The 288358-nt window shown below is 40.9% G+C and overlaps 2 protein-coding genes across 4 annotated transcripts; both read right to left on the reverse strand.

Moving 5' to 3' along the window:
• Positions 1–3440: 3440 nt before the first annotated feature.
• CBLN2 (cerebellin 2 precursor) lies at positions 3441–7854 on the reverse strand. Its single transcript, XM_083187723.1, has 4 exons — positions 7657–7854; positions 6562–7044; positions 4666–4785; positions 3441–4289 (listed from the first exon to the last, which is right to left on the reverse strand). Exons 2-4 carry the CDS (start codon positions 6907–6909, stop codon positions 4092–4094), a joined length of 666 nt encoding a protein of 221 aa, XP_083043849.1. The 5' UTR covers positions 6910–7044; positions 7657–7854; the 3' UTR covers positions 3441–4091.
• A 72257-nt stretch (positions 7855–80111) lies between these two features.
• Positions 80112–217700, reverse strand: NETO1 (neuropilin and tolloid like 1). Of its 3 annotated transcripts, none has more exons than XM_083187726.1 (11): positions 216368–217700; positions 215112–215165; positions 214862–214999; positions 183746–183994; positions 123114–123155; positions 122429–122538; positions 113899–114127; positions 88753–88866; positions 85388–85946; positions 84444–84518; positions 80112–82347 (listed from the first exon to the last, which is right to left on the reverse strand). In XM_083187726.1, the coding sequence occupies exons 1-10, from the start codon at positions 216393–216395 to the stop codon at positions 84458–84460; spliced, it is 1584 nt and encodes a 527-aa protein (XP_083043852.1). In that variant the 5' UTR covers positions 216396–217700; the 3' UTR covers positions 80112–82347; positions 84444–84457. The 3 variants fall into 3 exon arrangements, with proteins under 3 accessions (XP_083043852.1, XP_083043851.1, XP_083043850.1); XM_083187725.1 differs by having other exon boundaries at positions 81445–82313; positions 122429–122556; XM_083187724.1 differs by having other exon boundaries at positions 81445–82347; positions 122429–122556; positions 216368–217699.
• Positions 217701–288358: the final 70658 nt, after the last annotated feature.

Here is a 288358-nt window from a genome sequence, read left to right on the forward strand (position 1 = left end):
CACACACACACACAAAGTGGTAATTCCAGAGGTGGGGCTGCAGCACACTAAAATTCAAATAGGGGAGCCACAGCAGCTGCCAGTGAGTCAGTTTGGAATGGCAGTTGGTGGGTCTCCCCTATTTAATTTTGGACTGTTCTACTGCCCCTCCCCTCGGGCTGCTATTGTATGTATGTATGTATGTGTATATATATATATATATATATATATATATATATATATATATATATGTGTAGACTGGACCCATCACTCAGGGGTTGCTGTGAACACCCAAATTAACTTACTCCGGTGCCCTCAATGCTGGGGGTATAGTGCCTCCAGTATACTACTTGAAGAAATAAGGCGGCACTCAGAGGCTCAATAGAAGAGAAGATATTGGGATTATTTTTAATCCATGTGCTGGCAATACATACAGTGTTTCGGGGCTCGGCGGCCCTGACGTCAGGTAGAAAAAGCGCAATTTTCTACCTGAACCCGGAGGCCTCTGAGTGCCGCCTTATTTCTTCAAGTATATATATATATATATATATATATATATATATATATACACAGCCTGAAGGGGTAGCACTCCAGTACAAATGCTTCAAAGTGAGGTGCCTTCCATGTAGAGATCCCCGGCCAGGAGCTCCAAGCCATATACACCAACAGCGGCACTTACAGATAAAGGACAAGGAAACGCAAGTGATGCTTGCATTTGCCTTTCCTTGTCTTTTATGTGTGTGTGCTGCCATATATATAAAATATTATCATGTTTAACCTATTCATATTGTCTATTCAATCTTATGCTATCATGGCACTATTGGAGAATTGAAGTGTAATCATATATAGAATGTACATGATTACCATATATACTCTAGTATAAGCCTACTTTTTCAGACCATTTTTTATTCTGAAAAAGCCCCCCTCGGCTTATACTCGAGTGAGGGTCCCACTTGAGTCAATAAGTTTTCCCAGTTTTTGTTGTAAAATTAGGTGACTCGGCTTATATTCGGGTCGACTTATACTCGAGTATATACGGTAAGTCTTTTTCTATACAATTGGAAAATGGTTGTCATGAGCAGCATTGACAACAGCTGCAATCACAAATTCCCGGCATGAAATAAAATATGCTCATATAAGACTAAATTACGCAACAGTTGCATTCCAACATTCCAAACATAAATAAATAATTACTGATTTATAAATATTCCATTGATAAGATTTCTATATGCATCTTTGGGCCTGACATTTCCGTTTACAGTATCTCAGCACTGCATAAGGCTTAGGAAAGCATTGATTGGTGATTAATATGAAGCACAATAAAACAAAAAAGTCATAGAGAATTATTAATCTGTTTGTGAATATGGAAATGGCAAATATTTCCTACATGTTATAACTTATTACATTAGATAATGAAATATTAATGTTGTTGGGTTCATGGGCCTCTGCTATTTTCTCACAATTATTTTTTAGCCATGATAAATATCCAAAATAGATACTCAGGTGAAACTCGTCATTCCACAATTAATACTGATCATTTTATGCTAATTATTCTACTACTCTATTAGCTACTGTTTTTCTGTTTCAAAAATGAGGCTTCAATTTCTCCAGCAAGTTTTCTGGTATAGTCTATTGGTATAGTCTATTATATTCTACCAGGCTAAATAATCATATAAAAACTAAATAATATTCAACCTATTAATAACAAGATAGATAGATAGATAGATAGATAGATAGATAGATAGATAGATAGATAGATAGATAGATAGGACAGACAAACCTCATTTAAATATATGTTTATGGGTCATTTAATGCTAAATATTACTTGAAAACTTGAAAAAATAGGATAGTTTTTTTTCTTTCATGCAATAAGTATACAGAATAAAAATATCGCTGAAATATGTTCAGAAATAGCAGTACAAAAAGCAACTATAAAAGCCTTAAAGTGACTTGTGAATTATGTTCAATATTTCAAAAATATATTCAAAATTCATACATAAGAAGGTAACAATGGGTTGTGGTGTGTCACATATTACAAAATGGATAGGAATTAAACAAAATGTAATGTCTTTTAGTGTGGTATTGGAACAAATAGGTTTGCTAAAAGTAAGAAATTAATTTGGAAGACTATGAAGAAGGTATAATGGTTTTGATTCCTAAGTGTATCATTTCCCCTCTATTTAATGATACTATAAGCAATAGCACTAAGCAATACTGTATATAGACTTTTTTTTTACTGTTTTCCTATTGTTGCAAGTTTTTAAATAAGAAAAGAACAACTAACAGAATATGGTCAGAGTATAGATATTAGGAGAATGTTTACCTATCAAAGTAAGTCAAAATGACAGTTTGAGAGAAACCTCTGCACAAAATTCAGTATAATTCAAAAAGTAAAAATTGGATCTTATACTCATACTGCCTCTACCATTTACTATAACAGGTTCTGCAACCTTGACTATTTTAGATTGTGTTTGTTTGTAGAGTACTGCTCTGTATAAAACAAATGTAAGATACGTATATGACATTATTATTGATCTGTAAATCTATACAATGAAATATGCAAGAGGCTTTCAGCGTTGTGGTTCAAATGATATAAATATTACCTATCTGAAGAGAAAATGCAACAGAAGCTGCAATGAGCAGATATTGAGCATGCCCAATAACTATAAATTAAGTCTATCAATAAATGTAGAGATGGAGATCTTTAAAACGGGCTTTGTCCTCTAGCTCCTGAAAACTAAGTTTAATACTCTATCTTTTTTTTTTATCTTGCTACATTGAGAAATGTAAGTACTGTACTATGACTTATAGACATTGCAACACTATTCACTTTTGCTTCATTTATTTAACAATAAGTATATTACAGGCCCCCTCTATTTAGGACATATTCTCAATTCTTGGTATGATAAATAATACATTTTGTCTCGGAGCTAAGCCTTGACATCTTTCTTGCAAGAGCAGAGACTTCTGGGAGTCTGAAACTGCACTACAGTATACTGTACAGTGGGTTGCTAAGTCACGCCAACTCCTCACTGTCATCAGAAAAATCGCATATTTTTCTCAATCCGCAGTTGAGATCGGTGTCATTTTTTAGCACACGTCACAAGTCTTTGTACTTTCATTTATTTATGGGGGATAAATAATTATCAAAACTTGGCTGCACTTTACCTCTGTCCAAGCTTTGATAAATACCCCCTTATGAGTTTATTTATGTAGTCTGTAAAAATGACTGGAAATCCAATTGATATTCCGTATCTGCAACAGTATGTAGTTTACTAAAGCCCCAACAGAAGGAATATTGGCATAAGTACCATTGTAATTAGTTATTAGCTTCCATCTACATCAGCGTTGACTACAGCTTGCAATGTAACGACAGCGATGACATTTTCGTGCTCCGAGCGCATGTACCTGTACGTTGATAGTTTTGGTCACAGTGGTGTACACTCAAGCAAACACTTGGAAATAAATGACAGCTTTTAATTGATAAGCTTTACTTTGCTTTACAGCTATATACTTTGTCGTATTGGTCAACCTAATTTACATTGTCAGCACCCTGAAAATAAAATATCAAGAAATACACAAACAACACAAAACGAAATAGGTAATTCCAATCGTGCAAATTTTGCTTGTCTGTATAAAGCACTTCTTGACACAGTCATGTCCAGAAATCCAAAAATATACATTACTGAGACTGAAGCCATTCGTTTCTTAAGGCTATACAAACACTAAAGAAAGCATTGCAAGAACACGTATTCAGGATTTTGAATCTTCTCTTTGTTATTCCCCCACATGAACTGTGTGGTCCGAGTATTTGTCTCAGAACAACAACAAAAGTCAATGATCCCAACAATAAATTCCGATATTGACTTTACAATCACAGGTACAAATTGCTCAGGTCGATAATTTCATTTATCCTAAAGATCACTGTCGTCTAAAACTAATTAGAGGCGCAGTTTCCCAAGGAAATGTCAATATCATAGTAAATATTTTACCTAGAAGATAATTAATTCTTCTACAGAGACGATCTGGGAGGGATGTTGGAGATAATATCTTGTTCCACCACATTAATGGCTACATAGACAGCCGAATCCTTTGCTGTTCACTTGATCTCCTTATAATGGAAAAACTAAAAAGCCAGAGAAGGTTGAATATTTCCAGCCTCCCATGAGGTTCCCCCTATCCAGTCTGAGGTGGACTTTGTCAGCTCTCTCCATGTGCAGAAGGACCCCGTTACTGGCCGCTTCCCTGGTAACATCCTGGTCCCCAGCAAAGGCAGAAATCACCGCGTAGTTATTCTGCATTAGACTTACCTGTAATAAAGAGAAGGAACATATCAGTGTCACTTATAGAATTATGACGTTTTATTGCTAAGACTGGCCCATCCAATAAGTCTGCCTAATTGCCAATTTCACATAATCACCCATTTGCCACTATCATATTGAGAAGACACTTTCCATATTTATTCTGCATGGACCACCCCCATTTCTTCTTATAAATGACATATATAATCCAGTGCTATTATTATTAATGAAGATGGCGTGATGACACATGGCCATCCTAGGAGGGGTGTGTTATACATGTTCTATACGCCAAACGCTATTATACTGTAACACACAACGTGTCTCTCCTTATGAGCTTGGAGGTAAACCATTAAATTGCGGGTCTGAGATGCACATGACTACTAACCTGGATCGTCTGTCTGTTGTACACTTTCACCACGTGAAAACTGAAGCTATATATTCCTTTTCTTGGTGCTACAAACGCACTGGATGCAAGGTCAAAATGGTTTCCAATATTTACTAGCACCTAGGAAAAGGTTAAATCACACCTTTAAATCACAGTAGTAAAACAGAGTACGACTTTAGTAACACAGTGACAGCCTTTGACGTCTTCATAAATCACCTAGGGTTTGTGAAGGCTACTAGTGTCATGTATGATAGAGTTTGTCTTCTTCACTATAAGTCATTCAGTCTCACAGAACATGCTTTCAATGAGGTGTAAAGCCAAGGTGAGGCAGTCGTCTAGCTATATATAATATTAGTAACTTTATAGAGTGAGTGATAGCTAACACATAACGCTATATAGGCACAGGTGGTGATAAGCGACACTACCAGGCAACACTGCACCTTTCAAAGCTTATATGACTTCAATATAATACAATGAGCCAGGTAGCAACAATGCGGCGAGTCTATTCTGTACGTTTGTACCCTAGGTCAAACACTGTACAACCTTTCAAGGAGACATTCCTGTTTCCAAATGTGCAGTAGAAGCCAATACCAGTTGACTATTTTATGTTTCCCAGAGCATTTATGAGTCATTTCACATGAAGAACAATTACAATCACATAATATAATCATCTTATAATAGGTCATTTATCATATCTAAAAGTCCTTAACACACACCAATAGCAATATGGCAAAACCGATTGTGTCCCAACCGTGTCTAACCCGAATCCACTGAAAGTGGATTTTTCCCCGCTCACTGCGAGCTTTTCAGGAGTAAATCTATCATAGTGGTCCCACCTAGCTGAAATATTTCATGGACAATAGTTTATAATGTTATCAAGGATCATTCTGCTGCATTCTGACCATTGGCATAGATAAATAATCTAAGTTATCTTTGTCATTAAAAATATTCAGTAGTGATACTGTATGTGTTATTCCTTATAAGTTCGGGAATATGGAGACAGAGTTTACAGAAGATTCCACAGGGAAATGTTGGGCAAACAATTGCGAGTTTATTTGGATATAACTTTATTGTGAAATACTATTAGTTTGTGATATTTAAGTCAAAAAGGTGGTTATTGCAGAGTTTACTGCAAAGTGTAACAATAATCACAATTTCAAGCAGAAACATTTCTAATGTGCATTTGAATACTATATTACGGTCCTCAAGGCACACCAACAGTGCAGGTTTTGTAGATATCCAGGCTTCAGCACAGGTGACTTAATTAGTATCTGAGGGATTCTGATTAAACCATCTGTGCTGAAGCCTGGATATCACTAAAACCTGCACTGTTGGTGTGCCTTGAGGACCGTGGTTGGGAAAGCCTGCTCTACACTATAGATGTAATTTAGAAATGGCATCAGTCTCATTTGCACGGCGCTTGTCTTGCCCATGGAGTGCGTTTAAAAGGTGCGCTTGGGAAAAGATGCACATTTCACACAAGGAATGAGACTTTCTACAAGTTAAATCACGTCGTCAAGTTGTAATTGGAGTTCTTTTATAAAACCTGTCATCTTCTGCACTTATCCAGTTATCAGCTCTACACAATGCATGTCACCACATGTCTGTGCTCTTTACAATTTCTAGCATAGAGAAAAGCGAAGAGTTTATTGTAAACGATCAATTGAACTCTGGCCATAACTTTAGCAATTCCTGGGAAAATCAATAATATGCTTTTGATAATGTTACTGCAGACAGCAATCAAACTGGCTTTTCTACGTCGTGTAAAATCTGCTGCATGTTACATAGATTTATCTCAGGAACACAGAACGTCTGGGCAGGTAGGTTCTTTAGATAAATGGATTTAATGAATTCTAGCCTGAAGTAATAGATGACATTTTAATCTTGCGCTTATACCTGATCGAAATAGATAGTCATGGTACGGTTGCTCATCTCAGAGGGCTCATGGTTGGTATTCCTAATTGCTGAGAAAGCCACTTTGGCACTCCCAGAGCGTACTGATATGCCCAAAGACGACGTGATTGCTCCATCTGAAGACGGACTTGAATCACACACAACCAGGCACTTTCCTTCCAGCACGATAGGTTCTGTGTCATTCTGAGCCTTGACTGTAGGTGGCGCAAGCAGCATCAGCACCATGGACAGCACCAGCTGGAAAACTCTTAGGAAGCCTTGCTCCCACTTCAAAGGTTTCAGCGCAGTTGCAGCTCTTCTCTCTCCTGCAGCATTCCCCCATAGATTCATCCTGCTTCAGCAATCAAAACCCAATTAGCTGGCAGCCTCTGACTCCAGCAATTGCACTTTCTCACTGCTTTCCTCGGGGCGTCCAAAGGCTGCTATTCAGACGATCTTATTCTCAGTTTGCTTGTTGTGTTGACCCTTCAAACAAAAGCAACTATCAAATGAAGGAAACATTGCAACAAAGATATTTCACCATAGTTCACATGTATCTGGTGGGCGAGACTTAAGAAAGTGACTACACAGCAAGCTAGTTGGCTAAACATGTCTGATAAACCAGTGTTACAGCCTCTATAAACTACTTTCACCTGGGCTTCACTTGCCACTTAAAAATATACTAATACATCATTCTTCATTGCTGAGCTTTTATCTATCGTCCATAAAGATCCAGGTGATAACAGTATACTGTAATACATCCAAAAATGACAGCATTGCCTAAGACATTCTACCGACTGATAAACTTTTCCAATCCCATCACTCCCGACCTGAACAAAAGGCCAATGACAGTAGCTGAGATTTGCTGTCTATGACCAAGAAGTCAAATCAATACCTCCAAATCATCAGTGTTTAAAAACTAAACAAAATCAATGATCTTGCAGGCAAGTTAATCTAAGGCGTACAGTACAGTAGATTGGCATTATTAGGAGACCGATAATATCTATGAGAAATCACATCCCTGAAGTTTAGGGTAAAACACGTTTCATGGAACTCATATCTGACATAACCAGCATAAAAAGTCAAATAAAAGGTTACCTGGAACGTCCATTGTGTGATCATACAAATCAGGCTGCCTTCTGGGTTGCCTATGAAGTTGTATTGCTTAGACACATCGAGCAGTGGTTGTGCTAGCAAACACACAGCAAAACAGGAGTCGCCTCATTCTCGCCCGCCCATCGCTAATAGCCTCTATCTCCCTCCTCTCCCACTCTCACGCTTCCTCTCTCTATCTCGCCTCTTTGCCTCTTCTTTCTCCCTCCCTTGACTTTACATAGCTGTCATTTCCTCTCCCACTCTCTTCCCTTAATTGAAGGAGTTTTTTTTTTTTTTTGTATTCTGCTCATATTATCTGCACATTCACATGGGTACTCATCATTTATAAAGTGATCACCAGACCCTAGGGGGAATTCCCCTGGAGATCGCAGAGGGAATCAAGCACTTGCAAAAGGCATAAAGTCACTGTGCTATATACTGTACTGTAACCAAGCAAGGGTCAACTCGCATTTGAAATTTAACACACACAGACACACACACACACACACGCACACACGCACACACACACACACACACACACACACACACACAGATCAAATGCTTTTTATAGGAATCAATTAAAACGATTTAGGAACTATTTCTAGGTAACATTTATTCAATTGACTTAGTTTTTTTTTTGTTATTATTGTAGCTTAATATTATGCAGTAAATGCTTCAGTCCGTATAATAAGCTGTTTTTCTCAAACACAATGCTTCATTGTTCGTGTTGGCAAATTACTTATTTACCAAGGCTATTGAACCTTCTGTTACATCCCAATTAAATGTAAAAGAGACATTAGCTCTATTTATTGATGGTTTAGTGGCGACATCTTGTGTTGAAAACTGGAACTTGACCTTTAATATCTCGATATTAGTTTGTGTTTCTGGGGACTAAAGGCAGTTATAATCCTTAATTAAGTCTTTTCCCCTATGTGAACAGAGCCTATGGCTTCAGCACTGCCATGATGATGTATGTTGTAGTCAGACGTGTCATCAGTTATGTGTCTGTGTGTTTCACCTAACTCAGCGGGCTGTGGCATTGCTCTATGCTAAATCAGAGGGTGAGTACAATATACAACGTTTACAACTTGAGAATTACCGTAACAGGTAGCAAAAAATGACATTTCTAAATACACTAAAAACATTTCAAGGTAATTAGTGAAAGCAGATCAAGACGTGCACATTCTTTTTAACCTAGAATAACCTTTATTTATTGATGTATTAACTTAAATACAACGCTTATAATTATGGGATTATTAGTAACTTTACAATTAGTGTTAAATACTTGTTTACTATTTATTTACCAAATATTTACAGAACTCAGAGGTATGATGTGACGCTACTGTATCATTTCCCCAGAGTTCCACAGATGAGATTTTTGGGGTTCTGCAAATACAATACTGTGTTTTTTCTGTATTGTTTTTCCACTGTAATGTATATATTATTTGATTGTGGGACTCCATGCAAGTTGCTCGCCTGACATTGCAGTGACATTTTATTGGTTTATTCTTGGTGACATTCCTGCTTCACTTGGGACACTTTGAAAAGGAACAGAATGAAAACATTTACAATAAATCAAATAAAATCATGCATAGCTGGATGAGATGTCAACTTGGTTTTATTACAGTATATACCTGTGTGATGATATTTCAGTGGCCTCTTGGCGATTGGTTTTCATGGAAACGTCCTATCGGAATCCCTGGGGGATTTTTGATGTGATCACACAGACATGTTTCATGAATGGCCAATGTCTAACTCGGCATCAATTTGCATGGATTAATGGGTTCTAAAGAAAACATCTTTGAGTAGTGGAGATGTAGCAAGGCGATTTTGCACGTAGAATTATAAGCAAATAAGGCATATTCCTCTGTGTATTTGTGCATCGGTGCATTTAGATATTTTATTTAAATTGTGCTGAATAACTTCTTAGAGATATATTCACAGAAAGGGTTTCGGAAAACACAGCTAATGTTATTTTCCCATGCAAGCAGCAGCATTGTCAAGTGCGTCTCTGTCCCATATTATTGTAGTGAGTGGTAGGATCCAGCTTGTGCAGCATACAGTATTATTATGATGCATTGCTCAGAAACAGTTTCTTATTCTCTTTTTTGAAATTGACATATATAAGACACTAATAATAGGGTATTGCAAACTATTGCTTGCAGAGAATGTTTTATCCATGATGTTCTACATTATCTGTAGCTTTGGAGCATTAACCCAAGAAATAAACTGAGATATAAGACTTTAAGGGCAAACATAAGAGAGGGTATATCAGATACCTTTATCTTTTAGAAGGTGCTAAAATAATAAGTAGATTCAGATTGGTTGCCCATAGCAACATACCACGTGACATAGAACTCACATCTTATTAAATTTCCCCCTGAATGTTTGCTGTAGGTAGGGGATGCCACATACAGATGTGTTTTCAAACACCTATGCTTTCTTCATTTGGTGGGACTTTTTAAGTAAGCCACATCATGTATCCTGCCATACACTTTTGTACAAAATGTGGGTCTTTTATATTTCCACTAAAGCAATACAAGTACAATACACAGGACACTGGCTGTGGCATTGCATTCAGCTGCGACTCAAAAGGAATGAGACAAGTAAGCATTGCATTGCATTGTTTTGTTTTGCTGAAATTCAATATTTATCAAAATGAGTGTTAATGTGAAAATTAATATTTTCACATCCTTTACATATTATTTTAGTTTTATCTGATTTGCAATTGGAGGCGAGTTTGCAAATTTCTCCTCCAAACCCTTAAATTCACATTTGTTTAGTAGTCAGATTGCATTTCCCAAACTTGTATTGGGAATTGTGATCTGCCTGAATTTACTAAAACTAAAATGTAAAAAAGCACAGAGAGGGCCCTGTGATAATAATGCTATCTCCAGATAGTGTTATTAGAACTTGATTCTAATTCCCTACTCCTGCACAGACATTTCTGCCTGCTGGCAGTGAATGCTGAGCTCAGATTTGGGCCATGTGATCAGCCATGTATGCTTGACAGATTATTGTTTAAAAAAATAAAAGTTAGAAAACATTTAAAGAAAGAAAAGTAATCATTTTGGAATGTGTGCTCTCATGAGCAGGGCCCTCCTTCCTCGTGTGCTTTTTCCTCTCTTAGAATATTTACATTTTTGCACTCCCTAAGGTGCATACACACTGGGCAATTATGCCTAGCATGTATGCTGACCAATGATGGGGAAAATCGCTCAGCTGAAAAATTCTCAGTGCATACACACTGAGCGATGTTTACCTGTTTTAGCTATTTTTCCCAAGGTGGATGACTTTCCATAGCAGGATGCCAGCAAATGAGTGGCCGGGCCAGTGACGATGCGGGAGCCATCGCTGCCATGTACACACTGGGTGGCTTTCGAGCTGAAAGCAGCTCAAATGAGTAAAGTAAGCTGCTTTCAGCTCAATGCTGTCCAGTGTGTATGGGCCTTATCTCCTTTCTTTGGCACCTAACCCTAGGTCTTTGTCACCATAATAAGAAGAATGAGAACAGCGCTTCTTTTGCTACAATGAATAACACACAATGGCGTGAATAATATAAATGTTTATATATAAAAAAATACACAATTACAATTAAACATCACATATAATAAGAAAATATATAAAAAAAAGGCTGATTGACTTGCTCATTCCTGGATTAATATTGCATATCATTGGCTCAATATATAAGCATGAAATAGGTGTGTTTTACCAAATTATTGGGGTGTTGGGTCACTGTCCACAATTCAAAGGGATGGGTAAGGCGTCACAGGTCCTCTCCGGTGATGCGGTTTCCAGATGAGTGGCGCTGGAGGTGTCTGTGAATGGGTCTAGAGGTAAGGTCCCAAATAGACCAAGGTCCTCTCTGGGGGTGCGGTGCCCCTGAGACTGCTGGAGCAACCAAAGGCAACAGCAAAGTGAAGATGTTTTATCCTTGCTTGTGGTGGATGGTGGTGGGAATTCCACCCATACGTAGTTGGCCCAGGGTCATCCAAGTGAAAGTTGGATTGTCAGGGGTGACTTGTAAGTTCCGTGGTAGGTCTCCACACTTGGAGAAGTGACCGTGGATTGCCCAATTGGTAAGGTGCAGTTCTTGTAGCAAAAAAAGCGCTGTTCTCATACTTCTTGTTTTTCCTTGTACACCATTGGTAGGGTCTGACTACCCCTATAATTGAACAGCAGCTTCCTTTAGTAAATCAGCTCATACCTAGGCGCCCTTGTCTTGGCCTCTGGCAGAATAAGACACTTTTTGTTCCATTCTTTGTCACCATAATAACTATTTTAGTGTCCTGTCCCCTGATGCATCTATCTTTATTTGCCATGTACATGTCCAAAATTGGCTTGTACTTTAAGCCATTGTTTTTGCTCATTTATGTATTCTTCCCAGCTTCCACTAGGATGTTCTTCTGTACTGTATGGCAGTTGTTCAGTGCCTTTTTGTATTGTCACAATAATTCAGTCTGTAATGTTTACTAAGATGCTTTTATGGTCGAATCTCTTCTAGGGGGCAAGGGCATTCCGACCATTATGGCTGAGACACCCAAATGTTTTAGGTACAGTGCAATAACTCTCAACTTTTTCTTTTATACTGTAATGACAAGTTTAAAACCAGTAAAAGACTGACTGGATAAGACTATCATAAGAGATTGATTTGTGTTTTCATGACAAGACTTCATGAAATAGCAAACACTTTCCAGATGCACCTACAGCAGTGGTAGCCAACCCTAGCCCTCGAGAGCTACCAACAGTTCACATTTTCCAGACAACCTAGCTGCTGCACAGCTGCACTCATCAATCACTGACACGTTTTAAAAGATCCACAGATGGAGCTAATTAGCTCACTTGTGATTCTGTGAGGAGACCTGCAAAACATGCACTGTTGGTAGCTCTCGAGGACTAGGGTTGGCTACCCCAGACCTACAGTATGTTACCTTTAGTGCTGTCCCTGAGGACAACTTTTCTGGATTGTTACAGTACTAAACACATATAATCTCTCAAATACAGTAGTACACCAATCACCGATGGTGTGGGGAGGAGCTAATTGTTTTTGATCCACCTACAGTATTGGTACAGTGCATAATCTACCTGATGGTTAAGTCCTCCTGGGTATTTGAGTATTGTGTCTTACCACCATTCAGTGGAGATAATGGTATGTTAGCCTTGCCTATTTTTCTGTTGGGCCCAGACTGTATATTAACATTGGTCCCACTTATGTAATGACAACTTTATGAGGAAGAATTTGCAAGTTGTATAAAAATAAAAATGTTCTTAATTTTTAATTGCATAGTAATACAAATAAATTATTTCAGCACACAGCCTAAATCAGGCCTATTATTCACTATATGAACACAACTGTATACACTATGTTATACACAGGTTATACTGTGCTGCAATCTATCCACCATTATGTATATCTACATATGTAGCCATGCTCATTGTTGGTGCGGCAATAACCAGATGGGACTCCTGTTGCGTTTGACATGACCCTGACTCCATGCGTCTAATTTGCTCCTATGTCTGCATCTGTGCATCTAATTTGCTCCTGTGTGCATCTAATTTGCTCCTATGTCTTGAAAAAGGTGTTGTAAACACCGAAACGCGTTGACTGAATTCTGTGGAGAGTGAGCAGCCATCACCCTTTCCCTTTGGACGTTTTCTGGACTTTTTGTATGTATTTTTACAAAAAAAAATTAAATTTTTTATTCTGATTTTTTATTTTTTATTTTTCCCGGGGCCTATTGTGGATTATTTGGAATTTGTTTGGATGTATCGGGATCCTTTCATTGTTGGGATGAAGGATTTTTATCTTTTTGCTATTGTACAATAAAAAATATTTTTTGAAGAGACATTTGTTGGAATATTCTGGAGAAAAATATTGACATAAGGGATCCCCATCTAAGGATAAAAGATACCATTATATGTGGTGAAACACTCTCATAATTGGGTTGGGTACACAAATTCAGCATCTTCAGAGATCTTGCTTTCTTGGTATACGTCTCTGTTTTCTCAAACACGAGTGAAACCATGGTGGAGGGAATCTATCCCTTGTAAAAGTTACCTCTACGGGTGTTTATTTGCACAATCAAGTGTGAGTTATGGTACAATATGAGTACCCTTTGGTCACGCTAAAATAAATCATACAGTCACAGTCTAATATATATGCCTCTATCTCAAAGGTGTATATTATCACTTATAATTAATCTGACACAAATTTTTGTTATATTGTTTTATCATCACCACACCACTGGAGAGAAATATGGTCTGTTGACTGAAATTGAACCCCACTAAAAAGAACACGCTACGTGTACAAAGATACATCTTTCCACGTGTGTTGGGGTACGCCAATACACCATTGGTCTCCATATGAAAAATCACTTTTAAAAGAAACCTTTATATATGTACCTTACTTGATTTCTTGGTGAGTAAGGTACGACCTAAACACTTTCTTCGATCTGATATCAAAGTCACGGGGTGTTTGTTTGGATACACAGTGAAAACAGTATACATCTATACATTGTATTTGTACTTTTTTCTTTTACACGTCCATTCACGGAAACTGAGAAACTTACCTGGAAAAAAGAGAGATCAGAAGAAAAGAAACTGCTACGGGTCTTTACATTGCCCTGCTTACCGTAAGTAGGGTACGCCCATCCATCTTTCATCATATACTCATCTTTATTCTCCAGTTTTTCATAAGATTTGGGATGGTCATATCTAACCACCAATCTCTTTTCTGAATTTCCCTATACGGTTGAGAAACTTTTGTGAAGAACAAAAGAAGATTCAGACATTTCGATCTACTTTGCGCCCGTGGTTGGAAATCCCCATTTGTGTATATTGTATAATTTGCTCCTGCGGCTTATAGAAATGCACTGAGCTGCTATATCGCTGCGTGGCCATTCCACACCATGGGTACAAATTTGGTGGGCCAATCAAGCACAAGTGGCCGGATGATTGTAGCTACATCATGTTAGTACATTTCTTACCACAGAAAGCATTCTAGTATTGGCACATTGTTACAATATAAGTTACTATATATTAATTCATTTCCCAGATGCTGTGATCCACCTCCTCATCCCTTTTGTTTCACCTAATTGGTGGGGACAGTCAATCCCTTCATCACATGCCAATCAATTATTTATTTCATACCTGCCACATAATTTATCACTATACTAGTGCAAGGAGAAGAAACTGTCCTACACTTCACTTTGTAAACCCCAAAGGTGTGCACACATCAGTGGCAAACGCAGGATTTATAAAGGGGGTTTCGAAATGTAATCCAAAGTCTTCCACTCTGCAGCACATTAGAGTAAGTACAGGAGGCTGGGGGGCGCGGTAACGGCCCAGAAAATTAGTATTTTTATACACTGGATAATGTAATACAGTATTAATATTTAACAGTACAGATGGTCTTATAGTATAGGCTGTTTCAAACATTTAAATAAGATAAGTGGTCAGGAAAAAGGTTAAACATATCATAATAAATAAATAAATATGCAGACATAATAGAACAGTACTGCATTGTCTAAGCACACATTCTCCCACCTAATGTTAAGGCTCCTGTCTCTTCCTCCTGGCAGCTACTCTCTGGTCTATTGCAATGTTTGAGGGCTCAGATACACACACACACACACACACAGTAAACTTGGTAGAAGAAGCTGCTCCCACAGGACATGTGCGCAAGCTCTGCTTTGTCGTCCCTAATGTGGTGGCAGGTCTAATAATCATATTATATGCCAGTGCTATTGTTGTCATAACTTAAGGCACTTGCCAAGAGGAGGGGGGGTTTTGTGCAACAAGAACCCCCCCCCCCCCATCCTGCATTTGACTGAGCACATCTTGTGAAAATCGCACTGCATTTGGCCACATTCGATCCCTATACGCGGCAACACGGCATTGGAATTGAAAGTAGAAATAGACTGTGCAGCAAATTTTATTCTACTCCATCGAAAGGAGGCCCCCTCCATGTGCCGGCAGCAGCCAGTATCGAATTGATATTGTCGGCTGACAAATCACACTGTGTGTACATACTTCAACTCCATTTTTTGTAGGGTCTCAGTTTGCTAGAGGTGCAGCACGCTGCCCGATAATTTTATAAGCACATTTCTAAATCCACTCCATGTAATATGATACTTGGTAAAGCTACTTTGCTGATTTAAATAAAAAAGGAAATATTTTAAATAAAGAAATTTGGTTGTACTAAAACCATAGGAGTTTGGTATTAAATTTGATGTGTATGCTTTACACAAAGGGCCTGATTCAGATTGGCTCGCTAGGCAGCGTACATTCACTGCCTAGTAAGCGCCTCCCCGCTGAACGATCCCCCCCCCACTGCCATGTGAGGGGGATGTGTTCGCTATCACGTACCCTTGCATGTGGCCGCTAGCAGGAGAAATCATTTGATAGTCGGAAATAAAAGGCAGTCTACTTTTATTTCGTATGCAGATTCTAGGCGTTAACCCTAACAATGAGCAGATTCTTTTTATCCCATACACGGTGCATTATATTATATTTCTGGTTATTTACGGATCACGTGACCCACGGGGATCACGTGATCTTGAAATCTAAAAACTTTACTCATATGTGTTTATACAAAAATGTGTTTTTTTTATATCTTCACTAATAATAACAAATACATTTTAATTCCTTCTGTGCCTTCGTTACATATAGATGAATAGTATACATTAAGATATATGTTTTATTGTGAGACTTTTAATTAACCCTCATCACACCTGGGATCAGTCTCCCAATTAACTAAGGGTATATAAAGGATAACCCTGGTTACAGCAAACACTCCAGCTCCTGATGAAGGCATGTGAACACGCCGAAACGCGTTGAGCTATAGCATTCCTGCTCCAGCTTGGTATTGGAGAGTAATCCATCTCACACCACTTCCAGCCAAAATCCTTGAAATTCCTCACCAGACTTTATTCAGACGAGTTTACATTGTCACTTTTGGATTCCCACTTTGAGCCATATTCTGCAGCCGCTAAAGCCAGGTATTGACATACCTTAAGAACTGCATCATTTCCACCATTGCATGACGCTTTAGGAATCCTTTACTGGGCAATCTCCGGGACTCTGCAAAAATTCTCTTCCAAACAAGGAAAATATTGTATGGTAAATATATATCCACCGGTGTGGATTTGGACACAAAACTAATCCTCCATAATATCGAATGCTAGCTGGAATATTTATACCCATTATGATATTTTATCAATGATTTTTAAAATCTTTTTTACACAAGTTTATTCCATGAGAATTCTCATATGTATAATGTGTGATATTTTTATTCATTAAATATACATTTAGATTTATTGTAATAAATTCTTTTCAGAAAAAAACCCTAGCGCTCTATCTTAGATTTTTTTCTCGTTCCCCTGCTCCGGGCCTGTGTCCGTCCCCACCCATTAGTTATTATCTACAAGGAAAGCAATAGAAAATTAAACACTATTTCCAACATCTTAGCTCATGAAAAAGATACTTAAACAAATCAGAATGCTGCCCCCTAATCACGGACTGACACACACTGATATTTCTACGGGTCACAATGAATCTGGTTCAAGTTTGCACCAAACACGGGATATAGATAGGGGGCCTGATTCAGACCTGTTCACTAGGCTGCGTATCTTCGCAGCCTAGTGATCAAACAGAAATGTATTGACATACATATTTGTCCCGCAACTCATCAATAAATGTATCTAATATTATATTTATTTACTTAATGTCCTAATACTGCAGAAGACATTGCTTGTTGCAAGGCCTACCCTTTGACCCTATTCACAGGTGTCTTATGCAGGATCCACACTTTTGTTGGTAAGCTGCTCAATCAGAGGTGTGTCATTCAGGTGCCAAAAGGGAGGGGTAAATCTGGTTAGGAAAAAAAACAGTTTGTATCCCAATTGCACACTGAATGAGAAAATAACTACATATTAATCAGATAATACAGAGATCTTGGCTGCATATATCTGCAGATATAGGGCTAAGCCCCCAGGCCGTACGTCAAGGCCTCTCTGTCACTGGGGGTCCCTAATACTGGGTATGGGTCTGGGGTGTGGGCCCTCAACATGCCGACACAGGCTGAGTACTCCAGGGCAGCACACAAATGAAAATTAGTAAGGGTTAATAAGAAGCACATAAGTGCTATGTAGGGAAGTGAAGGTGGGATTAAAATACAAAATATATACAATGTGATAGGAAAAATAAGAGTTAATAAAGTGTTAGGGTGTGCTAACATGGAGCAGACCAGCCCTACCAACACAGGGGGCACCACATTCCCAAACCCATCCCATAAGCAATAACATTTATGTCTGGGCTTAATAGCCCAGTGTAAGGCCACATGATAATGGCTTATAACGTCTGAGAGCCAGCTTACCTGGAGATACCCCTGGCTTCTCCAATGGCACTCAGGTGTCAGCAATCCCTCCTAATGCTGACCCATCTATGCCTCTCAACTGCACAACACTTTTGTTGGTAAGCTGCTCAATCAGAGGTGTGTCATTCAGGTGCCAAAAGGGAGGGGTAAATCTGGTTAGGAAAAAAAACAGTTTGTATCCCAATTGCACACTGAATGAGAAAATAACTACATATTAATCAGATAATACAGAGATCTTGGTTGCATATATCTGCAGATATAGGGCTAAGTCCCCAGGCCGTACGTCAAGGCCTTTCTGTCACTGGGGGTCCCATTGGAGAAGCCAGGGGTAGCTCCAGGTAAGCTGGCTCTCAGACGTTATAAGCCATTATCATGTGGCCTTACACTGGGCTATTAGGCCCAGACATAAATGTTACTGCTAATGGGATGGGTTTGGGAGTGTGGTGCCCCCTGTGTTGTAGGGCTGGTCTGCTCCAGGTTAGCACACCCTAACACTTTATTAACTCTTATTTTTCCTATCACATTGTATATATTTTGTATTTTAATCCCACCTTCACTTCCCTACATAGCACTTATGTGCTTCTTATTAACCCTTACTAATTTTCATTTGTGTGCTGCCCTGGAGTAGTCAGCCTGTGTCGGCATGTTGGGGGCCCACACCCCAGATCCATACCCAGTATTAGGGACCCCCAGTGACAGAGAGGCCTTGACGTACGGCCTGGGGGCTTAGCCCTATATCTGCAGAAATATACGCAACCAAGATCTCTGTATTATCTGATTAATATGTAGTTATTTTCTCATTCAGTGTGCAATTGGGATACAAACTGTTTTTTTTCTTATGCAGGATCAATTTTTGTTTCACAATGCATAAGCACAAGCATAAACTATATTAAAATGGCGTAGGGATTGAAATGCTTTTGTAGAAAGTGAATTGTGTTATAGAATTATCTTTTGTTTTATAAGCTTAGGAATGTGATGTTGAACTTACAGAGTTCCCCGTCGACCATGAAATGATTTTTCCCCGTTCGCAAATAAAAGTCAGTCTAGGCTGACTTTTATTTTTGATGTAGATGGCTGAAAAGGGGGCGGGCACTGACTTCACGTGTCAGCCACCTGCCATGAGCAGGCATTGATCCGCCTGTGTTCCCAGGGGAATGCCCAGTGTTTTCATGAGAACACCAATAAAAACCTAGGCGTCCCCCTGAACCCCCCTCCTTCCCTCCCCTGCCCGTGCAAACGCCTCATCGAGTGTTATATTCACCGAAGGCATAAGCACAGGGGGTCTGCACATGTGCATGTGCAGAGCCCCCACCATCTGAGTCAACCTGAGTCAGGCCCATAGTGCCCAATGCTAGCCCAATACTCTGTTATTCCCCTAGCTCACTGCACCTGTAGGTGGCAGATGGTTAACCTTTCTTGGAGATATGAAATGTTTATGTAATGTGTCTATGTGGGGGAGATGGTCAAACATTGGAGCAGGCTTACCTACCCTCCCGGAATGGGCGGGAGGCTCACTTATTATTATTATTATTATTATTATTATTATTATTATTATAATTTTATTTATAAGGCGCCACAAGTGTTTCGCAGCGCCGTACAAAGGAACAATACAGGGAGACAAAGCTTGGCATAACATTGAATAAATAACAAAAATACAGTACAAAGAAAGAGCACCACAGATCAATACACATTATAGCTTAAATGTAAGTAGTGAGGACTCAATCAACATACAACTAGAGGCTTGATGCCAATGATGGAGATGAGTATGCGGACAAAGATGGTCACTGAGTGTTGGAGTATAGGAGAGCTGTGAGTGAAATGTGAAGAGAAGAGGGCTTTGACAACAGGAGGGAAGAGGGCCCTACTCGGAGGAGCTTACAATCTAGTAGGAAGGGGAGACAGACAGATTACAAGAGGTGCAAGCGAGGGGGTGGTGGTTAGATAGCAGGATGTAAAAAGGCAAGGGGTCGGAGAACCAGCTGGTTTATGCAGTGGAAGGGTATGCTTTGATGAATAGGTGAGTTTTCAGTGCCCGTTTGAAGCTTTGAAAGGTCAGGGAGAGTCTAATGGAGCGAGAGAGTGCGTTCCACTGAAGGGGTGCAGCACAGGCAAAGCCCTGTACTCTAGCATGGGAAGCAGTGATCAGGGTGGAGGAGAGATGACAGTCGTCAGCTGACCGTAGAGGGCGGGAGGGTGTATGAATGGAGATGAGGTTAGAGATATATGGAGCAATGGAATTAGAGATGGCCCTGTATGTGAGTGTGAGTTGTTTGAAGAGGATTCTGTAGGGTAATGGAAGCCAGTGCAGATTTTGTTGAAGAGGAGTGGCAGAATTAGAGCGGCGGGAGAAGAAGATAAACCTGGCTGCAGCATTGAGGACAGAGTGGAGAGGAGCCAGTTGGGATTGAGCGAGGCCGGTGAGAAGAACATTCACGAAAATCAGGTTCAACTCCCGACCCCCAGGAAGGTGGGCAAATCTCCCGCTTGCTGGCCAGAGACCCTGCTGGTCCCTGCTGGTTCAATCACTGCAAATCGTGGGTGTGTGGAGAGGGGGTGGGGCTAAAATTATGCGGTAGCTGCATTTTGCGTCAAGTGATCTCAGCTTTGTGATGTCAGCTTTGTCCCCCTACTGACATGTTGCCTCTCCAGGCTTCTCCCTGCACAGGTGAAAATCCAAATCGGCAAATATGTCTTGGAGATAGGTAGAGATAAAAAAAAACAACCAATCAGCATATAACTGTAATATTTCAAACAGACAGGAAAATGGGTGGTTGAGTGGTTGGTAGTTTATCCCTCTCCACCTTATCTCTAGCCAAGGTTTGATACATCTCCCCCAATATCACATTCTCTTTTCTGGGCAGGAACATGGTTGGAGTAGAAGTAACTGTCTTTACTATTCTGTAGTAGACTTTTGTATTAATTAATCTCTGAATATTTCTGAATGTTTGTTCATTCCAAATAAAAGCATATGCTATGGTACACTATTTGCTGTAATAAACCCAGACTCATCTGTACAGTAAAAGTATTCTTTGCAATTAGCCACAAATCAATGTGACAAAAAGAGAGCTTTTAATTGAACTTTTTAAAAGCACAATGAGGCTCAACAAGAAAACATGTTCTCCTGCTTTCACAAATGTAACCAGCTGTAAATAGCAAGGAATACATGTACTGTGCACCTACATGATGTGAAAAATATCCTGCAGTAAACCTGCCACTAATAGCAGCTGTGCCTGAATGCACTGAATTCATTCCTGGCCACAAGGGACAAATAAATAAAAGTTATCTTTAGAAAAGGAGATGCAAAAAAAAAAAAATGCAAGCATCATTTCAATAGCCAAGAAACATTGTGTTAATTGGTATATAATAGGTAGTTATGTACATAAATTGCCATTTTATGTGATTCTCTGGTAAAAGCCTAGAGAACTCAAAAGCATTAAATATGCCATGTTCCTGTTCTGCAATCATATAACAGTTAAAGCAATGTTATTTATTCCTATCGGCAGACATATAATAGGGCTAAAACAACAGGAGCAAAGAATTTTTTAAACATTTTTTTACAGGTAAATAAAAAATACTGTATTCAATACTTCATATATAGTCAAAGCATACATCAGGCACACGATTTCACAGTTTGGACAATTAAACTGCTTGATATTTACAGAGATCTTCCCTTGTTTACACAAAGTTCTTATTTCTAGAGAAATCAATGGTCTTGGTACACTGGGTTGTAAAGGGAAGGGAAAATAAAGTTAGCGATGAAAGCAATCTGAAAGGCCAGCTGTGGTCTTACTAATATATGTGACTTTCCTGAGAATAATATAAGAAAAGATGGCAATCAGATGTACTTGACATTATTATGTTTAGCTTTTTAAAGGGCATTTTACAAGGAGCAAAAGATAAAAGCTGTTTTAGAAGTTGAAGCTCTTGGGGTTAGAAGAAAAATAACAAAGTGAATAGTAAAGGAGACGGAGAGGTAAACAGAGAGGTTGTAAAGTGTCTGAACACTGGTGTATTCAAGAGGAATGCTAATACAATGAGCGGGTAGGTGTTAATCTGCAGATTATTATATCTATATGTGTATTCCGGAAAGCACAAAGGGGCTACTCTTAGTTAAGTCTTAACTATAATATAGTTGCCTGGCAAATCATACTTATTTCCGCAGTGTAAAACTACGCTTACTATACACTAACAATTACTGGATATTGATGAAATTTGAAAATGAATATTTTGTACACTGTTGGTAAAGAAAGGCCTATGTACAAAACATCATCTTCCCAGCAACATCTAAGTGATCCTTACCTTTTTATCACAGAAATAGAGGTTTGTTATTAGGTAGCAGCGGCACTATGGCTGTTATATATGTAAGAATAATAGTAATAATACACTGAAGCAGAACATTTTTTTTATGCAGATACAATTGCAATTACATAGAGAATATAAGCATGCTGTATATCATTGTAATCAGCAGACGCTGCATGTGCATCGTATTAGACGATGCACATAAGATGCATGCATCGGGGGAAAAAATGAAAAAAAAATGCATGTACAGTACAAATCAAAGTATATTTTTAATTTTTATGCCTTAACGTCATTTTTACAATGTTTATTTTTTACAAATATGGTGCAATTAAGTGCTTTTAATGGATTTTGAACATTGACAAATACAACTCACCATGCAAACTAGCTCTATTTATATCAGATCTTATAGAGCTGTTTTGTGTGAGAATTGCTAACTCGAATACCTTTACCTTCTGGATGACAACTGTAAGACTCTATTTTGTATTTTGGTTAGTCCGAAACAAAATCAGATGGTTTCTGCTCTAAAAACACCATCAGAAGGTGGAATCAATTTACATTCGGAGCGTTAAAGCCATGAACTTAGCTGGTTTCCATGTAAAATCGGATATTCTAACGTTGAGCGACCACTAAAATCGTCTCTCATTACATCCTGGCTATATAATACATACATTTGAGAAATATATTCACATACAATTCAATAAGGTTACCGTAATAAACTACATTTCTTATTTAAATGCCTCTTTTTAAATATAAAAAAACAGGAGTAATTGTTACTTATATATTTATCTGCCATGATTTAGGCATAACTGAGTTCAAGGAATGTGCTAACATCTATATCTGCATGTCATTTACTTCCCCTTATCCTAACAATAAGCCTGAATTAGAGGTGGATGCAGTTGCATTTGCTATTGTCATTGTCACTGTGGTAATATGCAAAAGCTAGTTTGGGCCTTTCACTTGTGCAAATCCTGAGATAAACACTTTCAATCACCATGATTAGTGTAAATACACTAGCGATTGTAAATATTTTAATATAGGCTAATAATTGCTCTCACCATCGACACTTGCACCTGATGCTGTCTCCTTCTCAACTCTGCATAAATATGGTCTCTGTGGTTACTGTACTGCACCTGAGAACACAGCTGCTTGCATTAGCATGTCCGTGACACTCCCATAAGGCACCTATGAGACAGCCATTTTCTTGCATCCACTTCAGGTCACCACCCACTCATCACTCAGCAGGACTGGACTGGCCATCTGGTGCTTCTGGCAAATTTCAGAGGGGAACTGTTCTGGGCACAGAGAGAGCTGGGATAGCTACACACAGTACAAACTTACAGTTCTCTTTTTTTTTCACCCTACCCATCTGCCTGGTGTGTATGTATTAAAAAAGGTGGATGCGTATCCCAAGGCCAGGCAAGGGGGCCTGCTTTTGTGAGCCAAACACTCCTTTGGCATGCATGCACACAAAACACATGGGCCTTAAAGCACCCAAGTCCTCCCTCCCACCCAGTAATGCCCATGATTTACCCTCACTATCCCTATGACTGCAATAATGGGATACTAGGTCTACAACAGCTAGGTGAAAAATAATTAGGTCAACACCACTAGGTCGACATGCATGAAGGTAGACATGGCTGAAGATCAACATGGGGTTAGGTTGGCATGGTCATTAGGTCAACGGGGTCATTAGATTGACATGGGGAAGGTCGACAGTCAAAATGTCGACATAGGGGTTTTTCCCTTTTATTTGAGCCGACATGCGCCGACAGGAGATATTTCATGCCCTACCATCCACTAGGGCGTGGTGGGAGAATATAATAGTCGACCTTCCCCATGTCCACCTAATGATCCTGTCGACCTAATGACTCCCTCGACCTTCAGTCATGTCGACCTTCATGCATGTCGACTTAATGGTGTCGACCTAATGTTTGTCAACTTAGCTGCTGTCTATATAATGATCCATACCAGCAATAATATATGTAACATCATACAGAGCTACACAATCATGCATTAGCATTTGAGGACTTTTCAGGAATTTTTGAGAATTTGCAGTAGCCAACATTCGCCTAAACTGCACAAACCTCGGCATTGAGTAACCTCCTGTGTTTTAAATTGACATTATCCTTTAAACCAAAATGCATCCTTAGGAATTTGACTTATTTTAGAGACTAATCTCTTGTTAAGGTAACCTTACAGCACAAACCTGCTAAGGTCTTTAATTTTAGATAGAGAGTGTAGAACATCTAGACCAGTCTCTAATGAATTACAAAGTACAAGAGAATACATAACAATCTAGCATTATTATTCCTCAAGCAAAGTGTATCTAGAATGGACAATCAAACCATAAATGATAAATGAGTACAGAAGGATAAAAAACTAAATTATTTATTATCTCAGTAAAAATATAAATAAGTGAAACAAAAATATAAAGAAAAATATACACCTAAAATATCATATGCGGATGTCGCTTAAATTGATATTAATGTGTAATAAATTTGCACATAATGTGCCGAATTTATAGCATTCTGAACTTCTTATTGAGTCCGAGGTACTGTATATGCTGGTGAGGTAAACCTCATAGATTCTCAATGTACTAAAACATACGATAAATTTGTGGTATTTTAATAGATTCAGCAGGAGTAAGCACACCTGTGCTAGGTCCTTAGCACTGCTACACAGCCAATGGATGAAATATCAACAGATACATTGGTGCACTTGACTGTGTAAATGAACTGTCTGCTGACCACTTGTACACTTGGTGCAAGGACCACCAGTAACTGACATCTTAACTGGGCTGGCACATTTAAATGCCATAAGGCAGATGATTGGTAAGTGTGCATGCACTTACCAATACTCAAGATAGGTCATCAGATTGGTCAATCTATTGGCTAGGTGTGTATCCATCTTAACTGTTCAAATCCACACTAGGTGCTGGTCAGTGGTGTGCCCTGTATTAATCAGAGTCCAATGACACATATCCTGGACTCCTCACAGTAATGATCTGTTTAGTCATCCCATAAAACGAGAAAAGGAGAAATGAACAGGACACATACTGAAATTATTGAACAGGACCTATCCTATTTATCATAAGGTAGGTAACTACAAAGCTGATTCAAATGCAAACCTGATATAACTTGAAAGATTTACATACAATTTTAAAAGCATCATATAACCAAAAGGAAATACTGTAAATCAATGGTTTCACTTTGTATTTTTTATTTTCTACAGACTATAAGTTGTAATGAAAAGTCAAGATAATCCAAAATAAAGAGTACCTACCTTATACACTCTTTCTTGTTGCCAATCTATCTGCAGTCATCCTTTCATATACCATATTCCAATTTTCCTTTACTTATCCTATTTTTATCTGAACATATCCTTTAAACCACTCATGCTACACACAATTTTACATCTCCCTAGATACCAAATAACCTTCAATATCTGCTCCATAAAGGGGCTCTTAACCGAGGAAAACAGATGTGGAAATGATGCATTGCTTAAATGTGACCTTGTGAGGGAACTGATATTATTATAAGACATACAGAACACACATTTAAGTTTATATTAGGCTACACGTAAAGGCAGGAAACATCATAAACTAACAAATTACTACCCACTTTGCCAGTCTTGGGATTTAACAGCTTGGGAACTTGAGAGCCCTGCTTTAACTTCTGTACTTATCTAATTGGGTTCTGCAATATAAAGATCGTGTATTGGAGATGACTTTTAAATTTCCTCTGAACAAATGAGATTATGGAGTAAAAATAAAAGTTTATTTGAAGGAAAATATTTGGCAAATATTTGGAAACTAGATTTTCAAAACAAACCTTCAGAGATTTTTGGAAATATTTTGCTAATCTGGAATTTTATACCTACTGTTATTGTGAAGTACTCATCAGATTTATGCTGTGTTACAATTTCACAATCTTACCGCTCTTTTGTTTGACACTTTTCTGGTCAACAATCAGCACACTGCAAAACATTGTATTGCAATGCAAATAGCCCAAGTATGGAAATAAAGGTACTGCAGCAAATTTTAACAATGGGCCTAATTCTAATATGGAAGTACAGTAATGCAAAATATAGCAAGTAACTGTGCATCTGAAAAAAATAATCGTGTGGCTGATGACTGATAATGTGTCCTAGCTAACCAGAAATGATCAGGTCCACTAATCTGCATAAACTACTTTTTAACACTAATTATTCATAATAATTTGCATAAAGATTTTTTGCTCAACACTAGGTTGCTATAAAATTGTAAAGCCAGCTAGACAGGGCTGTTTATGAGTTATGTGTTGTTTATTCATTTTGGTGGTTTGTAGGAGACCCTTCATTGGTTTTACATACAGACCATTTGGAAAGCATATACAAATATTGGGTAATTATTTTTGGATATGGCTTTTGATGGTGCAATCATCACTGTTATTTAACATTTATTGTATAAACATAGACTTAATAAATCCATCATTGGTTTGGCCCATGGGTTTTACTTTCTATTCTATGGATTCATAAATTGCAGGCCTATCAGAGTCTGAGAGAGGATCTAGAGTCAGTAAATAGCATTAAGTAGTAAAAAAAAAAACATCATGGTCTAAAATTGTACCATAAATGACGGAAAACCATCTACCATTGGATATAAGCCAATAAATGACCCACCATTCCAGAATAAATGGCTGTTGTCTAATAACTTTTCCCAGCTTTACACACAGTCCCCAGAATTCATCAGGTGAGCTAATATGCAAAAACCACCCTTTAACACTAATCACTTATAATATTTTGCATAAAGTTGACAAGCAGTCCAAGAAGCAATCTCTTTAATAAAGAAAGGAACTGCTCAGCTTTAGGTTGCTATGAAAATCCAGCTAAGCATGGCTGTTTATGAGATAACCAACTTTGGTAAATTTTGCTGGTTTAAGTCTCAGCCTTTTGGCTGTATTCTGATGTTGTTGGCAGAATGTATTCAGGGTTCCATCTTCGGAAGGTCCCTCAAGTTAGCGAGGAGGGATAGTAATTTTTTTTGCAATATTTTCACGATGACTACAGTGAGGAACACCATACAGTTGAAGCTGGTCAAGATTACTGAAAATAAGCCATTAAGGTGGAGGTGATTTTGGAGTGGTTGATTGCAAAAGAAGGAGATATTCTGTGTAGAAAAGATTCACAATTTATATTTACTGGTTGTTACTTTTGTTGAACATAGGGGGTATTGTGATGTTTTACTCTGCTTAAAGAGATACAGTAGGCTAAAAATCTTGCGATGAAAGGGGTAGAGGTTATTCATGCTCTATGTGAAGAGAGACCGCTTACAATACATCTATACAGTGTGACCATTACAGAGCTGGAACGCACTTTTGCCTTTCTAAGACAATTTTGAACACATTAGTGGAGTAATGCAGAAAAACATATGCAGTATCTTTAATGGAAGCTGGCTGTTCTGGGTGAGGTTCAACCTTATTTTGAGGGGAGTTCAACATCCCCCATGCAACTTCTCTCAAATAAATTTCAGAGGGTATCTATTCTATCCTGGGCAGCCAGACTTTTGTAGGAAATGCTGTAAATTTAACCACAAAAGAGAGGATTTCCCAAACAACATGTAGTAACTGCCACAAAACCAGCCATGAGGTGAGACCTAGAAAGTGTGATTTCTGTGAAGCACCTGATTTTAGGGCGAGAGACTGCCTGAAATATGAGAGGGAAGGAGGGGAGAGAAAACTCCAGAAGAATATCACTAGTATAATGTAGAAATCAAAAAAAAAAAAAAAGAAGTATTGGGTCATACAAAAGGAGAAAGAAATGGCTGCAGAAACAGTAGGATAACCCACAGGTGCTGATAACAGAGACAGCAGATGAAGTAATCAGTAGAGTATGTTAAATGAGGAAGAATGTCCTCAAGAGCAAACTTCAGGTGCCTGCTCAAACCACATAACGTCCCACCAGATACCAAAAGCATAGACATTAAAGTTCAAAGAAGCTCTGTTCCCTACCATGGTTCTGCAGTTTTTATTGAAGGTGGATAATGTCAGAGGACTTTATCCCAAGATACAGTGTAGCCCTGTTAGCACTGTCAGTAGTGTGGCATCCCTAGAAATAATGGAAAGCCTGAAGATGCAAAAATTGGATGATGAGTTGTGGCAGAAGTCTGCTTGTCCCTATGCACATTGTGGGGACTAAGACATTAGGAAAGATGTCAGGGAGAAATCAAAGCCTCTGGGGGAAGGGAAGTGGGGGAGGAAATGCAGCTATCAAAACTTGAAGGGTCTGATTCTGATGACATGACCTGAGGGGGGAAAAGAGACTGATTACAGCCCATAAAAAACTCTGGAACAAATAAAAGGGGGTTCTTTTGATATTAATAGATGTGAGGGGATGTACATCTAAATCAAAAAACAGCATTGGTTTTAAAGTACTGTATGTCATCATTATGTTAGCTCTATGTCAGCATGATATCTTCCCTACTGTATGTCATCATGATATCACCCCCTATGTTATCATAATGTCATCCCAAAATCATCATTACTGTATGTCATCCCTATTTCATCTCTGCATCATCAATATGTCATCCCTATGTAATCATTACAGTAGGAGCAAGTTTCATCTTTGCTCCTTTGGTCATGGCTAGCCATGGCTAGCCATGGCTATTCTATTGTTCTCAGCTGCAATACAATACGTATTGCAGCTGAGAACAATAGAATAGCCATGGCTAGCCATGGCCAAAGGAGCAAAGATGAAACTTGCTCCTACTGTATGTCATCATTATGTCCTCCCTATGTAACTATTATGTCATCATACAGTAAGTATGTGTTAGGACCCTGGGAGTATCCCCGAACCAACACCCTGACTCCGTTGCCTCTTGCTGCAGTTAGCGGACACGTGCGGTGCTAGGCTTCATCTATAATAGCTGCGTTCGAAGGAGATGGTTACCCCGGCTCCAACCCCAATGCCACCAGGTCTTATGGGAGACAACGCATCCGGCAAGGCAGAGGGACGGCAAGGGAAAAGCTACCTAAGCCCACACGTGGGCCGGGGAACCCCCAGAAGCCCCAGGAGAACAACAATGCTCAAAAGATGACACACAAAGAATAAACTAAATGCACTGGTAAATATGGTGGAACAATTACACAGTGTGAGTGCAACAATGCACAGGGGTCGAATATAAGAATAACAATATGGCTAGGTACAAGGGTAAACTTGCAGGGAGAACCCCTGACTTATCTGTGATGCTGGAGCAAACTGGAGAACTCAAACAGCAGGAACCGACAGGCAGGAGATGAAGGGAACCAGGAACACTACCAAGGCTGACAGGCAGGACAATGAGCTATAACCAGCGTCTGTTCCCAGCAGACGCTGGCTATTTATTCAAAAACTTGCGCCCCACCGGCTGGTGACGTCAGCCGCAATGCGAACGGCAGAAGTTCGGGGCGTTGCTAAGCAACGCCTGAAGCTTCCGCCCTGACGTCCGGTAGAAGCCGGGAGAACATGGCGCCGCCCGCTGCGTCCAGCGGCTCCGCCGCTGTCCTGTGACAGCGGCACCCCCAGAGTCCACTGAGGCCCTTGGCGGCGCCTAACAGTATTTTATCCTTAAATCATCTCTGTTATTATTATGTCATCCCTGGATCATCATTATGTCACCTCTATATCACAATTATGTCTTACCCATGTCATCACTATGTCATCATTATGTCAAACATTACATTATGTCATAGAAAAGCACCTGTGCTGCATTTCTGTGAGCCGTGGGAGCAAATTAGATGAATGCGCATGACAACGGGATCACTTCAATTGCCATGGGAGTCGCACATGGTGGTTGGTGAGGAAACTAAGAGCATGGCTATATCTGTGTGATCATGATTTCATCATCATCATCATCATCATCATCATCATGTCATCATCATGGCATTCATTTTGTTGTGAGGTCTTCATGTTGTCATTCCTATGTCATAAAGATTTAAATCCCATGAAATCATTAAATCCTCCCAGTCCATATGTAATCATGTTGTCCTCAATATGTCATCTATACATCATCATGATGGTAACATCATCATGATGTAATCCTATGTCATTATGATGTCATCCCTATGTCTTCATTATGTCATATCTGTGTCCTTATGATGGCATCATGCTATCATCTCTATGTCATCTGGATATCATCAAGAAGTCGTCCTTATGTCATCATGATGGCATCCTTATGTCATCATGATGTTATCTCAGTGTCATCATGATGTCATTCATCTGTCATCATGATGCTCACCCTATGTCAACATGATGGCATCCATAAGTCATCATGATGTCATCTGTATGTCATTATGATAACATCTCTATGTCAACTTGATTTCATCATGATATCAGCATTTCATAATGATGTAATTTTGATGTTATCATGATGCCATTCCTATGTAATCATGATGTCATCAGGATGTCATCGATATGTCATCTTGATGTCATTACAGTGTCATCATGATGTCATTCCCATGTCATCAATATATCATGAAGATGTCATCCATATGTCATCATGATGTCATCCCTGTATCATCCTTATGTCATAATAATGTAATTAATGGGTCATCATGATGCCATCCATATGCCATCACTAAGTCATCATTATGTCATTCCTATAGCATCCATATGTCATTGCTTCATGATGTAATCAATATGTCATAATGTTGTCATCAGTACTTTATCATGATGCCATCACTTATGTCATACCAATGTCATTACGATGTTATCAAGATATAATATACTTTTTTGTAACATATTTATAATGTCCACAGCCCCTTGTTAATAACTTATATTCACATTTAAATAGAATCAGTTTAATTATTCAAATTATGTCGATTATAACATATATATAATCAATTCAAGAGGAAAGAGAAAGAGTGTCACTGTGTGGTGCACTCCTGACAAAGATCTTTTGGGAAGCATACGCAGACTGACTGCACCCACAGTGTGTGCGCCCCCTGCTCCCCTTCCCCCCATGAATGTATTTTGATCTGTACTAGTTTAAACGGAAGCCTTACCAATGGACACCAGTCACCACTGGGAACATAGAGCCAGAGAAGCGTGTATGACGTCACTCACCTGCAGTTCTCTGACTCCAGGGCAGACAGAAGATCAGTGGTGTATACCTACACACCCGGCCTTCTCCCATCGCTACACAGCAGTAACTTCGGCTGACGACTGCTTCTCTAAGCGGTAAAGCGGCAAGTGTCAGTGAGACAGTCCGCAGCAGATGCTGAACCGGCTCGGTGGGACTCAGCAGTTCACAGCGTAGCACATCCGCCGGCCACATACTGGGCACGGGAGTAGCACACACTGCATACACTTGTGCTAAGAGACTTCTAGGGGTTCATGTCTTCCCCCTTTCTCCTATACTGTATTTACCAAATAAACAGCAGCAAGCTGATTTCTTTTTCTTTTTCCCTTTGATGTAGCATAAGCCTATTCTCATTGGGGATCAGTATCCGCTATAAATTACAGCCTACGCATGCAATTCGGGAACTGAAACTCAAAGAACCATTGAAATACAGTATATTTTGCATATTGCATAAATAGTAATACCACTTATAAGGATTCAGTATCCTTTTTAAATTTACAATGTCTGTGTCTTTATATGTATTATTTTGTGTCAATATTTAGCAACATTTTATGAATCATTTCAAATAAAAGTTATATTTTATTTAACTCTTTCTAAGTGCACCACACAGTGACACTCTTTCTCTTTCCTCTTGAATTGCATTTATCCTGTGTCCTGTGGTTACATCCCCTCCTGAAAATAAAAATTTACCGGAAATTACATGTGCATAACACAGTGAATATTCTTAAATGAGGGGTTGTTGAAAACACCACTACATTACTCCCCTGGCATCATCCGGTCTTTGTTTTGCCATATACAGTATACCAACCTGCACATATTTAAATCAAAAGCCCTTCACTAATATACCGTAGCACTAGCTCCTATAATTAATAACCAGCACTTGCACTTTATAAGAATTATCTGCCATCACTTTAACATGTGGAACTGACACATATTTCCTTTTTACCTACATGCATTTCCTAAATTGGGACAATGGCACAAAGCCTGCCGATACACCCTGTTCAACAGATGGCTATGTGAAGAATCCACAGAGCACCAATGACAGTTTTTCCTCTAGCTGGAGAACTAAGCGAAAAAGCCACATATGCGCACAAGTTGCCACGCAAGAGTCACGCATGCACACAGACACCAACTGCACGCCGGATGTGTGGCATTAGTGCAAGTTTGGAATTCGTACACATGTAGTGAGAATTGAAACACAAGTGATTGACAAGAAGCAGGCATAGACAGGGTTTTCTCATAAAAATTACAAATAGAAGGAGAGAATTAGGCTTTTTGAATCATACAATCTTACAAGTGTAATGGTGTCCCAGAGGCGTTGATCTTTATAACTCACTTACATAACAATGTAGTGAGGTTAAGAATATCGGGGTTTCTTATATATTTTATAAAGATAATGTCCTCCAATTCTCTTAACCTATACAGTATACAGTAAGAATACCTAGTCTCATGAGCACGGGTCGCTCTCACCATGTGTCGTAGGCTAGTGGATAAGTGTGCTGCTCTCCATGATCGGAGACGCAGGTTTGATTCTTAAAGTGACAATGTTTTCTTTTTTTTCTCACTATGGGGGTTATTCTAGTCCATTTTTTCTGACAAAATCCTTCTTAGATGGACAAAACCATGTGCACTGCGGGTGGGGCAGATGTAACTTGTGCAGAGAGAATTAGATTTGGGTGGGGTTTTTCTTCAAAGTGAGATCTATATTGAAGTGTTAAATCATGCAGTCAGTATTTTCCCTGCACAGAAACAAAATAACTCACCCAAATCTAATTCTCTCTGCACATGTTACATCTGCCCCCCTGCAGTGCACATGGTTTTGTCCATCTAAGAAGGATTTTGTCAGAAAGAATGAACTAGAATAAACCCCTATGTTTTTAGTCTACCATTCATACATACTACTTTACTGAACATGTACTGTATATGGACACTAATGTAGGTGTATCTTATTAGGCTATTTAAAACACAAAGAGGCTATCCCCATAGTAAGCATACAGTCACCATACTTTCCGTAGCAGGCCAAACTTGTGCACCAAGCGGGTTATCAAAATGGCTACCAAGCGTAAACCAGGGCTTTGTGGAAGCCTGTATCTATAGAGCAAGCAACAGCAAATTGATAGAGCCACCCTCATCTACCCCTTTAATTGTAATAAATGAGCCAGTGAAGGGTAGTTGAAGAAGGCTCCATCTTTAGGTTTTACAAGTCTAAGGGGAATGCTGAAGGCACGTCTCATTACACTAGTTAAAACAAACAGGGGCTGCACCGACACTGCAGGAATCAAACCACTGTCAGGTTTCAGCACACCTGCTGTGCAACAGGGAGCTGAGCACCTGGCAGGAGCTGACCCACCTGAGTACAGCATTGCTCACTGTCACCTCCCCGCAGTCCGGCAATTGAACCCTGGCTGCATTGGAGCCAGAAACCCCTGCAAGCAGGACAGCCATCGGAGGGGTCCTAACGTGCGAGTGCTTGCTGCTTCCCTATCTGGTATCACATAAACTAGTAGTCAGACTGTTCTGAAAGCCAAGAGTCTTCTCTTTCATATGGTAGCAGTAGGATACATAGAACTGGAGATATCAAGGTTCAAAATGGACACATTTTCCCCATAGACTATAATGGACATGTCAGTTCAGACCCACCATGGGTTCTAATGCTTGCCGTTAGCCTTGTGAGGATTTGAGAAACTTGGGGTTCATATCTTCTGGTAGCTAAATGTCTCCCCTTCCATAAGAATCTGGTTCTGAGCCAATTTGACTACCAAAACCAAAGAAATTAAGCTTTAAGCTAATTTTAATTTATTCATAGGGTTAAGCTATAGCAATTTTATAGCAGCATGCCTTGACACCGGCACTGTACAGATGGAGCTGTGTTTACATTTTTTTCCTATTTGAGTACTAAGTAGCACTTGTGTACTAAGTAGCACAAACAGATTGTATTGTACTATGCTGTAACAGCTACAGCTATAAGTGATATCTCTATAAGTATAATGGGGATAGATAAAAGCTCCACCCTTAGTTCCTGGATGCCAAAACACTTTACTTAAAATCTCTATACAGTTTTCCTATTTGAGTACTAAGTAGCACGAACATCTTTGATTGTACTGTGCTGTAACAGCGACAGCTATAAGTGATATCTTTATAATTATAAGTATAATGGGGGGAGATACATGCTCCTCCCTGAGTTCCTGGATCGATTTGGATTTAGGAAAAAACATTTTGTATCCCAATTGCACACTGAGTGAGAAATAAAGATCTCTGTATTATCTGATTATAATGTGTATATTTCTCACTCAGTGTGCAATTGTGATACAAAATGTTTTTTCCTAACCAGAATTACCCCTCCCTTTTGGCACCTGAGTGTTATCACAATCTGGTTGAGCAGCTTGCCAACAAATGTGCAAATGTGTTGTGTAGTTAAGAGAGGCATAGATGGGTCAGCATTAGGAGGGATTGCTGACTCCAGAGTGCCATTGGAGAAGCCAGGGGTATCTCCAGGTAAGCTGGCTCTCAGATGTTGTAAGCCATTATCATGTGGCCTTACACTGGGCTATTAGACCCAGACATATTTGATATTGTTTATGGGATTGGTTTGGCGGTGTTGTGCCCCCTGTGTTGGTATGGCTGGGTTGCTTCAGGTCAGCACACCTTAACACTTTATTAACACTTATATTTTTCCTATTACATTGTATATATTTTGTATTTTAATCACATGTTTCACCTCCTAACATAGCACTTATTTGCTTCTTATTAACCCTTACTAATTTTCATTTGTGTGCTGCCCTGGAGTGATCAGCCTGTGCCAGCATGATGGGGGCTCACACCCCAGACCAATACCCAGTATAAGGGACCCCCAGTGACACAGAGACGCCTTGACGTATGGCCCGGGGGCTTAGCCCTATATCTGCAGATATATGCAACCAAGATTTCTGTATTATCTGATTATAATGTGTATATTTCTCACTCAGGGTGGGATGTACTAAAGGGAAAATGCAGTAAAACTGGGGTTTTACCGCATTTTCCTATGTACCATTACCCATCTGCCCCGTCTCCGCCAGGCAGGGTATCGCCACCCAGCCTATGGGCTTCTATTGCCGCCTGCTGCCCGCCGTCCGGGCAACCCCCCCTCCCATCTTCCATCGATCTCCTCCTCCACCAGCAGGTGTCATAGCCAGGAGGACATCCGGCTGCAGGGAGGAGGAGGAGAGGCTGGGGACACTGACAGCCGCCGGGATGTGATGGAGACCCCTGCACACCACATTACAGGTATTGCGGGGGTCTCCGTCACCGCACCCGATGCTAGCCGCATATGTTAGTACATATGCGGTAGCATCGCGGCGGCTGGGCGGCGAGGACCGGCGATGTATATTAATAAATCCCGCCCTCAGTGTGCAATTGGGATACAAAATGTTTTTTTCCTAACCAGAATTACCCCTCCCTTTTGGCACCTGATTGACATCCCAATCTGATTGAGCAGCTTGCCAACAAATGTGTTGTGTGGATTTGGATTTAGGCTGCAGTTCTGCAGCCCATAGGTATAATCCAGCTCTGCATAGAGGTCCTTGCAAACTTCTGCTATGGGGACAGTCAATACTGTATCTAGTCCAAAACTTGTTAAGGTTGTATAGTTGTATGTATCATTTATTGACCCTGTTTTTTTCAGGCATATGCTACTCCTTTTGTATCCAGTACTGCTTTCTAGAAAAGTAAACTTTGTATTCTAGATTACTGTACATTGTTACAGTCTGAGTTTACAGTCACTGTGATCTATACATAACTAAGGGCAGTACAAAGCTGTTTTTGGACAGCTTATAATTGTAATAATAATTGTCAATTTCCAAGTAAGCTAGGTTTTGAAATGGTAATTATTTTTAATGTGAAATATCATTTCCTAGAACATAAATGTTTTCTATGAATAATATTGCTGTCTATAATGGACTCATCAAAATAATAACACCTTGTTTTCTGATTGAAAAATAACACCCAAAGGAGCAATGTGATTGAATATATTCACTATTTAGCTGTTCAGTTCTATTAATATTTTCTTTTTTTCCTTTTAGAACTGCCATTTGAATGCATCTACTGCCCTCTGCTGGAAGAATTCCTTCCCTACCAGCCTTCAGAATGCAAAAGAAAAGAAAGTATTTTATGTATTAAAATACTTTGTAGTAATAGTAACAATAATAATAATAATGATGATGACAAGCAATGACACACACACACACACACACACACACACACACACACACACACACACACACACACATGCAAATAAATAAGGGCCCAACAATATAATTTTAGAATGTATTTCTTAAATGTAATTTATAGTATTTGGTGAACTTTGAAAAGTCTATAAAGTTCTATCTTTTGTGCACTATGGGTCCAATTCAGACCTGGTCGCTGTGCTGTTCACAGCCAAGCTATCAGTTAACATTGTAACATAGTAATTAAGGTTGAAAAAAGATGTTAGTCCAGCAAGTTCAACCTATTTGACTTGTAACTACTGACTTGAGTAAGTTGTATCTATAGGATTCCCTTACTGGCCAAAAATGCATCCATTTTTTATTTAAATGCATTAACAGTAGTTGCTATCACCCCCACCAGCAATGAGTTCCTGAATTTTACTGCTCTAATGGTGAAAAATCCTCTTCTTAATTCATTACGGAATTCATTTTCCTCGAGCCTCAGTACATGCCCGCGTGTCCTAAGTTTAGACCTGTTAGTGAACAAATCATCTCCCAGTTCCATATGATTCCCAATCCTGTATTTGAACATGCTCTCAACCTCCATTTGTCCAGTGAAAAAATATTCAGCCTGGTTAACATATCTGGTACTTGTGTATTATCACGGCGCCCATCGCATCGTATACCATAAGGCAGTGGTAGCCAACCCTAGCCCTCGAGAGCTACCAACAGTTCACATTTTCCAGACAACCTAGCTGCTGCACAGCTGCACTCATTAATCACTGACGCATTTTAAAAGATACACAGATGGAGCTAATTAGCTCACTTGTGATTCTGTGAGGAGACCTGCAAAACATGCACTGTTGGTAGCTCTCGAGGACTAGGGTTGGCTACCCCAGCCATAAGGCATACGATGGTATGCGATGCGATGCGATATCGCGTGATGTTGTACAATGTCATACAATTTTAAAATTGTATGACATTGTATATGGCATACAATGCCATACAATGCGATGGGATACGATTTAAAATTGTATAAGCACCCTAATGGGTGCTTACAATGTTAAATGCACCCTAATGGGTGCTTACAATGTTAAACGCACACCCACGCCACCCCCCCACTATAAACGTGAACCCGAAGCGTGGGGAGCGCACCGCCGCCCGCGAGGGGCAGCGGAACGCATCCTACGACCTTTTCATACCCCCACTATCCACGTCGGCGTGGAGTTGAATTTATATAGTGTGGCGAGCGCAGCGAGCGGACGCGCATAACTTCACAGGTATACGCGTCCCCTCGTGGGGCTCGCTGCGCTTACCACGCTTCGGGCTCGGTGGCTCGCTACGCTCGCCACACTATATAAATTCAACTCCACGCCGACGTGGATAGTGGGGGTATGAAAAGGTTGTGGGACGCTTATACAATTTTTAATCGAATAGGGGTCTAAAATCGCATCGCATGCCATCGGGTGTATGCGATAAAAACATTGCGCGATCAATATCGGGGGCGCCGTGATAATACACAAGTACCACATATCTTTGTATTCTAGTGATTCAAGACCTTTTACTAGCTTAACTACATTTTCCACCATTCCATCCACCTTTCCAGTTTAATTAAGTTACTTTGTAGTGTATCCACTTTCTCTCCTGAGTTCATTTCCTTACTCAATTTTGTGTCATCTGCAAATATAAAAATTTTTACTCACTCTGTCACTTCCTATATCATTAACCCCTTCAGCGGTGTTTTTTTTTAATGGAGCACTGCCCACTGGGCAAGTCTTTTATGGGAGCGCTCCATAAAAAAACCACCACGCTGTCTCCTGGGGCTGGGCAGCGCTGCTGAGCACTATGACTGCTGCTGCCACACGCAAAACGCCTCTGCCTCCGGCAAACCGGTGTGTCAGTACTTGGTGCCACAGGCTGTAACACAACAGCTGGGGTGCAGGGTGAGGAGGAGGCATGGTGGAGGAGAGGGACCTTACACCAGCTGGAATGTTTGCCATTTACTGCCACTCTCTGTCCCCAATTGTGCAACCAGTTTTCAATCCAATATTTATCTCCTAACCCTAAATTACCTAGTTTTATTAATAAACTTTTATGAGGAACCTTGTCAAAAGTGAAATCAGGAAGTATTACATCAACAGATTTCCCTAAGTCCAGCCCCCTACTGATTTCCTGATTGAAGCTAATTAAATTATTCTGACATGATCTATTTTTGACAAACCCATGCTGAGCCTTACTTATCACCTTCTCCTGTTCTAAGAAATTGTTCCTTCTAATATTTTCCCCACAATGGATGTAAGGCTGACTGGTTTATATTTTTTAGGATTAACTTTGCTACCTTTCTTCCATATTGGTACTACATTAGCTATGCGCCAGTCCCTTGGTACCGTCCCTGAGTTTATTGATTCATTGAATATCAGATATAATGGTAGTGCTATGACAGAACTCAATTCTTTTAGTATCCTAGGGTGTATTTTGTCTGGGCCAGGAGATTTGTTACTATTTAAGTTCTGTGATCTATTTTTGACTTTTTCTTCATTCAAACATATTGTTTGAGAGCATTTAATATGTGGGAGATCTTCTGAAGATTCTTCCCTTGTAAATACCGAAGCACAAAATTCAATGACCAGGGAACCCTGCTTATTTTTTAGTGAGCCAATATTTTCTGTCCTTAACCATTTCCCGTTTATGTACAGATGGGGCTTGACTCATCTTTGCAGGGCTGGCGTTTCTAACGCCAGGCCCGCCATCATGCTATCCCCACCAGGGGGCATGTGCACGAGACGCTCGCGCACCCCCTGGCAATGGAGCCTGCCTCCGGTCCCCGCCGCTTACCCCGCCGTCGCCGCAGGTACCCCTCGCCGCCCTGGGCGCCCCCTAACCCTGCCCGTCTCCCTGAAGCGGAGACGGGCAGGGACACACAGCGTCCCCACCGAGAGACTGGGACATGCGTGCGTGTGAGAAGCACGCGCATCCCAGTTCAGTGTAGCCCCTGCCACCGGTGCTTGCCAGGGTAGAAGGTCTGGCGACCCCCGGCCAAGGATGGCAAGGGCTACATCTGTAACTGTAGAATTTTTGGGGATTAGATTTGCTATCTGTGGCTATTTTATGTTCAGTCTCTAATTTAGCCATCTTGATTGTATTTTTACAGTTCTTATTACATTATTTATATGTGGCAAATGAGTCCGCCATCCCATCTTGTTAAAACACTTTGAATGCCCTTTTTTTTAGCTACCACACATCTGTTAAAAAGTGCCCTGCTTATTCAATGTTTACATACTATCAAATTATTCCTCCTCCTCTCCCTGCTTAGCCAAGGACTCACTTGGTGGCTGCATAAAAAACAGGGATTTCTGGGCAGGCCTCTAGAAGGCATAAGTGACTTTAAAATGCTGGTCAGTGAATCAGATATTGCTAAAAGTGGTCTAAGGCTGCAAATATTTGGCCTGTGGCCCAGGGCTCAGACACTGCTGAGATGCCTGTGAGTGCCACCAGTGAAATTGGTCCACTTTAAAAAAAAATACTTTTCCTGACTCCCCTCCCCAATCCATACGTGCCCTGGACCTCTCTCTCAGCTTGATGCAGGCTTGATCAGATGGGTCCGAATTTGGACCCTTTTCCAATGGTAGGGATCTGTGCATGCACAAGATGCACATGTGCAGACACCCTGTGCGAATGCCTTCGGAGAATATCACACTTGCCAAGGTATTCGCACTGACATGGGGCGGGCGGGGGCGGACTGGGTGCCGCAGCAGAGTAACGCCCAGCATTTTATGGGCACGCCCATAAAAACACTGGGCATTCACCTGTGAACTCAGGTTGCCTGCTTAGGGCGGGTGGCTGATGTCACATGACTTCAGTGCCCGCCCCGTATTCAGCGATCTGTGGTGAAAATAAAAGTCAGTTTAGACTGACTTTTATTTCTGAAGGGGAAAGAAATCAGTTGATGGTTGCCAACCATCGAATGATTTATTTCCCCTTCTGCCGCATATGAAGGGATGTGGTCTCATATAAATCCCCTTGCATGCAAGCGAGGGGATGCGGATGGTGCAGGCAGAGAAGTGCGCATTTGGCGGGGTAGTGGGCAGCCCTGACCTGTTCACTAGGCTGCGAGTATACGCAGCCTAGCGTACAAGTCTGAATCAGCCTCTCTGAATCAGGCCCTCTGAAGGTGGCTGAACATGGGCGTCCTCCTCCTTTATCCTCCTTTTTCAAGACTTGACTTACCTCTAATATCCACCTTGTTTTAACATGCATAGGTAAACAAAGCAGATTTTTCATCTCCAGGTACACTATAACTAAAAATAGTGGTAATACTGTATTCTTTACCTGTCATGGACAGGCAATTAAAATATCTATATAAAGTAAAAAAAAAAAAACATCTTTATTGTAACTTTGGATCTACAGGAAGCATTTACTTGTATACTTCAGTTTCAGAAAATACAATTATGACTGCATTTTATTTACAGTATGTACATGTATTTAGGTAACATGCCTTAAAATATTTACTTTGTCTAGATTTCGCCTTAGTATTAATATATATTTTAATAGCTCCATAGTTGTTTAAAATTTACTATATATAACTATGGATTTCATAATTGAACATCAACATTAACTCATATTTTAAAACTGTCAAAGAGCAAGTAAAACAATGTAAGTTAAGAAATCCATTACAAACTTCAATTTCATTTGATTGACAAGTAGAGACAGCAAGCATCCTTAGTGGTGACAAATCTCTCATGTGGAAGATTAAATGAGTTTCCCTTAAGCGCTTATGCCCAAAGAAAGGGCAAGTAAATAAATCAAAACTCACATGTCAATTTAAGAAGGGCAGGAGGGTGAGTATTATAAGGCCTGAAGTACTATGTGCCCTCATAGCATTCCATTTGTCAATGGAGTATTAAGACTGACAATATTGTAAATGTCATGCCTATTAGTGTAACTACACAAGAAAGAAATGACAAGAAATCATTTAATTGACAAGATTAAAGTCACCTTAAAATATTGGTAGGATAATGTTTTTTTTATTTGGATTTTCTCTTGTAGAATATGTAGTTTCATATAAATGTACCTACACTTATCAATCAATCAATGCCACATAATCCATGTTTTGAAACACAGCAAAAGCATGTATAAATTATATGTTTTATGCATCAATACAAATGAATTATATCTGATTAAACTCACTAGCTATTTAGGGTTAACTCTTTATATGATATCTGTACCTAACAACTATACAGTTTGTTAATACAGTTTATAAATTAACAACTATAATAAAAACACAGACAACAGTGCTGGCATTTCAATTTTTATCAGATTCATAACTTTTTCATTATTTAAAAATAATACTTGTAAATTACATTTTTCAAATGGTGGGACTAAAGAATGGACAAGACAACTAAACACACCCCCACAGAAACCAATCGTTGATGTTCATCTCTCCATACAGGTGGTGTAAATATTTCCCAGCCAGGACAAATGGTTTACTGATTATTACAGTGCAAGAAGAGCGCTCCCACTAAGCCTAAAATGTAACTTAGCGAACAAACTGCCATTCTTTAAAGGCACACACACACAAAACACTAATAAACCATGCACAAAAGGGGGGACTGCAATAAAGACGTAATGCCTCTGACTCACACTGTTAGAGACATTCTACCTACCATTGGCTGTCAAAATAAATTTGACTTCATTAAAGAGGAACTACCAGCACATTATTAAAGAGGGCAACACCCAACCACCAGCTAAACTACACTACCAATGTCCCCCAACAAGTAACAAGCCACCTTTGTGACCTTCCACTGAGCCATATTAAACCTAACACTACTGCTAGACATACCAAAGGACCATAGAAAAACATCTAAATCTTTACTAGGTAACACTATCACTATAAGGTACAAGTCTCAAAGGACAATGTAGCAAATAAGAACCACACACAACAAAGGCATCCAAGCCACATACAAATGACACCATTGAGATGGGGATGGGGAACAATCGGACCTAAAGCAAGAACAGAAAAAAATGATAATGACTAAATACCATATAAGGAAAATTAGAATGCCAATAGTGTCAGGGGATCCTGCAATCCCTCACAAACTCCCAGGGTATGTCGGCAAGTGGTTAATCTTCCACTTGGCTATTAGTGGTATAATAAGAAAGAGGCAAAAGCTGGGGGTTAAAAGTTTTATGCCCCTAGCTTTTGCTTCTTTATATTAACCCAATAATACTTTAGTTTTTCACTAGTGTGCTACCCTAGGGTGACTGGCTTTCACCAGGCATTTTGGGGTGCCCCACCCTGGATTCAAACTTAGAATTAGGGACCCACTAGATATACCTGGTCACCGAGATGCTGGTGGGTGGGCTAGTATTTCCTCGCCAATGAATTTACCAAAAACCTCGACTATTGCTCAATATTAAATAACAGCTTAATATTGTGGAGTGTGCATCAGCACTGTATGTCTTTCTTTGTAGTTTTGCTTTTGATTTGCTCCATTTGGAACTACTATTTTGCTACTGATGTTCAGATAAGCTCCAGTTCTTAAACTGGGTGTACTGTATGTAAATTATGTTTCTTACGGCTGGACCTGGCCTCTACATCTGGGAGATTAGAATACCCTTTATAGGGGATATAAGGCTCAAAAAAGACATACTGTTACCAATGTAATTGGTACCTGTGTATTCTAGATTACTATGATATTTTACTTGTTTCTGCTGTAACAAAACCCTGCTGGTAAATTGGATTCTTACTCCTAGCATCCCTGCATAGTGATTTTTTTCTGCTGTAACAAAACCCTGCTGGTAAATTGGATAGTGAAAAAATTACATTTGTAATTGTTTAGTCTGTATTTGGGCAGGAAAGGACATTGTATTAGTGGGGTGTGTATTGGACTTTCCCTATTCACACTTAGCAGGAAACCTTTTGCTGTGGGTAGGGCTATCAATTGAGGCCCAGACACAGGTCTAAAAATACTTCTATTTAATATGAATCTGGACGGCTGTTTGCCGTGTGCGGCTGTGTTATGTGCAGCTTTTAAGTGTGTAGTGTAAAGTGTGCGGAAATATTAATAAGAATATTGGAGATATTCCGGAGATCAATAGGAGAGGACAGGAGAATACCCTTCTAATATCACCCAAACATACTGCTATCAACATACAACAGTGAGCTAAGGACTTCACCACCTCCAACACATACTGAATGCACAACCTGGACAGCCCTGTCCAAGCTCCCTGCCTGCAGGTCTCTAAGACCTACTGTATGTTCATAGCCAGTACTTTCTGTTCACCCTAATATCACAAGTCAAATATTCTCTGTGGGATTCGGTATGAAATGCCGTCGGTCGTAATCCCTGATAACGTTATAGTACTTAACATTATATTTCTTATATCATATTCGACTTGCTAGCCAGTATTAAGTATTGCTGAAACTTATTGTACCTCTCTCTCCAGACTGCTGAAACAGTTAAATTCAAATGTATATCTCTCTAAGTCCAGTTTCCATTAGAAAAACTAAACATTACTGAAAATGGGCCCCTTCAATGTAAACTAAGGGAGTACAGGAATGTATGGGGCCTCATATGTTTATACGAAAGACGAGTTCTACTTAGACTTAAGGGAAATAAACTGCAAGAGTCAGCATAATATAGAAGCAACTCCCAGTCTATAGAGCTTCACTCCTTTAATGGATATAAGAGATACCATTTATCCTACGTATTCCTACGTTTCTCACGTTGAACCAAAGTTTTAATTGTTAACCCCACCTTAGGGGTGTGTTGTATATGAATATGCATGTTTTTTTGTAATGAGCACTCCTTTATGGGAGTAAAGGAATGGTGTCTTTATGGTATAAAAAGGAAACGAGCTGATATTAAAGAACATCTTCTTCACCATCTTCTTGAACTTCTGTCTGACGGTCAGCGTAACTGTGTGGTGTGATGTCTAAAGTACTAAAACTATCCGGGGGCTCAAATTACAAGCCATCACTGGGATCTCGTCTAGGATGGAGCTTTGAAGGAATAGAACTGTGTATTGTTCTCTGCTGAAGCTACGTTACATATCTGAGTGAGTACAATCTGTTTTTAATTATAAGACTGCTTTGCTCGCTCAGATCTGTTAGTTACCTATGTAGTAAGCAGAGTAAAAATGTACATTTAAGTTCTTCCTTGTAGACTTCATTTTTATAGAACCAGAGGTACTTCGATATCACACAACATTAAGTATAGCTGTAATATTTTTGTACTGTGATTGTACTGTGTTTGTATTGTCATTGTTTACTGTATTGTCAGTGTCTACTGTGTGTCAGTATCTGTATGTTTTATGTTGGATGACTGGACGCCATCTTCACGAGGCGTGACCGATGATCGATATACACTGAGTATTACTTCTGGTTAACGCTCAGTTGAAAAGATCTAAAGCGTATTTGTTTGTTTGTCTGTATGTCTGGTAAACACAATATAAGTCATGAGGTGTAACAGTGTTCACAAGACTGTTAAGACTTTCTTTGATAGAAGCTGTAATAGGCATTACCTGGCTTTCATCAAAGACTGATCCTAGGAGTCAGTTTGAACCAATTAGGATACAGCCCTTATGAAACTAAGTGTGTTTTACGTACATGATAGTGTCTTGTGTTTATGTCTCTTGCTGTATCACGTAGAATATGTTTTAGAATATAAATGCAGCATAAAGTGTCATGTCCCCAACTTTGAATATATAGAATCACATGTGCTTGCAGTAATACAGCAAGTACTTTTAAAGTAATACGTCGAAGTATTGGTCTAGAGAGACAGAGTTTACTTTAAGAGTGGGGGGTCATATTGCAAGAGGCTCTGCAACAGTTAATTGGAGAACATTACCCAAGCTGCCTTGAATTAGTACCAATAGAGAAGTAAATATTTCCAATAATTTGTCCAAACAGTTACTCTGGGGTGACACACACACGAGATAACATTTTGCAGAAAAGTGACCACACAAACCCATACTTCAACAATTGTTATAAGCAGTGGAGGAAGTGCTTAGATAGAAATAAAGACATCAGCACTTTGCATTAAGGACACAACACGCTCTAGATCATATTTAAAGTGCTCAGAACAGGGTGCCTGCCCAGGTTATGAAAGTGGTATTATATTATTGTCCTGATAAGTGGTTATGATATTTTGACTTAGATTTAATACAGGTAACTGAAAGCCGCATCTATATTAAACTTCAGCCAATAGGGCACAGTATACCTTTCTGCACAACGTTACACACCGCTTTACGCACGTGAATAAAGGCCACACCCATAGGGGGTAATTGACCTATGGGAGTGAACGGTGGAAGGTTAGTGGAGCGCTCCCCCCTAGAGGTTGTGGCAGAAAGGGAAGGTAAGAAATCGATCGGTTCGATTTTAAGAAGGGCTAATTTTCCTACAAATGGAACTTTAAATCCTGTCGCATGGAAGCAATTCCAAGTGACGAACGCTCATTGGCTACAGAAAAAAGGTTATATAGATACAGTTAATATATGGCTTACAGTGTCACAAGAATTAGATGATGAGAAAAGAAAAGTTAGGGAGTTGTAATCACTTACCAAGACCTAAATGCACCACCACAAGCAGATTATCAGGTAGATAATTCACCATTTGTACACCAACCACCACAGGTAATTGAGCAACCCCAGGCAGTGGGGGGGACAGAGCATAGAAGAACTAGACTTGTTCGCAGCAGGGGGCACCACACCCAAAACCACCATTACAACAGCAGGTAGAAATACAGCTGGTATAGCCAGGTAAGGCATAGGGACTGAGGAATTGTATCCAACTTCAGATTTGCAGGCCCTTAAAATTGGAAAGTATTGTCCACAGAGTAAGTGTCCAGTATGTGTGTTTTGTATACCAGAGGGAGACACAAAATGTCCTAATTGTGGGAATTGGGTAGGGTCAGAGGTTTCTTTGTTTTTCATGTGACCCAGAAGTAAGATCTGTAATAAGGCTAAAAGATTATAACTAAAGTCCACCCAAAGATGGGTTATCTGAGGCTAGGACACGCGAGCAATTAAGAATAAAAATAAGTATCTTAAACAAAGACAGACAGTATAAAAATCCAGATAAAAATAATGGCAACCAAAGTAACTATAAGAAGAAATTAAAGTTTTTTTTTTTTTTTTATTTAAAAATCCTAGGAATAAATAAATATGTGCCCAGATCAAATAACTGATCTGAGAAGAAAAAAAAAAAAAAAAAACTTTATGTTTGAAAGTCTGTAAGTTGGTAATTTTGGAAAATATACTGGCCAGGAGAATAAATGAATTTCTTAATTTTCCCTATATTACCAATGAGCAGAATCAAATGTACAGTTTTGTGTTCAAAGTAATGAACTAAAATTATCAAGTTTGTGTCATTACATGTGTGTAATGTTTAGTGTACATTTCAAATTCATATGTATTTGATTAATACAAAATTAATTAGTATTTTAATTAAATAATACTTTATTTAATACTAAAGTGTATTTGAACATTCAGTATTTAACATTTAAGCATGTTAAGGATTTAACTGACTGCATGACAGCCAAAGGTCACGAAAGGTTACGTAGCTGCAGTGTGTAACAGTGAATGTCTTTTTATGTTCAATGCATGTGACGTCGACAACAGCTGCTATTGCAATAAGCTAGTGCTAACTTTAAAATTGTTTTTTGTTATTTTTCTTTTAGAAATCTGATCAGTATTTAAGTTGTATGTTTTTTTTTTTTTTTTTTTTTAAACAATTATGTGACAGTAACATTTGTTTTTTTTTTGTCTCCTTAGTAGAAAGTTAAAGATACGAGCTGACTGCTATTTCTGTTCTCTTTTTTATAGAAGCATAGCAAACTTTTCAGTACAATTAAGTGTTTTTTTTTTTTTGTTTTTTTTTTGCATATCCGGTATTTCTTATTTTTCATTGGATATTACTACTTGAATTTTTCCTTAAAGTAAGAAAATATGTGGATATATACACACATACTCAAACACATATGTGTGCATTTAATAAGAACTTAGTATTTGAAGGGAATGTTATATTTCTTTATTATGACATTTTTTGGAAATTTAGTTTTTCGTTAAAAATGTAGTGCTAAGATAAACACAGTTCCTATTGGTCATATGTGACTATGTTATCTTTCATAGCCTAATATGAACAATGATACTTTACTGGAACATTGTTGCAAGCCACAGAGTGGCTCATTCCTGTTTTGGATATTTCGTTAGAAATTTTATGTTCTGTGTTTAGTTTGTATGGTCTCTCCGGATTAGCTTTTTAGGTTTTGCATTAGTTTTTGGGGTTTTACCTTATTCAACCGTTCTTGTATCTGTGAGCACAGCTGCTCCTGTGGATCTATAGCTCGAGTGTTCTGTTAGGCTGCACAGATGTAGCTTGTGTGCTCATTAATGGACTTCATAGTCTGTTTTGTGTCATTTGTGGGTACAGGCAGTTTCTCTCTTATCACCTAACAGTCTCCACTGCTACTTTGTATCAAATATAAATCCAATATATCCAAGGACTTACTACCTCAAATAGAGGCTGTATGTGTTTCTCTCAAAATCATCTATTACAGATTCTGCTGAAGTTATCCTCCCAGACTGGATCACATCCCAAGTACCGGACAAGCTGTGGTCTAAGGGGAAGATAGACACTGGCAAGCTGAACGTACAACCTGTCCAACTGCAACTAAAGCCAGGAGCAGTGCCAGTATCCGTAAAGCAAAATCCACTGAATCCTGATCAAAGAGTCGCCATCACCAAGCAACTACAAGCTTATCTACAGTCCGGCATCCTTGTTCAATGTAGATCCGAATGGTCGACGCCTTTGTTTCATGAATGATTCATGATCTAAGAGAGATCAACAAGAGACTGTTAATTAATTGTCCCATTGTGCCTAATCCATACACCTTGCTGAATCAGATCCCACCATCAGGGGCCTGGTTTACGGTGACCGATTTGGCAAATGCTATGCCTATCACTAAAGACTCTCAAGAACTGTTAGCTTTTACACATGATGGCAAACAATACTGCTGGACAAGATTGCCTCAAGGGGGCGCCACTAGCCCCAGTGACTACTCTGAAGCAATGTCACTGGTTCTCCAGGCTTGGAGACCCTTTTACTCAGAAGAAACTCAGCTTATCCAGTATGTCGATGACCTCTTGTTAACTACAACAACTCAAGACAAGTGCCAGCAAGAAACAGTGTCTCTACTCAAGTTCCTGGGAGAACAAGACTGCAGGGCTTCAAAAGACAAACTACAGCTCTGTAAGCAAAAAGTTGTCTTCCTTGGACATTGTATCTCTCAAGGCATCAAACACCTGACAGAAGACAGAAAGAAGCTAATACTGCAAGCTAAAATACCAAAGACTGTGAAACAAGTCAGGTCATTCCTAGGCCTGGTGGGCTACTGTAGGGACTGGATACCTCTTGCATCAGTTTTACATGCAAACATTATACAATGCAATCAAAACAGATGGTCCGCATCCAACAGATGAAGAAATGGCTCAAGCGGTTCAGCAATTAAAGTTGGCCATTGCCTCTTCACCTGCCCTAGGCCTACCAGACTATTCTAAACCTTTTACCTTGTATTGCCATGAGGAAAAAGGACATGCTTTGGGAGTGTTAACACAGATCCACGGAACAAGACAAAGACCTCTTGCTTACTATTCCAGCAGGCTTGACAATATCATTCAAGGATCACCTACATGTATTAAAGCTGTAGCAGCGGCTGCTGTATTGAAGGATAAGTGCATAGACATTCTTCTTAATCATGAACTAACCATACAAGTACCACATGCTGTAACAGAAATCCTACAACAAGCAAGAACCAAACATCTTTCAGCAGCTAGACTCACCAAGTACGAAGTGTCCCTATTGAGTGCAACCAATGTGACAATCAAGAGGTGTCTCACTCTAAATCCAGCAACGCTTCTCCCTGCCCTGTTGCCAGAACAGAAGGAGTATGAACATCAATGTTCAAAAGGAGGGAGAATGAGGGAGAATGAGGGAACAAGCACCTTCTGTCAACACAGTAACATCTACAGCAGCTGAGAGAATGGAAGTAGATCCAGAAGGTGAAGGTGAAGGTGAGGACAAAGATAAAAATACTTGTATTCAAAATTTTTCTCATGACTGTCTTGCTTTGATGGAACAAGAAACCCAGACATTGCCACACGTCCAAGATATGCTCATACCCAATGCTCATTACAAACTATATGTTGATGGGTCCAGGTACTATGAAAATGGCACACCCTACACTGGATATGCCGTCACTACCGACACTGAAGTAGTAACTTCTGGAACCCTACCAGAACACTTATCAGCACAAGCAGCTGAACTTGTGGCCCTTACTAAAGCATTGGAGCACGCAGAGCATACAACAGCGAACATTTATACAGATTCCAGATACAGTTGGGGAGTGACAATGGACTATGGGTTGATCTGGAAAAACAGAGACTTTAAAACAGTTACAGGTAAACAGATACAACATGCTGACCTCATTAAAAAACTTTTTCAAGCATTAATGAAGCCACACAAAGTTGCCATCATCAAGATTCAAGCACACACAAAGAATCAAACAAAAGAAACAAGAGGAAACAATCTTGCAGATGCAGAAGCTAAGAGAGCAGCAAAAGCCCAGCCAGTAGGAAAAAGACACAGATTCTACAGCAGAGAACAATCCTCATTATTTCCAGCCAGGAGATTGGGTGTATCTCAAAAGACACGTTCGGAAATCACTTGAGCCCAGATATGATGGTCCATTCCAGGTTCTACTGACTACACCAACATCAGTGAAGCTAGAAGGAAGGGGTACACTCATCCCATTGTCATCAATTACGAGTTAAGTTTGATGATGCAGTTTGCTGAAATGTTATTGGGGCCCAAATCCGATAAAAGTCTATGGGGATGTATTATGTGTTTGGCAACCACAATAGTGGCAATAATATGGTTATGTACAGTACTAGAGGTACCAGATTATGCTAATAACAACAGTATAGTACAAAGCACCTCCATAGTCTATCCCAGAGCACATTATGTGAGAAAAAGGGAAGTAGCAAACCCTGATCATGAATGTAGAAATTTACCACACATCTCAAGGTGTATTTGTGAGTATTGTAGACAGTCACCTGAGGAGACATGTATAGAATGGTGTAAGGCCCCTACTGGAGGAAACCAAAATATGTTGTTGCAATTACATAATTTGGTAGGGAATGCCCTTAACACTACAAACTGTTGGATCTGCTCTCAAGGTCCTACCTCAGGAGGAGGAGAGTGGACATTTATCCCCATCACATTTGAAGAATGGGCACTATTTGAAGATAACCCATTCAAAGCATCAGTAAGCCAATACTTACGCAAGGAATCCCCTAAACTGCTAGCACACCTAATTACCCCAAATGTATCTTTTTGCATTGAATTTAAGAAAAAAAGAGTGAAACCATACTTGGCTTTAATATACAAAAGGTTTCCCCCTCAAACACCTACTTAGGAACATTTCATCCTTGCTCAAAGGCCCCTTTTAGAGTTGGTAGTGCCCCTGACACCTTTGAATCAGGAGTACTTCCATACCAAATGTTTTTAACACCATATGATGATAAACCTGCACTAAGGGAAATGTTAAATATTGGAGTGTGGCCAGGGCCAGGATTCCCTAGTTGGATGAATGAGACAGGAAGCAATCCTGACCAGTTCGTAGTTAATGGTACAGTAGCAGGAAAAGGATTGGTTAACCTAAAACAAATGTGAGATAGCATACCTCCAATTCTCCCAAATAATTTGTATTTTTTATGTGGGAAATACGCCTACAAGTGGCTTGTTTATGGCGACTATGGAAATTGTACACTAGGATGCATAGTACCTGCAGCGCAAGTGATAGAGCATGAAGATCTAAAAAACATAATCAAAGGCCAAGAAGGCCAGGTAGGGAAGTATAATCCCATACACAGGGACAGAAGGGAAATAAAAGAAGCAGGGAAAAAGGCAAGAAAGCTAATCTACACACCCTGGCATGAGAGAATGGGATTTTTGGACCTATTTGGGTCAAAATCATATTATAGAGTTGAATCACTTGCAATGTTATTAGATAACATTACTGAAATATATGATAACACATTTAGATATGTAGGTAGAGAAATCCAAGAGGTAATAAAAAGAACAGTTACAACACAGATTAGTTCTGGACCACTTAACGGCACAGACAGGAGGCTATTGTATGACCTTATATACCCAGACAGGAATATTGTGTTGTACATTTATTACCAATGAGACTGACAATGCTCAAGAGACAATAGAAAAACATATACAAGAGATAGAAGAGGAAAAACGGATTTATGCCACTGAGCATAATACACCTGACACTCTAGGAGGAAATTGGGGCTGGCTATCATTCTTGAATCCATCCACATGGTTTTCAGGAATCAGTGGATGGTTTATGGGAATTCTCATGTTCAGCCAAAAAATTATAGGATTATGCATACTGGTTTATATTGCTGTCAATATATTGATGTGTGTTTTCTCTGTCTGTTTGAAACAGTGCCAGTCTGCAATAACTACAACCAAGTTCAAGAAACTCATATCTGGAAGGACACAGAAAGCAGAGGATCAGTCTATTCCGATGGATGTGAGCGAACAGCCAGTTGCTCTCTGACGACAGGGAGAAGCTACCCTCTTCTCAGGGCTATAACCCACTACACCCATCTGATGTGACTAATCCTTAGCATGGTTTAGGCAGTTTGTATTGTAAGATGTCCAACCACTCTGAGTTTTTCTTACATTTATAATAATTTTTTTCTTTTTTTTTGTGTGTGTTTTGTTTACTACTGTATGTAAACAATGTAATCTCAATTGTAATGTTTAATTATTATAAAAAGGAGGGAAAAATGATAACGTTATAGTACTTAACATTATATTTCTTATATCATATTCGACTTGCTAGCCAGTATTAAGTATTGCTGAAACTTATTGTACCTCTCTCTCCAGACTGCTGAAACAGTTAAATTCAAATGTATATCTCTCTAAGTCCAGTTTCCATTAGAAAAACTAAACATTACTGAAAATGGGCCCCTTCAATGTAAACTAAGGGAGTACAGGAATGTATGGGGCCTCATATGTTTATACGAAAGACGTGTTCTACTTAGACTTACGGGAAATAAACTGCAACAGTCAGCATAATATAGAAGCAACTCCCAGTCTATAGAGCTTCACTCCTTTAATGGATATAAGAGATACCATTTATCCTACGTATTCCTACGTTTCTCACGTTGAACCAAAGTTTTAATTGTTAACCCCACCTTAGGGGTGTGTTGTATATGAATATGCATGTTTTTTTGTAATGAGCACTCCTTTATGGGAGTAAAGGAATGGTGTCTTTATGGTATAAAAAGGCAACGATCTGATATTAAAGAACATCTTCTTCACCATCTTCTTGAACTTCTGTCTGACGGTCAGCGTAACTGTGTGGTGTGATGTCTAAAGTACTAAAACTATCCGGGGGCTCAAATTACAAGCCATCATCCCGAAGGTCGAAATACTGATGCCAGAATCCCAACCGCCTGAAATGTCGACAAGGGAAGGGCGTGGATCCCCCCCCTCACGGGATCGCTATGCTCGCCACGCATAGCGAGGGACAAAGTGCCGGCATTGCGGGGGTTGGGATTCCGCCGTCGGTATTTCGTCCGCCAGGATTCCGACTGCCGGCATATTGACCGCATCCCTTCTCTGTATCCATTTCAGTGTGCCAGATTCCACATCAGGTCTCTGCGCACTGTATATGTCCCTCTACACCTGCTTTTTACACTACCTACCCTAACTCTGTACTTATTTTATTTTCTGTATCTTGACACTATCTTTCTGAACTACCCTATTGTACCAGAGCCGAGGTTCCTCAATCCTGTGGTATACCTATTCACTCTGCATGCTTGGTGCCCCCTAGCAGGGTGTGTTGTGGCATGGGCCACAGTGCAGGGCTATTATGGATCAAGGGTGCAGGTGGAGGTGGAAGAGGTCTACTTTGCCCATTCTCTCTACCTGCTGCCTCATGTACTGACCCTCCCTGCCATCCTCACTTCTTTCCTCCGGTATCCTTACCTGCTCCTCATGTCACCTGTCTGTCTCCCCTTACTTCTAGATTGTAAGCTCCAGGGTCCTCTTCTCTCCTGTTCTCACAGCACCCTTCTTGCATTTCAACTACAGCTCTCTTATTCACCTACCATCTATACCTGCATCTCTTCTCACTCACTTCCCTATATCTCAGCTGTATTGTATACTAAGAATTGTGCTGTTAATTGTGCTCTGTTTTTGATCTTCTGTCACTGTTGCAGTATGTCTAGTTCTGTTTACCCATTACTGCTCTAATGTGTTCTATATGTACGGGGTTGCGTACCACTTGTGGCGCCTTATAAATAAAAATATAATAACAATAATAATAGTTTTAATGTAGATTTTATTGCATTTCTTTTAAATTTTAAAATGGCCGCCGATCCAATTGATCCATCTAGGAACCTTACATTTGTTAGGGACATGGATGCGGGACATCTACTAAGTCCGCACACGTCTATCCAATGGATATGACGTTACGCACTTCCGGGTTTACCGGCTTCTTATTTCCGGCTAAACAGACGCTAGCGTTTCTCAGGCCTGATCTGACACGTGGAGGTTCCTGGTGAGAGCAGGTCCTGGCGTTCTGTCAGTTGGAAATCTTTGAACCATTTTGGTAAGCATATCTTTTTCATGTCCCATTGGTTTCAAATCCAGTGCGGCATTGTTATGCTTGGGATATTTTAGGATATAATTATAAACCTACTATACACATGTTTTTTATATGATGTTTTTGTATATGCTATTTTTAGGATATAAATTTATCAATTACAGACACACTTTCTTGAAAAAGGCACCGCAGCGTGCCGAAACGCGTAGATACAAGTGTCTGAAAATTTTAAAAGTCAGCTGAGTGTGGAGCATAGTGGTTGCAGTGCTTGGTACCATCATTAAGCACCCGGGTAACATCTGATGTGGTATGGAGGCTGTCATTACCGTGTTCCTGCTCCGTTGTGATTGAATAAAGGATTGTGATTTTATTCTGGCTATCTGAAGTCATATTCCAGAAGGAAAAGATACCTTTATGGGAGTACACAGAGTTTTTCATATGTAAGCATACATGTGAGCACCTTTACGCATATGCACATGTGAGGTGACCCCTTAAACTCACCCTGGGATCATTTGGAAGCTGTTTGGGAACACTGTTTTCCTTGATTCCCATTTCACTATAAAGGGGAAATAGATTGTTTTCTCTACAGTTTCAATACAACCTTTGTCCCTGTCTTTTTTCACATGTACATGGATATTTGGAGTACTTGAGATGGATTGGAACCCTGTGAATTATCCTCAATAATACAGGACTATACCTTTAGCGCACGTGAGACTTCTCTTGTTTTTGGACATGTATAGGTATCTTTGCACAGAAATAACTGTATCCAATAGTCAAAATGGGTGCCTACCGTACTCACTGAAAGTATAGGTAGGAGGACCGGTCTCAGTAAAAAAGGATTTAATTAGGATCAACTGATATGTGGTCAATTGGCCAATAGCCACAAACAGATGCTCCAATAACAAAAGCAATAAAAACAGAATAAAAACACTAACTTTTCTGCCAACATGTTTCATTCACAACAAAAAAACAGTACTTGTGTAGTTTCACGGCGCTCGATATATCAGATGCGATATCGACCTATATATCAGATGCGATATTGGCCGATATATAGGATGCGATATCAGCCGATATATCGGATGCGACATCGGACGACCTGTTCATATCCCCACTTTCCACTACACATGGAGTTGATTTTATATAGTGTGGCGAGAGCAGTAATCCGCATCCCCTCGCGGGGCGCGCTTCGGGCTCGGTGGCTCGCTGCTCTCCACTCGGGCCACGATTACAGTCATCCTGAAGCCTGGTAAGGACCCCCAACTGGTGACTAATTACCGTCCAATCTCTCTCAACACAGATCTTATACTGTTTGCCAAAATTTGGGCTAATCTGTTAAACCCCATTCTCCCCTCTCTCATCCATTCGGATCAGGTAGGCTTTGTCCCTTCTCGCCAAGCTCTAGACCAGTGGTAGCCAACCCTAGCCCTCGAGAGCTACCAACAGTTCACATTTTCCAGACAACCTAGCTGCTGCACAGCTGCACTCATTAATCACTGACACATTTTAAAAGATACAAAGATGGAGCTAATTAGCTCACTTGTGATTCTGTGAGGAGACCTGCAAAACATGCACTGTTGGTAGCTCTCGAGGACTAGGGTTGGCTACCCCAGCTCTAGACAATACAAGACGCACAGTGAACCTGATTCATCATGCTAATACCCTCAAGCTGCCCTCTCTCCTCCTGGCCCTCAATGCTGAGAAGGAGTTTTATAGGGTTTCATGGCCTTTTATGACTAGTACCTTGCTCAGCTTTGGTTTTGAAGGCAAATTCCTTCAAGCGATTAAAGCTCTCTATTATAACCCATCAACTTGTTGTTATAACTACAAAATTGTAAGCTCCTCCGAGCAGGGCCCTCTTCCCTCCTGTTGTCAAAGCCCACTGCTCTTCACATTTCACTCACAGCTCTCCTATACTCCAACACTCAGTGACCATCTTCGTCTGCATACTCATCTACATCATTGGCCTCAAGCATCTAGTTGTATGTTGATTGAGTCCTCACTACTTACATTTAAGCTGTAATGTGTATTGATCTGTGGCTCTCTTTATTTGTACTGTATTTTTGTTATTTATTCCATGTTATGCCAATCTTTGTCTCCCTGTATTGTTCCTTTGTACGGCGCTGCAAAACACTTGTGGCGCCTTATAAATAACATAATAATAATAATACCTTCAGTGATAACAGGGGGCCTCCTCTCAGACTCTTTCCCTATCTCCAATGGTACTTGGCAGGGGTGCCCACTTTCACCCCTGATCTTTGCCTTGATTATCGAACCTCTAGCCTGCAGGATTCAAGCGAATCCGGACATTTCTGGAATATCCATAGGCAGTTCTACATACAAGCTCTCTCTTCGCAGACAACGTTCTCCTTACCCTCACCAATCCCCTGATTTCCCTCCAAAATCTCTTTAAAGAACTGTCAACATATGGCAGTTTGTCCGGCTACAAGACCAACCATGACAAATCGGAGGCACTGCCTCTTCACATTCCATAACCTGCCCTGGAACTCCTTCATCTTAATTTTTCCTTTTCCTGGAGGACAGATTCCATTAAATAAAAAAGGTAGCCTGGAGAGATGGAAAAGATTCCGTCTCTCTGGGCTACCTCTCGCCCTTCTTGCCCCTCTCCAATCCATTCTTAACGCTGCTGCTAGGCTCATCTTCCTCTCCCACCGCTCTACCTCTGCCTCCCCCCTCTGTCTATCTCTTCACTGGCTCCCCATTCCTTTCCGAGTTCTCTTTAAACTCCTCACCACCACCTACAAGGCTCTCTCCTCCTCCACTGCTCCTTACCTCTCTTCACTGATCTCTATCCACACTCCCTCCCATCCTCTTCGCTACACCGCTGACCGCCACCTGACCTCTCATCTAATCACCTCCTCCCACTCCTGTGTCCAAGACTTCTCTCGCGCTGCCCCCCGGAACTGGAACAACCTCCTGCTACCCATCAGGCTTTCTGATTCCCTTACCTCCTTCAAGCACTCCCTCAAAACCCACTTCTTCCAACTAGCCTATCCCACCTCCTCCTAACCCCTTTCGCTCCACCTATCCTGCCTACCCTACCCCTCCATCCGTTCCCATCCATTCCTACTTATCCTATTGTTTTTCATTCGTCCACCCTTCTTTTAGTCTGTTAACTCTTATGGGTACCTACCTCTTTACCTCACCAGCGCTCCTGCCCTGTTCTTCCCTTCCTCTACTTCATCTTCAGTCTCCTCGACAATTTCGACACCTACTTCAGAACTGATGCTGATTTTAGTTCTACCACCTATACCCCTATTCATGCTGTATTTTATCAACACACCCTGTACATTACAGATGGAGCTGGCCTTATTATTGCTGGCGGAGCGCCAGGACCGTGTCCCTGGCGATCCGCCAGCAATCTGGCGCTCTGGCTGAATGAGACGCTCGTGCGTCTCCCACGCACGAGCGTCTCAATAGCCGGGCGGCGAGGCGGCGCGGCGGGTGCAGTCCTGCCCGTCTCCAGCTTCAGGGAGACGGGCAGGGCTGCGGGGGGCTGCGGGGGGGCGGTGTGGACCGGCGGGGACCCGGGGAAGCCGGCGGGGACCCGGGCAAAAGCACCGTCGGAACGGGACGCGCGTGCACCTCGTGCACGCGCGTCCCCTTCCGACATACAGATGGCGCGGGGCGGGGGATGGCGGGTGGCGAGTCCTCCGCCATCCCCAGCAAAGACAAGCCCGGCGCCATCTGTACCTTGTAATTTGTTTTTTGTTTGCTTTATACGGCGCTGCAAACACTTTGTGGCGCCTTATAAATAAACAAACTACTACTGCTAAATATCTTGGAATTCACCTCACAGTCCTATGAGGGGTTATATAGAGTTAACTACCCTCCTTTATTTCGGACCATCGAACAGGATATTTCTCGCTGTCAAACTCTTTTCATATCTTGGATAGGCCATATAAATGCAATAAAAATGAATGTACTCCCCAACTTACTGTACCTTTTCCAAACTCTCCCGGTAGCTGTCCCTCACCAGGTCCTATCATCCCTGCAATCATCTTATGGCAAATGTATATGGAACCACAAGAGACCCCGTCTACGCAAGAGTATTCTCTTCAGGAGATCAGAGGCCGGAGGTCTTGGCCTTCCCTCACTACCCAAGTACTATCAAGCTTCTAGACTTAGCCAGATGGTTGCATGGCACTCTCCTAAGGGTACCAAATGCTGGTCTGACTTGAAGTCGAAATTGGGCAAAGTTTCCTCTGTTTCTAATCTCCCTTGGCTCCTCCACAAACACAGGCCTTGCTCAGCCATCTCAGTACCTACAATAGCCCTAACTTTGTCTGTCTGGGATCGTTTTTCTTCCAAGTTTACCCTATCATTCTATCCCTCTCCACAAACTCCCCTATGGCATCACCCCTCTTTTCCCCCTGGCAACTTATCCCACATGGCTTCTACCTGGACGGTGGTTGGCATCACCCGCTTTTGTCACTTTCTAGATGGGTCGGCTCTTCCATCTTTCTCTGAACTCTGTGACAGATACTCCCTTCCACAGTCCAGCTTTTACCAATATCTCTAAATCTGAAACTTTGTCACCTTATCTCTCCCACCCCCAAACTCTCTACGTACTCCCACTGCGATGGAGCGTCTCTGCATTCTTCGGCCAACAGATACCTGTAGAGGCATTATTTCCCACATCTACCACTCTGTCCTGTCTCAGGATCATCCAACCCTAGCGGACCATGAACTCTCCTGGGAAAGGGATCTGGGTACACCTCTGGGAGAGGAGACTTGGGAAGCAATTTGACTTAACAAATCGAAATGCTTCTTAAGTGTCTCCATTAAAGAGAATTCTTATAAAGTTTACTCTCGATGGTACTTTGTCCCTGAACTTCTCCACAGAATGTACACTACTACATTAAATCTCTGTTGGCAACAATGTGGACAAGTGGGAACATTTTTTCATACCTGGTGGGATTGTCCTATTATTGCCCCTTTTTGGTTGATGGTTCAATCTATCATATACTCTGTAATTCCCCTGTGCCCCCCACTCTCCCTTGCCTCACTGCTTCTATGTGCCCCGGTAGACCAGCTCTCTAGGCCTGACAATAAACTGGTTTTGCACATTTCCTGTGCAACCAAATTTCAGATAGCTAGATCCTGGAAACTACCTTCTCCTCCAACTCGTCAGGAGCTTCTCAATCATGTTTGGTTTGTATTTAAAATGGAGTACATAACTAGCATTTTAAACAACACAGTCATTAAATTTCACACCACTTGGTCTGCATGGTAAGGATTCTTCAATGTTGCCCTTCCTGGTCTAGCTTAACTCTGTTCCCTACCACCTTACCATTCTCTCCTCACTGATGTATATATATATCCTTATAACTCTTTTCCTTACTATTTCTTACTATTCCTCTCTGACTATTGATTTCTCTTCCCCTCCCTGGCTCGCTCCCCTACTCCAGCCCATGACTGCTCACTACCCCCCCCCCCCTCATCTTCTCCTCCTCACCACCACCCGTCTCCAAATGATCTTTCCTCCGCCCACCCCACCCCCTCTTTTTCTCCCTTTTCTCCATTTTCTCTCTCACCTGTCTAGGCTTATTCACATCTCACACTACGGTTTTCCTTGACCTCTTCTAAGAGCTATTTATCAAGCCATTCCTCTCTAGATACACGTTGAGCCATTTTCCCTCACAGTTATTCCTTTTGTCTCTTTTATATGTTAATATTTTAGCAATGCTCACTTGATGGCTACTATATTTTAGGTTCTTACTGTATTAATGAACTAGTAAAGTAAATCCCCAAACATTGGAGTGGCCACATTTTCTTTATTTAGAATTACTATTATACTGTATGAGCGAAAGGCTTACTTAACAGAGGAAGACATTCCCCTTTTGTTTTAGTGGCCAATATGAAATATAATTGTTTAAAAAAATAACATAACAGTATTCAAGAAAACTTCAAATATAATATAAATATAAAAAAAAAATATATATAAAAATAGCTTTTTAAAAATTACTAACTGAATAACTTAGAAGAAAAGCCAGGGCATATGCTCTTTAAAGATTGTAGAGAATAATGAATCTCCTGTAGTTGAACAGCGTACAGGAGAACATATCGGGTATAGTACGTATAATAAAGCTTTAAAAAAAATGATGGGATGTTGCCGATCGCAACCAATTCCATTTTGCCTATCATTTTCTAAAATGTAATCAGGAAAATAATAGACATAATCTGATTGGTTGCTATTGGTAATATCACCTTTTTATTTTTAGAAGCTTTAGTAAATTGACCCCCAAGTGTGTACATACTGCATGGTAAACATACATTGAACAATAAAAAGTCGCAACAAGAGACACAGCACAGACTAAACAAACAAAAGTAAGGTATAATGCCTTTATTGCATTTTGTTTGTTAAAATTAACTTTTGTTTATTTATGAGAAATATTAACATTTTTCCTGAAATTCTAAAATGTTAAAACTGAATTTGTCTGATAAAATATTTTGATCTGATAGCTAGGGCCATTGCTATTTGCCATGACATCTTGACTATGAAAGGTTCATTGCATTAGTATGTATTGCTCAATATGCTAAATCTTTCAGGTTTTATGCACATCCACTCATTACAAACTTGTAGTTAATTACAAGTTGAGTTCTCATCTTATTTTCATTTTACAATAATTTGAATATATATCAACATAATTAATTGTTCAAGTGGATATAACATATCACCAATCTTCATCTTATCCTTGTTCTTTATCTCCCATCTGTAAAGTGGACAGTGGAAATAAGAATTGTAACCAATCAGATTTCTATATTATCCACTATAGAAACAATTTTCACTAGAGTAAAGTGTGCTGATATTTCAGAAGGCAATGTAATAATAACATGGCTGTATATGACAGGAGTTAAATGAATTAGGAATTGTAAACATGTTGGATACCCCGAAATCAAAAGCTAGTAATGTTTTGCTTCTACCAGATGGCTGTATGAAATTTGTGGTCTCAAACACACTTAATTTGGAAAAAAGCGAATAAATCTAATTTAATTTGTCTTTTCTTTTCCACATTCCATGATTTCTGGTTAATGGTTTAATTATTAAAAAAAGATGAATGCAACACATTACAGCTTTAAGTATCTGGTCCATTGGTAGATGTACAACACCATATACCAACCTTTGTTGTTCTGAACACATCACCTACTTCAAAAAGCCTTATCCAAAAATGGTCTATTCCTTTATGATACGTTCATGGTCCAAGAACAGTTACTATTAATTGTCTATATAATTTTAGCACATTTATTAACAATTGGAAACATAAGAAAACAGTTAAGTAAATATTCTATCCTGGCATCTTCGGTAATCTGTGCAAAAATTACAATAATAATAATAATAATAGGCACAAGGAAACAATTGTTGTTGTTGCATAGAGTAAATTCATAAAAGCCAAAATGTGTGTCATCCTATATTAAAATATTAATCTGATGCTGTCAAAACTTACTGAAGTGAGACATACAATTCAATGGAGAAACATTATTTCTGTCTCACATTGTAAAACCTCAGCTGTAAAAATACTCTAAGAAACAGTTTACAGTTTATGCACTCTAGTGTGAAAATGAAAAAGTAATTTCCATTTTATTACAGTATATGAGAATACTCTAGTAAAATAAACCAAAAATTAAGTATTAATGACATAAAACATTACTTAATCTTTGTCTCATAATTTGACCACATTGTAAGTTATTTTAAGGTATAAAACTTCATATTGAAATGTTTACACAACTGGACTGCAATTTTAAAACTAAAACAATGGCAAAAACAATATGACATAATAAAAAAGTGTACAGTATAAATATTTTTTACCATTACTACTTAAAATGGAATTTTGATAAATGAGAGGAATGTAAAAATAAAACTTTTTTAATATTATGAATTGTAATTGTTCTTTATATATTTATATTAATTAAAAAAATGAGGTAAATCGAATGTTTTAACTAAATAACAGCTGCACAGTAAAAATGCTTTAAAGTGTTAATAATTTATTTCTATCTATCAAGTAACAAAATGCAAAGTGAATGGACAGAAGAGAAATATAAATCATATCAGTATTTGGTGTGACTATTGTTTGCCTTCACAATAGCATCAATTCTTGTAGCTACACTTGCACAAAGAAAGGGATTTTGTAGAATAATAGTTACTGTATGATTAACCAATCACACCAAACAGATGATAAATTATCACAGCCGTGGGTACCAGTTTTGTGTGCCTAGTCTAATCTGCATGATGTGCCTCGCTGGGCTGCTGGCTCTGGCATGCAAATTCACTGCTGCATTCATGTCGCAATCCATGGCACTATGTAGCCACAGCTATAACTGTAGGTTAAAACTGTGTTAATTGAAACAAAACACATGTGAAGGAGGCTTAAAACAGGATGAGGAACAGCCAAACTCTGCTACAAAGCTGAGTTTGTGGAATACAGTTTCATGTCACAGGTCATTTACCATAGCAAGACTGAGCACAGCATCAAGACACAATGTAGTTAAACTGCATCAGCAAGGTCTCTTCAAGGTAAATTGTTCAAAGCAAAATGGGGTTTTAGGATGTTCTATTAAAACTCTTGTGAACAAACACAAAGAAACAGGTAACAATAAGGACTGTAGATGCAGTGGTTGACCAACGAAAGTTTGAACTTCAGATGAAAGACAAATAATGCTTACTACCATTTGCCATCAGCTCAGAACTTGTAGAAACCAATGGGATCCAGGTATATCCATCTATTGTTCAGAGAAGTCTCGCCAAGGAAGAATTGCAGGCAAAAATCTATACCATTGGTGTGGAAACAAGGTAAGTGACTTAACTATATACAAAGACTTTGGAATTGTGGTGCTGAAAAATGGCAGCAGGTGCTCTAGGCTGAGTCAAAAATTAAAACGTTTGGCTGTACCAGAAGGCAATTTGTTCATCCAAGGGCTGGAGAGTGGTAAAATAATGAGTGCCTGCAGATAACAATGAAGCATGGTGGGTTTTTTTTGAAAGTTTGGGGCTACATTTCAGCAAATGGAGTTGGAGATTTGGTCAGTATTGATGATGTATTCAATGCAAAAGCATGCAGGCAGGTAATTATCAATCATGCAAACCATCAGGATGGCATTTTATTGGCTCTACAGGTATACAGCAGCAGGAAAATGACCCCATACAACCAACATCATTAAGAACTATCTTCATAAGGAAACACGAGGAGCCTTGGAAGTGATGATATGACCTGACAGAGCCTTGATCTCAACATCATCGAGTATGTATGGGATTACATAAATAGACAGAAGTATTTATGCAAGCTTACATCCACAAAAGATCTATATGTAGTTTTCCAAGATGTTTGGAACAACCTCTCCTCTGAGTTCCTGAAATGATAATGTTTTAAAGGCAAAAGGGTAACACCAAATAATGATTTGATTTCTAATATATTTATATTTATATATGTATATATAGACTATCCAGAAGGTTAAGCACAACCAGAATCCAGCAAACAGTCCTGGTGCCAGCTACAGACCCTACAGCAAAGGGTTATAAACAAATATACTCACACTGCAATGAAGCAGCAGTAGCAGCACTCATTAAGAATAATCACAAATCACTGGGATGGTGTAATGGTTTGCATTACTGCCTCACAGCGCTGAGGTCATGGGTTTGATTCCCACCATGGCCCTAACTGTGCGGAGTTTGTATATTCTCCTTTTACTTGCATGAGTTTCCTCTGGGTACTCCGGTTTCCTCCCACAATCCAAAAATATACTGGTAGGTTATTTGGCTCCTGACAAAATTAACCCTAGAATGAATGTGTGTGTGTGTGTGTGTACATGTGGTAGGGAATATAGATTGTAAGCTCCACTGGGGCAGGGACTGATGCGAATGTTCAAATATCCTCTGTAAAGTACTGCAGAATATGTGTGCGCTATATAAGAAACTGTTAATAAAATAATAAATAAAATAATACTGTTGCTTCATTGCAGTGTGAGTATATGTATATGTACAGTATATACATATAATCTATATGTATATATGTATATATCATATATCTATCTATCTGTATATACTGTATACAGAGATTCCCCATGTGGGAAAACAGCACTCATCAGACTTGTTGAATGTAGTCACCAGAGTTAATGTCCCCATCTGTTTATTCAAATAGGAAGCCTGCCGACGTTTCAGTCCCTCAGGACCATTCTCAAGGCAGCAGCAATTCAAGTAATCTATCCAAAGGTGTATAAGGGGTAACAGCAAGTTGGAGTGAGCGATCTGTGGCTGTCAGTACTGCACAAGTGTCCCATAGCAGAGGCCAGTCTGGGGCGGCCTATAAGTAGGGATATATCACAGATATCCTGCATATCCTAAGGATATTAATGCAGGGCGGTCACATGGTTGCCACAGCCAATGTCATTCATGGGGTGATATGGTTCATGTGTCCAATGTTTGGGTTCTGTGCTGTCAAATGTGTTTGTAATGCCGTGGGGCAATATGTTATGCAGTACTGCAAAGCAAAGACCAGGCACAGGGATGAAGGGGATCTGAAACATGGGTTTTTAACACTATGATCAAACGTGACACAGGCAATAAACAATGTATATTGATGCATTAGGTAGGCTTATGCCTCTATGGTGGTATTCGTTAATAAAGGTATTGGTCAATGAACGGTAGATGCATACAGATATAGGCTAAGGTAACATATAAACAAACTCTATGTACATATAGTTCAAATTGTTTATATCAGGGTGGGACTTCGGGATTCTCTGCTTCTAGGGGGTCTAATATATCCAGGTATGGACTATCAAATATTGTGTGTGATGATACTAGGGGTGGGCGGGTTTACATGGTGAATTTGTATACAGCACGTGTGCCACCAGTGTGGCTGTGGGTTGTGGCACAGATTGCGCCAATTAAAGGGATACAGGAATTGTCAGCTTGTAGCAGTAAATAGCCTACATTGGGTGTAACTCCATGAGCCGCCTGCGATTTACACCGGGCCTATTTATAGGCTAGATCAATGTACCCACCGGGAATTATGCTATGTGTGAGGGTAGTCGTCTATGGGAGGGCGATATTAGGTCTATGCGTGTGTTGCACATATCCGTTACTATCGGAAGGGCGCGCTGAAGGGTAAAAAAGAATGAAAAATCGTGAAAACTCGAAAAAATCATGAAAAACCTGAATGTGAATAATGGGAGTGTCTATTCACTCAGGATGCATGCATGATGGATTTATTGTAGAAAGAATGAAAAGGGGTTATTCTCATTCATCCCTTTGGGCGCAATTGTGTCCAGTTTGTAGATACATTTACTCTCCGCTTTACAAAGTAGTAGTGTTTGGTCTCCTCTTCTGGGTGGTGATGGTATCCAATCAATGAGTTTACATCTTAGGTCTGGTACATTGTGTCTCGCTTGGATGAAGTGTCTTGGTACTGGTAGGTCAGCTGTTCCTGAATCTATGGCTTGGCGGATGGAAAGTCTGTGATTGACCATTCTTTCTCTAAATTTCCTTGTGGTCATTCTCACATAATAAAGCCCACATGGGCATGTTAAGATATAGATCAGATGGTCCATGGTGCAATGTAGTCTAAACTTTATCTTCAGTAATTGGCCAGTTTGGGGGTGTGGGAATGTTGGTCCGGTTAGCATACTCCTGCATGTGGTGCATCCGCTGCATTTGAAACATCCCGGACGTCATTCTAGTAGCCAGGTGTTGTTTTGGGGTGTATCTGGTTGTATGGTGGATCTCAATAGTAATTGCTTTAGGTTAGGTGCTTTTTTGTAGGCCATCATGGGTGGAGCTGTCTTTGATAAATGTAGTTGTGGATCTGAATTGATGATCTGCCAGTGCTGACCGATGGATTTGTTGATCTTTGGTGCCATATTGTCGAAGGTGGTAGTGCATACCATTCTCACTGGTTTGTTGCTGGTTATTTTAGAGACACTCGAGAATTTGCACCTCGCTTTCTTTAGGCATCCATTGATAATGGTGGTGGAATAGTCATATATATACATATAGATACATTTTCATTCATCCCAGCAACGCACTGTGTATTCCCTTCTTGGCATGCCTTTTGTAGAAAATGGGATGCACGTGCTTGCGCATCCCTGTCTAGAGGATTGGTGCACCAAGAAGCAAATAGACAGTGAATTGTCAGGATGAATGAAAATGGCACCATCTGTATTGATTCATTGCAGATATTGAGTTACCAAGTCTGCAAATCTGCATATGATGTAAATGTATGCACCCTGTTTTCTTATATGTTATTATTTAAGGAACTAGTCTCCCACAGCCTCAAATATCTGCACTTTTTAAAAAAATAAACAGCTATAATAAATAAAAAGCACCAAGTTGAACGGTGAAAATGGGATGTCAGCACTCACAATACAGAGACTGGCATCCCAATTACCACCAGGATACCAATGCCAGAATGCCAACATTGAAGAGGATGCCAGCGGTGAAATTAATACTGCTGGCATACTGAATATAAGTATGAAGGGAGCAGTCACATTGGGCTGGGGGGGGTAGTTTTAGGTATTGGGGGGGGGGACTCAGTGATAGGTTGAGAATGGATGTTAGTGTTAAGGGCAGGTTGGGATTAGACACATAGAAGGGAGATGAAGCTTATTTTTAGGTGGTAGGGTATGGGGGTTCGGATTAGGCACTAGTAAGGATGATTAGGGTAGGATAATAGGGGGTAGGGTTGGACTGTGGAGAGGGAGAGTTAGGTTTAGTGAGGGAGGGAGGAGGTAAATATGGTTACTTGACACCTGTCAGGATTCCCTCATTCGGAATGCTGGCATCAATATTCATACTACTGGCATCCCCACCACCAGTCAACCTTATGTATACCAGTGAAAACAACAGTAATTTTTCACTACAACAGTAAGATATATCAGAGGAACCTGTCATTAACTGGATGAGGTCTGTTTAAATTTAAATTGCGGTGTAAAAATTAAGCAGCCAGTATTTACCCTACACAAAAAGAAAATAACTCACCCAAATCTAAAGGTGCATACACACTGGGCATTTTTGATGGGGGAAAATTGCTGGGCTGAGAATCACTCAGTGCATACTTTACATGGGCCTTTACAGTCTCAACAAATCCCCCCCCCCCGGCAGTGCAACATGGAGAAAACAATGGTTAGAAATAGTAACAGAAAAATATGTGTCTAAGTTTCTGCCCCACAAAAATTAATCTTACATATTCAGTACAATACAATTACATATTTAATACATTCCAAACAAATTGTTTACACTGCGGAGTCTCTTTTAAAATTTGAATAACAGCATGTATGGTTTAGGTCTGTTACTGTATTTTGGATTTAAATAAATATTATTAATTTCAAGAAGTTTCACATGTAATTTGTTTCTGGAAATATTTATTTTGAATTGATACTTAAACATTTTTCATAGTTTAACACTTTGATGCAATGTCAACTAAAATTATGCTAAATTATAATTTTAGAATTCATGAAAAATTGTTACTTGCATATTTGAAATAATCCAATACCGTAACATGTATAATAATATTTCAACCACTTTAGGATTTTGCTGTCTGGGTAATATTATTAAGAACAACTAGCCAATTAGCACATATATAATATTATTACCTACAGTAACTGCACAGCAACTCCAATGTGCTACTATTAAAGGAGTGTGTGTTAAACTGGTGATCTATTACTTATCACTTCCTACACGATGTTGAAAATGCATAATTCCATAATTCCAAAAATAAATTCAATCCATATACAATAAAATTCCATGAATATGAAATATCTTTGCATGTTTTAAAATAGATAATATAGAGTGTTACATCAATTTTATTATGACATATTTTTCAAAATGGAAATTGTTATGAGATTAAAAGCCGGATTATATGATTATAAATACAGTAGTTGAAACTCTTTCTTTTTAGATATAACAGCAATATAACAAACAGTACAGTTTAATAATGACTGTCCTAGGGAGTGATTAAGGGTGATATTCAATGCAGGGTCACAACTGTCGGGCTGGCCCGACAGCCGTGACCCTGTCCCGTTCTGGGCTGGCTCGACACAGATTTGGCATGCAGGATTAAATGTCCCGCCTGCCTAGCGCCGAGAAGGGGGCTGCGGCCGGGAGCCCGTCAATTCCTAGCTGTTCTCGGCAGAACGTGGCCGACTGCTTTGTGAAGTCAGGTACGTTCTGCCGAGATCCCTGTTCAATGCTGTCAGGAAGACAGAATTTGATAGGGCCCCGCTGCTATTTCCCCTGTCAAGAATAGCAGCAGGAGATTGAATATCCCCTAAGAATTTCAGAGTGATTTTTTCTAAAAATTGATAAAGAAAAGTTAAAATGCACAAATAATTATCCGGCCTTGCTGTATAGGTAAAATAAGGTTGTTGTTATTATTAATTAAACAGTAACAATATGCTGACCTTATTCACAAGTGCTATTCTGGTACATATCTCTTACCTTAATGTACCCGTGCCCACTATCTTGGTATAGTTCATTAAGCTAGATATAGTTGGTTTTATTTCATTTGCAGGGTACAAAATCAATTGTTTCAATTACATTACCTGGCCTTCTGCACCAAAGCACGGTCTTGACTTTTAATTTTCATATAACTACTGTACAACTAGTTTGATATATTTAGTGATCAATATTTACCTTTCTGTTAAGGGTATATATATATTTCCCTTCTGCTGTGGACAAAATTGCTCATCTATCCAAACAGTGGACGTCATTACCTTTATCACTTTTAGGTTGTATTGCAGTAATTAAAACTGTACTCTTTCCAAATTACTGTAAGCTTATCTATGACAATGGCTATCTATCTTTCTTTCTTCTACAGATACTTAGTTATGTACAAAACTTTTTTAATCCTTTGTTTGAATTGGTAAAAGAAAGTTGTGAAAAGCTAAAAATTGATTTTTGAATAGACCAAGGTAAAGGGAGGATTAGGACCAGTGTTCCCTCTAAGCTCTACGAGATTGCGCACAGACATTACAACAGAGCGCACAAAGCAGAGAATCTAGAGGCGATTCTCACCTTCAGTAGGTGTGCTCTGGTCATTGGTTCTGTTCAGACAGAACCAGTGACCAGAGCACATCTACTGAAGGTGAGAATCACCTCTAGAATAATCCCTGACTCTGTACTGAATTTATCACTTTATAATTCAATTAAGGTCTGGAGGAAGATCATTCTCCATTCAGCCGATCTACTAACATAGATAATAAAAGAATAGGTACTTAATGTATGCAAGGACCCATTAACCATCCTGTTATGAATTGTTTCTTCTTGTGAAGAGTACCTTTAACCTATTCTTGTGATCTGTTAACCTCTGATGAAGTCCTGTTAAGGGGCGAAACGCGTTGGGTATCTTCTACTGTTTTTAAGTGTCTGAGATGTCTCAATGAAATTTATAAAGATCTGGAATACATGCTACCAATGTGTGGAAAAATACTTTTTAATAAACATTTGAAATCATATGGATTTTTTACTGTATGCTAGAGTGAAATTACCTAAGGCTTGATTGATCTAATTGTGGTGTTCAAAAATAGGGACGCCAACTCACAATTGTACTATATATATATATATATATATATATATATATATATATATATATATATATATATATATCTTCACCCTAATTATGCGTGTCACCCAGTGGGCCAATCAGTGATTCTCCCACACAGGTGCAGTGTTTACTGTTAATGGGTAATGGGTGGTGTATATAGGGGCGTTTTTGCTCTGTGTGTCAGTACTGCTACTTTTCCTCTGGTTTACCTATGGATTTACATTGCTAATGTCTTGACAAAGGCCCTATTCGGGTCGAAACGTCAACTTAAATGGCTGAAAAATAAAAGTTACTGACTTTCCTGCAATGGTGAGTGCCCCCACTTTTTACTAAGCAATTTGGAAGTATTATTTGGCCATCTGGCTTGGATGACCTTTGCTGTGCACCCCAACATTCTCCTTGCATTTGGATGTGAGTGCGAAACCATCTGGCTATACATATATATATATATATATACAATTTCCGTATAGGAGCAGCACAACCACGACAGCAGGAAAATGGGGTGCCTTCCAAAGAACCCGGACAGGGTTTCCAATAGAACAGACCATACGGCGGCACTCCTCCCAATAAACGATTCTTAAAGCAGTGATGATAATCAACGTTTCGAACTTTTAATAAACAGTTCTTCTTCAGGATACATCTGTATCCTGAAGAAGAACTGTCTATTAAAAGTTCGAAACGTTGAGTATCATCACTGCTTTAAGAATCGTTTATTGGGAGGAGTGCCGCCGTATGGTCTGTTATATATATATATATATATATATATATATATATACACACGGCTCAAAAAAATAAAGGGAACACTAACATAACACATCCTAGATCTGAATGAATGAAATATCCTTAATAAATACTTTGATCTTTACAAAGTTGAACGTGTTGATAACAAAATCACACAAAAATAATCATTGGAAATCAATTTTATTAACTCATGGAGGTCTGGATTTGGAGCCCCCCTGAGTCTGTGGTGTTTTGTGGCATTGGTGGATGGAGCGAGACATGATGTCCCAGATGTGCTCAATTGGATTCAGGGCTAGGGAACTGGCGGGCCAGTCCCTAGCATCATTGCCTTCATCTTGCAGGAACTGCTGACACACTCCAGCCACATGAGGTCTAGCATTGTCTTGCATTAGGAGGAACCCAGGGCCAACCGCTCCAGCATATGGTCTCACAAGGGGTTTGAGGATCTCATCTCGGTAGCCAGTCAGGCTACCTCTGGCAAGCACATGATGGAGGGCTGTGTGGCCCCCCATAGAAATGCCCCCTCACACCATTACTGACCCACTGCCAAACCATGCTGGAGGATGTTGAAGGCAGCAGAATGTTCTCTTTGGCATCTCCAGATTCTGTCACATCTGTCATATGCTCAGTGTGATCCTACTTTCATTTGTAAAGAGCACGGGGCGCCAGTGGTGAATTTGCCAATTTTGGTGTTCTCTGGCAAATGCTAAACTTCCTGCACGGTGTTGGGCTGTAAGAACAACCCCCACCTGTGGACGTCAGGCCCACATACCACTCTCATGGAGTCTGTTTCTGAACGTTTGAGTAGACACATGCACATTTGTGGCCTGCTGGAGGTCATTTTGCAGGGCTCTGGCAGTGCTCCTCCTGTTCCTCCTTACACAAAGGCAGAGGTAGCGTTGCTGCTGCTGGGTTGTTGCCCTCCTACGGCCTCCTCCACATCTCCTGATGTACTGGCCTGGCTCCTGGTAGCACCTCCATGCTCTGGACACTGCACTGATGCTAGAGGGAAAGCACCACCAGCTTTCAAAAGTGACCAAAACATCAGCCAGAAAGCATAGGAGCTGAGAAGTGGTCTGTGGTCACCACCTGCAGAACAACTCCTAATTGCGTATAATTTCCACCTGTTGTCTATTCTATTTACACAGCAGCATGCTAAGTTGACTGTCAATCAGTGTTGCTTCCTAAATGGACAGTTTAATTTCACAGCAGTGTGATTGATTTGGAGTTACATTGTGTTGTTTAATTGTTCCCTTTATTTTTTTGAGCAGTGTATATACACTTATATCTAATGCGAGCTTAGGCAGCACAAATATTACTAACCATTTGGTGGAACAGACTTTATTTAATCCATATTAATTAGTAGCAGCATGCAATTTACCTTGCTCTAAAATAATGACCTCTTTCATAATGTATTATTTCATGATACTACTAACAAGGCATCGATATTTATACATAAGAAATAAGGCTCTGATTCTACTTTTACACCACGTTGGGGAAAGCCAGTCTTTTAATTATCCATGTCCACTTCTTATTATGCTATTTGGAAACAATTAAGAATTAACAATTCAAAATTAAGAATGTATTTGATCTGGGAGGGAGACTTTATTCATATCAGTAACTTCAGGCTAAATATGACTTACCAAACTAACATATTTTTCTTCTATCTACATCTGATCAACACCTACACTTTGTAGATCATCGAAACTAAAATTTCTTTATAATGACTTATTGCCATCACATTTGTCTGGAAAAGGTGGTTGATTGATTTCACAGAATTTCGTCTGTGAGATTCTTTGCTAAGCATCATACCACAAGTGATGCATTACAGTATGTTGGTTCAGCTAAATTACAGGAAATACATTATACATTTATAAATAGAGCAAACTGTCAAAAATACAGGAGCAAGATTTAATAGGGTGCAATTTTTTTAGACAGCTAAAAAATCGCACGTCACATGCGATTTTCAGTTGAGATTCGCTCATTTTTAGACAAAGCTAGAAATCACTTGTGATATCTGGTGAGCATAACCAACCCCTGGCTCATTGAGCCGGTCCTGGTATCCCAAATACAGGGGAAAAAGTAATAAGGTTCCCCCCAACACCGAGTTCTTGGACTGGTCCCACTTCCAAGAAAAGAGTAGGGGTTCTCCATATTTTGGAACCAGCACTTGGCTCCAACAGCCAGCAGTGTAATGCCACAGCCATTGGAAGCACTTTTTATATATGGTCCCCTGGCCAAAACATGAACACCCTGGCTAGTCAGCCAGGGATGTGGTACTCAGGGAAATGTGGATCCCCAATAAAGGGATTCCCCCATTCTTAACCATTCCAGTGCTGAAGCACGGAGCTGTCCCTGTCACCCATAGGTGGTGGCCGATAGCTTTTGTGTAAAAAAATAGATCTAAAAAATTACATTATGTTATGCAGTGGAACTACAAGTCCCAGAAAGTCTCCCCCGCATGCTGAGATTTGGAGAACCACAAGTCCTAGCATGTGGGGCATTAATGAGCCTGCTGGGACTTGTGGGGCCACTGCATAACCAGTGTAGAAATGGACACACACACACACCATGAAAGCTCCTCCAGAGCTGAATCCTGTTTGGTTTAGGGGAGACCATGACACACCTCTTTTTTTTCTACACACTTTTTTGGACAGAAACATGAAGAGATCTGACTGATCTGTGCATGGTTCTGTCAAATTTGCCAGCCTGAACCTGGTCTATTTTGTTTTTGCGATATTTGGTGATGTTTCGGGTGTGATTTCCAAAATGGAACCCTATTACATTTGTGATTTTGATGTTTTTTATGAGAAAATATCTGGATGCTATTTTAGAAGTGCGATTGCAGTTACGAAATGGCAAAAGTAGTCATGGCAAAATGTGTGATTTTTCCAAAATTCGCACACTAGTCCATGTGTTTTTTTTTCTGAAAATATGTGAATTTAGCTGTTTTTACCAAAACAATCGCATATGTCTCCCTAATTTTAAATAATATCTCCAGCATATGTCCTAAAAGCCCCGATCTGACTGATCTTTGCATGATTCTGTCAAATTCGTCAGCCTGTAACTTGTCTAGTTTGTTTTTGCAATGTTTGGTGATGTTTCGGGTGTGATTTCCAAAATTGAACCCTATTACATTTGCAATTTTGATGTTTGTTATGAGAAGATATCTGGATGCTATTTTAGAAGTGCGATTGCAGTCACAAAATGGCAAAAGTAGTAATGGCAAAATGTGCGATTTTTCCAAAATTCGCACACTAGTTCATGTGTTTTTTTCTGAAAATGTGTGATATTAGCTATTTTTACCAAAAAAAATCACATATGTCTCCCTAATTTTAAATAATATCTCCAGCATATGTCCTAAATGCCTCTGTTCTCCTACATCTTTTATTCATAACATATTTTAATGTTCGAAAATTAAGAAATTTTGGTATAAACTTTGACAAAGGTCATCTTGCCCTTCGCTTAGATGCTTTTTTAAAAATAAATGGTTCTTCCTTACCTAAAGTCAGCATCCAATTTATAACTGTAGTAAAGATATTTATAAGGAGTAATCATTGAGCAACACAGATAAAGAGCAGCTCCAAAGTTCAATAGTCTCGCCCAATATACAAGAAAAACAGGATAATTATTGTAAAATGCATTAAGATAAGTCAGAGCACTGCCCGTAAAAAACAATTTCCATCTGTTATTGCCTCCTCATGGGGTAGTCATGCATGAAAAGAAATAGAAAAGACATGTGTAGAAACAGGTATTAAATTTAGTACAGAGTTAGTTTTATAATGATCAATTTGTGCAAACGACGTAGCATACTCACATAATGTGTGTGTAATGTCAGGTGAATAACATTATCTTTATAATGGTGGTGTGTATCTCTCACCAGATTCACACTTTAACATCCAGTGGAGGTATATGTATGTATCAGAGGCGTAACTAATATTGTGGCGCCCCCCCCGCCAAAAAATTACCTTGCCCCTCCGCATGCCGCCGCCGCCACCGACCCCGCATTCAGTCCGGCACCGCAGATAGCCTCCGGGCTCCGTCTCCTGCAGTAATGAAAAATGACACGACAAAATGGCTGCCCCCGTACAGCAGACAGATTTTTTAGGGATGTTAGAGGAGGCGGCGGCCTCCTCTAGCATCCTTAAAAACTGTCTGCTATTAGGGGGCAGCCATTTTGTCGTGTCATTTTTCATTACTGCAGGAGACGGAGCCCGGAGGCTATCTGCGGTGCCGGACTGAATGCGGTGGCGGCGGCATGCGGAGGGGTAAGGGGGGGTCTGACCAGAGTGCCCGGGCACTGGTGGCGCCCCGTTGTCGCTTGCTCCCCAAGCAGCAGCGGTGGCTGCCTTACGGTAGCTACGCCTCTGGTATGTATTATGTTTTCACCACAGTGGTCCAAGAGCAATTCCATCAAAACAACCGGTTTTGATACATACTGTACATTAGGTCATTTTCAAGGTTACTTTAGAGTTGCACTCTCCCCTTATTATACCTGAAGTTATTGACAAATTGAGGGGGGTGGATTGGAAGTGACACCCATGTCTGTCACATGATCACGATATAATATATATAATATATAATACATCAAACATACTGTATCCATTAAACTTTGGTGGTTTCAGTGGCGGCGGGGTCTTACTACAATGGTTTGCCAGCTCTGTAACTTGCAGGCTGACTCCCGATTTAACAATGGTGAGTGTTCCAAAAATGTAACATTGAAAAACATCTATGTATCGAAAGTAATTGGTTTGATGGAAATGCATTAAGAAGGACCAATGCGGTAAAAACCAAACCAAGGTACTTGATTGAATTTGATTTTTGAACTGAGTGATCAAGACTGACTTTTTGAAGTTGATTCTTTAAACATCAACTGAACCTTGGCATTTTGGAATTAACACTGCTGGTCTATTTTTGATCACTGGACTATTTATTCATATTATTTTGGTTTAACATTTTATATATGACATACAATTAAAGTGCTTTAAAAAAATAATACTGTATGTGGCCTGTTGGAAACACAAAGCAACCTTGAGGAGATTCTATTGCCCTGCTAATGAGTTGGGTATGCCCCACCATTAAAGAAACCTTTTATATATTTATTCTCTCCTGCCATATTGTGAGTAAAAAGTGCTGTTTGATACATACATATACCTCCACTGGGTGTAAACATGTGACTCTGGTGGGGGATACAAACGACCATTTTAAAGATACCTTAATACACCTGACATCGTAAAAACGTAATGTGAATATAGTACATCAGAGCACTAACTGATAATTTTAAAATGAACTCTACTGATTTTTCTCCCTCAAATATTCACGAATGTGTCTTTTTTTTTTTTTTTCACATATGAGTACTTCACGAGGAGAGTATAAATGACATAACAAGACACATTGGAGAGATATTTTATTATAATTATTTTTCACAGAAGCAGTGTTATTCTAATTTATTTTACAGCAACTTTGTTACTATAGCAAGGAAAAAGAAAGAAGTTCACGGTTAAGAGGAGGAATTTAAAAAAAAACATATCAAGGAATGGGACATATTGCTGAAATATTATGACTGTAAGAGACTGTAAATTGATGTGGTTATTAATATTATTATTAATTTTAAAATCCAAATAGCTCCTAATAAATTGTTACATCTTATTTGGATGCTTATGGTATGCTTTTTTAATTCCTTCTCTTAAACAGTGCTGTGACCTTCTTTCTTTTTCTGCACATTATATTTGGGACTAACTACCCCTCTGAATCACAGCAGCTTGGAATTTGAACCCACTCCAGTGCCTGAATACCCTTAGGGGGATATTCAATCGCCGTTGAGCATCTCCCGTGGGGGAGATGCTCGACGGGCCCTATTCAATGCTGTCTTCCCCGACAGCATTGAACAGGGTTTCCTGGCAGAACGAGCCCGACATCTCTAGCTGTCGGGCTCGTTCTGCCGAGAACAGCCGGGAAGTGACGAGCTGCCGGCTGCATCTCGTCACTTCCCGGCCGCAACTCGCGGCCACGCCCCCTTCTCGTCCCGCTGCAGGCGGGACATTGAATCCCGCCTGCATGTTCTCGGTCGAGCTGACCGAGAACAGGACTGGGTCACGGCAGGCGAGCAAGCTCGTCTGCCGTGACCCGAAGATTGAATACCCCCCAAAGAGGTTACTTTGTCTCTTCCACTATAACAAGGAAAGCTATTTTACAAAATTGGCTATCTCAAAGGGCCTTATTCTAGTTCACTATTTAAAAAAAATCTTTCTTAGATGGACAAAACCATGTGCACTGCAGGTGGGGGGGAGTTACTTGTGCAGAGAGAGTTAGATTTGGGTGGGGTTTTACTTCAAAGTGAGATCTATATTGCAGTGTAAAAATAATGCAGCCAGTATTTACCCTGCACAGAAACAAAATAACTCACCCAAATCAAATTCTCTCTATACATGTTACATCTACCCCCCTGCAGTGCACATGGTTTTGTCCATCTAAGAAGGATTTTGTCAGAAAGAGTGAACTAGAAAAAGGCCCTCAGTCACTGATGATATCAGTGGTAAAAATTGATTTACTATTAATAATGTATTATGTATATATTAGTTTATATAACTAAGCGCAGGAAACCAGTTGTCCCTGCTGCCGTCTAGAAGGGATACTCAACCCTTCTTAAAGAGAAAAATTTTTTATATACAAATAGACGGCGCTAACGGACACAAATACGGTATTCAGTGATGATTGAAAATACGATATATTTTTATTTTATCAATATCTATAAAACAGGGCACCGGCCGGTGAGACAAAATATCAAAACATTAATTGTACATACTCACAAACAATTACAATAATAAAAGCACACTATTTCAACAAGTGCCTGCAAACAGGAATCACCGCAGCTTGGGAGACCCGGAAGCCAGAGCAAGAAAGTCCAGATAAGGCTAGTGCATCGGAGCCACAGCGCAGCCGGGAACACGCTCAAGGCAGGGGCAACTAACCCTTGGAAGGTGGATTACAAATTTCTACCAAGTCCACAGCTGCCGGAGACTAAGTATACTACTCCATTTCTTTCTGCATAAAGTGTATGCTAAGCAAAGTTGGGTACTCTTTACCTAGAACGGCGCCCGTCGCGGGCATCGCGGGTACATTTATGTATGGCCGCGACGCGACCGACGCGATGCCCGCGATTTCCCATTGAAACCAATGTTAAACATGGAAATCGTGTCGGTCGCGTCCGGCCATAAATGTACCCGCGATGCCCGCGACGCGATGCTCCCGATTTCCCATAGGAATCAATGTTAAAAGGCGCGATGGACCCGATTTTACTGTTAAATGGCTCAATCCACCCGATTTGGCCATAGGAATCAATGTTAAATGGGCCACAGAGCCCATTAACCCTTAAATGTCCCCCCAAATTTTTAACGCCACCCCACGATCCACGCCAACCCGAAGCGTGGCGAGCGCAGCAAGCCCGCGAGGGGCGGCGGTACGCGTCCTCCGACCTTTTCATGCCCTATTATCCACTAGGGCGTGGTGTGAGAATATAATAGTGTGGCGAGCGCAGCGAGCCACCGAGCCCGAAGCGTGGCGAGCGCAGCGAGCCCCGCGAGGGGACGCGGATACCTTCACAGTTATGCGCGTCCCCTCGCGGGCTTCACAGGTGTCCGTGGCGAGGCGGACACTTGTGAAGCCCGCGAGGGGACGCGTCTACCTGTGAAGGTATCCGCGTCCCCTCGCGGGGCTCGCTGCGCTCGCCACGCTTCGGGCTCGGTGGCTCGCTGCGCTCGCCACACTATTATATTCTCACACCACGCCCTAGTGGATAGTAGGGCATGAAAAGGTCGGAGGACGCGTACCGCCGCCCCTCGCGGGCTCGCTGCGCTCGCCACGCTTCGGGTTGGCGTGGATCGTGGGGTGGCGTTAAAAATTTGGGGGGACATTTAAGGGTTAATTTGGCCTATTTGGCCCCAAATCGGGTCCATTGAGGCATTTAACAGTAAAATCGCGGTCAATCTGCCGTTTTAACATTGTTCCCTATGGGAAAATCGCTGTGATCGCGGTCATCCCGATTTACCCGCGATGCCCGCGATGCCCGCGATGACCGCGATTTTTACCCCCGACGACCGCGATTTCAATCGCTGGCGCCGTTCTAGGTAAAGAGTACCCAAAGTTGTGTTGAACGGAGCACCTTTTCTTTCATCTGCATAAAGCATATGCTATTGAATGAGTGCATGACTGAGCTATTAACCAAGTTAAAAACTAACCACTAACCACAGAACGGACATTCCCTTCTATGCTTACCTGTTTGAATAACTGCTACTAATCCCTGCTGGACAGGATGAAGTATTAACCATATGCATGCAAAGAAATTAAGCTAACAGCGTTTTAGCTCCCTTCTGTTGTTTATCAATATACAACAAGTCTGCTCAGTGAGCAATTGATATTTTCTTGAGAATATTGAAATAGTGTGCTTTTATTATTGTAATTGTTTGTGAGTATGTACAATTAATGTTTTGATATTTTGTCTCACCGGCCGGTGCCCTGTTTTATAGATATTGATAAAATAAAAATATATCGTATTTTCAATCATCACTGAATACCGTATTTGTGTCCGTTAGCGCCGGCTATTTGTATATAAAATATTATGTATATATCTCTTATTAATATTTAGGAGGGGATTGTTTAGTTTAATTGAAAAGGGGGGAAAGTATTTAAAATATTTATCGAGCATGAAACCATAAAATTTGTAATACATTTTAAAACACTGCATGGTTAGGGTTGCAAAATATTTTGTGATTAAACAGAATATGATGGATGTGTTGGGTGAAATATGACCTTTTTGATCCCTTCTTACTCTTTTAACTTTTCTAAACATTATCAGTATGATACAGGTTGAGTATGCCTTATCCAAAATGCCAGAATTTTGGATAATGGATTATTCTGTATTTTGGAATATTTTTATATTTCAATGAGGTATCTTGAGGTATCTTGCATTTATGTTGTATAAGCAAGCACATGCAATACACACAAATATATTTTATTTGTGTATGAAACAAGGGGCCTTATTCTGGTCTGTGCGGCCGGAGCCGAATATGCGGCCAGGACCGTGCGTCCTAAACCCCGCCTTCCGTACGGATTGCTCACTCTGTCCGAATGCGGTAAGCCACTGACCGCACGGAGCACGAGTGGATTTCTCATGTATACACCTCCTCTATCTCTGTTAACCTCCCCCATCATTCGATGGTCGCATACCATCGAATGCAGGACCGAGCGGTCAGGCAGCTCCCGCGAGCTCAGACCACTCTGGCATTTTTCCGTGCAAAAGCAGGGATCTGGGTGGGCAGTTGACATCCGGCAATGTCATATGTCCGCCCCCTACACGTGCGTCACGGCCGCATTACCATACGTACGCCCAGCGTTTTCATGGGAACGCCCATGAAGCGCAGGGCGTATGCATATGTTAATGAGGCCAAACAGCCCGTCACTCCCCTCTCCTCCCCCTGTTCGTAGTGTAAACAATTCATGCGGAATTTGGATGTATGTCCCTTTCGCACATGCGCAGACACAAAACATCGGCGGAACGAACGCACGCAGACAAATCCGCACCAACCAGAATAAGGGCCTAGGTTTTAAAACATGAAACAAAGTTTGTATACTATCTCAGACATTGAATTTGAATGCCAAGCAATCATGTCCTTGCACAAATTTAGTGCCAGCTACATGTTTTTCCCCCAGAATTGCCAGTTACAGATGTCCCCAATAGGTGTTTAGCAAAAAAGAAAAAATAAGAGTACCTTTTTTGAGACTATGGTTTTTAAAATAATTTGGATAATGGATATTTGGATAAGGTATACTCAACCTGTACATACTGTATGGTACGCATCTTTTATAAATAAAAACTATAGTATGTAAAAATACAGAATTCTAACCAAATAGTTTTATCCCTAGTGAAAAATGTATGTATATGTTATATTGTTGTAGTTAATTTCATAATTGTCCTTCAAGGTAAAATACATTGAGGACTTTCTTGCTACAAAATAAACGTATGTATTAAATTAGTGTACCATCTAATTTACACAAAGGAATATTATAATTCAATTAATTACTTGACCTGCATATTTTTATATTATAACCCCATTGTCAATGGAGTTCTAATATTCTTATAGCTGAAACATCATATTTTTTTATATTTAATTCCACATCATTGTGATGAGGTTTTATTTTTCACAAAGTTTAGACAAGCAATTAACCATTTAGTCATAGATTCCTCTATGACTAAATGGTTACACTTGCCAAATTGAAATCATTGGGTAAATGTATTTATAAATGAGTATCAAGTAACTCTTTCATGTTATTTTAGAAAACATGTACAGTATCCTCTCCTCCTGATGATAACAATTTGTATGTGTGTTCAAAAATGTATATCAATTTGCTAATGTTATACTTAAATGTATTTTCATTTCATATTGCTTAAATCTTAAAAATAATGTCAATATTTTATTTGATACAAAGCATGTATATAAGGGGTTCAAGTGATCCAGACCAAAAGTAATCCAATTTTTCTAAAGAATATTTTAATACATAGTTTGAGATACAATAATGTGTGTTTTTCCTTAATTTATATAAAATATAACATAAAAACCAGTTTGTTTTAGTACTTCATTAGAATTTTTAACACAGGCATAATGATAACTTGTATTTTCTTTGGGAAAATATGCTTGAATTTTCCATTACTTTTCTTTGAAATTATTTATAATTAAAAATATGTTTAGATTACATAGATGTTTTCAAGCCATTTTCAAGCAATAATAATTAAATTGGTTTTAATTTTTTAAATAAGGAGATTTTACCTTAATGTTAAGCTCAATAAACTGTTAATTTAGTAAAGGAAAACTTAATTTAAGAGCTTATTCTAAGAAATACTATACATAATTTTTTGTAAGAATATATAAAAAAGTATAGTATGCAAGCAAAAATGGGATCTAAAACATTAGTGCTATTAAATGATAATACATGCTTATTATAAGAAGCATCTTTTTTTCTCCAAAATTTAAATTAATAATTTGAAAAGCATTGCCTACAAATTGTTTACCCATTTAAAATGTAATGACTCCTGTACATCGGATCTTATCATATTTTTCCAGAATAAAGCAAAATTAGGTAAAATATGATTAAAGTAAGAAAAATAATTTTACAGAACAAGATATTATTGCCAATTAGTGATTTAATTAAATCATCCTTATTTGTTTCAAGGAATATTTGTTAATCCATTTAATATGTATTCTGTCATTTTTTTATTTCATTATATTCTAATTTTAAAAACCAGGAACAATTATTTCAAGTAAAATGAAAATAATATACAAATCTAGAACCTTTATTGAGAGAAAAGAGTGTTGCTTTTTTTGTTTCACATCAGTTTTCTTCAATAAAACAAAACAAAAATTCAGCTCTTTAAAATTAAAATACCAAATAATGCTGGGATATCTGCAATCAGTAACTAGATTCTTCTTCGAGTATCCAGTAAATTTCAAAATGTATTTAAAAACTAAGGAGCACTTGGTGGCCAGCAACCAAATTACAACAAATGTCATTGAGTAGCAGGAACATCGTGTTGAGGGTAGGAATGTCTGTAAATCCTATATTAGTAACAAGGCAGTGGAATGAGTTTAGAACAGAGTCCACTCTCTGAAGATGGGTGTAGTAATTCTGTAAAGAACATACTCATTTTTCTCGTAGAGATGCAAAAAATGTTCTTCTCTGAAAGCAAAATAAATTATTAAAATAGTTCATCCTAAAAAGTAAAAAACAAAAATAATAGTTAATACATTCCATAACATTATTATATGTTATTATACGGTCACAGAAAATAATAAAACCATATTTTCTAGATAAAAAAATAAATAGGATATAATCTGCTAAAGGCCATTTTGTGTGAACATCAACAATATTCTAACTTTTATGTGATTTACATGTTAGTAAGACAAACTGATCTATACATTTCCAAATATATTAACCACTGGAAAAAAAGCATATATTCCTGAATCACCAGTTTCTAAAGATGTTGCCCATTTAGAACAAGTGAATAATGTGGTTTAGATGGTTAAGAACTATAAATAGATCTTGTAAACCACAAACTTGTGTTTTATTAGCTTTTGTGAAGCAAGTCAAAACAAGTTAGATGAAAATTCTTATGTATGCACAAGCATTGAAATTAATCTCTTATTTATTTTAATACTGTTTACAAAGATAATAAAAATCACTGAAATAAATGAAACAAATACAATTAATGTGAAAATCTCAAGCTTTGGAGTTTACTCAGTGGGCTTATAGAGAAAAGCTCTAAGATTTGGACACCAGAATGCATGTGTAAGGCACAAAGAAATGCAGGATCAGTTGAAATACATCTGAAAACTCTTGCGAGATGTCATCGACTGAGCTTTCAGTTAATTTTAGTGACGTTTCTATATTTAGCACACACAATAAAATGAATTAACACGTTCAAGAGGCCAGCATGTTGGACAAGTGATTAGTATTGTTTCACAGCACTGTATTCTGGATAGAATTAAGAATGCTATTTTATCTTAGTGGAGTTTGCACCTCCTTCCTGTGTTTGCATACATTTCCATTGATTTTACCATATCTACATTTCTGTGTTATATTGAATATGCAATGTAGACTCAACTGGGGTCTGTTGTGAATGAATGAAAAAGCATTAAGATATCATTCAACATAATAGGTAGGCAATATGGGGGTTATTCTGGTTTATTCGGAGGGCCGATGATTTGCTTGTGCGCATGCACTGGGTGTGTGCAGTGATGGAGAACAGAGTGTTTGCCGGGCGCACTCACCCAAGAATGCAGACGTGGGGTGGCCGGCCAGGGGATTCGCTCATGGGAATGCCCAGAATTTCATAGGCATTCCTATGAAAATGCTGGGTGTTCCCATGCAATTCATTCAGTGATGCAGGTGTGGTTGGCAGGTAGCTGGATGTCAGCTGCCTGCCCTGTTCTTGTTGAGTGTACATGCATATTTAAGTGTCCTGATAGTCACTTAGATATGTGTGCACCTTCCACATCATTCGATGATCGATGACCATCGAAAGATGTGGGTGTTTCCCCATAGGCTGTGAATGGATGTTTAACATCCATTTACAGCCGTGCGGGGGAATTTGCACTATGAATAGGGGGTGGTGGCATATGCGAATGGTGGGCAGGTGAAAAATGACACGCAGCGCTGTGTGTCAACCAGAATAACTCTCTATATAAATAATAATAAATAACTTGGAGCTTCTGCAAAAAAAACCTTTAAAATTAATTCATGGAATTCCAAAAACAACTGTTTCAAATATTAGAATAGGAAAAAAAAATTATTATTTTGTCCTCATAAATTATAATAATTGACCAATTTTAGAAGCTTGGATAATTTACATGTAGCAGATGCCCTCTCAGTTGAATAAATTACAAATTATGTTACACTTACACATATAAATTATACAGAAAATAATAATGTTATTTATAACAGCTAGAGTTGTTATGTATTTAAAGTGACACTAACAACTATAAACTGTGAGAGAAAAGAATAGAGAAGGGGCCGAATCTGGTTCTACTGATCATTGTATAGAATGTACATACTGTATAACAAATGCTACAACAATTCTGATGGGTTGCTATAGTAATATCTCCACCGGTTCACTTCTCCAGTTTTTTTCACTGATTTTTAAATCAACCCCTAAGTCAATATACAGTAGGGTACTTAGATAAAAAAAAACTAATGATTGGTGGAACATATAGCATTCCTAATTAATTTAAGGTGTTAGTGTCCCTACACTGTGTAACCTATAAGTAAAAAACATAATAAATTTAAACATGCCACATATTGTTTGCTTACCTTGAGTCTGCTCCTCATACTCTAGTTGTGTTGTATTCAGTTTCATGTTTGTTTAGTGACCCAATGAGGCAGAACCTGGAATGTTATGGCTATTTCATTCAATGTGTTTGCATAAAACAGATTACATTCAGATATATTTTAAATTAACAAGTCACAATACAATAAACACAGTGGCATGCAAAACACATTAAAAGAAGAGAGAGTTTTTAAGAGATATAAGTGATTTTAATGTGCAAAGAAAGTATGTAGTGCATGTAACCAAACACATAAGCACAAATATGCATGCATTACAAACACAGATAAACATACACATAGTGCTATAACATCCAATGGTTCATGGAGGGGATAATTCCCTAAAAATGTTTAAATAACTCTAATTTACAATCATTCAGTGTGCATTACATTATAAAAAAGATATTTGCATTAAAAATTACTGATTCATAAAACAGAACCACGTGTAAAGTCTAGCAATATTTAATAAACAGTACCCTTTATCTGAGATTAATTTGAAAAAGTCTCATATGCTAGTATGATATTACATGCATTTAGGGATATGGCAAGCTTTGAGATATAAAAAAAAATGTGCAATCCATATAATCTAAAATAATCATTCTCCAAAAATAAAGTCAATCAAAGTAAAATGATCTAAAAAATATTGGTCTATTTCTATTTTCATTTATAAAGCATTTAAGATAAAATACTTTTTTGTTCGGAATTTTTTTTTTTTTTAAATGACAAAAGAATATTTTATTTGTTATAAAAAATGGCTGTATGCTTATTCTACCGTAAGTAATTTTTTTCATGTGTTGTTTTTCTACTCAGGAAAAAAAAAAGAAGGTAATGAAAAGGAAATGATCAAACAAAAATATGAACGTAAGTAAATTTTTGAAGATAACAGCAAGTCCTTAGGTAACAGTCTTCATCAAAAATTTATTGATACTGACCGCTGGACAGCTTTTTCATGTCTGGACAGCCTGTGACTTGTGGTAGGGACTTCCTCAATTTCATCAATATCACATGCGTCTGCAGCATCCTGTGAATAACTATGCTTCATTACAAGGATGTTTCTTCTGTTCATAGGCTGTAAATTGGTTTTAACAGGCTGGTTTGGTGTGTCTGTTATTATGGTAGGTTCCCTTGTACTAAGGTTAGTACGGCTTCCCTTAATGCTAGACAGTAGTGATCCACAGTGATGGTCATGAATGCATTTTGAAGATGATCTGCGTAATTTATGGTAATTTTCAAAATCATCTGCCACATCAGCAATGTCAGCTGCAGCTCCAGTACCTCTAAGAGTGCATAATTCATAATGAGGAGGTTCAAAGACCTCCTGGAACACTGTTTGGTCAAAGTCTGTGTTCCTTTGGACAAACTTTTTACGAGGTTGCTTGACCTGTACGATTACTGATATAATTATGAGGATGATAACAATGCAGGAGGAAACACCAATAACTGTCCCACCGGTATTCGTAAGCTGGTCCAAAAGGTTTGATTTTCTTTTTTCTGCAGGTTAAGAAAAATGTAGTGTGTAGTATTAGTTGATGTGATTTAATAAAAACATTTTCATTGTTATTGGTTAAAACTGTATAATAATACTTAATATATCTAAATTAAAAAATATTTTCTGACTATATATACAGTATGTCATCTAGCCTCTGCCGCTTTGTTGAAGATTCCTGGCAGGAGTGCAATGACAGGTTTCATACAACTCCTCTAGCATTAGGTATCTTTTTTGCTGAAATAGTGTCTCGATGAAACAGTAGGATGCACCATGTGACTGTGCTGATTAATTTGATATATGGCATAATGACATAAGGTATCTTTTATATATTTGTGTGCAACTGTATAAGAAGCACTATGGAACTTAGCATGGAAGAAGGTTACAGCTGCTGTATCATCGCAGTTCATTTCCAGAATCAGATACAGTTGCACACAGATATACAAGTGTAGTATATTAAATTTATCAGCAAAAAAGATGCCCAATGCGAGTAGATTCTCAAGGGACCTGACATGCCAAGAGCAACTATTTGGTATGACTGCAGCAAAGATGTGTGGGGACTTATATATATATATATATATATATATATATATATATATATATAGAGAGAGAGAGAGAGAGAGAGAGAGAGAGAGAGGGGGGGGGGTTGGCGGCACTCGGAATAATAGGAGACCACACAAGGCTTCTACCGACATTTCTGTGCCTACTTCGGTAGAAGCCTTGTGTGGTCTCCTATTATTCCGAGTGCCGCCAACCTCCCTCTACATTATCAGTCTCCAGCCGAGGTTTACCCAGGAGGGCACCGGACCTGTTGCTGTATTTATACACAATTATCTTTGGAGTTTCTTTTGGAGTGCCTCTTAACAGCCAAATATATATATATATATATATATATATATAAAACAAGTGGGGGTAGACTTTGTTGTGCGCTATACCTAAAGAGTCAGCTGCCCCTCCGATAGAGCTCTCCTGTTAGTGAGGGCCTAGGTGTACAAAATAAACAGATAGGGGTTATCGTAGTGCGCTAAGATTGTTACCACCTAGCCAATCAATACATATATACAATTGATCAACACAATCTGATCATCTGATCAGGCATAAAAATCTCTTGTCCTTTTTTGAAATGAGATGTAGAATTCATTTGGACTTGAAATTCGAACTTTAAATAGATGTAGCATGCTACATCTGTACATCTATGCAGTCTCATGTTGGTGCTGTGCACAGCCATATATTTCCTGGAGATTTGTGCATTTTCAGATATCACAAATAACATGTAGCCACCATGAGTGCAGGGAGTGCAGTTGCTATGAGACTCACAACACCTCTGGGGCCGCCTTTCCCCTGAACCTACAGTAGCTGCAGAGACATAGAGAATGTGGCAAAAGCTTGACTGGCATCTGCACTCCTTCTGTCCCTCCACACAATCACTATGATGCAGCACACTTCATCCCAACTGCTTATCCAAGTGGAATGTCAATGACGGTGCTGTCTGGCAGAGCCAGATTCTGCTGGACTCTGAGATGGACAGGGTAAAAATATAGAGTGCCCTGGAGCTGTACCTTGAAGGTAATTTGCTTCAGACTGCGGACAGAGGCAGTTGGAGGTAAATCCATATTGTAGGGGGGGTCTCTCTAATATAATATTTCCTCTGTGATTTGGTCTGATATACAGTACTTTACAAGGCAATTCACATAATTAGGTACTGTACATATGTGGCAAACATAATCAGCATAGAGCATGTTTCACTGTTTGTGGGAGTAGACTTTCCTTGCCAATTGCGGACATTTACTGTAAATGGGTAGTATTAATCTCAGTCCTGCACATATGAGATGAAATTTGCATACCTTTAAAATGACCAAACAGCCCACAGAGCAGTGCTAATGTTAATATATGCAACTTACCTTGGACAAAATGTTCAGCATGTAGCAATATTATTAATGAAGGAAAACATGGCTCTATTTCTGAGTCAATGATAACCTTTTATTTTGGATTGTTTGCTGGAGAAAGAGGTTATTACTGTTTCCTTATATTTAAGAAAAGGGATACTAAAGAGAAATCACTGAACTTAAGATTGCGATAAAAATGAAATTCAATGTGGGACCTGTGTATTGTCTGAACTTTACACCATCAGTGTTCGGCTGCCAGTGAGGTGCAGAAAAGTACTGCCTAGTGGCAGGGAAAGGGTGTATCCTAGCTCAAATCTAATTGAACTGAAAAAAAAAAGCTGTCCAGGATTTGTAGGCTACATGAAAAAGCAGCCATTATTTACCCTGCAAGCAAAAAAATTAAATGTATTTTCACCCGTGCATTGCAAAATTATTTGTTACTCACTGGGGGAAATTTATTAAGATGTGAATTCTATTTCACATGGGTTGTTGGCATTCTCAACCAATCAAAATATACTTCTTATTTATTTAGCACCTTCTAGAACAGGGCTGGGCAACACCGGCCCTCCAGATGTTGATGAATTACACATTCCAGCATGCCTTGCATCAGTTTCAGCATGGCCAAATAGCAAAACTAATGCAAATCATCCTGGGATGTGTAGTTCACTAACATCTGGAGGGCCGGTGTTGCCCAGCCCTGTTCTAGAAGATAATAGATAGTATCCGATTGGTTGTCCATAGAAAAATCCCATGTGAAATAAAACTCCCATCTTAGTAAAATTCCTGCACTGTTTTTTTATTTTCTCCTAACTCAGAATCAAGTCCTACAGTATGTATCCAAGTAACATCATAACTTCACATTTAAGTAACGATTACTATATATTTTTGCTGTAAATGCTGTAAATCAATCCATATTATATATTACCTTTGCAGTGGTTTTCATCCCAAGGGTATACACAGTTCTGAACGCCATTGCAAACCAATGTATTATTAATGCACATATTACTATGACAAAAAAATGAATTTGCTTCACATGGAGCTAAAATGAGAAATAAAGAGATAGGTGGGGGGGGGGGAAGCAGAGGGAGAGATTAAATTACGAGCAGAAAATAATTACAAAGTATGTATCTATAAGTAAATACAGAAGTCAAATTACAAACTGCAAAAAATTACAAATCAATTAATTATATGTTAGTAGGTGATTACTCCAAATAATATGTTGTAAAGAGTTTAACTTCATAACTATATCTTACTAATAATGCAAGTCAATCCCTTTATTCATTAATTATTATGCAATTTATGTGATTGAAGCTCTTCATGGCACATTTGTCAAAATTCTAATTCTGTACTTTATTGTGCGTATTATGTAGTGTGTTTGCACAATTTTGCTTTCCCATGGTACGCACATGACACCTTTTTTTCATGTTGCACTGCCAATCAGAAAATATAGGGGGCCATTCTGGTTGATTTTGCAGCCTTGCAAGTCCACCAAACCCCGCCTTGCAAATGGTGGCCCGGGCCACCAATGGCAATTCCCTCATAGGACAAGAAAAAATATAAATAATACAGCGCTGGGTTTTTTCTTAAATTAGTTTATTACAATGTCTGAATTTAATAGATAAAAATCTGGATAAAAATATCACACATAATACATTTTATATGAGAATTCTCTTGAAATAAAAAATCAATAAAATTATTGATGAAATATAGATTTTCCAGCTAGCATTCAATGTTATGGAGGATTAATTTTGTGTCCAAATCAACACCAATTTGCATATATTTACCATATAATATGGATATCCTTGTTTGTAAAAAAGATGTATACAAAGTCCCGGTGATTTCCCAGTAGTGGATTCCCAAACGTCACACAGTGGTGGAATGATGCAGTCCTTAAGGTACGGCAATACTTGATTTTTGTGGCTGCAGAGAAAATCTCAACTGTGGGATCCAATATATTAGTGGTGAAACTGGTCCGGATACGGTCTGTTGTGGAATTCCAAGGATTTTGGCTGAAGGGGTTGTGAGATGGAAGGCTCTCCAATTGAATGCTGGAACAGGGATGCTGTAGCTCAATGCGTTTCGGCGTGTTCACATGCCTTCTTCAGGACTGCATCATTCCACCACTGTGTGACGTTCGGGAATCCACTACTGGGAAATCACCGGGACTTTGTATACATTTTTTTTCCAAACAAGAATATCCATATTATATGGTAAATATATGCAAATTGGTGTTGATTTGGACACAAAATTAATCCTCCATAACATTGAATGCTAGCTGGAAAATCTATATTTCATCAATAATTTTATTGATTTTTTATTTCAAGAGAATTCTCATATAATCACATGTATTATGTGTGATATTTTTATCCAGATTTTTTATCTATTAAATTCAGATATTGTAATAAATTATTTTCAGAATAACCCCAGAGCTGTATCATTTATATTTTTCTTGTTCTGTATTCGTTGGGAGCTTTACACTCTCCCGATACAGCAGCTTTAGCAACACTGGTGGTTCCCTCTCTCTTGGTACATAGGACCTGTGAATGGATGTTACACAGTAACATCCATTTGCAGCCTAGTGGGATCCACCCACACAATTCAATGGTCTGCACACATATAAAAATGACTCTCAAGTCATTTACATATGCGTGGATGCTCAGGAGGAAGTGTGCGGGCAGCTGACCTCCGGTGATGTCAGATGGCCACCCCCCCCCTCCTGCAACAGCGGGACATTTGCATGAGAACACCATATGCAAATGGACCGGGCCGCCGCCCCATGCCCCTCCATGGCCCCACGCCTGCACACTTGGGTGCGTGCGCCTAGTGAAAACCCTGTTCACCATGACGGCACACACTAGGCATATGCACATGCACAGAAATGACCCTGAGCATGTGCACACCATCGAGCCCCTTGCAATCGAAGAGGTCCGAACGAATTAACCTTAATACGGTCCATAATGTGAGAGTGTACAAGCAGTCTTGCATGCTATGGGACAAAAGTAATATGTCCCCACCATCGACAAGATTGTCCATCATATAAGGGTATACCCGTGCTTAAAATCACATGATCTTTAAGTTCAGTGTAGCGCACCACCGAAAGTGGCTATTAAGCCTATTATCAATCGGACATGGCAAACTGTCCAGAAATTACACTTGATATCTACCAAACAAGTATGGTTTTTAAATAGATTTTTTTTTTAAATAATCTGCACTATTAAAAAATTTAATTTTAGCGCATAGTTTTGTTTAATTTTGCATTCAGTTTTTCACTTAACCCAAGTAGTGCCCATGGGCCTAATGCAGAGTTAAAAATAAATGCATCTGATTGCCTAGTAACAGGAACTTTAATGTCATGTTTATCCAGCAAAGTTGTGTGCAATTTATATTCTATAATATCCTCCTCCAACAAGCAAAGCAAACTAATCTATAAATTGTAACTAGTCACATCTGGTCTTTAGTGAAACAGGAGTAGATGTATGAAGCAGTGTTAAGGGAGGAGAAGTGATCCAGATGAGAGATGGGCGATGGCAACCAATCAGCACTGAAGCAACATCTATAATTTGCATAAAATAAAACATACAGAGCAGCCCATTGGTTACCATGGGTCACTTCTCCTCTGCCCACTTCTCCTACTGTATCAATGCTTCATAAATCTTCCCCACAATTCCTTGTAATTACTTTTTAAAGTTTTTGAGAATAATCTGGGTTTAAGCAATCAGGGGTCTATATAATTATAAGGCAGATTTTTCTTTACCTATGTGATAGTTTGGTGAGTTGGTGTGAATTAGTATCTAGTGATTAAAATATCTAGTAATCAGGCCTAGGCCATACCCAGAGACTATTCAGTACAGTATCTTGAATAGTCATAAATAACTTCCCACATGTTCTTCTACTGCACAATACTGTCTGCACCAGTCAATGACCAAATTAGGATTCAACGGATAGATGGAAGCTTGGTAAATTTAGATGCACAGAGCCCCTAAACACTGCATCTACAGCATCTAGCAACTAGCACTCCTACTGTAGTACTGTACATATCCACCCAAATAAAAAATACTCAAAAGAGGATACAGAACAGTTGACTGACATGGAAGAGAGAGTGAGATTTCTCCTCTTATGTTAAATACTAAACAAGTTGCAAAAATGTTTGACCTATATACCAAATCTAGTAAGCCTAAATTTCAGCAGTATCATTCAATTTCTTTATGAGTGGCTTATATGGAACGTTAGTTAAATATTAAATGGATGGAGAAAGCACTTTCGGGAGATAGTATTTAGAATAGTAAAGAGACTGCTTATATGGGGCCCTATTCAGTACTGATCACTTATGCAATCAGATCCTCAGTTTCCTTATTATCAGAAAACTGCACATGTGCAGGACCCATTCAGCGCATGTGCAAACAGTTCCAGTGTTCACAGTATAGCGAATACATCTGACTGATTGACAGGCAAAGCATTCAGAGATATGGATGGCTTTGCCAGGATTGCACAAAATGAATGCATGTCAATCCCATTTTCTAGGAGTGGTGAGGTCAAGGACTGTGTCATTGGCCTTGCAAGAAGCCCTGTGGTGGGCAACCTGAATAACCTGAGGCTTGCCGTTGTAGATGACCAACATGACCATTGGTTGTGAAGTTGATCCAAGACTAAGGGGGGTATTCAATCACCGGCAACCATCTCCTGATGGGGGAGATGGCCACTGGGCCCTATTCAATGCTGTCTTCCTTGACAGCATTGAACAGCGGAGCTCGGCAGAATGAGCCCGACTTCACAAGCAGTCAAGCTCATTCTGCCAAGAATGGCCAGGAAGTGACGAGCTCCCGGCTACAGCTCGCCACTTCTCGGCCGCAGCTCGTGGCCACGCTCCCTTCCTGCCATGCTGCAGATGGGACATTGAATCCCACCTGCAAATTCAATGTGACAGGGTTTCGGCTGCCATGCAAGTTTGACAGCCATGATCCCAGATTGAATACCCCCCAAAACTCCATGCAAGCAGGAGTTTAACATCTACTGCATTTGCTTTGCTATAGTTGCTGCAAATAGCTTTGCAAGTGTGATCCATACTAAAAGAGAGCCATTGTGCTGAAGAACCCTGGGAACTTGTGAGAGTATTTTGATCACAAACATATAGTCAATAGACAACATAAATTGTGGATTTCGTTCCATAGTTCTGCATCTCCCCATCAAAAAATTATATTTAAGATCATTTAGTACATGCTGCATCCCCTTGTTTAACTTATGAAAAAATAACTGTTAGATGTAGACCTTGCAATATATTAGAAACATATTTACTGTATTTAACAATAAGGTACCTGGCCAGATGTCCTATCTATTTTTATACATCTTAGTACCACAAATGCTACTAGACATGTACAAAAGTGCCATCCACAGCATTTCTCTACCCATATTACAGTAAACAACTCAAAATATTTTTCTTAAAACATAGTGCTACTTATTTGGTTCATATAGCCTAGTATCTTCTAATACAGAGGGGTCTTCAACCTGTGGCCCGGACAGGACTGCTTGCAGGCAGGTTATGTATGGGGGGGCTGTGCTGACTATCTATGGAGGGTGTGATGTTATGTGCTGAGTACTGGGGTTGTCGCTGACTATATATGAGGGGGCTGTGCTGTCTAAGGTAAGCTGTGCCAACTATCTATGAGGGGGTCTGTGCTTTATTGGGGGCTGCACTCTCTATCCATGAAGGGCTGTGCTTTATGGGGGGCTGTGATGTCTATCTATGAAGGGCTGTGCTTTAGGCTGGGTTGCAATGTCTATCTATAAAGGGCTGTGCTTTATGGTGGGGCTGTGAAGTCTATGGGGGCTGTGCTGACATTGGGGGGAGCTGTGATGTCTATGGTTGCTATGCTAAAAACTGAAGTATACCTTAGTGACCCTTGGACTTCGTTGAATTTTCTAATGTGGCCTAAACTGTCTTAAAGGTTAAAGACCCCTGTTCTAATATCTATAAACTAATGAGCAACTCATATACAAAAAACATCCATAATACAATTGCTAATAAAAATTTTATGTTGTCACATTGGAATTTTATGGCCTCTGACCACCCTCCAATCTGTTACTGGTGCACAGAGGAGTAGCTTTATGACATGGTGCCCAGAGCAACGGTATGTTTTGTTACACCCTCTGATAGTAATGCCCCTTACACATTATTCCACACAAACCGTAATGCCCATTACATATTATGCCACGCAATCCGTAATGCCCATTATATAATATGCAACACACCTAATGCCCATTAAACGTTATGCTACACACTGTAATGCTAATTAGACATTATGCCACATACCGTAATGCTTATTTAACTTTATGCCCACCTGTAGTGCTGCATACACACATAATGCTCCCAGTAGCGATGCTTATACATATTTATTTATTTATTAACAGCTTCTTATATAGTGCAAACATATTCTGCAGAGCTCTACAGAGAATATTTGAACATTCACATCAGTCCCTGCCCCAGTGGAGCTTACAATCTATATTCCCAACCACATGTACACGCACACACAAACATGCTAGGGTTAGTTTGTTGGGAGCCAATTAGCATACCAGTATATTTTTGGATTGTGGGAGGAAACCAGAGTACCCGGAGGAAACCCACATAAGCATGGGGAGAATATACAAACTCTGCACAGTTAGGGGCATGGTGGTAATCAAACCCATGACCTCAGTGCTGTGAGGCAGTAATGCTAACCATTAAACCATCCGTACATATAATGCCCCCTGTATTGCCGCTTACAAACATAATGCCCCCACTAGTGCTGCTTACAAATATAAATCCCCCCTGTAGTGCAGTATACATAAATAATGCCCCAACTAGTGCTGCTTAAATGCATAATCCCCCCTGAAGTGCCTCTTACGTACATGCATGCTTGTTGCCATGGGGTTACATTATCATTGCCAGGGGTTTCTTTCTAGTTGTCAGGGGTTCTTGCTGATTGTCGGGGAGTTACATGCTCATTGCTAGGGTAAGTGACAGGCTTGTTGCCAGGGAGGTTAAATGCTTACTGCCAGGGGATTTAAATACTCATTGCTAGTGAATGTTACAGTATCTGTTTATTGCTAGGGGCAGTTACATGCTCTTTGACATGGGAGTTACATGCTCGTTGCCAGGAGGTTAAATGCTCATTGCCAGGGGTTGCCAGGGGGGGGGGGGGGGATGCTCATTGGTAAACTGCTCCTCCCCAGCTCCTGGAGCTTGAGCTTATCAACCTTATGCCCCTGCTGGTGCATGTTAGACAACAGGTAATAAAGGAGAGATAGTGGGGGAGAGAGAAAGAGAGGTGGAGATGATGTTACTGTGCAGAAGGGATTTTTCTCCATAAGTGTTACTAAGAAGGATTTTTTTTAAAATGTAATGCAATTGCATTTAGCACAAATTTCATGAAATTATCTCCTACAGTATGTGGCATTCCTGACAAATACCTCTCTCCACTCTAATCTATCCTCAATGCAACATCCAGGCTTACCTCACCAAATGTACTACATCCACATCCCCCTCTAACAAGCCTTACACTGGCTCACTCACTTTCAAGGGCCTCACCGACTCATTTACTTCCCTTTACATTCCCATCCACACTATTTGCTCCATTAAAGCACACAGCCTTTTCTGCCAATTGGTTACTTCCTCTCACTCCTGCCTTTTTCACGTGCTGCTCCCTATCTATGGAATTCTCTACCTCTCCCTTTTCAGACTCTTCATCACTATACAAAACATTAAATGGGTTTTCAAGACAAACTTCATCAAACCCAGCAAACTTTCATCCTTACCCTCTGTTAAATGCTCACTTCTACCCATTCTGTATAACTGTGTGCCCCTCTCCTTATAATGTAAGGTCTCACAAGGGCCCTCTTCTCTCATTTGTGCTTCCTTCTTTTACCGAACCATTTTGGCATTTTCTTCAATGGCTTCTAACCCTTTGGTTTAATGCCACCAAAATACTTCTTTATTATTGTCTGCAAATGTTTATATACCCTATAATTGTCTTATACTGTCTTGAACTGTAACTTTTAATTTTCTTGTTTTCTTTACACATTTATGTAAATGAGTGATGTGTATCCCTTGTGGTGCTACATAAAGAAATAATAATAAATATATAAAAAATGAATAACTGCTTCTCACCTCTGAATAGTTGTGTCTTAGTTTGCACACAACACAAGGCTTCCGTGGCCTTATATCCTAGCTATAAACAAATCAATGTGTAAGTAGTGGTGTATTTAATGGTCTGGCCACCCCTAGCCACAGCATTAATGGCCACTTTTTTTCTTATGGAATTTATGTGGTGCTCTGCATGTTGCAATTAATAATGCTCATTATTGATTTTGCATTGAAATCATAGGCATGATGATAATGTAATTTATCAATTATGTATTTATTGTATTTATTAACAGTTTCTTATATAGTGAAGCATATTCCGTTGCACTTTACAACAATTGATTTTTTGTTCATGTTTTGCATATAAAGTAAATCTGTGTTTCTGTAAAATGTTATTAAAAAACAAGTTATGAACTGTTTGCATGTGAACTTTGCTGACAAATATAATTTTTTGCATATCTCATAAGTTTGTATTAATATCATATTAGAAACACAAGTCTGGCTGGTTGAAAACATTCTAAGACTGCAAGTAATGAGATGTACAGCAGATGGCAGTGTTTGATCATAATATAATGTTTACAGTACTGTACTTCTATTTATGGCAAATTCAATATCTATAGGAATACTGTATCCAATCTTGTGTATCTTCCCTTTGAAGTAACTAGCCAATATTCACAACAATTACATATCCATTTTACATATCCAGTAAAATTCATTTTGAATGCTACAAGCATAATAGAAAAGTAGAATTATGACAGTAAATTTTTAAAGCATTTATCTTTATATGTAGAAACATCTCCATAGAATATTTTTTGTGCAACTCTGTAATTCAAATTGATTGACTTCTAATGTGTTTTACATGCAAGGCAAATAAGTAAACTATTTAAATTCATGGATTATGCCAAATCAAGAATACTGAAATTCCAATTTATAAATTATGGCCATTTTATTAAAACCAATGGACACAATTGGTAATCATACAGGAGCATTGCAACTTAGAAATGTAATTGATTTTGTGATAGGTTAGATTAGATAGTTTAGTTAGGTACTTGTGTAATAGCACAGCGCCCGGCTACGTTACGTTTTCAGCATAGGCTAAGCTACGCTGTCAGCGTAGCCCAATGGCTGCCTAGCGTAGTTATTCCGCGGCAGCCCAATGGCTGCCTAGCGTAGTTAGCGTAGTGACTCCACGGCAGACCGGTTCTGTCCCCGGCATCCATGGCTCTGTCCATGGCGTCCATGGCAAGCCTAGTGAGCCTAGGCTCTCACCCGGCACTGGTAACCGCCAGATCCCCTGCACGTAACGCATCCCCTCATGGGAATCGCTGTGCTCGCCACGCTTCGGGCTGGCGTGGATAGAGGGGGTGTTTCAGGAACTCATATCTGACAGGGACGCTGACTACGCTGACCGTGGGAACACTACGCTACTTCTGCCAGGCATGCTGACTATGCTTACTATGCTAGCGGGAACACTACGCTACTTCTGACTGACTATGCTAACTACGCTGGCTGCCCAAACAGTACACTGATTTTGACTGGGAGGCTACGCTAACTACGTAATGGGCGCCAGGCTATTACACAAGTACCATTAGTTAGTTTGTACATTATTATTTTTATTGAAGGTTCTTGCATTTCCAACAGCTATTTATAATGTCTGTATTTTGCTTTAATGCCTTTAGTGTGAGTTATTTATCCCAAACACATACATACAATTGTATGTTTTTAGTGTGCACCATGAGAGGATACAATTAACTAATATTTTATCTGTACTTGTACATATAGTGAATAAAATAATATATTCAGTAAAAACAGCACTTCAACAGGGCTTTACAGCATCTATGTAGAGGCAGCATGGCCCATGCTGCCTCTACATAGATGCAGGGAAATCAGTACTGCCTCAAGCATCCTCAGCTACAGATGAAGGATCTAAAGGAAGCTCCAGGAGGCACTGTTTACATACTGTACAGGCAGCAGATTGCAGATTAGGGCATTACTGTCAATTACCGCCTTGTTGATGCAGGTGCAAGGCAGAACCTGCTGGATCCAAAGAGGCCCACCACACTGCCGATTCTACTGCATCAGCCCTCTGATACTCCATATTGCTGAAGTCACAGCCGGGGGGGGGGGCGTCGAGTGTAAACGCCGGCCTTATCCTGTTCACAGAAGCTAGCTGACATGAGTACACAGTTGTAGAGGCTCATCATACTGCCGACTCCTCTGCATCGGTCCCCTGCTACTAATTTCTAGACGCCGAACTTCTTTGGCTCCCTGAGACTTATTTCATGTTGATTGCAGTTGACCCTATACTCGGATATTGGAACACAACCTGCCTACATTGACAAGCTGCTTAGAGTATAAGCATCTGGACATATAATAAATTCTGATACCATACCTTAACCTTATAAAAACTGTTCTTCCGGTGACTCTCCTATTTCCTCCCACTAGTCATAGTGTTCACTGTCACCACCACTTCTATGTTGAAATAACTCTTACCACATAAGCTCTTTTGGCTAACACACCATTACATTTACCATATTCTACTGCCATAGCTCAAATCTATATCTGATCATTTCTTTAACTAATATAGTATTTCGGTACTTGTTTCCTAGCATGGCGCCCATCGCATACCATGCCATAACGTATGCCATGGTATGCGATGCGATGCTATATTTGGGTAATTGACCCGGAATGTACAATTAAATATTGCATAGCATCGCATGCCAGCAAATGGCATGCGATGCAATGCGATTTTTCATTGTACAACCACCCTGATGGGTGCTTACAATGTTAAATGCACCCCCATTGTCAACGCCACCCCCACTATCAAAGCCAACCCGAAGCGTGGCAAGCGCAACGAGCCTGCGATGGGCGGCAGTACGTGTCCTCCGACCTTTTCATACCCCCATTATCCACGTCGGCGTGGAGTTGATTTTATATAGTGTGGAGAGCGCAGCGAGCCACCGAGCCTGAAGCCTGGCGAGCGCACGCGGAATACATGTTAAGTAATCCGCGTCCCCTCGTGGGGCTCGCTGCGCTCGCCACACTATATACAATCAACTCCCGCCGATGTGGATAGTGGGGGTATGAAAAGGTCCGAGGACGCGTACCGCCACCCCTCACGGGCTCGCTGCGCTCGCCACGCTTCGGGTTGGCGTTGATAGTGGGGGTGGCATTGACAATGGGGGTGCATTTAACATTGTAAGCACCCATAAGGATGCTTGTACAATTAAAAATCGCATTGCATCGCATGCGCTATATTGCATGCTATGCGATGGAAATCGGGGGCGCCGTGCTAGGAAACAAGTACCAGTATTTTTTTATGTTTACAATATAATTAATTGCTTTATGTCCCCTATTGCAGTAACCTTTATATAAGTGTTTAAACCCTTTTGGTTCAAATTTACACTAGTGCAAACTATTTACTTTATATACATTGACAATTTTCATACTTTCATAATGTCTGACATCATTAATGTAGCTGCATAAATGTCAGCAGCAGTTTCACTATTGCTCATACCTTACCAGGAGAACAAATTTAGCCATATAATGTCTCGCCTTGACCTTATTCAGGCCTCTTTAAATGATATGGAAGTACCTCCTCTGATACAAGATGACTCTGAGATTGATGAGCTTAGTGATACAAGCCTCAGCAAATTCCCTATTTCTGATAAATCCACAATCACTGCTGAGATTGCCACTTGTGAATCTTTTTCCGATCTGTGTCATGTGTGTAATCCTCCCAGTTTATCCCAGGATATTTCAACGCCAACCTTTCTCATGACACAGAACACATACTACAACATGGTGAAGATACCGGTGGTGTCTCCATATTGGTTACATCAGAAGCCATTGATTGATAAATATTCACTCTATATAGCTTGCATGTAGCTCTGCTTACTTTTGGAATGTTGATCTTAAATCTATGGCGACTCATTCCACCCCCCACTGTATTCATATTGCCTATGCATGCAGGTCTGTTTGAGGCAATTACATGAGGAGATAGTAAACTATTTAAGATCATACAGTTTTTTTCTCCTACTTGACATATGTTTACCAATTTGAGGATGAGTCTTGTGCAGTTACATTTTAGTTACAGTTATGCTAATACTTGATAGATGACAGCCAGTCATGATATATATTCATATATATACGAGGATGATGAGGCGGCACTCCAAGGGTTTAAGAAGAGACTGACACAATTGTGTTCTGCTTCCAACGTTTCAAATCTTTTACTAGATTTTTCGTCAGGGATCCCTGACGAAAAATCTAGTAAAAGATTTGAAACGTTGGAAGCAGAACACAATTGTGTCAGTCTCTTCTTAAACCCTTGGAGTGCCGCCTCATCATCCTCGTATCAATACAGCCCTACACCAGAGCTGGGGGAAGGCAACCAGGTTACTTCACATCAAGTTTACGGAGTGCCGGTCCTTTGGACAGATTTATTCATATATATATATATATATATATATATATAAATGTATAGTTCCAGTGTAGGTCACCAGAGAGGGCACTCACCACCAATAGCAGGTAAAAAAGTTGATTTATTTGACAGAAGTCAGCATAAATTTGTCGACGTTTCGACCCCGGAGGGCCTTTTTCAAGACAGAGAAAAAGCGATGCAGTGTGTCACCAGTAGAAGACCAGGAGTACACTGATCAGCTCCAGAAACCCATATATACCTTAGCCAATCAATTAGAATTAGACATCTAGCCAATTATGTTCAAGCATGTCGTCACCAGGGGGGTGGCTTCATTACTATAGTAAACACCTATGGTCACATTAAGTACACAAACGCCCAGGAGTAAATTTACAACATTATCGCCAGGGAATCTGTATAGTCATCGGTAAAACAATATGTATAATTACCAGTGAGGCAAGCGGCAGCGTGCCGTATCATGTGTGTGCAGAGTCCCCGCTCTGCTCAGTCTCTCCGGCTGTGTTTACCGGAAGCAGGAAGTGCGCGCGTCATCTGCGCTCCACTGACACTCAGAACCCGGAAGTATGCGGGTCAAATGCGCTCCAGCGCTGTTATATGGATAAACCAATGACTATTATAGCGGTGTCAGTAGATTGAATAAAAAACGTAAAGTACATGCAGAGTTTGTTGTTGTATGTCCACCAGACCTAGTTACCATGAGGCAAACAATCTCTTGCTGCTGCACCCAGGGTGGTCACATGTGGTATCAACACAGAATCATACAGTGTACATGCTGTGTGTCGACTAACTGTCAACAGTGGTTAACTCCATTCCAGGTTAAATCTGGCTCAAAACCGGGTCCATACTATTGTACCTAGCGGTACCCGGGAGCCCAGCTAATTATCACCCTTGGATACCACGGACATTATTCATGTCGACACAATCTGTAATGGACCAATCTTACACGCCATCCTCAGGCGTGATATGAATTCTATGCTACCAACTGGGACAGACTGTGTTAACTTTAGTGACCAAAGGAATAATATAAATAAACTTTATACCAAAGTATGAAAAAATCTGAAAAAGTATAAAAAGATGAACAGTAGAAAAATTGACTGAAAAAAAGGGCTAGCATGGTTGCTACAAAATTATCTAAGTTACGCCAATATATATGGGTTTCAGGCTGATTAAATTCAACAGACATAAAAATATATATTAAAAGATGCGGGGTATGCCTATGCGAATATATCCCAAGGTCAAAACCTGGGGCATAGTCACATCTGCAAAACCACGCACCACATCACTGGTTACCGACACCCTGATACACATCAGTTTTAGACCAAAAGAGGGTTATTGCAAAAATATATTGAATGAGTTGTTCTCATTCAAACCAAAAGGGTGAATAGTATTCAGGTTAAATATCCATCGTGCTTCCTTTCTTTTCAGAATTAATTCCCTATTGCCACCTCGGGGTGGTTTAGGGACATAATCAATTAACATGCAGCGTAGGGTGGAGACTTGGTGTTTCTCGGTCATGAAGTGTCTGGCCCCTGGTTTATCAGTTTTACCCGTAGACAGTGCAGTACGTATCGAAAGTCTGTGGTTCGCCATTCTCTCGCGAAAATTACGAGTGGTCAAACCAATGTAATATAATCCACATGGACATGTGAGAAGATATATTACATAGTCCATAGTGCACGTGAGCTTATGCTGAATTTTTATCTTTTTCCCTGAATGGGGGTGAGGGAATGTTGGTCCCGTCAACATAGAGCTGCAAGTTGTGCATGATGGGCAGCTGAAGCAACCAAGCTTTGTATTTCTCAGCCAGGATTCATTAGTAGCTGGTGGTTGTGCCAACGGCCGCATTAGTAATTGTTTAATGTTAGGACTTCTCCGGTAGGCACACATAGGCGGTGGTGAGTGTTCCAGTTTGAGTGATCGGTCAGATTTCAGAATAGGCCAGAATTTTTTGATCATCTGAGTAGATTTTTTTGACGTGTGATCAAACGTGCTCACAAATGTCAAGCGATCTTCACGTTTTTTCTCCACTGTTTCCTTATTGATGTTCGTGTGTCTTATCATAGCCTTTTCCAGGCAGCGCTCAATGCAGGTGGTAGAGTACCCTCTCTGAAGAAAACGTTGTCGCATTTCATCAATTTGGAATGATGTCTTCTGCGGGCATGTGTTTATTCTTAACACCCTTAGAAATTGTGACACTGGGAGACTTTCTTTCAAATTTGCTGGGTGTTGGCTGGTCGCTTGTAATAGGGTGTTGCGGTCAGTACTTTTCTTATATAATGTAGCCCCCAACCCATCTCCATCACGAAAGAGTGTCACATCGAGGAAGTTCATTTTCTCCGAATCAATGTCGAAGGTGAACTTCACTGGTTCATCCAATGCATTCAGAGTATTGACCATCGACACAAACTCATCTCTAGTACCAGACCACAACATAAAAATATCGTCAATGAATCTAAAATATTTAACAATATTGGCACTGTATTGTGTATAGATGTATTTTTTCTCAAAGGCTGCCATAAAAATATTGGCGTACGCCAGTGCCAGGTTACTGCCCATAGCAGTCCCGTTGTTCTGCCCATAATATTTAGAATCATACAGGAAATGATTTTTGGTCAGGATCAATTCGATTAGGGACATAAGAAAGTCAATAGGTGGTGTGGTATGTCCAGTCTCCTGCAGGCTATTGCACACCTCCTGTATACCTGTTGTGTGGGGGATAATGGTATACAATGATTGTACATCCATTGTAGCCAAAAAGCAGTCATGGGAAGTCATCACTATGTCAGAGATTTTAGACAGAAAATCCCCAGTGTCTCTCACATAACTGGGTATCTGTAAAACCATAGGCTGTAGGAATTGATCGACATATATCGCAAGGGGCTGTAACAGTGAACCCCTTGCAGATATAATTGGTCGGCCTGGCGGTTGCTCGAGCTTTTTGTGCACCTTTGGCAAGGTGTACAAGATAGGAGTAATAGGATGGTCCACTTTGAGATAACCAAAAGTTTTATCATCAATTAATTTGTTGTTAATTGCTCTGGTCAGTATCTCGTCAATTGTTTTCTTAATGGTTGGTGTAGGATTGCAACTTAGCCTAGTATAGGTACTTGTATCTGCAAGTTGTCTTCGTATTTCAGAGTCATAATCGGTCCAGTCTTGCACAACTATGGCTCCGCCCTTATCCGCTGGGCGGATCACTATGTTATTATTAGTTTTTAGGGCTTTAAGGGCTAATCTCTGCTCATAGGTTAAATTGTGGAACTGAGGTTTATCTGGGGTCAGATCAGTCATTTCAGTCATGAACATGCGAGAAAAGGTTTTTATGCTGTCATTGCGTGACATAGGATCAAATGTGCTACGTTTGGTACATTTATTAAGGCAATCTGTGTCTTTATTGGTCATAGGGAAGTGTTCCCTGAGTCTTAATTTCCTACAAAATTTGTAGTTATCCACAGCAAAGTCAAATTTATCATGTTGGGAGGTTGGTACAAATGACATACCCAATGTGAGCACAGATGTTTCGGCGTCAGATAATTTATGGGTGGATAGATTAAAGATTAGATTTGGTATTTCCGGGGTCTTCCCACTTTTCTTCCACCCACCCCTCCTCTGTTGGGTCCTAAACCTCTTCCTTTTTGGGATGGTGGTAGACCCTGGTCTAAAAAATGACCCCTATCGGATCTATAGTCAGAGTTCTCGCCTTCTGAAGATGAGGCAAAGGAGGATCTGTCAGTCTGTGCTGTCTGTCGATTGGACCTACCCCTATATGGGCGTCTGCTACGTTTGTCCACTGAGCTGCCTGTAAGCCACCTGTACACTTGGTGATTTTTGTAGTCACTATTTACAATTTCAAGTTTTTTACGTTTAAATAGCACAAGCTCCAAATGGTACGCCTCTACCTGATTCTTAAGTTTGTCTAGCCACGGTTCGGTTTTATCTGCAGTCAATTTTTTCAGAGATTGGGTTTTAAAGGTCTCAATATCAGCTCGCACCTGTTTCAATTCTACCCCTACTTCGGCTATCACAAGGAGTAAGAGGTCAGCTGAACATTTATTTAGTACACCGCACCATTTAGCACAAAACGCTGGGTTGGTGCGCCCTATAGTGGGGACATTTGAAACTCGAAACCCTCGGGGTATTTTTTTGTTTCTGTGATAATCACTGAGAAACTGCCCATGTAGGAGGAGATCTGTTTCCCTTTTTCTAAGTCTTAGATATTTGTAGTATAAGTCTGGTGAGGTCTCAGCTGGCAAATCTTTAAATTCGTGCTGGTCAAAATAAATTTGCTCAGCATCGTCATCAGTCAGAGAAATTAGTGTATTCTGGGCTGCTGCCAGGAGATCCTCATCTAGTACACAAATGCCTGGCTGTGACATAACAAGCCCCTGACACAAATCAGAAATCAGGAATACTATGTGATGGTCTGGTACCAGTACATCAAATGCATAAACACAGTGGTGCCGGACCAGTGATGTATCATAAAAACAAAACAGATATAATGAAATATCAGTGTAAGCCAAAGGACTCACAATGTTAACACACTCACTTAGGTACAATACTTAAATATACATATAGTGATTTGAAAAATATTTTTTCTATTATCCGATAGGTGCAGGACAAGAGACTATCCAATCCGTAAGATAGCCCTAAAAACTAATAATAACATAGTGATCCGCCCAGCGGATAAGGGCGGAGCCATAGTTGTGCAAGACTGGACCGATTATGACTCTGAAATACGAAGACAACTTGCAGATACAAGTACCTATACTAGGCTAAGTTGCAATCCTACACCAACCATTAAGAAAACAATTGACGAGATACTGACCAGAGCAATCAACAACAAATTAATTGATGATAAAACTTTTGGTTATCTCAAAGTGGACCATCCTATTACTCCTATCTTGTACACCTTGCCAAAGGTGCACAAAAAGCTCGAGCAACCGCCAGGCCGACCAATTATATCTGCAAGGGGTTCACTGTTACAGCCCCTTGCGATATATGTCGATCAATTCCTACAGCCTATGGTTTTACAGATACCCAGTTATGTGAGAGACACTGGGGATTTTCTGTCTAAAATCTCTGACATAGTGATGACTTCCCATGACTGCTTTTTGGCTACAATGGATGTACAATCATTGTATACCATTATCCCCCACACAACAGGTATACAGGAGGTGTGCAATAGCCTGCAGGAGACTGGACATACCACACCACCTATTGACTTTCTTATGTCCCTAATCGAATTGATCCTGACCAAAAATCATTTCCTGTATGATTCTAAATATTATGGGCAGAACAACGGGACTGCTATGGGCAGTAACCTGGCACCGGCGTACGCCAATATTTTTATGGCAGCCTTTGAGAAAAAATACATCTATACACAATACAGTGCCAATATTGTTAAATATTTTAGATTCATTGACGATATTTTTATGTTGTGGTCTGGTACTAGAGATGAGTTTGTGTCGATGGTCAATACTCTGAATGCATTGGATGAACCAGTGAAGTTCACCTTCGACATTGATTCGGAGAAAATGAACTTCCTCGATGTGACACTCTTTCGTGATGGAGATGGGTTGGGGGCTACATTATATAAGAAAAGTACTGACCGCAACACCCTATTACAAGCGACCAGCCAACACCCAGCAAATTTGAAAGAAAGTCTCCCAGTGTCACAATTTCTAAGGGTGTTAAGAATAAACACATGCCCGCAGAAGACATCATTCCAAATTGATGAAATGCGACAACGTTTTCTTCAGAGAGGGTACTCTACCACCTGCATTGAGCGCTGCCTGGAAAAGGCTATGATAAGACACACGAACATCAATAAGGAAACAGTGGAGAAAAAACGTGAAGATCGCATGACATTTGTGAGCACGTTTGATCACACGTCAAAAAAATCTACTCAGATGATCAAAAAATTCTGGCCTATTCTGAAATCTGACCGATCACTCAAACTGGAACACTCACCACCGCCTATGTGTGCCTACCGGAGAAGCACTATGGACTATGTAATATATCTTCTCACATGTCCATGTGGATTATATTACATTGGTTTGACCACTCGTAATTTTCGCGAGAGAATGGCGAACCACAGACTTTCGATACGTACTGCACTGTCTACGGGTAAAACTGATAAACCAGTTGCCAGACACTTCATGACCGAGAAACACCAAGTCTCCACCCTACGCTGCATGTTAATTGATTATGTCCCTAAACCACCCCGAGGTGGCAATAGGGAATTAATTCTGAAAAGAAAGGAAGCACGATGGATATTTAACCTGAATACTATTCACCCTTTTGGTTTGAATGAGAACAACTCATTCAATATATTTTTGCAATAACCCTCTTTTGGTCTAAAACTGATGTGTATCAGGGTGTCGGTAACCAGTGATGTGGTGCGTGGTTTTGCAGATGTGACTATGCCCCAGGTTTTGACCTTGGGATATATTCGCATAGGCATACCCCGCATCTTTTAATATATATTTTTATGTCTGTTGAATTTAATCAGCCTGAAACCCATATATATTGGCGTAACTTAGATAATTTTGTAGCAACCATGCTAGCCCTTTTTTTCAGTCAATTTTTCTACTGTTCATCTTTTTATACTTTTTCAGATTTTTTCATACTTTGGTATAAAGTTTATTTATATTATTCCTTTGGTCACTAAAGTTAACACAGTCTGTCCCAGTTGGTAGCATAGAATTCATATCACGCCTGAGGATGGCGTGTAAGATTGGTCCATTACAGATTGTGTCGACATGAATAATGTCCGTGGTATCCAAGGGTGATAATTAGCTGGGCTCCCGGGTACCGCTAGGTACAATAGTATGGACCCGGTTTTGAGCCAGATTTAACCTGGAATGGAGTTAACCACTGTTGACAGTTAGTCGACACACAGCATGTACACTGTATGATTCTGTGTTGATACCACATGTGACCACCCTGGGTGCAGCAGCAAGAGATTGTTTGCCTCATGGTAACTAGGTCTGGTGGACATACAACAACAAACTCTGCATGTACTTTACGTTTTTTATTCAATCTACTGACACCGCTATAATAGTCATTGATTGATCCATATAACAGCGCTGGAGCGCATTTGACCCGCATACTTCCGGGTTCTGAGTGTCAGTGGAGCGCAGATGACGCGCGCACTTCCTGCTTCCGGTAAACACAGCCGGAGAGACTGAGCAGAGCGGGGACTCTGCACACACATGATACGGCACGCTGCCGCTTGCCTCACTGGTAATTATACATATTGTTTTACCGATGACTATACAGATTCCCTGGCGATAATGTTGTAAATTTACTCCTGGGCGTTTGTGTACTTAATGTGACCATAGGTGTTTACTATAGTAATGAAGCCACCCCCCTGGTGACGACATGCTTGAACATAATTGGCTAGATGTCTAATTCTAATTGATTGGCTAAGGTATATATGGGTTTCTGGAGCTGATCAGTGTACTCCTGGTCTTCTACTGGTGACACACTGCATCGCTTTTTCTCTGTCTTGAAAAAGGCCCTCCGGGGTCGAAACGTCGACAAATTTATGCTGACTTCTGTCAAATAAATCAACTTTTTTACCTGCTATTGGTGGTGAGTGCCCTCTCTGGTGACCTACACTGGAACTATACATTTGTATGTGGAAGTGACTTTCCTTAATAGGAGCACCCCCTGTTGTGGACATTACCTGGATGGGAGTGCGGATTTCCCTGCATAATATATATATATATATATATATATATATATATATATATATAAATATATATAGCTAATATTTTTACTCTCCTATTTCTACCTACATTATATCCAGGGCTATTTTTGTGCAGGCTCCAGCAGGAACTGTGGCCCTTATTCTAGTTCACTCTTTCTGACAAAATATTTCTTAGATGGACAAAACCATGTGCACTGTAGGTGAGGCAGGTGTTACTTGTGCAGAGATAATTAGATTTGGGTGGAGTTTTACACCTGCCTCACCTGCAGTGCAAATGGTTTTGTCCATCTAAGAAATATTTTGTCAGAAAGAGTGAACTAGAATAAGGGCCACAGTTCCTGCTGGAGCCTGCACAAAAATAGCCCTGGTTATATCCAATTCTCAACTATGGCAGTTTATATATCAACACTTAGATGATTTTCTGTCCCTAGTCTTTTATTATATATTATTTTTCTCTCCTTACTCGACAGTATATCGCACCATAACTATTTATGCTATAAGAACTAAATATTCCTTTAATTATCATGGTTGATATAGCCTATGTTTATTCATACTTATACATTGCGTTATTTCATTTAAAAAACCATGGATACTGGTCAATCGAAATTATCTTCCAAAGATACTTGGATTTGTTCAAAGTTTGCATTCTTTCCTCATCCTCTGATTAGATGCATCATGTTGACAGGCTGCAATTACTCAATTCATGGACCTTACTTTAGGTACTACAAATGTAAAACTCACTATAACTACAAGTAACTACAAAGCTATAATGTCATACACAATTGTAATCCCAGATATCCAAATAAAAATCATTGTTAAAAAAAAAATACAATTGCTATACCATTAGGCTGAGAAGGGCAAAAAAGTGAAAATCTATTTAAACCCTTTAAAAGGCAGAATTCATCAAAAAAAAAAAGAATGCTCTAGGTATGTCTGCAGATTAGTTACATGCTAAACTACTTGGACAAGACAAAACAATTGTATTTTCTAAAATGTCAATTCATGGATGACAAATGTTTCTTTAAAAAAACCTAAAACAAGAGATAAATCAAATAATCAAAACAGCTCAATTAAATATTTTGTTTCAATTTAAACCAAACAAAAATTAAATATCTTATTTTAAAACTTGGAAAGTAAATGATGCTTGTTTTAAAACTTCAGAGATGGCGTGACTATCCACATACCATAAAAAAACCTCTCTAGGTGCTTCTAGAGAGGAGGAGGCCAATGTTAAGACTTCATCTCACACCTCTATAGCCAGCAACTCTGTAAATTCTGGGCACTAGGGAACCCTAGGTGCTTATTCTATACATGTATAATATATAACATTTGCATGCCTTCTATAATTTTAGATGGGTGCAATGCTAGAGCAGGGGGATACTCTGCAGTGTGCAAGCCTGTCCCATCCAGTGTGTCTTGAAGTCATACTGAGACTGTGGCGCTGTCTGCAGCAGGATAAACAGATCCTGCTGTAACCTGGAAAGCTATTCTTGTCACTATAGACTGCATGGTGCATGCCTGGAGCATTCTACTGTGTGCAGGATGCAATCCCTGGCCCCTTCAAAACAAGATCAGGCTGTAACAATCCTTTTCCCATTGACCTATATCCTGGGCCAAGACATCACTCGCATAATCCTATTAACAATACTGGTTCTGTGACAATATTGAAGCACAATATCATGTGAATGTCAATTCAATTGCTATACTATCTGCATCCTTGAGGCCACAGTATGTAGCAAACATTAAACCCTTCAGTGGTGGATTTTCTTTTAGGGAGCGCTCCCCACTGGGCGAGTTTTTTTATGGGGAGCGCTCCACTGAACTATCAATCAGCCGCTGCCCATCCCGGCGCCCCGGCCCTGCCCCCGGCAGCTGGCTTGTCATAAGTCGGTGCCAGAGACTTGTATAGAAAAGCCGGAGGGGAGGGGGAGGAGGAGTGAGGAAGAGGTGCGGCAGAGGGGAGGGAGCCAGGCAGCGCTGAAGCTGCCTGAGTTCAGAGACTGAACTCAGCAGCGCTGCCTGGCTCTAAACAGTGGCAATCCTGAGAATTTTGGGGCTTGCCAGACTGGGTACTGAGGCACAGCCCGGGAAATTCTCGGGATTGCCACTGAAGGGGGTAGTAATGAAAAATAGAGCAGTTTGTTATTCTCCTCTATTTTTCTTTCTTATTTGGAATTTTGAGCAGTCCCAAACAAACAGCAGCACTGATTAGAGTATTGTTACCTTACATGAACCAGTAACTGTACTGTATTTAAATAGTGTCTTCAGATTTTTTTAGCGCCGGTCTCTCGATAAAACATTAATAATGGTCCAAAGGCTGATATATATCTTTGGATGTAAATCCGGCACTCCCGCCAATTGTAGATAAATTGCCCGCTGCCCTCTACTGCAAATAAGTAGATTTTGAAGAAATATGAAGCGGCACTCCAGGTCTTTAGTGAAATAAAGGTGATTATTTAATCATCATTAATGATGTTAAAATAAAGAATCACCTTTATTTCACTAAAACCTGGAGTGCCGCTTCATATTTCTTCAAAATATATATATATATATATATATATATGTATATATATATATATATATATATATATATATATATATATATATATATATATATATATATATATATATATATATATATAGGGTTTCAAATGGGTTTGTGAATACATCATGTATCGACCACAAGCATAATGAATAAAACAAACAGATTCTTTATATAAGAATTTTTATGTATTTTAATCAAAAAAAATTGTTACTATATGATTGTACCAACACCCTTTTGTCAATTGGATGACCTTTGGTGAAAAACTGGAAGGTGCTGGAAGGTAGTGGTTTATACTAGCGCTCTCTATTATTGCATATCCAATTGACGTACGGCCTGGGGGCTTAGCCCTATATCTGCAGATATATGCAACCAAGATCTCTGTATTATCTGATTAATATGTAGTTATTTTCTCACTCAGTGTGCAATTGGGATACAACATGTTTTTTTTCCTAGACAGAATTACCCCTCCCTTTTTGCACCTGAGTGACACACCTCTGATTGAGCAGCTTACCAACAAAAGTGTTGTGCAGTTGAGAGGCATAGATGGGTCAGCATTAGGAGGGATTGCTGACTCCAGAGTGCCATTGGAGAAGCCAGGGGTAGTTCCAGGTAAGCTGGCTCTCAGACGTTATACGCCATTATCATGTGGCCTTACACTGGGCTATTAAGCCCAGACATATATGTTATTGCTTATGGGATGGGTTTGGGAATGTGGTGCCCCCTGTGTTGGTAGGGTTGGTCTGCTCCAGGTTAGCACACCCTAATACTTTATTAACTCTTATTTTTCCTATCACATTGTATATATTTTGTATTTTAATCACACCTTCACTTCCCTACATAGCACTTTGTGCTTCTTATTAAACCTTACTAATTTTCATTTGTGTGCTGCCCTGGAGTACTCAGCCTGTGTTGGCATGTTGGGGGCCCACACCCCAGACCCATACCCAGTATTAGGGACCCCCAGTGACAGAGATATATGCAACCAAGATCTCTGTATTATCTGATTAATATGTAGTTATCTTCTCACTCAGTGTGCAATTGGGATACAACATGTTTTTTTTTTCCTAGACAGAATTACCCCTCCCTTTTGGCACCTGAGTGACACACCTCTGATTGAGCAGCTTACCAACAAAAGTGTTGTACTATATGATTGTACCAACACCCTTTTGTCAATTGGATGACCATTGGTGAAAAACTGAAAGGTGGAGGTTTATAATAGCGCTCTCTATTATTGCCTATCCAATTTTCTAACTGTCTCCCCCTAACAGGGGAGATTTATAGAGTAGCAGCATTCATCTTTGTCGGCGCATCTGGGGTCATCTTTGTTTTATATATATATATATATATATATATATATACACATATACATATATACATATATACACACTGAGTGGCCAAATTATTATGACCACTTGGCACTTATGTGAAGATCGGCAATAACTTCACGCTGTTGCTGCTAGAGGGTGAGATAGCTATAAAAAGGGAATGCAGGACAAGTAAAGCTACTGTGTTGCTTGTAAAGAAATGGTCAAAAAACATGATTTAACTGAGTTTGAACACGGGATGATTGTAGGCGCTCGAACCGTCGGAAACAGTATCAGCAAAATGGCTGCACTTGTGAATTGTTCAAGAGCAGCAGTTATTAATGTTTACAGAGAGTGTACTACCAAGCAGAAAACAGGATCTCAACGTCAGGCTTGTGGTCTTCACAGGCTACTGAATGCTCGATCTGAAAGGAGACTTGCCAGAGTTGTCCTGTCCAACAGAAGAGCAACAGTATGTTAAATTGTGGGGAATCTTAATCAAGGAGCAAATGCGAAGGTCTTTGAATGAACTGTTTGACGCACATTACACTGTATAAGCTATGGAAGCCGATAACCTGTTCGGAAGCCTCTACTGTCTGCCTCGAACAAGAGCAGACGTTTCCAATTTGCAAAAGAACACAAGGATTGGACAGTGGATTTATTAGGCACTCGCAGGTCTTATTAGCCGCAGAACAAAGAGACTGTGCAGTCTTCAGAAGTTAAGCAATGTTTCAAGCTTTATGGCCATAAAGCTTGTAGTTGGAAGCTGCTACTGTGTTCTGTTTACAGTATGCAAGGCTGCAACTATAAAAAGATGCATGCATGGCGTCATCAGCAGCAAAAGTGCAGCTTTCTGCCACAAATATTTTGGATGAACTTACACCTATGTTTATAGCTATTTTGTTTGCAAAATGCATATTTGCTTTTAGGCATCAATACAACTTTGAATATTTCTCAGCTATAAAAAAGTGAACCTCAAATCTCTCTCCAACACACCAGAAATAACAGCCCATATTGGGTCTGAAAACATGTTTAAAAGCATTCTTTATGTCTATGCAAAAAGAAACCATCAATCAGAGTCAGGAGTGCAATAAATGGGATGCGGTCGTTAGGTCGGCACAAGAAAGGTCAACACTCCTTAGGTTGACATTGGAAGGTCGACAGGCAGAAGGTCGACAGGGATGAAAGGTCAACAGGGTCCTTAGGTCGATGCAGAAATATGATACAGGTTTTATTATTTTTTTTTCCCACAGTGGTTCCAGAACAGGCAGTAGATCATGCCCTACCATTCACTAAGGCATGGAGGGAGAATAGAGAATACAATAGTGTGCCGAGTGTAGCAAGGCACTGTGTCTGAAGGATTGTAAGTGTAGTGAGGGGCTGCGGTACACTTAGACAGTGTCCAGAACTAGACGTCTAGATCTAGACGCCCCCCCCCCCCAAAAAAAAAAAAATATATGTGTCAACCTTCTGCATTATCAACCTTTTTCCGGTTGACCTAATGACCCTGTAGACCTTCAGTACCCATGAACATTCTGCCTGTCAACTTCCGGTGTTGACCCTTTCTTGGGTCGACCTAACGATCCATACCCCAATGACCAGCATGTTATAGTGATGATCATCATCATCAACAACTATTATCTGAACCTACACTTGACGCCCACAAACAAAAAAAATTTCTCTGACGTACAGTATACAATAATTTGTTTTTTTTGTCTTCAAATGTTCCCATTTGCACAATCCTGAAAAACTGACCTATGTCGGAAAGCCCCTTAACTTTACTTTACACAGCAATTTCACACAAAATACCTGTACAGTACGCTAACAAATGAGGGCCTATATTTCTTACAGAATTTTACTTTATTATTAATGTTATGACTAACAGGACATAGAAAAATATTTAGTATAAACATGCACAATTGTATATTTGTTTATCCTAAGAAAAAGTTAGCCTTACGTTCTTGGAAAGATGTGAAGAGCATTTGGAAACGACTTGTGCGGCTGCCTTCATCTGCCCACATTCGGATGACTCCGAGACCTGTACGCAGCATCACATCGTTAGCAACAGTGCTGCAAAATTTGGCTTTCAAATCTTCCACTGAACTACTTCCGTCATATACAGCCACAAAATTTCTTTTACATTCATTTGAATTTTGCATTTCATAGTCCAAAAATCGTAAATATATCTGGGAATAAAGAAAGTACATTTTGAGAGCACTATTTCACATTGATTGAGCATTCAAAGTTCAATCAGTAAGTACTTCAATTATCTGTTATTCAAAGCAAACCATTTATTAAACTGCATAGTACTTCCATTATTGATGAAAATAGGATATTTAATACTTGCTAAAAAATCTTTCATGAGGATTTCTCAAAAATACCTAACTTGGAATAGTAAAAGTTTAGAGAAATATTATCGTTAAAATCTTAAGTATGCAAAGAATTAATTTTGCAAAAAGGGATGAGGGGACCTGCGCTAACAATAGTCTCTAGATGGTATTGTGCTAATGTGCTGCAACTTATGACAGATGAGATGAGACAGGTGTGTGCTGTAAACAATGAGTATGGTTTATTGCACGTATCCAGTCAAATCTAGTAGGTGCATACATACAAAATTGTTCAGAGGGGCTTGGGCAGGGTGGGAACGGGTATGCCAGGTTTCCAGGCTCAGTACTGGTTCTGGGTGGGCAAAGTCACGTGGCAAACAGGGATGGGGGTATGCAAAAAGCCAGATAGTCTCTGGGTGTAAATCGGCAAAGACAGTGTGTTAAAGTCCAATGTCTATGAATGGCTGGTGGGGTGGGCAGGTGTGGGTAGGCACAGGCTGGTGGTGCGGGGGGCTGGCGTCCCGTCCCCTCCGCAGTACACCTCTCACCTGTGCTTCCCGCTGGAGGTGAGCGCTACAATCCCTCCACAAAAAAAAAAAAAAAAGAATGAGTTTTGTCTGCAAACAACCTAGTTTTGCCTTTGGCTAATCAGGCTGCAGTTTCCTGCTTTTACATTCTGCCTGTGGGGGTGCAGCCCTAAACAACCAAAAATACTAATACACAAATGTGACATCCCCAGGCAACGCCGCGGTACATGCTATGAATGTGGAGGTAAAGAATGGGACATCAGGTCTTCTCTTCACAAACAGAACAGCAATTTATTTAACTGTGCTGTAATTGTGTCTCTGCTATCCATTGATCTATCTCTATATAAGTCAACCATATTGTCCGATGAACCAAAGTAAACATTTATTTGGTGTGCATATACTGTATAATACATAAATGTCTTTTTATTAATCAGTCAAAATTAGACATAATTAATGAAAGCATTCCTCAGTTGGTTGTTACTGACACAAAAAAAATTTAAACAATTATGTCTACCTTTTTCTGGTGTGTACATTTTCCATGTCGACATATTGGCCATAGTAGATATCTCCAATAACTGCTGATGTTACATTGGTGATCACTTCACTTCCTTTTGGACCACCTAACCAATTTAGTGCAAATATTGCTGTGAGAGATGTGCAAAATATCCGTTTAAAATTCCAGGGACGTAGTTAAGGAATATGAATCACTTTAGTTATTGCCAGCAAATGATCTAAAGTCAATCAATTGAAGTTTAGTTAAATACTGCACCAAAAAAAAAGTCACTATGAGCAAGACTGGCATTTTTAGCAGATATTTTGCACATCTCTGACAGCAACGTTGGCACTCAAAGGGTTAATTGTACATCTAGGCAATCCATCATTTTTACTGCCCCAATAGGCGGTAATATGAAACTATTTTCAGATCTATAACGGATAATTAATAAATGCCCCTTAACCCCTTCATAGGGGTACATCTTGCAATTAATTCACAAATAAATTTGTGTTGTTAATTTTAATATTTCCCCATTGTTCCTCAGATCTTACCCATAAGTAAAACATTTCCAAGCACTTGTTTTCAAATAATGGAGCTGGACATATAAGGAAAGTGAATTCAACTTAACAATTTCAGCAACCACCTTTTTGGGGTTAAATTCCTAAAGCTTCTAAAAATAAAAAGAGGTGATGTTTCTTATAGCAACCAACCAATAAGATTCTGTCTATCATTTCATCTTATAAAATGATAGACAGAGTCTGATTGGTTGCTATGAACAACATCACTTCTTGTCATTTTTAGAAGTTTTAGTAAATTTTCCCCTTTGAATTTGGCGTGATATGTAATGTAGTACAAAAATAATTGAGAGCTTGTATAAGCTTGAAAAAGTGGCGGAACTCCCGGAGGCAATGGAGTCATCTGCCGCCGGGCGACAGCCTTAAGGGGGGCACTGGCTCCATTGCCTCCCGATTTTCAGTTTCCTTGCTCATTCCTGTACTTTAGAAGGTGCTGGCTAACGGTTCCCTTATTGTATGCAGCGCGCCCGGTGCCCGCCCCCCCCCCCCCCCAATCCCCTCCTCCCCTCCCCTCCGGGATTACAGTGCAGGCAACAACGCTTCCCCCGCTCAAGCTGCTTGATGTTCAATAGTAGTGCACAGCCAGACAGTGAACTCCTCAGGGATCTGAAATTACTTACCCTGGCTTTAACTTCAGGCTACTTGGAGATTAAAGATGATCACTGTCTGGCTGTGATTAGCTCCGTCCAGGACATCAGAAAGTCCCGCCCCTCTTCTGTGCTCAGTGTGTCACTCTGCAGTTAAATCGAGTGCTGCTGCCAACAGCATGTATTCAGTAGAAACTCAGAAGCTTTGCAAACAGATGGTTATTGAAAGTAAGTCCCTGCTGGGTGGAGCAATGGGAAGGGGCCAGGAGGGGCACAGAAAGGCATGTGGAGGAATAGGGCATGTGGGATGTTTTGGCACACAGAGTCTTATGGTTGAAAGGGGCTAGGGTGACACAGTCATGTAGTTGGAAGGGGCCAGGGTGTCACAGAGAGGCAAGTGTTTTGAAGGGGTCAGGGTGGCACAGAGACTCATGTAATTGGAAGGGGCCAGGGTGGCACAGAGAGGCATGTGGTTAGAAGGGGCCAGGTTGGCACAGAGATGCATGTCGTTGGAAGGGGCCAGTGTAGCACAGAGAGGCATGTGGCAGGCCAGGGTGGCACAGAGTCATGTAGTTGGAAGGGGCCAGGGTGGCACAGAGAGGCATGTGGTTGGAAGGCCAGGGTGGCACAGAGTCATGTGGTTGGAAGGGGCCAGGGTGGCACAGAGAGGTGTGTGGTTGGAAGGGGCCAGGGTGGCACATAGGCAAGTGGTATATGGGAGCACAATGCTAACAAAAGAACTGCACAATATGGTATGTGGAGGGAGAAGGGGAGCACAGCCTGGGGTGTGAAAGTTAGAAGGAAAGCATAGTGTGGGATATGGTTTGAGTGAGGGGATGGGACATGCCAGATCCATTGCATTGGTGCCAGAACCTGGCTAGCCATCGCTGGCTCTCACCTCTCCTGGCATAGCCAGCAGCAACCTATATGTGTGTTTTTCTTCTATCAGTGCCTGTGTGTGTTCTTCTATTGATGCTTATGTGTGTGATACAGACCATACATTACATGCAGGCAGCATCTGTTCACACTGCAGGCAGAGTTTTTGGGTTGATTAGCATCTTCATGAGTCTTGGGCACAGCACTTCCATTGATAAAAAGGGTGTGTGTCTTAAGGACATGCCCCTTTTGATAGGCCAAAACCCCATCATAAAGTGAGTGCAACAGTACACCCTTTAGTAAACATTAAGGGCCTGATTCAGACCTGTTTGCTAGGCAGTGAATGTTCACAGCCTAGCAAACAAGCCTGCATTTGCATGCAAGTGGATGTGTACGATTACACATCCGCTTGCATGCAGCCACACAGGTAAAAAATCAGTGGTCGCTGACCATGGAATGATTTTATTCCCCTTCTAAACTGACTTTTATCCTGCTGGAGATGGCCAAATTCAGGGTGGGCGCTGACATCAGCTGCTCGCCCCAAGTAGGCATTGACATGCCTGCATGAGCAGGGGTATGCCAAGCATTTTTATGCTTCCTCCCCAATTCCTTCAACTATGGAGCAAACACCCTGGCGAGTGAGAAACTCGGGTTTGAATCACCCCCTACATACCTTTTCTTATATATATCCATAACAGTAAGTCAGCTTTAAATCAGACGGGTGTGGGGGGGGCACCAACATGTACCCTGCCTCCGGGCAACTGGTATGAACTTACGCCACTGGCTTGAAAGGATATAAGCATCCTGTTTTATTGAGAACTTTCTGGAAGTTAGCTGTGCAGTGGGGTCAGGTTAGGGTTACTGGTTAGATCAGGGTGTCAATCAAACACCTGTCCAATGGTTGTTGAGTTATAGGGTTGGATTTAGTTAGTTATACAAGTTTCAGCCTGAGGTGATCACTTCCTCTGAGCTGTTTTCCCTGTGGATCAAGAAGCAGGCTTGTATCACCACAGTATAAGTTTCTCTATTTAATCTACTTTTCTAGCATTTCTACCTTTACTAATTGCTTTCAATTCTTTCTGTCATTATTTCCTCCTGTCTGTGCTTCACCAAGCGCACGCCCAGCCGGCAGCTGGCGGCACCAGTGAGCTGCCAGCATCCCCTGGCTTCATGAGCGCACCTTCTCCGTCGGGCCTGCAGGCCTGGCTTAGGAGGGGAGCGCTAGCATCCTCAGTCCACCCCACATTGCAGAGCGCTGCGGCGGAGGCCACAGTAAACGACAAGGAGGTGTCGGGAAGCCCTGCCAACCCAGGTCCATCTGCCATTTTAGATCAAGTGTTCGGCGTAGCTCAGGCCTCCATTCCTCCCACAGCCTCAGGGGCCAGGGGGCATCACAGGGGAAGTTATTTCACTCAGGTCATGCCCCCAGTCCTCCCATAGTGTTAGGTGCTGGGGTGGCAACACATGAGCAGTTACAGGAAGGTTTGGTGACACCTGTGCGCAGGCAGCGGGTGCTATCAGGCATAGTTTATTCCCAGCTCTCTTCTGGTAGTGACACTCCACCGACACCAGGGGGCATTTTAGAGAGGGTTAGGGTTTCTAGCAGGTCCAATGGGGCAGATGTATTAAGCCTGGTGAAGAGATAAACTGGAGATAAAGTGGAAGGAGATAACGCACCAGCCAATCAGATCCCAACTATCATATTTCAAACACAGCTGATTGGCTGGTGCGTTATCTCTTCCATGTTATCTCCACTTTAACTCCAGTTTATCTCTTCTCCAGGCTTAATACATCTGCCCCATAATCCCATATTCACCCCCTTTGCAGTTGCTTCCCCAGCCTGGGCCTGCACAACAACTGCTCAGCACCCCCCCCCCCCCATGTGTCCTCCCACCCTGCCAGCCCCCATTCCAGTAGTCGAGGGCAGGTCTGGGCAGAGAGCACTTGTGGTAATTAAAGAAGAGAGTAACATACATCTTCCCAGTTTAAAGGCTCCTGCTGTCAATCAAGGTGTTTTGGCTGAAGTTTCAACAGCAGGGACACAGGTTCAAAATGTGGTGGGTGCACCATGCAACGCAGAGCAACCGTCTACCGCGTAAGCTCATGCGTTACTTTGCACAGCAGGTGAAAGGGAAGAAGAACGTTAGGCATTCTAGTAGCTCACTGCCTAATGTGTCAGGTGACACAATTCCTTGTGCAAACACGGCCATTTTAAGGGGAGTTAGATCAAAGGTGAGGGAAAGAATTAGATTGGGTAGGTTTGTCGACATGTTCGCTATTACCCATGAGGCTAGAAAGGCTCTGGATAGAGCTAATGCTGCTGGTCCTATTACCAAAGAGGCAAGGAGGAAATATCAGAATTGGCTTTCGGGTATTTATGTATTTACGGCCTGTTATCTTGAGGCGAGGCCATCGGAATATTTGATTTAATTGAAGTATTTCCATATGGTCCATAATAGGTACGTGTCGGGTAGGCATAATGTGTGGAGACAATATGACGAGGTATTTCGCAAAAAACAGGATGGGAAGAAAGTTTATAATTTTGGCGTTTAAAGATGTTTAAGTATGGTTGGAGGTTACGCATCAATCAAAGTTGCCGGTAGAGTCTCAGCCATCTAGGAGGCAGCCCTTTAAGGCTAGGCATATTCAGCACTTATCCTACCCTGAAGGGGTGAATGATGCTTTAGACCCAGTTGATTGTAGTGTGAAGTACCAGTTATTTGAGGAAGCGTTAGATTTGGGTCAGAACATTAACAGTTATGAGGCTGAATTGTTTAGTTTAGCATGTTTGGGGGCATTTAGGGTTAGCAAGCTGACAGCTAAGAGTAAGTCAGAAAAAAGTTCTGGAATATTAGTAAAATTTTTTATTATAAAGCAGGGGTTAGTTATGATGAAGATCCAGAAATCTAAGACAGATCAAGTAGGTAAAGATAGATGGATAAGCATACACCCACAAGCCAACACAGAAATTTGCCCAGTAAATTTGGAAAACAGATTTTCTCACATCAGGCGATCAGAGGGGGTTCAGTGGCTATGTCATGTAGACATGTCTCCTCTTACGAGATTTTAATTTAGCAGCATATTTGAAAAATGTTTAGTGGCTTTAGAATTGCCATTCATTCAGGACTGGTGCGGCAACTTGCGCGGCAGTGGCAGGGCCTTCAGAGGAGGACAAAAAGAGGTTAGGTAGATGGAAGTCTGGGGCTTATAAGGCTTATATTAGGGGCAATAGGCAGTAAGCGTCACTTGCATCCCCGCAAGTTTGTTTTTTCTGAAACCTTGGGCACTAAGCTACAGTACTTGCCTTCTATACAGGGAGTTTGGAGAAATTTCAGCTTTTTTCCTCTTAACATCTAAGGTTTGTTGGTCATCGTCTCCATCCGGGTCAACCAAACAACTATTTGTTTCCCTCCCCTGGCTAGGTTTTCTCATGTTTAATACTTTTTCAGTTATTAACATTAGTTATTTCATTCCATGAAGGTCAGGGAAGGGTGTGGATCGTAGGACATTCTTTAGTTTTTTTGGGCTGGTAGACACTCCCCTTTTTGTCGAGTCAGTCAGATGTTAGATGGATAGGGGTTAGGGGGTTGAGATGGCACAAAATCTTAGAAAAGTTATGGGAATGTGAGGGGGTTCGGTGTTCCGGACACCTTACTCATTCATGCAGGAGGTAACGATCTGGGTATCTGTAAAGGTGTAGAGCTCATTAAAACAATTATTCATGACTTGCAGATCATAAAAGATGATTGGCCGGGAGTCAAGCTCATATGGTCATATGTTATCCCCTGAAGTTTTTGGAGAGGAGACCAGGGAGGTGCTGCTTTAGATAGAGTAAGAAGGAAGCTAAAGGCAGCAGTGGGGAGGTTTACGCTGAGTTTAGGCGGTAAAGTAGTGAAACACCCAAAAAGTTTTTTGAAAGGTCAGAGCTTTTTTAGAATGGATGGTGTCCATCTGAGCACAAAGGGCTCGATTTGTTTGTCACAGCCCTTTTGGAGGCGATTGGTTGAAATGCCTTGGAAAAAAGTATTTAGTAGTAACAGTCAAGCAGTTTAGGTTAGGTTGTTTGAGCTAGGTGGCGGGCTTCGGTTGATGACCTTGCTGTGGCGGAGAACAGGGCTCCTCGGTGGCTCAGATTATTGCACAACTAGTTTGATTGGCATTTCCCCTTTGAGAAAGGCGAGTCGGTCACTGCCTTAGGGGAGGACCAGGTCGCCATCTTATGGAGGGGCTAGCACTCTGTCAGTTAAGGGGAAATGGTTTCTACCCAACACAGTTGTGCAGGGGGTGGTTTTAAGACACTCCCATTTGGTTAATTACGCAAAATATTTTGCGAGCTGTAACTGAGGACCTCTGCTCAGGGCACCACCTTGGCTTCAATGAAAGTTAATATAATTCAATAAATTGGGCTGTGACCTTTTATTTCCAACTTTACTCAGTTGTCCGTGTGATTATTTTATTTATCGGTTAAGAAGTGTAACAATTAAAACATATGGGTGACTTATTGATTATACCAAAGATCACATTAGATAAAATCCACTTGAATATTGAGGTGAGTAGATAAATCTTTTTTCAGTTACTATAACTTTATTTTTTAGAATAATTTTATGTATTCTGGACTTGCACTTTAGGGCATTTGGTATTTTATTCTTAGAACATAAGGAATTTGGATCCTCTACTGCAGTGGTTCCCAACCCTGGTCCTCAAGTACCCCCAACAGTGCATGTTTTGCAGGTCTCCACACAGAATCACAAGTGCTATAATTAGCTCCACCTGTGGATCTTTTCAAATGTGCCTGAATAATGAGTGCACCTGCCGGGTGACCCGGAAAACGTGCACTGTTGGGGGTACTTGAGGACCAGGGTTGGGAACCACTGCTCTACTGCCTTTTGGGCTTCATAATGAGTTGGTTGATTTTCTGGTAAAGTTTGTGCTTTCTCTGTATTCCATACAGATTTTCTCTTCCATCTGAACATGTTTATTTACATCATAAATGAATCTAAAAATGAAAATCTACTTATTTCAATAACACGCAAAGAGTTTGTAGATGTGTGAAAATACTGTTCTTGCATTCAAGTGTGTATTTGCTTAATTAAACAACTGACCTTTGACCGTGGTGGTGCTCGAATATACCATTTGCAATCAACTGCTTCATCTGCAGAAGCCTTTCCTTCTTTAGTGATTTGCAGCGATTCTATTATTCCTTCCGGTCCTCCTATTTCAAATTCACAAACTATAATTACAAAATAACAAAAAAGCAGAATGTATTAAAACACTTGAACATAAGACATATATAGATGTAGATATCTACTATAGATAGATAGACAGACAGACAGACAGACAGACAGATAGATAGATAGATAGATAGATAAGGGGCCTAAACATGCGGTGACACTAATGAGCCATTTGAGCAATGTAGAGTGCTCAGATCGCTCAGCAGCATCATTCAGCACACAGAACTGCACAGATATGTGTCAGCGCTGTGTGCTGAGCGATCTGTCAGGGCCAGTGTTCTCCGGTGAGAACACTGGCCCCGACTGGTGATCTAACTAGATTTATCCAGCATGTTGAATAGCACGCTATCGCTATGGCTCCTACACGGAGTGATGTAGGGGCATACTCTAAGCGATCTTGTCAGATTGCTTAGAAAATGTCCTGAAATTGCCCAGTGTGTAGGCCTAGATAGATAGATAGATAGATAGATAGATAGATAGATAGATCAGGATCTGAAGAGAAAAAAAATAGAAAACGTAAATAAATAAAAATAGACAGCAGGCTAACGCTACTAACCAGGTAATGGTTTAAGAACTCCAAGGTCTTTAAAATCTGGATCTATTAAATCAAATAGAAAGTTAAAAGATTAAAATACAGCTATTTAAAAACATATTCTGTATGGTAAAATTCTGACATGTATTTGGGATTTTACAGAAAATTACCATTCACTTAACAGTGCATATTTACAAGACCAATGCATGTACATATATGACATCTCCTTGTTTATGGGATTGACTCCCCTACCATCAAACAGCCACACAGATGTGTTCTTATGCACCTAGCAATATGTCATAAACTGGGAAATACTGATGCAGAAACTCCAGTAAATATCTATTTCTACTGTACGCTTCTATTTGTATGATGCCCTTTTGTAGCACTAGATTATGCAGAGCATTTATGTGATAACAGCAAAATACCTTTTGCATGAACATTCTTGTGAAAATTATATTGTTATATTTAATTATTGCATACTGTAGAGACAAATTAAATGTGAAATCTTAAGACCATAAGTAACATTATTTACATTCTGCAAATTAAAGGCATTTAACTTGAAACAAGGGGATTTCTTAAAGTGTTTTTCTAAATATTTCAACAAAGGTAATAAAGTAACTTAATGAAAGAAAAGAAAATTAGCCCTTTTATGCAACTTACTGCTGTATATATACACTTATATATTTACAAAAATTACCAGTTCCATCATCTACTATGAGCCCAAAGGACCACTTGTAGTTCCACAACAGCTGATGAGCCAAAGTTTGCTGCACCTGCGGCATGGTTATTGAACACTTTTAATAAGTAACTGAAAATAAAATGAAAATAAAAAAATCCTTTTGCTGAAATTTTCGTTATAACTAAAAAATCATATTTTTTCTAGAAACATCACATAAAATAATATTTAATTTCAGTAATGCCCTTAATAGTAATGCACTGTATATTATATATGATAGTGATTTTAATTCAAAGGCATATGAAATAGAATCACCGTTGCACACATACATGCAATGATTATTTATTTGTCAGATGTTGTTGTTAAATAATAACAAAATGACACACAAAATTGACACAAATATGTAATGGTGTCTGTGTCAAACCTCAACATTAAATGTAATTTGGGTACTTGTGTATTTTGGCGGCGCCCATCGCATCGCATACCATAAGGCATACGATGGTATGTGATGCGATATCGCGCGATATTGTACAATGCCATACAATTTTAAAATTGTATGACATTGTATATGGCATACAATGCCATACAATGCGATGCGATTAAACATTGTATAAGCACCCTAATGGGTGCTTACAATGTTAAATGCACCCCCCCGCCACCCCCCCACTATAAACGTCAACCCGAATAGTGGCGAGCGCAGCGGTAAGCGTCCTCCGACCTTTTCATACCCCCACTATCCACGTCGGCGTGGAGTTGAGAATAGAAAGTGTGGCGAGCGCAGCGAGCCACCGAGCCTGAAGCGTGGCGAGGGGACGCGTATACCTGTGAAGGCCGCGAGGGGACTCCGATACCTGTGAAGGTATCCGCGTCCCCTCGCTGCGCTCGCCACACTTTCTATTCTCGACTCCATGCCGACGTGGATAGTGGGGGTATGAAAAGGTCAGAGGACGCGTACCGCCGCATATAGTGGGGCGTATATAGTGGGGGGGGTGGCGTGGGGGTGCATTTAACATTGTAAGCACCCATTACGGTTCCTAAAAGCACCCTTTATACAATCTTTCATCGTATAGGGGGCAAAAATCGCGTTGCATCGCATCGCATGCCATCGGGTGCATGGCATGCGATGCGATTAAAACATTGCGCGATGGGAATCGGGGGCGCCGCTATAATAAACAAGTACCGTAATTTGAATTGAGCTCCAAAAGAGATGATGGTTGACTAAGTTAGGTATCAGCATATATCATTACATCAAATGTCATAGAATATGTAATCCTAAAATATTAAAAATCCATAGTGTAGCTACAGTATTGATCAAACGTGTCTACTTTTCTAACCAACCCAATGGAAGATCCCAGCGTATTGGTCCAAAGAGCTGTGGCAAAGGGGGATAAACATGAAACTCATAATATCATGGTGGGCTCTGCTGCTTCATAACATGTGTTGGGATGATGACCTTGAGGTCATGGTCATGACCATAACCATGACCTCAAGACCATTATCCAATGAAGGCCTCAAGCTTTCCACCTGTGAAAGTGGTTGGTATCCATGATGGTGAATTCCTTTCCAAGGAAACAATTAGAAGTATTGTGGTCATTCCAAGAGAGTAAGGGAAAGCTTTATCAAAGTTTAAATATAGATAAAGAGGAGTAAAATACCATCACCTACTATCTGCATTTTTCAAATACAACTTGTAAATTAACAGACAGTGATTGGTTAGTGCTTTATCTCTACTTTAATTCTCCTCAAGTTTTGAAAAAAAACTCTTAAGAGTACATGTTCTATCTTATTCTTATAAGTATTTTAAATTGAATTATGGTGTAAACAGTACTCATCTATTTGTGAAAACAACTCAGCATGCTTTTAGTTATGAGTTAGGAATAGTAAAGGAATGGGTCACATAAGAGTATAATTAGGTGAAACAAATTCACTGCAAATCTTGTTGCGTTTCAGTGGTTAGCCTCTAATCTGGCACCCAGTTGGCCATGTGAGGTGGCTTTCCAGCATTCCAGCATGTCTGCTGGAAACAGAGGGTGTGTCATTGGCTTGTAGATGAAATTGCAGGCATGCCTAGTTATGCATTTAAACATTTCAAATGCACCTTTATCCTCATGAATTGGGCTAGCAATGATGACTGCTACATATTTTACAGTCTATCTGTAGGGATGTGGTATAGGGCTCCAACAGTAGGGATCCCAACAGTCAGTATCCCAACGTCGGGATCCCGACTGCCAGTGCTCCGACAGGGGGGCGAGTGTAAAGAAGCCCCTTGCGGGCTCGCTACGCTCACCACGCTGCGGGCCCAGCGGCACCCATTTGTAGAGGCAGTGCAGTCATTTAGTGGCATACTCATGCATGTAATAATAGTATAAATGTGAACAATTTTAGTTTTAGACCCAGTTTTAACCAATTACTATAGTATAATCAGAGGTGTCACTAATAGAGATAACACCCAGCGTGGCTTTTTTAATGTCTGTGTGCTGGAAATAGGGGGGTGTTCTTACAGGTAAGGATTTAGCATCACAGGTAGGGGGCAAGGCCTCTTAACCAAAGCACCCATTTTGTCACTTCAGGAGTCTCCGAGAAACTGGCTGTGCGTGCAGTACCAGCGCCTATACTGTGATACCGGCTCTTGTCACTGAAGAGGAGTTGGCACTTTGGTGGGTCATATTCGGATGCAATCTGCACTCCTGCTGTGATGCTATGGAGTATGATATAAGTATATAGTATATATAGTTTATTAAGCCATTAATAAAATAATATTATATACAGCAGATGAGGTTGTAAGGTTCACAGTCAAATACATTTGGTAAATGATAGCACTCCACCACCTGCATTATGCATCATTTGCTAGCCAGCTTTTTAGGGATTTAGGCCTAATGCTGTGTACACACGGGGGCGATAGGGGCTATAATCGCTGGGAATATGGTCGCAGGCGACCATATTGCCAGTGATGGAAGTGTGCCCCGGCGATAAATCGCCGGGTGCGCGCTCCCGTTTTCTGCCCCATTGTAATCGCTGGTCGCAGGAGCTTGCTCCTGCGACCAGCTAATTACCTCTGCGGCTCCCCCAGCAGAGGTTCCTTTTCATCAGCGACCATCTCTGGTCGCTGATGGAAAGGAGACACTGAGCAATATATTGCTCAGCAATATATTGCAAGCAAAATATTGCAAGCAATATATCTCCCCCCGTGTGTACGCACCTTATCACACAGTCAGTCCCTACCAGAAAGACCAGATTAATTAGCTCACTGAAAATGATTAAGCTTGTATTCATTAATTACTATTAAACAAACTTAACACATGCAGTGATTCTATTTAGGCTGTAACAAACTGTATTTCCTAAGTGGGCCCCCAATTGCATCTGGGGATGTGGAACATACAGTAGTACAGATGAATAGTATTTTTGAATGATGTAACGCTCAGGACCAACTAGGACTTCTGGCACAACATGGACAATTACTAGTAATGGAATCCCACCATGTTCAGGCCGCACTAATAACACTAATTGAGGTGGCTCAGTTTGGCTGTGTATCCTAGTGAGTGATGTTCAGTAATAGTAGCTAATTAATGTGTAGATGTTTCAAACCCAGGAGAAAGATTAAGTAACAACCAAACAGCTTTTGTCATTTCCAATACAGCCTCTAAAATGTCACTTAGGAGCTGATTGGTTTGTACTTATCAAGTTTTGATTAATCTTCCCCTTAGGGATTTTACAATGGAATCTATTGGTACAGTATCTAGTGAATTCACCTGGCTGCATTTAGGATTAACACACATACTATAACGTCACATAGGGTATTAAAAAAATGCATACAATTTAGTAGACCAGGCTTAGGGGTAAATTTACTAAGATGAGAGTTCTATTGAATATCTGATATTGCCCATAGCTACAAATCAGATTCTATCCTGCCCCAGGACACCCCCCCCCCCCCCACCACCACCACCACCAAAACAAGGGGTAAATATAGAGCAGACATTTTTTTCCAAATTTGTCTTAAAACACAATATTTACCTAATTTGAATATTACATTTTGCACACTGTGTGGTTTATTTACCAAGACTGGAGTTCTATTGAAGTTCCGATGATGCTGTGGAAAACCAATTAGATTCTATCTTTTATATTTTAAAAGGTGCTTAAAAATATAAGAAGTAAAATCTGATTGGTTGCAGCATCCCATCTTCAATAGAACTCCCATCTTGGTAAATTTACCCCTTTACTTTCAAGTAGCTCGGCACTCTGATTTGGCATTTTATTTTGTATGTTACGTTGCTTTTAAGGACATCTTTTGTTTTGTTTTTGTTCTATTTTTCCTGAAGTCTAATTTGAATAAACTGTATACTAAGTATTTTCAGTTAGTACTGATTGTCCTGAAGTTAAGGAACAATAATTGTACTAAATCCCAACAGAAACCAACAACTTAATCCTGAGCACATATTTACAGTACAGTATGAGCAATTTAAATTTAATTATTATCACAAAGAAATTAAATAGAGCGCAGTGTAATAGAAAAATTATTTAACAAGAACTAAGCTAATTAGCCAGAAATAAAGATAACACAAAAAGCCGCTGTTTCATTAAACATTGTTCTACTCAGCAGATTCACCGGACTAAACTACATATAGTTTTGTAAATATATACTTGCATGTCAATACATTAGTCAATGGGTTGCATAGCCTTTATTTTGAATTTGCATATATTTATACATAAAAGCTCTACAAACTTGTATTTACTAATGGGAAACATTTAATGCCTGCAGAATATTTCTAAAAAAAGTAGGCAGGGCCATTGAAGCTTGCACATCTGCCATGTAATGGCCCTTCCAACGAACATGTGACATCATGATGTCATGACAAGGATTGTGAAGAAGCCGCTGAGAGTAGGAGAGGCAGAGAAATGCGTAGAGGCTAGGGGATTATTGTTTGGCTGCTCCCTGACCGGAACCAGTGATCAAGTCTTTGACAAGACCGCAAATAGGATTGCACCAGCAGTCGGAGAACTGCACTGGGGACTGGAAGCCAGACTTCTGATATAACTGCCGGGACTCACATAAGTATAACCACTAATTATGTGCACATAAGTGGGGACTAAGTTGCTAATACTATCAAAGTTAACAAAGTTACCGGTTATAACAGAGGACAGTCCATTTATTATTGCATGCATCTACTGACCACTAATTTCTCTAATTAAAAGAGTTGTGGAGTAGGATTAAGGAATCTATTCATAAACTAAGGCCAGTATTCAATGAGAATTATCACTATATGCAGCGAATCCTGTTTAGGATTTGCTGCACATTCGCAGGGTTCTGGAGGGCTGGAACATTCGCTGCCAGCCCTCCCTCTCCCCCTACTCAATGCCTCAGGGGCTCGCTGCCCCTGATGGCGATTTTTAACCCCCCCAGAGAATGCCGCAGGGAGCCGGGGGATGGCGGAAGGCAGGGAGATGGAAGCCTCCCTGCCTGCACCGGAATGTGTGGGGGAGGAGGGCTTGCGGGGACACAGGCAGCAGAAGCTGCCCCCCCCGTGAGAGCTGGCAGGGGAGGCAGTGGATGGAGCGCTGCGCTGGTCCTGTTCCATGCATATGTAATGAAGGGACCAGGCACAGTGAATATCTAATGAGCGTTTCCCTGCCCCCCTGTGACATCATGTGTAAAAAAAAAATATATATATATATTCATGTGCTGCAAGCACATGAATCCAATAGCATGCCCCTACACATAATAAAGGGCCTTATTTTGGTTCATTCTTTCTGACAAAATCCTTCTTAGATGGGCAAAACCATGTGCACTGCAGGTGGGGCAGATGTAACATGTGCAGAGAGAATTAGATTTGGGTGGGGTTTTACTTCAAAGTGAGATCTATATTGCAGTGTAAAAATAAAGCAGTCAGTATTTTCCCTGCACAGAAACAAAATTACTCACCCAAATCTAATTCTCTCTTCACATGTTACATCTGCCCCCCCTGCAGTGCACATGGTTTTGTCCATCTAAGAAGGATTTTGTCAGAAAGAATGAACCAAAATAAGGCCCAAAATTACTGATTTTTTGACACTGTTCGCTTTCCGGTGAATCAGATTTTCAGCGAAAAAGATTCACCGCAAGGAGTCAAAACAGCCCGATTCGCCACAAAAATCAGTGGATAGGGAGCATTAAATGCTGCCCACAATGTCAGTCTTGTCTGTATTATTAATATAAAGGAAGAGGGGAAAGGGAATTATTCCGCACTGATATGTCCTATTTGATACGCCCTTTATAGACTATGTCTGCATTTTCTCATCTATATTGGTCTTGAGTTGACCTTTCTTTGGTACGAAGAGAGAGTAAAACGTGGTGCTACCCTTCTCTAATAATTAGATGTATACAAAAAAAGGGGGGGAAGGGAAACAGTAGAGATTAAGTGGGTGCACTCTGCTGATCGCTATAAAGGGGCGTCCAACTGATTGAGTTAAGTAATAAATAATAAAATACTCAATCAGTTGGACGCCCCTTTATAGCGATCTGCAGAGTGCACCCACTTAATCTCTACTGTTTCCCTTCCCCCCCTTTTTTTTGTATTGTCTGTATTATTGTTGGCCACAATATTTTGTAATTTTAAAAAATTATCATTACTATTTTTGTACTATTTTGTTTTAATCTATTTTTTTGCTTGTTCTATTAAAAAAGGGGTTTGGTAATTCCCCTTATTGGAAACAGCTGCAGTGCAGACTTGTATCAATTTGTGCTCAAAATCATAGCAGTTTTGTTCAGATCTGAAAGCAGTGCAAGTCCGCAGCTATTTGAAATCTCTCTCTGGCTCTCAATCGGAGCTTGCATTCTGGCATTCTCCCTAACCGGCTGCCACTGCTTTCAATTCTGCTCATCTGGTGGTGGCTGTCCACGTTACCATGAGCAGAAGCATTTCACTCCCCCATGGCAACAAGCATTTAATTTCTCTGTGGCAACTACCTTATGGCAATGAGCTAGTAAATCATCCTTGGCAATGAGCATGAAACACCCTTGGCAATGAGCTTGAAACCCACTTGGCAACGAGCATGAACCCCCCTGGCATCGAGCATGAACTATGGCATAAAGCATGAAGCCCCTGGCATTGAGCAAGAAACCCTAGCAATGATCAAGTACTGTAGGTAAACGGCACTTATGTGGCATAATATGTGATGGGCATCATGGTGTTTAGTATAATATGTAATGGACATCACAGTGTGTGGCATAATGTGTAACGAGCATTACAGTGTGTGGCACAATGTGTAATAGTGCACTGTGTCTAAGGGGCTCTAGCTGGTGCAGTGTGTCTAAGGGGCTCTAGCTGGTGCAGTGTGTCCAAGGGGCTCTAGTTGGCACAGGGTCTCTAAGGGGCACTACTGCATGGTGTACTGTAAATTGGTACTATTATATGGCTATGCCCTAAATTTTTGCTGAGCGCCTCTGCTCTGTATCAACTGATACTCCACCCACATTGTAGCTCCACCCACAATAATCACAGTGAGGTTCACTAAAATCTATGGTTGCATACCCCAAAAATTAGGCTTGGGCCAGCCCTGCCCAGCCGATCCAGCAGGTGATTGGACCCTGCATCCGCAAGTGCATACACATTGATGATGCAGAGGGTGGCTGAATGAGATGATGTGAGCACTATGTCATATCATGGGAGAGTGATGCAGTTCCTTGGTAATTTTAAACTCTTGTTTGGTGTGTCACGTGTTCAAAAAGGTTAAAAATCACTGGCATAGTGTGTACCCAGATTGAGCCATTGTATTCTGTACACTGCTTACCTGCTAATAATTTATGACACCAGAAGTGGGCTTAAAAGGAAAGCATATTATACCAGTAGAGGGAACTGGTAAAAATCTACTTAAGCAAGTACTTACAGTATAGAGTTATCAAATGTAACCACTTTGGTGGTATGCCCTCAAACTTCCCGGGCTGAGCTGTGCTACACAAGCGGGCTCTCCTGGAAAATATCCGGTTATGACACGGATAAGCAGGTGTGTGCATCAGTGGTGCACCACCTCTAGGGGAACACACAACCCCCCACATCAATCATCGCCCTGGCACATACCATCCCTGGCACATACCTTCCCGCTGCAGATGCCAGACCCCTCTCGGGGATGTTCGGGAGGCGTTGGGCGTTCGTGTGTGAGAGCCCCCCCCTCTACTCCAAAGAGCCTATGAACTCATCTTAGCGATGAGCAGCTGGAAACAGCGGCCCCAGGGGAGCAGGGGCTGCTGTATAAGACCAGCAGCTGGGGCTTGAGTGGTGAGTATTTCTGGAGCAGGACAAACCCTTGTAGGTCCTTCCCTTGTAGGTTTGTCCAGTCCCAGGGAAACCACCACCCACCACTCAAGGGGTTAATATAGAGCAGACATTTTTTAAAATTTTCTTAAAACACAATATTTACATTTTGCACACTGTGTGGTTTATTTACTAAGATTGGAGTTCTGTTGAAGTTCGGATGATGCTGTGGACAACCAATTAGATTCTATCTATTATATTCTAGAAGGTGCTAAATAAATAAGTAGTAGATTCTGATTAGTTGCAACATCCCTTATTCAATAGAACTTCCATCTTAGTAAATAAACCCATGTGCATGCACCTAAAAATCCCAGAGTTTTTCATTGTTAAATTTGCAAACGCAGTGTGGAGATGAATACAACATTTTGTTTTGATGCAATATTGCTCATCATATAGAGTCAGGGCCGGCACCACCACTAGGCAGGGCTAGGCATTTGCCTAGGGCTCCAGCCACTGGAGGGCGGTACTGAGCCGCCAAGGTACCATAGAGAGGTACCAGAAATCAGGGAGCAGGTGAGTCTGTGATCTTCCCTCCCCCATCCCGCCCATGAATCAACGCTGCCCCCCCCCCCCTCACGCCGCCCGCTCCCTGCTGGGGGGATTTCAGCGTGGCACTAGCGCTCCGGAGTATCGCAGTAACGCCTGCCGCAGTATCGCCCGCACCCCCCTCCCCGTGCCGCATTGCGGTATCACCCGCTGCAGTATCGCCCGCACACCCCCCCCCATGCCACATCGTAGTATCGCACACACACCCCAAGCCGCAGTGTCGCCCCGGCGGGCGGCACAGGGTTTTTTGCCTGGGGCGGGCAGGGGGCTTGCACCGGCCCTGTATATAGTGAAAGGCCACGCTGTTCTTCATCCCTATGAGGCAAATTCAAGTGTTTTGCAGCAGCCACATGGCACCCTATTGGAGCAATTCATGTGTTGCTCCATTTGGCTGCTCATAGCCAGCAATACTGACATTAGTGTTATGTTGTTCCTCCATTTTATCAATATATCTATCTTGAATGCCATGGCCATAATATTGTAGTCTAAATCTAGCAGAATTTGTGATTTTATGCCTATTTGTCAGAGAATATGAATGATTACTCACAAACTTTTCTTTCACTCATGGTTAGTGGTTGGGTGAAGCCATTATTGTCAAACAACTGTGTTTAATCTTTTAAAATCATAATTATTATTATTATTATAATTTTATTTATAAGGCACCACAAGTGTTTCGCAGCGCCGGACAAAGGAACAATACAGGGAGACAAAACTTGGCATAACATTGAATAAATAACAAAAATACAGTACAAATAAAGAGCACCACAGTTCAATACACATTACAGCTTAAATGTAAGTAGTGAGGACCCAATCAACATACAACTAGAGGCTTGAGGCCAATGATGGAGATGAGTATGAAGATGGTCACTGAGTGTTGGAGTAAAGGAGAGCTGTGAGTGAAATGTGAAGAGAAGTGGGCTTTGACAACAGGAGGGAAGAGGGCCCTACTCGGAGGAGTTTACAATCTAGTAGGAAGGGGAGACAGACAGATTACAAGAGGTGCAAGCGAGGGGGTGGTGGTTAGATAGCAGGATGTAAACAGGCAAGGGGTCGGAGAACCAGCTGGTTTATGCAGTGGAAGGGTACGCTTTGATGAATAGGTGAGTTTTCAGTGCCCGTTTGAAGCTTTGCAAGGTCGGGGAGAGTCTAATGGAGCGAGGGAGTGCGTTCCACTGAAGGGGTGCAGCACGGGCAAAGTCCTGTACTCTAGCATGGGAAGCAGTGATCAGGATGGAGGAGAGACGACAGTCGTCAGCTGACCGTAGAGGGCGGGAGGGTGTATGAATGGAGATGAGGTTAGAGATATATGGAGCAATGGAATTAGAGATGGCCCTGTATGTGAGTGTGAGGTGTTTGAAGAGGATTCTGTAGGGGAATGGAAGCCAGTGCAGATTTTGTTGAAGGGGAGTAGCAGAGTTAGAGCGGCGGGAGAGGAAGATAAGCCTGGCTGCAGCATTGAGGACAGATTGGAGAGGAGCTAGTTGGGATTGAGCGAGGCCAGTGAGAAGAGCATTACAGTAGTCAAGCCGTGAGATGACTAATGAGTGGATGATCAGCTTAGTTGCACTAAACTACATAAACTACCCAAATGACCATGATCAAAAGTTTACATACCCCAGTTCTTAATACCGTGTATTGCCCCCTTTAATATCAATGACAGCTTGAAGTCTTTTGTGGTAGTTGTGGTTGATGCTCTTTATTTTCTCAGATGGCAAAAAGCCTCCAGTTCCTGTAAATTCTTGGACTGTCTTGCATGAACTGCACGTTTGAGATCTCCCCGGAGTGGCTCAATGATTTTGAGATCAGGAGACTGAGATGGTCACTCCCGAACCTTCACTTTATTCTGCTGTGGCCAATGACAGGTCAAATTGGCCTTGTGTTTTGGATCATTATCATGATGGAATGTCCAAGTATGTCCCATGCGCAGCTTCCGGGCTGATGAGTGCAAATTGTCCTCCAGTATTTTCTGATAACATGCTGCCATCAATTTTGACCAAGTTTCCAGTGCCTTTGTAGCTCACACATCCCCAAAACATCAGCAATCCACCTTGTTGACTCCTCTCCAAATGTAACGCCTATGGTTGTGGCCAAAAAGTTAAATTTTGGTCTCATCACTTCAAATGACTTTGTTCCAGATTTTTTAAGGCTTGTCTCTGTGTTGTTTGGAGTATTGTAAGCGGGATGCTATGTGGCATTTGCGTAGTAATGGCTTTATTCTGGGGACTCGACCATGCAGTCCATTTTTCTTCAAATGCTTTCTTATTGTGCATCTTGAAACAACCACACTACTTTTTTTTTCAGAGAGTCCAGTATTTTAGCTGAAGTTGTTTGTGGATTTTTCTTTGCCTCCCAAACTATTTTCCTGGCAGTTGTGGCTGAAATTCTTGATGCTCTACCTGAATGTGATTTTGTTTCCACAAAATCCCTCATTTTCAACTTCTTAATTAGAGTATGAACACTGCTGATTGGCATTCTCATCTGCTTGGATATCTTCTTGTATCCCTTTCCTGTTTTATACAGTTCAATTACCTTTTCTCGCAGATCCTTTGACAATTCTTTTGCTTTCCCCATGACTCAGAAATCCAGACATGTCAGTGCAGCACTGGATGAAAGATGCAAGGGTCTTTCAGGAGTTCATAAACTCACTGACTTTTTATACACACACACACTGATTACAAGCAAACAGACCCACAGGTGAGGATGGTTACCTTTTTGTAGCTATTCAAACCAGTTTGTGTCAATTTGTGTGCAAGGTATGGGGCCAAAATCTCCAGAGTATGTAAACTTTGATCAGGGTTATTTAGGTAGTTTCTGTTGTCGTTATGATTTAAAAAGAGTAAACACAGTTGTTTGACAATAAATGGCTTCACCCAACCACTAACCATGAGTGAAAGAAAAGTTTGTGAGTTATCATTCATATTCTCTGACAATTGGCCAGAAAATCACAAATTCTGCTAGGGTATGTAAATTTATGAGCACAACTGTAAGTGGCTAGTGAAGTGTTGGTTGAAATATGGGTATAGATAAATCAAGTATATGCAAAAATAGAATACTTATGCTCACAAATGATACATTTCTACTGTGTAATAATGAAGGCAACAATCGGTGTTCACAAAGCATACAATGAAAAATAGTCGCTAGTTCTAGTAGCTGGCATTTCATCATTCACGATTTTCAGAGTGGCCAGAGAACAGCAGGACATGCTCACTTTTAAGCCATTTTGACTCTGATGATTGAATTTAAGTAGATTCAAGCCCAGCAAGTCCTGATGAAAAAGGTTCCATCGGTGAGCAAATCATGGACAAATAGGATGTATGACTACTACATTAACCCCTTCCCGACATTTGACGTATATATACGTCATGGTCGGGAAGTACTTCCCGACACATGACGTATATATACGTCATGGCTGAAAACTGTCACTGCGTCTAGAGACGCAGTGACAGAGGGACAATGTCTGCTGTCCCTGACAGCAGACATGTCCCTGCGTGCCCGGGGGGGGCTGCGATGCCGCCCCCCCGTCGCCGATCACTGTGATTGGCTGTTCAGTGTGAACAGCCAATTACAGCGTTTTCTGTGTCACCGGCGAATAACGTTCGCCGGTGACATGGGATCGGAGGTGATTGGTGCTGTAAAGTACAGCACCAATCACCGTGGGGTGTAAGGGTGACACTGGTGTCACCCCACCTCACCCCGCCCGCCCCCAAAGGCCGTGATTGGTTCGTCGGACCGACGGACCAATCACAGCCATGGAGGGGGGTTTAAACTAACGGTGACTGCACTGCAGACGCCATTCCGGTCTGGAATTGCGTGCAGTGTGGTCACCGTGCCTGGCTGCCGCAGTATACTGACCTGATCCGTGCAAACCGTGCAAAATACTTACCTGATCACTGCCTGGATCTTGCTACTTGTGTTGTGCTGTGTTGTGCTGTGTTGTGCTGCTGCAGTTAGCTAGAGAGAGAGAGATAGAGAGAGATAGAGAGAGATAGAGAGAGATAGAGAGAGATAGAGAGGCCTAGTGACAGAGAGTGCTATATTTTGCTGCAGTGTAATAGAGTTATAGATAGAGAGAGAGATAGAGAGAGAGAGATAGAGAGATAGTGACAGATTGTGATATATATTTTTTATATAACTGACTGCTGCCCCCCCTTTTGTGCTGATCACTATATCTGAGGTGATCAGCAACTTTTTTGGGGGTGCAGGGGTTTGCTGCAGTGTCATAGAGTGATAGATAGTGAGAGATAGAGAGATAGAGAGAGAGAGTGATAGAGAGTGCTAAATTTTGTGTCTGCTGCCCCCGCCTTTTGTGCTGATCACTATATCTGAGGTGATCAGCAACTTTTTTGGGGGTGCAGGGGTTTGTAAATTCCTGTCAGTGCTGCAGTGTCATAGAGTGATAGATAGTGAGAGATAGAGAGAGAGAGTGATAGAGAGTGCTAAATTTTGTGTCTGCTGCCCCCGCCTTTTGTGCTGATCACTATATCTGAGGTGATCAGCAACTTTTTTGGGGGTGCAGGGGTTTGTTTTTTAAATTCCTGTCAGTGCTGCAGTGTCATAGAGTGATAGATAGTGAGAGATAGAGAGAGAGAGTGACAGAGAGTGATAGAGTGCTATATTTTGTGTCTGCAGGAAATATATACCTGCCAGTTGCACCAAAGGTTGTGCACCTGCTGCCCCTCACCTTTTTTTTTTTTTTTGAGGGTGCTGTGGGTATTTTTACACACACTGTGATTTTGTGGGTGTCCTGTGGCCACTGTGCGCTGATCAGTGACGTACATCACTGATCAGCTTTTTCGGCACAGGGTTGATTTTTTTTTTTTTTTTTTTAATAAATTCCTGTTGCCTTTGAGCGCTGTTCAGTGACGGTCGTTACTGACTAACATCTGTGCTCAATTTTTGGTGCAGGACCTTTTTTTTTTTTTTTTTTTTTTTAATAAATTCCTGTTGCCTTTGAGCGCTGTTCAGTGACGGTCGTTACTGACTAACATCTGTGCTCAATTTTTGGTGCAGGACCTTTTTTTTTTTTTTTTTTTTTTCTGCACTACATACACACTACCTGGTTGAAATAAAGTTTGTACCCCCCCTACACTATACACGTGTTGAAACATTTCACAACCACAAACACAAAAATAAAAATGGCATCCCAAAGGTCATCCCAAATGTCATCCCAGTCATCCAGAAGAATGTACTCAGCGGAGGAGGCATATGCCATGCTTGCCTCTGACAGTGACACAGACAGTGATGCAAGCGGGGAATTTGAAGGATTTGTGTTAACCTCATCTTCCTCCTCTAGTGATGAGGGACCCCCTCAAAGACGCCCCCGTAGAGCAGCTGAGACCCCCCCCCCAATGATTGATCCCGTATGGATCCCACCACCAGCCAATTTTGAGCCCCAGGTTCCTGAGTTTTTGGCCATCCCAGTAATCCAATTTGATTCCACAGGTCTCAGAGAAATTGACTTCTTCAAATTATTTTTCTCTGATGATTTTATAAATTTAATGGTGGACCAAACTAATTTATATGCCCAGCAGTTTATTGCTCAAAACCCCACGTCATCATTTGCTAGGTGGACCCCTGTAGATGCAGTAGAGATGATGGCGTTTTGGGGTCTGGTGTTTCATATGGGCATAGTAAAAAAGCCAGAAATTAGGCAATATTGGAGTACAGATGTTCTGTACAGCACCCCATTTTACCGTATGGCCATGACCCGGACTCGTTTTGAGATGATCCTTAAATTTCTGCATTACAGCGATAATGCACAGTGCCCACCCAGAGATGATCCCACCTTTGACCGGCTATTCAAAGTCAGGCCGGTCATTGATCATTTCAGCGCCAAATTTGAGGAGATGTACATCCCCCAACAATTCATTTGTGTGGACGAGTCCCTTTTACATTTTAAAGGAAGGGTTAAATTCCGCCAGTACCTTCCCAATAAGAGGGCAAGGTATGGCATAAAATTGTATAAACTGTGTGAAAGCACCTCAGGGTACACCCACAGGTTTAGGGTATATGAAGGGAAGGATTCAAGTATTGAACCGCCAGAATGCCCCCCCTCCCTCGTAGGTGTTAGTGGAAAAATTGTCTGGGATTTAGTGCACCCCTTCCTGGATAAAGGTTATCACCTCTATGTGGATAACTTTTACACTAGCATCCCCCTGTTTAAGGCCCTTGGTTCAAGAGGTACAGCAGCTTGCGGTACTGTGCGCAAGAACCAAAGAGGCCTCCCAAAAACGCACATTGCCCAAGTAATGAGAAGGGGTGAAAGCAGGGGAATATGCACCGAAAATATGTTGTTGGTCAAATATAAGGACAAGAGGGATGTCCTTATACTGACAACAATTCACGGAGACAGTACCACCTCCGTCCCTGTACGAGGTACCAGTACCCACACCTCAAAACCTAATTGTATCCTGGATTACAATAGGTACATGGGCGGAGTGGATCTTTCAGATCAGGTACTGAAGCCGTACAGTGCCCTGCGGAAAACGAAAATCTGGTACAAGAAGCTGGCCGTGTATATCATCCAGATGGCACTGTATAACGCTTACGTGCTATTCCGTTCTACCAGCCAGAGGGGGACATTTATGCACTTTCAAGAGGAAGTCATAAAGGGCCTGATATTTGGGAACCAGCAGGCAGAGGGCCCCAGTACTTCTAGTACTGGCCCCCGTATTGTACCAGGGCAGCATTTTCCCAACGAAATCCCCTCCACTGCAAAAAAGGGCAGGACACAAAAAAGGTGCAAAGTTTGTTATAAAAGGGGAATAAGAAAGGAAACTATTTTCCACTGTGAAACTTGCCCTGACAAACCCGGCCTTTGCATAAAGGAGTGTTTTAAAATATACCACACATCTATGGATTATTAGGTCCATCAATTCACCGTGCATCGGGGGTCTTGCTAATGCCACATAGCACCCACCATTCATTCCACCTGAATCTGAGCCGCAAAATCCAAAAATCACTCCTTCCCTTCTGAGTCCTGCCATGCACCCAACTGGTATTTTTTGGTCACATATGAGGCATTGCCATACTCGGGAGAAATTGGGGCATATATTTTGGGGTGCTTTTTCTCCTTCAAACCTTGTGAAAATGAAAAATTTTGAGCCAGAACTGCATTTTTGTGTAAAAAAATGTAATTTTGCCCAGTTGTATCAAAATTGGTGAAACCCCTGGGGGTTTGAAATGTACATTATACCCCTAGATGAATTCCCTGAGGGGTGTAGTTTGCAAAATGGGGTCACTTGTGGGGGGTTCCACTGTATTGGTGCTTGGGGGGTCTTGCTAATGCGACATAGCACCCACCATCATTCCACCAGAATTTGTGCTGCAAAATCCAAATATCACTCCTTCCCTTCTGAGTCCTGCCACTTTTTGGTCACACATGAGGCATTGCCGTACTCGGGAGAAATTGGGGCACAGATTTTGGGGTGCTTTGTCTCCTTCATTCCTTGTGAAAATGAAAAATTTTGAGCCAGAACTGCATTTTTGTGTAAAAAAATGTAATTTTTCATTTTCACTGCCCACTTGTATCAAAATTGGTGAAACCCCTGGGGGTTTGAAATGTACACTATACCCCTAGATGAATTCCCTGAGGGGTGTAGTTTGCAAAATGAGGTGACTTGTGGGGGGGTTCCACTGTATTGGTGCAACATAGCACCCACCATTCATTCCACCAGAATCTGTGCTGCAAAATCCAAAAATCACTCCTTCCCTTCTGAGTCCTGCCATGCACCCAACTGGTATTTTTTGGTCACATGTGAGGCATTGCCGTACTCGGGAGAAATTGGGGCACAGATTTTGGGGTGCTTTTTCTCCTTCATACCTTCTGAAAATGAAAAATTTTGAGCCAGAACTGCATTTTTGTGTAAAAAATGTAATTTTTCATGTTCACTGCCCACTTGTATCAAAATTGGTGAAACCCCTGGGGGTTTGAAATGTACACTATACCCCTAGATGAATTCCCTGAGGGGTGTAGTTTGCAAAATGGGGTGACTTGTGGGGGGGTTCCACTGTATTGGTGCTTGGGGGGTCTTGCTAATGCGACATAGCACCCACCAAAATTCCACCAGAATCTGAGCTGCAAAATCCAAAAATCACTCCTTCCCTTCTGAGTCCTGCCATGCACCCAACTGGTATTTTTTGGTCACATGTGAGGCATTGCCGTACTCGGGAGAAATTGGGGCACAGATTTTGGGGTGCTTTTTCTCCTTCATACCTTCTGAAAATGAAAAATTGTGAGCCAGAACTGCATTTTTGTGTAAAAAAATGTAATTTTTCATTTTCACTGCCCACTTGTATCAAAATTGGTGAAACCCCTGGGGGTTTGAAATGTACACTATACCCCTAGATGAATTCCCTGAGGGGTGTACTTTGCAAAATGGGGTGACTTGTGGGGGGTTCCACTGTATTGGTGCAACATAGCACCCACCATTCATTCCACCAGAATCTGTGCTGCAAAATCCAAAAATCACTCCTTCCCTTCTGAGTCCTGCCATGCACCCAACTGGTATTTTTTGGTCACATGTGAGGCATTGCCGTACTCGGGAGAAATTGGGGCACAGATTTTGGGGTGCTTTTTCTCCTTCATACCTTCTGAAAATGAAAAATTTTGACCCAGAACTGCATTTTTGTGTAAAAAAATGTAATTTTTCATTTTCACTGCCCACTTGTATCAAAATTGGTGAAACCCCTGGGGGTTTGAAATGTACACTATACCCCTAGATGAATTCCCTGAGGGGTGTAGTTTTCAAAATGGGGTGACTTGTGGGGGGGTTCCACTGTATTGGTGCTTGGGGGGTCTTGCTAATGCGACATAGCACCCACCAAAATTCCACCAGAATCTGAGCCGCAAAATCCAAAAATCACTCCTTCCGTTCTGAGTCCTGCCATGCACCCAACTGGTATTTTTTGGTCACATGTGAGGCATTGCCGTACTCGGGAGAAATTGGGGCACATATTTTGGGGTGCTTTTTCTCCTTCATACCTTCTGAAAATGAAAAATTGTGAGCCAGAACTGCATTTTTGTGTAAAAAAATGTAATTTTTCATTTTCACTGCCCACTTGTATCAAAATTGGTGAAACCCCTGGGGGTTTGAAATGTACACTATACCCCTAGATGAATTCCCTGAGGGGTGTACTTTGCAAAATGGGGTGACTTGTGGGGGGGTTCCACTGTATTGGTGCAACATAGCACCCACCATTCATTCCACCAGAATCTGTGCTGCAAAATCCAAAAATCACTCCTTCCCTTCTGAGTCCTGCCATGCACCCAACTGGTATTTTTTGGTCACATGTGAGGCATTGCCGTACTCGGGAGAAATTGGGGCACAGATTTCGGGGTGCTTTTTCTCCTTCATACCTTCTGAAAATGAAAAATTTTGAGCCAGAACTGCATTTTTGTGTAAAAAAATGTAATTTTTCATTTTCACTGCCCACTTGTATCAAAATTGGTGAAACCCCTGGGGGTTTGAAATGTACACTATACCCCTAGATGAATTCCCTGAGGGGTGTAGTTTTCAAAATGGGGTGACTTGTGGGGGGGTTCCACTGTATTGGTGCTTGGGGGGTCTTGCTAATGCGACATAGCACCCACCAAAATTCCACCAGAATCTGAGCTGCAAAATCCAAAAATCACTCCTTCCCTTCTGAGTCCTGCCATGCACCCAACTGGTATTTTTTGGTCACATGTGAGGCATTGCCGTACTCGGGAGAAATTGGGGCACAGATTTTGGGGTGCTTTGTCTCCTTCATACCTTCTGAAAATGACAAATTTGGAGCCAGAACTGCATTTTTGTGTAAAAAAAATAATTTTTCATTTTCACTGCCCAGTTGTACCACAATTGGTGAAACCCCTGGGGGTTTGAAATGTACACTATACCCCTAGATGAATTCCCTGAGGGGTGTAGTTTGCAAAATGGGGTCACTTGTGGGGGGGTTCCTAACTTTTAGCATCTTATGGTGCCTAGAAACCTACATGGTGCCTAAAAAATAATCTCATAAAAAGGAGGCTCCAAAATCAAGTAGGTGCTCCTTCTATTATGAAGCCTGTGGTTTGGTCACCGTGCACACTAGGGCCACATATAGGATATTTATGAAAACAAAAGAATTGGGGGAATCAATTTTTAGTCACATTTCTCTAGTAAAATGTACTGTGTTCCTTAGAAAAATGTATTAAAATTGCAAATCTGCAAAAAAAAAGAAATTTTGAAATTTCACCTACACTTTGTTTTAATTCCTGTGAAACACCTAAAGGGTTAACAAACTTCCAAAATGCTGTTTTGAATACTGTGAGGGGTGCAGTTTTTTGAAATGGCATCATTTATGGGGGTGTCTCACATACAAGTCCCTCAAAGTCACATCAGAACTGAACTGGTCCCTAAAAAAATCAGTGTTTGAAATTTTCTTGAAAATTTGAGAATTTGCTATTCATATTGTAAGCCTCCTAGTGTCCCAAAAAATTAAAAGGAAGTTGAAATAATGATGTCAACATAAAGTAGACATATGGTCTATGTTAGTTATTCACTATTTTGAGTGGTAAGATTATTTGTCTCACAAGCAGAAAATTTAACATTTTGCAAATCGCTAAATTTTCCATTTTTTCACGATATTTTGGTATTTTTCACAAAAAAACACAGACTGTATTGACGAAAATTTACCACTAACTTGAAGTACAATGTGTCACGAGAAAACAATCTCAAAATCACTGGGATAAGTAAAAGCAAAAAAAAGTTATCCCCACTTAAGTGAGACATGTCAGATTTGAAAAAAATGGCTCTGTCAGGAACGCAAAAACTAGCTCTGTCAGGAAGGGGTTAAGGTCCACGTGGCTGAACACATGTACAACATATGTAAACAACTAAAAACCCACACTGTATTTCAGCATTTCAGATTAGTTCAGAATGCCAAAGAATGTTTTTTTACAAATTTATGGGGAATTAACAAACATTACCCAAATGGCGCACTACCGATATAGACAAACATCTATCACAGATGATACTGAAATGCGATGGACACACTGTTTAGGTACTCTTGACCCCAGAGGCCTGAATGGTGATTTTACGTTAAAACCCTTTCTTACTTAAAATATGGGGTTTAAAATAAAACTTAAATATCTTTAATTCTATCTTCTTCCGGTATATTGACTGTGTATTAATGGTGCTGGTGTATATCCTTATGAATTAGACAGAATTTTTTTTATTGATTCTGTTTTTTTTTTCTCATTTCTCTTTCAGCATTTACTGTATGAATCATCTGACTGGTCCTAAATGCAATCTATTGTTTTTGTACAGAATTTCTGATTTACTCATTTTTTTTATATCTACACCATTTATATTATATATTTTTTATATATCTTATATAAACATATGTGTGTTAAATTAATTAAGACATTTACATTTGTTTTAGCATAATTAGAAAAAAATTGGCATTCCCTTTCCCATCCTATTGCAGCAAATCTCTGCTCATGGTGTAAAAAAGCTATTTAATTGGGTGCTTCCTCTTGCTGGAACGCAAGCTTTGACGCGTTTCTGCCCAATGGATGTGATGATGAGGAAATCAGAATTTGATCACCGGTTAGTGGTGATTACAGGCAACTGTGATTGTGGGGATGTTACGGTATATAAACCGCCCTCAAAGGCCGTGGCGGCCCGTACCTTTTGTGGGGAGGGGGGCTGCCTCTGACAGCGATGTGGTCATTTGTCCCTGCAGTTATTTCCCAGCGCCTGTGCTATGATGACAGGCGCTGGGACTGGCGCATGCACAGTACAAACCACTGTACTGCGATATGGCCAGCTTCTATGGGCTGTTTCGGCATACAAATGGCAGGCACCGGGACCAGCGCGTGCATCATACCGATATAGGTACTGCCATGCGCAAATGGCGAATCCACATGGCAGCCCACAGAAAGGCATCCCGAAGGGAGGGAACACCTTCCACTGGGACTGCCTTTGTGACTGGCAGGTCGGACTTCCAATAGGAAGTCTCTTCCAGTCACAGTGAAGCCAGTGCAGTCTAACAGACTGCATCTTGTTTCACTACAGTGGCGGATTTTACCTGGGGGGGGGGGGGGGGCTGCAGCACTGCAGCCCATAGGTAAAAACCGCCACTGCTCTGAGGACATTATTGACACGCTTCTGATGAAGGAATCCTTTCTGAAACGTGTTAAGTATGTATATTCCGTCCTGGACCTGTGGATCTCTGACTGGGGCTCCTTTACGGATTGAGTGACTTGAGCTGGACACCGGCTTTAACATCTGTCTGTCTGCCTGGGATCACTTGTTTTGTGCTTTTAAAAAAGTCACTTATTTGTAAGTGCAATGTGTTTATTAAAAACTGTTTTACCATATTGATCTGCACTAAGTTGGTCTCTATTTTCTCCCCTTAATATTCAATAGGAGAGTTACTGCATTCCTGAAACCTAAAAGTCTTACAACTGTATATAATTGTGGAATACTGAATAATCTACAACAGGTGACCATTCAAGTCATGTCTGTTATGTATTCTTTTATTTACCATTATATTAGCAAGGTGTAATTGTCTTGTTACATAGTTATTCTTGGAGCGCTAAAGACTAAATAAAGAAAGAGAAAAAATATAACTCTCTTTGTTGGGGCACTACTTTTCACTTAATTTAAGATATATTTAAATTAAGTAACCCTGTGAATGAATGTATATGCAAAACATCCATTCGCGAAGCGGCAGAGATGTTCGTAGCCGGCGGGGGGCGGGCATTCTCACACCCGGCAGGCGGCATAAGAAGACTAGCTAAGCAGTGATTTTTAACTGCTTAGCAAGTAAATTAGAATCACCCCGTATATCTGTAAAACAAAGGAGGGTAGGAGCAAGTATAAAAACAAAGACACCAAACTAAAATCAGAAGGTAGCTTAACCTCAATAAGTTGCCAATTCATTTTGCTGATGTGTCCTATAGTAACAGTTCATTATATAAAAAATGACTGCTTTACCCTATATTGTCACCAGAGGGCAGCAAATAATTAGTAATGAGGCTTCAAGAGGACATCCGCAATACAATTGCTAAACTTCTTTACCAGGATACAAATGATCTTTTCAGTTCAGCTCCGTGCAAATAACTGGCATAATCAGTTACTATTCAATTAAAATCCAAAGTGGAAACAAGGGTGAAATAGGATGTGACATTCAGAAAGTGAGACATTTGGTAAGAAATCTTCCTTTTTTTTTAAGCAGCAATCATTTACACTGCAAAACCAGTTTGATTTTGAAGTGTAACGGATTGCTGCCTTAAAAAAACTGGAGATTTCTTACCAAATCTCTCACTTTCTGAATCTCTCATCCTATTAAATTCCACCCAAGCTGTCCAAAATAATATTAAATTAATATATAAGCATAATCATTATTCATAGTGATCTGGCAAGTTATGTTTCCACAAGGGGGGTTATTCTGGTCAAGGATGAAGGTTCACACAGGGACCGATGTTTTGAGTATGCGCATGTGCAGCCGCATTTCTGCGCATGTGCATATGCCAGGTGTGTGTGGCCACAGCGAACAGACTGTTCGCTGGGTGCATGCACCCAAGGCCGCGGCCAGAGTTGTGAGTTGGTGCAGATAGTCGTGCCCATAGGACCGCCCAGTGTTTCATGGGCATTCCCATGAAAACGCTGTGCGTTTCCATGGTGATCAAACAGTAACATGGGCGCCAGGGGTGGGCGGCTGACATCACTGGATGTCCGCTATCCGCCCACTTCCTTCTGAATGCCCGAGCAACCTCAGAGTAACTTTAGATGTGCGCAAACCTTCCACATCATTCGATGGTCAGCGACCATCAAATGATGTGGATGTTAATGTTAAACATCCATTCACAGCCCGTGCGTACAAATGCGGCGTGAGAGTGTGGCATGCGTATTGGCATTCGCAGGGCGACGTCTGGTGGACTTGCAAGGCTGCGAATTCGCGGCCTTGCGAATCAACCACAATAAGGTCAAAGATGTCTTCTTCTCGTCCTACTTCTTCTTCATCATCATCACAGTTTTATTTACTGTATACATTGCTTCTCTCCAAAAGAACTCAAGACACTTTGGTTAATGATCTTTGAACAGGTTTGCACGCTTGCATTACTGTCATTCTTATTTACAGTAGTGTGCATAAAAATAATGAGTGGGGCATAGCAGGGCCATAGTGGCTAGTTGAATCACCGCCTATGCTTCAAATATTGGCATCTTGCATTATCTGATTAGCAAAGTACTAAAGGCAAAAAAAAACACACACACAAAAAAAAAACTAAAACAAATGGGAATAACAAGAATAAGTAGGATGGCTCTAATAACCTAAGCTCCGCTATGCTGTGACCAGTGTGCTGCGATGTACTGTATACGCTTTGCAGCAACATTGTATATGGACACAGCTGTAACTGCATTCTGGATCACAGTTGTGCAGTAAGGTATGTATGTCCTTGAAACAGTAGTGATAAATCCTTACTGCAACCATCTTTGCATCTAACTCTGAATCAGGCCCTATGTACAGGTTGAGTATCCCTTATCCAAAATGCTCGGGACCAGAAGAATTTTGGATAACAGATTATTCTGTATTTCAGAATATCATTATATTTCAATGAGGTATCTTAAGGTATCTTGCATTTATGTTGTGTAAACACATCAAACACATGAAGTACACACAAATAGAATTTATTTGTGCATAAAACAAGGTTTCAAAACATGAAAAAATGCCCTTTTTCAAATCTGATTGCAGTAGAGATTTGTTTTCAAAATGGGCAAAACCATGTGCACTGCAGGTGGGGCAGATGTAACATGTATAGAGAGAGTTACAGTATATTTGTGTGAGTTATTTTGTTTCTGTGCAGGGTAAATACTGGCTGCATTATTTCAGGGTTGCCAACCCTCCAGCATTTAGCGGGAGTATTCCTTTCTCCCGGTCTCCCGGGAATGCATTGGATCCTCCCGGATTTTAGCCTGCCTGGCAAAAAAATCAGTGACTGCGCATATGCAAGTCACAAAGTGCAGAGCCGACGGTAACCTCTTAAATGCGACTGTCCTATTAAATGACGGCCGGGGTTCTGTGGGACCGGATGTGGTCACCATCATGGCGGCTGCAGCAGCAGCACAGAATGGGGCAGCCTCGGGATCAGCACAAGCGAGCAGCATAGGAGGCAACAGGACTCATGAGCAGCAGAGGGCAGCCCGGCAGCGCCGCATATGACATGGTAAGATAGCGGCTGGCTGCTTCGGCACTTCCCTCCTGCTTCTCTCCCTCTGCTCCCCGCTGTTTACTTTAAAAGAGCTCAGGCTGTCTCTCAAACTCCCGCACCCCTCACTACAGACCCCCACGCTGCCGCTGCTTCATAAAATTGTTCCCATCCCCACTGCCTTATAACATTTTTATGAAGCAGCAATGAGGGTGCAGGAGGAGAGGAACAATTTTTTTTATAAAGCAGCAACAGCGTGGAGGGAGGGAAGAAAGAAGGATTCCAAGTTTGGAAAATGTAGCGCCAGGGGTGGATCCAGGATAAAATGACTGGGGGGGGCACCATGATAAAAGAGGGTTTAGGTGGGGGAGGGGCAGTGTTAGTGGTGCCAGTGTACATGCTAAGAGAGCGGCAGAGAGAGGGTGGGAATGGGACTAAAAATAGGCCCTGGCAGTTAAAGTACGCAGGCCCACCATTGCGACAAATGTGAAGGATGTAATTGTGTGCGCGCTGAAGGCGCGCTCCAGAAAAGGGGGTGTGGCCACTCAACAGGGGGCGTGTCCTTGAGTGTAGTGTACAACACCATATACAACTTCTACACATTATGCAACAAAATACTACACCCCATTATACTTGCCCCTTACACATGATGCCAAATGGAATGAGCCAAAATTCACATAATGCCACACGGATTGTGCCAGAATTTACATAATGCCACACGGATTGAGACAAAATTCACATAATGCCAAATGGATTGAGACAAAATTCACATAATGCCACATGGACTGAGCCAGAATTCACATAATGCCACACAGATTAAGCCAAAATTCACAATACGCTTCATAAACAGGGACATTGTGCGCCAAAGGCGCGCATTAAACATTTACACCATAATATCCATTACATGTTAAGTTACACACCATTATGTCCATTATGTATTATGCCAAACACCATAATGCCTATTAAAAATTATGCTACATAAGTGCTGCTTATCTACATGCTCATTGCCAAGGGTTCCATGCTCATTGCCAGAGGTTCCATGCTTGTTGCCATGTGGGATTACATGCTCATTGCCAAGGGGGAATACATGCTCGCGGTAAACGGGGACAGCTGCCGCCAGGCAGAAGTGATAGCCACTGACAGTGGCAGAGCCTGGCTGTATTCAGAGCACTGCAGGTCCCGGCTATTTGAAAAAATACCCCTTTCACACCAGAAAATGCATTTTCTGGTGTGAGGGGGAGAGAAAACCACCCCTTCCCCCCTTTAACCAGTTATCTAATTTAACCGGCTATATCTTCGGAACCAACTGACCCATTTACATGAGACAAATATCATATTGAAGAACTTTTGAGTGGGTTTTGAATGATTTTGGTCCAGTGAAACTGGAACGTTTCGTTCCAGAGTAATCTGCCCTCAAAGAACATGAACAGCCATGAAATTACATTTAAAAAATAAAAAAATTGGTTTACATGCAATATCTCTGAAACCGATTGACCGATATGGACCAGCCTGGTATCATATTGAAGGCCCAGCGATTTGGAATGGAATGAGCCACAATCAACTACAAGCTTCTGCGATGCGAGGGGGGGAACTGGCAGCCGCCGGAACCGGGGGGGGGGGGGGTCGGAATTGACGGGTCCCATATTATCCTATGGGGAAAAAAAGTTACAGCTTTGCCAGGCGATATCTCCGGTTCCCGGGAGGCTAGAGACACGTGGCTGGGCTCATTGGAAAGCCCTGATCCTCAGCTACAAAATTAATGACAGGGGGGGGGCACGTGCCCACGTGCCCCCCCCTGAATCCGCCACTGTGTAGCGCTAAACTTTCTAAAGTACCCTCTGAAATGTAATTTGGATAGCTCCGCCAATGGCCCCGCCCCATTTTCATGCCATAAATGGGGTGGGGCCATGGGTGGAGCTATCCAAATTACAATTGAGTGCTCCCACGCCCCCTCTCTCCCGCAAAGCCCAGCTAAGAAGTCGGCAAGTATGCATTATTACACTGCAATTTAGAATTTAGTTTCAACACACCCCACCCAAATGTAACTCTCTCTATAAATGTTACATCTGCCCCACCTGCAGTGCACATGGTTTTGCCCATTTTGAGAACACATTGTTCTGTGATCAAATCTGAATAAGGGTCAAAGGTTGTGTCCCATCTCAGACACTGAGTTTGAATACCAAGCAATCTTACTCTTGCACATACTGTATATAGTGCCAGTTACATATCATGTCCTCAGTAGTGCCAGTTACAGATCATGTCCTCAGTAGTGCTGTTACATATCATGTCCTCAGTAGTGCTGTTACAGATGTCCCCGGAAGTGCTTTTAGCAAGAATTTTCTTTTCACTTTCTGGAATGTATGGTTTTCGGAATTATTTGGATAACGGATATTTGGATAAGGGATACTCAACCTGTATATGATCTTAATGTTTATTTTTTGCAACACACTAACTATGCATTTATAAGCTAATAGAGAAACCTGAATGGTCAAAATTGGCACATTTTTGCTGCATATGAAAGGCAGGCACAGTAATGCATTACCATTGCCTACATACTGTAGGTACAGGAACATAGGAGGCAAATGGGCAGCTCATCATCCCCACACTGCTACAAATATTTGAGAGGCACCAATCAAAATGCTGGGTCAGGGGTGAAGTGTTTCTGCCATCTACAATTAATATGGGCAGTGTCAAAAGGGAGATTACACCCTTTCTAGACATCCCTCCTCCGATCCTGTAAACCATCTCCACCTGCCACCAGGTCCCTCTACCCCCTACACCCAGCTCCAACCCCTACAGTGTATGGCTCGTTACTGTAGGCTGGCCACTCCTCTGGGAACATCCCTGTGCCCTACTCACCTAATACTTCATATGTTCCTCTTACTCCTCCAACCTTTGTCCTCCTTTTATTCAGTTCCCCAGATAGATAGATAGATAGATAGATAGATAGATAGATAGATAGATAGATAGATAGATAGATAGGGCAAGATGCACTAAGCTTCAAAAATGATCAAATGGAGAGTGATAAACAACCACCCAATCTGTGACATATCAGGTAGGAGCTGATTGTCTGGCTGTTTATCATTTATCTGGCCCATAGAGAGAGAGATAGATAGATAGATAGATAGATAGATAGATAGAGAGAGAGAGAGAGAGAGAGAGAGAGAGAGATATATAGATAGATAGATAGATAGATAGATATCTTTGTCATAAGATAGGTGGTATGGTGGGATAGTCAAGGTGTTGAGCGATTTAGGGGCACAGAAATTAAATTACAGTATATCTTCTATCAACAATGTACAACAATGTAGTGCCTCTCTTCATTGCAGGGGCTGGAGGTGGATTCCCCACGTGCCAGGCCCCGGCAGACTTTGGAAGGGGGTGCGTACACACGTCCCCTTACAACAGAGCTCCCCCCGCCTCCCCACCACCGGTTCCCGCCACGTTCCCCCACACCCTAACCCTGCCCGTCTCCCTGAAGCGAACTGGGCATGTTTTATTAAGCTGGCTCGTGCGTCCCAGTCAGTTGTAGCATCCGCTCGCCAGCAGGGGCGGTCTGGCGAGCACCAGCACTGGATGAGCAGCGCTACATCTGTAGCACAGCACTGGCAGAAAGGACAGGATGGCAGTTTAATAAACTATATGAACCCAAATATTTAAAAAAAAGAAGAGGCCATGGGAACTGCAGGAAAATGGATATGGATATGGTGTATGTAAGTGAGTTGATGATAAGGGTGGAAAATGTGGAGATTGCATGTGCTGGTAGCTGATACTGATCTGCTTTTTATTATTTGACATTATCATTTTGTAAAATAAATTTCATGAACTCGCTGCAAATTATGGAACAAAAAGGAGGTGTCTAGATGGTTAACATCTCTACCTTACTAACTTTGGCCTCACAAATGGAAGAGATGCCTTCACAAATGTCAGGCTTTGAGTAAAAAAATAATTCCATACCCAGTGGCTTTTGTATCTCACCCTCTTTACTTGTTTTGAGCATCCACAAATTTGCAGAGAACTGCACAAGTCTAATGCTGGGTACACACCAGGACGACAAGGGTCCAATCCCATCAGTCTAGATCCAATTCCAACCGATTGGATGTAGATTGTGTGGTGATTGGGCCCTTTTCTGTCCTGGTGTGGACCGATACCGATCCGATGCGCTGTCCCGCGGGTCGGTCGGTCGTTCTTCAGATCCTACCTGCTGCAGGTAGGATCTGAAGAACGACCATACTCTCGGGTGTGGGTCGCCATCGGATCGGACCCGCTCGCGGTGCACATCGTGAGTGGGTCGTGCCCCCCCGCGTCATCGTGAGCGGGTCAGAAGAAACATCGTGCATCGTGAGCGGGTCGTCCTGGTGTGTATCCCACATAACTGGTAGTCAAATTGTTATTACAAAGTTAAGGCATACATGACTATTGTCTCAAAATATCAGGGAGACTCCCCAGAGAAATGAAAAGTCCAAAGAATTATTCTACACTGTATGTAAAAAATAACCACCGTACCAAGATGTTTAATATTACATGGATTTGGAGCAAGACATTCTTTGACAAGTAAAAACTAGTTTAAATGGATATTAAATACAATAGTACAGTTTAAGGGTTTTAATGATGGATGTGTAATGTATTTGGTACTATTTATCATACGCCATTGCTTGTATTCTGCTTGGTATATAAAAATACACAAATAGTTCCATACAAAAAATTTAATATGCCGCTAAGCAATCAATATGTAATGCCTTATTAATCTTTTTGATATCATTATTCACAAGTTTGAGTCTTAAAGCATGAAAACAAAGCACTTAAAACTGTGTGGCTAGTTGAATCACTCCCCTGCGTTCGCACAGGGGAGAGTGATTTTTAGAGACTGCGCATGTGGATAAGTATTTATGCGCATGTGCAGCCTATGTGTGCGAGCAGGCACGGCAAATTGATTATTCACCGGTCCCACAAACACAGCAGTGGGGGGGGGGGGCTTGGGTTGGCAGGCCGTTATTGCACCCATGGGAATGCCTAAGCTTCCCCTTAATGCACACTTGTCTAACATTCTGGAATGGTAGAGAGCCTCCCAAAATTGAGTGATCCTCCTTGCCCCCTAGGTAGGTGGGAAAGACCCCTGATTTGTCTGGAGGCCCTAGAACCCTCCCCCTTTGCCACCCACAACAGAGTACAGGAAGAGAGGGCAGCAAAATAGTGAAGTATGCCTCAAGATACAGTATGGAGGTGAGTTTGTAGAGGTTCCACAGCATTAAGTACAACAAGGATCCTCACAGACATCCTTGATTTTTTGATAGGCAGACTTGGTGGCGCCCCCTAGATCCTGCGCCCTAGGCAGCTGCTTAAAGCTGCCTAGTGGTAGAGCCGGCCCTGGTTGCACCCAAAAACGGATAGCTTCACCCTATGTCAGGGGTATGGGAAATGCAACACTCATGAGCCATGTCCCCATTTTCATCACTGTGGGGGCATGGCAGCATTCTGGTGTTGCTGGCCATGCCACCAGGCTTTCTCTCCCATGAATAGTTGCGGCGCACATATACACTGTATCTATTCACTGCTGCTCTGTTAAGCATAGTGAGAGGGGCAGTGGTGTAGCAATATCTCCCATTTGGCTGGGTAACTTGCAGGTGCTGGGGTCTGTGCGGGCTACTGGTACACCTTTGCCTAGATCTGCAGATATTTGTCAGCAGGTCAGACACACCTGCCTCCATTCAAAATGGCATCCATTTGTTTTAGGGGTCGACCTGCAGCAGAGGGAAATCCCTTGACAACAAACATGACCCCTGATGGGACCACAGACCCTCGGAGGCCTCCATGGGGTATTCCCTAACACTATTGGTGGTCCCTAATGGACATAGAGACCTGCTTATTTTAATTTTTGTCAAATATTAACTTACTGTATTGCATATAAATCTACACCTTGGTTAATCAAAAGCTATCATTCACTTCAAAGCCTGCAGTCGTATGGTGCCCACACCTAGGGCCTTATTCTGGTTGGTGCGTACTTTCCCGTATACTTTCGGATGGCGTTTTTTAGCCATCTGCGCATGCGTGGGGAACGCTATGCGCATGTGCCACGCATGGTCTCCGTACTTGTACTCACTTATACCGTACAGAAATGTGCACCGCAATCACTCAGGAAATATGGGCGTATTATGGGCGTCATTCGGAATGACACAGGGGCGTACTTTCAAAGTGGGCTAAACTGGGCGGAAACATGGGCGGACACAGGGGAGTGCACTTATTTTGGTGGGCGTGCATTCGGACAGCACACCGAATGCACGCGAACAAAAAGCCTAGAAATATGCGGTGTCCATAAGCAAGTATTGCTTTGCGGACACCACTCGGTCATGCGCTAGGCAAACGGAACGCCTAATCACTACAACCAATGTCAGGTGAACACAATACAATCACCTACTTTACTCATTACTTGTTAATTACACGCTTGTCACTGCTTCAATTGGAAACATTGCAGCTTAAATGGAACATTACTAAACACACACATATATGCTGTACTTTTCACACACTTTTACACTGCAAATAATGAACACCACGTCATATTAATAATACTACTACACATGTAACTTCTACATGTATCAATTAAACCACACATTTGGGGGAAACAAAAAAACATTTATTCAAGGAACTTATAACATAATTTAGACATTTTAACACAATGAAAGGTAGCATAGCAGGAAGACAATTAAATAATAGATACAAAATCCATGTATTCTACACATACATAGCACAGCACAGCAGAATCATTAGGAACACATCAGGTGGCTTCACAACAAAAGTATAGCACCAACACTTCAAGTACAGCACACAGTAATGCTACCCGAAACAGGGCAACAGGGGAACCAAACATGACATTCGAAGCAAGGGCAAATGTGGGTACCCTCGGCACGGAATTGGACACAGGAAGCTGACACACACACAGCTCAATGAAAGATTTGGGAAGACATAACGGTGGAGATTAATGCGGACACAAGTTCATTTGCGGGCACGTTTGCCCCTGGCAGGCTCTTTGCCACGTGCAGCAGCTCTTCTGCCACGGCCACGGCCACGGTCAGATGGTGACCCAGGTGGAGCAGATGCTGGGGAGGGGGTGGATCGTCTTCCCCCTCTGGCAGCAGGGAGTGCTGATGGTGGTAATGCACCAGACACGGATGACATTAGGACCCTATTGCTGGCAACTAGCTCCACCATAAGCTCATTATGGTGGAGGAGGAGGTCATTTTGCCGCAGGGCTTGATCAGACAGCACCTGCAGGCTAGCAGCAATTGACTGCTGGGTGCCAGCCATGGCCTGCTGGGCCTCAGCAATAGCCTGCAGGCTCCCAGCGATAGCCTGCTGGCTGCTGATCAAACCCTGCAACACCTCCTCGGTCCTACGCACCCGCTCTGATGCTGACTCTCCCTGCTGCTGAATATTGCCAAGCACATGCCCCCATGTGGCCAATTCAGCCGCGGACATTGGCTGCTGCTGCTGCACGGGCCTGCTACTGGGGCCAGGTGGCACAGACTCCTCAACCTCCTCAAGAGATTCTTGACCAAGCGGTGGGGATGCTGGTGAAAGAGAACATTACAATTACAACACATTCCATGCAAAATTAGAACCAACTACTTATGGCATGGCTAATAATTACCTTCAAGCAAAGAAGCCATGACTTCCGCTGGGGACTCGCTGTCCATGGTGCTCACCCCCCGGACCTCCTCCACTGCAATGCAGCACTCGGTCATCTCTTCCAGGGGGGTGAGCTTCAGCTTTCCAGGCATGGGGCCAGCCCCAGAGGTGTGGCTGTGTTCCCACCGCTGGGTCAATTTCTTCTTGAGGTTTGTTTTGAAGTCGTGCCACCTGCAATCAAAGTTTACATATTAATACATGTCACTCCTCATGTTTGCTGTAGCAACCATTGCAATCTGCAACATAATACAACATGTGCTCATGACACCAAATTTTTAATATATTAAATTTGAAAACCAACCCTTAGAAGATACACTCACACTCACCCTACAATAACTATCAATTAAATGACATGGCAAACATGTCTGTGCCTCCAAGCAACGTGACCGCCCATTGACCAACTCCATCTAATATCTAATGTAAACATTACTGGTCTTGTACTGCTCAAATGTAACACACATGAACTTGCCTCTCCTTAACGTGTTCCGTCTCACGAACTTGTGGAGCCACCGCATTAATCTCCGCCGTTATGTCCTCGACACTCGATCCAATCCCATGCCCGGGGCACCAGGATGGCAAGCTCCTGCGCTTCGAATGCCATGTTTCTGGTGGTTGGTTCCTCTGTTGCCCTATTTCGGCCACGGCCACGACCACTGGCACCGTCACTGCCACGGCCACGGCCACCTGTCGCTGTACTTGAAGTGCTGGCCAGGCTACTCTGTTGGGAAGCCACCTGCTGTGTTCCCAATGATTCTGCTGAGGCTGAAGATGGGCCAGCTGACGATTGGCCTGATGTCGATGGCCCATCTGGCTGCTCTTCCCCCAATGGCTGGTCTGGGTTGATGGGCACATAGGTGGTGCTGGAGTCCATGCGTGCAAATAGGTCCTGACACTCCTGCTCTTCCTCAGATAGAGATGCAGACATGTGTGCAACAACATTGCATTTGTCAAACACGCCTTTATATACTATTTGTGTAATTGGTGTACATCAGCGACACCCTGCGTTCCGTACGGCCGCATTCCGTACGGCAGCGTCAACCGTGTGGCGCATAGGCCACGCCCCTAGCTGCGGAAAATTTATTGAAAAAAACCTGGGAAACTTAGTAAGTGTGATTTAGTAGGTAAATGCAGATTTGAACACCAATGACCCATTAAAACTGAGGTCAGACATGAAATGTATATGTAAAGGTACATCTGTACTGAGCACTTGTTTAATATGTAATACAAATGACAATACCCATTCCATATGTAAATCCACTCCACCACTTATGCACAAGTAATCAGTGCTAGCATCCAAATCACATGTGAATGCTCTCCAAAATCAGCCTCGATGCTAGCTACTTTTCATTCCACCTCTCTAGTATGGCCCAGTAGAAGGTAAGTGTACACATGGCAGCATGGCCTAATTTTGGGAAAAGGTCTGGCACTATTTGCTATGTTTCAGCTGCATAGCTTTCACTATACTAAAGCAGTTTAGTACCTTGTGGAGTTAGGTGTAAGTGGCTATTGATGCAGACTATTTCACCTGTTGCTTATACCCATGTTTGGTGATTGTAATAGATTATATATAATGGGTTACCATCTTATTGTACACTGTCTGTTTAGGAGATAGTAAGTAATGGCATGGTCTGCTAAACTAAGCACAGGTATAGCAAGTGTGGGTTTGCGATGCAATGGGTTAGCCCTCTGTCCTGGCGCATACACGCTGTTACTGACAAAACAAACAATAAAGTTAATACCAAATATCACTCTGATCAACCAATTACAGGACATGATTGCTTGAATTGTGCCATTGCTAAGATGGCGGCCTATGGGAGAGCAGCACCCTTCTCTCCCGCGGAGCTGAGGGCACTGGTCTCCGTTATGGAGACCAGGCTGGGGCGTGCGGGGCCCTTCATTACAAACCGCCAGAAGCGCCAGGCGTATGCCGCTGCCCGCAGGCGCATATTCGCGCGCACACAGGTGCGCAGGACCATCGCACAGCTGGAGCGGCGATGGTCGGATCTGAGGCGCAGGGAGCCAGAAAAGCTCCAGCAAATAAGGGCCAGCATTGCACGATGTAAGTGTTTACACATTAAATGGCCAATTGTACATTAATGCTTCCATTACCTTTTCTTTGGCAATAAGGTAACCTGGTTGATCATGAGTTAAACATGGCATACACTATTTGTGTGGTACTTCATGTTTGACATGCTGTAATGTGGGTGTAATATGTCATTTTTGGGGATGCAGGATGAATGAACAATTCATGTGACATATTTAACACTCTGCATTTTGATTTCCCTTACAGCACGTGACCGTGCAAGACGGGCCCGTGAAGAGGGCCAGGAGGAGGAGGCCCCCCCTGAAGAAGTGGCCGAGGAGGAGGCCACAGAAGTGGCCGAGGAGGAGGCCACAGAAGTGGCCGAGGAGGAGGCCACAGAAGTGGCCGAGGAGGAGGCCACAGAAGTGGCAGAGGCGGAGGCCCCAGAAGTGCCAGAGGCGGAGGCCACAGAAGTGGCAGAGGAGGAGGCCACAGAAGTGGCAGAGGAGGAGGTGGCCACTGATTATATGGCCCACGAGGAGGTGGCCGAGGAGGTTGTGGAAGAGGAGGAGGCATGCGAGGTGGTGGAGGAAGAAGTAATTGGTAGGTAAACATAAGGCATCATTAATAATTGGTGGTAATACTGTTTGTTAGGTACCACTGGTGAATCTAGTGTGTTTTACTCTATTATTAAGAAAAACTAAAGTGGGATACAACAGACACACTTAGGGGTTATAGGCCCAAGCTGCAAACGGGGAATCTAGAGCCTCAGGTAGGTGTTTTTTTTTGGTTTATGGAGGGCCTTTCTATTTGTTTGGTGTAAGGAAGTGGCTTACTGCAGCAGCTTCACCTATCTGGCAATGTGACTATGAATCCGGAAGTAAGGGGTAGAGGGACTAGGCTAGCCTTTAAATGTGGTATCCATCCATCCATGTATCCATCCATCCATCCACCCATTCATCCATCCATGTTTCTATCTATCATGCAGTTTAGCTATTAAGCAGTGACATGCAGGTGTATATGTATGGCAAAATGTGGCATGTTGTATTGGATGTAGCTTTCTAGTAGATTGGTGAGTGTTAAAGCAGGAGATTTTTCAGTCACATATTCATTAGTGTAAGCCAGTGTGTGTGTGTGTGTGTGTGTGTGTGTGTGTGGGCCCATTTTTATATTTAGTTTTAGCATTACAAACAGTATTGGATATGTAATTGTTTTTATGTATGATTTCTCATGCTGTAGGTACTTAAGATTGACTGTACAAGGTCAACCTGAATAGCATAATTAATGTTGTTCCCCCTTTAACATGCCCACAGATCCACAGAGGCAAGGCGACAGCCTAAGAGGGGCACTACTCAGGCTGCGGCAGCACCTTCTAGTGATGGCCGCCGAGGTGGAGGCTGTCTGTGACCTGTTGGTGTAATTTTTTAGTGTACATAAATATTTTGTAAATTTTGAATAAATTTTATTGTTGACAGTTCGAAGTGGTATTACTGTGTTATTATTTTATTTTACAGTATAAATATAACTATAAATATATATCTTTAAATAATGGTGTTTAGTTATGTACGGTGCAAAAGGTATATACATATTCATAGATAACACATGGGCGTAAAGGGGCAAGAAAAAACGTTGTGCACTTAGCATGATGAAAGGGTTAATGTAAAGTGGTAGTAAAGTGTTTAATGATCAATTAGAGCAATAATAGATGACCATTAAAAACAATCCCTTTTGAATGAGGTTGGCTAATTGCATAAGCGGGTAATGGCACAGATTTGGGTCTTATGAGAATAGTGTGGATTTGCGCGTAAATACTCCGCATCAGTGCGTACGGCCAGCTTCACGTACGTTCTGATGCGGTAAGACCGTGCTTACGCGGTAAGGCCGTGCAGAATCTGTACGTGTCCACCGCACACGCAAGGTTTGTATGTTGTCCGTACACACGCCCTCTTCTTAAACAGGGAGTCCGTCCGAATGCGGAGGACCCGTGGGCGTTTCTACGGACGAAGTCCGCACGCCACCGCACAGCGTGGCGTGCGGACCACACCGTAGGAAATCGGAAAAGTACGCACCGATCAGAATAATGCCCTTAGTGAGATGTATGCAACAGTAGGTGCGATTTGAGACATAAAATTTGTGCTTTATAAATTTGTGCTGTACACTGGGTGCGATTTGAACTACACCTTTTAACTACACTACAAAAGCCAATTACGGAGTATATGTGATCAAGTTCAAAAAAACTTGCCTGCACATACTTTTTGTCCTGAGATATGGACTACGAGGGAGCACTAGGTGTGATTTGAATTAAAAAAGTTCAAATCGCACGCAATAATCGCACTGTGTGTGGCCGCCCTAAGTTATGTGTTGTTGTCTCTAATTGCATGCAGTAACTACTGTATTCAAGAAATTGTGTTCCTCTAAATTTCGTCCCAAGCCTACCATGTATTTTATCATAAACTAAATGCCTCCAAAGCCAGATTTTGAGCTGTGCTCTCCAAGCACAGCTCAATCAGCATATTATCACATCAACTGTACCTGAACAGACTCCCTGCTCAATTTTCCAGGCCACTGAAAGCATCTCCTGCACACCCCTGTCAGTTTTAAAAAAAATTTACTGTGTGAGCACAATAATTTTTGACCCAGTGGGCTGTCACAGTCATGTAGTCCTTAGTTTGCCCTGTTCCACTTGTCTGTGGTTAAGTGGACTGTGGGTACACTGGTATTTTTCAGGACACTAAGTAAACGTTTCATAATGTCCCTGTACAGTCTGGGGATCTGTTGCCTAGTGAAGTGAAATATAGATGGGATTTGGTACCGGGGACGCAGTACCTCCATCAACTGTTTAAATCCCACTGCACTAATGGCGCTTACCGGCTGCACGTCTAACATCAGCATAGCTATTAATCCTAGATAATCTAATTTGCAACAGGGTGACTGCTGTCATACTTCATCTTCCTCGCAAAGGACTGTTGGACAGTCAATGGCTTAGTTAATGTAGTAGAAGTGATCTTTCGACTCCCCATCTGGGATGACGTTCAAATCCCATCAGCAAGAACAACAGCAGCAGCAGCAATAGTAGGCTACGCTCAAGGATTCTCAGAAGGAACCCAGAATGTTAGAGTAGTCACTAATGCCTATGACATGGCCTGCAGGACTACTCCCAATCCTGATTGAGGAGAAAATTTACTAGGTGGAAGATGGTGTCTAGATTGCAGGAGCTTGGATACAACAGAAAAAAGGGATTTAGATGTCACTGGACTGCTTACACTATTTTTTTAAACTTTTAAATGACACATTTTATAAACTTGACAAATGACATTATGAATGCACTGAAGTTAACATACAGTATAAGGAAGGATGTTCCTAAGTGGCTAGCATCATTATCCCTACTTACTGTATTACGCTTTTATGCCGTAATGTTTGGATTTGGATAGAAATAATTCCAGACCAAAGAGGTGGATTTTTTGGTCTCCTGCCCAGGCATGACAATGGTCTTTTTCAACTGTGTCCACCTTTGTCTTACAAACCACATCAGCATCAGAATCCTCCTCATCAACTTCCTTTTCAGCGCTAGCTACAACAATATCCTCATCCTACTTCTACAGTGACATCATCAATGTCAATATCAGCAAATGCAGACAATGGACAGAAATGGGTATCTTCAACGGCGCTATCTTAGTCTAGCAACAAAAAGATGGTGTAAACAGTTCACACTATTGGGTGGGAGGCACCCCAAATGGAGAAAATGCAGTCATCATCTTCCTTCCTCCCTTATGTGAAGCTCCACATCTGATAATTAGACCAAGTAACTGACCTTGATACAAGGCATATAGGCACACAAAGGTATCTTTACATTCTTTATTCACTTTTCCATATCTTCATTCCCCATAAAGTCAAGATCTCACCTGTAGCTAATGCCCTATTTTCATCAAAAGGTTTATTTTGGGTGTCCTTTTAGATGGATAGAAGGATCCAGGATCAATCCAAGGAAGTCTTTTAAAAACACTTTTTTTCCAAAAAACACCATACAGATAAAAAGCAGAAAAAAACACAACAAAGGGGGTGTCTTGTATCCGTGTCTGATAGGCGAAAAATCCACAGCTCACCCGGGATAAATGGTGGAAGGTCCCCTGAGATGGCAACACCGGTTCAGAACAACCAGGACACAAGAACACCAACCTCCACAGCACCAACGTGTTTCGGGCTTTTGTAGCCCTTTTTCACACCTTGAAAATTAGTCAGACAGTGGCAGCACAAAAATTAATTTGCAGACAATGACAGCATCCAATTTTAGAGCATACAGGGAACACCCAATTATTTGGCAGACAGGAAGCACCAAATTATTTGGCACACAGGCAGCACACAATCATTTGGCAGATATAGGGAAAACAGGCAGCACCTTATTATAGGTCAAACAGGCAGCACCCAATTATAGGGCAGACTGGGCACCCCTGAACTGAGAGCAGAGCAGACAGGGCACCAAAACCCATAGGAATCCAACAGCAGGATGATGACGCTTTGCCTCATTCTGGGATCCGAGTCTTGCTGGAAAACCCAAGCCGGGCTTGGATCCCGCTAAGGATCTTGAAGTTCAGGGGGGCTCGGATCTCGTAGATCCGAACACGCTCATCCATAGTAGTTTTCTATCCAGCACTTTATTTATTTTTTTCATTATATTGAAAAAAATCACCAAATTTGTATTAATTGGGCTAAAATTAGCAATCCCTCAATCCCTCAAGAAAAAAAAAACAATTAAGGTACCGAGCCAAAATGTATTTATTTATTATTTATTAACAGTTTCTTATATAGCGCATACATATTATGCAGCGCTTTAACAGAGAATATTTGAACATTCACATCAGTCTATGACCCAGTGGAGCTTACAATCTATTTTCCCTACCACATGTACATGCATACACAGACGTTCTAGGGTTAATTTGTTGGAAGCCAATTAGCCTACCAGTATATTTTTGGATTATGGGAGGAAACCAGAGTACCCAGATGAAACCCACGCAAGTACAGGGAGAATATACAAACTCTGCACAGTTAGAGCCATGGTGGCCCTGATGTTTTGGTTTTGTCAAAACCACCCTCAGTGCTTTTGGTAAAATCACCCTCAAGTGTTTCGGTTCAAATTTGGGTTTAGTTTTGGTTTTGTAGTTGACATATAAAATCATGTGGGAGGAACCTGCGAGCAATCTAAAAACCCTAGAATCTGCTTTTAAATCTGAGTTTAGAATAAGGGGAAGCTCAGAATCAGGACTTGGTTCTACTCTGACCCCCTAAACTGATTCAAACCAGCAATTGATTCGGCTCAGATCCTGTAAATTCAGGTGAATTCAGATTTCTAAGATACCAAGCCAGATATCTCTAGTGTTTAATAAATGAGTTTGATATTTTGTTTTTGTGACAACTGGACACACATATGTTTGTCCTTTCTTCACACAGGCAATTTGTAAACAACTGTTTACAGTATCTCTTCTTTATCACATCTTCCTGCCTGATCGTGATATTCAGTATGAATACAGGTCATAAAATCCTGGCCTCACTATCCTTCTGACTTTTTGCGTTTTAAGCAGGATGTGTCAGACAACTTACTCTATAGCATTCAGTCAGATATACAGTATGTTTGGTTTAATTTCACTAACTAAACTAGAAAAAAAAACGGTGTGGGATCTGTTTGATTGTTGTGATTTACAAAACTCACAAATGGCATTTTGCACTGTGGACCTGATTACAATTTGTATGCAAACCCATACAAATAAGATGTTGGGTGTTCTACACAATCACAAGTCCCATTCTGCAGAACAAGTTTAGAAGGGATGACGAGTCCACAGTCTGCATTGTCAGGTGCAGAATACCTAGACCCCAGTATCCAATTCCTATGGCCAGCTTCATCTTACGTAGGCTCACCAGTGCCTGTAACCAACCTGAATCATGCCCGTTAGTCTTGATGTTCGTGATGGTGATCCGAGGGTTAGTCATTGGGGGAATGGATCATTGGGTCAACGAACATTAGGTCGACATCCATTAGGTCGATCACTGAAGGTCAACATGGCTTAGGTCAACACCTGAACTAGGTTGATATGGGTAAGGTCGACATGGACGGAAAGTCGACACAAGCATTAAGTCAACAATGACTAGGTCAACAGTCAAAAGATCGACATTGGTTTTTCAAATTTTTTTTGTCCTGAATGTCAACATGGTCAACATGGACACCGAATTGTCACTACATCTTTTCACATGGCTCGCTGGACTTGCCATTCTTTGGCACAGTGCCTTGCTTTGCACACTATTCTAGTCTCCCTACATGTCCTAGTGGATGGTCAGGCATGAAATTCCACCTGTTGGCACATGTTGACCATTTGACTGTTGACCTAGTCATTGTCGACCTAATGCATGTGTCGACTTTCAATCCATGTTGAACTTAGACATGTTGACTATTTCAGGTGTCGACCCTTGATGTGTCGTCCTAATAACCATATACCATCCTCAAATGCAGTACATGGATCCTCACTAATGCTAAAATGAGACATCTAGAATTTTAATTAGATGGAACAACACACCACCTTCCTTGCGGCTGTGCAATTCCATACAAACATAAATTGGGCACTGTATTGGTACAGCAAATTCAAACTTGCTGAAGTCATAGATTATACAGAGAGCTGGTACCATATGACAATTGTGCTGTGTGATGTGATGAGGATAGTAACTGGAAAAACTAAGGGCACATTCTACCGGTGACGTGTGCAAGAGATGTAGCCATAAGCACATAGGGTAAATATTTTATGGAACACATTTAAATATGTCTCTCATTTCTAGTGAGCAGTTTAATAAAGGTTTGTATTATGTCAGGCCATGTATAATAGAACGAATGATGCTACAGCATCCTGCACTGTTTCAAAAGAAAAACAGCTTAGATACAGTCATTTTAATGAAAATTTAATTGAAACCGAGCAAGGCATGATTTTACTAATGCTACAAATGGTGCAGAACAAAATCCATTGTGTAATTGGAAATGTAAAAATGACTCTTTTTTTTTATAATATAATGGCACAACAGGTTTAATATTTACCTAAAGAATCAGATTGTCTTGTTAGAAAAACAAATCTTAAAATATAAAACATGAATGCACATTTAATAATAACAAATCTGATATGATTTAGGTATTTTATTACCATGATCATTGCCTGTATACTGTATTAAAAGTCAGTGCAGGGTGCTTTGGTCATTAACTATTAGATAACATCTGGCCGAAGATGTTTGTTAGTCCTTTTATATAACAAATGGCGGCTTTACAGTTTCATCTGGAAGGTTGGGTTGTGACTAGAATAATAATGTAGCCAGCCTGCTTCTGTCACGCTTCAAAAGATTTTTTAATAATGACTGTGACACAGTAATCAATTTATTTGAATTTTGTTTCTTACTGTTCTGTATGGACATATGTTTATCAGTGAAATACTTCTAAACCAGCTCAAAGCCAACATACGAAAATTTAAGCTACGGAGAATATTAAGAGTACTTGGTTTTTAACTAGAGAGAAATATCCAGTAAAAACTATTCCCATCAAATAAAATACTACAGTCTATGGAATAATTTGGTATAGTAACTTAAGACTACTCTATAGTGCTAATATAATTATTACATGACAAATTACACATTAAAACACACATACATATTTTTCTGAAAGGCATCTTAATTATTGTTAATTTTTAAGGAGCAAAATTGTGTTTTAGAAATCAAGGCCCTAATTGAATAGGGTGTGCGAATCAGAAAGAAAAAGATTTTGGGAGTGTTCCCATTTTTTTTTAAAAACGGCAATCAATTACATGGCAAAATCAACCTGTTTTTTTTTATTCAGTGTATATCATTGCCGCTTTAAAAAAAAAAAAAAAAACTCTCCCAAAATATCTTTTTCTGATTCTCACACCCTATTACATTTGCCCCCATATGTACTGTAGATAACTAAATGTAAAAATGCACTTGCCATATAGTTATTTTGTATTTCACTGATCACAGCTGGGAATAAGAAGTGTCAATTACAGAGGAAATGTTTCAAGCCTATAAGTCTTTGATGAGTCCTTGAGTCATTAATGAGTTCTTCGTGTACGCCTATCTTTATACAGGTTCCACACTCCCTTTCCTGCTGATAACATTGTCTAGTAAATAGGGCCACCTTCATGGACATTTTGCTTTTCTTTTTATATGAAGAAGTTACATGTCTAATAGTCTATTTCGCAATTAAAGATCCTATTGTAATTTTTTACATCTAAGTAATATTATACTCTAGATTTTTCCACATTAATCAGTGTAAACATAAAATATAGGTATTTACTATGCATTCCATGGCCAAGCATAGAAGTACCTCCTTATATATAGGGGTCTATGTACAAAGTCGGAGAGAAATATAGTGGATGGAAATAAAGTAGCAAACAACCAGCTCCTAACTGTAACTTTTTAATACAGCCTGTGACAAGGCAGTAAGGAGATAACGGATTAATATTACTTTATCTTTGTTCGGTTTATCTTTCAGTAAGGGGTAAATTCATTAAGATGGGAGTTCTACTGAAGATGGGATGTTGCCCATAGCAACCAATAAGATACCATCTATTATCTTCTAGAAAGTGCTAAATAAATAAGTAGTAGAAACTGATTGGTTGCTATGGGTAACATCCCACCTTCAATAGAAATCTAATTTCAGTAAATTTACCCCTAAGGCTTAGTACATAGATCCCGGTGGCTCGCGAAGCACTAGCAACAATAGCACTGGTCCCATCTGTATTCCGCAGCGCTATACAGAGAATATTTGAACATTTACACCAGTCCCTGCCCCAGTGGAGCTTGCAATCAATATTCCCTACTACATGTACACACATTCATTCTAGGGTTAATTTTATTGGAAGCCAAATAGCCAAATAACCTACAGATGTCCCTTTAATAGGATTAAGTGAGCCAGAGCTGTCGGACTTAGGGCCATATTATGGACGCGTGCACGGATCCTTTTGAATGACCAAAACCCCGCTTGCGAATGGTTAGGCCGCACCATCCATTTGCACACTGAATTCATTCACAAGGCTTGCAAACGGATGTTTTATATGAACATTCATTCTGTGTGCTCATTTAAAAATTAGTAGGCATAAAAAAAAAACAGAAAATTATTAAAAAAACTATATCTATATCATAAGTAGAGCATGCTTGGCTTAGGAAATGGCTGATAAGCCGATATATGCCCAACTGGGCATTATCAGATAAAGCCGCTGACGAGAGAGGCGGGGAAAGGTGTCATCAACACACTGCTGTCGACACTAACCACGAGAGCCTGGGAGAAGAACGCCAGAGCAGGGAGTCCTAGAGAAGGCTGCACCATCGGTAAGACCAGCAGCCAGGGACCCGCTCCAGGCAAGCACTTCAATAGCAAGTAGTAGAGCGATAAGCACAAAGCACATTGCTATATTTACAGAATCCCTTGATTGAATGGGCGCTTGCAGCACACTGCCCTAACATTAATACTAAGTGACAAGGGGTACCGCATAATTGAGCGCAGGTTTGATTGACTAACACACTTGAGAGCTGGATTGTACTAACCCTGCATAACTTTGTGACTCTGGGCAAATCTTTCCCTAACCAAAAGGGTCAAACAAAAGCATACACTGTGTCAGTGGCGTAACTAGCTTTTTGGGCGCCCCCCCCCCCCCCGCCGTTAAAGGGAGGGCACCCACCCACGCACCTCGCCGCACCAACCCCCGCCCGCCCCGACGCACCAACCCTTGCCCGACGCACCAACCCTCGCCCGCCCCGCCGCACCAACCCCCGCCTCGCCGCCCATGCAATCCCCCCATCCCCCGCAGTCTTTCCTATGCTCAGTACGCGCTGGTCCCGGCTCCCTTCTTCTGCTATGAGGACCACCACAAAATGTCTGCTCCCATGCAGCAGACAGTTTCAGATAACTTTCTGCTACATTGGGGCGAACATTTTGTTGTGGTCCTCATAGCAGAAGAAGGGAGCCGGGACCAGCGCGTACTGAAGACTGACAGGTAAAGACTGTCGGGGATTGCGGCGGTGCGGCGGGATGTAACTATAGCACTGCAGCCCCCGGCGCCCGCACATGCACAGCGCCCCCCCCCCCCCCCCCGTTGTCGCGGGGGCTGCGGTGCTATAGTTACGCCCCTGCACTGTGTGCATCACACACAGTTCTAACAAATACTAACCATCTAGCCCCTGGGTTATTGCTAAAGCCCAATTGTGCATATATCGGCTTATCAGCCATTTCCTAAACCAAGCATGCTGTACTTATGATATAAATATCGATTTTTTAATAATTTTCTGGGTTTTTTTTATGCCTACTAATTTTTAAATGTGCACACAATATATGAGATTGTCCTACCGGCCGGTGGTATTGTGAACTAATGATTGTGTTAATAAATTTGTAAAAAAAAAATTATCTGGATACTTGTGTTATAGTCTCTTAGCGCCGTTTACATTTTTTGTCTTGTTTTTGGTCCAGTTTAAGGGTTGAGTATCCCTTATATACGGCAGCTGGGGCTATAATTAGTGCCCTGCACTTGGTTATATTATATCTGTCGGTTGTTTTAATGGGAACGCCCATGAAATGCAGGGCATACACATATGCTAATGCCCCAGCACATCACCCCACGCCCCTCTCCATTCCCCCCTTGCAAGGCTGGGAGCGTGCACTCGGCGACCAGACTTCTTCGCACGTGCACATCATATACATATGTGCAGAAATGCTGCTGTGTATTGTTCTATGTATTTTATAGCAGCTGAGAACAATAGATGATAATAAGCCATGATGAGCCATGGCTCACCAGAGAAGGCTAGTTGAGGAAGGCTCCATCTGTACTAGCATGTTTTTGGATTATAGGAGGAAACCGGACTCTTCACAGTTAGGGCCATGGTGGAAATCAAACACATGACTTCAGAGCTGTGAGGCATTAATGTTAACCATCACATTGTCCGTTTATCTACTATATGTCACAGAAAGCCACGGCTGCGCATGGTGGGACTTGGTACTCACCCATCCGTGTCTGCCGCCAGCTGATTCAGTGTCAGTGCAATAAGTTTTTGAGCCTTTTGCTTGTGGAGACTCCTGCTTAATTCTGGTCTGCTACATGCCCTCAGCTCAGCCTGTCCTTCATCACGGTTCCTGACACGCCGTACTGCATCATGTCCTCTTCTGACCATCCCAGTCTATTACATCTTCTCCATTCATCAACACTGTATTCAATTATCTTCACCTCATCTCCATTATTCTAACCAGATTCCATCATCTTCACATCTTCTCTAATCTTCTAAGCAGATTCCATTATCTTCACTTCTCCATTTTTCTAACCGGATGGAACTATTGCTCAGGTCATCCCTATACCTATAACCGAACCAACCCCGAATCACTTCTTCCCCGTTCTTCAAACTCGAACCTAAGCATCTTGTCTTCAATCTTCATCTTCTTCAGTGCCTTCATCCGGATCCAGTTGTCACCACCATTACATCTTCCTAAACCCTATGCAATAACATATTGGTTACATTTTTATTTAACCTATTGACTTTTCTCAAAGATGTGATTTGGGATCAGCCTGTTTTGTTTTCCAATAAAGAAAAAATCTATCATTAACTTGCTCGTTTTAACCCTGCAATTTCTAGTCCGAGTGTAGTTACTGAACAACACATGAATCCATCCAAATCCACACTTGTGACATTATACTGAAAAGTGTACAGTATCTAGAAAAAATTTACACAAGGAAAAGGAATATAATTGTAAATTAAACTTTTATAGTTTATTTTGTAAAAACAGTGTTTGCCTATGGTGATTTTGTCAAATAGTGATGGTCCATGGTAAATCTGGGAAGGGAAAATATTGATAGGGTAGCAGACGCAGTGCTAAACCACTGCATCTCTGGATATTGTGGTGTTATAATGTTGTTATCTCTTCTGCAAATATGAACAATTGCACTAAAAACACAATACTTGTTTATTAAATCAGTAGTGATACAAGGTCCGTCCGTGTTTTAGTCTTTTGATACTTTTCCATTATTTATAAAACATTATGGGTTCATTTACTATGATGGGAGTTCTAATGAAGATTGGATGTTGCCTATAGCAACCAATCAGATTCTATCTATTCTCTACTAGAAGGTTCTAAATAAATAAGTAGAATCTGATTGGTTGCTATGGACAAGAATCCATCATCAAAAGAACTTAGTAAATTTACCCCTACAGTATGTTTGTTGCAAGTTTACAAAAATGTCAGTGTTTTTCAAAAAGTCCAAAATACATAGATAACACCGTTAAAAAAACAACAACACATTTTATATAGTCAAGGATATTTGAATGAATTTAGGGCCATTTAATGCTACTGATTCCAAATATGCCATTGGTTTTCACAGAAAGGCTCTATTTTTTGAGATATTGCAAATGCCCATAAATTGCATTTTTTCCCATCAACGCTTTAGATCTGCTTGTCTTAGTAAGTGTGGTTTGATCTTCATTGTGTACTTACTGCTTCTGAAACTTTTATTTACTTGTTTATTTGTTGACAAATATCATGAAAAAGCAAAATATTCATCTAGATCTTCCTTAATCAGCAAAGCGGCCTGTTGCACATGATATAAAGGTACCAGTACTACTGTTGTCAAAGCATACTGAGATTCCTTTGTCAGATGACAAAGGAGTTAAAGCAGGGACGTAACTAGGACTTGGTGGGCCCCACAGAAATTTTTTGAAAGGGCCCCCCTTCTACAGAGAGCGGATGTACACAGGTATAGTGTGGGTATAGGGTGACATGTGCACAGGTTGATTGAAGGCAGGGGCGTAACTATAGCACCACAGCCCCCGCCACCGCGGGGGGGGCGCTGTGCATGTGGGGACGCCGGGGGCTGTGGTGCTATAGTTAAACCCCCCCCTCAATCCCCCGCAGACTTACCTATCGCGCTGTTCCCGGCGGCTCCGTTCTTCTGCTGAGGACCACCACAAAATGGCCGCCCCCATATAGCACACAGTTCTCTGAAACTGTCTGCTGTATGGGGGCGGCCATTTTCTGGTGGTCCTCAGCAGAAGAACGGAGCCGCCGGGACCAGCGCGATAGGTAAGGCTGTGGGGGATTGAGGGGGGGTTTGCATGGGCGGCAGGGCGGCGGGGTAGGGGTGCTCGGCGGGGCGGCGATGGGGGGGGCGCCCCCCCCTAACGGTGGGGGGCGCCCAAAACATAGCTACGCCACTGATTGAAGGTACAAGGCATCACAAACACATAGGGATAGGAGGGTACATGGTGTCACACACACGGGTAGGGGATGTAAAGTGTCACATACAGTCAGGAGGGGGTTATAGGGTGTCACACACACACTGGGGTAGGGGGTGTACAGTGTCACATACAGTGAGGAGGAGGCTATAGGGTGTAACACACACACACACACACAAAGGTTGGGGGTGCACAGTGTCACACAAGGTGGGGATAGGAGGGAAGCACAGGGTGTCACACAAAAGGGAAGGGGTTACACAGCTGGGAGGTGGTTTCTGGGTGTCACACACACACACACACACACACACGAGGTAGCAGTTGTACACCTACAGTCATTTGTCAGATCACCCTGCTTACAGTAGTAGGGGCAGTCAGCTATTACTTGTGGGGAAAGTACACACACATAAAGTCACTCTATCCTAAACTCACATAAAATCAAGGTGCTAAAGTATGTTGTGATTATAAACATTTAAAAATCCTATTAGTGTCAGTGACATGACACCACTGCTGGCTTCATTTGGATTGAGAGAGATGGATTGAATGAATGTGTAGAGACACATACTGCAAAGGAAGAAATAGGAAGGAAGTTGAGAGAAAAAGTTACCTTATAACAGCAGCCTGACTGAGCACAGTCAGCCAGAGAGGTCTCTGATGGGGGCGGGGCCTTCCCGGCATTAAGCCCCGCCCCCTAAATGTCTGCAAATTGTGTCTCGTACAGAAGCCCGAAGCGAGGCTTGCCACCTGACAGTGACAGGCTAGTTAAAACAAGTTTGTGGGGTCGGGGTAGAGCGCTGCCGCGACATCCTCCACGGCTGCTGCTCGCAGGAGCCGGGAGGAGCTGCCTCTCTCTGGCAAGTGTTGAGCTTTGAGGGCAGACTACAGTGTGTGCAGGGGGAGCTGCGGGCCCTGGAAACAGCTCGGGCCCCATAGCAGCTGCTCCCACTGCACCCACGGTAGTTACGCCACTGAGTTAAAGTGATAGCAGTGGAAATTAATATAAAGGTTGCACTACAGCACCTCAGCAATTCTCCCAAGAAGAACTTAGTGATCTTATTCGAAGCCTAAGTTTTTCAAAACAAGACTCAGAAATTTTGACTTCCAGGCTAATAGAAAAGAATTGCTTGAAACCAGACGTTAACATCACCCATTACAGGAAATGCGAGGAGAGAATTTTGCCTCTCTTCAGTCAAGAGAAGGATATTGTGCTGTAGTAACATTCCTGGTCTAAATGTCAAAAGTTTACCATGTTTATATGTTATTTCATAAAATAAATATTAATTTTGAGTGTCTTGTGTTTCTTTTGAAGTGATTTGTATTCATTTCTACATCCTAATCTACACCGTGCTGCATATCCAAAACTTAATATGCGTTTTACTGTTTTTCATGGGGTACCCAATTATCTCACAAAGTAGAGACAATCTGGGAAAACTAATGTCATATTCAGAATCAGCACCCTCAAATTACCCTAAGAAGACTGAAAAAGTCTTGACTATAGGCAGTGTTGACCAGTGTAATGAGTCAAAGAATCCTCACAAAAATAGTCTCTGTTACATTATTTTGACAAATTTGATCTTGCTTTATTTCTGAAATAGAATGTTTGGAATCATCTACTCTAGAATTCCTACATTTTCCCCATGGCAGCATTTGAGCTTTGATAAAAAAAAAAAGAAATGTGACAATACTAATAAAACCAGCAGATGTAACCTAAGTACCCAGCTGCAACACTAGTGTGAATAAGAATGCAATTTAATTTAAAAATGTACTAGTAATAAAAATACAGAATAATTTCTGGAAGTTGCGTACTCATCAATGGAACCTATACAGTGTTCTAAAGCAGATATGAAAGTGCCTGGACTGCAGCTTTTGCAGCCAGTAAGGAGTGGGTAAGAGTTTTTCATTTTATTTTAACAAAGGCATATGTATATGTAAAAAAAAAAGAAGAAGTGGCGCTTGGATGATGAAGTAAATCAATAAAATATATTAACAATGCATATAAAATACATGAAAAATAAGCACAAGTGTAGGTTAAGAATACATATAAATATATATATGGGGTTAAAACCAATATTGGCTAATGGAACCAGAACCAAGTCTGCTGAATAATGCAATGTCTCATTGTTTTAAATTGCTGCTCAATTGGATGGAAGTGAGTACCATTGGTAAATGGATTAAAGATAACCTGCAATGGATGAGTTGATATTTACCCAATGCCGCTAGAGCAGGGGTGTCCAAACTTTTTGCGACGAGGGCCAGATTTGGTGAAGTGTAAATGTGTGGGGGCCGACCATTCAGCCTGACATTTGAATCAATAATCACATCAGAATGGTCCCCCACTCTGCCCCCATTCATTCTATGTCCCCCAGCCTGCCCCTTCACTGTATTTCCCCCAGCCTGCCCCCATTCACTGTATGTTCCCCACTTTGCACCCATTCACTCTGTCCCCCAGCCTGCCCCACTTCTCTTAAGGTCCATCAGTGCCTCCATTCATTGTATGTCCCCAAGCCTGGCCCTCCTTCACTGTATGACCCTCCTTCACTGTATGACCCCCATTCACTATGTACCCCACTCTGCCCCCATTCACTGTATGTCCCTCAGCCTGCCCCTGCTCCCCCTTCTCTGAATGGCCATCACTGCCTCCATTTACTGTATGTCCCCCAGCCTGACCCTCCTTCAAAGTATGTCCCCCACTCTGCTCCCTCCCTTCTCTGTATGTTTCCCAGCCCATTTTGTGAGCCAGAGGAAGGAGAGGCAAAGCAGGCACTGCACGGACAGGAGATGCTTGGGCTCCCGCTGCTGCCCTCCTCCGCTCAGCATGTTACGGGAGCAAGCTTCCCCCTTCCTGCCCCCCTCCCTAAACACTGCTGTCACTGTGATTGGGGAGTAGGGTGATATACAATTGCAGCAGCAGGGGTAGGACGCCAAACACATCTGACTGTGGCGGCCGGCACCTCCTCACTGCAACAGACAGCACGGTAAAGGCGTGCTCACCAGGGCCCCACCTTTAGTGTCCTGTGCTGTGCTTCCCACATCTGATGCTCTGCCCACTTCCAGCTGGAGGCTGTGGGCCGCTTGAACTGACAGCACGGGCCGCATTTGGCCCCCGGGCCTGACTTTGGGCATGCCTGCGCTAGAGGATTTCAATCCATTTGGATAGCAATGCAGCAAGCGTCCTCAGAATAGCACAGCAGGGTCCTGCTTGAAATAAATTTGGGATCCAGGGGTAACAGCAGGTGGTGGTAGTCTGTCCAATCCACTGGGTCCACAGCTTTATCGCTGTACCCCTAACACAGCAAAACGCATCTGAAGTTCCTTTGGAACAGACCCACACCCCTCCAATTGCAGCCTGCTACCTAATGGAACTTTTCCAAACGCTGCTTTGGATTCATCTTTAACGGTGCTTGCTGCAAACTATTTGGGAACCCAGTGGATTGGACAGACTACCACATGCTGTTATCCCTGCTCCCCCACCAGCAGAAGGTGCTAATCAGACTTAAATGTAGCTGATAAGTGGATATTGGTGGAGGAGCGGGATAGGCTTATGCTTACCTGGGGCGCTGAAAAAACTACAAGCATGAACAAAGCACAAGAAATGCCTCCAGCATTTTTAAGACTTATTTGGGGATATTCTATCTCCGCCACTATTTCCGATGGATGAAATAGTGGCGGGCGTCTATTCAATACTGTCTTTCCCGACATCATTGAAGAGGCAGATCGACAGAACAGGCCCGACTTTACAAGCTGTTGGGCCTGTTTTGCCGAGAAAGGCCATAGATTGTCCCGATCACCACCGTATCTCCACAATCCACGGGGACACGCTCCCTTTTCACCGATCGGCAAGAAGGACATTGAATCCATTTACATTTGGCCAATAATATTTTTTTGAAAACCAAAATGCAAATCCCACTATACCCTAATGTTACAAATATCTTGCATAATATAAAAAATAACACAATTGTTTATGAATAATTCACAATGACACAGATTAAAGCTCACTGCCAGTCAAACACTGCCGGCGCCACTGAGAAAGAAGCTGAGACTGAGTGAAATGGCACCGCCTCACTCTTAGCTCCTGGACATCACAGAAATCCAAAGTAGCAACTACGGATAACAATTGGGATTTGGGATTGAAAACGTTGTCTTTACTTGCTGGTACTTGTGGTTCTCCAAGTCCCTGCATGCATGGCAGGGTTGCCGGGAGTTGTAGTTCCACAACAAAACACAATAGTTTATTTTTCTATTTTTTACACATATCATCAGCCCGTACCCACGGCCCTGGGATTATTCTGGAAGGAGGGGACTCCTTTATTAGAGGGGTCCCTAGTCCCCCAGGGTCCCACCCTGGGCTGACCAGTCAGGGGGATAATGCTTTGGCCAGAGGAACTTGTATAAAACATTTCCCCTGGCTGTGGCATTACCCAGTTGACTGTTTGGGCCTGGTGCTAGTTGTCAAAATACTGGGGACCCCATTTCATTTTGACCTCCATATTTTGGGAACCAGGACTGGCCCTTGAGCCTGGTGCTGGTTTTAGAAATCCTGGGGACCCCCAACTTTCTAGGCCTCTGAATTTCTAAAACCAGGACCAGTTCTTTAAGACCAACTTATATCTTATTTACTGGTTATAGCTGTGGTGGAACACAATATGATACAAAGTTGACAGAAGTTACTTGCGCTCACAAAGAGGTTGCTGCTGGGAATAACCACAAGGATTGGGATACCCCACACCCTGAGGAAGAACTGTTTTAGTTCAAAATGCGTTGTTGTTAAGGAACAATTTTATCTCTGGACTAAACCCATATCCACCAGTGTGTTGTCATCTTTACACGACCTGGACTACACTTCTCTCATTCCGGGTGGGAGAGGAGCGTCCGATTGCAGTGGGAGGGTGGATGTCCTGCTTTTATGGAATAAAAATCTTCTTTGTTTGGAATATCCGTATGGTCCTGGCCTTTGGATGATGAAATAAAAAGAAACCTTTGGATGAAAATAGGGCATTGTCCCCTGGTGAGTTCTCGTACTTTTATTATATGTATTAACAATCTATAAAGAAACCGTTACGTGAACATCCCCTAGCTTGACTAGGTGAGTTATTTTAGGATTCAGAATTCGTGGAACTTTGTTCACAGATCTGTACTACTAAGGAAACTGTGTTGTTTTATTTTCCCCTACACGTTTGGAGAGTTCTACTCTCCCCCCATTTACATTAAGGGAATCAAGAAAATTCCGGAGGTAGCGCTGTGGAGATCCATATCTTGGTGTCCCATAGCTGTGGTGGGGTGACCCCATGTCATTTTTTTATTATTATTTATTTATCCCATCTTTTTTTGGTACTGTTTACCTAGAACGGTGCATACGATTTTGATCTAAGGCATCACAAGGTAAAAAATTGCGTCGGTCGCATCGCATGCGGCCAAAAAATAGCATGCGATGCGACCGACGCGATTACCGCAATTTTACATAGGGAACAATGTTAAATGGCCCAATTGACCCGATTTTACATAGGGAACAATGTTAAATGGCCCACAGACCCCAAATAGCCACCCTGAAGTGTGAAATGGCCCCGCGAGGGGCGGCGGTACGCGTCCTCCGACCTTTTCATACCCCCACTATCCACGTCGGCGTGGAGTTGTGAATAGATAGCGTGGCGAGGGGACGCGGATAACTTCACAGGTATCCGCGTCCCCTCGCGGGCTTCACAGGTATCCGCGTCCCCTCGCAGGGCTCACTACGCTCGCCATGCTTCGGGCTCGGTGGCTCGCTGCGCTCGCCACACTTTCTATTCTCAACTCCACGCCGACGTGGATAGTAGGGGTATGAAAAGGTCGGCGGACGCGTACCGCCGCCCCTCGCGGGGCCATTTAACATTGTTCCCTATGTAAAATCGCGGTAATCGCGTTGGTCGCATTCCATGCGATTTTATGGCCGCATGCGATGCGACCGACGCGATTTACATTTTAACATGCATTTCTATGTAAAATCGCGGGCATCGCATCGGTCGCATCGCATGCCATTATAATGGCATGTGATGTACATGCGATGCCCGTGATGGGCGCCATTCTAGGTAAACAGTACCCTTTTTTTATTATTTATTCAATTTTTTTTTTACACTATAAGCCTGTAGTGCTTTCCTCAAATGCAAATGGAAAAGATGTTCTGTTTGCAATTCTTATTTACTAGTGAATCGTATTGGTATTCACCAGTAAATTTGTCAATACTATTAAAATTAATGGGGACTTACTGTACGGCCCTATTCTATCAATGGTTAATCTGTTCATATTTTTTTAATTTCTAGAAAGATACGAATGGTAAAATTACGAATCGTAAGCATTTATTGTTTAGTAAATTATACGATGTGTGAAAAACGTATGTATTTTACATAGAATGGGTACGAACACGACCATTTGTACTCATTCAATAGTAAATTCCCCCCACTAGTTTTAGGACATGAGATGCAGTTTTACTATCATGTCAGCAGCGCTGCTGTGTGAGTCCTCAGGAACAACTGTAGAGATGCTGTGCTGTGGACTGCACGCAAACAGCACAGATGACAGTCGGTCCTGTCATCCAGGGAGAGTCTAGACAGACACTTGAGAGGTAAATATGTGTGTCTTGTTACCTATTTTGTGGCACTCTGGTTTGAACTTCTGCGTCACGTACCATTTCTCTACAATTACGTTTTTAATTTTCAAGGTTTCCAGTATAACTGTATTAAACTTTAAAACAAAAGTGTCATTGTATCATTTATACTATAATTTGATTACATTTTGAAGAAAGAGCATTCTAAGATAAAGAGGATAATAGATTTGTTTTTTTTTTAATGAATTTAAAAGTTTATTTTCATTAACTCTTGATGCAGTAAGTGAAGAGCAGGAGGAAAGATTTCATCAAGACATCAAGGAGATGGAACTCAGATACGAGCGTAGGTGGAATGTCAACATGATTGCGGGCTACTGTGTGATTCTGAACAGAGAACAGCCGCCAGCTGTCTACAAGAGAAAAGTACCAAAAGGATCTTTGACAGGGAAAAGGAAAAGGCGGTATAAGGACGTGTAAACATGCATAGAACTGTTTAATGTTTGTTACAATATCAGAATGGATTTCTATCATTTTGTGCCTAAAACTATTTTTTATGTTTTTGAAATAAAAGTTTTTCATTCACTTTTTGAAAAAACTTACATGATAGAGAAATCTGGTGGCCCTATTTGAAATCAGCTTGCCAAAAACCTTAAGAATCAGTCATCAAATTGCAGACAATTTAATTAGGGGGCTGATTCAGACTGTTCGCAAAGGTCTGAATTTTCTTTCCAATGATTGCGTGTCAGCGTATGCACATCGTCGCTCATGTTCCAAACACCTTCAACATGTTTTAAACTCACCAGGGCATTTGCTAAATGATGGGCAGCTGGTGGGAGGAGGTTGTTGGGGTCCGCCCGATGTTTTATGGGCATGCACACAAAAACGCTGGGTGCGCCCATGAAAACACATTCTTGTTCAAGGCGGGCGGTTGACATCAGCACCTACCCCCATTTCGGCCATTACCGAGCAGGATAAAGGTAAGTATAGACTTACTTTTAACTGCGAAGGGAGGAAAAATTATTTGATGGTGAGAAACCATTGAATGATTTCTTCTGTGTGCGGACGCATGCGAGCAGATGTGTAAGAGCACATGCAGGATTTGGGCAATCGCGGAGGGGAGGGGGGGGGGGTATGTGTTCAATGGACAGCATTTGCCTGCTCGATAGGCAGCGAAAATATGCAGCCTAGGTTAGTAAAAGAAACCATTGTAACAGGACAGAATACTGCTACTAAAATGGAAAGCCAAGTAAGAATTTATATCAAGTAGTTTCAACAATGAAGTATAATGAACATTTAATTTAATTTAATGAAAATGTATTTGCATTAATAAATAACCCTATTTTTACAATACACCAATACTTTTCAGTTGGAAAATCAATAGTTCAGAGAAAGGAAATTAATTAATTATAAGGCCCTCATTGACAGAAATATAGTCATCTACAAAATGTTTCAAATGTATAAATGTTTCATTCATTTGTTTATACAGAATACATTCATATCTCTTTTACATAAATTTATGTTGGGTCTAAACTCAGTGTTACTGTATCCGTGGACAGGGAGTCACGTGGCGATGCTCCCCTGATAGTCTATTTAGTAAAAATAGGAAAGAGAAAGGCACTCTCTTGTTGTGGGGGCACTTTTTGCTTTAAAAAAATGTAACTTTTAATTGTATACAAATTCTGGGAGGGCATTCCACATAAAAATACATTGATGGGGAGTGAGCGACAAAAATAACATTGATGGGAGTGAGCAATATCACATTCATTCCGTAGGCACTCCGAAATAGGAAGATAGATAGTAAGGTTCCACTTACAATAGTAAGTGGAACCTTTATTCTTATTATCCTCAGGTACACTTCCCTCACTTTTGTCGATTTCTGGTTACCCCACAAAAGCCAAGTGGCCCTCTTGTGGCCATACCAATTTCTATTGTAGTATTGTAGTATCTTCCTATTTTGAAGTGTCTATGGGGTGAATGGGATATCACTCACTCCCCATCAATGTTATTCAAACACATGGAGAGCAGCAGCATATCTTCTTGACACACCCAGCACTCTATTTTACAAATCCTGTCCCAATATTCACTTTTCAAGATACTCTCATCCTATTAGAACCCACATTGAGGGATTACTGCAATTGTATATTTACGAACAGAAACCAAGTTGTGGGAGACAAGGACAGCAGATATCCTCCTATGTCCACTCTATGTACTGTATGTATATATATATATATATATACATATATATATGATGCAAAACAAATTTAAAGCAAGAGGCTACACGGACAAAATACTGTTGACGGCTCGAAACTGAATTGACAAAATCTCAAGAAGTGAGACCTTGAAGAGAAAAGAGGTCGAAGTTCAGAAGAAAGATGTGATCGGTTGGGTACGAGCTTTTAATCCAGCTGACCCGTACATCAAATCAATGTCAAACATGTTGTGGCCTACCATCCAGCATGACAAACATCTGAAACAGCTTAAAAATACACGTCTAATGTCCTGCTACACCAGAGGAAGAAACATCCGAGACTGGGTAGTCAGGACCGACATCTCTAAAAGACTCCCACCAGGAACTCAATGCAAACCTGGAGGTTGCTACCGTTGTACGGGCTGTACAACTTGCAAAGCGATGATCCAATCTAAGTCTTTTTTCCATCCTCACTCGGGTCACGAGTTCAAAATTCGATATCCTCTCACATGCTCTAGTACGCATGTTGTCTATATTATAAAGTGCCCGTGTGGCCTTTATTATATAGGCAAAACGATTAGATCTTTTAAGGAGAGAATCGCTCTCCATCGCACAGCAATACGTGCAGCGCTTAATAATAAACCTATGGACCAACCTGTAGCCAAACATTTCTTTACTGAGAAACATAGCTTGGCTAGTCTCAAATATATAATTATCGACCAGGTTGCTGAAGATCTGAGAGGCGGTGACAGAGGCAAGCGATTGCTCCAGTTAGAAACCCAGTGGATAGCGAGATTGGACAGTCAGACCCAGAGGTTTAAATGAACAATTGTCCTATGGAATGTTCATGTAACTGACTGCCCCCACTCTATCTGCTGCTACCTGCCTCCTAGCCTATGTACATAGACTGTTCTCACGCAATTTTCCTATATGTGTGCTCTCCCACTTTTTTATATTTTTCACTGATTGTAATGTTGTCTCATGGTGTCTCCCTCTCTAGCCCCACCAGTGCCTTCTTCGCGTCGGCGTTGCCAGACAACATGATGCTCCGTGCAGGGATCCCGGAAGCGGTAGAGTGACGTACACCCGCGACACGATCACCTGACCCGGAAGTAAGGATGGACGCCGGCTCGCAGCGGGAGATACGGCACCGGAGGTGGACCCTGACAGGGTTTAAAGGTATGTTATTTTGTATGTATATGTGTTCATGCCTTGAAAACGGATTAAAAGTTCCGAAACGTCGGCCACTTCTGTGTGCCCTTGTGCCCGTTATTTTACAAGTCCGTGGAGTGCCTCTGCTTTCTGTCCTTCTGCTTATCCCTGCCACCCGCTGCACTCCGGCATTTACTTTGAAGTCATTCTGGAGTGCCCTCATCTGCCTTATATATATATATATATATATATATATACAGTTGATAGCTGAGTTCCACATCTACACCTACATACAGGTGATCTGGACCCTCTATGTGGTGCTGGGGGACATGCATGCAGCTGCTTCACACATTGCTGGGTGATCTCCCACATATACCTTCCTTCTGTCTCATAATCTAAGTGTTCCTAAATGAAATTTACATTTATGTATATATTCTAACCTATTGGATACCTGCTACATTTAATACAGTTCATTGGTATAACTGCTCTTAGTAGGTAAGGTAGCCATTACTCCTTCCAAGATTTACCTAGGACATACAGGGTGTGTACAGGGCAGCCGAGAGGGGGGGAGCGGGTACTAATTACCCGTGCCCAGGCTTGCTGGGGGGCGGGCCCTGGTCCGACCCCTCCCTTCCCCTTCTGTCCCTCCTGGGTAGCAACAGCAGCACACAATTCTACAGAATGTGCTGTGCTGATAGCAGGCTCAGCATGAGATCGTGAGAGATTATGCTGAGCCTGCTGTCAGCACAGCACATGCTGTAGGTGTGTGCTGCTGCTGAGATTACAGTTTTTAGAGTTTTCTTTACCCTCTTCTAAACATTAGACCAAACTTAGGCCACGCCCCCAAAATTTTACCGGGGGCCAGCATTCCTCTCGGCTGCCCTGGGTGTGTATTACTTAATGTCAAATAGATTAGATTGTCACAGTGAATGATGGTATATACAAACCACTGACTACCTCACAATCTTTCTATTTTTATAACTGACTAAGTTTTATTGTATATAATTAAAAGACTGCCTTTCGCTTTCCTATTTATACATCAAATGCAATAAATGGGAAAATAGTGCTTTATTTATTAATCTGCGGTGATAAGTTTGTCTTCATATCTATACTTATGACAACAATGGAAAGTATTGTTATGCCCCAATTAACCAATAAAAATAACAAGCACCACTGAGTGATACTCAATCTGCCAGCTAGTTATGAAATGTATTAGGTATATGTTACGCAGCTTGAATTCAAATCTAAATGAAAATATAATAGACAAGTCAAGAATAGAAGATGAATTAGTTTGATGTATTTTACATTCGGAAAATAATTTTATTTCAATATTTTTCCACTATGGATCATTTTTATTGCCATCCTGCTATAGCAATTACAAAATGGTGTTGCAAGTGTACATCTCTTATTGTTGCCGTATCCCCCAAAAAAGCAGAAACAGTTTTAGCGATAATCAACTGCTAACTAATGTTATCCATTAATAGCGCAGCAAAATCTAACTTAGTTTTGCCATCGGGGCATCACGGATGGTGCAATGGTCAGAATTACTGCCTCACAGCGCTGAGGTCATGGGTTCGATGCCCACCATGGCCATAACTTTTCGGAGTTTGTATATTCTCCCCGTAGTTGCATGGGTTTACTCTGGGTACTCCGGTTTCCTCCCACAATCCAAAAATATACTGGTAGGTCAATTGGCGTCTAACAAAATTAACCTTAGAATGTCTGTATGTGCTTGTACATGTGGTAGGGAATATATTGTAGATTGTAAACTCCACTGGGGCAGGGCCTGATGTGAATGTTCAACTATTCTCTGTAAAGTGCTGCGGAATATGTATGTGCTATATAAGAAACTATTAATAAATAAATAAATAAAAAAATCTTGAACTATATCTGAATGACTGGCTACTTCTACTGCCTAATATGTTTCTACACATTTTCTGTGCTCTGTCCTTGTTAAGCTGGAGAAGAACCAGATAAAATATTAATAACAATAGAATTTCTATGCTGCAAACTTTGTTCTGAACTTACTGTATTTTGCATTACACATCACCAAGTTCCGCCAGAGATCAACATTAATCCTGATCAAACAGTTAATCACTGGCATTTCCAACTGATACAATCAAGAGCAGGTCGTACAGTACAATCGTATATTCCACAATTCAATACCCAACGCGTTTTATCTGGTTCCCTGATATGTACCACACCCTTAATGTCCTTCCATGCACTGGTTTGATATTATTATTTTTTCTCAGCGCATGCCTGATTAACCAAATAAACTGCTCTTTTAACATATTAAATGAGTATCACAGAGACATGAAAAAAGTACCCCAAATAACTTTTTGAAAACAAGAAATAAACTATTTCATTACTCATTTGCACCAGTAAACCCCCAATCAAGTTACAGTAGATTTACCAAACAATTCCCCATTGCTGCACAGATGATCTTTATACACAGATGGTTTATAGCAGATTGACATTGAATGAAACTTCTGTTCTAATAAGAAGTATAACTGTCATGTCCTCTTGATCCTATGTCATTATTATGCCTTAAACTACAGTAACTGTTATCAATGCTGAAGCTATTATTCAAGATAAGACTTAAAGGTGCATACACATTACACAATATCAATTTTCCCCTTGAACTGCCTATACGCCTAGATAGATGAAACCATGCGTACACACTAAACAATATTGTTAACGTTATTGTTAAGGGGGCAAATCCAGGAGAATGCTGTCACTAACTAGATATTCAGAATTTGACAGCATGACATCATTAACAATGTCATCATAGTGCGTACCTATAACCATTATTGTATAATGTATACAAGCCTTAAGAGCTTTTACTTTATATATCTGGAAGAATTAGAATGTGCACTCGATAGCGCAGTTATCGATTTTAAAATGGATACATGCGCTATATACAGTAGTGCACGTTCTAATTCTTCCTGATTTCCTACATCTGTTTGATACTGGTGAATGCCTACGGTGTTTGAACGGAGCTGCCGGGTACACTGGTATACAAACTGGGACAGAGACATTGTGTGTTCCTGTGAAGAGTCATCCATATGATATAATGAATGTACATAAATATATATATTTTGCTTACCTGGTGTAAAATTATATTGTGCAGAAAATCCAAGAGATTCTAATTCTCCATCAGCAAAAAATTTAATCCACAAGAATCTTCCACTTGATTTTATAAAAGGAGGGTTTTGTTGTCCACAGTAGCGCCCAATAATTGGAGAAAAGCCAAAGGGTCCATCTCTTACTTCAATATGGTCAAATTTACACTCCCATGAAGACTCTATGGCATATTTGTCATCAAAATGAAGTTCAATACATTGTCGGGGGGCCGCTGCAATAGAAAACCGTCATTATTATGTTTTCATGTATTCTAAATAATTAACTTATTATCAATACTGGTCTAAGAAATGACGTCCATATATAATCTTTTATACAGGACTATTAGTTGAAATTACATTATCTGCCCTCTAGTAATATAGTTCTGAAACATTGCAGCATTATACTGAATTTATAAATGTGGAACAGTTTCTAAAAATTAAATATTAATTTTAATGGTCACCAATGTCAATATTTATACATGAATGATTAGATACATTTCAGTATTTTTTCATTGTAGGATTTTTATTTAAAGAAAAAGTCTTCCATGTTCTTCTGTTTTTATTTTAATAAAATACGTTCCTTCCTTGCAGTGCTTAGTAGCATAATTACATTTTCTGTTGAAATGTCTTGAATTGTAATGTCTATCACAAAGGGTACAATTACATTAAATATATTCTTATTAGTAGTAATAGTAGTAGTACAGTAGTATTCTTATTATTACTATTTTCAATCATCAGCTCAGGTATAGCATACTGTACTCAGGGCCATCTTACCAACATTATGGGCCCCCCAGGCAAATCAGTGCAGTGGGGCCCCTCAGTGGCAGCATTGTGATATGTGAGACCAGGTGACAAAATATAATTTGAAGCTCGCGTGTGTCAGGGGGAGGCAGTGCATACAGCAATACATGGAAGTGCATGTGAAACTCCATTGCAACAAGTATGTAACCCCATGGAAATGAGCAAGAAACCGCCTCACAACAAGCAAGAAACCCCACTGGCAACTAGTTATAAATCCCTGGAAAATAGCACGTAACCGCTGGTAATGAGCAATTAACCCCTGGAAAAGAGCATGTAACCCCTGGAAAAGAGCACTTAACACGTGGCAATGTGTGCAAAACCCATGGCAATAAACTCATAACCCCCATGGCAATGAGAAAGGAAGTAAAAACATTATAATAACAACAGTTTTCTCATCTGAGCGGCTTTCAGCATGAAAGCCAACCAGTGTGTACAGGACAGCGATGAGCTGTGAGCGCTGCTGCATGCTCCCGCATCATCATTGCCGGCCACCGCTCATCTGCTGGTATTACCAGCAGATGAGCGGCTTTGTGGATGGCTATCCATAGTGATGTGCTATGGAAAGCCTCCCGCCCCCCCACTGACAGCACTGGGCAGGAAGAAAGCCACTCAGTGTGTATGCACTGAGCGGCTTTCCCCCCAGCGATGACATCGATCATCGCTGTCCATACACATTGTGCAAAATTGCCCAGTGTGTATGGACCTTAACTCCCAAGGGTCAGTGCCATATATAGACAGAATTAAGAAAATGTATTACTATATATCTAGAATATTGTATACACAACACACAGTACTGTAGCACATTTGCTTGATAGTGGACAATCACACACAAACACTCACAGAGTATAATCTTCTAATTGTATTTACAATAATATATTATAGCAAAGTTGTAATAGTATTATTTTATTATTATTGTTTATTTATTTGATGCCACAAGGGTTCCAGAGCACAAAGTACATAAACAAATCAACAAAACAAGAAAAACAGCAACTTAGAGTACAAGACAAACTAGGAAAAGTACAAGGTATTGCAGATAAACGTTGCTGCATCAGCGGTCATGACACTGGAATAAGCATTGTATAGCTGCCAATGCAAGAAGTATACAGAAGAAGATATTTTAAGAGAAGATCAAGCAGATGAGGGAGAGCTTACATTGTAAAGGTCAGAGACAAGGGTAACAGAGCAAATGGTTAGAATGTGAGATGTCAGGATTTGGTCTTGAGAGCCAGCTTCATGTTTTGTAGAAAGGTGAGTGTCTGATGGTAAGTGGTAGAGTGACCCAGCTAAAATGTGGGATAAGGATTTTAGGTCATGTGTAGAAAAAGTAGCTTTTGGCCCCAATTCAAAATAATACATGTGGTAAAAATCTAACCGTTCCCATCCCTCAGCAAACATGCTCCTCATTGGGGACTTTTTATCTATAGGATCGATGAATGGTTTAAAATACGAGCATATAGTGCACCACATTTTCAGATTCCTCGAAAACAACTGGTCAAGATAAAAAAGACTGGGTAAAGTTCACCTTTGACCAGGACAATATTAAAGCCCAAGAGTGGTAACACAACAAAAACATCGAAATTCTACAATGGACAAGTTAAAGCCCAGATCTCAATTCAATAAAAAAATGTGTGGCACCATTTTAAAATTGTCATCTATAGTCAATACAGAATGGCCAAAAATCGATCTCAGTGTGAAAACCTGGTAGAACCTTATCCTCATAGTTTAAAAGTTATTATTACAGTAAAAGGGTGTTTTACCTACAGTAGTACTAGCCTTCACATATGTAGGCAAATTATTATTTATGCGTTTGAAAATGTTGTTTAACTGGTTTGAGCACTGACCTTGATTAGGGCTAATTAGATTAATGTTAGATACATATTAGATATGAGATAATATTAGATACAGTGATACTTTTTTAAGATTTGTAAGTAAACTTTTCCTTTTATTTGACACATTGTTAGTCTTGTGTACAGTATTTTCAGAAACATTACAAGCATTAATTCCATTTATGCACTTAGTAGCTGCTGCTGCCATTTAATGGGGGCCTCACTGGGCCCCCCTATCAGATCTGGGCCTGGGTTAATTATACCCACTCTCCCCTCTCTTGGAACCGCAGGCTGGTCATCCGATTGTTAATATGGTAATGCTGTAATCAGATTTTGTCCCCTTGAAATAATTTCTTAATATATCTTATTTTAGAAAAGGACCTGCTTTAATGTTCCTTTTATTGATTTGTTTAGAATTAGTTTTTTTTCCTTCCCAGCTGACAGATGATGCTTCCTGTGTTGTAATGATGCGTCTTCATTGCTGTGTCTGCAGTTGTTCCAAACAACCCTTCTTGTAAGACTATGCTAGCATTGGGTAGACACAATGCAATGCAGCAAGGACGCACAAGGAGACTATCTGTGTGTGACTAAGTCTCTGAATTTGCTTATGAACTGCTTGCAGTGGCCATGGCATTTATCTAATACAAGTTCAGTTTTGCTTCATACAGACTGGGGCCAGATGTACTAAGCCATAAAAAGTGATAAAATGGAGAATGATAAAGCACCAATCAATCAGCTCTTAACTGTCATTTTCCAAGCACAGCATGTAACATGGTTGTTAGAAGCTGATTGGCTGGTGGTTTATGGCTCTCTATTTTATCACTTTTTAAGCTTAGTACATCTTAGTACATCTAGTACACTCATTTAACGATATACAAATGTCTCATACTGTAGCAAATTAATCAGCAAAGTCGTTTGGTTCATCATTGTGTTGTAAGTCAAATGTATTTTTCAGCAAAAAAGATACCCAACACAACTGAAAACACGGGACCTGTCTGCTCGATACTAACAGGCATCTCCTACTGCATGGAATATTGAGGTTTAATGTATTTAAACACATCTGACCTACATTTTGGAATGTTCTTCATCATATTATTACATATGCCTAGGGGATAAAGTGAGGGGGATTGGGGTGGAACCTCTAATGGTGAGGTGGAACATTTAAACCTCCACATTGGCCCTGCACTGTAATTCTCACAGAAAAGCATTCTAGTTTGTAGGGGGATGCCAGAAACCCTACCACTGTTCCTGTCTCTGCCTAATGAGGGGACGGGAGGAGGTGTAATTAAGTGGCAGAGTGAAATGAGTTGCATGACCACTTTAAACTCTGCGTTTGCCGCTAAACTTTATATGTTGATAACTCGCTTCTTTTGAGAGAGATACAGTAACATTATTTTTCTAACCTGTCATCATCATACGTTTCTCATACTATTCTGGGCCTCAGTTACGGATCAGAAAAAATTTGATTATTTATGTTGTACAAATGTACCTATTTATAAATCTCAGGCATGCATCCAGTAGTATCACACCTACAGTCTGATAAACTGAGGGTCATGGATTAGACCACAAGACTGGTAGTTGGCCTTTGTGTCAGTCATTCAGGATTAGCCAATAGGTGTACAAAGGGTTCATTTAGAGGTTTTTGCTATTGAGCATTGGTAGATCCAGAACTTTTTGTTTGCTGAATCTTACTTGTCTGCCAATCCATGTTTGTTCTTTGGTGATTATTTTGCTGGCTACTGTATTTTGTGTAGTGCCCTATATACAAACTGATCTCAGCGCTCTGAATAGGCATATAATTCTAAGAGATGCTAACAGATAGACATACATTTATGTACATATATTAATATCTGTGAAAAAATATTTATCTATAAATACATATTTCATAGGCACAAGCTAGGATGTAAAGTTAATCTTGTTGTCGTACTGTATGTAATTTGCATAAACAGGTATAATTCAGTTGGTGCCAGGAGCAGCACAACAATTTTTTAATTGGATTATGATTTATGATGTGTGTTGTCAATTATGATTAATTGGACCATGCTGCAATAATATGGATCATTGGGTACAGGACAGGGTGTACTGGGTAACCCATACAGACTGAACACTCTATCTGCTTATCAGTAAGTCCATGACCTATTGTAACATGTAGGATGTCATGCCACCTAGAGTGTGTTTAAGAATCTGTAGTTTCATTTTTATTGATGGAACATAATGTATGATCTTAGTACTTATTTAATTGCATATATTTACACATTTTCATGTATTTCATGTATTTACACATGGATGGCAAGGAAAGGGAAAGAATCTCATAGTGACAGAAAAAAAAGCCATTACTCGTGACAGCGTTGACATCCCAGGAGCTACCTGCACTGCTGTAATGGAGCTGTGCTGTAACTAGAGCAGAGATGGGAGCTGTGAGTGCGTGAAAGCCAGAGCAGGGCATCGAGGGAGCAGTACCTGTCAGCAGGGTGGTCTTTTCAGCATAGGCAGGAGTAAGTAATAGAGCAGAGCCATACAGGGCCTTACCTAAACTGCAGTAGCAGTCTCTATTCCATGGATGCTCTCTTCCATGGATGCTGTAGTGGCCATAAAGCGAAGAATGGCTGGTGAGGATATAAGGAAGGATGTATTAAAATACATCACCGCCCCTCGCCATGCCACCGCAGTGATGCTAGCGCATAAGTATTAACATATGCGCCTAGAATTGCAGTGCAGTGATGGAGGCCCCCGCGATGTGGTGTGTCTCTGTCACATCTGCGGCTCAGCGTTGCTGCCCCCGGCGCCTCCTCCTCCCCCCTGCAGCCGGAAGGATATCCGGCTGTGACATACTGCTAGGGGGGAGGAGTTTGTTGGAGAATGGGGAGGGGCATCTGCTGCGAGGGTCGGCGGGCGGCAGGCGGCGATATAACCACATAGGCTTCTATACGGTATCGGGACCCAAAGGTGGCGATACCCTGCCCTGTGTAAACGTGGCGGCCAGGTATTAGTACATTTTAAATTGCATTTTTCTCTTAGTACATCCCACCCTCAGTCCAGGCCCATGCCAGTCAAGTGAAGTCATAGTGAAGCCAGCAACCTTGAGTACAGACACTACTTGCAGCATATGCAAGCCAGCCGTAGCAGTAATAGATTGGAGCCAATATAACCTGTGTGTGGTGCTATGTTAAATCTGCTATATCATATGATGTGATGATAATTTCCATTGTTTTATGAACACAGACACTATAACTATTAACATCTTAAGTACAGAAAGCTTCTAAAATGACTAGGACACGTTGCATGTTTAATAAGAAGTGAGTTTAGTCTCTGTATAAGCTCCAGAGGAACAATTTCAGGAATAAAAGTAAAGCTGGCTGTCTGCCTGAACTTAAAAGACTGCGCTGAGGACATCGATACATGCTTTCATCTGTTACATTTCAAGAGATACAAGTGATTTCCTAGCCATTGCAACATTGTATTATCTGCCTTCATAGCCTGCTGTACATCTGCAGGACTGTGCTCAGATAAACTCATATGAAGCTAACACAGTTACTTTAAAGAAAGAACTTCAGTTGTTCATAATTGGACAGTAGAGAAGAGTTGTACAGTATATTTCTCAGGGTGTGATTCACCACAATTATAGCTTGGATGTCATTATGGCAAAGGACACAAATCTGAGAATAGGTACACTGGAACTTACATGGGCCCCAACTGTGCATAACTGGGATTGAAATACAGATGGAGCGGGTCTCTTCTTTGCTTGCGCTGCGCAAGCACCAGAATCTGGCGGCTAGGCGCCCCATCTGACTGAGACGCGCGTGCTTGTGAGACGTTTCCCGCCGGCGGGGGGACGGGAACCCTGTCCGTCTCTGCTTCAGGGAGACGGATAGGGTTGGGGGGGGCGGCAAGGCGGCGGGGACCTGGGGGGAGCCCCGTTGTAAGGCAACACGCGTGCATCTCGTGCGCGTCCCCTTACGGCAGCTGGCGGGGGATGGCGGCTGGTGAATCTTCCGCCATCCCCCCTGCAAGAGCGAGACCCGCTCCATCTGTATATACGAATAATAATCATTTACATTTTTATATATGCCCGGGTATATATATTCGGTACTTATATGTTAGTTGGGCTCCCACTATAGTAAGGATACCCCCACTATCCATGTCGGCATGGAGCTGTATTTATATAGTGTGGCGAGCGCAGCGAGCCACCGAGCCTGAAGTGTGGCGAGCATAGAGACCCCGCGAGGGGACCCGTAAAACTAACCAAATAGCTTAGTTGGCGCCCCACTAACATATAAGTACCATATATTCATATCTAACAAATTGGTTTTCTAAAGTTTTTTGTACTGCAGCATGCAAGTAGTCTGTAATACAGGTATATATAAGTATTTGTTTTTATTTTCACTTTAATATATGATAATTGTTATTGTATACTAATATATCCTAAGTCTTGTTAATATATCATAAATAATATAAAGACATTTTTACTTTATAATTGGTATTGAATAACTAATCTGTATATTATCCAAAATTATAATTAGAGGTTATCCCTAGCTAAGCTATTTTAATTACCCATAGGGTCATTATAACAAAAGCTTGGGTGGAGGCACAAGATATTTGCTAAGCAAGTGAACTAAGGGTTATATGTGCTAGAAATGATGGTGTGTTAGAGCAGCAGACTGGTGCTAGTTTACAGTTTGCTGATATTTACAAAGTATGTTTTTGTTCACTCAATGATTATGATTATGATGCAAGCTGCACCGCCACCTCCATCGCATGCAGTGGCGTCACTAGGGGGGTACGGGGTTCCCCCTTTCGAAAATTGGTGACTCCTGCTCTGTGACAGGGAAAAAGCAATCAATCTATTATCTACAGATGTGTCCATTCTCATCCTGCCTATAATCACCTGGCTGATAACAGTATACTGTATACACTTTATTGCACACAATGGGGCTGTATGCCTATGCACAAGTGTATTCACGTGACTGCAAATGATCACGTTTACTGCAACGCATTTGCACAAAGAGGGGGCACATCTATAGCATTCATTGTATAACTTCATCAACTTCACATTTTCTGGACATAGTGGGGGAAATTTACTCAGATGTGTATTCTACTTCACTTCTACTTGTGATGTTGCCATGGGCAACCAAACAGATCCTGTCTACTATCTTCTAGAGGGTGCTAAATAAATAAGAAGTAGACTCTGATTGGTTGCCCATAGCAACATCACATGTGAAGTAGAATACACATCTTAGTAAATTTCCCCCAGTACAGTATGTCTTAAATAAGGACTTCAGGACGTCAACACAATCTATGTCACTACTGTGCAATTGAATGTCATAATTAAATTGTCTGAAATAGATAATAAATGCACATTAATTTACTTTGTCTTTGCAGCCAGTTCATCCCTCTTTGAGGGCACGACACTGAAGCTGAACTTATGACATCACGTCTAGCTCCCTGCCACGAAGATGAGCCACTGACTGTGCTGCTGTGCAGGAAGGCACTGACACAGTGACAGGAGGCTGGTAAGATATTGGGTACAAGGGGGAAAGAGGCTTTGGTCTGAAGGAAGCAAAGAGAAGGAGAGCATGGGGTGACAAAGATAGGGGCATGAGGCCACAAAGAGAAGGGGGCTGTAGGCTGCAAAGCGAAGGTCACATGAGGCTACAAATATACGGGAGGCAGGAAGCAAATACATAGGTGACAGGAGGCATCATAAAATGGGGACAAAAAGCAGCAAAAATAGGGGGACAGGGGGTAGCAAATAGAAGGGGAAAAGAGACAGCAAATAGATGGGGTCAGGTGGCAGCAAAGACTGTGGGGCCAGTAAGCACAAGTGACAAGGGGCAGGAGGTAACACAGGGAGCAAGAGGCTGGATTGGGGCAGGAATCTGGAGGTGAACTAGGGTGCAGGAGGCTAGGAGCACAATGCTTGCGTGACTTAAGAATAATCTAGCTGGATAGAGACGAGGATGGATGGGACAAGGTGCAGGAGGCTGGAGTGACAGGGAGCAAAAGGCGGGAGGGAATCCGGAGCAGAAGGCTGGAGGGGACGCTGTTAAGTTGAAGCTCTGTTGTATGATAATAACATATTCCTACACAAACAGGCATCTTTCAGGCCATGATATTTCATACAACAGCAGAATTTGCCCAGAAAAGATCAATTTCTTGAGAGGTAACTCATTTCAGAGGAGATTCCAATTAGCTGCAAAACAAAGATATGGAAAAGCAATTCCACAGATAACATCCTTTGTGTTGCAGCTCAATGCTTTGCTCCTTTCAATTCCAAAACCGCAACACATGCATTATGTGCTATTCTATGTGGTGCAGGTACTATGCAAATAGTCCAGTCACAGTGATCCCCCCTAATTCAGCCGAGGATTCCCGCTCACACCCCTGTTTCCCCCATCCAACTCAGTATCTTCCCTTCATATTACTAATTTTCCCTATTACAATGTCTTCCTCTCTGCCAGCCAAGTGTCTCCCTCCTTACCTCTCCCAAACAGCCCACTATCCCAGCTAACTGCCTATCGGCAAGACCCCCCCCCCCCCCCTCCCCAGCTAGTCCAGTCACAGTGCCCCCTCCCCCATTCTCCAGCACAGTGTTTTCCCCTCCCAGCACCATTTCACCAAGCATTTCAAACAAAGATGCATTATTGGCAATTGGGTGCCAGATGACAGAGCGACAGTCTGAATTCCAATAGACAGTACATCGGAATCCCGACTGTAAAATGCCTGACAGTCGTGAGTGGTTATAGGCAACATCCCATCTTTAATATAACTCCTATCTTAGTAAGAGAAAAACCCTCAATGTCTGATAATGTCTAATTTCCAGCATTGTTAATTGCCCCAAAGTAACCCCGTATAGAGCTGTCAGGAAGAAGAATCAGCCACTGGCTTTGGCAGCGCCGGATTTTGTATGTCAGTTTTCACTTGTTACTATCTTTCCCTGGTTCTCCTTCAAAGAAATAAGACAACAAGCATTCACTGCACTCTGTAGTCCCAGAAATTGATGATATACAGTATCCTGCTAGTACAGTACACAGCCGTACTAGCCGTACACAGATGATGATTACCACATATGGCTGTGTGTGGTACAAAATTTGTACCACACACAGCCATACATAGTAATCATCATCATTAACATCATCAATGGCTGCAAGGCTGTGTGTGGTATAGCCATTGATAATATGTCATCCAGGCAACTATTACTGTCAGCATTTCAATATGATATACTGTAGTGGCAGTCTGGGCAATTTTTTTCCCCTAGACTAGAGATGGGTTATACCTTGACAGGATCCTATAACCAGGCAAAGAAACTCGGCTCCCTAGTGGCAGTATAGACTGCGTGCTGCCAAGATGGCGCAGTAACTTGTTGACTCTACTAAAGAAGTGGGCGGACTTGGAGGCGGGGACTGAGGCATCATGCAGGAAAGAATGTTTTACACAAGGGCCTGACACACTGCACTGGGTCAGGTCCTTGTACACTACAGTACTGTAACACAAACAGCCGGACATGCATACAGAATCTATATAGATTATATATACAATAAAATGAAATTCTTGGGGGTAATAGATGGTCACGCTGCCAAGATACAGCTGGCATGCATATAGATTCACATGCAGCGTGACCGTCCATTACCCCAGGAATTTCATTTTGACCCCATTTGGGGAAATTTACCCCTGTTCCCTGACCACTGGCTTATGCGAGCCAACCCACAGGTTCCCGATTATTAGGAACTTTGCAAATGCAAGACTCGTTCTGCGCATGTGTAGAATGTGTCATGCAACCTAGTGGGGGAGCGTGGGATCTCTTTACCTAGGCTTTCTAGCACCCTCAGCAGCGAGAGAGCAGTGACCTCTCTCACCAGCCTAGTTCACAGGGCTGGGACAGCTGCAGAAGCACTCCTTCCTCTCTATCCCAGTGGAATGCGTGCAGGAAGGGGAAGTAGCAGGAAATTGCACCCACCCATCCACAAGTGTACCTGCCAATCTTCTCTGCCAATGGCAACCACCTGGGCGTGGTTACGGTATAAATGGTAGACAATGTCTAGGTAGACATTCACTAGGTCAACCACTAAAGGTTGACAGTGATTAGGCCAACACCTTGAAATGGTCGACATGCCCAATGTCGACCATTGACAGTAATGGTACTTGTGTAGTTTCACGGCGGCAGTTACGTAGTCAGCGTAGCATCCCTGTCAGAATCAGTGTAGTGTTCCCACAGCCAACATAGTTAGCATAGTCAGTGTCCCTGTTAAGTAGTTACACGTTACGCATCCTCCTGACTTGTTCATACCCCCACTATCCGAGTCGGCGTGGAGTTGACTCTATAAAGTGTGGCGAGCCGAAGCGTGGCGAGCCGAAGCGTGGCGAATGCAGCGAACCCTGCGAGGGGATGTGGAATACATGTAAAGTAATCTGCATCCTCTCGCCATGCTTCGGGCTCGGTGGCTCGCTGCCGAGTAACGCATGTGCTCGCCACACTTTGGGCTGGCGTGAATAGTGGGGGTTTCAAATGGAGGCATTTGCCAGTATGTAACATGGAGCACTGGCAAATGCCTCCTTTATTGTGCATGAGACACACTTGTGCCCATACCCCCCCTTTGTGCAGGAGACGCACGCGCTACCGAACCCCTAACTCTGCCACCATGCGCAATACTTACTGAGATGCACAAGCATCTGAGATTCGCCTGCGTCTCAGACAGATGGAGTGCCTCTCCGCCGGAGCCCACATGATCCCCTCTCCACCAGCACCAGGGGATCTGGCGGTTATCGGTGCCGGTTATCGGCGCCTCGCTCACTAGGCTTGCCAGAGACGCCGGGGACAGAGCTGCAGATCCTGGGGACAGTACAGTGACTACGCAAACTACACAGCGCTGCCGCGGAGACACTATGCTTACTACGCTAGGCAGCCATTGGGCTACGCTGACAACGTAGCTTAGGCTGCCACCGTGAAACTACACAAGTAAGGATGACGTTGGCTACGCTGACAACGTAGCTTCAAACGTAGCGTAGGCTGCCTCCGTGAAACTACACAAGTAAGGCAGACGTTGGCTACGCTGACAACGTAGCTTCAGACATAGTGTAGGCTGCCGCTGTGAAACTACACAAGTAAGGCAGACGTTGGCTATGCTGACATCGTAGCTTCAGACATAGTGTAGGCTGCCGCTGTGAAACTACACAAGTAGCACAATAATTCGACACAGGCTTATGGTCGACATATACATGGCTGACGTGAATAAGGTCAACATGAGTTTTTTCACAGTTATGTGTCTATGCCGACATATGTCAACATGGCTGCGCTTGGCACAATATTATATTCCCACTCTATGCCCACTTGGATAGTAAAGTATGAAAAAACACCTTTTTTAAGAAAAGTGAAAAACTCATGTCGACCAAAAGCTTGTGTCGACATTTTGTCACTGTTGACCATTAGTGGATAACCTAGGACTGTCGACCTAGACATTGTGTACCCAGTGACCACATATACCCCTGGGCATTGCTTGCAGACACAATTACTAATATTTCCTGAGGAGGAGGGCTGCATTAAACACACCCCCTCCCATTACCTGGGTCTGGCACAACTGCCCTGCCATCCCAGCCTGCATCTCAGAAATGTGAACACCTCTGCCTTATTTACTGTCAGAGGCATCCTCAGGGTGAAAATAAAAGTGTGATAATGGGCAGTGGATCTGGGTCAGACTCGCAGGATTTAGCTGTCTGCAGCATGGGTCCCAGTGCACAGACCAGCAGCAGCAGTTGGTGCACTGTCACCAACTGTCACAAACTTACTCCAGCTTGCAGTTGCAGATGAACATCGCGATCGATGGTCACGATGTTCATCTAGAACTGTGATTGCATCGCAGTTTTAGTCATCGCAAATGCAGGAAGGAGGTGGTATGTACGTAATCCTGCACTTCTATCACATATGCTAAGCTGCTACGATCCAATCTGAGGGCCTAATTCAGAAGTGTGGAAATTGGTATTCGATGATTTGTGCACTACTGATCATACGCGCGCGCTGAATTGAGCATGCGTGAGCCCTGAAACTTCGAACACAGGAGATTGAAGTTTCAGTGCTGGCCAGGGGCAACAGGGTTTGGTGACGTGGCTTTGCGGGTGTGGTATGTGGAATTTTATGGGATCGATACAGACAGCGCAGGCGTGTCCAGACCACCTGGTTGGAGGGCCCCGGTGGCTGCATGATGTCACTTGCAGTGACATAACCCAGAACATAGCCAGCATTTTGCCAGCATTTGCCTGGCTTTGTAGCTAGGTTGCACAGGGGAAAGCCGATGATGTGCGAGCACTTCACTTTGTTGCGAAGCGCTCAAACTTTAGTAATTTGCCTGCAATTTTTTGAGGGTACATTGCAGGGCAGAACCCAGCTTGTGGGGTGTCTCCCCACCCCCCCACCCCCCTAATGCCTCCAGTTGCAGTTTTGCTAAGTTTTGCAAAACTGCAACTGGATTTAAATGAGGCCCTATATCATTAAATTGTGATGTGCGTAATGTTTAGAAATGACCAATAAACATATTGAAATGTGAAATAATTATATTACTTTATAAATGTACTTGAAATATATTTTAATTTATTTGATTTAAATCAAATACAAGTCTAATTAATTTAAACTCAGCATATCTGCAGTAATTAAACTGCTACTTGTATTTGTGTATTAAGCACAGACCAGCAGGAGTAGGAAAAAGTTATGATTTGGTCATTAATGAATATTAGTTGGCTCATAATTTAGATCTCTTTAAACTGAACAAGCAGTATAATAAAAAAGAAATGTACTTCAGTAATTTTGCTATCATTGATGTACAGTAATAATATATATTATTGCATATATCGTACCCCCACATTTCTGGGACATAATATAATGTGTAATGTCAATACCAGAACTTAAGAATGTAATTATTATACTCTGCATGTACAATAATCTTATACATTCTTGCTAAAAGATGTGTAAAATATGTAGATGCTGGTTAACTGTTGAGTGTGTTTGATCTATTTAATCCTTTTGAACTTCAAACATGATGCTTTGAATTTTTAAATCCAGGGATTTGCTAAACTTTCTACATAAGCAAATTTATTTAGTATTGAGTTCATTAGAAGTTTTTAAATGTTTAGAAATAATTGCAAATAACTACAAATACTTCTATATAGTTTGAATTATATATATATATATATATATATATATATATATATATATATATATATAATAGTCCAAAGGGCAAGGCACATCCAGAGTACAAGGGCAAAAGAGAGTCCGGTGCCCGCTGTAAGCCTTGCAAGAGGCTTGTATGTAGAATACTCACGCTGCCCAATTAGCAGCAACAGCAGCACACGGTCATCCAAAAAAAGTATAACAGGAATCAGCAACGTTTCGATTTTATTTAGAAAATCGTCATCAGGCACCACCTGATGACGATTTTCTAAATAAAATCGAAACGTTGCTGATTCCTGTTATACTTCTTTTGGATGACCGTGTGCTGCTGTTGCTGCTAATTGGGCAGCGTGAGTATTCTATATATATATATATATATATATATATATATATATATATATATATATAGAGGGGGAAATCAGGTGGCACTCCCGGATTTAGGGCCTTATTTTGGTTAATTCTTTCTGACAAAATCCTTCTTAGATGGACAAAACCATGTGCACTGCAGGGGGGGGCAGATGTAACATGTGCAGAGAGAATTAGATTTGGGTGAGTAATTTTGTTTCTGTGCAGGGAAAATACTGACTGCTTTATTTTTACACTGCAATATAGATCTCACTTTGAAGTAAAACCCCACCCAAATCTAATTCTCTCTGCACAAGTAACACCTGCCCCACCTGCAGTGCACATGGTTTTGCCCATCTAAGAAGGATTTTGTCAGAAAGAATGAACCAAAATAAGCCCCTTAGTGATAAAGCAGTGAAAATTTATTCAGTTATCCAACATGTTTCGGGCAACTTGGCCCGTCCTCAGGGATCCTTTATCAAAAAGGACCACAAGGCCCAGGCAGGATGGCATCGGGTCAGTACTAATCCACATCCACTTTGGAGTGCCGGTCCCCTCAACATTGATATATCTATATAACAGTTGGTGCACCGGCACTTCTCACTTTATTGAAAATAAAAATCAATTATTGTTCTGTCAAATTCCAAATTTAATAGGGTGTGAGAATCACAAAGTGAAAGATTTTGGGAGAGTTTTCTCTTTTTTTTAAAGCGACAATCATTTACATGGAAAATGTACCTGTTGTTTTTTTGTCAGTGTAATTGATTGCTGCTTTAAATAAAAATGTTAAAACTCTCCCAAATTTTCTCACTTTCTGATTCTCACAACCTTTTACATTTGGCCCCTACTACATTTAAAAGGTTGAATTTGTTAAATTAAATTATAAGTATTGAACTTTGGAGAATGATAAAGTGCAGAGAGACTAAGGGGGATATTCAATCCCGGGTCACGACTGTCGGGCTGGCCCTGTGACCAAGTCCCGTTCTCGGCTGGCTCAATGGTAATTCGGTAAATGGTATTTAATGTCCCGAACGCCGAAAAGGGGGCATGGCTGCGAGATATGGCCATGGATCGTCGAGCTGCGGCTGTGAACTCGACAATCCATGGGCGTTCTCAACAGAATGGGCCTGACTGCTTCTAAAGTCGGGCCCGTTCTGCCGAGATCCCTGTTCAATGCTGTTGGGTAAGACAGCATTGAATAGGGCCCCACCACTATTTCCCCCATCGGGAATAGCAGCAGGAGATTGAATACACCTAAAGTATCAACCAATCAGCTATTAACTGCAATGTTACAGGCTGTGTCTCAAAAAATGACAGTTAGGAGCTGGCTGACTGGTACTTTATATCTCTCCGCTTTATCATTTCCAAGGCTTAGTATATCCGGCCCTATTGTGCATCTTTTGATTGCTTTAATAAAGATACCTTTTTGCAAAAAACATATTTTCACCTTTTCCTAGCTAAATAATATTTAGAATTTCCATCAATTGAAATGTGAAATTCGTTTAGAGAATTTGGAGTTCAATCATGCTGTCCTAATGGCGGTTATTGTAAGATTAAATAAAATATGAAATTCTGTTTCTTCGGGGACCTCAGTGGTTAATCTAGCTAGGCCGACATACCCAATGACTATTTCATCTCTTAATGTGTTCTGTCATCCTGCAGCGGGTGTTACCCTGAGAAGACATGGTGATAATCAACCTCAGCATCAGCATCAGTAAGCATCCCTATGATATGTAAGAGTTTATTTCTGCGTCATCAGAGCATGGATGTCACATAATATTATTAATATGAAAAAGTCTCCATACAAATGTATTTGTGGTTCAGTGTGTCACACACGACAACAAGTCCCCAATGGAAACCATAGTAACCAAAAATCTCCCTAAGAGATTTAGATTTTATAATGATGTTTCATCTAGGGAAATGTATATTATGTTGCTTGTCTGTGCAAGTATTATTATGACTTATGTGGTATTTTAAAGAAAATTTATGGCTGATATAAGAATATCTGGCTATTCTTAAATATATTACATTTGGTTCAGAATTGTACTTAAAAATAATTTGAATAGTATTATCGCCGCTTACACACAACTGCCCATAGTAGTAGCGCTGCTCACACACAATATACCCACAGTAATTGTGCCACTTACACACAAATTTAACTGGAAGGATGGTGCCACAGAGGAAGAGAAGGGACCCACTTGCTGGCACAAGGTAAATATACTCTGGGTGCAGGTTGTACGAACTGGGGACCGGGCCACACAATTGTAGATCTGCATATTCTCTGGAGGTATGGTTCTACTGTCTGCCTTTCAGTGTAATGTCTTTAATAAACAAAGCTAGAGATAACGGACCCATGCCCATCCCCCGCCCCTCCAACTCCACCACCTTCCCCAATCCCCACCCATCCCAGCCCTCCCCCCCCCCCCCACCGCTGTATCTCCTTTCATCGGTGCGTGGGGACACATCTCCTCCCATGTGCCCGCAGCAGGAGAAATCAATTGATGGTGGTTACAGTGAAGCATTCACCAAATATCAGGGCTATCTGGCCTTATTTATTCATCATGCTGAAGCATTGGTTGCCTACTTGGATACAAAGCCACTGGTCCAGGCAGTATGATTTTACTGGACATCCTGAGTAACAGGAAGGTTACTCACATGTCTAATGTTCACGCAGCAGATCACAGAAGCGGCAGTTGGCATCTTATACTTCTCGCAGCTTTTGCATAATTACGCACAGCCTCTGCGTATGGCTGCTCCATTACCATCCACCTCTGAAAAAGCCCCTATCTTAATTAATCTTCCATTAGTTTATTACTGTATATTTATACTTTCTTACACACTGACCCGCATCCAAAACCTGTGACACTGTATTATACCCAAACTCCTATTTATTGTTCTTTATGTAGACAAAGGGAAATGTTTACTGTATGTGAATAAGCGGAAGATACATCACCCCCCTTTATAATAAAGGAAGTATTTGTTGTACAGGAAGTATTTTGTTATATAGCAAGTGACTCCGTAGCCATTATTCAGAATGATTGCAGGGAGTAAAGACACACTTCACTCACAGCTATCCGGAGACCTGGTGTGATTTGCACACAGACCACGTTACAATAATTCCTCCACACAAGAGTCCAAAGATAAATTCAAAGATCTTTGCTGTAATTTTAAATAATCCACTGTGGTGACATTTATACAAGGATTTAAAGAGCGGGATCACACTGACCAAATCAGTAGAATGTTAGCCAAAACCAATGTGATAGTAGATGACTTGCCATACTGCAATGAGTACTTTACTGTCCTAGATACAGAGTTAGCCTGGCTAAATAAGACAAAGAACAGGAGCCAACATAATACTATACAGCTGAAGACTGTATTCTTCAAACTTTCCTGCAGAAATGACTGCCCAGATGAAATACATTAGAACTCACTCATCAACAAATATGACTCACTCATCCACAAATACGAATCACTCATCTATAGATATGACTCACTCATCTATACATATGACTCACTCATCTATAAATAGTGTTTGAAGACATTTTGGGAGATGTGTCAATCCTACTAAAGATTGGAGAAGTTGACAAGTCAAGAAGGTACCCATACAGTACCAATTGCTTACTACTGTGTAACTCATAAGTAGAATCTGATTGGTTGCTATTGGCTCCTTCTCCACTTTTTCTATGGCTTGCTGAATCTCCCCATTTATATTTGTCTACCAACTATTTATCCTGTTCACAGCTGAGGTCCTTCAGTAACATGAACCATTGAGTTCATGTTCATGAAGGAATACTCACTTATTTTTTCCTTCCCTGGATGGTGGAGGAGCCAATAACACATTATTGTGCATGTTTGACGACATTGAAGAGGATCCAGCTACTAGCTAACATTAAATGGAAAAGTTGTAGATATACTGTCTGTGATCATTTGCAATCTTAGACATTATGGGGTTATTCAATCCAGGATTCCGACTCGAAATGTCCGGCTATCAGAATCCCAGGCAGTGTTTGGTTCTTCCAACAGTAACTTGACAACTGGAATTCAATGTCCTGCTGTCAAGAGTCGGAAAGTCTGTGTATTGTGAAGGCAAGTCTGTGTTATCAGAAATGGCTGTGGATTGTCGAATCAGCAGCCTTTTTTTACAAAATGGCTATGGATTCGACAATCCACGGCCATTTCCGACAATACAGACTTACCTCCACAGGTAGGCAGGTCTGTAGCAGATGAGTCGAATTGAATATCTTAACTGCCAATATTTCCACTGTCTGAAATATAGGCAGACATTGAATATCCCCCTATATCAATATGCTACAGAAAATAAAAACAAGTCATTTTACATAAAAAGTAAAAAATGTTGCACCATTCAGCTATTAAACATGGTATAGTAATTCATGAACTGTGCATTGTTTTTAAATTGTTTTAAAAGGTAACTCCTCTTCTTATAAAACAATGTAAGATTTAGTTCAATCAGTGAACTAAATAAAAATGTTTTGCACTAGTGGTTCATAGGTGCCGATTTATGTTGTTGCTGGTGGGTGCTCAAGCCAAAAATATAGGGGAGTGGCTTCATGGGGAAGGGGCATGGCCACAAAAATAATACCAATACCAGTGCCAAATACATAAATGCCCCTCACAGTGCAGGTACATAAATGACCCCACAGTACCTGTGCTGGCTACGAGGGAGGGGGAGTGCGGTGGGACACGGGCAGATGGGCCGATGCTGAGCTATTCAGTCAGTGCGCGGTATGCAGCACCGGCGTCTGACATAAGACGCCAGCGCCGCACACAGCACACACAGAGCAGACACAGGTTGGCCCGCCCCACATCTGCGTATTACTCCACGGTCAGAATACACTGTTCCCGCCATCCCAGCATACTGTTTCCAAGGCGGCAGGTCCAGCGATGCGGGTGCTGCAGCCGCAAATTAGCACATTAATACGGCAGCCCAGTGGAGGGAGTCAAGCCCGTGGGTGCTCATCAATTTCCATGGGTGCTCAAGCCCTTGAGCACCCAAAGAATCGGCGCCTATGTAGTGGTTCACAAACTTTCTTGAATAGAGGCATACTAGAGTATCAGCATTTTTTCCGCGGTATCCCTAGGTGGAAAATGATCTTACTAAGAAAATGATAAAACTTAGTATATTGTGCTTACTTGTCATCCTTCAGTAATGTGTTGGCTGAACAGGTTGTGTTTCTGTTTATCCACATTTTCTATGATTGGCAGCCACCAGCAGTGGTTTTGTCTATCACATTGACCAAAATAATATTATTTGGCATTAAACCACCAACCATGGCACTGCTGCAAGGACCCTATGGTACCCTCATGGTGCCACTGCACTCAGTTTGGGAACCTATAGTTTACTTTGATATTGGAAATATTGTAGGCTCAGAACAAAAGTGTCAGCAGAAAACAGAAGCAGAAACAGAAGTTAAAAGTAACAATTCTAGTGGTGGGGTAGAAAAGCTCCTACTTGAGGGTTTAATCAATACTTTTAGAACAGGAATCATCTGTGCAATGAATGTTGGTTCTTTCTGTTTGTAGGATAGAACACTAACTGTTATAATGACTTTACTACCACTGTATGGGCTATTTACATATCAATGACATGTCCATGGTAAATGCAAACAAATGAGACATTGACTATGACTGATCCCAAACCTCATCCTGTCCCATCTATATCACATACAAAGTATATTATGTAAATATGCAGTTGAGTCTATGCCAGTGGTAGCCAACTCCAGTCCTCGAGAGCTACCAACAGTTCACATTTTCTAGATCACCTAGCTGAGGCACAGCTGCACTTATTACTGACTGACACATTATAAAAGATCCACAGGTGGAGCTAATTACTTCACTTATGTTTCTGTGAGGAGACCTGGAAAATGTTAACTGTTGGTAGCTCTCGAGGACTGGAGTTGGCTATCCCTGGTCTATGCCATTCATATATAAAAATAATAATAAAGAATATATGACATATTGACAGTTATATGCACTTCATATATTATTTACAATACATTATTGGTGTCAATTATGGCAGAGCTCCAAATACAATAACATTTTGATTTACTTGAACTCATTATACTTAAATCAGGAAAAAACAGTAAAAAAACAGTGGAACAAATTACTAGAACCGAAAACAAGCTGCTTTGATAGTGAAGATAAAAATGCATGTAATCTCTACTTACTATTTGAACCATTTACATGGATTTATTACACAATCTCTGCATGTATACACTGGGGCTCATTCAGAATTAGGCAGGTGAAGGGAATGAGGGCAGCATGTACTAAGCATTTGCGGTACATCCCACCACTTTCTGCATTGATACTAATCACATACAATATGTGCTAACATATTAGTATAGCAAAGGACAGTTATTCGGATAAGAGCTCCCTTTGCAATCACCGTGAGGGGCAATAGGTGACACAAGGGAGGAAATGCATGACACAGAGGAAGATGGGAAGAGAACATGGGTGACAGGGCATGATAAAAAGAAAGGGAGGTGACATTGAGGGATAGTGGGAGATGGCGAGGCACTGAGTGATAGGATAGGGTGACTGGGAAAGGCAGTGGGTGACAAGGAGAAGGTGATGAGGAAGAGGCAATAAGAGACATAGGGGTGATGAAGAAGCAAAGGATGAAGAGAAGAGGATTATGCCTTAATGAGGCAAAGAGTGACAGGAAAGAGAGGGTGCTGAGAAGATACTGTAGTAATGCGGTGGAATTTCAGAGAGTAAAAGGGTGGGTCCCTGGGAAGTGGGTTACAGAAAGTGAAAGTGAGAGGCAGTTGGGGGCAGGGAGATGTCTCCTGTTGCAGCAAAATTGTTAACCATGTCCATCTCTGAATAACACCTGTCTATAATTAATACTTTTATATACTCCCTCCTTCCACACACACAGAAAAAAATCTACACAAGGGGGTGGACTTTAACATTTGATTGCAGATAAGAACTACTTGGACCATCTAGTCTTCCTATTTTTTTGCTTTAGGTAATATGGAGAAGAAAAGGAGACGGTGTCTTGCGCTGATAGTTCCAGTATTGTTTTTCCTTTAAAGTGGTGTTACTTTGGGAAAGGGGATCATCATATGTATCGATCCTCCAGAAATGTGCTTTATTCCTCCAATTTGTCCAAAAACATTCAAGGAAGAACAAATACAATGGTGGTCAATAAGGTAATACAATTGTGAAATGTCTCTCCACTATAAACAACAGGGGACATATGTCTCCTTAGGAAATGAGAGGGGGAGTGTCTCACATTCATCTTACATAGGATAGTGTAGACATATGCCTATTCTTTTATCCCCACATTAGAAAGTGCTCAAATGGATGTTATTCCATACAATGTAACACAAAGCTTACATGTGGTTCCATATGTTCAAAATGTGTAAAGGTTTCTTTATCCATCAATCAAAACAGTATCATCACCACTCCAATAGAAAAAAAGTGACATACATTTTTCAGAAAAGTATAAAGTACCAAAGACATGCTTAAACGCAAGAGATCATATGAAGGATCTAAAGATACCTTGATGTGCTTGATCCTTTCCATATGAGTGTAAGCCAAAGTGTGAGCATCACTTACATGTATGTCACTTTTTTCTATTGGAGTGGTAATGGTACTGTTTTGATTGATGGATAAAGATACCTTTACACGTTTTCAACATATGGAACCACATGTAAACTTTGTGTAAGCAAGCCATCAATTATCCATTCACCAGAGATGTTACATTGTATGGAATAATGTCCATTTGAGCACTTTCTAATGTGGGGATAAAAGAAACCTTGCTAGGCGTACATCTACACTATCCTATGTAAAGATGAATATGAGACACTTCCCCTCTCATTTCCTAAGGAGACATATGTCCGCTGTTGTTTATAGTAGCAAGACATTTCACAATTGCCCCACTGACCACCATTGTATTTGTTCTTCCTTTCATGTTTTTGGACAAATATGAGGAATAAATCCCACTCTATGAGAATCAAAACATATGATGATCCTCTTTCCCAAAGTCACACCACTTTAAGGGAAAGACAATATTGGAACTACCAGCGCAAGACACCATCTCTTTTTCTTCTCCATAATTGAGAACGGTGACCTGCAGCAGAGGTGGCACCAGAACTTTAACAAAAATCTTTCTGTCCCCTTTAGGTAATGTTAACTATTTTTGAAACTTTGTTCTTTGTAAGGATATTCATATTGCTATCCAAAGCATGTTTAAATAGCTCTACTGTATGGTCCTCTACCACCTCTGATGGATGGCTACTCCACTTATCCACTACCCTTTTTGTGAAGTAATTTCTCCTTACATATTACCTAAACCTACCTCCCTGCGGCATAAGATGCATGTCCCAAATACTAGAACATCCCCTGCAGCCTCCTGAGCATAGGCAGGTGGACTAATAGGTCATAAACTTATTGATTGGCAAAGGATGCAAGGGGCAGCTATTATCAGGAGAGGTGTCCTTTGCATTACTAATTGCATATGTAAGTACATATTCAATTAGTATGTGTGCAATGTGTGGCGGCATGTTACTACAAGAATTAGTGTAAGAGGTTATTACATCCCACCCTAGATCAGCAAAGGAGTACAAAAGCAGAGCAAATTATCTTTTTATGCTGTTCTATTGTTAAACAAACTGATACAGGCACATGACCCTCCACTCCATGTTACTTTTCCTAATAAGATAGGAGCCAGCACCTCCACTGTGCTTGATCCCTGCACACATCGCTGATCACCTGCTACACACCAAATGCAGCTCTCTGAAGATCCCTCAGAAAACACTCACACTCCTCTCACTGCACACAATGCATCAGCACTTGGTAGGCAAAGTAAAGCCAGAGACTATAGACACTCTGAAATTCCCAAAATAGTGGTTAGCTGTCAACTTCAGGATCTCACCGGCTGCTGCTGGCCATTTATTGCTGCACCAGTATAATTTATCCCGGTGGTGGGATCGGAGGGGTAGTGCACAGGCAGATGCAGCACTGAGGAGGGCTGGGGGAAGGCCTTAGCTCTACAATGACCAGCCCCTCAGTGTCCAGCTATCAGCAGAGCTGCAGCAATTATCCAACCCTATCCAAAACTACACACCTTATTATGCCCTTCTGCTGAATTGGCCCTCAAACCAGCCATGATATATGGCTGCAGGCCATTCTACTGATGACTGTCAGTGGGCTGACTGACAGCCAACAGCCCTCATGTAAGCAAAATAATAATAATTTATTTATTTATTAACAGTTTCTTATATAGCGGATACATATTCTGCAGCGCTTGACAGAGTATATTTGAACATTCACATCAGTCCCTGCCTCAGTGGAGCTTACAATCTATATTCCCTACCACATGAACACTCATTCATTCTAGGGTTAATTTTTGTTAGGAGCCAAATAACCTACCCGTATAATTTTTGGAATGTGGGAGGAAACCATAGTACCCGGAGAAAACCCACGCAAGTAAGGGGAGAATATACAAACTCTGCACAGTTAGGGCCATGGTGGGAATTAAACCCATGACCTCAGTGCTGTGAGGCAGTAATGCTTAGCATTACACCATCCGTACTGCCCTTAATAATAATAAAAAATGTTGACGGGGTGGCACGTGATTTGGTGCCCTAACTAAGTCTGCCACTGCTCCACACCAAAGCCTGCCATTCTATTTTCCCTTTATTGCACCTTATTGTACCCTATGTGCGGTAAAGAAGAGGGAGGAGGGTTTCATTCTGCATTGTACTCTAAGAGGAATCAAATCAGATCCCTCCCAACACCCACCTTATCCCCTTCGGGAAGTGCAGTGGAACTCCCAGGGCTGAAATGCAGAAATGCAGTGACCAGGGGTATTCGCAAAGAGCCACTTTTATCAAAAAACCTGTCCTTTGCAATACTAATCTTATGTTAGTACATATGCAATAAATATCAATGCAAAAGTGGAGGGATTTACCGCAAATGCTTACTACATCCTGCCCAGAGAGAGTGGTGAAAAGAATGAGGTGGGTAACTATAATGAGTTGTATAGATAGAGAAGTTACTAAAGAGGGAGGAGTAAAGAAAATCAGACAGATACAGATCATAAAAAAAGAGACACCTCCCTTAGTACCTTAGTGGTGACACTGAGTCAGGACAGTCATCCAGTAGGAGAGGACAGGCGTACCTTCTAGAATAATGTAGCGGGGTGAAACAGAGCAGGATGTAGCTATTGGAGTGATCCATACCACATCTCATAAGCAGGGCAGGCGACAGGGGGGGTCAAAGGGGACACCTGTACAGGGCCCCAAGCTTGTGAGGGGCCCCTAACTTCTGACAGCTGTAAGCATAGCTGCAGCAGTGAAGTGCCTATAAATGGTTTATAAAGGCACCCGCCTGGATTCCTGTTAGGGTACTTACCCAAACACCCCTCAATATGCAGTACACTAAAAATATTCTGCTCAAGGGGGCGTGGTTAGGGGGCCCCAGAGATATCAGTGTACCGGGCCCCAAGATTTCTGTTGCCAGCCCTGCTCATAAGTCAGTGTATATATTTATGCAGGCAATGGGTGAGTTTGAATGAGTGTCAGCACCACGTGGAGCAGAGGATAGAGGTGAGTAGAGACCAACAGATGTTGTCTGATTCACATGATATCTAAGAACACTACAGTGTGGCAAAATCAGTGACGGTTTTTACCTATGGGCTGCAGGGCTGCAGCCCCTCCAGGTAAAATCCACCACTGTTCTCTGCTGAAGGGAAGCCAGATGCAGTCTGTGAGACTGCACTGGCTTCACTGGGACTGGCAGTGACTTCCCATTGGAAGTCTGACCTGCCAGTCACTCAAAGCAATCCCATATGGAGGTGTTCCCTCCCTCCGGGATTGTTCAATATGAGCTGCTAATCGGCAGTCCATAAATGCCGAGTTCTGCGCATGCGCAGTATGGGGATGATACAGTGCATGCGCCAGACCCTGAATCTGCCCCTGTGGGCTGCTGCAAAAGCAGCATGTGCAGTACCAAAGAAGCTACTGTGCATATGCCGGCTCCATGGAGGGGACCAAGACCGGCGGTCGGGAGCGGCAGGGACCGGGACCAGGAGCATGGTGGCAGTGGAGGGTGAGGGGGGCCCGCAACGCAGCAATCCCCCTCCTCCGCAGAGGTAGGAGTCACCGCTAGGCATAATAGATACTGGTGCCACTATGATGATAAACCTTCTCCTCATGCTGGTGTGTCCTTTCAACTCTAATACTGCACCCAAAACTATGTCCTTATTGTACTTTTACCCCCTAATGCTGCAAACACTGCTTTAAACTTAACCACCTAATACTGCACCCAAAACCATTTCCTTATTACCTAACTTTGGACATAATTCTGTACTCTTCACCAGTGGTGGTTGCAGGATGGGTGGCACTTGAGCCTGTTCTCCCACTGTCATTTGTGACACTGCTGCCTCCACCTGACAGAGCCAGTGGGTACTAGTGCGATGGTCCCAGGATGCCTGCCAGTTGCCTGCTGCCACCACGCTACTAATGTAGAGAGCTAGGGGCAGCGGTGGTGCTGTTGCTTGTGGTGACATGCTCCCGGACCCATGGGCTGTCATGCTGGAGACTGACCAGAGAGCCCTTAGGGGCCGATTCAGACCTGCTTGTTCAGGTCCAAATTCGGCCACGTCATCTGATGGTGGGGGTCTGCGCATGCAGACCGGCGCTAATGCGCTCATGCAAGCCCCCGCAGCAAATGCTTTCAGCTGGAAAGCTGTCACACGCCAGGACATTCACATTTTGATTGGCAGCCAGGAGGCATCCTGGGTGGACACCTGGTGTTTCATGGGCATGCCAACAAAAACAGTGCCCAAAGAAATGCTGGGCCCCAAATCGATGAAATCCGTGTGGCAGAAAAGTAAGTCCTGGGCTACTTTTCTGCTGCGAACAGGCGAGAAGTCTTTCAATGGTGAGCAACCATCAAATGATTTCTCTTCTGTGCAGGCACATTCGAGCAGGTGTGTAAGTATACAAATCCGCTCACAGTGTAACAAGGGGACCTGGGCATGGGAGCAGTATTAACCTGCTTGGTTTGAATCAGGCCCTCACCAGTGCTGGGGGATAATTGAACTTTGCTCTCCCCAGCCTCTTGTGCAAAGTGCATAGAACTCTGGCCAGAGGGAGCCTTAGCATCGGCTGCCTGGCTCAATATACTACTCCAAACAAATATACAATACATATTATAAAGAAGACCATTATACTGTATATTACACCTACACAGTGACACTCTCACACACATGATATACCATCTTCACGTATACTGTACGCATGCCCGCACAGCATGAAGTGCCGAGGTGATGGAGGAATCCAATTGGAATCCTCTTTACAATCAAGTGTTCCTTTTGAAAGGAAGGAGTGGGGGTCTGGGAACCACCGCCATCTGAAGATTGTGTTCTGTAGATTCCTGCAGACAAACCCAACATTCCATTTTCAGAGTAAAGCTGGCAATGCACCTAAAGATTTATTATCCAATCTGGCTGGATGGAACAAAAATCTGGTAATAGGATGGGGGTAATACCTGAATGACCAATTATGGCAGTTTTCCAGCATTTCAAAGCACATGGTCAACTGTCATTTGCTCCCATAAATCACCAGATTTTTTTTTTTTTTAACTGCCACATAGGACAATAAATCTTTATGTGTATAGCCATCTTTAGTTGGAAATAAGGTGGCCCTTTCAGACCCCTAAAAATACATACCAAACACATGTTACTAATGTTCCTGCATGTGTAATGGACCTATTAGTAATAATGAGTAGGCCTCTTGTTCATACTGTGAAGTCTTTATTCTTGCCAAGCTAATAACTTTGATGCTGTGATTCAATCACATGATTCAGAAGAATGGAAAACTAAAAATATCACCATAGATTATTTAATCTATATAATTATTTTAGATGGTATGTACTATATGTGCAGATACCCATTTTCAGAGCTTCAAAATGTATTTGTAATTACAGATGTAGCTGGGCTCATCTTTAGCCCTTGCAATGGCGAGCACCGGCGATAGAGACTGGGACACGCGTGCATCTCACATGCACGTGCATCCCAGTATCACGGCGGCTGGGCAGCATCTCCCTGCCCGTCTCTGCTTCAGGGAGACACTGCCCAGTTCGTGGGGGGGGGGGGTCGGGGCGGCGAGGGGGACAGCGGGGGAGGTGGGGGAGGCGGCGGGGACCGGGGCAGGCTCCGTTTGCCAAGGGGCGTGCAGGCGTCTCGTGCGCGCGTGCCACTGGCGGTAGCCGGCCGCTGGAGGGGCTGGTGATAGAATCGCCAGCCCCTGCAGAGTTAAAGCCGGCTCCATCTGTAATTCAAAGGATTTACAAGTAACAGTAACAGGTGCACTTTTTGGTAGTCTTTTCATGAATTCAACAGAATTCCACTGACTTGATATATGTATGAAGCCTGTATAACGATAACACTTTTGTACACTACATCCAAGTAGGGCATATTAATATAGATATTGGCATCAGCAACAGCTGTTGCTCTCAAAGTCGTTATGGTGTACAGCTTAGATCAGAGGTAAAGCAAATCAAAGAAGACTGAAATGAATGGGAAAGACAACAGTTAAGAATTAAGGAAAAGAGGAGCGATAGGTGAACTGTCCAAAAGAAAGTACAGCAGTGGTAATTTGTTTGGTGTTTGTGTATATGTGTTCAATAGGTGTTATTAGTGGTGTGGGATTTAAAGGGGGCTTAAGTCATATATGACAATTGGCCTCGGACATCCTACATCTTACTGCACAGCTTCTTAAAGTCGGTCCTCATGACCCCACACAGTGCATGTTTTGCAGGTCTCCCCACAGAATCAAATGACATAATTAGCTCCACCTGTGGATCTTTTAAAATGTGTCAAATCAGTAATGAGTGCATCTGTCAGGCGACCTGGAAAACGTGAACTGTGGTGGGCCCTGAGGACCTACAGATGCAGCACCGCTCATCATTGCAGGGGATGGTGGTGGATTTGCCACGCGCCAGTCTCCGCCAGTCTTCGGAAGGGGACGCGCGCGCACAAGACGCGCGTGCATCCCCTTACAATGGAGCAACCCCCGCCGCCGGTCCCCAACGCGTTCCCCCACCTCCCCCCCCCCCCTAAACCTGCCCGTCTCCCTGAAGTGGAGAATGGCAGGGTTCCTGTCCCCGTCCGACGGGAAACTGGGACGCGCATGCCAGTGGGGGTGGTCTGGCTACTACGGACATATTACTATCTGACACTTTTTTTTTTTGCCCAAGAGTGGATTTACCTTATAGTAGACCACAAAAATAACATGGTCTCTTAATGGAAAAATGTAATTGAATGTTAATATATAGGTTTGATAAAATATGTGTGTCAGTAATATTTGCACTTCTCTTTATGGCTAATTGTAAAATATTGGGTACTTGTTTCCTAGAACGGCCACAATCGTGAGTGATCGTGGCTCTTAATTAAGGGACACGATCCTCACGATCTGGCCGATTTTTTAAAATTTTTTCACTTTGATTGACAGAAATCGGGTCGATCGGTCGGTCGCGACCAATTAAAATCGGCCGCGATGCGACCGACCGATTGACCCGATTTTTCCATAGACTTCAATGTTAAAAAAAATTTTAACATTGAAATCGGGAGGATCTTGTTGGTCTTGTGCCATTATAATGGCACAAGATGAGATGGACTTGATTAAGTCCATCTCACATAGGGTAAAATGATAAAAAAGGTGAAATGGCCAAATATGACCCATTTCACATTTTTTATGTGCCCGCCATGACCCCACGATAGACGTCAACCCGAAGCGTGGCGAGCGCAGCGAGCCCGCGAGGGGCGGCGGTACGCGTCCTCCGACCTTTTCATTCCCCTACTATCCACTAGGGCGTGGAGTGAGAATATAATAGTGTGGCGAGCGCAGCGAGCCACCGAGCCCGAAGCGTGGCGAGCGCAGCGAGCCCCGCGAGGGGACGCGTATACCTGTGAAGTTAGACGCGTCCCCTCGCGGGGCTCGCTGCGCTCGCCACGCTTCGGGCTCGGTGGCTCGCTGCGCTCGCCACACTATTCTATTCTCACTCCACGCCCTAGTGGATAGTAGGGGAATGAAAAGGTCGGAGGACGCGCACCGCCGCCCCTCGCGGGCTCGCTGCGCTCGCCACGCTTCGGGTTGACGTCTATCGTGGGGTCTAGCCCACTTAGTAACATTTGGGGGGGCAATTTAAAATAATCAGGTGAAAAAAAAAAAAAATCGGGTGAAAAATCGGTCGATCGGATCGGTCGCATCGTATGCGACCAAATCGCATGCGATGCGATCGATCCGATTTTTTATCTTACGACCACAACGATCTAAATCGTTGTGGCCGTTCTAGGAAACAAGTACCTAATATTGTTTTTAGATATACAGCTGGGTGGGTATAGTAAATTACTACAGGTCACTAAAGTTTAGAGATAAATGATTCAGAGAGCACTTTGCTTTTTTTGCATTTAAAATCTGCATCCAATTCGGAACAAAGTAATCATGCTTTTACACCATATAAAAACATAGGGCCTGATCAGGGGCAGATTGTAAACTTAAAGTGGTACTGAAAAAATTCCCTAAGCGGCCTCATGTGGGCGGCACCAAATCAAATATAGGCAGAACCAACACCAAAATAGGCGGGATTAATACATAACTGCACCTGTGTGGAAGCTTTTGGTTTCAATATGCCTGACAGTCTAGTGCAAGAGTCCTCAAACTATTTTGCTCTGGGACCCCATCAGACAATAAATATAAATATAGGACACCAGAAAGTTACTGCAGAAGGTGATCACATCACATGTGTAGTCAGCAGACAGCACATACTGTACATGGCAGCATTGTGGAGGCACAAAATGATGTGAGAAATCTACAATAACAGACAATTCAACAGATTTTTCAGACTGCTTGAATCACTGACTGAGATTAGTAAGTCATCAGCCTGATGGTTAGCAACATGGTGTCGTGACCCCATGATGAGAAGGTCGGGACCCACTTTGGGTTCAGGACCCACAGTTTGAGAACCAATGGTCTAGTGGTTCCCAGACCTTTAAACTGCTGTCACGAACCACAAACACATTTCAAATAATACCCCATCTCCCATCTCACTGAGACTGACCACAGACCCCAGACCCTCACAGCCCAACAACTCATTGCCATAATCGCAGCAATGTCACAAATATTCCCTCCCTGGTGGAGCCCAGAAACACCCCAGAAATAGTTTTACCCCCGATAGCTCCCACACCTCTCCCTATAACAGATGTCATAGTGGATATAGATGGGCAACTGATGAGTATTTGCAGTCGGGTAATCCGCTCAGTGAACCGGCAAAGGTTATTTGTGTGGGAGACAGGAGGGGGATGGATCGACTAGTCTGGACATGGCCACATCTTAAGAAAAAGTCACTGTCAGATGAGCAGCGTTGCAAATGCAGCGGCCTACCGTTGATCTTCCCTGTTTGGTCTGTGGTCAATCCGCATATGGGCCTGATTCGCAGATGTACAGTACGGTAGCTTTGTAAGGAGTGGCAGTGCAATAATATACTGATGTCACACAAGGTGCCTTGTGTAGATAGACAACTTCTACTGAATTCTCTGATCCACTGCTGCATCCAATCCTATGTGTAATCATTGTCCATCTAAGTAACCCTCAGAATAGGCACTGAATTCACTTACCAAGGGCCAGTGCAACTGTGTCAAAGGCAGGCACTTGTTGTTACCATTTTCCGAAAATGCCACTCATTTCCCACCCACAAACGGTCAGGGAATGTCAATCCTGCTGCAGTTTAGGATGCAGTGTGACCATCATGGCAGTCAGAGATCTGCACATGAGCAGTACACGTCTTGCACGTCGTGAAAACATTGGCTCGGCATACATTTCTGAATCAGGCCCATAAGTGCATAAATCCAAGCTCATTTTAAGTAGTATATTTTAGACTATCTAATACTGTCTTGTAAAATAGGTTGGCAAATACATTGAACAGTGTTAAACTGCTGTTACCTTCTATTATGTAAATACACTCTTTGTCAGGAGGGTACTTGTTGGGGTAATTGGGGGAGGTAAATATTCCTCCATCTGCATTTTTTGTCCAAGATCCACACTGCAATGATTTCTGTCCCTCTGAAGTGGTTGGTTTGTCTGAAATACATAAAATAAAGAATGATTTTGATATTTAAAGCTATACCTGGCATTTTACTAAACAAATGAACTTTGTAGTAAATGAGGAAAAACTGTTGTGGAAAGTACTTACCGCCTACTTTTTTTGTTGCCGAAAACACATGCAGAATAATTAGACTTGTTACAACTGCAATAAAAGAAGGTATTTTGTCGTTTAAAGGCATTTCTCACAGGCGTCATTCTGAACTGTACAGCAAGCTCTTTACAGCATTGCAGATTATTTACATAGACGGATTATTTGACATTAAATGCAGAAATCGTTTCATTGCTTGGATATTCAGAATACACACAAGATGATCATGAACTTCTCTGTATCACACAAGCCACGTTTGAGGATATAGAGTGTGTCTGATATGTCAGACAATGCGTTATGTCTCACTGACTCTGTCACAAGATAAGGTGATGTGTGCTCTGCTTAACTCTTGGCACACTGAGGTAGCTACAGCAGTCAACCGCCAATTAAAATTTACAGTTCCAAAAGAAAACACATTTTTTTTTACCCACACAGTGGCATTAAAGTCAGAACAGATGACACTTTAATTGTGTATTTTTCAAAATTGCAATAAAAGTATATGATTTCGAAGAAATCTCTAGTACAAAGACCCAGTGCATTATATATTTATGTATTTATTACAACCCATCTCTGTATGTTCTAGGCTGTAGCTAAAGGTAAATATAAAACGACTGTAGGAGCAATGATTATAACAGAGAACACACACAAACAGCAGCATCAAAAGACCAATATATTGACACACTGATGGAGCTGTCCTTGGTCCTTAATGAGTTATGGAAATGAACCTTCTTAATATACACACGTTAAAGGTTCTCTGAATTTTTAATGTAGTGAAACCGGTTGTCCTAGCTATATAATGCAGTTCTATAAAACCACAACAACAGTACTGTGAAGAAAAACACTACTAGTAGGTGCAATTTTCCATTAAATCCACAAGATGCATGGGTTCCACCTATAGTGTCATAAAGGGCTTTATCGTGCTTTGTATAGCATTTACTAATAACTGCAGAAGAGAAAAGGACACTGTGTTATACCTCGATTCACCACAGCAACATCACCCCCACTTCTCATAGTAAGCATATGGAAGGAGTTCTGCTACAGCTCCAGAATGTCAATGTATGCTCAGCAAAATGTACACTCCAAGCTTTTATTATTCCCATCACCTCTGTGCACAGCCTTTATGCCAAGATCAATATTCTATACAATCAGAATCTCAGCTTGGGCAATGCCTTTGCCTGCGTTTCTATGAAGTGTAGCATTATAAGGCACAGACAGAAGTAATGTGCTGCAAGCTGCAGCTGGAGACATATACTCACTGTGAAACAAACTGCGCCCATGGACCATGTCTGTTCCTTACACAAGGGGCTTCGATCTCCACTAATTCCATTTAGATACGGGAGGACTTCCAGTGCGGGGGAATAGGATGGATCAGAAAAAAAATAAATACAATACAAGCCAAGACAGCAGGGACTGACACTTTCTCTTTAAACGGCTCAAGTAATCACCATGATCACATGTATAGGAATAAATGTATGTAAGCACTGCATTCACACACTACGGTAGATCACATCTCCAATCCAGATCCCCGGGGCTTTGCAACAGATCGCCATGGACTGGCCATCACCACTGCCAGTGCTGGAGATAAGGACGAATAATAAATAAGGAGGATACAAAAGTAACTAACGCAGGGGATCTAATCATTAGTTTCATATAAGACCAAAGCCAGATCGAAGCCTTCTCCCGGTTTACATAGCAGCGTTTCCTGGGTCTTCCCATGCATTGAAAGGATTAATGGGTCCGTCATCTGCTCCCTCCGGTCGCTCCACCTTTGCAATCTTCTGTAGGGAAGCTTTACAAAAATAGGGATTTAATAATATTTCTACGATGAAATCCGCATTAAAACTGCAAAATCCTTTAGTGTGGAGCAAATCCAAATGCTCTGTTTGTTGCATAGTATCAATCAGCCAACAATTGTGAATAGCACAGACACAGACCCCTTTCTGGAAGGATGTAAGACCACCAATCCAGAGGTATCAATATGTGAGCAATCCCTTATCAGCAGAAGGCGATCAGTCCCCTCCTAGCCCAGGCACACAGCCTGTGCAATAGAAGCATTCATCCGGAGCCCCAGGGTGGCTGTAGCTCTCCTCCAACTCCCCTAATATTCACAGCACAATAAAACTTTAGTAGTTAATCCCATAGCCACATGTTATTCTTTTCCCTCGCAGCAATCCAATGTACACATAGACAGTGCCATGGTGGGTTCAAAGAGATGCTCACAGAATAAATAAAAGTCACCATCCATCCTGTTACCTCTTAGAAATAAGATGCGCTGTGGGAGAACATGTTCCTAAGAGGGATACAAAATTATGAGCTGAAGAATCTGTGGATTGCATTAGACATCCAAGACTGAGGTGTATTTCCTTTGGGTGATGGCTGCCTCTTGCAGGGGTCAGCTTCACTTTCCATTAGGATCCCACCTTCTTAAATGACCCCCTTCTCCAAGTACAGCAGCAGCGGCACATAGTCTACAATGCAGAGATACAGTACGCACAGAGAGGCGCTGCAACCTTCCCTACAATATGCACCAGACTTTCCCTGTGAATCACCAATGCTGCAACCTAAAGCACTCAGCATCACAAGCCTGAGAGCCAACGCAAAGGCTTTGCATATTACTGAGAGAGGGAGGAGGGTGAAGTGTAGTCAGGTCTGTTCTTATTTCTCTCACTATCTGCAGAAAGATAATCTGTTGATCTCAGTTTCGGTTGCCTTCTAAAATATACTTTTTTTTTTTTTTTTGAGGGAAAAGACATGTATAATGGGTTTGCTTTTTGAAGGAAATATAAATATAATTCAGTCAGTGTATTGCAGTCATTGACCTGCATATTTTGTATGTACTATATTGAAAAGCAATTCAGTGACCACATTGCAATGCATCATTAAAATCAATAGCCCATTATTTTTTTTGTTAGTGTCATGAAAAGGCTATGCTGTCTATGCTCCACCATCAACACTTCCCATCAACATTGTAAACTATATACTGTATTTACAAATACGGACTATAATGTAGAGCACTAGAAACGCAAAGGAAACAACGGATAAGGAAACAATGTTCAGTGATTGTTACAATTACAGAAAGCTCCTAGAACCTAACAGCAGTTGAGACATAATTCTATTACTAGAAACAACTCATTTAATGCGTGGAAGGAATTATATGTATATATATATATATATATATATATATATATATATATATATATATATATATATATATATATATATACTGAATTCATGAATATGTTCATTGTACTGGTCTTTGCATTACATTGTTAATTATGGCTGCTTGTCTCTCCATCCACATTTACATGAGCTTGGGTCATTGTGTCAACACATATTTATTTATTTATTTATTTATTTATTTATTAACAGTTTCTTATATAGCGCAGCATATTCCGTTGCGCTTTACAAAGGAGACAGTGATACAACAAACAGGGTATTTACGGACAGTCAAAAGTTAGGAGGGCCCTGCTCGCAAGCTTACAATCTATAGGTAAATAGGCATTGACACATAAGGATATATACTGTATTCTTTGTTGCATCGATTCCACCAGAATGCAAGGTTCTGTGACTGGTTCTGGAATTTGATAAGCTTGCCTGAAGAGATGAGTTTTTAGGGAACGCTTATAGATTTGGGGCGGGATGTATTAAAATACATCGCCGCCCTTCGCGCCCCCCCGCCGCGATGCCGCCGCATATGTACTAACATATGCGGCTGGCATCGCGATGCGGTGACGGAGGCCCCCCGCGATACCTGTACTGTGGTCTGCGGGGGGTCTCCGTCACCTCCCAGCCGGCTTCTGCTGCCTTCACGCCGGGGACAGCTAAGCAAGCTGTCCCCGGCGCTTCCTCCTCCCCCTGCAGCCGGAAGGACGTCCGGCTGCGTTGCTAGGGGGAGGAAGGGCTTACCTTCCGGGGTCCAGGAGGACCTGCAAGAAGGTAAGCCCAAGGGAGGGGGGAAAGGGGGGGTCGGCGAGGCGGCGGGTTGCGGCGACGCGGCGGGCGGCGAAAAGAAGCCCCTAGGCTTCTATAGGGTATCGCCACCCAAAGGTGGCGATACCCTGCCCTGCGAAACCGCTGCGAACGGGTTTTAGTACATAGGAAAATGCGGTAAAACGGGGGTTTTACCGCATTTTCCCTTTAGTACATCTCGCCCTTGGAGACTGGTGGAGAGTCTTATTGTGGTAAGATATTTGGTCGACATGCATTAGGACAACCACAGATCAACATGGCTTAGGTCAACACATGAAATAGGTTGACATAGCTAAGATTGACCGGGTTGAAAGGCCGACAAGCATTAGGTCGACAGTCAAAAGGTCGACATGAGGTTTTCACTTTTTTTTTTACCCGAATGTCGATATGGACACTGTCACAGTTACAGTGTGCTGCACACTCCATGCTTCTGGCACGGTGCCTCGCTACACTTGGCACACTATTCTATGCTCCCGCCATGCCCTAGTGGATGGTAGGGCATGAAATACTGAATGTCGATACAGGTCAACTCCCAAAAAATGTGAAAAACTCATGTTGACATTTTTACTGTTGAACTAGCCATTGTTAAACTAATGCGTGTGTCGACCTTCCAATCCTGTTGACCTTAGACATGTCGACATATTTCATGTGTGGGCCTAAGCCATGTCCACCTTCAGCGGTTGACTCAATGCATGTCGATCTGATATGTGTTGACCTAACGACCGTACACCATTTCGATTTTGTACATTTTTACGCCCTCTTGAGGGCATGCTGTAAAATAATAATAATAATAATAATAATAATAATAATAATAATAATACTAAGGGTACCCTATTGTTTACTCTAGAAGATTATAACTATATTTAAGAAGTCCATGAAAAGATATAGGGTTGGCCATCCGTGAGCTATCTATTGTCACCATCATTTATCATCAATGATGTTAACCTCAATTGCATGAAGCAATCAATGGCAAACGATTGATGGTTTGCACCTATTGATGACTGTCCCTGTTGGGGGAAGGACAGGTTTTGGGCTAATCAAGGGAGGGGTTGGAGCTTAGTGGTGGGGCTAAGCTCTGATCCTCAGTGCTGTGGGGTAAAAATAACCATTTATGGCTAAGTCATTGGTCATCATTGACAAGCCATAATTAGTTGCTAATGGCCATTGTTAAGCTGATAGTAATGTGCACAACCTAGCAGCGTACAAAGTAACTAATGGGATTCATTTGTGTAAGTGAAAACATTTGCCCCTTTTACTACAGAAGTGCAACAACTTTAGTTGGTGGATGTTTCATGCTGCCCATTTCTTCTGCTCTAGATCCATCACAGTCGAAGGACAGATTTATTGTTAACCTACAAAATACCAATAAAAACACTACAAATATTTCATAAAACAGAGGTAATATTTGGTCGCTACTGTACTTGTGCTACTACAAGTTCTAATATGAGGGCACTGGATGGTTGCCCAAAATAGCTGGGTACCCACATGCTGCTGATATCCTAAATAACACAGCTCAGTTAAACTGTGACTCTATAGTTGTTATGGAACTACAAATTCCAGCATGCTTAGACTTTAATCATATCATACAATAGCTTGACCACAGGATACTCTGAGCTCAACAGGAGCTCAACTTCTGCCATTCTTCACCTTTAGTCTAGGAACCATTATTCTATTTCAGCTGCAGTACAGTAGCGAAAGAATACAGCAATTTTCTGCTGAAATAGGATAATAATGCCGTCCAAAAAGGTGAAAATGCATTTGTTATAGGGCCCGCAGAGAGTGTTTTTATGCTGCTCATTTTTAAAATGATTTATTATTTATATCTTTACATCATAAACATGTCAATACATTTTACATGGATACATTATAACTGAATAAAATATGTATACTACTTGCTTATTTATAATTATTTTTCATGTTCAATATATAGCTGGAATCCAGCCCTGTACATTAAATATGGAAAAATGGAGAATAAATATTATACTGTTAATATTTATTTACAGTATGGTATACTTACAGCACGGTATGAGGAATATACAGCATGAGTGGATATACTTCATATATTGTGTGCTATAGCCCATGGTTATTTATCTACTGTACTTGCTATAAGCATATTACGTAGTATGCTAATGCTATCATTTGGTTTACATGTATTCATAGCAAAAGGGATACTTTGTATAAAATTTGGAATGATATTCAAACAGGATAATTCCAGTAATGTCACAATAAATATTCTTTCTTTACTAATATGAGCGTTTTTGATTATATACACTGCCAAAAAGCTGTGAGGACTATTATAATTACTTGTGACACATTGGAATACATAAAGTCATATAAAAAATATACAGTACATACAGGTCTTGTATACAGTATTTGTGTAGAAGTCACTTGCCTTGTCTTCTCAGACACAATAATTACAATTTATTTACAGAAAATGCCTGCAGGTAGTCAATTTTTCAGTCTCACTCAGACTGAAATGAAGACTAAGCAATGAGGACTGGGTGCAAATTCTCCCCTCTAGCCATAATATATGACCATGGTCATTTGGTGACATGCCTTCTATACAAATTGATATACCGTACAGTACTGTATCCTGAAGATTGCGCCGGTATCTATCTGGAGGAGCATCCTAACTGAACATGAGTATAATGTGTGTGTATGAATACCTAAATTAAGTTCCTGGCAGAAAGTTCAATGTAATGTAGAAAATAGACGGCACTCTCAGAAATTGTATGAAATTGTATTAAACAAGGTGTGTGTTTAGTGTGCAAGACAGCCTTGTGCTGACACCTTGTTTAGTGAAACTGCCAGAGTTGGAGGTGTTAAAAGTGATCAGACGGGATGAGGTCAATAGGTCTACAAGCATTAGATCAAGAAGCATTAGGTTGAAAGCCACTAGGTCCACATGCATGAATGTCGACATGACTGAATTAGGTCAATACAAGCAATAGGTTGACCTGGCGAAGGTCGACCGTCAAAAGGTTGCCTTGTGTTATAAAAAAAATGTTTGAGCCGACAGGCGGTAGTTCATGCCCTACCATCCAGTAGGGCATGGCGGGAGAACAAAATAGAGTGCTGAGCATAGCGAGTCACCGTGCCTGAAGCATGGTGAGCACAGCGAGGCACCGTGCCTGAAGCATGGTGAGCACAGCGAGGCACCGTGCCTGAAGCATGGTGAGCACAGCGAGGCACCGTGCCTGAAGCATGGTGAGCACAGCGAGGCACCGTGCCTGAAGCATGGCATGCATAGCTAGCCATGTGAGGGGACACGGTGTACTTTTTAGTGTCCATGTCGACTGTGTCCACATTTGGGCAAAAAAGTGAAAACCTGTCATCGATCTTAAGACTGTCAACCTTCCCCATGTTGACCTAATGCTTGTGTTGACCTAATGACCCCATTAGTAATTAGTGGAGACATTAAATGTCAAAAGTGCTCCTGTTCATTAAAGCTTCATCATGATGTTTAGAAAAGTGTAACCACTGCAGGAATGTGGCTGTAGAAATTATGGCCAACGATGGAATTTTGTCCGCACTCACCATTTACCTTAGATACTCTTCAATTTGTGGTTACATTTCAATGCAGTGTCTGATGGTGACTCAGCTTGAGCTAGACACTGTACGATCATGTACCATATATCAGGCGGCGGGCGTGCACAACCTACTGGCTGATCTGCATTCTCTTTCCACTGGCTTCTTCCAGTCAGTTTCCTCTAGTGTTGGGCATATAACAAGTGGTGTTCACCTATCATCCAACCAGGTGATGACAGCACGTAAGAACCTATCCTTCCCCTGTATCTGCTACTTCAGCCAGAAGTCACAGTGGCATGTGATAAGGGTAGCTTTATATAGTCGTTCAGGTATGTCTATTGTCCTGGGTGCTATAAACTGCTTACACATTGGGCTAAAAGTAATAGGGATGACAGATTTATAGAGGTGTCCTGTTACATTGTTGCTGCATACAGCAGCCCTCTATAGCAGGACTGCGATGCATACAAGTCATGGCATACCACAGCATATGCATGCAACCAACGGCTCTCATTCACTTAAATGCATAGTGGTAGCATAAGCCTCATTATATCCTGCAATGCTCTGTGGGCAATAACACAAAGGGACACATCTGTAGATAAATAGGAACACTTATGAATTTGCTGGTGGGGGATACATAACAAACATTTATCCATTCAGTCATTACTCTTAAATAAGTTTGCGATGGAAAATGGATGACCGTGCGTTATGTATGTACAGTATTGTTGTGCAGTATGTAGACAACAGTGATTAGACACCCCCTTACAAGCAAAATGGTGTGCTCTTGCAGCAGACACATGTTTTATAAAGTATAAAATGAGTAAAGATTCACTGACTACCAGAGTTTGAAAAGGGTATCATCATAGGCTACGACATTGGAGGTATGTGTGTGAGAAGCATTGTGGATGTTAGGAGGTCTCTAAATCCACTGTGTCTTTTGTCATTAAATTATTGAAGAAGGATGGTCATTACAGGAATCCCCCTGGAAGACCCAAGAAATTGTAACCTAAGAACTGGAGAGTGCTAACCAGGGAGCTTCAAAAGAACAGGGTTTGTCCCATGCATACTATTGTAAAAATGTTCCAAATGGCCACTAATGTGTCAGTTTTGAAAAGAACACTTAGAAGGGAGGCCCATGCACTTGGATTATGTGGGTGAGCAGCTGCCTATAAACCTGGAATCACAAGAAGAATGCAGCCCAGTGCTTATGATGGTGTAAAAAGCACAAAATTGGACATATTTGGGTTTGATGCTTACCAGTAGAATGTCTGTTGCCAGAATGTACAGTACACACTAAAGGTGATGCAAGTCATGGCTGTTGCTTTTGTCTTGTTACTGTAATGTGACTCTCAGAGCATGAAAAATGGGAGGCAGGTCAGACAGCCTCTAATCAACAGCTCTTTAACCTGTAAACATTAGTGATGAAGAGGCTTGGTTTTCTGGAAATCCAAACTTGAGGGATCCAAATTAATCCGAATGGCAGATTTGATTTTCCCACATTGCCCGGATTACAAAATGAGGAAATGCACCATCATCCTAGTGTTGGCTTCTCGTTCTCGTGGGTTTTGGATTCAGCGCTAATTCACAGCAGACTGTTGAGAGAGTTGTGTGCTCTGCCAGTCTGTGCTTACACCATACTTACTCCATGCTGTGTTGTACTTACTCCAAGCTGTGTTGTGTTTGCAGTAGCCAGAGCAGGTCTCCAACTATCCACCTACCCTACTCAACCACAGCAGAGCAGAAGCTGCAGCAGCAGGCACAGCAAGTCTCCAACTATTCACCTTCCCTTACCAATCACAGCAGGGCCATAGCAGCTGCAGCAGCCATAGCAGGTCTCTAACTATCCACCTTACATAGTAACATAGTAATTAAGGTTGAAAAAAGATGTTCGTTCATCCTATTTGACTTTTACTGCTGTAATGTTGAAGAATCCTCTTCCTAATTCAGTACAGAATTTCTTTTCCTTGAGCCTCAGTACATGCCCGGGTGTCCTAAGTATAGGCATGTTAATGAACAAATCATCTCTCAGTTCCATATGATTCCTAATCCTGTATTTGAACATACTAATCATATCACCACAACCTCCATTTCTCCAGTAAAAACCTATTCAGCCTGGTTAACCTATCTTTGTATTCTAGTGATTTGAGACCTCTTACTAGCCTAGTTGCCCTTCTCTGTACCTGTTCCAATTAATTTATATCCTTTTTAACCCCTTCCCGACATTGCCTTTTATGCTAATTTTTTTTTTTTTTCCTCCTTGCGTTCAAATAAGCGTAACTTTTTTATTTTTCCGGCTATATAGACACATGAGGGCTTTTTTTTTTGCGGGACAAGTTGTACTTTGTAATGGTACCATTTACTATACCGTATAATATTCTGGGGAATCAGGAAATAATTCAATGTGAGGTAAAAAAAAAAAAAAACGCCATTCCACAATTTTGCGCTGGTTACGGTTTTTTTGGAGTTCATAGTTCGTTTAAAATGATGGGTTATCTTTATTCTATGGGTCGTTACGATTCTGGTGATACCAAACTTATATAGTTTTCGTTATGTTTTACCACTAAAAAAAAAAATCGCAACTTTTACGGTTTTTCTAATTTGCGTTGCGTCGCCATGTTCTGCGGCTTATAACTTTTTTATTTTTCCACCTACGGACCTGGGTGAGGGCTCATTTTTTGCGGGCTGAAGTGTACTTTTTAATTAATTTAATTATGGGATATGGGCGACTTTCTGATCTCTTTTAGTTATTTTTTTTTGGGTACGCGATGCGACCAAAAAACGTAGTTTTGGCGTTTGGAATTATTTTCCGTTTACGCCTTTAACCGTGCGGGATAACTAATGTTATATTTTAATAGATCGGACTTTTAGGAACGCGGCGATACCAAATATGTTTATTTTTTTTATTTTTTATTTATTTTTATTTGTGAAATGGGGAAAGGGGGGTGATTTGAACTTTTAATATTTTTTTATTTTTTTTTTAATTTTTAAACTTTTTTTTTTTTTTTTTTTACTTTTACTACAAGGCCCCCTAGTGTACTTGACCACTAGGGGGCGCGATCGCCTGTACTAGGTTCAGCCATAGAGCTCTATGGCTGAACGTAGTGATTTTATGCACTTCCTATTACATCCTGCCTGAGGCAGGATGTAATAGGTATGCATACACGGCCAGCACAGGGGTCTACATTAGACCCCTGGCTACCATGGCAACCGATCGGCACCCTCCGATCTCGCTGCGGGGGGCCCCGATCGGCGCCGGAGGGGGGCGCCCCCCCTCCGATCAGCTATTTAAGCACTGCGGTCGCTTTGCCCGCGGTGCTTAAAGGGTTAAACGGCCACGATCGGCGAACTCGCCGCTCGTGGCCATGAGAGCAGGGACCTGGCTGTAATATACAGCCATTACCTGCTCTCTTTCAAGCCAGCTCACTCCGTGAGCTGGCTTGATTCCCCCTCAACCGACATATGACGTAAATGTACGTCATATGTCGGGAAGGGGTTAAAGTGCGGTGCCCAGAACAGTATTCCGAGTGTGGTCTCACCAATGCCTTTTAAAGAGGCACTAACACATTGGCATCCCTTGAATCCATTCTCCTTTTAATGTGTGCAAGTGTCCTATCACACAATTTTTCATTTATGATGACCCCCAAGTCTTTCTCTACAGCAGAATTTCCTATAATAACTCCATTTAGCCTATAAGTAGCTTGTTCACTTTTGTTCCCATAATGAATTACTTTACATTTATCAACATTAAACTGCATTTTCCACCTTTCTGCACACCTTTCCTGTTTATATACTGTAAGTCCCTTTGTAGTGTTTCCACATCCTCTCCTGAGTTATTTCCTTACTCAAGTCCATGTCATCTGCAAATATTGCAATTTACTTCCTACTGTATATCATTAATGAATATATTAAACAAGGTGGGTCCCAATATTGTACCTTTTCGGGACTCCACTTTGAACCATACCCCAGCTGGAATGTATGCCATTTACCACCACTTTCTGTCCCCGATTGTGCAACCTGTTTTTAACTAATATTTCAAAAGAAAGAAAAGAGAAAGATTGCCGATGGTGTGGTGCACCTGAAAGATCTCCTACGATAAAATGTAACCTTTATTGGTATATTTAAAATGTGTAAAATATAAAAGAACACACACAAAACATAGTATGAATAGAGTGACTAACAAAGAAAGAATAAGTGTGTTAAAATTCGGTGGCTTCCTGGCAATGCACCTGTGAATGATAATTGTATGTGTATGTTTATTTCTCCGGTTCTTATTAATGACAATTTATTAATAAATGTAATTTCGTATTATAGTCTTTGTGTCTTATTGTACTACCTACTCACTACTGCTCATACTCTGCACATGTGCAGAATGAATGTTGTGTGATGCCAATAAATCCATACCATGCTGGTGTAGTATAAAAATGCTGTAGCTTGGGATGTCTAAGATAATATTGTGACGGCATTTTTACACTATGCCTGCATGGTTGCAACAGATGTTACTGGTATATAGACACTTAGTTGCAACATTTATAAACTGCTATAAACTGTTGCAACATCAAGGGAAATATTAAACACTATCTATTGGTGACCCATTCCTTAAATTTTTCTGTAAGATCATGGATTTATTGGCATCACACAGCATTCATTCTGCACATGTGCAGAGTATGAGCAGTAGTGAGTAGGAAGTACAATAAGACACAAAGACTATAATACAAAATTACATTTATTAATAAAGTGTCAGTAATAAGAACCTGAGAAATAAACATACACATACAATTATCATTCGCAGGTGCGTTGCCAGGAAGCCACTGAATTTTAATACACTTATTCTTTCTTTGTTAGTCACTCTATTCATATTATGTTTTGTGTGTGTTCTTTAATATTTCGCAAATTTTAAATAAACCCAAAAAAAAGGTTACATTTTATCGTAGGAGATCTTTCAGGTGCACCACACCATCGACAATCTTTCTCTTTTCTCTCTTTTGAAATATTAGTCAATTCAACTATTGTCTAGTAGTAGCACACCTCCCCATTTGTCGTAATAAATATATATCAAAATTTTGGAAAAAAAAAACTTTTTCAGGAGGTCCTATTTGTCCCTGACATGTTGAGGAGAGTCCTGTGTGAGTGACAATATCCTTGTCTCCAACCTGTTTTTAATCCAATTACAAATTTTATCTCCTAACCCTAAATTACCTTGTATTATTAATAACCTTTTATGAGGCACGGTGTCGAAAGTTTTAATATTACATCAACAGATTTCCCTAAAACCAGCCCCCTACTGACTTCCTCATAGAAGCTAATTAAATTCATCTGACATGATCTATTTTTGATGAACCCATGCTGAGCCTTACTTATCACCTTCTCCTGTTCTAAGAAATTTTGGTTACTATCTCTTATTATTCCTTCTAATATTTTCCCCACAATGGATGTAAGGCTGACTTTTCTATAATTTTCAGGGTTCGTTTTGCTACTTTTCTTCCATATTGGTACTACATTAGCTATGTGCCAGTCCCTTGGTACCATCCCCGAGTTTATTGAATCCTCAACTATCAGATATAATGGTAGTGCTATGACAGAACTCAATTCTTTTAGTGTCCTATGGTGTATTTTGTCCGGGCCGTGAGATTTGTTACTATTTAGGTTCTTTAACCCCTTGAGTGGTGGGTTTTTCTGGGGCAGGACAAACCTACCAGGGCAGGTTTGTCCTGCACCAGCAAAACCCACCACAGAAAGCTGGAAGCCCCCCCCCCCCCCCCCCTCACCTCTGCTCTGGCATTAGTATGCTCTGGCGCACCGATTGCTGGAGCAAAGGTGACGGGGGGACTGGAGGGATTTGAGGAGGGAGCTCCAGAGGTGCTGTGCCAGTGGTGCACACCTGGACACCACTGGCGCACACCTATTCTACAGATGGAGCCCCTGCCATCCTTGGCCGGGACTCACCAGACCCTGCGCTCACCAGGCTCCGTTGTCAAGGGGGCGTGTGAGCATCTCGTGCATGTGCACCCCCTGGCAGGGCTGGCGCGATACAGCCCCATCTGTATATCAGTGGTATGCCCGGAAATTTTCCGGGACAGCCCGCTGCGGCAGTGTAGCTGAGCCCGGAAAATTTTCGGGCATACCACTCAAGGGGTTAATCTATTTTTTACTTTTTCCTCATTCAAACATACAGTTTGGGTGCAATTAAGAGCTGAGCATTTAATCTGTGGGATATATTCTAAGGATTCTTCCCTTGAAAATACCAAAGCAAAAAATTCATAGAATAATTCTGTTTTCTCTTTTCCTTCTATTACCAGGGTACCCTGCTTATTTTTTAGAGGGCCAATGTTTTCCTTCCTTAACTGTTTCCCATTCATACAGTATAACTGTAGAATTTTCTGGGATAAGATTTGCTATCTGTGGCTATTTTACTTTCATTCTCTAATTTAGCCACATTGATTGTATTTTTACATTTCTTATTACATTCTTTATATGCAGCAAATTATTCTGGTGTCCTATTTTGTTTAAACGCTTTGAATGCTCTCCTTTTTTTCATCTTTTTCAAATTTGACTTTGCTGTTAAGTCCCATCGGTTTCCTTTTAACATTTGTTATTTTATTTACCCTAGGAATAAAGTTTGCCACCTTTTAGTAGTATCCATGCCTCTAAATAATTCCTTCCAGTTTATATCCTTTAAGGACCTAGTTGCTCCAATATAATTATCTTTGTTAAAAATTAAATCAAACGTGATCATATTGTGATCACTGTTCCCTAATGCCTCCCTTATGGTTATGTTAGTAACATGTCTACATTGTTTCTTATCAAGCGATTCAGGATAAATGTTATTTCTGGTTGGACTTTCAATAAAATGATACAAATAGTGGTGATTAAGGGCATCCAATAAAACATTTCCCTTAGTGGTACTACTTGACCAATCTTTCCAATTTATTCTGGGTAGTTAAAGTCATCCATAATAATGTCCCCTTAGCTGGCCTCTTTTCCCACCTGTAGCAAGAGGTCTTTTTCCTCCTCCATATTTATGTTGGGTGTTTCCGGTGCCGGTGCAAGCCACCGGAGTGCTCCAGGCGTGGGGGCGCTCTGGTGCTCACCCGCCCCCCCCCCCGGCCATTGTACAGGGGGGGTGCCGGTGACCGCGGCGACAGGGGGGGATGCTCCGGTGCTCACCCGCCCCCCCAGCTGCTGTACAGGGGGGTGCCGGTGATTGCGGCAGCAATTCCCGGGTGGGGGGGTGTCAGATGATGCGGCGACCGCCGCTAAGTAATACCATGGGTAGGGAGGGGGATCGGGTGATGCAGTGGCGGCCGCCTAATCGCTCTGGGGGGGAGTTGCAGCCACCGCCGGTGCCACTCACCTCCATGGGCATCTTCTGCTGTAAACTGGCACCTAGAGCTGCCTAGTGGTGGCGCCGGCCCTGGGTGGTTCCCTTCCTAACCACAGCAGGGCAGAAACTGCTGCAACAGCCAGAGCAAGTCTCCAACTATACACCTACCTTTGGCAACCACAGCAGGGTAGATGCTGCTGCAACAGCCAGAGCAAGTCTCCAACTATGCACCTACCTTTGTCAACCGCAGCAGGGCAGGAGCTTCTGCAGAAGGTACCTAAGATCCTGAAAACCCTCAATGAATTAGCAAACAACGAAGAGAAAAAATAGCTGATGGGATCGATCCCACATGGATTTCTCAAAGATATCTACAGTGTTCGATTCACAGACCACTCTGCTGATGAGTTGCTTATTCATTTCAGTTTGTCAAATGTTTTGTCAATTGTTTTTCATTTAATGGTCCCTTTTAGGACTTTAAGGGTCCACTTAAGGAAGTCTGTTTATTGTGTTGTATTCAGAAAGTCATAAGCTTTCCAATGACATATTACAATGCATGAAAACAACAGAAATAACATGGACCCCTGGAACTGGGACAAGGGGTCTACAGCAAAAAGGTAAACAATCATTAGTTCGACTCCATTAGGTCAGACAAGCAAAAAGGTCGACAAGCAAAAAGGTTGACATACAAAAAGGTTGACATGTAAAGAGGTCAACATGTAAAAAGGTCGACATTCAAAAAGGTCGACACAAGCATTAGGTCGACAGTGTCTAGGGCTAGGGTTATTCACAATTTTTTTTACCCGAATGTCGACACAGTCGAAATGGACACAGTTTGAAGTGCACCGCATCCCCTCGCATCGCTCGCTGCGCTCGCAATGCTTCGGACACGGTGCCTCGCTATGTTCGGCACACTATTTTATTCTCCCACCACACCCTGGTGGATGGTAGGGCATGAAATACCGCCTGTCGGCACATGTCGGCTCAAAGAACAGTGAAAAACCCCATGTCCACCTTTTGACTGTCGACCTAGATACTGTCGACCTAATACTTGTGTCGACATTTTTGAATGTTAACCTTTTTGCATGTCGACCTTTTTGCATGTCGAACGTTTTGTATGTCAACCTTTTTGCTTGTCGACATTTTTACATGTTGACCTTTTTTGCTTGACGACCTTCTTGTTTGTCGACCTAATGGTGTCGACCTAATGGTTGTCTACCTTTTTGCTGTAGACCCGTTGTCCAGATCCTGGACCCCTATGACAGCACCCTTAAGGGCGCATCCAATTAAACCCATCTTTGAATTTAGATCGTACCTTAAGATGATAAGGTAGTGTGCAAAGTTTGAAGGTGATTAGTTAAAGCGTTCAAAATAAAATTTCATGGAACATCCATACACACACACACACACAAATATCGTTCAATCATACTTATGTAGATAATAATCTCAGTATAATAACAAAACACTTTATTCCCTTACAGGATCAAAATTTTATATTGCATATAAGTAAGGGTTTGATATTTCTTTACTGGAACTGTATTGTTATAAAAAAACTGGCAATGCAATATAATATCTCCACAACTAAAAGTTGCAGACATTCAATTCACCTTTAATATATCCGTTGACATTTAAATCAGTGTAAGTACATGATCATTACATAGAATTCATTTCTATACATCTTTCAATTCATAAAAAACAGTCATATACAATATACTGTAGGCTAACCCTTTTACAGACTGTTTGAATAAAAAGTAATAAAATAAAATATACCAATAACAATGGATTTATATGAATATCTAAACGCTTTGAATCTATTCGCAGTACATGTAATTAAATTTTATACTATTTAGAATAGTTTATATACTATTATGTTAACAATTGTTATAGTTCCTTTAGTGTACCAAATTATCCTGATTTCCAAGCTTGTAGATGAACAAGTCAAATAGAAACCTAACTAATTATGTGTGGTTTCTTTGTATCCATCAAGTATCCAAATAGCTGAACTAATCCTTGGTGTGTTTTTTTCATGGCTCCAATAAAGGTCACTGTACTACGTTTAATAATAGTATCCTATACCAGTTTAATGAATGAAGCAGTAGAAGAAATAACTTAAATGCATTTACAGTAAGTATGACTAATTAGTGTTCAATGCTATATTGCTGTCATTACAGTCTGTTTCTGATAGAGGTGTTTGATGGGCAACAGTTGACCCAATTTTTTATGAAAAGGAATCACATAACAGTCCCATTAAGATCTTCTCAGCACTATTTATAGTCAATGATAGCAGTAGTATAGTATACTGTAGTATAGTATAGTAGTAGTATAGTAAAACCTAATGCAATAGATATATTTATTGGCAATGTTTTCTGAGCCTCCAGTATTTGTGTCTGTTTGCGAGTGTGGATTACAATATTTACAATCCTCCATAGTCTTCATCCAATGACAGTCATAGGTGTTTCTTGCTCAAACCATTTGTCTCCTCCCACCTTCACTCTTATAGGTAGGCAGTCAATCCTTTCCAAGCATCGGTGTCTCCACTATCACGATCCTCGGTACGGTGATCCCCAAGATATGCCAATCTGTGAATCGCTGCCACGTGACACCATTATTGAGTACTTCAATGCATACAGTTATTTCAACATGGTTACTGCCACCAGCCAGTACCACTTTTAGGCGCTTACTCTTGCCTGCTCACAAATATATTAATAATTAAATGAATTGGTAACGCCTCTTGAGGCCTGGGTTGGATAACAATGTAAACTAAAACTAAAATTAAGATTATATAATTTAAGACAAACATTTTAAAGATTATGTTACAGAAAATAAAGTTACAAGATATAAGGTTGTATTCAATGTTGGTTGCTGCCTATTCAATGCTGCTGTTTTAGACAGCATTGAAGGTGGATTTCAACAAAACAGATACGACTTTGAATCAAGTTGGATCTTTTTAATCAGAAACGGACACGGATTGTTGAATTCATGACCGTTCCTTGACAATCTGCGGCCATTTTCACCGACATGCCCACTTTTTGACCCTCTACAGGCGGAACATTGAATTCTGCCTGTTGAGTATTTGTCAAGCAGATCAAAAAACGGCAAAATGTTGATAGCCAAGGATTCCCCACAAGGGTTAAAGAACATACTAGGAGGTGAAGCTGCTGGCCATACTAAGGTCCTCCCTACATACATTTTCTTAGTCAATCAAACAATAAAATGAATTAAACTAACCAGGGAACCAATGAATCAACCAACCAACCAACCAACCAACTGACATCCATTACCTGCCTTCCACATACTGTACATGGGTGAGAGGTCAATTTCACCACTTTTCTTTTCATAATAGGTTGTATTTTGTTTGTTGTTTGTTATACTTCTTATTTTTTTAGCATCTTCTAGGATAGTACAGATTGAATCTTATTGGTTGCCCATAGAAACATCAGATCTTTAATGGAACTCCCATCTTAGTGTAACTGTGCTACTTCTTTGGTGCTTAGGGGTAGACACAGACTTAGTTAGTATACTTCACACCATCAGGCATGTTTATAAAAATTTTAGTTGGCCAAACTAGAACTGTATGTTAAAGGACAAATATTTGTATGCATGTTAAAACACCCTACTGTTAACGATGGTGTCATATTTGAATTAATGCATATGAGGCTTCATGAGAAAACTAAGGAGCATATTCAATTAGAGTCGGAAGCTGACGTTTGTTGCAAAAGGCAGTTTCAGACTTTCTTCAATTCTTTTGATTGTTTTTCCGACAGGTCGAAATGCTCTGACCTGTCGGAAACCATGTGGATTGGTGAAATAGCCATGCAGAAACTAGGCCAAATTCGACAGGTTTTGGCCCGTTTCTGACAATCTCAGTTCAACTTTAAAAAAGTCAGATTGAGGAGATGAGGCAGGGAGGACGGAGCAGCGTTTGCAGCAGCAGCAGCAGCACACCCAGCGCTATCCTCCCATCTGCTGTCCTCCCTCTTCCTGTTCACCGTCCCATTGCTTGGTCGGTCCTGGTGCCGGCCCAGGTGAGCAGCAGCAGCTAAATCCAACAGTCAGATTCGTCTTATATCCAACAGTTGGATTTTGCCGGATTGAATAGGGCTTGTTGGATCCATTCTAACAAATGCAGGTCAGAATGGATCGAATTTTAATTGAATATACCCCTATATGTTAACAAGCATTGCTCCCTTAACACAGAGGTGTTTTTAAAATGCAACTGTCTGTGTATTTGTATGTGATTGACAGCACCAATATCAGTAAGTTCTGTAAGTGTTATTTCAGTAATCACTGATTATATATGTGACAGAGCCTGAGTTGGTAAGCATTATAGCAGGACTGGTACTTGTGTAGTTTCGGCGCCGTGCTACTTCCGGGTGTACGCTCGCCATGAAATATGTCAAAAAAAGGAACTTAACTCCATGCCAACATGGATAATTCATACCTCCACTATCCATGTTGGCATGGAGTTGATTTTAAATAGCGTGGCGAGGGTAGCGAGCCACCGAGCCCGCAGCGTGGGAGAGCGAAGCGAGCCCCGCAAGGGGACTCTGGCGCCGTGAAACTACACAAGTACCGCAGGACCATAACTAGGGTTTGTCTGTATATGTTCTAATTAATGTACTTTCAATTGTAAAGAGGGACTCTTTGAGTCCCAGCATCTACTGGCTGCCGAGGTCTCCTTTGTCTCCTTTACCTATACAACATTCATGAACTTAACTTAAGAGTTCTCACTTATTCAATCACACTGTTTTATTACATTTCATGATGCGACCCTTCACTACATAGAAAGCTGGACATTCCCAACTATTTAAAGCTCACCTTTTTCTTAGTGTATATTATTTATTGGGGTGGGGGGTAGATACCCAAAAGTATAGTTATGGTTCTGTGTTGTAGCAACCATGCCAATATCAGTAAGCTACTGTATGTGTGTGTGTGACAGCTTCTCATGTCAACAAACACAGTGGGAAAAATGTAGTAGGGTGTGAGAATCAGAAAGTGAGAGATTATGGGGGAGTTTTCCAAGTTTTTTTTTAAGTGGCAATCACTTACATGGCAAAATCAACCTGTTTTTTTCAGTGTAAATGATTGCCGCTTTAAAGAAGTGGAAAATTTCTCCCAAAATCTCTCACTTTCTGATTCTCACACCCTATTACATTTGTCCCTGTTTGTGTGTGTGTGACAGCCCATGTGCCAGAAAACTGTGTGTGTCTATCTGTGTGTGTGAGGCAGTGCCATGACAGTAAACATAGAAACATAGAATTTGACAGCAGATAAGAACAACTTGGCCCATCTAGGGCCTTATTCTGGTTGGTGCGGCCGGGCCGTACGCGTACGTCCCGGGGTTTTTTATGATCTGCGCATGCGTACATTCGCTAATGCGCAGGCGCGAACACTCCACAACGCTTACGGACGGGTCTCTACGTGCGAAAAAACCTATACGCGAGTGTACGGGCATTGGGGGCGGCATAGGGGCGTGATGAGGGGAGCGGACGAAATAATGAGGGAAAATGGGCGTAAATATGGGCGTACACGGGGGTGTGCACCAAAAATGAGCGGTGCTACTACCGCACGATCGACTAAGGCACCGTTCATTTCGGACACAAAACAGGCGGCCGCCAACCGCCATCTCAAACCACCCCTACAGATACCGCATGCCAGCGTGCGCCTGGGTTAGCTAATTTACGCTGATTACTACCAAACACATACACCTGAATGTAATAACCAATGCTGCCGTCTATTAAGTCCAAACCATGATTTCACTACCTGCAAGCCACACACATCACTCAAACACATTGGAAGCTTATCTTTCTATACTTCTCTACATTTAAAGGTTTGTTTAATTTAAGGTAAGAATCTTTGTAAGACCTGCTTATATATGCTAAGGTAGGTATTTGTTAAACAGTTAGACACATTCACTACGTGCTTTCATAGACTTTACACAGTAGCACACTCAATCTACACAAGTCGACATGTGTCAACGTGTTCACTCTAATACAAACATAGGTTTTGTATTTATGATACAATAACATAAACCACATCTAACACCTACAACGGATGTTTCAGCAATGTTTTAAGCCCATGGCCACTATTTTGCACATTAATTAATTCAATCAATTAATTAATTTTCATAATTCTAGTTGAAAGGCAAGATTTGCAGGTCCATATATGTGAAGGGTATGTCAGCGTACACGGACGTACGCTCACTCTCACGAGCGGTGACATAAGCTGAATTTTCTATTGAAAACAATAGGGACCCGTCCGTGCAAGCTGGCGTACGCTCAGATAGCCGCAAGAAGTCGGTGGGAAGACGGCCGAGAGACGTCCGTAAACGGTGGTGTACGCTCAATTGTACGCCAGTTGTCGGAGTGTAAGGGCTGGCCCGTCCGTGTACGTTGGCGTACGCTCAATTGTACGCCACTCCCCTTTGCCGATGTTTCTGGCCGTACGAATGCGGCTGAGTTGTGGGTGGACTTAAACCCAACGGCCGCGTACGGATAGCGTACGTTAATAGCGAACGTACGCACGTTTGGCCGCTACGATCAGAATAAGGCCCCTAGTCTGCCACTTTTTAAACGTTACCTCAAACCATATTTTATCCTTATAAAGTTATAAGGATCCTTATAAGGATATCAACATGCCTATCCCAAGCATGTTTAAATTGCTCTACTTTATTTGCCTCTACCACCTCTGATGGAAGGCGATTCCACTTCTCCACTACCCTTTCTGTGAAGTAATTATTCCTCAAATTTCCCCTGAATCTTCCTCCCTCTAGTTTCAGTGCATGTCCTCATGTTCTGCTGCTTCTCTTCCTGTGAAGAATGTCTCCCACCTGTACCTTGTTAAAACCCTTGATATATTTGAAAGTATCTATCATGTCCCCCCTTTCCCTTCTAGGCTCTAAACTACACATATTAAGATCTTTTAGTCTTTCTGGGCAAGTTTTGTATTGTATTCCATGCATCATTTAAGTTGCCCTTTTTTGTACAGTCTCTAATGTATTTATATCCTTCTGGAGATATGGCCTCCAGAACTGAACACAGCACTCTAGATGATGTTGTACCAATGACCTACTGTATATAGTGGCATTATTACTTTTTTCTTGCTATTGCTGATTCCTCTTCATATGCAACCAAGCATCTGACTTGCCTTCTTCATTGCATTGTTACATTGCCTGCCTGCTTGTCTTCCTTTAAGTCCCCTGAAATAGAGACACCTAGATCCCTCTCCTCCTCAGTATTCCCATTATAGTGCCATTAATACTATATTTAGTCTTTGCATTTTTGAGACACAAATGCATGATTTTGCTTTTTTGGCATTAACTGTAGTTGCCATGCTCTTGACAATTCTTCTAATCTACCTAGATCTTTAATCATTTGTGGCTACCCTGTTGTATACCTTTGTATCATCTGCAAAAAGGCACCTTTTACCCTCAATTCCATTTGCAATACCGTGCCCGAAGCGTGGCGAGCGGACGCGGTCTCATAAGAAAAACGAGAGCCCAGATATTACATAAGTACCGCCTTATTAAAGTCTAGATAAGCTACATCTACAGCCCCTCCTTGATCTATACTTCAGTCACCCAGTCAAAAAAGTCAATTAGATTGGTTTGACATGATCTTCCCCCAGTAAACACATGCTGTTTTGGATCCTGTATTTGAGATTTTCTACAACTCTTTGTTTTAAGAGTGTTTCCATCTATTTTCCTACTTCTGATCTGGTCACTGGTCAATAGTTACTTACCTCTTCCTTGATTCCACTTTTGTGCAGTGGGACTACATAAGCTCTGTGTGTGTGTGTGTGTGTGTGTGTGTGTGTGTTACAGCATACCCCTGGTTTAAAAGATACAGTTCTCTAGTTCTAACTTACAGTACTTACTTTTAAGACAAGTTGGGTCTCCAGAATTGGCTGATGCATCTACTATACTGCCTGTCTTCTCTGTTGTTTCACTTATACATGGTTCTGGTTACAGGCAGTTTTATAAAAGCAAAGCAAGAAATAAGTGAATTAAACCCAAATACTTTACCAACATGTAAGATGTTACAGACAGACAGACACACACACACACACACACACACACATACACATAATTTTCTTACGTGGACACAGTCAAACACACAGAATGATATATGACACGTAGGCTGCCACACACAAAATGACACTAATGCTGTCTCAGACACATACAGTATTGGAATGGCACACATAGCATACATACACACAGACCCAAAACAGAACCAAAACACTTACATAAATAGTGCATGCATACATACGTTCTGTATGCACATACACATATTCACACAGAGAGCATACATAATGTACATAATTACACACAGAGACACAAATAGAACACACAAACAGCAGTTACTAAGAGAGGGGCCCTTCTCTCCCAATCACTCAGTTTAGCTTGCTGGCTAGCTCTAGAAAGAGTCCTGGTGGTTCCAAACTTCTTCCATTTACAGATGATGGAGACCACTGTGCTCACTGGGACATTTAAAGTAGCAGATATTTTTCTGTACACTTCTCCAGATTTTTAGAGAGCAAGAAAGTTTAATCCGCACAATCGCATAGGTTTTAGTCAGTCACCCTATTAATTCTATCATCCAAAATTTGGGTATTAATATATAGGGAGGTGCTTCCCAGGAATTGGTATAAATGTACAAGCAACGAAAGAAACAAGAATTCCTACAAGGGGCACTCTGGGCTGACATATGCAAATTTTATCAGCATATATTCCATATATTGTATCAAGTGTCCCAAGAAAATGTTAAAACTTAACTTTTATTTATTCCACTATTAAGAACTGCGAAATATTAAAATAAAGTGAAAAAAAGTGCATTAAAGTGATCAAAATAATTAAAAAAGAGCTGTCCGTCTCCAATGTGTCTTGGGTCTTTGGGTCAAATGACTTATTGGCTCTGTAGCTGTACCGCGAAAAATGTAGAAATCAGTGATGATTATCCCTTTAATGGTATAGAGTCTCTCAAATTGATTACTATGTGGAAATGGTAGTGAGTCTCTATAGTGTGGTCATCTGTCAGTCACTGGGTACCATATAACCACTCAGTCCTTATGATGTACTGTGGAGTGAGTTAGATCTAATTATGGGTTGAATTGCCCTTTTATATTAACACATCTCCTCAGTATATGGATGAATATTCACCTGATAGTGTTTACCTGATAGATATATAGCACCTTTAATTAGCAGTGTAAATGCCTGCAATTTCTCACTGAGACTTATTATATATATAAGTATGTGCCATTTATCAGGGTTGAGTGTTGGGAACTGAGGGGATGGTCCTCGTTTAATGATGACTGGTCTCCACACTCCACTGAGAATCAGTGGTTATTAGAATTAATATTATAATAAGAGGTAAATTGTTTGTACATCCTCTATCGATTATAAGATGGTTTGAGGGAAATATCTTTATTATAATATCAAATTGATATAATATGTATCAGAGCGTCCACATAGTAGTATCCTCTGGTGAATATGTAGCAATAATTTAGCAGTATAAATACCTGCAATTTTTCACTGGACATTGATTTTACAGTCATATATGCTACTCATCAGGGTTAGGTGTTAGGAATGAGAGCAGTATCCCATTATAATAACTGACTGTTACAATACATGTTTGAAAACATCCACCTACTTTTTATCTAGTCAGTTTTAGCAATTTATAATTAGCGGTATAGATACCCGCATTTGCTCACTGACAGTAGGTTTTTTAGTCAGGTATACCAATTACCAGATAGGTGGATGTAGATGGTAATAATATCAATTCTGTGTGTGTTATATTCACAGTTTATCACAGGAAATTTCTGACCATGTATTGATGACTATAATTAGCGGTGCAGACATCCGCAATTTTTACAGACCAGATAGTATGAATTGAGATACTCTTGTATTCAACATGTACTGTTAGTAATTCATCACAGAAAAAATGCTAATCATGTTTATCGCATTAATAGATTCATTTTACCATGCCTATGCAGTAATCGTGCACTGTGGTTTAATTATTTCCAATGGATGGCTGTGCTGTCCTGATCAATTAGTTATTGTCAGGAGTATCACACAGTCCACAGATATAGCTTCTTCACAGAATAAGTATCGAACAGTAATTTTTTAATATGGTCACACTGTTTGTGACTTATTAAGGGTCATTTACCACATTGTGCTAGTATGTATCCATTTACTGCATTGCGGATCACTCACAAAATATCTGCTATATAGCATCAGCGCTTCCCTCTAGTACAGGCTGGTACACATATAATTAAAACATGAAAGCGATTTGTTCAGAGCTACACAGATAATCCCATAATAGTTTTAATTGGCGGCGGGCCACGTGTAGTGAACCCGCTGTTTGCACATAGTATAATCTGTGTAGTATTAGCAGGCGCGGTACAGCGCAGATATCCTTTTATTCACAGCGTGTGCTGTAACACATTTCTGCGGCGGACAGACTCTAACAGGGTGGGTCGGTCACATACAATATCAGTGCCGTGTCCCCCCTGTACTCTCTAACGTACGTTTCGCAAACGCTTACTTATAGGACCAACCCGACTGTCGGGCTGGAAGGAGTTTTTGTTAGGCGGCTTTGATTGGCGGCTTCTGCTAACAAAAACCCCTTCCAGCCCGACAGTCGGGTTGGTCCTATGAGTAAGCGTTTGCGAAACGTACGTTAGGAGAGTACAGGGGGGACACGGCACTGATATTGTATGTGACCGACCCACCCTGTTAGAGTCTGTCCGCCGCAGAAATGTGTTACAGCACACGCTGTGAATAAAAGGATATCTGCGCTGTACCGCGCCTGCTAATACTACACAGATTATACTATGTGCAAACAGCGGGTTCACTACACGTGGCCCGCCGCCAATTAAAACTATTATGGGATTATCTGTGTAGCTCTGAACAAATCGCTTTCATGTTTTAATTATATGTGTACCAGCCTGTACTAGAGGGAAGCGCTGATGCTATATAGCAGATATTTTGTGAGCGATCCACAATGCAGTAAATGGATACATACTAGCACAATGTGGTAAATGACCCTTAATAAGTCACAAACAGTGTGACCATATTAAAAAATTACTGTTCGATACTTATTCTGTGAAGGGGCTATATCTGTGGACTGTGTGATACTCCTGACAATAACTAATTGATCAGGACAGCACAGCCATCCATTGGAAATAATTAAACCACAGTGCACGATTACTGCATAGGCATGGTAAAATGAATCTATTAATGCGATAAACATGATTAGCATTTTTTCTGTGATGAATTACTAACAGTACATGTTGAATACAAGAGTATCTCAATTCATACTATCTGGTCTGTAAAAATTGCGGATGTCTGCACCGCTAATTATAGTCATCAATACATGGCCAGAAATTTCCTGTGATAAACTGTGAATATAACACACACAGAATTGATATTATTACCATCTACATCCACCTATCTGGTAATTGGTATACCTGACTAAAAAACCTACTGTCAGTGAGCAAATGCGGGTATCTATACCGCTAATTATAAATTGCTAAAACTGACTAGATAAAAAGTAGGTGGATGTTTTCAAACATGTATTGTAGCAGTCAGTTATTATAATGGGATACTGCTCTCATTCCTAACACCTAACCCTGATGAGTAGCATATATGACTGTAAAATCAATGTCCAGTGAAAAATTGCAGGTATTTATACTGCTAAATTATTGCTACATATTCACCAGAGGATACTACTATGTGGACGCTCTGATACATATTATATCAATTTGATATTATAATAAAGATATTTCCCTCAAACCATCTTATAATCGATAGAGGATGTACAAACAATTTACCTCTTATTATAATATTAATTCTAATAACCACTGATTCTCAGTGGAGTGTGGAGACCAGTCATCATTAAACGAGGATCATCCCCTCAGTTCCCAACACTCAACCCTGATAAATGGCACATACTTATATATATAATAAGTCTCAGTGAGAAATTGCAGGCATTTACACTGCTAATTAAAGGTGCTATATATCTATCAGGTAAACACTATCAGGTGAATATTCATCCATATACTGAGGAGATGTGTTAATATAAAAGGGCAATTCAACCCATAATTAGATCTAACTCACTCCACAGTACATCATAAGGACTGAGTGGTTATATGGTACCCAGTGACTGACAGATGACCACACTATAGAGACTCACTACCATTTCCACATAGTAATCAATTTGAGAGACTCTATACCATTAAAGGGATAATCATCACTGATTTCTACATTTTTCGCGGTACAGCTACAGAGCCAATAAGTCATTTGACCCAAAGACCCAAGACACATTGGAGACGGACAGCTCTATTTTAATTATTTTGATCACTTTATTGCACTTTTTTTCACTTTATTTTAATATTTCGCAGTTCTTAATAGTGGAATAAATAAAAGTTAAGTTTTAACATTTTCTTGGGACACTTAATATTATATATGGAATATATGCTGATAAAATTTGCATATGTCAGCCCAGAGTGCCCCTTGTAGGAATTCTTGTTTCTTTCGTTGCTTGTACACTTCTCCAGATTTGTAAGAAGAAAGGGTTTGTGGAACGCTCAGGGTAATGTTGGTTTGTAAATTAATAAATGGAAAAATGATTAAAAATTATCAGATGGGTATTACATGAAAATACAAATTCATTTAATTATACACATATTAATTTACAAACCAACATTACCCTGAGGGCTCCACAAACCCTTTCTTCTTGTATATCCTGTTATAAGGGGACTGAACACCCCTTCAGTGTGAGCAGCCCACATAACAGCCCACCCTGTAAGCGCCTTTATCACCTGGGGTGATACTTGTTTCCACTTCTCCAGATTTGTGCCTTGAGATAATTCGGAGGTCTATAGAAAATTCTTAATGCTTCGTTTGTGCTTTGACATGCACTGTCAAGTGTGGGACCTTATATAGACAGGTGTGTGCCTTTCCAAATAATGTCTAATCAACTGAATTTACCATAAGTAGACTCCAATTAATCTTTAGGAACATCTCTAGGATGGTCAATGGAAACAGGATGCAATTTTGAGCTACATGGCGAAGGCTATGAATACTTTTGTGATTTCTTAGATTTTTTTAAAAAAATCTGCAAAAATCTCCACACTTTTTTTACAGTGTCATTATGGGGTATTGTATATGTATGTATGTAGATGTGTCTTCATACATCTTTGTTTTATTGTGTCCACATACTGTACATCTTTGTTTTAGTGTGCCATGTATGGCACAATTTGGCACGCCTTGGACTCTGCAAAAGTCACGCTTTATGATTTTTCTAAAAATGTGCTTCTCTAATCTATTCTAATCTATACTTTATACAAATTCTACTGCTGCAAATTTTTTTTAGAATCCATCTACAGTACTTGCTACATTTGGAAAAACAGCTAAGCCATGTTTTGCGTGTTGTGCCATATTGAGAAAAATAGCCAAGATGTATGTGGACACATCTGTATGTATAGATATTGTGGCAGGGACAGCATCTTTTCACATGAAAGTAATGTGGAAGATCCAGTCCAGGTTTTGGAGCAGCAGCAACAGCAAGAAAAACTGATGTGATCAAAGTTGGGCTGATTAAGCAGCACTAAAAGTATTTCCAGGGCAGAGGATCATTGCTCTTGATAGTGGAATAGCTGTTCAAGTGATAGGCCGGAGTGTGGGCCACGGTAGGGACCACTGGAGCTTTCTGAAGAGTTTGTGCTATGCTATCAAATTTTTGATTGCCACCATGTCCATCTTGAAAATGTTGCCATGTGCAGCACCAAAACATTGACATTAGTATGATGATTTCGACCTACTAAAGTAACCTTTTGCAACTTTAATTTGGAGTGCCTCAGCCTTTTTCCGTTATGCTACATCCTTAGATGAAGGCACACACAAGTGTAAAGGCCCATACACACTGGGTGACTTTGAGCTGAAAGTCAGTCAAAACAGCTTTCAGCTCAAAGCCACCCAGTGTGTATGCCCCAGCAATGAGTGGTGAGCAGTACTTCGTACTCCCGCATCATCACCGGAGCAGTCGTTCATCTGCTAGTATTACCAGCAGATAAGCAGCTCTGAGAACGGCTTTGCACAGCTCTGAGCTATGCAAAGCCGCCCTAGCCCCGACGTCTTCGCCGGGCAGGGGGAAAGCCACTCAGTGTGTATGCACTGAGCGGCTTTCTCCCCCAGCGATAAACGCGATCATCGCTGTCCATACACGCTGGGCATAGTCGGCCAGTGTGTAAGGACCTTAAGAGTGCAACGAGTGCTGGTTGATACAAAATATACAAACAGATGGAGCCATCCTCGTCTAGCCATCTCTGGATAGACATGGTGAGCCATGGCTATCCAAGGCCTATTGTTCTCAGCTGCTATACAATACATAGAACAATACAGTATGGCAGCGGTTCACAAACTGTGTGCTGTGGCTCCCTGGGTGCCTTCGGACTCTTGCAGGGGTGCCACTGGTTGGTGGTCCAGGACCATTTCAAATTATTTATGATCAATTATTTATGGACAAAACCAGTGCTGGTGGCTGCCAATCATAAAGTATGTGTACAATCAGAAGCACATCATGCCCTTTAACACATAACTGAACCTAAAAGAATCAAATACTGTATAAACACTATCTACTGTACTTAATTTTATATTTATTTTTCTACACCTATGGGTGCCATGGATAAATTCTGATACTCTAGGGTGCCGTGATTCAAAAAAGATTGGGAACCCCTGCGGTAGGGGATTAGCAAATTATTTTATATTGTTATCTTTTGTTTCCAATGGCTTAAATGCAGCGCATTATAGTCTTAACTAACAGCAAGAAAGGCTAATTTGAATATAAAACTATTTCTCTATAAAGAAAGCCTTATCTAAAATAGTCTTAATTATTTTAACTTAATTAAACTTTCAAAGCTTTATTTAAAAAAACAGTGTAGTCTCATCTACAAAATATAAATTTTAAAATGATGATTGCATATTAAAGCTGGGTACACATTAGGCCTGATTCAGAAAGGGCTGTAGTTTTGCGACTACTGTGGTTTTGGGGCAATGCCAGATCCCATCCCTGGATGGATGCAATCACAAAATTTTGCATAGCCCTGTGGCTGCGAAGCCTAGCTATGAATCCAGATGCAGGACGGTCATGTTTTAAGTGGCAGTGGCTGCACATGCATAGATTGATGACAAACACAGAATAGCAATTTTCGGTAATATGCAATCACTACTTAAAGGCCTAATTTAGCATTGGTTGCAAATTACCAAAAAGTGGTTGTATTAGAAAAAGTGCAAATGATGTGATGTCATCAGCAAATTCTCTTGTACTCCTGGACAAACTTTATAGTGCATACACACTATGCGATCTTACCAATGACCTAATGATATATTGTGCGTCGCTGCAGCATTTTATATATAAAGTATATACGTATATACAAGCTTGTGCTGAAAATTGCTGGTGACATTATCTGATTAACCTAAATGCACGAACATCCTGAAGATGCAACAAATGAGTCATGGGAGCGCAAGATTGTGCATATACAGATGAAGCCAGCCTTATCTAGCCGTCTCTGGATAGCCATGGTGAGCCAAGGCCTATTGTTCTCAGCTTCAATACAATACATAGAACAATACAGTATGGGATTAGCAAAGTAATCACATTACTCACTTAATCCTATTAAAGGGCTAGATGAGGATGGCTCCATCTGTATACTCGACTAATGGGCTGATTCAGATCTGTTTGCACAGGTCCAAATTTGGCCCCGTCCCTGATAGTGGGCGTCTGCCCATGCAAATAGGTGATAACGTGCATGTGTAAACCCCCGCAGCGAGAGTGTTCAGCAACATTTTCATTCACTGGGCACTCGCTGCCTAATTGACAGGCAGAGGGTGTTTCAGGGTGGGCACCTGGGGTTTCATGGACATGCCCACAAAAACAGTGAGCATACCCACAGAATTGCTGAGCAGACCCCAGCAAATGCAGGCATTCCCCCTGCCAGCTCAGGGTGGGCAAATTACGTCACAAAACATTAGCGCCCACCCTCAATTCAGCCATAACAGATCAGCTACAGAGTAAGGAAAAATCATTCAAGGGCGAGTAACCATCAAATGATTTTTCTTCTGTGGGGGTGGAGGTGTAAGCGTACACATCCGCTCGCAGCATAGCAAGGGGATCTGGCCGGCGGTGAGGGCGTACATTCGGCAGCACGGCATTAACCTGCTCGCTAGGCTGCAAATATCCCAGGGCCAGATGCACTAAGCTTCAAAAGTGATCAAATGGAGAGTGATAAACAACCAGTCAAACACAGCCTGTGACATGGCAGGTAGGAGCTGATTGGCTGGCTGTTTATCACTCTCTATATTATCACTTTTGTAGCTTAGTGCATCTGACCCACAATCTGTTGGAATCGGCCACATCATTCAGAATTTTATCTAATGTGTATCCAGGTTAAGTCTGAAAATAATAGTGAAAATAAAAAGCAAAAAAGTTTCACAGATATTTCACAGACATGTATTGTAGCAATATGTGAATATATAATTTTAGTGCCACACACAAATATTAAATGATATATTGTTTTTCAGTATGCTGTACGGTAGTTATTTAACTTTATCATTCCGCAATTAACTTTTTATTTATTTTTTATTTATACCCATGTAGTTATTGATGTAAAAAAATGAGTAGATTACATTTATATTCTAAAAGTGAAAAAGCAAAAAAAACTACATGTCAATATGATATGTTCGGAGACAATAATGATTGAAATACGCCTAAAGGAAAAAATAATGAGAGTCTAGGTACCATATACTTATTGTACTGGGATTTCACAAGCCTTATATAGCTATTTTTTTCCATGGGTGAAACAAGGCACAGTAATGTATATGGATAGAATAGAATGTTATAAAAAAAAATTCTTCTATTTAAATCATTACCAATTTTGTTATTCTAGTTTGTCACTTTTGTGCTTTAAATACATGCAGAGGATGTAGTATGCTTCTCGAACTACTGAATCCGTGCCACATTTCAGTCAGTGTAACTATTAAGAATGTATTTAATTTATTTAGTTTAAACATTTTTAGAAATTTTTAAATGTAAATATTAATAACCTAGCTTGTTTTCCCACAAACATCACAGTGTATTCTATCATGAAATGATAAATTCACACATGCTGTATATTCAGTCATAGGCTGTAAACAAGCAGACACACAGGTCAAGCAAAATTAAAAATTAAAAAATACAGAACAGATAATAAGGTACTTTCAAAACATATTCAACATTTTAATTCAATATACAGTCAAGCGTAGTTTGTCCAATATATATATATATATACATAATCTATAATATATATGACTAGTGTACGTGTGTCTTCAAAACACTGCCATCTGTTGGCAGTAAGTGAAACTAGATCTACTAGCTTTGGAAGCATTTGCTTCGAGCGGGCTTACACTGCCATCTGTTGGCAGCAAGTGAAACTGCATATACTAGCTTTTGAAGCATTTGCTTCGATCGGGCTAACTAGTACTTTATATAAGCATACAATATAAGCATACAATATAATGGTTAGCAGTACAAAGAACTGAAAAGCGAATACACAACTAATTGAACAAAAGATAGGAAAGGTTATATACTGTACTACCTTTTTATCAGCATAAGCAGTGGATGTGTGGGAGAAGCATTATAAGTAAAGATGCTAGATGCAATTTCATTAAGCTCCTGATTCAGAGCTGGATAGAAGTTCATGGGCCACCTTGAATTTCCATCCAAACTCTATGAGGGGGGCATAAAAAAGACATCTCAGTAGAAGAGGCATGTAGATGCGATCCCAGCACTGCAACCTACATTACAAGCTGGATCCAACATCAGAACCATTGATACCCAGCTGAGTAAGCCTCAGCTTGCGCAGCCAGCCAATTGGAAGTGGGGCCTGCAAGACAAAGAAGTATGTGTGGTGACATACATACCCTTGGCTCTCTGCTCCCAAAATACCTTCCAACCCTTCCCCATCCCCTCAATGCCACTTTGTGTCAATCAGACATTGGAAAGGGAAACTATGGGCAATAATGCAAGGCCTGTTCTGCACCTTACGCAGCTGCAAAATTTTGATAATTGTGAATCTGCATACCTACCCAATCGGCAAATGGTTGGGCTTAGTATTAAAACACTTAACAGTATATATCACCAATCACCAAGGAGTAGTATTCAAGAACATTATCACAAATGTTAAATATATCTAAAAAACTGATGTACAGTACCACTAAACATGAAAACAAATATAGGCACATTGCAACTCCAATACTGTAAATAATTTGCTGAAATGTATGATAATTTAACATAAAATCTTTTATGCAACATATTAAAAGTTGTTGAATTTAATTCTTCTCCAAATAGTCATCACATAAGACATTACAAATTAAACATCCACATATAAAGCAAGAACAATCTTACTGGCACTATAGGTCAAAAAGTCCAAACAATATGATGGAATCTTCAAGAGTCCTCAATTCAATGTTAAAAAAGAATAATCCTTATCATGTTCCATTCATTTAAACATGAAAATAAAAAAACACCAGAAAGAAATAATAGTTTAATACTATAAAAACAATGGGGAAAATATAATAGGGTTAGCGTTTCAGAAACTGAGAGATTTTGGGAGTATTTTCCCATTTTTTTAAAGTGGCAATCATTTACACTGCAAAACCACCTCTGCCATTCTTGGTGGCACACCCGCACCAAAGCTGCCCGCTGACACCTCCGCATCGCAGCCGACTGCCTCTACCTATTGGCTCCGCCACACCACTGCTGCCTGCCCTGCTCCCCCAATTAAGTTAATGTGTGGTACTGGGGCATTTTTCTTTTAAGGTTGCCAATCCTGGGATCCCAAGAATCCCAAGGTTGCGTATTTTTCAATCTTGATTCCCGGGATTGAAAAAAATGCCACAGGATCCCAACTATTAGCATAATATAGCTTTTAAGAATAAATTACATTAAGTTGATTTGGTCTGTTCTCCATATATGATTACTAATTTCACTGTAGGGGAATGAGCAATTGAGTGTGGTTATGCTTCATTTGTCTCCAGCACAAACAGAACCTTGAGAAGCATGCAAGTATCATATTTACATATCCTTTCCCACTGAGTTGTTTCTTTTCTGAAAAAAATATTTTACAGCTTATGTAAGTAATATAATATACCATGTAGCTTCCATAATCATATAATATTCCATATTCACATATTGTAGTTATTATTTACAGCATGATAGCTTAGAACTAAATTACACTTTTTACATGTGAACTGTGTGTAGTTTAAACAACTAGCTATTGTGTAACAGCTGAGTCTTATCTACCGTATGATAAATATGTATTCTCAGTATACTGAAATAATTACCCAAATGAGAGCCAATGAAATTCGGCTCATAAAAGGCCACTGAATAGGTATAATATACAGATTAGTGTTCCAGCAAATGAAATAATTAGTAACATATAAAACTGAGACAATAGAGAAGAAATATCTCAAGAGATTGTGCCCAAGAATAGACATGAATGATAGATAGATAATGAATGAATGATCACCACAAATGAGTAAGTTGAAGTTAATGAGTTTCAATGAAGATAATTAAGATGGAAATGCAAATGAAATGATTAATGAGTCATGAAAATCTTGGACAGAATCTTTTCCATTTTCATCAATCTTACAGAAGTATATGTACTAAGATCCCCTATCGAGAAATAATTGTGAAAAAAGTAATAACAGAGTACTGTATTATCGATATAATAGTAAACACAATAAAACAAACTCATAGAACATTCATATGTATTTTGCGGTTTCCAAAGTAAGGGATTATGTCTACTTTCTTTGTCTGCTTGAATCCTTAATCCTAAAATTCGCATCAAACTTCTGAATTGATCATCAAATATAGAACTTTTACTGAGCTGCCAGAAACATTTGCTCATACTGGGTCATTATCCACTGTATTAAGTAGACATAATTGACAATAAAATATAATAATAATAATAATAATTAGTATTAATATTATTGTTGCTTTTATTATTAGCATTAGCATTATATAAATGGTAGAATAGTTTTGTTAGTCGGATTTTATAATACAGTATTACTTAGAATGAGGTGGCTTGAATCAGGAAACCAAATACAAATAAAGGCTGGGAGTACCTACTGACCATAACAGTGAGTCACCACATTAGGAGACTTTATTTTCCTTTAACACCTGGTAAACTGAAGGATAAGATTTTTCAACCTACCAATTCAAATCAATTACATGGAATGGAAAATAAGTATATCTCCCACCCCAGAATGTAGGAGAACAAACCCTATTACTCAGCATCTGAAACAAACCTTTTCAAACCTCAGGGTGTTGTCTATAGCAACCATTCTATACAGTAGTAATCATTTAACAGACTTTACTAGATCAGTAGTTCTCAAACTGCAGGTTCTGACCCCAAATTGAGCCCTGACCATCTCAGCATGGGGTCAGGCTGATGACTTCTCTAATATCTCAGATGAGTTGCCCTGTCTATCATTTCGGTACTTGTTTCCTAGAATGGCCACAATCGGTAGTAATTGTGTACCTTAAGTTAAGGTACACAACTAACGCGATGGACCCGATTTCCTTTGAAATCAGGTCCATTTTGCCGGCAAAGGCAAAATCGCGGTGATCGCGTCGGTCACGTGCACTAACATGGTAAGCAACGCGACCGACGCGATCATCGCGATTTTGCCATAGGGTTCAATGTTAAAATATTTTTAACATTGCAATCGCGTTGATCGCGTCGGTCTTGTGCCATTATAATGGCGATGCCATGGACGCGATTAATAACATTTTACATAGCAAACAATGGGAAATGGGCCAATATGGGCCATTTCTCATTGTATATGCCCCCGTCATGGCTATTAATTCATGGCCCCCCATTGTGAACGGCACCCCACGATTAACGCCAACCCGAAGCGTGGCGAGCGTAGCGAGCCCGCGAGGGGCGGCGGTATGCGTCCTCCGACCTTTTCATACCCCTACTATCCACGTCGGCGTGGAGTTGAGAATATAAAGTGTGGCGAGCGCAGTGAGCCACCGAGCCCGAAGCGTGGCGAGCGGACGCCTATACCTGTGAAGTTATGCGCGTCCCCTCGCAGGGCTCGCTGTGCTCGCCACGCTTCAGGCACTTTATATTCTCAACTCCACGCCAACATGGATAGTAGGGGTATGAAAAGGTCGGAAGGCGCGTACCGCCGCCCCTCGCGGGCTCGCTACGCTCGCCAAGCTTCGGGTTGGCGTCAATCGTGGGGTGTCGTTCACAATGGGGGCATTTGAGCCATCAGGGGGGTTAAAATTGGGGTCTGGGGACAATTTTACATTGAATCCAATGTAAAATAGGTTCCCAGGGACCCTATTCACATTTGAATCAATGTAAAAATCGGGTCCATTGCGTCGGTCGCATCGCATGCGATTTGGTCGCATGCAATGCGATCAACGCGATTTTTCCGACCCGATCAAAATCGGTGTGGCCGTTCTAGGAAACAAGTACCATCATTTCAGACTTAGTTTGTACCTCCACAATGCTGCCTTGCATATGAGGTCTGCAGAACACACATGTGTGGCAACCATTCTGCGGTAACTGGCTGGGGCCATGCAATAATTTGTATTGTCTGACAAGGTTCCAGAGCAAAATAGTTTGAGAATGCCTGAACTAGATAAATGATAACTAGAAATGGCATGATTGCCATGGGCTACACCTCCTTTTGACGTCTTTATTACTTTTGATAAATCTACTCCCATGTTAACATAATATATAACACCAGAGAACAAATTAGGAAAACCTCTTAGCTTTCACTCAGGCTACTAGAAATTATTATTTCGCCTTCATTTTATCTGGGCATTGCAATTGTATTCTATTTATAGTAGATTATGTTTCCCAATAGACAGGTTAATAAGAAAGAATGTAATACTGTAGAAATGAGGAGAGGCAGTTAAGGCCAAGTACAGCATAGCATGTTCAAGTATTTTTGCACAGCTACTGTATATGCCTATCTGTAATTGTCGCAGTTGCAGATGTCTAAACAGTTACTGCAAATGCTCATTCATTAAGATGATGATGATGACGAATACCAAAATTTATGATTGGGTGATTGTACATATAACATGATTTTGTGTCCTGATTTTAAAATCATTGTATTGCTAATTTCATTCATTCTGTATAAGAGAATACATAATTTAATTTAAACTTAATAGCAAATATATGTTTTCGTTTTTAAAATATAGCTTTCCTTATGCTTATGACCAGGTTCGATAGAAGTGTGTGTGCCTGCATAAATATCTGATTCAACCTTGGTACATAAGGTACTGAGATCTATGGTTCAACATACTGTAAGTACACAATTTTTGTGTATGACTTTTTAGTTCCAATCCCACTTTTTGGAAGCATATGCGGCAAACTAAGCTTCAACTTTATTTTCTGCACATTACTATGGCCAAAATATATTATTTATAATACTTAAAATGTTTTTTAACAAAGTAATTTTTACCCTGGGAACCTGTTCTGGTGTTTTTAGCATAATTTTATTTTCCTGCAACTATATATAGCTGATATAAGGATTTCAATTCTAACTGAAACAGAACCTTACGTTTTGGAAATTGATACTGTACAATTCAATTTAACGTATCTCTTAATTGTATTAATTAGTGTAAACTCTCAGATTTCAGACAATTACAGAATCATAGGGATAAATTTACCAAGATGGGAGTACTATTGAAGATGGGATGTTGCCCATAGCAACCAATCAGATTCTATCTATTATCTTCTAGAAGGTGCCAAATAAATAAGAACTCCAATTTTAGTACATCAATTTAGGTTTTTAATAACAAGCGACTTTATTTAAAATATTAAATATTTTTGAAGAATTTTGTATTTATATTCCCTTTAAACAGAATTTAAATGCTACTTTTTGTCAGATCATAACAAAAAACAGTTTTGCATAGAGCATATAAATAACACATTAGACCAGAGATTCCCAATCATGGTCCTCAAGGTACCCTAATTGTCCAGGGTCTAAATGTATCCATGACTAAGCACAGATGGTTAAATCAAATTGACTAAGTTACTAATTGTCACCTGTTGCCAAGCATGGATATACTTAAAACTTGGACGGTTAGGGTGTCTTTGAGGACCATATTTGGAACATTTGCATTAAACCTTGGTTTGTAACAATAACAAACGTATCTAAAAATACATATTCGTCCTAAAAAGTGGAACAAGAGGTTAACAGTTGTCAAGGAGGGGTGTAGGTCTTTACGATTACTAGTAAAAATATCAAATTGCTAATTATTTTGTTTGAAGCAGTCAATATAAGCTGTAAGTAAATTTGGCTGCAGCAATAGCTCACAGCAGAACCAGCAAATCTCCTGGGGATTTAAAACACATATGTCAAAAACCTGAGAGAAATACCTTTCATTACTATAACATTGACCCTGTCACACAATATCTGCATATTTTAGATGGCTCTTTCACCTTCTAAGTGCATGTGGATGAACCTTATTTGCATCATAATTGACAATTCTTGTCCTTGATTTCTATTATACGAAGTTTTTGTTGTCTGTTGTGCTTTAGAGTCCTTTGAATTCCATGTTATATGATATTGGACATTTTCTCCCTATCATTTTTAATCAGTGAATTAAAAGTTGATTTTTAACTTGATATGAGTGCCCCCAGCAAAAAAAGAGAGTTGCCTTTCTTTACTATATTGCAATTCCATGACTCTCAGGGGACCAACTCCACCTAAAGGAGACTGATTAGTATGAGATTTGTTTAGATATTCTTATTAGACTGTGGATCAGTACCAAATTGTTTTCTACCTACAGTAGCTTGTGTACAGGTCTTCCAAAATGTTCCTCTCCTTTCCTTAAATCCCAGAGGAAAGTCTGCGCTTCCTGATATAGGTGTCAAAGGAGGGTTGATTATGGTAAGTTCAGCCTTAATTGATTATGGGTTCAATATGTTCTTGGCAAAACACAGTTATGGGGGCAGTGCAGAAGTGGATAGTTTGTGATGTTTGCTTAGAGTTTAGAGATACAGTAAGGAAATATTATATGTGCATGAAAATAAACTGGTTGGTTGGTTCTTTGTTGCCATCTACTTTATCGCTCTCCAAGGCTTACCACACAGACTTTTAATGTCAAGCCAGGACTTAACTCTTGGAGAGACAAAGGTAATGTAGCTGTAATATTTGTGAAGTGAGTCACTATGTCATACAGTTTAATGTCGGCAAGATCTCTGCCTCCACCATGGACATACTGGAGTATATTCTTAAAGTTCTGTTATTCCAGATAATCATATAACAGATTTCTAGTTGCTTTTAAATAATGGGACTGCACGTTGGGGAAAGGTACAGTTACTTAGAATGGTGTTCATCATTTAAGCGTGAATTAAATTAATAAGAGGAGCTTACAGCCAAGTGTGACTTTTGCATTAATTGAATATGCTGTAATTTTCCTCTTGAAATTGTTTAACAAAAACTAATAAAAGTATTGATACAATATAAGGCTCTAAAAGATTGAAGTAAAAAATTTAACTTTTTAGAATTTTTGGTTTTTCAACTTCCTCTTTAGGATCCATTTCCTTACACAGAGCTAGAATAAATTCTGTGTATGTTGTTTGAAAAGAAGCGGACATGAGCAATACATGTGTATTACCATACTCAAACTAATACACATTCCCCAGGTATATATGCAGTTTTTAATTAGTCATCATCAGTGCGCATTTGCACAAAACCTATAGTGAGTGGAAAGATATTTTTGTACGTGTGTGTTCAGACTGGAGTCAGCTGACATTTGTCTAACTTGGTATCAGTCATTGAATGTTTCACTCAGAGTTTATATTGATGTCACTGAGGCACTAAGGGGTATTCAATCTTGTATTCTGACTGTCGGAATGTCCCGACAGTCATAAATCCTGCCAGTTTTTCATCTGATCCAATAGTACATCGACAGTCGGTATTCAATGTACTGACTTTGAGTGTCGGAAAGTCTGAAAATTGACGGAAAACGGCCATGAATTCAACAATCCACGTCCGTTTCCAACAAAACAGAGCCGACTTTTAAAAAGTCAGAGCTGACACCCTTCATTGCTATCATTATCGGCATCATTGAATAGGAGAGTGATAAGATTACCCCTAAGATTACCCTAAGAGTCTTTCATAAAATAATGTGTTTATTTTCTATATATAGGACTATAAATAAAGGTAAATATCTTTTAGTGTTCAAATGGGATTTGTATATTATGTATTATTAATACTTTGGGCACGATTGATCACAGCTTGGAGATGGGTAAAGGGGCATGTGTATCAAAGATTGGAGAGAGATAAAATACCAACCAATCAGCTTTTGTCATTTTTCATATACAGCCTAAAACATGGTATTTGAGAGCTGATTGTGGGGTACTTTATTTCTCTCCACTTTATCTCCCTCTTTGATTCGTATGCCCACACCAGCCACCTCCTAACTGTGATTTTACAGGCTGATTTTGAAATGACAGGAGATGATTGAGTTGTACTTTACCTCTCTCCATTTGATCATGCTATATGCTTTGATAAATTTAGCCCTTTACAACCTTGATATTACAGGTTGAGTATCCCGTATCCGAGTATCCGTTATACGAATTATTCCGAAAACCATACATTCCAGAAAGTGAATTTTTTTTTTTTTTGCTAAAAACTCACTGGGGACATTTGTAACAGCACTACTGGTGACATGATATGTAACTGGCACTATATATGTGCAAGAAAATGATTGCTTGGCATTCAAATTTAATATCTGAGATAGTACACAAATTTTGTTTCATATTTTGAAACCTTATTTTTTGAACAAATAAAATATATTTGTGTGTATTTTATGTGGTAATAAAATATATTTGTGTGTATTTTATGTGTTTATACAGCATACATGCAAGATACTTCAAAATACATAATTAAAATATTAAATATATTCCGAAATACGGAATAATCCGTTATCCAAAATTCTCCTGGCCCGAGCATTTTGGATACGGGATACTCAACCTGTATTAAAAATGTTTTCCATTCATATTATATCATGTGATATATTAAAAAAACATCACAAATGGGGCAGGTTAATTCACTTCCCATAAGGGTTAGTTGTTTATTTATTTCTATTGAGAAGTATTCACATTATTGATTATGGCCCTGCTAATTAAAATGCCACAAATTTGAACAAGGCATTTCTCTGATGTATAATCAGAGACTTCAGATGCCCTTTCTCTACCCATCTCTTCTCTCTAATTGCATGACATATTAAGTATAAGATAAATCCAAATATATGAAGGCAAAGCATGAATTTACTGTTGTTCCATCACAAAATGGATGTACACTTAGCATCAGTCCTTATACTGTATGTCAATCATATTATCTGTAATTTTGCATTGCCCCTTCAAAACAATGAAAGCAGAATGCTCTGTAAGACATGTTTCTCATTTAATTACATTTAACAAAGAACTTGCAAATTAGACACATTTTTTTAATATTTCTGATTTTTTAAAATAAAATCTTTTTTTCTACTTATTTCTTTGTACATTTTCAATTTGTAATTTTTTAATTTGTAACCCTGTTTGTAGTCTCTGAGGCTGTTTATGTTTACAGAAAATGTTTATCCATTTCTGAATATAAAAAAAATGATGATAATATCAGCTAAATTCCCATTTATTTTGCATTTAAGAATTAGGTGCTGAAATACAAATATTGTCCATTTGTAAAGTTATGCTTTCCTATTACAAAGACTGTTCTTTAAAATAAGTTATGTATTATTAAAATACACATCTGATTAATTAGCATTCTTCATAAAAATCTGTTCCAAACACAAGATACATGATCCAAAGTACCATACTTCTTGTTTCCTGTTGCTTTTACAATGTGTTTTAATTATTATGAAATTAATGGGACAGCACATTAAGTTGATGTCTGGATGACTAATGTTGGCATAGACAGCTTGTTTGTTCAATAGGGCTTCCATATGTAACATGCATCCATCTGTCAGTGTTACAATTAAGTCTCAAACTTATTCCCACTAAGAACCAGAAATGATGCAAGTACAACTTGTCCTGTGCTATGAAAAACAGCCTTCACATTGTACAGTACTGTATGCGGATGAATTATAATGTTCCAAAATGTATTATATAATGTGTGGTCAGAACATCTATAAGAATTCTACTTTATCACTTATGCAGAATTGTTAAGTTCAACTGGGGCCTATTTTATAGGCAATTTAAATGTTAAATGTTTGGAAATGTTTTACAAATATTATCCACAGGTAGTGAACACAAACATGATGCAGTATAGTTTAGTGTGGCGCATGGAGTTGCTGGTGAAAATCACCATTGCTTTTGAAAATCACCATTGTGCATGCAAGAGGTCTCCAATGAAATAGTCTTATTATTATTATTATTATTATTATTATTATTATTATTATTATTATTATTATTATTATTTTATATAGCACCACAATGGATCCACAGCTCATAGTTACAGAGTTCATAAACAATTAAACAAAACAAGAAAATGGTGGCTTACTGTTAAAGACATTATAAGACAAGTACATGGTATATATAAAAAAAATAGTAAAATAAGTTTAAGGGTGGCGTAACACAGAGGGAGTAGATGCTATCAAAGGAATTATAGAATTGGTTTATGTGAAATAAGAAGGGGCACATAACGGAAGAGGGCCCTACAAATGAAAGCCTACAATCTAAAGGGGAGGGGCAGACAGACAGGGGTGATACAAGTGGTAAAAGTGAGCATGTAACAGTGGGTTAGAATGAGGGTTTGCTGGGTTCAGGGATGAAGTGGGCCTTGAGAGCCCCTTTAATGTTTTGTAGAGAGGTGGATATTCTTATAGGGAGAGCTAGAGGATTCCAGATATAGGAAGCAGCAAAAAAAAAATCATGGAAGCAGGATTGGGAAGACATAACCAGTTGGCAGGAGAGGTGGCATGCAATAGCAGAGTGAAGAGAATGGGTAAGATTGTAATGGGAGATAAGGTCAGAGATATAAATAGAAGAGGAGTAATTGAGGGCTTTGTTAGTGAATGTGAGAAACTTGAATTGGATTCAGAAAGGGAAGGGGAGCCAGTGTATGGGTTGTAAGAGCGGGGAGGTGAATGGACCGTAGTTATAGGGTGATTCTATAATGGCTCAGTAAGCAGTGAAAATTGCTGCTTACCGAGTACTGAAACGCTGCCCTGCCACCCCACCGAACGCCCGCCCACTGCCACTGAATCCCCTTGGTACAATTCTGTGTTCACTAACATTTCCATTTGCATGTATCCGCTAGCAGAAAAAATAATTTGCTGGAAATAAAAGCCAGTCTGAACAGACTTTTATTTTACTCGAAGTCCACCGAAGAGGTGGCAGGTGCTGATGTTCTGTGACATCAGCCATCCACCCCCGGCTGGCAATGGCCCTCCTGTACTCCCATGGGAATGCCCAGGATTTCCATGGGTACACCCATAAAATTCGGGACATTCCCATGATCAAGCCCTGCATCCACTGCCATCTGCCTCCGCCCCTTCCTCCCAGCAACGAACTGCTGGGCGAGTGTGTAACTTGCCAAAGCCGTTCGTTGCCATGTACGCACGTGCACAGACCCCCCCCCCCCAACATCAAAATGGGTCCGAATTCAGCGCCTTCCCATCTATACAGAAATAGGCCCTCTTTGAGAAAGATATGCCTGGTTGAAGCATTGATGATAGCTTAGATGGCGGAATGCCACATATGAAAAGATTACAGTCATTTTGTCGCAAGATTACCAGTGAGTGGATAAGGGTCTTAGTAGCATTAAAGGTGAGAAAGGGTCTGATACTGGAAATATTTTTGAGATGAAAACAGCAGGTAGTTTCAGGGTTGAATGGTCATTCACCGGTCATCGATTCGCACAGCTTTGATTACCGAATTCCTGACAAAATGGTTCTGACACATTTTATGGGGTGGGGCTCAACAAAGTTGGCATGGAGAGGGACACATCAGCACAAAAAGAGGGACTTGGTTTGAATGTGACAGAGAAGGGGTCAGAGCAGCAAAACAGCAGACAAACAAGGTGACCTAGCATATTTTGGTTACAATAATTTATATAACATACAAAGGCATCTTCAGGGAGAGGAGAATAAATGCCAAAGTTGACATCAATGAAACAAATTAGCCTGCAAATCCATGGCATATTGCTTTGCACAGGTGTGGAGCAGCATATGCATATTGCACACATTCTGCTACCTAATATACTGTATACAATATGCTACCTCACATACTGTGCTGTTATGGAAATCATTTTTTTTTACAATCTGGAGATATGTTGTTTGTATGGAAATATGTTCTTAATTAAAGTAGGATGTTTATAAAAGAAAAGCATTGAAGATTTTGTCAGAATTTCCCATGTGCCAAAACCTACATTGAATAAAGCAGTGCTTATGTTTTCATTTCTTAAGTATTTAATATGGTTTGCATAATGAGTTGGCACACTTGTTTTTCTCTAGGAATATATCTCGCTAAACAGCTAAGCTACTTAAACTTTCATTCAGCGGGGAAAGTGTTTGGACTCAGAAGGCTTCATATCAGTTTAGCTAGAAATATAATGTACCCTCTATGTAATTAAATGTGTAAAACCTCACAGGATAATAGTCAATTAAATGCAAAATCTGGTAAATGTATGTACCATTAGTTTGTAGAATACAACACATCATATACAACAAACAAATATGCAAGACTTAAAGGATTAATACATGTTGCGTCTAAGAAATGAACAAGTCTACATACAGTAAAATATTTTATTGCAAATAATTTTTTTTACAAATGTTGTAGTTCCAAAAATGTTATTTCTATCATTGGCACATTCGAATATCAGAAGGCAGTGATTATTTATTAAAGCTGTTTTTGTGATGTGAAGGGAGAGTTTAAGTTATTCTACAACTCTCCATTCATGGATGGAGCAGCTCCCATGTTCATTAACCCCTTCACGACATTTGACGTATATATACATCATGGTCGGGAAGTACTTCCCGACACATGACGTATATATACGTCATGACTTCTAACTGTCACTGCGTCTAGAGACGCAGTGACAGTTAGGTGATGTCTGCTGTCCCTGACAGCAGACATCCCCCCTCGCCGCCCAGGGGGGGCAGGGGTGCCCCCCCCGGTCGGCGATCGCTGTGATTGGCTGTTCAAATCTGAACATCCATTCACAGCGTTTCCTGTGTTACCGGCGGCTAAGCCGCTCGGTAACACAGGGATCGGTGGTGATCGGTGCTGTCAAGTACAGCACCGATCACCTCCGATGTGCAGCCCCCCCTCCAACCCGCCGGGCACTCACCCGGCAGCAGCAGCAGCTCCCCCGGCTCCCCCGGAGCGTCTGAAGCGCACGCAGCGCTGACCTCCTCCCCCCTCCCCCCCGCAGCAGCAGCAGCAGCATCAAGCTGCAGAAAAAGTACAAAAAATAAATATATGCACTGAAAAACTATATATATATATATATATATATATATATATACACACACATATATATATATATATATATGTGTGTGTATATATATGTATATATATATATATATATATACACATATATATATATATATATGTGTGTGTGTGTGTGTGTGTGTGTGTATATACCGCACCGATTACCACCGATCGCCAGCCCCCCCCCCCTCCCACCCGGCAGCCCCCCTCCCTCCCACCCGGCTGCCGCAGCACCAGCACCCCTCCCACCCCCCCGCCAGCCGCAGCGCCAGCCCCCCTCCCAAAGCTGGTGACTAAAATGGGGTCACTTGTGGGGGGGTTCCACTGTATTGGTGCTTCGGGGGTCTTGCTAAAGCGACATAGCACCCACCATTCATTCCACCACCAAAAATCACTCCTTCCCTTCTGAGTCCTGCCATGCACCCAACTGGTATTTTTTGGTCACACGTGAGGCATTGCCGTACTCGGGAGAAATTGGGGCACAGATTTTGGGGTGCTTTGTCTCCTTCATTCCTTGTGAAAATAAAAAATTTTGAGCCAGAACTGCATTTTTCTGTAAAAAATTACAATTTTTTACACAAAAATGCAGATCTGGCTCAAAATTTTTCATTTTCACAAGGAATGAAGGAGACAAAGCACCCCAAAATCTGTGCCCCAATTTCTCCCGAGTACGGCAATGCCTCATGTGTGACCAAAAAATACCAGTTGGGTGCATGGCAGGACTCAGAAGGGAAGGAGTGATTTTTGGATTTTGCAGCACAGATTCTGGTTGAATGACCCCCGAAACACCCATACAGTGGAACCCCCCCACAAGTGACCCCATTTTGCAAACTACACCCTTCAGGGAATTCATCAAGGGGTATAGTGTACATTTCAAACCCCCCGGGGTTTCACCAATTTTGATACAACTGAGCTGTGAAAATGAAAAATTAATTTTTTTTCATTTTCACTGCCCAGTTGTACCACAATTGGTGAAACCCCTGGGGGTTTGAAATGTACACTATACCACTAGATGAATTCCCTGAAGGGTGTAGTTTGCAAAATGGGGTCACTTGTGGGGGGGTACCTAACTTTTAGCATCTTATGGTGCCTAGAAACCTACATTGTGCCTAAAAAATAATCTCATAAAAAGGAGGCTCCAAAATCAAGTAGGTGCTCCTTCTATTATGAAGCCTGTGGTTTGGTCACCGTGCACACTAGGGCCACATATAGGATATTTATGAAAACCAAAGAATTGGGGGAATCAATTTTTAGTCACATTTCTCTAGTAAAATCTACTGTGTTCCTTAGAAAAATGTATTAAAATTGCAAATCTGCAAAAAAAATGAAATTTTGAAATTTCACCTACACTTTCTTTTAATTCCTGTGAAACACCTAAAGGGTTAACAAACTTCCAAAATGCTGTTTTGAATACTGTGAGGGGTGCAGTTTTTGAAATGGCATCATTTATGGGGGTGTCTCACATACAAGTCACTCAAAGTCACATCATAACTGACCTGGTCCCTAAAAAAAATCAGAGTTTGAAATTTTCTTGAAAATTTGAGAATTTGCTATTCATATTTTAAGCCTCCTAGTGTCCAAAAAAATGAAAATGAGGTTGAAATAATGATGGCAACATAAAGTAGACATATGGTCTATGTTAGTTATTCACTATTTTGAGTGGTAAGATTATTTGTCTCACAAGCAGAAAATTTAACATTTTGCAAATCGCAAAATTTTCCATTTTTTTACGACATTTTGGTATTTTTCACAAAAAAACACAGACTGTATCGACGAAAATTTACCACTAACTTGAAGTACAATGTGTCACGAGAAAACAATCTCAAAATCACTGGGATAAGTAAAAGCAAAAAAAAGTTATCCCCACTTAAGTGATACATGCCAGATTTGAAAAAAAGGGCTCTGTCAGGAAGGCAAAAACTGGCTCTGTCATGAAGGGGTTAAAGAAAACCATACTATATTTTAGGAAAGAGGAAATGACATCATCATGGTAATGGGATGGGGTTTGGGAGCCGCACAAGGTTATGCCCACTTCATGTCAGAAGAGATCAAGTGAGACCTCTTCACCATGCTAGTGGGTTTTGGCCTGAGTTGCCTGCAACCAGCTGTAATGGACGTTATTTACCCTGGTATGGGAAATTATGTGTCCTTTCTTGCTGGTGGTGCTCCCTTGAGTCCGTGATATATTGTAAACAAGGAAAGAGGGAAAGTGGACTCTTTTTGTGGGGCACTCTTTGAATACTGATTGATTTAAAATTTAGCTTTTATTAGAATCGTTTATAAAATATTTTTGGACTGACACACTGATGGATGTCCAACAAACAAATAAAGAAATAAATACAAAAAACAAAAACAAAAACAAAAACAAAAGCAAAAACAAAAACAAAACCAAACAGGATTGCAGTGAGCTTGGCAAATTTATACGCTATGCAATACAAGTATTAGGGGGTGAGTTCATGTAAGGTGAGACTCTACTGTGGGATTCAGTATATTGGTCGCACTAGAACTCAAGAGTGAGGATGTGCCTAGTCTGGCAGCTAGCTCTTAGGACTAGGGATCGTTAGAAGGGAGGGTTTTTAACAATAGTAAAAGGGTGGTATTCCCTTGTTTGACTGTGGTGTTATATATACACCCAGGACAGGTGTTGGTAGGTACTGATAAGCAGGGGTTGTTTTACGGCTAAGTAAAACAATAAATTGTCTTTAAAGTATTGGGTAATGCAAGAGTCTGCGCAATGGTCATAAAAAGAAAAGAAAAGAAAAACGCACAGAGTATATGTCAATTGGTGGCTTAAGTCGATTGTAGTACTAGATTGTATCACCTCAATTTAACAGTAAGTTGCGCCAGACAGCGCCGTACACATCATAAATTAGATCAATTCTGAAGAGTACATAAATGGTGTCACTTAAATTACACTGAAAATTGCGCCTGTTGCGTCGTACACACCATTAATTGGATCAATTTGGACAGTGTATGAATAGTATCAGAAAACTCTGTTGTGCTCTATGTCCATATATAGCAGCCTTGCTGGTGAAAAGACATAGAGCCTATGTACAATGAACAATAGATTGTGCCAGCCAAAAATATTATGTTGTACCAGCTCAATTTACCAGTAGATTGTGCCAAACAAAAAACATTGTATTGCGCCAAATCAATTTACCATTAGATTGTGCCAGCAGGCGCCGTACACACTGTTAATTGGATCAACTTGAGAGGTGCATAAGTAGTATCACATGAAATCAGCAAGAAATTGCGCCTATTCGTGCCGTACACACCATCAATTGGATCAGTCAAGGATTGGATCAATTAAGACAGTGCATAGGTAATATCAAAAAAGTTGTTCAAGTTGTGCATAAATACCAAGACAATTGTCATATAGTTGTTCTATATGTAGCAATGTTTCAAAGGTTTTGCTAGCTATGATAAGGTAACCTTTCAGCAGAGCGGGGAAGACCTGCTGCTTTCTCTGAGTCTTGCAATCGTGTATAGGACTCAGGATGAGAGAGCCTAATCCCGTGCTGTAGGGTAAGAGAGAGAAAGTATCACTTCTGCTTTTGGGGAATGAGCTCCCTTGCATTGGTGCTATTCCAGCATAGCAATGCAATGGGTTTGCCCAATGTCCGCAATGAGAGAGTTTCCGAAAAAAATTAGGGAGAATGACAGAAAAGGGAACAGGAGAGCAAGATGGCCCTAGAACAGATTAGAAAAAATTAGAAAGCACATGCAGAATCTGTGTACCTTCTGCTATTAGAGAAGTCGTGTTCCCACAGAGGACTTCAATAGTGAGAGTGGAGCACAGTTTCGCAAATGTGACAGTAAGGAAGAAATTTGGAGAACCGCTGCTACTGCTGCCGTTAGATACCAGCTGTCATGTTGTTCAATGGAACAGCGCAGTACAGTCTGTGTAAATCAGCAGTGAAGGGGCGGTTAGAGGTACCTGTCCTGGAGAGTGTGGCTCGGAAGGAGAGGGAGATATGCCGGTCCTAGTGGTGCCCGGGGGTCCCTGCTGTAGGAGCCGTCCGTATGCAGCTAAATTGCTGTACAGTCAAAGTACTGCTACACCGCCGGCGCCGGCGGGTAGTGTGTATGGATGACGCGCGTTTCGCCTTCCTACGGCTTGATCACATCACTGCAATCCTGTTTGGTTTTGTTTTTGTTTTTGCTTTTGTTTTTGTTTTTGTTTTTGTTTTTTGTCTTTATTTCTTTATTTGTTTGTTGGACATCCATCAGTGTGTCAGTCCAAAAATATTTTATAAACGATTCTAATAAAAGCTAAATTTTAAATCAATCAGTATTCAAAGAGTGCCCCACAAAAAGAGTCCACTTTCCCTCTTTCCTTGTTTATCATCATGGTAATATAATTGCATTTTATTTTGCCTTGAAAAAAGTGTCTGCAATTAGCCAGCTATATCTAGAGTTTGCTTTATCTCCATGGTCCTTGATGATAGGAGGCAAGGGCTTATCATAAAAACTTGGGCAACTTTGCAACTTCACTGCTAGTGAATGTATATCATTTTAATTTACCATCTTTTTTACCTATACTAACATTGATAAAAATGCCACAGTATAATCAGTTTTTGATACCCAATCTAGAATCACAGAAAAATAATTGTCACTGCTGAATGCTGATGATTATTATTATTTAAATAAAGTAAAACGTGAAAGTATACTACTACCTATCTGGCCTTCTGCTTCCTCCTTCAGGTATAAATAAAAACATGTCACCTATTTGAGTCCAACAAATTAGATCCAATTTAGAATTAAGTAATATCTTCAGGGCCGGCGCCACCACTAGGCAAATCTAGGCATTTGCCTAGGGCGCCGTCCACTGGAGGGCGGCATTTTGTGCCGCCCGGGTACCTGTCCTACGGCGCTGTGTCTTTACAAAAATAAAAAATAGTAAAGTATGTTAAACTTTGCAAATAATCGAATACAGGAGTTTCCAAACTGTGTGCCGTGGCACGCTGGGGAGTACTGACAGGGGTTTGTGATGCAGGACCGATTCAATAATTAATGGTCAATTAAATAGGCAAAACCAGTGCTTGTGACTTACAGTCATAAAATATTTGGACAAACAGAAGCAAATCATGTACCTAACCACATAACTGAACCTAAGGATAACATATAAACACAATTTACTTAATTTACAAGAAAAAACTTAAGTACTCTTTAGTTAACTTTCTGTTACTCTAGGCGCCGTGATTCAAAAAAGTTTGGGAACACTGAATTCTAATCTAATGCAACCAAACTAATCTAGTCAGTCTGACTGCAAAACTAATTAAAGATATCCCTTCAGGTAACTTTTTGATCAGACTGTTTTGTCAATTCCCATCATAGGAGCCAATGTTATTTACATAACATTGATTCCTATGTTGGGAACCGCCATAGGAACCCACGTTATTGTTATAACATAGGCTTCTATGGGACGTGAACAACCAATCAGGCACAGAGCTTCTCTGGAGTCCCACTGACTGATTTCAGTGGGATTCCCCTTCAGTTACATTGAAGGAGCAGCATGTGCAAACACACATGCTCCTCATTGGTCCAGTGTTTCGGGTAAGCGTTTTTTTAACCCCTTGGATACCTATTTAGATTGAAGAGGCAGGGCCGGTGCAAGGCACCGGAGCGCCCCAGGCGAGTCGGGGTGGGGGCGCCCCGGTGCCGGGGGGTACCTGTCCTGCGGCGCTGTGTATTTAAATCTGGCGGCGGAGGCAGCGGGGGTCCCTGCAGTCCATTAGAAATCACGAGCGCTATCCGCCGGGCTATGCAGAAGCGCTTCTAGTGTGAAAACACTGGCAGCTCGCTGATTGGCTGAGATCAGCGTGCGCCGTGCTGCCAGAGTTTTCACACTAGAAGTGCTTCCGCATAGCCCGGCGGATAGCGCTCGTGATTTCTAATGGACTGCAGGGACCCCCGCTGCCTCCGCCGCCAGATTTAAATACACAGCGCCGTAGGACAGGTACCCGGGCGGCACAAAATGCCACCCTCCAGTGGCCGGCGCCCTAGGCAAATGCCTAGATTTGCCTAGTGGTGGCACCTGCCCTGTGAAGAGGACATTATCTACACTAGAATTAGGTGAGTATTATTATTTTTCCACAGCTCCCTAACATATTTCTACTGGACAAGGGGTTCCACAGCAAACTCCAATATTATTTCAAATCAATTTTTTTACACAATACTTTCAACTTAGTGGCCCTGGCCAGTTTGCTCGGTGGACCTTACATATAAATAGTGCCTCCCCCGGCTGTGGCATTGACCTATTAAAGTCCAGTGCTGATTTGAAAAACATGGGAGATCCCTACTTCTTTTGTCCCCTGTATTTTTGGAACAAGACAGTCCAAAAGCCCAGTGCTAGTTTTCGAAATTCAAGGGGACCCTAGGCAATTTTTCTCCTGTATTTAAGAAACAAGGACCAGCTCAACGAGCCTGGGCTGGTTATGCTCATAGGGAGGGGGAACTCATGCCATCTGACTGATCCATGGGATGCTTAAGGGTCAACCATTTATATTTGTGCAAAAGAGATCACAGAAGGTGATGTGGTTAACATCCTGGCTGTCAGGGTGCCAGCAGTCAGAATACTTTTGCCAGAATCCTGACTTGCAGCCAGTAGAACGTATTCCTGACATTGATGGAGATGCTGACACCAGAATCCCTGCTGTTGGCATGTCGATCATTAGTATTCAAGGCATGTTAACATTAGGCCATGTGGGTGGGTGGATGGGATGTTAGGTTCAGGCACTAGCAGGGGTTATAGGTTTAGGCAGTGGGGGGTTAAGCTGCATGGAGGGAGGGTTAGGCACTTAGAGCTAGTCTACAGTGTAGAAAGGAAAGGGTTAGGATGCAGGGGGAAGAGGTTTGGGGTTGGGCTTTAGGAAGGGAGAAGGCCCGCATTACATGACCTCTGATGGGATTTAAAGGATCGGGATTGCCACAATGGTATTCTGACTGCTGGCATCCCATCCGCTTGTTATCTTTAGGTATTCTCACAGATAAGCATTTGTGTCACCTTTTTAACTCTCAGTGTTTATACATTTTTTCTGGATTAATGACTTTATTTAATTCAGAAAGAAAAAGTGTTATATTTTTGTGAGATCTAATTCCTACTTTAAAGACTTATTTCAATGAACACATTATTTATATTTTTAAATGTGCACAAATTATTTGAGTAAGTTAAACAGTATACACCTGAAAAAAATCAGTTTACAAAATACTGTATTAGGTAACATTTTTGTATGTCATTTTACTGTGCTTGTATTGAATCAATTTAAGGAATGTTTGCTGCTGTATCTTGTAATCAAGGTACAGTACTATAAATAGAAACAATGAAATCACACAATAGTGTGATAGGAAAACCATTAAATCATTAAACCATTAAACATATCAAGATTAATTAGAAAGACCAGCATAAACACTTGTGCCAAAAAATTCAATTACAGTAGGTTTGAATTAACATTGAAGAGAGGAATAATTCCCTTTGATATACTTCATGGGGTGGGGGGCAATAAAATACAGTTATATTCCCTATTTTATTCATTATAAGAACCATATGTTCACTTAGGAAAATAACTGTACATTTGTACATTTTTGTGAATCTCTATTATTCTAATGAGCAAGCTGTTTTACTGTATTCATAATAGATATTTTAGTCTTCGATGTATGAATTACACCATAGGGATTTTGCGAAGAATCGTAATTTGGGGGGGGTTGGTGTAGACCAGCGGTGGGGATCCTCTGGCCCGCGGGCCGGATACGGCCCCCGTAGCCAGTGTACCCGACCCGCCTGCCCATCCGCCTACCTGCATACCTGCCTGGGTTACATGTAAGGTGATGCGCCGGCCCGCCCGCCCAGCAAGATAAGGGGGAGATCTGTAGAGGTGACGCGCCCGGCATCAGCCAATCACTGCGGGCTGTGGAGGTGACGCGCCCGGCACCCGCCAATCACTGTGGGCTGTGGAGTTGGTGCGCGCCTGCCAATTACTGTGGGCTGTAGGCATGGGCGGGAGCATTGCGAGAGGAGTCCAGCAGCCGCCATCACCGCCGGAGCTAATGCCTGTTAAGAAGGTAAATGGTGGACGGCGTTAAGGGCCACCTCCTTTCCCTGCTGTCCCTGGCTGCCTCTTGCGCCGCTCCCCTCACCCAAGCACCCAGTGACTAGCAGCCTCACTCATAAAGACCTCCCTTCCCCAGTGCTGCATAATCACATAAACCTGTTTGAGGGTGACAACTCCCCCCCCCCCTTCCTCCACACTGTCACTTTTTATGCCCACATGTATAGAAAGCTGCCCATGTGTATAATGCCCGCATGTATATGCCACTGCCAGTGTGTATAATGCCTGCATGTATATGCCACTGTCCGTGTGTTTAATGCCCACATGTATAGAACGCTGCCACTGTGTATAATGCCCGCATGTTTCTATGTTTCTATGTATATGCCGCTGCCACTGTGTATAATGCCCGCATGTATATGCCACTGTCTGTGTGTATAATGCCCACATGTATAGAACGCTGCCAGTGTGTATAATGCCCGCATGTTTCTATGTATATGCTGCTGCCAGTGTGTATAATGCCCGCATGTATATGCCACTGTCCGTGTGTTTAATGCCCACATGTATAGAATGCTGCCAGTGTGTATAATGCCCGCATGTATAGAACGCTGCCAGTGTGTATAATGCCCGCATGTATAGAACGCTGCCAGTGTGTATAATGCCCGCATGTATATGCCACTGCCAGTGTGTATAATGCCCGCATATATAGGCCACTGCCACTGTGTATAATGCCCGCATGTTTCTATGTTTCTATGTATATGCCGCTGCCACTGTGTATAATGCCTGCATGTATATGCCACTGTCCGTGTGTATAATGCCCACATGTATAGAACGCTGCCAGTGTGTATAATGCCCGCATGTTTCTATGTATATGCTGCTGCCAGTGTGTATAATGCCCGCATGTATATGCCACTGTCCGTGTGTTTAATGCCCACATGTATAGAATGCTGCCCGTGTGTATAATGCCAGCATGTATATGCCGCTGCTTATGTGTATAATGCCCGCATGTATATGCCGCTGCTTGTGTGTATAATGCCCGCATGTATATGCCGCTGCCTGTGTGTATAATGTAATTTTTAAGTTGATAATTTTTATATGGCCCCCGAAGGATTTTATAAATATCCAAATGGCCCTTGGTAGAAAAAAGGTTCCCCACCCCTGGTGTAGACAATGCCCCAGAAATGAGCAAGCAATACAACTCTTGTTGATTCATTTGTATCAATTCTTCATACCATAGCATCTAAAGGTATTTTTTACAATGTCCATTGGAAAAAAAGCCTAATGAATAGTGCTAACTCCTTTATAGTAAATAAACAAATGCAAATAGAAAATTTTATGACACTGAATTAATATCAACATTATTATACTTTTGGTAGACCCAATGGGGCAGATGTATTAAGCTTTAACAAGAGATAAATGCACGGGTGATAAAGAGAGATAAATGCCCAGCCAATAAAGGGGGTTCGGTGGTGGTCCAGTCATTGGACAAATATATTAATGAATGTCAGAGACAGTTGAATGATTCTAATGTTTATGATTATTTAGAACATGACCCTACATCATTGTACAAATGGGAGCTTGATTCTTTATTAAACACAGCAGTAATTGACTGTGTGATTACTAGTGACTTATGTAAAGCTTTTACTGTCCAATTTCCTATAACCCCCTTGTTCTATACGTTGTCCAAGGTACACAAGGGGTTGGTGGACCCTCCTGGCAGACCCATTATTTCTGCCAGGGGGTCCTTGTTCCAACCCAACTCAGTGTACCTTGACACATTACTTAATCCTTGTGTGCAGTATATACCATCGTATTTGCTTCTTAAATTACAACACCTTGGTGATGATTTCTCAGGTGAAAGTTTAGTTAGAAGAAAAAAACAGATACCAGAGTAGCTGGTGGGGCGCCTGCATGGGTTGTGAAGTTAGCAGCAATCTGAAAAAAGGGATTGTCAGTCCCTATAGGTGAACAAAAATGTGGGAATGTAGATTCTGTGAGAAGACCTGCAAAGCATGCACTGTGTGGGGTCTTGAGAACCTGTGGTCTACTCATGAAATAATTCATGAACTATAGTTTATATACGATCTCACCTTTTCAACCAGGAAAACTTTTCCATTTAAAATCACCAGCGGAGAACCAGACCAGGACTGACCACTTACCATCCATTCCAATATGGTACCAACTTTTTGAAGGAAAGCCACCTATCTAAGGTACCCATCTATGGTCATTCAGTGGATCCCTCATGGCTTCAGATATTCCAAAAAAGAGGAACGTCATCCCCTCAGTCTCGATTGGAGGAATCAATGCAGGGGTAACCACGTCCCAGTGTCTGGAGGACAATTCCATCGTCCAAATCTCTGTTTTTCCCATCCACTTGTGAATAAGGTGATATCATTCAAAACTGGACGCAGCCTTTCAAAAACCCATCTTTATTTTAACTTCATAATTATTTGTAATATTTCATTACAAATGCAACTATTTTAGTGTGTTATATGTATTCAATCAATTGTTACTATTATTATCTATAAACCTTGTTCTGCCATCAATACAGCGCAATCTACATTCCCACATTTTTGTAAGTCTAGTTAGTGCTGATGTGGTCAGTCTCTACACCGGCATCCCGCATGAGGCAAGTATGCAGGCGGTGGAGAGGCTGATCACCAAGTACCATGTCATGTGAGGCCGCCTGTTCCCTTCTTCCTCTCTTTGCTCAGGTTGGTCTTAACGAGGAAATATTTCCTCTTTAATGACCAATATTATGTCCAGCTGCTTGGATGTGCGATGGGGTTGAATGTGGCACTAGAGACCAACTTATTTTCACCTTTTGGTCTTACCTATGTATCTTAGACCACAACTGCACTTCAGTAAGTACACAACATGTGTGGAATTACAGTTGATAAAATCGTTAATTCTTTGTTGGCCCAAATCTACATCAATGAGGGGACCTTTATCAATAAACTTGCATATTTTACAATGGTTACATGGATAACTTCCTTTGTGTGTATATATATATATATGGCAACACACAAGTGTAGTTCGCTAATTCAATAGCACAACTAGCTGCTCTTCCAATAAGACTCTTCTGTTAGTGAGATACTAATGGAGCCCCTCTCATTCAATGCTGGGGCTTGCCAGATAGTCCCCGCTGGCAAGCGCTGGCTAAGAGGGACTCCATTAGACTGGGACACATGAGCACCTCACACGCATGCACATCTCAGTCACTCGGCGGCAGGGTGGCAGGACCCTGCCTGTCTCTACTTCTGGGAGACGGGCAGAGTTAGGGGAGGGTGTGGGTGCAGCAGTGACCAAAGGGGACCAGTGGCGAGGTGCCTGGGACCAACAGGGCGCTCCGTTGGAACAGGGCGCGCATGCATCTTGTGCGTGCGCGCCCCCTTCCGATGGATGGCGGGGCCTGGCGGGTGGCATGAGGCCGGCTCCATCTGTATATATATCTGACCCTGCCTGTTTTTATGTCTCTCTAAATGGATTCCTGTTTGTATGTGTGTTTTATATATAATCCTTCCTTTACATGCATCTTTATATGTATCCCTGCTAGTAAGTATAGTTCTCTGTATGCATACCTTCTGTATCTAGAACTTTGTGGGCCACATAGCATTGGCACCGAGAAGTAAATCACACCCACATAAAAAAGGATAGAACAGAGAGGGCATCGACAGGATAGAGTTGATAGAACCATGACAAAGAGGACAGTTACATGACAGTGGGGACAGGACAGAGGTGACAAGGAGGGAAACAGGTGACAAGGACAAGACAGAAAGGGCAGGACTGAAATGACATGGTCAGAACAGAGGTGACAGGGAGAGAAGGACAATCGTGAAAGGATCAGGACAGAGGGAGCAGGTACTGGACAGAACAGAGGGGACATGAGAAAGGGGAGGCAGGGACAAGACAGTGGGAAGGCAGGGACAGAATAGTGGGACAGGACACAGAACATGGCCAGTACCGGATAGAGGTGACAAGGACAGGACTAGAACAGAGGTGTCAGGACAGGACAGATATTCAGGGACAGGACAGAACACAGGAGACAGGAGACAGAAGTGACTGGAACAGGATAGATATGACAGTACCAAGACAAGGGGACAGAGCGGAAAATAGGTGACAGGACCAAGACAGGGGGACAGAGCAGAAAATAGGTGACAGGACCAAGACAGGGGGACAGAGCAGAAAATAGGTGACAGGACCAAGACAGGGGGACAGAGCAGAAAATAGGTGACATGGACAGGACAAAGAGGGCAGGACAGGATAGGTCAAGATAGAGGTGACAGGACCAGAACAGAGAGAACAGGGACATAACAGTGAGGTGACAGGGACAGAACAGAAGGATCAGGAGACAGATATGACAGTTAAAGGACAGACGTGATGGCGTCAGGACAGAGGTGATGGCAGTGAGTAGGGGGGGGGGATTACCCCATCTTCTGTATCTGTGTCTGGCTGGCAGTGAGTTATACAGCAGCCACTGCCCTATTATCGGGCAGGCTCATGTTGAGCAACTCTGCACTTGATAGAGCCAGACTTTAGCACACTGCGTAATTAATCCTGTCAAAGCATCATAGAGATATAACACACAGCAAGGACTCATTGATTTAATTCACACAGTGCCTAGGGGGTAATTGCCACAATTGCCCAAGCAGCGAGGTCTCATGGCAGCTGCATCCCCTTCACCCTCTTTAGTTACGCAACTGCCTCCAACATGACCCATTCCACTAGGTACAAAATGCTCTGTTTATAGACTTCCTTACCAGTCAACGTTGCAGAGATGAGACTACAGCACAGTCCAATTCCAATATTCAAATATGGGAGCCACATCAACTGCCAAACATCACTGTCTGGGACTCGCTGGCAGTTGGTGTGACCATGTATTCCCAGACCTTAAATACCATATTAAAATAATATGTTTTATTCTAAAATATCCACATTCTGATACATCTGAATTAATGGAATTAGATGGACAAATACTGAATAACTAGTTTATGATGTAAAAATGTGCATTAATGCCGACACGGGTTAGGTCAACAGGGCCATTATGTCGGCACGATCGACATGGGGAAGGTCGACAGTCAAAACATGGTGTTTTTCACTTTTTTGACCCGACATGTGGCAACAGGCGGTATTTCATGTCCTACCATCCACTAGGGCGTAGTGGGAGAATAAAACAGTGTGCTGAGCGCGAGGCACTGAGCACGAAGAATTGCGAGTGCAGCGAGCCATGCGAGGGGACACAGTGCACTTTTTTACTGTCTGTGTCAACATTCGGGACAAAAAAGTTGAACACCCCATGTCAAACTTTTGACTGTCGACCTTCCCATGTCAACCTAATGCTCATGTCGATCTAATGACCATGTCGACCTAACCCATGTCGACATTCAGTCATGTCGACCTTCAATCATGTCGCCCTTCATGCATTTCGACCTTCAGGGGTCGACCTAATGCTTGTAGACCTAATGTCTGTCTATCCAATGATATATTGTGATAAACATTTACCTATTTAACAAGCAACAAGTATTTATTGTGTGTTATTGACCTCTGTTTCTTAATCTCCAGGTATTTTTCTAGCTTAGTTCCTGATGGATTTACCTGTATAAGGAAAGATTTATTAGCTGTTAGTGGTAGCTGGAAACTAATGCATGCAGTTTAAATGGTGTTCATAAACTGTGCTCCAACTTTCAATGCATGAATAAAAATCTCAGTTTTATTACCACTTGCATTTTATTGACACTGTGTTTTATTCATACTATCGCATGAGATGCTATTTTAGGAGAAAATACAATATGGTAAGAAAATACAGTATGTTATTTCTTATCCAGTTCTGTTCTTTCATCCATCATCCAACATTTAAAGTCCCTTAATATTTACCTCTATGGTAAATAATGCACATTGCTTAATAAACGATGTTATTTTAACATATGGAATTGTTTTATATAGTGTAAAATGATATCTTATAAAGTAACAACTTCAATATTTATTCTTTCCAAAAGATTGGGGATTTTACTTCTTTGTATTTTTATATTTTTTTTTTTTACATTTTGTAGACAATGACAAAAAGAGGTCATTGTAGTTTATTATGTTGCACAATAAAATATAACATACACGACATGTGCACACTATAAGCTACTGTAGTAATTAAAATGAATGTACTTTTTTGACAAAAAACACCATGGGTGAAATTTAATAGAGATTCAGAAAGTGAGAGATTTGGTAAGAAATCTACAGGTTTTTTTAAAGCGACAATTTACCCCTAAAACTGACAAATTGTGTAAAATTATTCAGGACTTTCCATCATAATGTCTTTACCAATATGCAGTCTGTGAATGTTAAAAATCCATACTAATTAAAAGCACACAAGTCAGGCTAATACAAGTTCAATGAGTCTCTGCCTTCAAGTGTATAATGTACATAGTATAGAGTTTATTATATATAATGTAGACATACTCTAATTATTCAAATAATGAAAGGTGCTCAAATTTAAATTGTGTTATAAAAATAAGAAATTCCACCATAACCTAATGATAAAATAAATAAATTAGTATATACTGTACACACAGACACATACCACACACACACATATATATATGTATAGGTCCACAGTATGCCAGCACTCCATATATTGTACATTTCCAGAGTGGTGGGTGCACTTATAAATCCATACACTCAGTCCAAAAGAAGGCAGAACTCCACACAGTTAATAGTGATAACGTAGTAAAACTGTATTAATGTATAGCCAAGTACTTTTGGAGCCTCCGCTCCATCTTCAGGGCACAATCCACAGCTTACATCAACAAAATGACATTTAGTGAGTCCACTTGGACTACCTGTGTGGAGTGCCTTCTTTTGGACTGAGTATATATATATATATATATATATATATTTAGCAGACTGATCCAAGCAAGCAGCTAAACTCCTCAGGATTTGTGAAAAGTAATAGAACTTTTAATGTAAAAAAAAAACGTTTTCAAGGTGTACGGAAAAAGGGGTTTAGTGGCCCCAAAACATCGGGGTTTTTTACATTAAAAGTTCTACTACTTTTCACAAATCCTGAGGAGTGCGGCTGCTTGCTTGGTTCAGTCTGCTATACTATTGTTCCAGGGGGCACCCAGGTAGTTACCCATACGTAAGGAGAGTGCCGCTCTGACCCACAACTACTGTATATATATAGTAAGCTGTTTTGAAAAAAGCCCATTAAACAGGCTGAAACCTCAACCTACACACTGGCTGTTTGTTGCATCATTTATTCAAGTCCCCAGTGCCGCGGTCATCCAGCAGATATTATTGGACCCAGCATAGCAGATCATTACTGAGGGCACAGGGCCCAGACTTTGTCTACAGAGTTGAGTGTCGGCATTCTGCATATATATATATATATATATATATATATATATATATATATATATATATATATATATGCAGAAAAGGTACAGAGGGAAGCGCTTCTTAGTGCAACAACGTTTTTTATTTTAAAAGGCAGACTGCCAATTGATAAAAGATTCAATAAAATACATATGCTCGTACCCCACTATTCATCAGTGTGGGATTGAGTACCACATGATATGTATAACAACCAAAAACACGTCACCGTCGGAGTACACAGCTGGGGATCCGCGCTGGTCAAGATACACCGGATGGATGATTTTTACCAGGATCTTTTCAACGGCAGCAGCTCTCCCGATCAGTGTCAGTGCTGGGTGTAGGTTCTTGCGTCAGGTGAGGCACGCCCAAACGCGTTTCGTCGTCATGGACTTCGTCAGTGGGTATATATATATATATATATATATATATATATATACAAATCCAGACAAAGGGCACTCGGGGACTCCAAGTAGGTGAAAGCAAGGGACTGGTTTAATTCTCAGTCATAAGACACATAAGACACATCTTATGACTGAGAATTAAACCAGTCCCTTGCTTTCACCTACTTGGAGTCCCCGAGTGCCCTTTGTCTGGATTTGTATTATTGGAACTGCAAGGTTCCTTATTACAGGCACCGGGGCAAGCTAGTTTGGCTTATGCCCAAGCCCGGGAGTGCCAGTTCTTTTGGATACTATATATATATATATATATATATATATATATATAAACGTAGAAATTACCATGATCACCCGGAAAGAATAGGCGGCACTCGAAGTCTGTGTTCAAAAGTATATCTGTATTATGGTTATTGCATATTAGATGACAACGTTTCAAGGCCGAACTCGCCTTTTCATCAGGTCATTTGCAAGTGCTGTAACAAAGTAATAAACGTGAATTACTTTCACGTTTATTACTTTGTTACAGCACTTGCAAATGACCTGATGAAAAGGCCAGTTCGGCCTTGAAACGTTGTCATCTAATATGCAATAACCATAATACAGATATACTTTTGAACACAGACTTTGAGTGCCGCCTATTCTTTCCGGGTGATCCTGGTAATTTCTACATTTATATTTCTACAAGGAAGGCACCGGGGTAATCTACTTATCTTCTCCACAAGTGCCGATCGAATTCTATGGATATATATATATGCCATTTGTGCTTGAAAAAAGTCCACAAGACTGAAACATCGAACAAGACCCACAGTTTGGTGTGTGTTTCTTTATTTCAAAGACCCGTGAGTGCCGCCACCCTCCACGTTCAATATACATGAGGTGATCTTTCGACACCTTTGGATGGCACCAGGGCCAGTACTAGTTTGCACAGCATTGAGTGCCGGCCTAGCTTGATTATATATATATATATATATATATATATATATATATATATATATACAGTATATCAGTCCCAAATGTCCGGCACTCCTCAGTAATAAACCAGCTTTTATCTGGTGCTCATCCTTAGGCAAATAATACATATATCCAGGATGGATGTCACTCAGAAAATGCAAATAAGGCAACAGCACAACTGTGATCCGATAGCCAACGTTTCAGGGCGTGAACCCTTTTATCAAGACCTGGTCTTGATAAAGGGTTCACGCCCTGAAACGTTGGCTATCGGATCACAGTTATGCTGTTGCCTTATTTGCATTTTCTGAGTGACATCCATCCTGGATATATGTATATATATATATAGCAGGATGTGTGGGCGGCGGCACTCGAATAAACAGACACAGCAGGCAGGTTTCCCTTTTCTAGGGAAACCTGCCTGCTGTGTCTGTTTATTCGAGTGCCGCCGCCCACACATCCTGCTATATTCTGCCTGCATCCGCAGCCAGCACGGAGGGCACCGATTCACTGTCTACATCCCTTGGAGGGGTAATTATACTGCCACCGTTTGTGGAGTGCCGACCTCAGAACATATATATATATATATATTGCGTGATCCGACAAGCGGGGTGTGGGGAGCAGCACTCAAAGGTCTGGGTGATCAGCAGTAACCAGTCAAAGCTGTAAGCGACCTTACTTCTTTGACTGATTACTGCTGATCACCCAGACCTTTGAGTGCCGCTCCCCCCGCCCGGATTGTCGGATCACCCCGATTGTCACTTCCGGCCATCGCACTTCCGGTTTCACCGGAAGCGCGTCAGCGCAATTCAGGCACTCGAAACACAGCAATTAAACACTTAGATACAGGGGTATATAAGCTGGGCCCGGGCAGCCATATTGTGACACTGTTCCTGCCATCCCAGGGCTTATCTTGAAACTACGATGTACTGTATGCAGTTTTCTCATCAGAAAAAGTATGTAACCTTTTTTATTGTACTAATTGGACGCTTGTTACATCTTATTTAAGTGCATCCAAGTTATATATTTCTTTGTACATTTTTTTCTGTATGTATCTTAGGCTCCTTGATAAAGGTCCAAATTAAAGGACCGAAATGTCGGGGCATGATGAAAGGTAACTAATCACAATGTGACATGATGCATATGTTGAAATAAATACGTCTTGAATTTTATGACAAAGTAGAATCTACTTGTTATACGGAGAGTGCTCCACTTCCCACACCATACAGTGGGAACCCATGGATTATATATATATATATATATATATATATATGTGTGTGTGCAAAAGAAAGAAAAAGCACACCAGTAAGTAACAAATATATAAAAGATTTTACTAGGTAACACATTGCAATACATGGTCTCAGTAAATTGATTGGTGCTATACCACATTTGGGGAAGATATTGTGGATACTGGTCCCTAAAACCCTTGTTAAGTAGCAAAACATTTGTTTTCAAATTGCACTTGCATATAGCGCATATTGGTTACACTATACAGAAAAAGTACAGAGTGCGCAAAAACAAAATCCAATTCTTGTGGAACTACAAGTCCCAGGATAAGGTGACAGAATCTCTCTTTTTTTCAAATAAAATTACACTCAGGTGATTTCTTCCCGGCAGCTCCATTCAACAACCAAGGCATTGACCTGAATCCAACAGGTGTAGTGCATGTAAGCATTTTTAAAAACCAAATTTATTGTATCACCCATGGACGAACAACGGTATCAGATCACGTACTACGTAGGGCAGCTCAAATCACTGCAATCTTACAGCATGAACAATCGGTATACTGCACCGGTAAGTTGGAGCTGGTTACTGCCCTTCCCAGTAGGCAACACTTCACTGGTCCCCAGTCCCCCCCCCCTCTTTTTTGTTTCTTGAAGTTTGACATTGATATTTGTTGACACTGCTGCTGCCTTGAGAAAGGTCCTCTGTGGGACCGAAATGTTGGCAGGCTAATATTGTTAACCCTTTGAATAAACCTGGACTGTTTGGACCTTATTCACAAGCCTGGTGAGTGCTATTTTTTCCCCTAGGCGAATTGTTCTGTATACAGTAAATTAAGTATATATAGTATTTGCACCCCTGGCATTCTAACTTGGTTTGCTCAGGCTGCAGAATTACAGTATTTTGATTTTTTTTTTTGCTTTGTTCTCAATTCAATTCTAAAAGATGTTCAGCAAAATTCACCATTTTATTATTTTGGGATTATGTAAATAATTTTAACAAATTGCTACATTTAAGGCTGATAGTGCAATATCTTTAAGTGACGTGTTATACTGTTTTGGTATTTTGTATAAATCCATTGTACTTTATTTTCTGCTTGAAAAGGCATCCATATAACTTGGCAGTGCATTAAATATTGGTTAAGGTTAACCTTTGATGAAGAGTGGCTTGCCTCATACCAGCATGAAGATGTTTAGTATAATCTCTTTATCTTGTCTGAGAAATTGTCACCTTAGACACATTATTGCCAAAGGGCTAATGACAGATTGCTTGGTGTATTGCATTGCCATGATGAATTTAATCGTGGCATCTACAAGATTTGAAGGTTCTAAAGAGAAATTGCGATTTTTTTTTTAAAGGTGACAAGTCACAGTATAAGTAGACTATGAATTTAGTAGACCAATAGGGAATTGGAGATGATTTATATGTCCCAACTGACCTTCTCTATGGAAATATCAGTACAATGCTTAACTTAATCAGTACCTGGTATCATGTACAAATAATTAAAATAAACAGAAAATATTTTACTCTTAAATACTGGCTGAAATTGACATATTTCTTTGATATTTTTATTTGTATACTTATACAGTACTTATGAAATACAATACTGGGATCAATAATTTAAAATGCTATAATTGTATTTATTATAATTATTTTAATTTATGAAGCTATTTACTGTAGTTTGAATTTACAAGTGAAACTTCAACTCCAGAGAAGGCTGCTTTGTATGCAATTTCCAGACATTTTTGTATGCATTTTATTTATATTAGAGCATATATGCAAGCTGCACACCATCTATGTATGGCACTGTACATCTGACTACATTTTGATAACAACAAGTAACAGAAAAATGAAATGTGGTGCTTCTGAAAGGGTGCCGGGTGGCTGACAGACAGTCGGGATTCTGACAATCATTACACCGACGTCAGTATCCCAACTGTTAAAACCCCACTCGGGATACAGGCGGCCATTGTCTATTCTCCCTTGTGGGGGTCCACGATTCAGTGGAAGCACAAATCGCTCCGTGTGTATGGCCCCCACCAAAGGTCCCACCAGTCAGTATTGCCTAACTAGATATTTAATACATGCAGTATAAATCTAGTCATTGCCTGTGTTCTCTCTAATGAGAACATGGGCAGTGACAGATCACTCAGTACACATTGCTGGTGCAGCACTGTGTGCTGAGCGATCTGTGCTCAGTGATCTGAGTGATGCTAGATCACTCAGCACAAAGATCCTATCACCCAGTTTGGATGGGGCATTAGACTTAAGAGCTGCTGCATTAGATAATTACAGACAATATAGTTTGCAAATTTACTTGTACAGATGCACATGAACAACTGTTTCCCAAAAAAAAAACATTTTCAGATTACACTGAAGGTTTAGAGTGCTTTTTTTTATTATTGTAACAATATTTAGATAGCGGTTAGAATCAATGTATAGAGATTTTTTATAAGAACACTGTATATTGTATGTACATTTTATGTGTTTTTTTTTTTAAAAAGCATCTTTTGACCAGATTGTAAAAGTTTGGAATATTAATATGTTTGATTCTTGACAAGGTAATGAAGGTTTAAAGCTCAGCCTGACATACATATGGTAAAACATTGATTCAATTAACAGGAGACAATAAGTGGAATTCTAGCACTAGAATTTAGATTAAATGTATGCTGGCAGCATTTAAAAGCATTCAATTATATTAGGTCAATAACATTTCAGCAATGAAAATATCTTCCTTGTTCCATGCAGATATACTGTACTTCAACCTAATAATCTTCATTTAAAAATGTATAGCCCATGGAAAGTGTGGAAAAGTATAACCTTAAATAGAGATGCATAATGCTGCTTTCACATTGCAAATCCTGCTTAGATCCAGTATTTGAAACATTTCTTAAATCGGGTCAAAGCAACTTAAACCACTTTCACATTGCCAGTTGTAACCAGTATATTACCGATTCATTACTGGGTTGGTACCTTTCACACTGAACCAGTTTCACCCATCGAAAACAGTGGATGTCATTTGTAATGGACTTTTATGGTTCACATTTTTGTATTATAGCTAAAAAAAAGCCTGTTTGTGGATGATTATGTACAGGACCATTTGCAAATGCCTTTAGATATATATTAGAGAATCCTTTACAGTGCCAGTGATTTGTATGGCAAATCTCCCCTCTTATCTAAGCATCTCCCTCCCCTCCTCATCAGACCATGTTGCTATAACTACAGTATGTTCTGTAGTATAGAAATATGCCAGCAGTGCTTCTTTACTACTTCCAATGCTATTTGTCTAGTTTCCTGTTTCAGGACAGTGTCATCAGGCAGGGAGACAGCCTATCACCTCCTTTTGCAGAGTAAGGTCTTCAAAATACCGGGTCGGAGGCTTTCACACTGCAAATGGATTGGCTTTGAAATGTGTAGAATCTTTATTTTAACACAGCTTGAAATACCAGGTTTTTGTAACCGGTAAATTCACTCTGGCACTTTCACACTGCAGCTCGAACTGTTTTCAAACGTTTAAAAAACTGCAATATACCGTTTTATAGCTGCTGTGTGAAGGGTATAAACTCCTCTAGATGCTTGACCAAAGTTTTGCACTGTGGCTATTTATATATTTAGTTAAACAAAGCAATGAAAATATGAAAGATGTGAATTTCTGATATACAGTATTTAAACAGTATTCAGAATGAATTGCAAAACTCAAATTCTTAAATCACAAAGATAAATTTGGCATATGGCAAATTATGTACTCATTGTTCAGTGTGAATTAAAATGTCTTCCTTTGTTAAGCACTAAATAGAAAAGAAATAGATGTCCCCTCACTTATTTCCATGCAAGTAACAGAAACAGATAAGAAAAGTTGGACAAAATAGTCATTGAAAATACAACAATAAACAAACCTTTAGAGAAAAATTGCTTAGTTAAAAATGGAAAGATGTCAATATTTAAAATCAAATAATGGCGATAAAGCAATACATTAACTCTTTTTAAAATAAAGTGCTATAATAAAACATATAATTTAGGAAAGAAAGAACTTAAAAAAAACTGTTTAAATTACTAGCACACCAGTAACTAAACCAAAGTGCACAAATGAGATATTACAAACACCTAGAAGTAGATACTAAAGCAAAGATAGATATAATGTGATTGAAGACAAAGTAACACATGAAAAGCAACAATAAAAAAATATGAAATTAGCTATATTAATTGAAGTCCACCTGGGAAAATAAAAACAAAGTATTTTCATAAAGTAATAATATTGAAGATACACATGCCAGCTAGAAATGAGATCACAGATATATTTTAAACAACTTTATAGATCAGTATATCCCTTTAAGGAGAAAATATTTAATACACTTTCTAAACAAAATATGTAGACTCAAAAAAAAAAATACTAAAGAATTTAAAAAACACTAGACTCAAAAAAGCATAAGGTCACAGGCAGATACCATACAGAGCTTTGAAGTACAAATTACGACAAAGTAAATAAATACAAAATATCTGTAGACACTTAGGTGAAAATGTAATAGGATGAGAGATTCAGAAAGCGAGATATTTGGTAAGAAACCTCCAGGTGTTTTAAAGTGGAAATCATTTACACTGCAAAATCAGTTTGATCTTGTAGTATAAATGATTGCTGCTTTTAAAAAAATGGAGATTTCTTACCAAATCTCTCACTTTCTGAATCTCTCATCCTATTAAATTTCACCCATTAGAATAATTTTTAAATAACAATAGTAACATTTAGCTATACACTAATACAGGGGTTCCCAAACTTTTTGAATCACAGCACCCTACATTATCAGAATTTTTTTCACGGCACCCCTAGGCCAAAAGTTTGTTACTGAGAATTTCAGAAAAAAATAAAATAAAATAAATAAGTTGGGATTACATTTTATGCTTAGGTCCAGTTATGTGGTGAGGAAATTGATTCACTTCTGTGTGCCCACATATTTGATAATTTAAAGTCACCAGCACTGATTTTACCTATTTCATTGACCGTAAATAATTTGAATTGGTTCTGGACCACCAACCTGAGGCACCCATACAAGGTTTCCTAGGCACCCCAGGGAGCCTAGGCACACAGTTTAGGAACCACTGTACTAATACATAATAGATGATGAAGACTTAGATACATTGTTTAGATATAAACAACATTATAAAATTTTCTATCAAGGGACATTTGCCACAAATAAAAATCTCAATAAATGTAACACATGTCAATACACAAAAAGAAATGGGAAAGCTCAATATAAAAGTTTTTAATGAATCAAACAAATAACACAACTAATAATGCTACTGTGCATATGTGGCATAAGAAATATCCCAGAATTTATTTTTATTCTGTATTTAGCTTTCGAAATCCTCAAATATCTTGAATGGTGTCAGTGAAGTCTTCTCAGTCATTTCTTGAGTATGTACTGTTCTACTTTCAGCACACAAAATGATGTATTGTTAATAAAATCAATTTAACTGTGGAGTGCTCTCTGTCTTTCTTAATAAAGAATCTAATGAATTGGTCTAAGGGGGAACCACACTGAAAATTTGCCAGTGCTACATGTGCTTCCAAAAATGACCTGTAAGTACTGATCAAGGTAATTTACATTGGAATAGCATACATGCGAAGTGATTGATCTAATTTATGATATTAGCACTGTCATGAACTATAAAAAAAACATTCTGCATTGATTTCTAAAGATACATATTTTTTTTACTAAAAAACTCATGGAGCTTATTTATTTAAGCTGTTTCCAGAGTGAAATTCCCTTCTGCACTCAATGCAAATATATTGTGACAAGGATCACAAACACATGGACTCAGATGAAGACTTTGTTGTTTATTTTGAACAGCAGGTCACAGGATTTCAGGTTAATCCATATGCAATCATTATTACAGGCGGTAGCATACAGATAATCTTAGCATCACAAACTTTTGCAAAGGCTCCAGTGGTCCCTATAATAAGCCCACACAGCTCTGGCCTATCGCTTGGGCAGCTATTCTACCATCAGAAGCAAGGTGACTCTGCTCTGGAAACCATTATATCAGGAAATCCCATGTGCTGCTTATTATACACCTGGGATTCTGCTACTGCTTCCAAAACCTGGTCTAGATCCTCCACATTACTTCCATGTGGGGAGACGCTGTCTCTGCCACAATATACATTTACAACTACAAATAGCAGAATAAACATAATATAAATACAAATGTTGATATATTTAAAAAAAAACAGTTTATTAATAATAATAATAATAATAATAATAATAATACAGCAGTGCCCTAGAAGAACTACTTTTTAAACTACAAAGGGAACAGATGATAACACAAATAAATTGAACGATTTTCAACATATTACTTGTTCGAAACATACATTGGTATAGCAAAAAAAAAGGGGTTAACACATTCTAATTACAAGCATGATCTTGATAACAGATGTGGTGAATCATACTGATTAATAAGAAGTCTGTCCCCTATTGGAAAAATATTAACTTACAATCAGGGAGTCCAGACTTCTTAATATGTAAGGGTATATTGGCAGCACGGACGGTGTAATGGTTAGCATTACTGCCTCACAGCACTGAGGTCATGGGTTCGATCCCCACCATGGCCCTAACTGTGCGGAGTTTGTATATTCTCCCCGTACTTGCGTGGGTTTCCTCCGGGTACTCTGGTTTCCTCCCACAATCCAAAAATATACTGGTAGGTTAATTGGCTTCCAACAAAAATGAACCCTAGAATGTCTGTGTGTGCGTATACATGTGATAGGTAGTATAGATTGTAAGCTCAACTGGGGCAGGGACTGATGTGAATGTTCAAAATATTCTCTGTAAAGCGCTGCTTAATATGTATGCGCTATATAAGAAACTGTAAATAAATAAATAAATATTGCATTTGCAAGATACATAATCAGTTTTGGCTTACATATTGAGGTCAATAGGAATAGTATAAATCCTATGAGTTTCATCAGACACATGAAATACACACAAATATATTTTATTTGTGCATAAAACAAGGTTTCACAACATGAAACAAAGTTTGTATACTTTCTCAGATACTGAATTTAAATGTCAAGCAGTCATTTTTTGCACATATTTAATGCCAGTTACTTATCATGTCCTCAGTAGTGCCAGTTACTTATCATGTCCTCAGTAGTGCTGTTACAGATCCCCCAGTAGTGCTGTTACAGATGCCCCCAGTAGTGCTTTTAGCAACAAAAACAATGTTTTTTCACTTTCTGAAATGTATGGTTTTCGGAATAATTTGGATAATGAATATTTGGATAATGACTACTCAACCTGTATCATATTTCAATGTAACATCATTGAGGGCACTTGTGGTCAGCATGAGATGTCGGTTCCCACAATAAAAGCCCATGTTAAATTAAAAACATGGGCTTTTATGGAGCCGCGCAGAGTCTATCAGGTGCAGAGATCCCTCTGAGCCTGCTCCTGATTGGCTGAGGAAAGAGCCGGTGAGAAACATCACCAGGGATTCCCTCATTCTCTGGGAGGGACTGCAAGTGTCAAGGGCAGCGATCTTTACTGGATGTAGCAATCTTTGCTACAGTACCCAATATCTATTTTAACACAATCAGCCTGCCACCCACGGTGAGTCCACACCAAGGATCCAGCCTGGACTGACCAGCCATGATGCTTATGCTTTGGCCTTATGTAAACAGTGGCCCCCAGCTGTGGCATTACATTGCTGTCTGTTTGAGCCCGGTACTGGTTTCCAAAATATGGGGGACCCCTACTCCTTTTGTCCCCTGTATTTTTTTAACCAGGACCAGACCAAGAGCCTGGTACTGGTTACAGAAATAAAAGGGGACCCCATTTTTATTTTTCCACTGTATTTCTGCAACCAGGACCTTCTTAATAAGTCCAGGGCTGATTATGCTCGTTGGGGGATCCCACACCGATAAGGTTTTAAAAGATTATGCTTGAACTAAACAAGGAGCATGAACATCAACTGCATCAACCCATCATTTCGCTCCTGGCTAATAATCACTCCAGTCGATGCAGTACTGAATATGAGAGTATAAAAATGCCTCTACTTCAAATTCTACAGCTCCTTGAGTCTACACCATGGGGGTATTAGGTAGAGTTGTTTGAAAGTCTGAGAAGAGAAATATAGAAAAAGTTGGAAAACTTAAGATAGGGATGAAGCTGATAAAGTACCAATGAATTGCTGGACAAGTTGCATAGTAGGAACCTTGAGATAAAAGTTGTGGGTCAGTTTCAGAATAGGCAATGTTGGTCTTTCTGATCAGCAAATCATTTTTATAGACTTGTAGATTCTTGAAATACATAAAATTTTCTTATAAAATTTTGAGATTGCTGTAAGGCAAAGTTAGAAACAGGAACAACCAAGGTGGGCAAGTACTGGAAGTCTGGTACCCTGGGATTTTGTCTGTACATATATACAGAGATAAAATTTAGTGCATGGTGCATAAATCCACCTCAGGTCCAGCTAATAAGCTTACGCAGAAGAGTTACATCCAAATAACACTCCAAAGAATACATAAATACAAAAAAATAGCAAATACTCATTCAGCGCAACCCTGTTACACCCTGGGTGAAAACAACTTCCACACAGCTTTTTTCATTTTGGACTTTTTTACTCTTAAACTTACCCTTGCTGTGAGCTGTATGTACCAACCGCAAGGCTGTGATTTCAATCCATCCAGGGGCGGTAACTCCTTGGTTACAGCATTGCCATGTATATTGTGAGTGCTGTTTAATAATAAATTTATATGTGTCTCATTGATCTGCACTATTGTTGTTTCGGTACTTGTTTCCTAGCACGGCGCCCATCGCATGGTATACAATAAGACTAAATATGGTATGCGATGCGATTGGACGCAATGTTGTACAATAAAAAATTGTATGGCATTGTATGCCATACAATGGCATACAATGCAATGGTATACGATTTTTATTGTACAACCACCCTGATGGGTCCTTACAATGTTAAATGCCCCCCCAATATCTACACTAACCCAAAGCGCGGCGAGTGCGGCGAGCCGGCGAGGGGCGGCGGTAGGCATCCTCCGACCTTCCCATACCCCCACTATCCACGTCGGCGTGGAGTTGATTCTAGATAGTGTGTAGAGCGCAGCGAGCCACCGAGCCCGAAGTTTGGCGAGCGGACGCGGAATACATGTAAAGTAATAAGTGGCTGCTTGCCACGCTTCGGGCTCGGTGGCTCGCTGCGCTCGCCACACTATCTACAATCATCTCCACGCCGACGTGGATATTGGGTGTATGAAAAGGTCGGAGGATCCATACCGCTGCGCTCGCCACGCTTCGGGTTCGCGTTGATAGTGGGGGTGGCGTGGGGATACATTTGACATTGTAAGCACCCATTAGGGTGCTTATACAATTAAAAATCGCATGCATCGTATGCGGCTATATGGCATGCATGCGATGGCATAAGATGCCATAAGATGGAAATCTTGGGCGCCGTGCTAGGAAACAAGTACCGTTGCTTCTTTTGTTTTTTATGCTTATGCATTGGCCAGTAAGCAACTACTAACTATAGACCCTGACAACAGGAGTGATCGTGAATATCAGCAGTGTTGCCTGGGATTTTGATTCATGCTTATACATTTATACTTATTGTAAGTACAAATCTATTATTAAATTACCAGCTTGTTTAATTGATCTGCACTATCATTTGCCTTTCTTCTCCCTAACATATGAGCATAATAGCTGTATGAGATGGGTGGGTACTTGTGTATTAGCATGGCACCCGATTTTACTACGTACGCAAACGTAGTGAAATCGCATCGCATTGCATGCGATGCGACTTTGACGCTTATAATGGCATTTAATGTACTATAGCATTAAACCTTTTCATACCCCCACTATTCACGTCGGCATGGAGTTGATTGTATATAGTGTGGCGAGCGCAGCAAGCCACCGAGCCCGAAGCGTGGCCAGCGCAGCGGGACGT

This window comes from Crinia signifera, chromosome 5, assembly GCF_055691185.1.
Source record: "Crinia signifera chromosome 5, ASM5569118v1, whole genome shotgun sequence".
Taxonomy (NCBI): Eukaryota; Metazoa; Chordata; class Amphibia; order Anura; family Myobatrachidae; genus Crinia; species Crinia signifera.

Bases quoted from the DNA above. Each gene is read 5' to 3' on its own strand.
- CBLN2 (XM_083187723.1), bottom strand. From the start codon at position 6,909: ATGAATCTATGGGGGAATGCTGCAGGAGAGAGAAGAGCTGCAACTGCG. The intron at 4,786-6,561 runs GTATAAGCGCAA...ACCTTTTCCTAG, and splicing joins TGACTATCTATTTCGATCAG to GTGCTAGTAAATATTGGAAA. The intron at 4,290-4,665 runs GTTAGTAGTCAT...TCTTTATTACAG, and splicing joins ACAACAGACAGACGATCCAG to GTAAGTCTAATGCAGAATAA.
- NETO1 (XM_083187725.1), bottom strand. From the start codon at position 216,395: ATGGTCCATGGGCGCAGTTTGTTTCACA. The intron at 183,995-214,861 runs GTAACAGCAGTT...TTTCTATTGCAG, and splicing joins GTGTATTTACATAATAGAAG to CGGCCCCCCGACAATGTATT. The intron at 84,519-85,387 runs GTCAGTATCAAT...ATAACATTCCAG, and splicing joins CATGAAAAAGCTGTCCAGCG to GTTCTGCCTCATTGGGTCAC.